We start from the raw sequence: 288358 nt of genomic DNA, 5'->3' as shown, positions 1-288358 counted from the left end.
AACCAACACAGCAAATGCTTAAGCTGTAAAACCATACTTTCTTACCAGTGTCCAGGCATAGGTGTAGTAACTTCATGTGATTCACATTTATCTTTCAGAGGTGCACAGGACCACTGCCTCATAATGTTGTGCCCAATAGACATAAAATCCTGCAAAACAAGAGAAGGTGAAACTTTATATGCATTTTCTACCCTAAGGTGCAAGAGGATTTTTCCCCTGGTGGTATGCCAAGCCATTTTGTTGGCTGGGAGGGTGTGGTGAAGAGGAAGTCACTTGCTGTGTGGCAGAGGATGTGCTCAGCACCGATTCACAGACATTTTCCATTTGCTCTTTCCCATGCAGTGCTTCTGCTTTTGCATTTGTCACAAGTGCAGAACCCTAACAGTGTTTCTGCAAATACAAGTGTTGTCTGTGTTGGGTGTCAAATTCAAAGAAACCAACAGCAGACTTTGGTAGACTTCATTGGTATTAACGCTGTGATAAAGACACTTAGCTCTAGTATTGCATAAACATATGACAGCTGATGTTAAATACAAGATGTCAGGGCAAAGGCCTGAATGTAGCATCTCGGCATACTGGTGTAGTGTAAGCTGGATTGTGTCTTGGAGAAAAATGTTCTTCTTTTAAGATACTGCAATAGACTGCTAACACATGTTTCTACCCAAAACAAAGGCAGCTTAGGAATTTTAATATTGTGGGAAGCTGGGCTTTGTCTGGGTATTATTTTGGGAAAGGAATATGTGTGGGTAGATGAGACACAGTTCAGGTGGGAAAGGAGGGAAACAACATGTGGAAAACAGGCAGTGAAGAGGAGATGCAGCACAGCAAACCTATGTGGATGCCTGTCCTGGCAGAAGCCTAAGAGGCCAGAGAGCTGGCTGGGAAAGATCTGCTGCTGTGAGAAAAGAAGTTGCCTCTGGTTGTTTGTGTCCTACTGTTCTTATGAGAGCAAACTCTCTATATTGTTCTACATGAAAAGAATTGCATCAAAAATACTGGTCTCTGCTATTAATATCCTTACTTGGAAAAAAACTTAAGGGCCTGAATTTTGAACAGATGGAATGGTGTGAGATTGCCTTTATTTTCATGTGGTATATTTTCAAATAAAGCTTTTGTTTTCTTCTTTTTCCTTTCAGCTCTTGATTGTTGCTCTCATCTTCTCAGTCACCTTGGGGAAGACTCTTTCCTGTAGCACAAAAATCTGGGTACTGTCTGAGGGCAGGACTTGGAACCACCATGGGGCTCAGCTCTGTTGTGTTAAGAGCTGATGTTGACACCTATGAGAGAGGCTCAGTTTCAGATACTTAACATTCATCCATACAAATAAGTGTAAGAAATCTACCTGTCCTGCTGGCCGTTCGTCTGTGCTTCTGATGGATTCCTTTGTCCAGAAAAGAAATATCAAAGCAAAGGTTATCCAAAGGTCTTATGAGAGAACGGCAATACTACTCAGTTGACAAAAATCCTCAAAGTGCTGCAGATTCAATCGAGCTGAGCTGAGAGTGGTCACAGCAAGTGAGAGTGTGAGGCCCTATTTGTGTGTTGCTGATGGGTATTGATCTGAACAAAGTCCTCCTAGTCAACAAGTGCATTTGTTGAAGTCCTCTTACTTCTCCTCACACCTCAATAGGCTTCCGTGGTTGTTGATAACAGCATACTGTGTCCTGGGAGCTTTTCTGTACAGAACTGTCTGTCCTGAACTTCAGAAGGAGAGTGGTTGTCAACAGTCAACCATTACCAGAGTTTCAGAGGCATCTCCGAGTGCAAGAATCACACAGTTCAGCAAACGAGAGATCTACAGTAGCTATCGTAAAATGAGCAAACTTCTCACCAGTGAAATGACACCTGTTCAAGAAAATAACAATAATTTTGAAATTCAGCCAACTAAACCTGCCAAAAGTTGTCCAGAAGTCTCTCACGGTGATTCTGGACAAGCCTATAGTAGGCCAGCCAAATGAGTAACATGGCAAGTTTTGAGAGCAAGGATCACACTGCAGCAAATAACCACAACCCTTTAGAAGAAGCATGCTTAGACTTGAAATAATTTATATTAAAAATCCCCCTGGATTCCTCCCTCCCACCTCTATGAGTCCTGATAATGTTAGAGGTGGTGTCATACGTTCTGCTGAGATTTTTAAAGCAAACTTAGTAGTGAGAGAAGTCACCTAGTGAAGATGCCATCTTACTTGGTTTCTCTAATTGCAGCCAGCAGTCAATTAATTGCCATGTTTCTGAATCTCGGGCTGCAGCCAGTAGGAAAAATAAAACAGCAGCCACTGAGATTCAAAGAGCTATGTGCAATCTGGGCTGTGCATTTAGACAGTGTTTATTTTAATAAGCTATTCCCTACCAGCTGCTCATAAACTCTGTTATGCCCTGCAAGAATCTTTGTACTATGTAATTGTCTTGCCTCTCTCTAAATGCACATTTCACTGGTTTGAATTAACTGCTAGCTCGTAGTGATTACGGTCATCATTCATCTAGAACAATTCAAATCAGATTTGGAAGTGGTGACATCACCTATATACTAGTAGTGTCTGTACACTAGAGGCATACTGTCCTCAAACTAGGACAAACATTTCCTCTGGTGTATTTTGAAGCACACAGTGTATGCAGGAAAGACTTTCCCTCTTTCATTGTAAGTAACATGTGTGGAAGTTAGCGTTATTTGGAACCTTAATTATCATTCTATAAACTGTGCCCCTGCGCACACGTACTGAGATAGGTTTTCTCTTTAGCTCAGTGCGTTTACAAAAAGATTTCTTCATATCTGTTATGTCTGTGTACATTTTCTTAACATCTGTGACATATTGTGCAATATGTCATCTGGCTCTTAAGTAAACAGAAACCATACAAATGTTCAACTCCCTCAGACCAACCTGATATTGGTCCTGACGACAATGTTGGAGAACTACCGACAAACAGTGGGATGAAATAAATTATTGATGCAACTTGTACATAGACGATTTCTAAGTTCATTTAAACAGTGACAGGTATAGCCAACTTTTTGGTAAGGTGATGTATATTGGTAGGATAACAAAAATCCTCAAAAATTTTTAGCAGACCTTCACAGGATTTTGAGTTAGCTTTATTAGCACATAGGAGGGAGAGTTTTCTTATTATTTTGTTTCCTAATTTTTTGGCTGTGTTCTGACAATTTGGATGCCAAATAACAAGATCTGGAAAAGGTCTTTTCCAAAATATATGTTCTCTCATCCTGCAGTCAATGTTGCCAAATTGGTGGCACCTCTTTTTGTTAAAGCCAAAGGAAACACTTTTCAGAAATGCTACCCGTAACAAAAAGCTGTCTTCTGGTAGGTCTGCATCATAAGGAAAACTTCTGGACTGCATTTTTGGTTTTACCAGTCTCAGTATCAATAGCATTTGCCATTAGGACCAGGTCCAAATTGTTGTACTGAGATTAACATGAACCACAATTACTACTTAACCCTTGAAACGTGAAGCAGACAAGGAATTCCTATCACCAAGGTACTGTCAGCAAGTGAGTTCACCACTTCTTAGAGAGTTAAGCCTGGACTGGTAAATGTATGTCTTAAAACCTTCTTCTGTCTCAGTGGTCTCTCTAACAACTACAGAACTAGTGCTGACCATTTGCAGTGCCAACATTACAAAGATATGAAGGCTGATTGTGCTAGAAAGATCATTTTAACAGTTCATGCATAGGAACGGGTGAGAAGGTCAGAATGAACTGAATTATAAGTAGGATATGCAAGAAGAAAAAATTAAAACAGTGAATACTAGCATGACAGTGCAGGCGATGGCTTTGGAGGGGTAAAAGTTATCTTGAAAGGCTTTCGAAGCACATTTTTTAGCACTCACCAGCACTCAAAGCCACATGAATCTCTTTTTTACAAGTCTACTTATTTTAGAATTGCATTTGAAAAAAATTTAACACATTTCCAAGAGTGAACTGAAAATAGGGTAGCATTCTCTAAGAATCCAAAGAACAGAGCCTTCCCACATCTATAGTAGTTTGTATAGTAAAGTTGAAAGCTCTAATGAACAAAATGATATTAGCCAGTAAAAATCAAAATAAAAATCTGCAAACTAAAAATTAAAGTGAAGACCAAGTTTTTTCTTTAACTGGTATGACTGGGTCAAGTTTAGCTTGAGTATTTCTGGGGGAATATTTTCCAATGTCGAAGAAATAAATAGCTGGATGCACAGCTTCCGCTCTTGTTTGTCTTGCTGCAATCTATTCATATAACTGGAGAGGCTGATTTCTCATTTGTGCAATGAGTTTGTGCAGAGCAAAATGACAACGGTAGAGGTTTAAAGCTCCAGCCGTGAGTTTCCTCTTTTCTGTTGGCTTATAGCAGAGCCAGAAATATGTATCCTGCAGCTTTTTGTGATTTACAAAAAATGATATTGACCTTCTGCAGAAGGCCTCACATAACTATGTTTACAAGGCTGGCTTTGCTCAGGTAATTCAAACAAGGCAATTCTGGTTTTCCATCCAAAATCATTCTCCCAGGAAGCAGAAGCAAACCCACCCAGCCAAGAAAAGTCAGCACTCAGAAGTATTCTTATCAGCAAAATATTGTCATTCAGCATCAATCAGAGAACAGGCAGCCATACAGAACTGTAATAAAAAATGTATTTGGCACTTCCTGGACTACTTACTGTTTTATGGAATGCCACACTCCTCTGAATAACAGCTAGAAATTCCAGTGGACAATCTGGCCCACTATCCCTTCAAGACTGGAATTTTAATGGCTCAGATAAGACACCGCCGTCTTTCATCAGATATTGTGGTGTTTATTTTAGCTTTATGCCTCTTTTGTGGCAACCGTGTCTGCACACAGGCCTGGGGTATCAACTGATGACAGTCAGTCCTTTCAGAAGCCTCACCAAGGCACTTGAACCATCCACTACGCAGGGCAGTATGAGATAAATATATCAGAAACATTTGCACAGACATTCAGCAAAGGAAGTGGTGTACTCTGTCTATTGTCCACAGGTTTGGCTGAGAACAGAAACAGGACCAAATGATGCAAAAAATCATTTTGCAAGATGAGACTGCTCTCTCTCATTCAGATTTGCCTCAAGTTTCTTCAGTGCCGAGTGAGCCCGCTGTGAAACTCGTGCCTCTGTGTGGGCATGGATGTGTGGATGAAATAAGTGAAAAACTCAGTTGTGTTTAGCTTTGTTTCACTTTTATCTTTCTTGCATTTTGACATCCTAGAATTTAAACATAAAAAATTTAATGTGATCATCTAAGCTGATGCTCTACTTGTAGCCCAGTTCAGCACATTGAGACAGAAATATGTACAGCAATTGCTTACAAGCATTGATTATTTGATCAGAAGTCACACTGTTTGTAACTTTTAACATTTCAAACTGAAGAACTAAACTGTCACATATTAATGTGTGTTTTCTTCTTTCATAAACAGCTGCTCATTACAGTGTACTTTGCCAATCAGTTTTCCCTTAGTCTTTAAAGAAGACAGGGAAATAATGTAATGGGTAACTCCAGGATGTATAGATGGATTTGTCATGAATTTTCTTCAACACATCTATCAATGCTTCCCAAGAGTATTGGCTACAGCTTCAACAGTCAGACTTCATTCTCAGTTAGACATCCAGTGATTTGAAGCAAGCGCTTACCTTTGATCAAAAACACGTGCATACTTGTGATTTTTGTGGTAAAAGTTGTGTCTGATTCTAGAAGAAAGGTGAAGCAAGCGCCCATAGTAGGTAACTTGTTTGTTGGGAATAGCCTTCTCCCAAGCTGCTGGTGGGAACTGACCTTGCGCTTCTTGGTGGACAATATCTTACTGCACTGGAGTTGTTCTTTCTCTGCACATAAATCCAAACGTGCTCAGAACAGTAAATTGGCCTTTTTTAAAATGCCACTGTGCTGAAGCAAATGCAAAGCTTCCCACAGCCCCGGTGGGATTTTCTTGGATTCCATAAGCAGGCTCATGGCCAAGGCGTGAGATGTGAAGATGAGCTCAGCTGCAGTCTGGCTAGATATTCTCAGAGGTTGGATACTTTGCATCAGGGAGCTTCCATATGGCCTGTCTTTAGAGTTTTTAAAGGTTATGGTGGTATATGCCTCTGGGACATTCCTACTGAGTTGCATGGTAGTAGCTCTGGCAGGGTCAAAGTGCCTGGCTTGGCTGAAAATTGCCTCCAACCCATGCTCCTGAGAAACCACAGGTTGGAACAGTCCGCCACTGGCCCTGCCCCTGGCAAATGAACCCTGAGGAGAGTCCACTCAGGGCCCTGACAGCCAGAGATTTGTGGTCCTCAAAATTAATAGCAATAGTACTGCTAAATCCTCAGAAAAATTCTTGAGAGCAGAACTGAAGGTTTGACACCTTGTTTCCACTGGCTTTCAATTGCAATTAATGTCCTAGCTGCTCCTTATGCTTTTGGAAAGTTCAGCCCATAAAGGCTAGAATTTCCCAATGACCCTAAGCAGACGTAGAACTTGTGCAAACACCTACATTTCTGTGGTCCCCTGGAAATCCTGTGTTTGTTTTGCTAACAATTTTTATGATAATTTATGTTTTCTGAACACTGGCATAGAATTCTTAAGAAAAACATAATCTGGTTGATTTTCCAGGTGGATTGAAGCATTCAGCATGTGAGCCATGAACTCTGGAGAGCACTCCCCTAAGGTCAGCAGCACTGGGTCAGGCTCCGCAGAGCACACTGTGGGATGTGGGATGCACCTCAGGTTAATGACTTGCAATTGCATGCAGCCTTTCCTGAAGCTCTGTGTGTAGTTAATACATATCAGAACTCAGAGACACTATTCAAATTACCTCAGTTTCCCAATGATTTATGATGTATGTTACTGACATTGTTGGTTATTTATCTGTCCTCCTAGTGTTGCTTGCCAAAGAAAAGAGGGGGAAAACAGATGCAGTAATATTATGTTTGAGCAAAAGGTCAGATGTTTTCAGGGACAGAGCAAGTTGGATAGATGGATACTAAAGGACTTGAAAGTCAGAAAACTAGCTGAAACATCAGTCCAGTCTTGAGTCAAAGAAAGTGAAAGAGTCTTTCTTCATCCTCTTGCTACAGTGAATCGTTTCCCAGCTCTGGAAGATGGGCTGTTCATTCAAGTAGTTTTCCAGTTTCTAATTTTATATTGTAGACAGGAAGTTTTTTTACAGTATGTCACTAAGGACTTTTCATAACCCTAAAAATTTAGGTTTCTTTAGGAGGAAAAAAACTAAGTTCAGACACAGCACTTAAAATAAATGGGCGGAATTCTGTTCTCAGTTACAACTATGCAGCTCTCATCCTTAATGCATGTAATAGCTGAGCTTAGTAGAGGTAGTGGAATAAAGACCTGGAGTTCCAAAATCCACCCTCATATGCATGTGTGTGGCTAGGACTGAAATCAACAGAAGTCCCATGTGTACATCCAGGGTAGACTTTGGCTTGGGATTTTTATTGTTTGTGCTATTGGATAAAATTGATTCCAGCATTACGTTTCTGTGTCAGAGTTATTTCTACATCATGCATCAAAATGTTGGCTTCGATCTTTTCTTCTTGATAGTAGCTTTGAGGAGTATTTGTTTTCTCGTTAGTTTGGGCCCAGCATTAATCATTCTCAGGCTTCCTCTAACTTTTTTTTTATTATTTTACTGATGGCAGATTTAACTGTTGGCTCACCTTTGTTTCCAAAACAGATGAATTTTATTAGTCTCTAATATTAACCAGATCCAACTAGTTGATAGAGTTAAACCAATGTGGGCCAGGTACTCGGCTGGTCAACTGCAGCCTCATTGATTTGAGTACCCTGTCCGGGTAATTCGCAAGGCTTGTGTAAAGTTTCAGGAATGAATGGGGAAAGTGGTGAGGAGAGGAATTTATTTTTGCCACCAGGAAGGCATATGGACCTTCCGTAGAAGAGGCTGAAAGATTGTAATGTTAGGGTCATCCTTAGCAGTTTCAAATACAGCAAAATAAACAGTGTTACCCATCTTACCACCTCTTTATGTCAGAAGTTGTTATTTGTGCAGCCTACTTTTGAGTCTTCATTTGTGCACTTTGAAACAGGATAGACAGGACTGTGGATGCTTTTAAAGTAGACATAAGGCTTGTTCAAGATAATTAAGATGAATTTAAGAACTTCCTCTGAATTCTCAAGTAATTCCTAATTATAGGATCACAGGAGAGTTCAAGCTGGAAGGAAATTCAAGAGTTCTCTGAGCAGGAAACTCCTGCTCAAAACAGAGTCAGTTATTATCTGGATATTTGGAAAAAGTCAAGCAAAGGTAATGGGAACTATTACTTATTAGATTTTAGTTTTAAACATAAGCACAATTTCAACACAGGATGGGGGATCACCTTAATGAGAGCAACCCTGCAGAGAAGGACTTGGGGGTGCTGATTGAAGAGAAGCTTGACATGTGTTGGCAATGTGAGCTTGCAGCTCAGGCCAACCGTGTCCTGGGCTGGATCAAAAGAAGCGTGGCCAGCAGGTCAAGGGAGGTGAGATCCTACCTGCGGTACTGTGTCCAATTCTGGAATCCCCAGCATAAGAAGGATATGGAACTGTTGGTACAGGTCCGGAGGAGGGCCACAAAGATGATCAGAGGGCTGTAGCACCTCTGCTATGAGGACAGGCTGAGAGACCTGGGGCAGTTCAGCCTGGAGGAAGAGAAGGCTCTGAGGAGACCTTATAGCGACCTTCCAGTATCTGAAGGGGGCCTACAAAAAAGCTGGGGACAGATGTTTTACAACGGCATGGAGTGGTAGGTTGAGGGGAAATGGCTTTACATTGGAAGGAGAAAGATCTAGACTAGGCATTAGGAGGAAATTCTTCATGGTGAGGGTGGTGAGACACTGGCACAGGTTGCCCAGGGAAGTTGTGGCTGCCCCCTCCCTGAAGGTGTTCCAGGCCAGGTTGGATGGGACCTTGAACAGCCTCATCTGGTGGGAGGTGTCCATGCCCATGGCAAGTGGGTTGCAACTGGATGATCCTTAAGTTCCTTTCCAACCCAAACCATTCTGTGATCTCTTAGAGGTCTTATAGCCTTTGAAAGAAAGCCTAGTACCTCATCTAGGCTTTATTTATATTTCCATCTCTAGCAGTTGCCTTTAGAACAATTTGAAGTAGAAATGTACCGCTTTCACCAGGTGTGAATTAATTGGTGCAGTCTGCTAGCATTTTATGGCTAAGAGCTGTTCGACAGATAGAACAGACAAAAGACTCCAAACTGAACAGCAAATTGGCATTGGTTCTCATACCTTTTGTGTGCTTGCTGCCTGATTTAGGAACCCTGGAGAACAGCAAAAGGATGCACTGGTCCCAGAGTGCTGGTCCACAAGTTGCTGAGGCAGTGACAGGTTCTTCAGTGATGTGCAGCAGTTATTCTGCTGTCCCTAGCTGGTTTTCCATTTTCCTTAGTGTTTACTGGTAGCAAAAATATTCGTGATGTGGAGATTAATTCCTGCAGAATAAATCACAAGCATATCTGTGGAGAATGGTTACTCCCAGTGGCCTTGACTGTAGTGCACATGACTATTGCCATATTTCTTGAGAAAGACAGTACACTCTTTTCATTTTCCCAGTTTATTATGTTTTTTCTTGCTCTGAGCCTTTGTGTAAATTCTTAAGGACCTTTGTCCACAGTTTATGGATTGAGCAATGAGGTCACATCATGGACTTCTGGGGAGAACAAAAGGCACTTTAGTTGGAAGATCTGTGCATTGGGTTGTTTCTGCCTTGTGAATTTGGTAGCTATATGCTTCATAGCTGAGTTAGTACCTACATGCCAAAATGCTGTGAGCAACAGAGAGATGTGTTATAATATGAAGAATAGACCTAGAGAAAAAAGATCAAGTTCTTTTGAAAGATTTTGGTTAGATGGGCTGTTGATTACAAACTTGGACATACAATTACCAAAAAGTGTTGCCTGAGCTTGAAATTTCATCGTCTCAACATGTTTTAGCAAGTTCCATTTCAAATGGTCGTGCTTGCCTGCCACACCACTTACTGTTAAGGGTTGTGGCAGGAACAGGAACTGGTCCATGAGACGCGTCAGGTGTAGCAGCTCCCAGCATATCTATGCTGTGCTGGCCAGAGGCTCAGAGTAACACTACGTCCCCTTCAAAGTACAAATCAGAGTTGTCCTTGCAGTAGATTTCCCGTTATACTTAACCATTTATTTAGGATACCTACACACCGCATATAGAATGTTTACAGTATTTTGAAGGGTTATATTAGTAAATACAAAGCCCAGAGTGCCACTTCTTTTCAAATTTTATCAAGGGAATGCTGTGAGACTGAGCTGTTTCTAACCTCAGACGTTTTCTTGAGCCTAGTTTTCTAGGCACTGTAGCTGGTGCTGTACTTGAATGGCCGACTTGGACATTTTAAAGTATCTTACTACATCTACTCGTTCAGAGCAGATTGGAGAACAGTTTTATGCATCGTTCACCTTCATTTCTCTCAAAAAGTTAATGTAAAAACATTTGCAACTGAGGTAAGCAAGAAACATGCAAGAACCATGCAGTAAGTTATCCTCAAAGAACATGCATTAAATGAGCAGAGGTGGTATTGCAATTCAGCTAAGATTTAGCTTGATGCCAACATTACTCAAGCAACGACAAATCACAGGGGCCTTGACTGTATGTTAGAGAATTAGGTTACCCAAAGCTAACGCCTCATCAATACAGAATGAGAGCTCAGGGCTGTATAAATAATGTGAAAGGAAGTGCTGCATTGGACAGGGCAACTAGAGTTTTTTTAACTTTGGAAATACGTTGTGCTTTCATGGATAATTACGGCTTTTTGAAATGCTGTGAATGAGCGTTGCTGCTTCTCACTGCATCTATAGGACTGTTGCTGATTGGCATGTAGAGAGAGGAATGAGTAGCCAGTAGCGCATACCATGCGTATGAGCAGATTTCCCTGCTGTGGTGTAATTCTGTCACTGTCGGGCTCCTTTCAACTCTCTTCAGAAGAATTCCAGGAAATCGGCTGGATTTTAAGCCAGTAGACTGATTACACAGCCACCAAGTCATAAGGGTAAAGCGCTCCATAACTATCCTCAAGAATCCATTAAAGCCCTGCTGAAACACAATCTACCACCGATTAAAGGGGATTAAAAGGGAGGGGAAGAGCTTTTTTGCTTTGTAATGCACTGAATGAAAGACATCAATAAATGAAGCAGGGAGTTCTGACAATTAGCTTGGCCTTGCAAATGTTTTATTTCAGCTTCACTGAGAGAAACTGCACCTGGACTCTTCCCATCAGCTTCATGGGAATCAGATCAATTTTTGGGGTTTGCAGGGAGGACGGGGAGGTTAGCACTGTTAATGGAAAAAAACTGGCAACTGTATCAAATGCTGCTGTTAATTCGAAACACTAGCAATGTCCTTCAAAGTAATGTTTCACCTTAATTGCCTTAGGGAATAATTTAGCTGTAATTGGAGAGTAGGTTAAAGTTATGTGCATTTCTGAAATTCAAGAAGGAAAAAAAAATGTGGCAAGCAAGAAATGTCCATCTATTTAGTCCATAGGGAAACCATTAACTTGGAAAAAGCATTGGGGAAATTTCAGTGATCAAGCAAGCTGGTAGTGTGGAGTCAGAGAGTAAAAGAATGGAGAAGGGGGCAGTGACCTAGCCTGATCTTCAGAGACAGGATCTCCACTGAAATCACTGTGGTACACAAAAGAGGCTGGTGAAGTGCAGCAGAAGCATTTGTCATAGAAGACAAAAAAGAGAGATGAATGGAAGTAAGAAAGAGGCCCTGAGGAAGGTTCAGTGGATTGTAAGAGCTCACAAAAGACATGTAAGGTTGAATGAGGATACTGAAGGAAAGTGATCCTAAGTCATGTGTGCTGCTCTTGCAATGTACAATCAGCCCACTGGGCTGTCAGCTTTTGCTGCCTGGCAGCTAGTTCCCTTGTCGAAGCTGGGAATCCTGCAGGGAGCCAGTTTCCCAAGGAACTCAGTGCTTCCAAAGGGTGGACAATATCTGAGAGGTTTCTGACTCGGAGTACATAAAACCATTAGATCCTTCTGAAAAATGGCTAAGTCCTTTTTCTTGTGGGCTGAGAAAGAAAAAGAGGATAGTTCTAAACAATGTTACACAACTGCTCAAACTCAGCAGTTGGACTTCACCTCTTTGATAGCAGTGGTGGTTCCACATTCAAGGAGGAGCTACCAGTGCAAGGGAATATTTGTTTATCTAGAAAATGTGAAGAAAGGTGAGAATGACAGAATTTAATTTCTGATGGTGCATTCAGCTGTCTGGGTGCTTCTTTCACTATTTTTCTCCTTAACTACCGATGCTGGTCACCTTTAAATAGCAAGACGATAATAAACTGCAATAGCACTGGAAAAAAAGCACTGGCCTTTGCTAACACACTTGAAAATTTTAACTTAAAAATGTTAGCGTTAAAGGACTAAGGTTTACCTTGCAATGCCAGGTGTATTTTATTATTGCAGAATGTCTTTTAAAAGTAATGTTTTCCACAAGCTTAGACAGAGAATCAGCAGCAATTTTATGACAATTGTTTAGAAGTTATTCTAGTGATTATTCCAGATGAGAAAGTGGTGAGATAGCATAGGTTTCCTAATCTCTTGGAAAAAGAGATGAGTGAACAGCAGTGTCCTACTGGGATTATTCTTCATTCAATCTTCTGCAAGAAACAAAGATTCCTTGTGGGAACTCCTCATCAAAGAAATGCATACAAAAATGTTTGCGCTGTCATTTCTACTCTTCTGGGGTTTTTATTCAGTGATAAGGCAAGTGCTGTGAAAACAACTGCTTTTAAATGAATGAAACATATATATATGTATATATATTTAATCTAAAATGGGGGCAAACTTTGCAGGACTCCTCATCATTTTAGACTCCCTACGTCTAAAAAACGTTGCCAAAAAAGAAGTTGTGTTGCACTTCACTGATTACAGCATCGGGAGCAGGGGCCAGCCCAGCACTGGGGGCACAAACCTAATGTCACAGACCAAGATCTGTTCAGGCGCTGCTCTAAGTGCTGTAAAAGACTCTTCAAAATGCTGAGATGGAGAAGCCAGCACATCTTTCTAATTCAAAGATCAAAATGAATTAGTTAACCAGCATATTAACTAAGACATTCTTTCTTCTCCACTCTCAAATGGCAACTAGTGGACTAGGGAGAACTTGTACTGAAAGCACTTGAATTCATACACACAAAAAAAAAAGATGAAATGATGGGTAGGATTCCCATTCTCTGTTACCCTGCCAGCTTCCATAAACTATTTCCTTTTTTCTTCCAGCCCAAACCCCACAAAAAGTAAAATAAGCCTGAATTAAACAAACTTGTTTTGAAGGTAGGGCACAAGTTGGGAAAGCACATAGTAAGATAAGCTTAATTCAGGTTCAATTTTAAATTTCTAAATCTCCTGACAATGTTGCACAATCTGAAGTCATTTCCCTGTTGGAAAGACATGTCCTTAGTCAGAGCCAAGCCAGGAACTCTGCAGGTTTGGCAGCTGCACATTGGCCAGCAAAGAGTATGTCAGAAAGTAGTCTGAGGTATTAAAATTGTTAAATTCTCCCAACAGTCTTGTAGACTGGTTTGACTAAAGATAAGTACCAACTTGTTTCATGTATAGTCGTTATCAGGGAGGTGAGAATTTGGCAGTTTTCTCCAATCATGTGCTACCTTTTTGCCTCCTTTGGCAGTTTAAGGGAAAACCCAGATAAACAAGAGATTAAGCCTAATTGGCTTGGAAATTATCTTTTTAATAGGGCCAATACAGGAACTGTTCACTAGTTGGGTTGCAAAAATGGAACTGGGAGAGGTTTTTCCTTTCTCATTCTCTTCAACAGAACTGTAGTTCATTAAATATTACAAAACTTTTGTAACTTTGTACCACTAATTAATATGAACCTTTCCTGAGTCACCTAGGAACAGGAATCGATTTATGATTGCTATGCCAGGTTTCCCTACAGCATTTCCTCTTCCAATGGCACCGGCTTCACACAGTGTGAGTGTCTTCCAAGGAGAAGGCATGGGTGAATCAATCTCCCAGAGCCATGATCTGTGACTGGTTTTGCTTTTCTCTTCAAGAGATTTTTTTCTTGTTTAGTTTGGGGATTTTTAAGAAAAAAATCCTGACCTCAGGCTTGGCTTGGGAGCTCCTAATAGTGGTCAGAGTTGCTGTGGTAATGCTGCGCTTTTGGCACATGGACCAACATATACCGCAACAGCACATTTATTAATTTAAAATACTGGCAGATAACACAAATCCGGATCATAACAAATCCGGATGCATTTCTGGTTCAGCAGCAACACAAGAAAGACTTGGGCATGATAGCTAATCTGCCAGTATATCATAGCCAGTAAATAAGTACACAGAAATGTTAACTAGGCTTAGACAGATGGGTACCACCATGAGAAAATTTGAAAGTAGAGCAGCCTGATAGCCCATGTGACTCCGGGATACTTCACAGAGCAAGCACTGTCCCATGGTGTGGCATCGTCCGTGGCATGATGTGGTTCAACCACATCTACTGTGAAGGAGCTATGCTGTCTCGGATCAGCTGAGGACAGGGCAATACAGACTGCCCAACAGCTGCTAAAAGCAACAAGAGAGTTGGCCACATTTCCAGAAGATGACATGAAAAATCTCTTGTTGAAAACAAGAAGACCCATAGGACCTAATTCAGGCAAGAACCATTTCATTTTCTGAGAGATAATTGCTAATAATTATTGTTTCTAAGTAGGAGGAATAACCTGGGGGACAGCTTGCCAAGCCCTCATTGGTTTGGAAACCAGCAGTGGCAACAGCAGCAGCAGCAGCAGCAGCAGCAGGAGTTCCAGGGCTCTGGTCCTTGCTGTTAGCAAGCATTAGGGACACATCCTTCTTTCTGCTGGATATTTACATCCTACTTAGAAGTAGCTTGTGCCTGTCAGTTTACAAACCTTTAGGTCCAGTGCTAGTTGCATTATTTCCCAGAAATCAGTGCAAGATGAGCTATTCAAAGGAAAAAAAGTTGTAGTTGCAGAAAGAAAGCTATATTTCACAGATATTTAGTGATTTTAGTTGCAGAGAGATATTTGTGGGTTTCTAATTTGCACCATCAGTCACTTTGATACCAAAATGGATCACTAATTCGAGAAAAACCTCCACAGAGGCGATAAAGAGATTGATGAACCGTGTCAGAGAAATATATGGATGTAGGACCTCCAATTTGGTAACTACTCTCCCTCGTGTGTAGATTGGAAGCTTTAATGAATGATTGAAATGAAGAAGATGTATGCCAAATAATGTGAAATGGCATCTGTGGGATTCTCAGGACATTTTGGCATAGCCTGGACACTGTTGCAATGAACCAAGAAGCAGATGAACTAGTGTCAGAGGGCACTATACATATCATATGGGAAGAGTACATCCTGCATGTTGAAATGACTAAGGACTACTGAGAAACAGAAGTCTGCAGTCAACAAGGATTAGACAGGAAATCATGACTGCTTGGTATTCCAGCCATTTAAATAAATGAGAATAACACTTCTAAGCAATAGTGAGAGAAAAGAATGAAAAGCATGAGGAAATGGCATACTGTGATTTAAAAATAACCTAACGCAAGCCAAGGCAGCCATGCTGAGCATGGAGAGAGCTGTGCAGCTGTAGTACCCCTACTGCCTTATATGACCCGGAGTATGCGCCGACTCCCTTGTTTTCTTCCTCTGTCCCAGATCGGTGCCTGGCTAAGGATTCCTGGGAACTTTAAAGTAGCATTGCAGATGAGGATTGAGGGCCAAGCTATGTAGCTCAGAAGAGCCAAGACACATGTAACTTCAGGCTTTCTGGACTAGAAAGGGAAGAGGGTGCATTTTCAAAGGAGTCACTAGTGTGGAAAGAATATGTGGAAATTCCTAGTTCACAACTGGAGCTATGTGAAACTTGGCCCTTTTGCTTTTCAGAGATTTGCTCTTTCCTCTTTTATGTCAGTTCATGCAGGCTTGCACCCTCTGGCTTTTCCTTTGTGTTCTGGGAATTGAATAAACCCTGGAAGTAGTGAGAATCATCTGGTCTCACAACTTAACCATGCAAAATCCCCCGGCTGGCGTGGTTTTGATGTGAAATCATAAATCAGTCCAGGTTCACACAAAGTTTCTGAGCTGTAGCAAACTTTACACAAATATGAACTTGGTTTGGGATTATTTTTATTTAAGTTTTTCTCTTAATTTCATCCCTTCTGTGTTTTTTTCATTAACATACATCTGGAAATTGCATAAGCAATAGTAATATGGATTAGCATCTTCTCTCTCTCCTCCTCTCTTGATGTGTCATTAACTTATCCTTTTGCTCCCTTCTTTCCTGTTCCATACACAAATGTGTCTGAAAAAAATTCTCAACAAAGAGTGTGTTAAAAAGACTACACTAGCTTTTAGGACTCAGAAAAGAATGTATTCAGAGGTCACATTGAGTAAAGAGCTTGAGTACCTCTCTCTGTGAGGTCTAATTTTGCTATGTTTGAACTATCAACTGATCTTATCATGAAAAAATAAATGCTTATATAACAGTTAAGCATGAAGGTTGTAAGGAATAAATATATTCCTTTAGGTAGACCATTGTCTCGTCATTAATTTTACTTGTGTTTTTCTTAATGCCATAATTCCACCTAACTCGGAGCTCAGATGCTTATATTGCATTCAGAGAACCAACAGGAATAAAATGCTAGATCTAATCTAGCCATACTTTTAAAAAGGTTTTCACATAGACCTTCACAGAACACTAGAGATGCTTAGAGAGTTTGAGGTCTGTGAGCAAACACAGTATCAGTAATCCCATTCCAATGGATTTAGAAGTGAGGTGGCAATGAAGCGTGCAAGGAGAGAGTACAGGGGGGTGAAAATGGGTGGGAAGAAGACTGCCGCTGAGTTGCCAGTGGCTCAGCGCTGGGCCAAATTTTTCAGTTGACTTTTCAAATGCTGAGTCATACAATCAAAATGCTTTTGTTGACTGTTTGTGTATTTTTAAACACTTTTTATATGTTTTATAAAAATAAGTAACATAGAAAAAAATTACAGCTGTAAAAACAAGTTTTTAATGCAAAATTTCAGTAAAACAAGTTCTCTTCAGACAACCCATATGTTTTATAGCTTTTAAGAATATGCAGTTTCTATTAGTCTGAAATATAAGACTGATGCTGAGGTCTAAAGAGGACGAAGAGTAGATTCCCCTGAAGAACAACTCAGAGCCAGAAACCAGAAAGGTAATGAAGAGACATGGACAAAACCAGCAGGAAGACCCAAGATACCCACACAAATAGACACATTGAAATTGAAAGAATTGGAGAAGTTATAGTAGGGATGTGAAAAATCTTAGTCAACACAAAGGTACCCAACAAACCTATATCTCTCTAATCTAGAAAAGCCTTGAGGCCCTGAAAGTCTGGCCACTGGGAAAAGTAGAGAAGGCAGGCTGGGAAATGTTTTCATGTGGGAAGAAGTCTTCCTAGGACTTCCATGCAGCTGTCATACGCTGAAAAGCTAAAACCCAGTGAAGAAGAGGTAAACAGGGTTGGGGTCAGAGAGAATTGCTAGCAGGAACAGTGGTTGAAAGGGCAGCTCAGTTCTTCCAAGTTAATCAGCAACTCCAGCATCTGCCTTGCTCCTTACACAGGGAGAAGTGAAATGGCACCAGCATTCCTCACATCCATGGTCAAGAAGCATAGGAGTTGAGAGGCCAGAGAGGCTGTCAGTAGGGAGCTGCCTTTCCCAGGAAAACTAGGCTCTGGTTCTCATTCCTGTGTTTGCAGCCAAGGGACTGTTGGCAGTGTTGGCCTCCAGATTATTTGTTTTGTTCTTTCCTGTCGTCACCCAATGAAGTCAATTTTTTTCAACTTGTACCTTGAAAACAGGATATAGGCTTTCAGGTGCGACAGTCAAAGCAGAGCTTACATGGGCACTCTCAGCTGTCACACCCAACATTCTGGCTAGGAGTCAAGACCTTACAGAAGGGTATTTACATCTGATATCCATCCAGCAGGAGGGCAAGTTCTTACAGAAGAGGAAGACAAATCAACAATTTTATTAGAAGCATCAAGGATCAACCATCGACACTTTCGTGACCACCTTAGGGACTTCAAAGTAGCTCAGTGCACAATCATCATGCTTCGGTGCTTGCAGGTCCCAGCTAACTTGTCTGTTGATCTGTGCTCGATTATTCTCCTTGTCATTACTGAATGGCAGTTCAGCTTGGTTGTAAGTGTGAAGCATCACATCTGATCACTGCCCCCAAACTAGTTTGCACTGTGAACAAAAGTTGTAAGAATTTGGTCCTCATGGTATTTCTGACCCCTTCCTGCGAGGCCTAGGAGCCCAACCAAGCACCAAAACTTGATGTATACCTGGCAACATACCTAAGACAGCTCATACCTCCAGACCACTCAAGATTCAATCCATCACCAGAGTAGATACAGAGGTACCGAAAAGCCAACTGCAGGGGCCAAAACCCTTTCCAATGAAACTTTTCTTTCCAGCAGCAAGCTGAGAGGTCTCTCTAGTCTGTCAGATCAAGGGGCAGTGACAAACTGCCCTCTTCTCTCCACCAGGGCTCAGCTGGGGAACACCAGTCCCTTGCTCACACATATCCACATATTTTTCTCTTTTTGCTTTACACTATAAAATTATTCCCTCTTGGGTGCTAGAAGATATCTTTCAGAGGTGATAATTTTCAGGACACTGACAGGTATAAGTCAGTTTGAAAAATCACTACAAACCTCCCCTTTAAAAATCCCTTTCCACCTCTTTACCTGTAATTGGTATATATTCTGTTATTTTTTAGTGAGTTTATTTCATCATATCTGAGCAGTTTCCTCCTTCTCTTTTTCTGTTTGGAAGGACAGTAACAGGAATATGTCTGGCTGAGAGGAATGATCCTTTAACAGAAGAACCAGATGATACTTTGAAGCCTTGTGGCTTAGCACAGATTTTTCATTTTATAAGAAGATGTTATTTTTATATTACTGGTCAGGCTTATATTCCTGGTTGTTGGGCAGGGCAGTTCAAATTCTCTTTGATTTTGCATTTCTTGATTTTTAACTGCCAGTTTTGAATCATTATTGGGTCCTGTCATTTTCTTCTCTCTTTGTTTTGCATTAGCTATTATTTCTTAGGCATCTTATATTACACTGTGTGGCACAATCTTCCTCCACGTGTCTCCTCCCCATGCTTTAACATTGCAAGGATAATATCTTTATTCTTGCAGTAGACTATGTCAAAGCCCAGGTGTTTCTCTAATCTTTTCAAGTCTTTATTGGTGAACAAGCAAAGGGAGCTCTTTGGTGTCAGACAAACCATACAACCAATCTATCCTCTTTGTGCAGCAATAGGACAAAATCAGGAAGAAATTTCTTGGAAATGCTAGCACAGGAAACCCTAGCTTGTTTAATTCATCCTGTTTCCCCAGTAGTTTTCAGCTCATATGTATTATGGTTTGCCCCAACTCCTCCACGCTTTCTTCTTGCCTGCTTAAAATACATAAGCCACTGCCAGCCAGGTCAGAGCCCTGCTACACTGAGAAGTGTAAACTACAGCAGAAGTGTTTCGGAGCCTATTGCAGTGCTGTTGTTTTTGGGATTTTTTGGGGAAGTGAGAGGAAAGATTGTTCAAGGGTTGACAGTTAAACTGTGCTCTTCTTGTTGCTAAAACACTTTGAACCCTTTGGTTTTCTTATTTGATGCAGGAAGACCCAGGACTACTTCTATGACAAAGGAATTTGTAACACGTCAGGCTGCCTAGTGAAGGTCTTTCATTTTCCTCTTTGTAATTCAAAACAACATTTGCATCCTTGCTGGAAGTGGAGTCCTCCTTAACTTTCATTCACTCAAGGGAAAGAAAGTGCAGAAGGATGGAACGGTTAAGCATACATGAACCCAAGCATCTCCTGTTCGTGGGAATGTCACAGGAGAAAGGCATCTGTTGTGCTGAAATAGCTGTCTTCCAGAGCTGATATTTAAAGCTGCAGGCTGTCACTTGTTTGCAGTTGAGATCTCAGTTTTGCTCTGGAGCAGCTAACACCATCCTATAATCCAGATAAGAAAGATCTGTGTGGGGTTTATCGAAACTCTTTGTAAAATTCTTCAAATGGCCATTAATTTTATTACATGCACAAAATCCTTTTGCAACAGATCAGTTTTTTCCCAGTTGTTTGCTGGTGCCTTGGGTCTCCACAAAGGCTTAATGCATGAGGGGAAAGGGAAATTTATCTTATATTTATCTTTACTTATATTTGTCTTGGACCCAGACCTGGATGAGGCTTCAAGCAGTAATAGTAACACTGCTTCATTAGCTCAAATATATCTGGGACAGGGGCATGTAGCACGAAAGAAAACCATTGCCTGCAAGTTGGTGTGAAAATACGGACCTCCTTGAACATGTCCTGCCTGTGCTTATGCATTGACAGTCTGGTCCACCACCAACAGTCCATTGGCCAAGCATTTCCTGCTCACCAGGACAATGTGAGGTGGAGATTCTCACTTACTCAAAAGCCATCAAATCACTCACATTTCCTCTATCAGTATTGATGAAGTTTAGGATATGCTTAGGACAGCTCATCACGGAAAATCTTTTAAAAAATCTTTTACAACTGAAAGTTATTCAAAAAAAAGATAATGCTCTGAGTGAAGAGAATAAGGTCCCATGGAAAGACAAGGAAGGTCTGAGATCTCCTCAGAGCCTTCTCTTCTCCAGGCTGAACAAGCCCAACCTGTTGTACGTACAGGTTTAAGTATGTGTTTTAAAAGATCAATACAAGAATTCCAGGAAAGAGGTTTTCCACATCAGTAATTCAGAAGCTTCTCAGGTTTTAAATCAGTTGAATGAGAGTCAAGAAATCTAGGCTTGGTTTATCATCTTCTATGGATTGCTTTGAGGAAGCTTCGAGGTAGCCAGCACATCTCTTTGTGCTTGTTTCTTGTTCCAAGCTGAAGAGAAACTGAGGCACAGTGGTGATTTATTTAATTTTCTTCACACTGTTAAGTGTGAGGAAACACAAATCTTATTTGTGGCTTTGTAACGCAAGTGAGCAAAATTTGATAGTCCAGTGTCAAAACAGTCACTTTGCTCTGTTGGGAAAAACACCTGAGAACCTAGAATCACAGAATAGTTTGGGTTGGAAGGGACCTTTCAGATCATCTGGTTCCACCTCCGGTGTGATGGGCAGGGACACCTCCCACTAGATCAGGCTGCCCAAGGCCCCATCCTACCTGGCCATGAACACCTCCAGGGATGGGGCAGCCACAGCTTCCCTGGGCAATCTGTGCCAGTGCCTCACCACCCTCATCGTGAAGAAATTCTTCCTTACATCTAGTCTAAATCTGCCCCGCTCCAGTTTATACCCATTCCCCCTTGTCCTATCACTGCAAGGCTTTGTAAACAGTCCTTCCCCAGCTTTGTTGTAGCCCCTTCAGGTACTGGAAGGTCTAAGATCTCCTCAGAGCCTTCTCTTCTCCAGGCTGAACAACCCCAACCTGTTACATTGTAAGTGTAACATAAGGTGTAAGTATGTGTTTTAAAAGACCAATACAAGAATTCCAGGAAAGAGGTTTTCCACATCAGTAGTTCAGAAGCCTCTCAAGTTTTAAATCGGTCACAAAATTCCTTGGAATATATTACATTTGGTCTTGCTTGGCCTGAGTCCCACTGTGAATCTTGGAAAAGTGATAGTATGAACAACAAGCCTAAGAAACAGCCAGAAGGGGCTGGCAAGCCCAGAGGAGCTGGACCCCAGGAATAGAGGTCCAGCAGCTTCCAGAATGGGGGTGCTACTCAGCACTAGTACTGCAGGGAGTGCACTTGGTGGCAGCGCTATCAGCTGCTGCGAGGATTGAGGTGTTGGGATATGTCCCCATCCTTCCTTCCCAGAACAGAGCATCAGCTCAGATTTGGCTCATTTCATTGCATTGACTGAAAAGAGCCTTTCTTTCCAGTATAACCAGTTAATGACAGCCACAAAAAGTCATTGGAAACCACTGCTTACCACCTATCGCAGCAGTCCCCTCTCGGGGGGTATGTGGGCTGAGATGGAGTTATGTAGGACCTCCTGAGCTTCACACAGTCTTGTCCCCTCAAAATGCAATGCTCAATGGGACTGAAGGCCTACCACCCCCGCGTCCACTTCTGCACCTGCAGGCAGGGGGATGGCCAGTAGGTCACTGCTCTTTCAAGTTTCATGAGGCCCTGCTACACTGTGCAACCCCCTTTTTGCCCAGATCCAGGCTGATGACGTGCAAGTGGGAGGTGCTGCTGGGGGAAGAGGAGAACAGTCTGCTGTCGTTGTGGAAATGTGATCTCCTTTGACCGGACCGATCTCTACAATGCGGGAAAACATGGTTTCAGTTTTCTCTTTTGTAATGGCAATCCACGTTGGCAATTTAGATTATAGAGCCAAAGAGCCAGATTATGCTGTCAAATGCTTACTTCTGTGAGACTGCATTCAACGGGTCAGGTGTCACTCCTCCTCTTGATCGAATTGGCAGGCTCAGAACCAAGCAACAGGAACAGCACTGTTGAGATTTTTCCCCACTTTTCTCCACAATCTAGGTACCATCCTTTAGGGAAATATGAATTTAAGTTTAATTTTAAGAATTAAGTGCTTAAAACTTAAGGACCTGAAGCACCCTGCACTATTAGGAGGCATTGTGATGAGCCCAGGAGAGAAGTGTGCAGTCACAACAGGATGCAGAAGCTGGACCTGCAGTTTCTGGCAGATCCACTTCCAGCTTTATATATTGAAATCTAACAAATTCAGGTGCAGACAATACCTGCTCTGTCGTGCATAATTTCATAGAGCATTGCACTGCTCCAAGGCTCATTTGAGCCCACAGTAAATTAATATTTTACCTGTTGGAATGCTTTTTGCTCCAGCTACTTTAAAGGCAAGTTGTGGCAATGAGTGTGTGGGGTGTGTTTTATTTAGCTGGGGTGAAAATATTACTCTTCTTGATCTGAGCAGCTGAAGCAATAGAAACCATAGAGAGAGAAAGCCACCAAATCAGGACTGAGGGGAGGGTGGGGGTAGGCAGCAAATGATCTCTTCATGGAGGTGTAAGGAATTACAATTCTGGGAGTGAAGCACTCGTCAAAAGACAACACATGGGTAAAAGGCAATGGACATCTAAGCAAGAGGACCTTATGCAGCTGCCAAATGAATTTGTAAGTAATTGTGTCAGACTGCTAGTTAGCAAGAGAGTTTCCTAGAGGACCGGGAAATGACTGCTGCCCAGTGAATCCTTTGCTGGGTCCCAGGTCTGCACATAACTGAGCTTGATGAGTCAAAAAGTTCTGGGACCCTTTGGTCAAAACTGCACTTTGCTCATTGCCAGGGAACACAGCCAACCAGATCCCCAGGTGGCCAATTTTTACATTTTTCAAGAAAAGTTTCCAGGTTCCCTCACTCAAGTTTTTCTTACTGCCTGTGGTATCTAGCAGGGAGCATGTCAGATTCACTGTGAATAAACTGTTTCAAAGGTTTACCGTCCGCTATATAATTTTAAATCTTTTACCTTTCATCTCACAGCTGGAAAGTATTTCCAGTGAATGCCAAGAGCTTAGTGAAAGAAGGGCACAGCTGGTTCCACTGCAAAATGTGTGAAGCAGAGTGATGCGCTGAGAAAGGAAAAAACAAAACCAAAAGGTTCAACATTAACCAGTTCCTGCTCATATGGGATACTCCACTGTTTTGGTGATGAATATCAGTATTAAACATCTTGATTGAAACAGACAGGCAAGAGACATGTTAGCATCTGAGTCAAATGTTAATTAAGACAAGTCCCACTTTCAGCTACTAGTGTGTAATCAATTGCTTGTAACAGCTGCAGCTCTGTGCAACGTTGAGGACGGGGCACGCAGGCAAGGCATGTGGCTCCGCATATGTGCAAGGAGGTTTGTGTTCCTTGGACTTTGGAAGCCTGGCACTGCTGCATCTCTTGTGTAACAGATGCTCTGCTCTAAACAAGCAGCGAGTCCTCCCACTTCCCCATATGTTCGATTGTTAGCTGCAGACATGAAGGCCTGACATTTTTATGCCTTCTTTTTGAACTTCCTCGTTCCTATTTCCAAGCAGCCTGATTCCAAGCTGAATTGCCTTCTATTCATGGGTATTTTGGTGTGAGTAGTTTAGACTACCCCCTAACAGCTTTGCTACTTGTAGATGCTCTGGTCATCCATAATGTGCTTTTTTGCCATTTTATTATAGTAATTAATTTCTGTGCTTATTTGAGAGGGAGCAAGAAACAAATTACATACAATGTGTTAGACACTTGGCTGTCTTTGCCTGAAAGCATTCTATTAGACCTCATATCTACTGAGGGCTGAGAGCATGCATATTCATAGTAGATAAATTAAAGTGCTATAAAGTCAGAGACTAGCTTTCTCTCCAGGTAACTTGTTCATGTGCTGTACCCTACTCATCCAGTGTTGTCACTTAGCCCAAAGAGGACTTTAGTTTTGTTTGCTGATTTCTGTGCAAAATTTGATTATTTATCTTGAAAAGGATGCAGTTTTTTGTTCAGCTGTTTTCCCTCCCCGTATTATCAAAATGCACAGAATAAACCAACCTCCGTAGCCCACGGTCTACCAAGAAAAAAATGTTTCGTTTTGTGGCAGCTGGGGGAGGTAGCCCCAAACAAGAAGCTTTTGTTCCTGATTCTTCCAGCCCTCCTGCCTTTCTAAACCTAGGTCACATCTAGTCTCTGACCTGTTTGTCACTCACTGCCTCCATCCCACCAAGCTGTTGCAAACACCTCTTGTCCTAATTATTTAGGGTTCTTTAATTAGTGACATAATAGTTGGGCAATTAATGAATCAAACCTGCATCATAATGAAGGATAAACCTTGTTAGTGAGTCACTCTGAAGCAAGGATCCAGCACTACTGGAGAGGCTTTTCCCCAGCAGGCTGTAGCTGGTTGTAACAGGGGTGTATCTTTTATGTGTTCTGCCTCTGGGGTGAATTACTTCAAACAGGACTTTGCTGTGTGGCTGGAGAAAACAACCATTTGTTTGCATTTTTCCATTCAAAAGGATGAGTTTAAATCACGCTTGCTTGATTGAGGATAAGTAGTACCTTCAAGGCCAATCCCTTTCTCAACGTGGCTTTGAAAATAGGAAAATCTCTGCCGGATTTGTCTATGCAGGGCACTCACTAAAGGGACTGTGTCTCTATCTCAGCCTGTAGACAGCAATGTGCCCACAGAGCAGGTGGGTAGCAGTGGCAGGAGCTCCCATATCACCCTCCTCAGCCCATTTTGTTATTACTCGTGGAAGGGACAGTGTATGTTAATACCTCTCTGATTACTGCATGAACCTTTTCTAAGGTGAGGCTCAAACCAGTAACACTGTCCACAATCAATGTGTGTTAGTGGTTTACCTCAAAAACTAGAGGAAATAACTTAGCCCTATAAGCAGAAGACTCCCATACACATAGAGGTTTTGCAGCAGTACGGGTTTGTGGATATTAGTTAAAGGCGGAGAAAAGAGAAAGTGCTGTATTAGAGCCAGGTTCTTTCCAGCATTGCCTTGAGTGGGTAGCAATGATTGCTGGGTTGTGGGAATCCCAATATCCACATCCATGGCATGCCAGCAGCAGCTGTAAGAGAGGCCAGCATCTTATCCACCACCTACATGCTTTTTCAGCAGATGTATTTATAGATTGAAGCAGTCTGACGTCCAAACTGGAAACCATCTCCTTCTTGCTGTCCAACGTGTGCTTTGTATGAGATCAGTCAGATTTGATGCTCTTGGGATTGCACTGGAAACCCCAACAGGGGTTGGAAAGGCTGCGTCTCATTGAGATCCGGCAAGTAGAAAGTGAAACATGGCTCTGTTTCCCACTGATGGAGTAGCACTTGAATACCACTAATATCACCAGACTCCGGGTTTTGAGAGTATGAGAGGCTGCAGTCACAGAGCAGTAACATCCACAACAGATGTCTTCATCTCACTGAGTACGATCACCCTAGCCTTCTCCATTAGTCAGTGGAGAGATAGCTTTCTCTACGGAGAGATGCAAAGCAGATGAGTTAGGTGCTCACCCTGACTCCTGTAAAGGATGCCTTATTTCTTTATTGAACTGGAGGAAATAAACCTCATAGAGTTTTCTGACTGTCATTTACAACCCCAGTATCACCTGAGTTACAGGTGGTTTATCCTTCTCTTGCACTTGCTCTGGGAGCAGACTGAAACGTTTGGGGATTTGAAAAGTCTTTCTGTAATTTCATTTAGTAATAACAGTTGCATGAAGCCTAATTTGAAGGGTGTGCAGACATGAAGGTAACAAACCTCCAGATAAATCTGGAACACATGGAGTGTGCCCCGCATCTACATGGAAACCCCCTATTTACAGAGTTTGCAAATAATACAAAGGGGACTATTGCACTTCTCATGCTTTAGTGCTTCCGGGAGGCTGTGACAGAGTGGCCTGTCCCTTTAGGAGTCTGTGCAATTGATATATCCATGTCTGGCCCTGTAAATCGGATCTCTACAGAGAGGGTAGACAGAAGGGTCTCATACAAGTGGGAACACAGAGTTAAGAGATGCTAATCAGGTTATAGACCCCTTAGGTGAGGACAGGCTGAGAGAGTTGGAATGGCTCAGCCTGGAGAGGAGAAGGCTATGGGGAGACCTTATAGCGACCTTCCAGTACCTGAAGGGGCTACAGGAAAGCTGGGGAGGGACTTTTTACAAGGCCATGTAGTGGTAGGACTAGGGAGAATGGCTTTAAATTGGGAGGGGGAAAGATTTAGATTAGACAATTGGAAGAAATTCTTCACAATGAGGGTGGTGAGGCACTGGCACAGGTTGCCCAGGGAAGTTGTAGATGCCCCCTCCCTGGGAGTGTTGAAAGCCAGGCTCGATGGGGTCTTTAGCAGCCTGGTCTGGTGGGAGGTGTCCTTGCCCATGGCAGGGGGATCGGATATAGATGATCTTTGAGATCCCTCCTAACTCATACCATTCTATGATTCTATGATTACACACTGCTGGGAAGCACCTGAATCATCTCTGGGGACCTGCAAGAGTAAATTTGTCAGGAGGAAGCAAATTATTGCAGTAGTCCTGACACAGGCAAGAGAAAGGGAGGATATTTAGGTTTGGCTGGATGTAGAAGCAAGGTCCACCTTGTACATTAGAGAATAGCACTGCTGGAAGACACTCTTGGATCTAGCAGAGTAAGGAAAGATGATAGCTGCCATATGGGGAGAACAACAACAGCTCACTGAGGCTTCTGAGATCCTCATTGACTGAGGCAGGAGAAAACTCTAAGACCACCTAGTATCACTTTCTCCAATCACTGGCTGCAGATTCCCAGGTATCTCTGCAATAATACACCACTGGTGTCTGACTGCAGCTTTCCTCCAAGAACAGTTCCTGTTTGGCTTTAAGGAGTGAAAAAGATGGAACATTTTCCTGGCCACGTGCATGGGTAGCTGCAAACCACACACACTGCTTGACACCCTGGTGACTGGGATACTCTATGCTGAAGTTCACAGGGAGTGCCAGAGGAGAAGTGGGACCTCTTGTCCCATGACCTGTGCCACAGATCCCACCTGCAGATCTCTGCAGCATGCTCACCCTCTGATGGGGAATGCTTACAGTTCAGCTCAATTGAACCCAGAAAGCAGATCCCTTGATTGTACATTGCTGAGATTTTCCCTCTAACTGTCACAGAAAATCTTCACAGAAAGAACGGAGACATTTAGTCAGTGAAAATTTGGAATCATTTCCAGCTGTCCAAAAGGTAGCCAGGACACATAAGGTGTATTTCTTACAGTCCCAGACCCTGTCACCGTCTGGTTTTCGTCCAAACGAAGAGTATTCTAGGTTTTTCTCTAAGAGAAAAAGGATTTTCCGGGGAAGTAAGAAGATCCTTTAAGAATCCCTCTGGAATAACCATTAGCTGGATCAGCCACATGCAGTGTAAAGGATCCCACCTTGTCCACCTTTACTCTATCACCTACCCTGCTCTAAAAATACACTTCCACCACTGAAAACACTCCACTTCTGTTCTTGGTCCTTGTGTTTTTCCTGCCTCAATTTTGTGCAGTGATGCTGCCTGTTTTAGATGTGCAGACAGCGAAATGACCATCCATACTGACTCTTAAATAAAAAATGCTGCCTTGCAGTGGGCAAGACACCTTACTCATCTCAGGTTTCTATTTTAGTATTCAGTTAAGCTGGGTAACTCTACTACTTACCCAACTTAATTGGAGATTTGCAGGTACAAAAATATTTGCTCTCTCAGGGCAGAGAACAGCCGTTGTTTACCATGGTCTAAATTCCTTGCAAATGTTTTCTTATATCTTCTTATGCTCATCTCCTTTGTATAAATCACAGCACAATAACCCTTTGTAAAGCAAACATCTTGGTATGACATGTTAGGATCTGTTCCACAGAGCCAATTTAGAAGAAAAGCATGCTTGTAACTGTGTAATTGAACTGTGCTGATATGTATGTGCCAGGGAACATTAACTTCCCCTAAACTCCCAACAGTTTCACATTCATGGTATTTTTCCAGATGGATTGTAGCTGAAACTGGATCTTTAATGTCCTTAAGATACAGCACAGCAACCCATAAACTTCTTGAGCTCCACAGAGCATTGGGTGGAAAAGCATCTGCTGTGCCAGATTTCTCCATTAAGTATTTCTCCTGACAGTGGCATGTTGAAGGACCATGTAACTCTGCAATCTATTGGTTACAGTACTTTTGGAAAGGAAAAATAGTGTTATGAGTAAAGATTAACCTGCAGTGATTGATTTACTCAAGCTTTAACAGTCATGCTGAACCTTTGGGTAAATATTTGTTTTGTTCATTTTCATGACACAACAAACAAAGTGCCTGTTCTTGCTGGGACATGGCAAGGTTGGCTAAGTTTTCTACCCTCAGAAAAAGAACCCTAATGCTTAGGAAGAATATTGAAAAATGCTGAAGGAGATAATATTTTGGGTTAGTCTCTTATTCATGGCTTGGTTTGAGAGGCTGAGAAACGGATTGTCCCAAACAAGATGAAAGATACTAGAAAATATTCATCAGTAAAACCCAGTACTCTCTGTAGGCCTGGAGTAGTATGCATTAATCTACATCTTAGTTGAATGTCAATGTGATTAATCAAAGTGTTAATTCTTAAAGGAGGAGATCTGAACTTTTTTCATCTCTCATGCCTGTGTCTGGTTGAGCGCTGGGCTGAGTAACTGATGGGTCCCCTTTCATGCCACCTATAGGGGAGGGTGGGTAGCACCTTTGCATACCCAGGCTGCAGCAGTACCAGCCAATCTGCAGGATAAAAGGGTGTTCAGAGGTTTGAAAACATCAGAGAGCATTCAACAGCTTCTTGGCATTGACTTGCTGTGGAAGGGGGAGGTCTATGGCAATGGAGAACAGAGGCAGTGAATTTAATACTGTACAATAGAAATGTAGTAGCCACTGAATGGTAAATCAATGGCTTGTTGGTGTTTTCCATAAGGCAAAGAAAGTCTTGTAAACATAGAATGGTGTACTCCTGCCAGGGGACAGGCAGGGGGTAGTGGAACTTTTATCTATTAGGAAGAACTTTTATCTATTAGGAAGTATCTATCCCCTAGAGGGATTTTAGGAAGCCACCCTAGGGAACTAAAGCCCATTTTCCAGGATTGACAGGGCCAGAGTCCCTCAAGAAGTCAAGCCCTCTAGATATGATCTAGCATGGGCACATGCCATGGTCCAGGGAAAAAGGCAGTCTTTTGGCTTTGCACTTACACCACATCCTTCAGGTTTGATGGAATCTGTCTCTGAAAATAAACCTTTATGCCTGAGGAAATTAGAAGTCTTGCCGTCCTCTGGCTGCTGTAAGATTATTTGTAGTGTGGAGGGGGAAAGCAGGACAGACTCCTTTCCTAAAAGCATGGCCTTCTCCTCCTGTTGTCCACGTTACTCAATTTGGACCAATCAAGCAGGAAGGACAGGTGTAAGTGATGAATCCTGGTTCTTATCCAGCAGGAAAATTTGTACATCATTTTGGAGCAAGAAGGGTGCACAGCAGATGCTGAAGGCCCTGGAGTTGGCCAGTGATTGCACTGGATCCAAATGTTCCACCCTCAAATGATTATATGCTTCTGGGGACCAGCCCAAGTAGCATCAGCTGTTGCCTCTCTTGTAAAAGCCAACCTTTTAGAGCACTGATTTTAAATCGAGGTTCTGTGGGTGGGCTACTTTCAAGAGGTCCGTGAACAACAACAACAGAAACTCTACTGGCAGGCTGTCCGAATTCCTTAGAATGTCTGCACTTCACTTGAAAGCTTTCTAGAGGGTCTCCACATCAAAAAGGGTTAAGACCAAATTCTTGAGACATCTGATGTCATATTGGCTACCATATCCAGATTACAGATGTTCTTGTTCCTGTTCTTCTATAGAAAGCACTCTTCCAAAGAAGAAAAAAAAAAAAAAACCATGTAAAATGTAGCCTAAATGGAGGTGTCTGCAATAAATCCAGTAAAATCTTCTTCACTTTATGTAAGACCCATCTTTCCACTCACACCATTTTGCATTCCTTAGAAGCTGCATAGGATTTACTTAATGAGTAAGTAGAGAAGAGTACAACTAATCCCTCAGGGCCTTACTCTTAAGTTCTTATTCAGGCAAAACTCCAGTGACGTCAATGAGTAATTTCACCACGTAAGGATTTCAGTAGCGGGCTCTATCGGATTGAATACAATTTTGACCAAGAATTTACTCTATAAAATTATAGTAATCTCAGACCCTGAATCTCTTGATTATATCTAGGGAGCAAAACACTGCCAGTTTAATAGCACAATCACAGCAAATATTATTGGACCTGCACACTATATGTTTAGTGTGGTACCAAACTGGCTGCCAAAACACTCATGCTTTGGACCACATATCATCTTTAGTAAGAATACGGCAATTATGGTAAGATTTGGACAAGTTCTCCATTAATTATCAATAATTCATACTTCACTTATATAACAGCTGCTATGCATCTTTTATTTTTCTAGTTCAGTCATTTCTCAACTCTGTAGGTAATCTGGAGGATTCTGGGATAATTTTTTTCATCCTAAATGTGCAACTCTTGTGTTTGGATTTTCAAGAGAAGAAGGAGAAGGTAAATTAGCCTAATGCAACCTCTCTGATATCAGAGAACTGCTATCTCCAAACTGTAACATGATTTTACAGAAAGCCTGTCCAAACTAGGACAGGGGCATTGAATCCTGGGAGGAGGGAGAGGGAGCGGGCAGGGACTAGCTTGCCTCTTATAAGTGTACGATCTGCTTCGTGGAGGGAACATTGTCAGCAATTCGTAAGCTATTCATCAGGTCAAAAGTAATAAGGAAGAAGAGTGATATGGTTCACTGGTCAGTCAAGCAGATCACCATTCTTTCCATAATCCACACTCTACACAGGAATCTGGCAGAAAGGCCAGATCTAGACAGTCCGTATCTCTGTCTCTATTCTGTTTTTTTAATAGATATTCGTTTGCACATACTTATTTAATCCTGCTATCACATCCCCAACCTTGTTCTAAAATTCCACAGGAAAAAAATTGTAGCTTTTTTCGAATGTGTGAAAACTCAGACTGAGATGGAAGAGGTAAAACAAACTGCAAAGCCCAGAAGCCCTAAAAGTGAATATTTAAAACAAAGTTTGCTGGGCACAAAACTTGGTCACTTCGTGAACACTGTAGAAACTATATTTTTCAGTGGTCTGGTGTCACTGCCATATAGCTCCAAAATTGTGTCATCTGAGATTTTTTTCTGGATGAAAAATTAAATGTGTTTGATTTTTTTTTCCAGGGAGTTTAAAGTATTTAAATGAAACCCCATCACCTCAAATTCTGGAAATTTGTAGTGAGGCAGGGAAAAACAGGCCTTGCAAATTAAATAGGAAAAGTCATTCCTCCTAAATCCCAGCTAAGCTCCATTGTTTATTGGGTTAAACTCTTGGAAGCATTCCTTCAGGGAAGATAAATCTTTGGGGTTTGAGGCTTGTCCTGATCTATGTTGTAACAGGATGAGAGCATCATAAGGTAATAAAAACAGGTATGCTAATATAGTAGTTAAATAATGCCTGAAATTCCCAAGGACACTTGCTGGGGAGTCTTTATTCCATTGAAAGTACAGGTTGAGCTGATGGATGAGAGCATCGCTGTGTCTCCCACAGCCCTATTTGTTACAAAGTCATAGAGAAACAGAGAATATCTCAGAGAAGGTCAACTGATCCAACCCCCCAGTCAAAGCGTGGCCCGTCTTGAGATAAGATGACAGTTAGGTCAGCACCATCGAGGATGTGAGTTTCAAACAAAGCAGGTAATGGAGGCCTTGATCTGAAATCCAATCCGGCTGCCAAGAGGGTCTACTGAAAAGCATTTTAATCAGTGCAAAGGCTTACGTTGACTTCTGTGGGAGCTGGGTCAGACATCAGTTCAGAGAGACTGGCTGCCACAGTCAGATCATGGGATAATACAACTGGGCTTTTGTTGGCAGCATTCAAGGCGCCAGATTGTGTTCTCTCCTGTATTGGTGTCTATCCAAAATGAGTCACATCACTAGAGCAATTCCCTACTTGTTCCTGTGTAATTAAGAGAGGAAACTTTCCTACTGGGTTGGTGAATTCACTCAGCATTCAGGCTCTGCATAATCTGTACGTATTTGTCACTGTCAGCATGATGAGATTTAGAATCCTCTGCAAGACTGAACATTTTTTCTGTGGCCTTCCAGGTTGCAGTCATAAAATAACAAGTACTTTTGAAAAAAATGAACCTCATCTGGGTTGCAAAAGTGATGGCTAACTCTCCATTTCTACATAGCTTGGGGATATCAAAGTTTCCACAGCCCATCTACAAAATTATGAGACAAATTGACTTTGTGGATCCTGACATTCTCCTGGGAGCTGTACGGCAGCAAAGATACAAGCCTGTGTCCATCTCTTTGTCACCCAAGACAAAGCAGAAGAGTTCTGTGCTTCCCATGCCTCCCATTTAGGGCGTTATTCCTGTGATATCATGTAGTGGACACTGTGAGTCACAAGGAAAATTCTAAAAATTTTTAAAATCAGAAACTTCTGAGCAAAGACATAATCACAAGCAGATTTAACAGCATCCTAGGTAATAAAATTACTCAGAGACACTGTCCCCTGAGGAAAAATCTCAGAGGAACAAGGAAGAGAAGAAAGCTGGGAATGTCAGAGAAAAATTTAGAGAAGGAACGGAAAGGCCAAAATCCTTTAGAACTTGGTATCAAATTTCTCAAAAACTACCACACATGCTATAAGAACAGTGTAGCATCAGTGCTGCTGTGAATGACAAAGTTGCTGAACGTGGCTGGTACCACAGAATTTGAAAGCATGCTTCTTAAAAAAAGAAATCCATCACCCAAGAGAAACTGCATGGATTTCATTTGCAATACCCCTGAGAACACAAGACAAACTTTCTTGGGATGTGAGATGAAAAATATTAACCTATAAGTAAATGCCACAAAATAGGAAGCAAAGGCCTATTCAGATGATAAATTCTTCGGGTAGCTCTCAGAGTTTAAACACAGATAGGCTAATTTCAGCAGCTAAAACCTCGTAGCTGGATGCCCAAATCCCTTCCTTATACTCTCAGGGAAAGAGGGAAAGGAAAAATGAGACTTGCAGGTTGGAAACTAAAACTACAACTTTAATGAAATAGTAATAATAATAATAATAATAATAATAATAATAATAATAATGATGATGAAAATAATTAGGAAGTAATTAAATATATACAAGTATATCAGATCATGCCCCCACCCCTCAATAACTATATGTCACCAAAATTACTGTAGAGTAGACATGAGGGAATGGGTCCATGGCTAGGAGGGAGCTGGACTCAGGAACTGTATTCAGGAACATATAGACCTGGGATCAGGAGCAAACAGACAGACAATGCCTTTTCCTGCCAGTTTGAGGATGGCCTTGGTTACTATAGGGATAAGTATAAACAATAGCCTTTTTGCGTATCAGTGCCCTGTGTTATCACTTTTAGAGAGGAACACCGCCTCAAAAACATGCAGCTATTTTTCAGAGAATGAAGTTATTTAGAGCAACTGAGTTAGTCACAAAACTGACTCTAATTTAGCTCAAACCACAACAGTAGCTCTTCAAAGCACACACCTTATGTTCTGAAGGAAGTTCCCACAGCTGTTGTCAAAGAGATCTGCTGCACCTTTGACCTGCAATGCAAAATTTAAACAGGGCAAGCTTTGACTGCAAGGTTACTTGCATAGCTGCATGGAGTTAAGTAGGTCCTGCACTGCCTAGAACTGTACTCAGGGTTACCTCCTGATCACCTTCATCAGCTGCTTGCAGAGACCAGGCATGTATATAGAGATTTGCTTCCAGGAGACTAGACTCCCTCCTGCATAGATGCTATTGGGAAATACTTCTGTACCTAAGAATGGCTCAGTGTAGCCACCATGTAAATGGCTACATCCTTGGTGACTCATGTTTCTCCAGCTGGTGTAATAAGGCCTAACAAAGTTACTTCTGTAGCTGATGTTTTAAATTTGTGAAAAACCTTTTGCTTCTAATAAATATAAACATCCTGATATAGACAAACTCCTAAATACTCACACGCAGGGGATCCTGTGCACAAGAAAGTCATGTTCTTTAATACTTCATTGAAGTATATAATGAAGTATATAATGAAGTGGTGGGAGAGAATCACCTATAATCCAACACTGGAAGCAGACCCATTGTAAATCTCTTCTTTTTAGGACATTTGCACCAGGTGATCACATTTCATCTGATGCACAATACAGTAAATACCCTAAGTTAACAAAAGTCACAGTAAGTGTCTCAGGTTTTGAGGTGATGATTTACCTTGGTATTTGTTTTGCATCAGGGCCAATTTCTGTTTGAAACCTCATTGCACTTCTTAAAATGTTCCGAAGGCATCACGTGTTGGTATAATCCTATAATTGTTTGGACTATCCCTTAATGTATCAAAATGGCTGACACGCCACAATTTAAACTGGAATTCTTTATGTGTGGGAAAAAAAAGAATGGGTGCCAGTGGAAGAATAAATTTTCCATTCATTGTGAGAGCCATTTTCCATCCCAAGATTTAGAGCATGTCATCGGTTAAATCTTGCAGTGGGTCTGTGATGTGCATAAGTGAGTAATAAGCAGCTTCTAATTTTGCAGGATCAAGCCATTTTTGTAATTTTTAAGAGTTCTGCTCAGCTGAAAAAATTCTTCATTTTTTGCTTGAGTTTTGGGAGATTGCAAAAACCCACTCTTGGGGTTTTCAGAGTCATGCAAAATAATGATCCTTTATTCAAATCCTGGTATACCTGGTTGACTTGAGAAGACAGCAGAGGTCAGTGGCAGAACTTGGGCCTGAATCCAGGCAAGTAGATTTCAGTCTATGTGCCACCTCATTATGCAATATCTTTCTGACTCAAGGCCTCTTCTTTCTTGCTGAGGTGTTAGGGTTGTATTTTAGCCTTGCTGACCAAGTGGTCAGAAACATTTTTATTTAAACGTGTATGCTGTGATTGTCCACCCTTTAATCAGTGAGTCAGACTGGTGAAACTTCATTTTCTCTCTTCCAACTAGTATAGTAAAATAAGGAATCTGGTACACAATTTCCACTTCTTGACTTCTTCCACATACTCTGCCTTGAACACAGAACTCTTCTGGAAGCTTACTAGGTTTCAGGCACATGTCTGAGGTTGTCCTCGCTTTGTTGGGTTTGGTGTTATAACAACACTTTAACCTGGAATTGATTTCCTGTTTCAGTAGTAGAAGGATGCTTTAAAAAATCTTGAAGGAGAGATACTCTTTATTTAACTCTCTACAGATGTCATATTAGTCATAATAGGTAAAGAATGTATCTCCTGGCTTTACTCTGAGCTGTAGCAAATGACTTTGACCCATATCCTCATAAATTAGAATGTAAGCAGAAACTTACCCAACTATGCCTTACAAATGTAATCAAAATCAGACCCCTGCCAAGTAACAACTTTATTTATCCTCTGTGATATCCTTTTGTGCCTTTCTAATTATAGCCATGGACATAATGATCAAATGATACATAAATTTTCAGCAAGGGCTGGGTTTATCCTGTTATTCATAAATAAGAGGATTTGCTTTTCACACTTTGGTATGATTTTATTCTTGACTGAAAAAATTGCAGAAACAGCCAAACTATTTTCTTTAGAAGTACTGGGCTGCCACATGACTGTTTTATCCCATCATTGCGGTCTTGCCCCCAACTTTCTTAAATGTGAACTTAAAAAACATATTATTACCATCATACTACCTCTGAAAAGGTTCACAGTTTGTCATGGAGGTTTCTTGCTTTCCTATATCAAAGAAAAGATACCAAGGATGTGATTCTGTAGAATAGGTCTTATTTCTAGTTTCTGGGTTTCCTCTATGTGACTAGTTCATCCTCAGATATCTTAGTCAAGAAAGCTGTTAATGAGAGAAGATCATCTGCCTATTGAAAGTGAACAAGTTAACTAAACTTAGGAGATTTTGCTTACCTGGTTAAAGCAGGGAAGAAGTTCTAGTTCAAGTGCCAAAGAAGTGTGAGTAGCATGAATTTTGGACCATCCATAGCTTACCTCCTTGACAATGCCTATCAATACATATGCATAAGATTGTTTGTCTAATAAATGTACTGTGCAGTGTGGCTGCATTCATGGGGATTTTCCTAGCACTGGGGAAATATATGTTAGTTTATACTTACCCTAGTTTCACCCCCTGGAAATGAGAGCAGAAATCTGTGGGAACTCCTCATCCTTGCCAGGTACTGCCTCATACTTTGTGTGTGGCCTCATGCCCAGCAGGTGTGTTCCACTGCTTGCTCTGCAGCATGGCATCTCCCTTAGAGCACTGTCAAATCTGCTAATGGCAAGCAAAACCCATCTGGCTTTATCTCAGGCTCTAAGCAAAATATATAAATAAGGCTCTTCAAATACAAAGTTTGGCCAGCCTAGCGAGATTTTGAGTCAAGAAGTATCTTTGAGTGGAATGTGGGACTCGCTTGTAACTTTGACTTCACAGCAAGCGTGACTTTAATGTAGGCAGGATTTCAATTAAAATGCTAGGCTTGTCCTCACATCAAACACAAAATCCCTTATGGTGTAAAGGCCACACAGGAGATAGTTTGTGTGACCGCAGAGCACAACTTGTCATTCCCACATTCTTTTACATGTTAGCACTTTTTCATCTCCAACTTAGGTGTGGGGAGAGGAGATTGACTGTAAAAAAGTGCTCTGACTGGATGATAAACATCTTGCAAGCCTGGCTTACAAATACTGCTCTGAAACCCTACATGTGCAGAAATTAACTCATACTCTGCACAAGGACCTGTTACACTGTCCAAGAAATAAGTAACATTGGAGTAAGCATGATCCAGAACTGTCTGATTTTCAATGAGGATGGTGGTAAAGCTAAAGCAGCAAAGCCTTCTCTCTCACATTTCTTTAGTGCCATGAAACAACTTGCCATGCATCTACTGTCTATTAGTTTCCTATCCACCCTAATATAGCATAAAGAACCTGCAGATTTCCATGCAGCTGGACAATATGTGATCTTTGTTTCACACAGCCTGCTCCATTTCTGCGACAGCCAAGGTTATCAGTCCCTGTGTCTGGAAGGAAGAAGGTAGTCGCAAGAGAGTGGTAGGGCTTCACTTAGCTTCTACATAACCCATGTCTTGTGGTTCTGAGGTGTTTAGCAGAGGGTAAGCCTCCAGCCACCTACTCAGTAAGGGATGCTGATGAGCTAGACACTGCAGTGCAAGAGTTTAGGAAGGACAAGCAAGTTATTCATCCCAATGTTTCCTTATTAACTAGACAGTACTGAAAAACTACCATTAGCTCCAATACATTTGCTGTACAGCTCTGAGTATTTCCTAACAGGCCTTGACTAAACCCAGTCAATACCTAATCTGTAAAATGCTAGGGCTTGTGCGCCATGCTGTCAAAGGATCGGTTCCCTAAATCAACTTTCATGTCAGTTTGAGAGAGAATTACTGATGCTTTTAATAACTAGCTTCTCTTCCTGATTACTGACCAGTTACAGTTCAAGCATAAAGTTTCCTCAATAGCAATCTTGCTAACTAAATATATTCCAATACTGTCCTTGCTGCTTAATTGACCTGTATGCACTTATTTCACTGCAGAACTTTGGTTCTGGTTTAAGTGGAAGACACCAAACGATGACTCAGATGAAAGCCCATTGAAGCCAGGGAGCAAACATCATCCTTGGATCAGGCCTAAAGTCTGTGGTGTTAAGGAAAAAGGCCACAAGATGAATTGTTGGTATATGTGCTTCTTAAATGATATTTGCACCTCAAAGCATACCTGAATCTTAGAAGAATGCAACTATTTCAGCTTTCTTGGATGATGTGCCAATGGTACAGCCTGAGACTAATATGTATCATATCCTTCTTCTAGTTATTCCAGCACAATTTTATTGACTCAATGTGCTCAGCGTCTCTCCTATCACCCTCATTGAGAAGAAATATCACAGATTCTAACGGATTGTTTTCTGAACCAAATCCTTAGCACAGGAAAACTGCCTGAATATCCAGGTTCCATCTACGAAGTGCATACCTTGTTTTGTACCCACAGTGTCCTGCTATCTGCTTGGAGTTACATCACTGCAGCTTAAGAACCGTCAACATAAGAAAAAAAAAATTACTTTGCTCAACCATATGCCTCAAAACTCACTATGTCATGTGTTAGGTGATCAAAGAATGGAGAAATCTAAGCAGATATTTACTGTCTACAGCAAAAAGAGGGAAAAAATGAAATTATAGTGCTTTATAGCTACAAGGATATGCATGCATTATACATAATATTTACAATATATAAACACACACATGCAAACTGATAAATTAATTGCAAATACAGTACAGTAAGCTCAGTCTGCTGAGAGTTAGACAGTAATATACAACAACAACAACACCATCTCCAAGCCATGAATCCACCACCCACATCCAACACAGCTCAAGGCTTCTTAAATCATTATGCCAAATTGTAATGCAAACAGTGTACAGAAGGAGGAACAAAGAAAATAATTGATGTGTCTACTCTAAGGCTCTTCTAAAGATTAGAGAGAGAGGCCCCAGGGCTGGTATGTTATTTTTTTTGTTCTTTATCCTTTTGCAGGTTGTTTGCATTAATTTTGGCACTGGATGATTTAAAGCACCCTTAGTTTTGATGGGTGCAGATGGTAGCATGTGCATGGTTCCTTAGCAAATAATGTTACCAATGTGGATTGCTTTAAGTGGCTCTGCTATCAAAGAGCTCTGTCTCAATCTGAAAATGCATTTACGTGGTTAAATAATGTCTTAGATCTGGATTCATTTGTCTTCTCTGATTTTAGTGGCATTCTAATTAAAGTTCCAAATATGTAATTATATAAAGCAGAACAGTGAGCAACTTACTTTCCCTCATTACAAATTAATGCACGGTGGAGAGGCAGGGAAAAAATAACTTCACATTCAGGAGCACCAAGGGAGACTATGAGTGTAGAGATAGCAGTTGGATACCACAGGACTTGAAATCACCAGCTGTGCAGTTTGGGAATAGCTGCCCCAATGGGTTCAGGTCACAGAGGAGAAATGTCACCATCACTGTCACAACAGCTGTTGCCTATGGAAAAAAGATAGAGATGAGGTAGGTCTATAAGGAGGACTTGACGGTTGAAACAGAAATGTGTACATTGGCCAGGCTGTTAGCAGAATAGTCTTGAGTGACCATGAAGGAAAAGAGTAACAGCAGTTACCAGAGATATGAGGGTCTTCAGAGGTAAATTTGAAGGCACTGGCTGAGTGATAAAGTTGTACAGAAATATTTGCAAGGGATTAACACCCAATGGAGAGTGGAATTACTTGTCTAGAAACATGAGCATGATAAAGTAGCCCTGCAAATGTGATACAGAGCAGTGTTACAAAGTGGTGTGTAAAGTTATGTTGTTCAGCAAAAACAGGCACCAGAAACAAGAGCTACCTCAGGAAGATGGTTCTTGGCTCAGTTAGGGTGAATTTTTCCAGAGACAGAGGGATTGCAATAAAGAGCAACAGTGCAGCCTCCAAAGTTCCCAGTATACCTATCCCCTCTCATCACAGAATGGTTGGAGCTGGAAGAGATTTCTGGAGACTAAATAGTCCAAACCTCTGCTAAAGTAGGTTCACTAAAGCAAGTTGCACCAGGCAGGTTTCGAGTACCTCCGGAGAAGGAGATTCCATTGCTTTCCTGGGCAGCCTGTTCCAGTGCACTATCACCTTCAAAGTAAAGAAGATTTTCCTCATGTTGAGGTGAAACTTCCTGTGCTCCAATTTGTGCCCATTGTCCCTTGTCTTGCTGCTGGGCACCACTGAGAAGAGTCTGGTCCCATTCTCTTGACACCCACCCTTTAGATATTTGTAAGCATTGATAAGGGCTCCTCTTGGTCTTCTCTTTTCCAAGATGTATGGACCCAGATCTCTCAGCCTTTCCTCATAAAAGAGATACTCCAGTTCCCAATCATCTTCGTGGCCCTCTGCTGGAGTCTCTCCAGTAGCTCCTTGTCTTTCTTGAGCTGGAGAGCCCAGAACTTGACACAGTACTCCAGATGTGGCCTTATTATGTCAAAATAGAGGAGGAGGATAACCTCCCTGAGACTGCTAGTCACATTCCTCTTCATGCACTCTGGGATACTATTGGCCTGCTTGGTCACAAGGGCACATTGCTGGCTCTTGGTTAACTTGTTGTCCACCAGGACTTCCAGGTCCTTCTCTGCAGAGCTGTTTTCCAGTAGGTCATCTCCTAACCAGTACTGATGCTGTACTCATTAGAAAAAAACATCCAGGAAAACTGTTGCATGGGAAACGTCAGAGTCTGTCTTTATTCTCTCTTCCAGTTTTTTTCCTACGTAAAGTGGGGGATCTTGTCCTGTACACAGATATTCACCTGAAATGCACTCATCTCTGAGTTGAAATGCAGTAGCCCAGTAGTAGAACTCAATGCACTCCAGTGTTCGGGGTGCAGAGGAAAGGGTATTTTGAAGGAACAAGTCTCAATACAGTGCTGAAAGCTCCCACCTACAACAGCAATCCATCAATTTCTTAAGAAATTTTTTATGGATGAGAAAAAAGCAGAAGACATTTATAAACAATTCAAATTCTCATGAAAGGCTTCTGGGTTTTGTTTCTCATATATTTTTCTTTGAAAGATGGGCTTTGTTTTCAAAGGTACTTCTTCATAGAAAACTGCTGAATACCTCATCCTCCTTCTCATTCAGGTCCTTAAAATGAGTCATCTTCAGCTCTTAGCTTTCCTTTCTTCCTTGTTCCTGGGCCACTTAGAAATGCTGCTGTTTCTGCCTACTCCATATTCTCTTATCCAGGGTTACCCTTTGTATCTAAGACCCTTCCTACTATTAAAAATAGATTTCCTTTTACCTCTCTTCCTCCCTCTCTTTGTTCTAAGACCACTAGTTTTTGTCTTTCTTCATTTTGGCTACAGCATTTGAAAGGACAAGCTTTAACTTGGGAACGACATGGCCTGAGCTGGGAGCTTGGCTCTGCTGGGCTCCATTTTATTCTGCTACTCAAGTTTTATCCTTGCAACGCGTGCATCATTCCTCTTTTTGCTTCCAGAAAGCGTGTTACCATCTCCAGTCCTTGTGCCTTGGTTGAGCAGGCTTTTGTGATTCAAGGCTGGGATAGCTTGGTGTAAGTGGTGGTGGTGGATATTAATTATGGTCAAATGTACCAGAAGAAATGGTGTTAACAGGAAGCCTGGCAATAAGGAATGTCAGTCTGGCATCACTGCTCTGCCAAAACATGGATCTGTTGCTGCTTGGACTAGCAGAAGCCAGCCCTACTCCCATCCATTTAACTCACTCCAGCCACTCAAACCCCAACGCTGTCAGCATGACAACCCGTTTGTGTACATGTTGGCAAATGTTGACCTTTTTCAACTGACCATAGGTTTTTGTGTGGGGAGAGGTGAGGAAGGTGAGAGTTTGAGAGTGCTGGGATGTCTCCTGTGACCATAAATAAGATCCAGTGCAGCACAGAATAGTTATGACTTTATTTCAGTCTTTCTCACAAAGCACAAAATCATGAGATCACAGCTATTTTGTATGAAGCGCTGGCCTGAGAAGCAGCTTTTCTGTGGGCAAAATCGGCACTCAGCTTCCTCCCACTTTTATCTCACTCACCAGTGAATTAGTTTAGCAGGGAATTCTGTAAGAAAAATAAATTTGGGCTCAATTCCTCTGCTGATGTAAACTGATATAGTTCAGAGCAGCTAGCATTAATAAAGGTCAACCTTTTTGCTAAAGCTTCAATGCTTGCACTAATTTTCCTTTTTTCTTTTCCTTTTTCTTTTTTTTTTTCTTCCTGGAGGCCACCCTTCAAAAGGCTGTTGCTAAGATTATGTTCTTTGCCCATCAATCGCCCAGTGTCAGCTCCTCCTACATGCTTTGAACCACTCTTCAGACTCCCTCAGCTTCAGGACATGAAGGTCAGGCTTTTTGTGTCCACTCTGAATGCCCTCCACAGCCTGATCCTTCTGCCTATCTGCCCTTAGAAGCCTGAACTGTCAGAGGGTGCCTGAGTTCCCACCCTTTATGAATAGGAGTAAGCAGGAAAGCCAAGTGTCCTCTACTCATCAGGAAACTCCAAATGAACAATGAACCAAGTAAAACTAACTGGCCAAACTAAATCACAAACCCAACAGATCACCACACAGACTATACATGATTTCCAGAAGGATTCGTTTGGTCTGTGAACCTGGAACAATTTCTAGCATGAAATGCTCCCAAAAATCAAACTTGTGGCAAAATTGATCTAGGAAAGGTTGATGCAGTGGAGAGCGATCTTGATAACGTGCCGTGGAAATGGCAGTGAGCCATCCATTTTTAGCAGACTTTCCTTTTTTCTCCCTGAAAGTCAAAGTAAAATTCAGAAGATACGCGCTCATGCAAGCAAAAACCAGGAAACAGGCTTTACTGTGGCCACAGAGGCCACACCAGAAAGAGCTGTGGATGCCCCAGAACAAATTCTCCACGCTTCCCACCACCTCGGGAAGGACACCTGTCTGTGATCAGAGGGCAGAGCTGAGCAATATCCCCAAAGCATCAGCGGGCAGAGGACCAGGATATCTATAGGATGCCATGAAAGCTCACCTTTGTAAAGCTTCATCTATCCTTGCTCTCTAGGTTTAAACCTGAAGCCCTGGTGCTGCCAGTTGTGTGTGCTGTGGCTTCTGGCTGGACCACAGGCCCGAGTTTCCTTTACCTGGAAATTAGGAGATAGGGAGAGGTTACGAGAGGGAGGGAGGAACATGGTCCAGGTCAGCTCAGAATGACCTGGGTCCTAGGCTAATATCCACACCACTGAACGGTCTTTCCCTCTAGACAAAGGACATATATAGATTTAGAGAAATGGAAGATTTGTTAAAAGTTTTTCTGAGTGAGTCAGATCATATTTGTTCTCTGTTCTGTTCCACCTCCTTCTTACAAAGGGTCTGGCCATGTTAATTGTGAGTGCTTTTTTCCCCCCTCCTTTTTACTACATCACATAACAGGCATGAAGAAAAATGTCATTTGGTTGCCCTTCAGACACTAGCCAGAAGTGACAATAAATTTAATGCAGAGTTTGTGGATAAAGCAAAAACTATTTCTGAAGAATGACACTATGTGCAAAGCGTGAAGCTTGAAGCTTAGCAGCTAAATTCTGGACTTGTGCGATATTATGCTGCCCTGTGTCATTAACAAGTTGCCAAAAATGACAGCAAACTGGATTATCTCCCTCATAATGTAGTCTGTTCAGTGCAAAATAAATGACTGCTGACTTTTAACGATGTGCAGCACTATTACAGTGAAACTGTGTTGTGACCAGAGGCAATCCTACCTGGAACTAACTTGGGAAATGAAGCTGCAATTAATCTTTTCTAGCTACATGTTACCCCCTGTTCTTCTTATCAGAATCTAATTAAACAATGCATTATTTTCAGTTTCACATCAGCCTAAGTCTCTTGATGTTATTGGAGTAATACCACTGTTGACTTGGAATATCACAGGAGTGAAGCAAGGTGTATTCCCCACCACAATGACATCACTATGGTTTCTTCCACTCAAAGGGTGTCTCCAATACTACACTTTCTGGCCATGTCTTCCAGGACAAATTCAAAGTTTAATTCTAGTGCTCTCAGACTGCAACCCCAGAAGCTTACACTGTCAACCAAACCAGAGGGGAATGATGACAGATCTTTAAATAGCCAGTGTTGTTTTACAGAGCCCCTGTTTTACAGTGAGTCATAAAGAAATTGTGTAGAGGTCTGACCTTCTAGCTGATCATGAAACTGAGCATGGAAATCCAGCTGAGGCTTTTCCAGGGCTTAGCAAAGCAGGACTCCTTCTCACACTTTCAGACTGAAAGGTTTAAAGAATTGTTTGCTCAAGCCTAAGTATGGCATCTTGTACTTGTGTCTACTGAATTTCACCCTACTTTCTTCAGTCTGTTTTTCTAAGCTGATGAGATATTTTTAAATTCCAGTCCTTCCTCTGATGCATTGCAGGTCTCCCAGCTTTTTGCCTTCCACAGATCAACCAAACAGCATCTCTACCTACTCTTGACATCACCACCAAAGACACTGAGCTGTGCCAGAGCACATGACAGCCTCAGCTCTCCCCTCTCCAGGACATCCATCCAGCTGGGCAATGAACCATAGATGGTGCATCAAGCTGCCCTTTCAAAGCCTCATTTCTCCAGATAGTGGGCGGTGGCATCAGAGATGTTGCAGACCCTTAGGAATCGCCTTCCCTGGAGGTGTTTAAGGAACGGGTGGATGGAGTGCTTAGGGACATGGTTTAGGGAGTGTTAGGAATGATTGGACTCAATGATCCAGTGGGTCCTTTCCAACCTGGTGATTCTGTGTGATTCTGTGTGATTCTGTGAGTCCTGAAGAGGTACCCCAGCTATGAGTGTTGGCTGCACCTTGGAGAGTGTCTCCACCCGGACTTGCTGGTCTCAGCTGGGTCTGTGAAACAGCCCAAGACAGAAGGATGGGCAGCATTGTACCTCAGTCAGTAACTCTGCCTTATGTTGAGCTCATATTTGTTCTCTGGAAAGCCCCAAAAGGTTAAGAAACCCTTTGTTCTGCCGGTGGGAACAGACACAGTAAACAGCTTCTCCAAAGACAACAGGCAACTGTGATTGTTTTAACTTCCCAGGAGAAAGAAGGCAATGTTTTTTTACACTAGTTGGGTGCGTAATGCCAGGCAGGCCCAGGCAAGCTGGCAGTGTTGCATTTTCACCTGCCTTTTTGGCCCTTTTGTGGAAGCTGAACACACACACAGGCTGACTGCCTATCATAACATCAGCTGGGCCACAGCTGCCTCCAGATTCAGGAGACACAGGCTGCTGCTTGTCGAGCACACATCCCACCAACCTGGCCTCCTTGGCAAGGTGGGTGTTTTGCTAATTTTCTGCATGCACATACACATCTCCCCATGGGCACTCAGTTTGTTCAGTTGCATACAAACTGCTGGCACCTTGGAGGAGTCACAAGGGAGTGGCTGCCCATCTCACTGCTGGTTGCCTCGTGAATGCTGTCTATGTATGACCTCCAACTAAGAATTCATCGTGCAGCTGAGCTGACGCGATCTGAGAGGGGATACAAATGCCCAAGGTCAGCCTGAGGTGTTCTTGCTTTAGAAGAAACACCTCACTGCAGAAGACAAGACTCTGAATTCCAGCTCTTTATCTCTTTGATTGGAAACTGGAATAAAAACTCCAAAGAAACTCTTGGATGATCCAGATTAAGGTCTCTGATATGCTTATTTAATTTATAAATTCTGGAGGACTAGAGTTGTTGTGTGAATGGAGGCTGGGGCAATAGGCTTTTTTCTGGTAAGGGGACACTAATAAAACACAGAAGACCAGATTTTCAAAAGCAGTTAGGTGTTTTATTAAGAGTTAATAGTAGATCCGTGTAAGTAGCAGGATCTATGGCATCTTTCTGGGTGGCAATGAAAATAATTTTTGTTTTTCAAAAGGACTCTGCTCTCTGCTCCTATTAAAGGTACTCTCTGCTCCTATTAAAGGTATTCTCTGCTGAAAGTCCACCAAGATATTACCAGAAAATGTCACAATACAATCCACTGAATATAGAGGTGAACATTCAATGTCTGTCTTCATAGTATTTTACTGATGTCTTGCTGCATCTCCTCATGCTTGGGATAGGTTCTCCATTCTGCTGTACTTAGTGGGAAATTGCAGCTAAAATGAGGGTGATTTGGCTGAAAAGCATGCAGTAGCTCCCCTAACTATCCATGGATACTGTATTGTTCAGATGCATGTGCCTGAGTTTTCAGCAAAGGAACAGTCCTATTACATACTGAGCTGCTGAGCCAGCACCTGAATTCATCAGAATTCTTCCCTTTTTTCATTTCTTTAACAGAGCTTCATCCACACCAATGACTAAGAAGATATTTTTTACTTTTGCACATCTGTCTTTGATCTACTGAGCATTTTTCTTCCAACAAGCAGGCACCAAAAGGGCACGTGTCTGTATGCATGCGTGCAAAACGGTTTTGCCTAAGTAGTTGCCATGCTGCCTTGATGTCATTAGCAGAAAAAGATTTATTGCTGCTGCTCAGAAGTCTGAAGAGCTTAACAACACATGTAAAATTCAGCAAAACTTCAGTCTGGGATCCTGATTCAGTTCTGGGCTAAGAAAATTGTTCTTCATTCATATTCACATCCAAGCATGTGTCCATCTCTTTTTCCTCGCTTACCTGCTAGCTGTCACCAAAGAAATGTATGCTATCCACTGAAGTTAAGCCTCTGTCTTTTTAATATCAAGTGCTGGTTTGAGGACAGATGGTTGGTATAATTCTTGGACCTGACAGGTTGATCTACTGGAGTCCGAGCTACAGATTTGAGATGTTCTAGCTAAAATGCCAAGCAACTCATATCTTCTGTAAATGGAGTAGCAAGGAGAGTTCTAAATCACATGTGCATACACACGCTCAAACTGATTGATGACAGCAGCAGAGTATTCCCTGGTCAGCACAAGTCCAGGAATACCTGCACTGCTTTAAAATGGCCATAACTGAAGGAGTTATGCTGGGAAAAACGTCCCGTAGAAGCTTGCGTCTGAGGGACTAAATGGATGCTCATTCCGTCTTTATATCAGGAGGCTAGAAATTTGCATAATCATAGAATCATTAAGGCTGGAAAAGACCTCTAAGATCATCGAGGCCAACCACCAGCCCAACACCACCATGACTACTGAACCATGTTCTGAGGTGACACGTCTACACATTTTTTTAACACCTCCAGGGAAGATGACTCTACGACTTCTCTGGGCATCCTGTTCCTATGCTTCATCACTCTTTCAGTAAAAATTTTTTCCTACTATCCAACCTAAACCTCCCCTGGTGTGACTTGAAGCCATTTCCTCAGTCCTATCACATTCTACTTGGGAAACGAGACCAATACCATCCTTACTACAACCTCCTTTCAGGTAGTTGTGGAGGGCAACAAGGTCTCTCTTCAGCCTCCTCTTCTCCAGAATAAACAATCCCAGTTTCCTCAGCTTTTAAGACGTGTGCTCCAACACCTTCACCTGTTTTGTGTCCTTTGTATAAGCTCAAGCAACTCAATGTCTTTCCTGACTGAGGGCACCAAAACTCAGCACAGTATTAGAACTGTGGCCTCAAGAGTGCCAAGTACAGGCAGAAAATCACTTCTGTGCTCCTGCTGGCCACACCATTTCTGTTAGAAGCCAGGATACTGTTGGCCTCTTGGCCACCTGGGCACACTGCTGTCTCATGTTCAGCCAGCTGCAGACCAGTAATACCAAGTCCTTTTCTGCCAGGCAGCTTTCCAGACCGTTCCCCAAGTCTATAGCATTGCTTGGGATTGTTGTGACTGAAGTGCAGGACCTGATACTTGGCCTTGATAAACCTCATACAATTTACCTGGGGCCATCAATCCAGCCTGCCCAGATGACTTCTGCAGAGCCTTCCTACCCACAAGGAGATCAATGCTCCCAGCCAATCTGGTGTCATCTGCAAACTTACTGAAGCAGTACTCAATCGCCTCATCCAGGTCATTGACAAAGATATTAAACAAGATTGGCATACTGAAGAGTTTCTGAAGAGGAAGTGAGTCAAAGTTTGTTATTTTCAGTCCAGCCAAGATTATGTTTTCTGCCACTTGTTAGTGGGGGCGGGGCGTTGATTCACCCAGCACAGTTTGCTACAGGAATCACAGCCAGGATCTGGAGCAAACTTCTCAGTTGCGACATCCTGGCAAGAAACTTGTTCTAACAAGTAGCTATTTTGAGAAGATGAAGAAAAAAAAGCAAAAGCTGGCAAGGACAGCACTTCACTCGGATGCTCTCTTTTGCTCCCCAAGCCCTGCAGACCTGACTGTGCCGTTCAGGCTCCTGCTCCCTCTGCTCTGCCAAAACAACCTCCCTGTCCATCTTTCTGGCACTTTTGAACACCCACAGTCTTTCTTAACTCTGTTTCTTTACCTCTCCACCCTCCTCGAGCCTCCATTCCCTTCCAAACATTGGCACTCCAGTGTGCTCTTCTGCACGATGTGATTGTGTGCAGCTCTCCTTCCCCAGCTACAGTTTTCCCTGTACCATTTTTCTCCTAATGTGTCAGGACCCAGGTGCACTGTGGGGTATTGCACCATGTAGCTCAGGCAACACAACCTGTCTGACACTAACCCACAAGATCTGAAATAGGCTTAACTTGCCAGTGCAAGTTTTGTCATTTACACATGGGCAAAGGAAAGACGAGGCAGCTGCGATATGCAACCAAATGTGAGTGGCTGTAAGTTGACAGGGTCCATTTGTCACCATTACTTATCACCTCAGTCACTGCCTCCAGATATTTCCTGTGTCATTGCTATTTTTATTTCTTCACAAATAAAGACTGTAGGCTTCAGTTTGCTCCTGCTCACATTGGGCTTGACTCAAGTCTGACAAGGAGAATTAGACCAGACTTGTCCCAGCACCAGGTGGAAACTGTGTCCTGGGTTTGGCACCATTTTTCAATTATTATGAAATGTGTGTTGATGCTGAAATACTACATGGCATCAGGAATTAATCTGATATTTAACCAACTCTTGAAGACTGACTGCAAAAACAGGCCATCTATGATCTTGAATTCTAGGTTCAGGGCTTGAGAGTTTTTTCCCTTCTTTTTTCTTTTTTTTCACTTACTCTCTCAATGCTATCTAACCAAAGGAAATACTTGCTAGCATCATCGTCTATACAAAATCTCTGCAGCTGAGGCTCAGCAGATGTCAGGCAGTGCAAGTGCAGTAGCTTTCAAGTGTGAGAGACATCAGGACTTTCACATTAAGCTAAGGTTTGTTAAATCACCTGCTTAGATACATGCCAAAATGCTTCACACTGAAATAGCTCTCAGTTACTTTCCACTGACAACTGATGGTAAAAAAAATTAATACTTGTGATTAGGAAGACTTTTAAAATATTGACAGAAAGGATTTTGTTAGCACTAGTGGGAATGTACTATCAAAATCTGACCTTTCTCCCAAAATCTTACAGTTATGGTTTTAAATTTAAATAGAGATTTCACTCATTAGCCTTTGCTTTAAGATCCCTGAACTGCAGACTACAAATGTGAAGACAGAGAAAATCAAGGTAATTGTTCCCGCATACAAAGGGCTTCAAGACTAGGCAAGCCAGACATACATTGAATTGCACTGATCCCAAGCCCTTATCTGGCTCCAGCAATACAGCACAGCTCTGACTAAGAAAGTTTCTAAAACTCAGGCATCGAGTAGTTGGTGAGACAATGTTAAAGAGGGTGCCAGGACGTGCCTCATAAACACCAGCATCGCATCGTTGAGTCACAGGAAGGGACAGCAAAGCGCTAGTGATTTGCTTTTATAGTTCTGTGGTTACATTGATTTTCTTAAGTGATGTTCTTACTTTCCTCAGACACAACAAGGGACCACTTGCCAGCTACTAACTATAGGGAGAAAAACATGTCAAAGCGGGAACCCAATAGGAAAATGGAATATTTTTGATCTGTGCTGCATATACTTGAGAAATGAGGCTTCAGGAACTTGGCTGAAAAAAAGCTCACAATGAGCACTCTCAGGACTCAGAGGTTATCAGATGGAAATTAACTAATGCTGTCTCTCACAGCTAAAAGGATTTTTCTTCCTCACCGAAAGGATTTAATAGGCCTCCAGAGATTTGCAGTCAATAGCAAATAACTTCATAGAACTGGCAGTTTTCTAGTAAAATATTTTACTCTGGTTAACCATTCAGTGTGATACAGATATCATGACTGCTTATAGCTCTGGTTCTCTCTTTGCCCTGAATTCTGCTAAATGCTGACACTGGCCATCACATCCACAGCACCAGGCAGCATCCTCCAGGGATTCATTCAGTCATTTATCCCAGAAATTATCCCACTCACTCCTTCTCTTAGGAGCCCAGCAGCTGGATGACTGTGGTGATTTTATCACTATCTTTCCAGGGAACAGGGAATTTTCTGCCTAGAAGGAGGGTTTGAGAAATTAAACCTCAGGCAGATATGTCATTACATTCATCTGCTCAATACAGTGAGGTGAGAAATGCCCTTATTTATCATATTTCACTGTGGAGCTTTTCCCAAGGAGTTTCTACTCTTTCCTTGCCCTTTTTCCATCCCCTCCTCAGAGCTGTAAGAGGCTGTTCCTGCCCGTGTACAACCCAGCACACCTGAACACTGGGCCAAAGAGCTGTCGTGTGCTTGACTCTACTCCCATCTACACCCCTCTCAGTCCCACGCGGTGCCATTGATGGCAGTGGGTCACTCTCCACACACAGTAGCCTTCAGGGTGAGATGTAATATTGAGTGTCTTATGTGTGCGTGCTTGACCTCAGATTTTTCTAAATCCTGATTTCTCCTATCAGGTCAGGGTTTCAAGTTTTTTCACAGTTGCACTAGTGTGACTTTCTGTATATTAAAAGCCTTTTCCCTCCAGAAAGATGTCCGGAGTTTGATAGGGGGCATTCAGAGGCCAAGGCTTCATAGTTTCTTGAGCAGTTTCTGTCAGTGGTTAACTACTTTGACCGTGAAAACTGTTACCCTTAATTTTTTACTTGCTCTTGTCTGCCACCAGGCACCCATTTTGTTGTGCCTTTAGTTGACTTCTTACCTGGTATTTTCTCTAGTCACTTCTTTTAACTTCCTTTTGACAGTCTGAAGTCAAAAGCCTTAAGCGTCTACCTGTCAGGCATATTTTCCAGACATAATGTCATTCCTTCCTGCAGCCATTTTGAAATTGTCCAGCTCCTTTTGAAGATGGACACACTGACACTCAGTGCAGTAACACAATGGCAAGAGGAAGACATAGACGGATGAAGCACCTTTGTGATGAAGTTAAAGTAACTAAGCCAGTCTGTAATTACTTTGCGACCCTTGCTTTAGGTCTTGGCCTTACCCAAAGCTTTCCCAAGGAAACCAGAACAGGGTAAGATGTTGACTTGGCTATTTATGTGAAAGCTCCTGAAGTTCTAGTTACTAAGGATCCTATATTTGGGCTTACACTTGGCCCTTCAGACACAGCATCCAAGAGAAGACTTTGGACCTGAGCAAGTAATTGTATACTCATAGTGCAAGGAGTATACCTAGTAATTATGTGATCCTAAAGTGTACAATGCTTGGTAATTATACACAGCAGACCCAAAAATATCATTTAACATGTGTGCTGGTTTTTAAGACAAAAATAATGTTGAATTTACTTTGTGATTATATGGTCCTTACCACATACACTTTCTGCCAGTGATTGATACTTACTATGTCATTAAATGGTCAGCAATTGCTTTGGAGGCAACGACCGCTTGGAAAATTGTTCCCTGCAAAAGGCAGCATTATTTAAAAATCATTAACATTTTTCACCACAGCATTTTTCCTAAGGGAAAATATACAAGTCTTGCAATTTGACTTGAGTCTACATTTTTCTGGAGATGTGTTGTGTTCCTGTTGTCCTGAGAAAGTACAACAATGCTGCTCTCAAACTCATTCTCTTGGCTTTAATCAATGTTTCTCTCCATCCATTTTCTTCTTTAAGCCCTTCCCTCCCAAGCCAGAAATAATAATTGAAAGCTGACTGTAATTTTAAGCCAACAATATCCCTGCTCCTCATGAAGCCAATCGACATGGCAACATTCCCATTGACTTCAATAGTCCAAGGTCTGTTTTAAGGATCCCTGCCATATAGATGGAGTAACTCTAACAAAGTCAGTAGGGTTGCATGGAAAGAGCCTGGGTACAACAGCAACAGAATCTACTCTAGTGGCAGGAGGATCTTTTCCAGTTTCTACTGACCCAGGCATATGTACACATGCATGTACACATATACCCGAGTGGAGTTGACAGTCCACAAGTTCTTTTTAGCTTTGCCAGTGTGGCATGTTATTTTGCTTGACTGCTAGGCTTGCCAGTCCACCCTGGCATGATGGTAAATTAAAGAAAAGGTAGCCTGAAAGAAATGAAGCAATAACTTCATTCACAATATTCTATATCAAGACTTACAGCGCTCTAATTAGAATAATTCCATGGCTCCTACTGTAAGTACTAAATTCCTACTTAGCTCTTCTAGTTTTGCTTGAGCTCTTTCTTTATTCCAAGGAGCACTGAAAATATTTTAGTGGTGATTCATAATAATGTGACATGAGTTAAGTTATAAGACTGGAATTCAATAATTTTCAGAAGACCAACAATGGCTTTACATTACTGAGTTGTCAAAATAAGCCTCATAGGAGGCTGTGGTAAAGCATGCACCCCATGCTGTCTGCCTGCACAGAGGAGAATTTCATCCCATTCTTTGCAGACCTTTGCCAGCATGGCAATCTTCAGGACAAAGAGTACCCAAAAGCAATGCATGCATGGAAGACATAACTACTCATTTATGCCCATGGGCATAACATCCATCCCTAAATCTCCAAAAAGAATCTGTCAATTTGTCATGGCTCCTGCCACATCTTGTTTTCAGGCCTGGTGAAAGCAATGAGTGGTTTCTGAAAGTAAAGACCAGACAGATAATGGCAGCTTGGGTAGAAAAGGAAGATATGGAAACAGAACCTTAGCCACAGAATTACTTGCCGCTTGGCAGGTGCAAACAAGTGATTTTAATAGCTGAAATGTTGGATCACATGAGATAGTTCAAAAGCTAGAAGTCAGACAAAAAAAAACATTTTGTGTATTGGATTCTTTAACAATAATAAACTACTCCTCCTCTGAGAGCCACATGCTTTCTTTAGACATTTTCCTTTTGAGGAAATTCACCCTTTTTTCAGATATTTCCCAGCTGATGGACTGCGACATTGGCTGTATTAGAAAATGGACGCATCCTGTCTGTGCATGGCTGTGTCACAGAAGTCAGTTTTAAAATAACTGTTTGGGTATAAAAATATCCCCTGATTATATGGCAATGCAAAGGTACATAAGGGGTTCAAAGCAACTATTTACCTCAGGCACCTTTGTCCAGAAACTTTTTTCCTTGGAACCTCTTTCTTAATTTAGTTGGGACCAGCACTTTTTGGGAGAACCCCATACAGCCACAGAATGACTGCTCTCAAATGCTTACTAACAGTTGAGACAAAACCTAAGCTTAGGGGCACCTGTATTTTATAATATTACTAAAAATACTATGTAAGCCTTGGGTTTTAGCCTTTCCCGGCTCATAACATCCCAATTCTCTCTGCTCTCCCACAGAGAACAAAGTCTACCCCTGTTTAAATAGCAAGAAGCTCCAAAAGGCATCACTGCAAGCTCAGCCAGCAGCAAAGCCAGCAGATCTGCTCTGAAAATAGAAGCAGCAAAAGAGAGACTTGTGATGACTCATGGCTTAGCTCTGCTGTTGTTTATAGTGGCACAAAACAAGAGTGACTCCCTTGAAATCAGTGAAGTTAACACCCTTTCAAGTAGCCATGCTTCTTGAGCAATTTTAGGTTAACCTGCTCTGGTTTGGCATGATTCAGCTTTGATATCGGATTGAATCAACTGGTTTACAATTCAGTGCAGCTCCAATGTACCCTCATCAATTGAGAGTAACACAGCACAACTAAGCTGAAGTGTACTGGTGCAAATAGCGCCATTCTTTGGATGACACAGACTCTGCATCCTGCAGTCTAGGACTGCCTCAGACAGAAGCTCTTTTGCCGTCACTGGATGGATATCAGTTAAAATTGGGTGCTAAAGAGTGGGAAGATAACTGGACTGAGGGATGAGTGAGAGTGATTTGTTGTGTTTCTTACATTTCCATGGCATTACAGAACACGTTTTTTGCAGCCTGGCTAGATCCTTAGCTAGGGGAACTTGCTGAGCACATGGGTGGGTTGAGGATTTTGCTTGCTCATTTGTTTTCTTCTGAAAAGCAGGAGGTTTCTCATTAAGAGTTTATGGGAAATTCAGTTATAATAAAGATGTTTCCGTTTTAGTGAAAATATTCACTAGGGGGAAAATATTTCTCAGCCATCTGTACTGCGTGCTTTCAGTTCCCGTAGAAGAGAAAAGAAAGGTACATGAAGTCCTGTGGGAAGTCCCAGAAGGGAACAACATAGCAAACTATATGCAAAACAACCCAAAAGGTTAGGCAACAGACCCAGAGCAATCAGAAGCACATAAAAATCTCTAATCAATACCCAAATTTCTCAGCTATCCAACATCGCTAAGCCCATGTAGAGGCTGAGAGAGGTATCCTGCTGATTCAATAGTGTACAATGCTCTGGCCAGACCCCCCACTTAGATTTCTGGGCCACCTCATAGCAAGCGAGAGAAGTTATCAGACGTTGTTAATTGTCCACCAAGGAGTGGAAATGAAAACAGCTAAACATCTGTGATTCTTCACAGCAACATTACAGCTCAGATATGCACCTCACCTCACTAACTTCTATGCAAACAAAATGGTGTGCCAGCATTCCCAATATTATAAATCATGGTTATAACCTGAAATGCTGTTAGAGAAGCTACTAATTTTAGATAAGTATATGATGTGGGGTGGAGGGCATGCTAATAAAAAAGATCCCACATCTGTGGGGATTGTGCTGTTGCTCAAAGGGATGAGATTCAACAGGCACAGCTGTTTCTTTCCTGTTGTTGCCTCTGCCCATACGTTTTAATGGATTTCCATATTTGATTGAGCATTCTCAATGATATTTTCCCAAGTGCTTTTGAAAGATCTCTTTGTTTCTTTTTTCCTTGGCATCTTTATCTTCCAGCTGCTAATTTCCTTTCTGTCTCTCACAGGAGGTCTGGATCTTGACTGCTCCTGCATTCAGTAGATTTTAAGGCTGATGTGATGGGATACTATCCATTAAGATATTATGGTGTTTTTTAAAATTATTTATAGTCAGATCATGCTTTTAAAGATGTATGTGGGAAGGGTTACTGTCCAGGTCTTGTCCCCTTCGCGGCAGCGGTGAACATCATGCAAGTGCTGTGCTGTGCCTACTTTCAGACTTCCTTTCGGGCCCATTTGTGCAGTAATTTGTTGCCAGCAGAAAATGGCAATTTGTGACCTTCCCTGTGTTTGGCTACTGCACTGTGGAGCTGAAGGCTAAAAGGACACATAGGGATACGACTGTGTAGAGGACACCGGCATTAGGACAAAGTAACTGCTTGTAACCCCCAGGGTGGGCTCGCATAATGTCTGGCCTCACCATCATGCTGGGTGAAGGGGAGACCTTCACCTGGAGTCTGGGCTACTCAGCTACCTGCTCTGACATCATGATGGAGCCACAGGTGGGGAACAGAGGCTTACAACGAATCAAGCCCTCACATATCTTCGTAACTTTTGGACCGAAAGCCCCACTGCTAATCCCCTTTAAAGTCATATATATAAGACGTATGAAAGGCAAAGGTGACCAATGACGTCTGGGAAATGAAGCTGCTTTCATGGTTTAGAGTTGTTTTCATTTTCCCTAGAGCGTTTTCCAGCCTGCTTTGGCCTGTGATCCCAGCTCCAGGCATCAGGGCACATCCGGAGGTCCTGTGGTGGGCACTGCTCTGCAGCCAGCTCTCATCTTTATGCTCACAGGAGGGAAGAAGACAATGGGAGACTGCAGAGATATCCCATTAAAATGGTGCAGAGATATCCCATTTTCCCTGCAAGCAGTCAGCCTGGGTCACCCAACTTCATCTCCTGGAAGCTCATGCATATTCAGGGCTATCTGAGTCTAGATAAAGAAGGGTTGGCAGCTATTCAGACTCAAGGGTCTGGCCCAGGAGTGGGGAGGTCTCAGAACACCAGCAAACAGGACATATCAAGCATGAAATTAGTGTAGAAAAGAACAAGAGATAGTTTCGTTCTCCTCAGAGATGCAGTGTCTTTGTTGAAGAGGATGAAATTTTGCTTGACAGACTGTACAGTTTCAGGACCTATGCTGGTATGCCTTAATAAATTCAAACTTTAAATTCAAAGAGTTGAAAGAAATCACATACCAGGTATGGTGAGAAGGTAACAGATGTTTTTTATGCCTTTAAATCTTCTTTATGGCTCTTTCCATCAATTTCAAAGCAGTTATTACCTCCTTGAAATTCATCTGTGCTGGAGGGCATAATGGGGCTTTGGCCGAGTAATAGGATAAAATTTTAAGGGAAATTAAGATGTGAAGCAGTGAGTAGAAGCTATTCAATCTGCTTTGCTTCATGCCTTTCTGCACGCAGTGGATGTGGCTAACACTGAGGTAGGGGAAACATGTTTTAAATATATAAAATGTATGTTAAAATAAATGCACTCATGTGCCATAAGGTATGTAATCAAGACTTGTTTGCTGAAATATATGGTTAGCACAGCTTACACGTAATTGTTATGGTCAGTGTTATGCTGTACTTGCAATATCACTACAATCCATTTAATTGCACAAGGAAAACTTGGGAAGGAATTTAACACTATCTGGATGAATCCAGGAGAAAGATTTGCCCACAAGCTGAATATTTTTCATTACTCAGGATTAAACTGCAATGCTACTGACATTTGTTTGATTTTTGAAATGCCACATACTAGGAAGGTGCAACACAGGAAAAGCTACCTGATAGATATGGCATATGCCTGCAAGGAAGTTTCTTTCTCTTTTTAATGAGCTAAAAAAACCCAAACCCATTCATAATCCCAAAACAAGATTGAACATATAATCTAATTATGCATTAGACTCTGGAAAATCTTGAGAGTTTCCTGTTGTGCTCCTTGGCTTTAGTCCTCATATAAGCTGAACCCTTTGAGCTTCACTTCGAGGCTCTGTGACATGACGGATCTGATTCAGCAGAACACTGAAGTGTACACTTAGCCCAAGTACTTTGAAAACTTGCATCCTTGTTTGGCAATACTTTGAAGGACTTACAGAATTTTAAGCATACACTTAAGTCCCTTAAGTCCCATGAGATCCATAATACTTAAGTAATTTTTTTAATGAAAGTATAAGTGATGAGAATTTCGTAAATGCAAACTTTTTTTTCTCTGGTTTGCATTGCTATCTTATTTTCTAAGTAACCCAGCTTGTCAGATCTATTTGTTTACACTAATTTTAAATTCCCCAGTCTGTTAGTTTGATTTTCCATGCAGATGTGGGTGTTCTCAGCTCCTTTGGAAAGTGCTGTGCTGCAAAGGATTTAGCACAGTGCTGAAGCCAAAGCAGGCCACAAGTCAGGTTCACTGCATGTGACAGAAGCAGATGAGTACGCTAAGCTCAATTTCAGCCCTCTTAGACAAGATTTGCGCATCTAGTCATTTATGTTTGGCTCTAATCTTGCAAGATACGTATGAGCAAACAATCCTCATCCACTCAAATTAATCCTTTGAGTTGGTGGAAGCAGCCAATGCACAGAAAGGTTATAGGGTCCGATTCTTACATAAGCAAAGAGAATTGAAAACAGTGCAAACCCGATCAAAAATAGATCACAGGTATCTGCCACTGAAGTCAGCAGAAATTTATGCCCAGCATCAGCAGAAGCAAAGTGAGTGTTGAAGGAGGGGCAGGACCCTCTGCTGTCTATGCCATCCTTATAACCAAGCAGAAACACGGTTTCCCCCAGACTGTTGTGGCATGAAATAAATGAGCTCAGGCAAGACCATCTAAAAATCCTCTTCTCTGCAGTCTCTTTTATGAGGCTGGGTAATTATACAGGAATTACTTCTCAGCCTGATTTTTCTCATATAAGAGAAAGATGACAAGCAAGCTATAGTACAATAAAACTGACTTTGAACGAACAGCTATTAATAGTTTCAGCACTATTGTTAATATGCAATGTCCCTACAGTCTAGCTGCATGGGGAAAAAGGTTAGGTGGAGACAGCAGAGGACAGTGGAGCCGTGGTGGCCTGCTTTGAATCTCAGCATATATCATGTTCTCACAGTCCTGGCCAGTGGCTATACAGGCTGACTCAGGGCTTTGTTCTCAGTGCCAACCCTAACCTAGCACTTTCTTTTGGAAAAAAAGAAGTCATAAAATTTCAATTGGCCTGAATAAAACAGATAATAAAAGAAATGGAAACAGAGAAAGGCTGTTATTGCCAAGTTTTGGAAGAAACAACACAATGGCACCTGAAAAATACAACGAAGAACTTTGACTCCACCAGAAAAACAAGTTTTGTACTACAAAACCATCATGTTAGATCTGTGAGAAGAGCCCAGGCTGCACAGCCTATGTGTGAGCGTATCTCCCACAAATCCTTCTTTTTAGTACAGGGCTCCTTCCTAAATTCCCCTACAAAATGACAGCTTGATTCCTAAAATTGCAGGATGACATTTGGCTGGGAAATTTGGCAGCTGTGATGAAGCAGGAGGGATTTGGGCATTGGATCATGCCTCACGGGAGAGAAATTCCACCCCACAGCTTGGACAGCGAGTTTTAAAGAGGAATATTTCTCAGGACATACTTAATAGAAAGGCCATCCTAGGGGAGGTAAAGGCAAGTGGTAAAACTTTACCAGGTTCAATAAACTCTGTTGACTGAGACATTGATTACAGCATTGTAATGAAGATTAATCTGGCTTTGGTGATGCTAATGCACTGGGGAATTACAAACGGACTGCAGAAATCTCTAAAAAACTTGCTACACAGAATTCTTGTTAGAAAGTTTTTTCAGGAAAGACCAAAACACCCAGGAAACTGGCAGCTTTTAAACAGATAGAGGTACACAGACAGAGGACAGCCAGAGGAAGAGAAATACTGTTTTTTCTCTTTGTTTTGAAAGGTGAACAAAGCTGGTCAGCGATACCAAACATCTCTAAGAGGAAGGACAGCTATGAATAGGACAGGCATCAAGGACACCCCAAATGGACACCCGTAATCTTAGCTAGAATATTTTGAACCTGATTTCATCTTAGGCATCTTGGGTAATTTACCTGAAACATTCACATGCAGTGTTTTGTTGCCATACGCTTCTTCCATAGCCAAAGAAGAACAGATGATTCAGCTCTTCTGTTCATGTGCAGCCTCAGATGATGACTGAGGGAGGCCCATAGGGGAAAGGGACTTCAGCCATGTCAGTTGGGTCAGTGCTGTTTCCTTGTCTTAGATTGTTCAAAAAGAAAGATAACCCCTCTTGGCTCCATTCTTCCTTTGATTTTTCTGTTTGACTATGGAGCCTCTGGAACAGGTAGACATCTCCGCCTATTACTCTAATGTATAGTGTAGGTCAGCCAACAACGTAACGTTCACTAGTGAATGTTCCTGCAGTGTTGCGGCCACAGTTCCAAAGGCCTTAACTAAGCCAGAGGCATCTCGACAGTATGAAACTGAAATATGCTTAACTTCACTCCATTGTTCATACTTCTGATTAGGTATGTGAGTGGGTTTTTTACGTTTTTATTTACACTAGAACCTGACATCACTTGTGTGACTATACTCTGAATATTTGTTACAAAGCAGAAAACAGAGGGTCTAAAACTTTAAATTATGAGAGGAAAAATATTCAGAGTTGTCTGCATGTAAAAGGTATGGAAAACACCAGCTATTTTGTTTAAGAAAATGGTGGGAGGCAGTGAAGAGAATTTCTAGAAAACCATATTTTGATATACAATCCAAACAGACTCAAAAAGCTCTCCTCAGGCTGAAAGTAGAGCACCCACACCTGGCATTCAAACTCACAGAATCTAAATTTTCCGCTTGGCCACTTCCACTGGTGTCCTCACCTGCCACAGGTGGTTTTAATTCCTCCTGGTAACCTGAGTAGCAGATCCAGCCCTGTACACTTTGGCATAAAAAGCCAGAATAGAAATGCAGCTTAAAATCTGCCACTGGATTATGGGAGCAGTCTGGGATGAGATTTCTGTATTTCTGAGCAGTAGATTCAGATCTGTCAGATGTCGTTTTTCTCTCTGATAATAGAGAATCAACATTTTGTAATATTCACGTTTTGGCTGGTGGTGGGCCAGGAGGTAGAAGTCCTTGGGCAGTGCTTTACACAGGAGAATAGCTCTCCTTCCCCTGAGACCCTTCAGGGAAAACAAAACAGCCATGGGACTGAAGCCCAGCTTCCCCTCCACCTTGTCCATCCCAGCCCTACTACTGACCCCCCGGGGCCATGAGTCACTTGAAGGACCTGATTTTCAGAAATGCTAGACACCCAGAAGTCTCCAGTGGGAGCTGCTGGCACTGCTCATGCCAGCAGATGGAACGTGAGAGCTCTGTGGCAGTGGTCTACCCCAGCCACATGATGCTGAGGCCTCATAGTGGGGTTTGGCTGATCAGCATCCACCATATGCTAAGTGAAGCCCTGAGTACTCTTCCTGCTATTGATAAAGTTTTTCATGGGACAGGAATCCCAAGGCAAACCCCCAAAGTGCCTGTAGAGCAGCAACTCAGCCTGCATGGCAGCAGAACACCCTGATGATAGCTCACACCAACCTGAGGAGAGACCCTCAACCGCACAACCATCAAAGGCATCACCAAACTCCTCTCCCCTCACCTTGTCCTTCTCCCAGTCCACTGTTGAGAAAAGCCGGTGGAGCTGTGTTCGTGCACCCTGGGCTTTTCCACTACAGTTGGCTGTGGGGTCCCTGGGACACCCATTGCTGTTCACGACCCTTCCAGTGGTGGCGTGTGCTCCTTGGTGCACCAGCCGTGGTGTTTTGCATGGCACACAGTGCAGCTCTGAACTGCCTTTGGCCATCAGTGCTGTAGTAGAGTACCTTATTTAACCTTAGTGAGGGAAACACCAGCGCTTTCCCCTCTCAGCATTTGTTTTCAGTTGCTAATCCAGGAAACACACGTCCTTTCTATTTACTTAGAAAAGAATGAATAATGACCACTTTTCTCCTTAGCTCCTTCCCTCTCCCCTCATCCGCACTCCACCCCCCATTCACCTCACTATTAAAATGTAAACCCCTGTGTTACAGACATCGCCACGCTGCTGGTGCACTTAAGCAGCGCCCTGTGAGCTGCAGCCATTTACTATGTGCGATTGTTTCTGTGAGACCTAATAATTCTACCATTGTTATTATAACACTGTGCACTAATACAAATGAGCTTGTAAATAGGGCTCCAACTAAAATAAAACCATTATAATCACAGCCCAGGCTGTAAATCACAGACTAGTGTGTTCTGCTGTGGTTTGACCCAGCGCCAGGCAATAGTCAAATAATCAAACTGCAGATGTTGGAATAGCAAATCTGCTTAAATTTAAACAGTGGCAAATGTCCAGACAACAAGGGGGGCAGAAAAGAGTCCTTAGCACAATGCAGGAATTCCCACCCCAACCCTTCCTTGTTAACTGGGTCCATAAAGTAACCAGACATGTTACCCTATAATAGCACTGTTCCTCGGCAGCTTGTGCACACTAGCACTGGCTCACAGGCACAGGAGCCACGCAAAAGTTCTGTAGAGTGACTGATAATTAGCACTACCCACCAGGCTTGCAGGGGCTTTCCCCCCACTAGCCCCATGGCCACTGCTGATTACAAGCTAAAGCCCTCCAAGCCTTCCTGGGGGAGAAAACCAGGAGTACTCAATACTGTCCTGTACCATAAATTTCATCAGGGTTACCCCAGAAGTCAATGATACAGGGTCAAAACTTGACCCTTTCTAATTTCTTGAGCTTCTTGCTGTGACTAACCTCATTGCCTCCTCTGTCTCCCTCTTGGATGACCCTATTTTCCCACGGTGCAGCCCAGGACACAGATGTAATTTAGATTCTTGCTTGGGAGAGTTCTTGGTGGGCACTTACCACTCTATGCCAGACCAAGGACTCATGTCCCTGCCCCAAAGCATCCTTGGTCAGAACACACAGAGACCTGCCTACAAGTGACATGCTGAGGGTCCTTTCACTGACCAAAGCAGTATACGAGAGGCAGCAGGAAGACCATGCTGCTACTGTGGCGCAGCTGAGAAGAGGAGCTGCACGAGGTAGTCACGCTCTGCCAGTTGTTTCCACAGCTGTGTGAGATACAGCATGATTGCTTCTCCTCCTGGCCATAACCAGGACCTGTGTCAGCAGATCTCCAGCACAGATGGTGTGTTTTCATTTGGAGAATACGTGAGCCTTGACTGTTGCCCCATGACTTTTGAAATTATGTTTTAAGCTTCTTCAGGAAAAGTATATGGTCATTTGTTTCTCTGACAGCCCAAGGCAGACAAGTTGGATGGGTCCTGTTGCTCACCACGTTGTCACATGTGGTCACAGGAGGACTGTTAAATGTGAGAATCTCCTTGATGTAACTTTAACTTACCCTGAAGGAATTTTTTATGCTATTTTTTCTTAATGTAATATTTAAGCGGCTGCCAGGCAACAAGTCATAAGAACAATCAATCACACAAAGAGATGCCATGTAAATACTTATTTTAAGCAAGTAGCTCAAGAAATCGTCAAGAGGATAAAGCAGTGATCTCTCCAGGGGAAAATCAGCAACATGAGCTTGCCAGCCTTGGATGAAGGCTGGACAGGATACAAACCCATCATTCTCCTGAAGATGCTTCTTCTCTGTGGCACGGACAAAGCAGCTGTGAATATTAATGTTATTTCCCTAAAACCTTGTGACTAAATTCCACTAGCAGTACAATTTGCCTTTCCTGCTCAGGAAATATTTGCTGTTAAAATGACTCGAAGGCAACATGAACCAAACATGTTCCAGCTCCAAACTGGAGGGACCCCAGGAGGGGATTTTGGTTATGAAAAGCTCATTCACAGATTCAAAACCTTTTCCTTAGAATTTGAGTAACCAACTTGGAAGAACATCCTCTTTCCTCTTTTTTTTTCCATTCTTGGTTTTTGGGTTTTTTTAAAGGACTGAGTATCTCATAAAGGCAGAGACTTTTTTCGGCCTGAGCCTCCTTTCTAGGGGAAATACAATATTAGAAACAGAAAAATGTCTACTTCAAGTACGCGTTGCAAAATTAACACCTTGACGTGCACTTCTTGTGTATCCATTCTGCTGGATCTAAATTACCACAAGTTTTCCTGCCCTATTTTTTCAAGGGCACCATTTTTTCAAAAGTGCTGTTCTTTTAGTCTCAGACTTACAGTAAACCTGTGGCTCGGAGGAAGCCTGCAGAGAAAGCTCGATTTCCTTTGATGCATTCCAAAGCGTCTTGGTGAGAGGAATCATTCTGGTGTGTGAATCAACTCTACTTCCTCTGCTTGTCAGAAAAACTGCACAACTTTGTACTGCTGATATATGCCATGCTCCACGGGATACGGTTGATCTCTGCTGCTGCTTCTCCACAGAGATCTGTTTCACAATGTGTGCAGTAACCAGATTAAAATCAGTGCTGGAGGTTGTTGTGAACATTAAGCATTAAATAAACTTCAACATTGTACCATAATTTCTCATGAATGATTAGATCATCCTGCTGGGAGTGCTACCATTATACATAAGGCAAATGTCACTGGATGCCTCGTAAATTTAGCATACAAGAGCTAAACATATTAAGTCTAATTCACTGCCGCCTAGATTCAGTTTATCGTAGTATGAGGCAGAGGACTTACAGCAGCATAAATGTACAGTGAAACACTTCTGATTTTAAGGGATTGGCTGTTTCCACTGAGTTTCATAAGGTCGATGCTAAGTAGATTCACAGTTGCTCTGGTCCAGCTATGCTAAGCGTCAGCTGTGGTAGATCATGCAGAGGAACCAGTCCCAAGGAAAAATATAGGCTGGTATTTCTGGCATAGAGATTGCATCCGCTAATAGTGAAGATAGATTTAGACTGCAAAATAATAATGTGCTCTCGAGCTGGGTTGACTAACTCAAATTAGTTTACTTAGGTTAAAAAAACGCACAGATGCAAGGCAAATTGCCTTTTGACAGAGGATAGCTGCTCAAGTGCAAGCCTACCACAGAGTTCGTGTTGAACAGGAACTACATATGTGATCCCAAACCCAGATTGCCTCCAATTCCCTAGCATTTCACCCAGAGCACTCATCTCACACACTGAAACTGTCCTGGGTAAAGGGAAAGTCGGCATGACCCCATTTCAGTGTGTTGCACAGATCTGTTTCCAAATGCAGTGACTTTCCTTAAATGTCTCAGATTTTCCATGAAAAGAATAATTTACCTCAAAAAGAATTTCCCTCTGCTCACTCTCTGTCAGGGTGGAAATAGATGTCTCGTGCCTCAAAAACATTATGAAACCCTCAAAATCATATCCTATTGACAGCAGCACTGATACTACAGCAGAACTTGGCCCCTGAAGCTTCCTGGTCCTTGACTTTCTCACTGAAGGATTATTCCCCACACCTCCACACCCTCAGTGCATGTTGTCCAAGGTGTTTTTAATGAGGTGTCAACTAATTCCCTAGGGTAACTTTTCTGCAGTCTGACAGGTCTCATTGTTAGCATTCTACCCAGCCTAAATTTTGCTTTATTAAACTTTGTCTCAAAGTATTTCTCTCTTTCATTGGTGTATTTTGCATCTTTCACAAATTCTCCTTCATATCCCCTTTTTAGCTGTCTGACGGCCAAGTTAAACATAATTAGATTTTTTAATCTTCCTCCATAAATCCAGTTTGCTTTCATACTTACGTGTCTTTTTGGTATGATGAAGCTACATATTTTGTGGTTGTTTTTCACACACCATCACTGACAGCAGTAGGAAGAGGTATCTTAAAATCAAACAGTAGATCAGGGATAGTTTTTCATTCTAGGATAATTTTTTGCTTATTGTAATACAATCTTAGCTTCAATGTAAAAAAAATAATAGGATTTCCTTTGATTATTTATATAAATTCATATTTACAGAATTCAACCCCTGTGCAGAATTTTTGAAGCTAATTGCTCTAAGAGATTACTTAAGAATTTTGTGCACATTTTATGGCTAGACTGCAACAGTAGAACACTTCTGGAAGATTAATTTACCTGTCATGAAAATTTGTTAACTAATGGAGAAAAATGACATTTGAAAAAAAAAAAAAACTATTCAGAAAATGTTATCCAGGACTGGGTTGTTTTTTTTTCGTTTGGCACAAGTGAAGCAAGCACTCCCATGTCCCAGCGCTTGCTCTCTGAGCATTCACTACACGATGTCAAAACTCCATTTTTTAGTTCTATGTAAATGAGAGGGAAGCGTTTCCCACCGTATGCATCCCTCAGGAGCAGATGAAAGCTTAAATGGGGAAATGTTTTACACACCTATTGATTCTGGCCACAGGCAATATCTATTTATTCTTTCAGTCATTATTTAGTATATATCCACATCCATGGGGAGAAGGGGACAGGGGGTTAAGCACACATGATGGACATGCATTGAGTATTCATGTTCTCCAACCATTTTTACATTTCTCCTTGAGATCAAAAGACTTAAGGGACTTAATAGCACTTTCCATTTCAGATGTGTTCCAGAGGGACACTATTGAAATGCTAAAGAAATTTGTCCATGTGGAGATTTTAAAGATGAACTGCTTTCAGGACAGGCTGCTCAGTTCTCAAAGTGACTCTGAAAATCTCAGTTTCATATATCGGTAATAAATGACTGAAACAATTTCCTAAGGAATGCAATTGGTCCTTCATCCACTGGAGTGCTTGTACCAAGGTTGGTTATTTTCTAAATGATAAGCTGTAATTTAAACAGATGCAAGTCATGTCTGGTAAATCTCTATAACTTCTGTTTAGCAAAAAGGGCAGATTAGAAGCTGATCCTTTGTTTGCCCTTAAGCACATGCTAACAGTTCCTTCCTTCATTGTATATGTATAGATTTGTAGATTTTCACTTTGTCTCCCTCAAATACCACGGCTATGGCAAAAATTGCAAAGAGGAATCCAACTAGTCAAAATGCCTTCAGGGAAAGTAGCAAATGAAGCAGGAAAATCCCTGCTGCAAGAAAATCTCCTGAAGCAGGAGTAGAAGCATGCTCAAGTATAGGCCTCCTTCAATTTTAATATCCTTCCTGAGGGCAAAATTCTTTGTTCTTCAGGCCTTTTATTTACAAATTCCCAAGTCTCCTCTAAATACAACTGCAGAATAAGTCACCAGTGTGTCTGCTTGAAGTTTTTGAAATTTTGGCATTTAGACAAAATGCTTTAATTTAAATTTGAAGAGAAGCTGAAAAACTGTCTCATTTTTTCCAGCAGCTGATAGCTTTTTCACTACTCTTCCTATGAGAACGTGTCTGTACCCAAAATCACTTAGACAGCAATTGTGCTATGCAGGTCTCCAGTTTCTTTGGTTTAGCTCACAAAAAGTTCATAAGGAATATAAGTGAGGAAAAGTTGAGGGAGAGACCAAAGTCCAAGCAAACGAAAATTAAAAGAAAGGGAGCTGCTTTTGTTGTTACAATAGCTCAAAATGCCCTCAACAGCAGATTTCACTCACTGGCAGAGGTAAAACCCTTGCTGATTCTCATTGCTGCTGATGGTATTCCTTCTGGAAGATCTGCCCTATACGACTCCTCATAGTCATCATGAAAGCGGAACAAAAGCCTGAACACCACCATGAGACATCTGACGTGAGCAATCATTGAATCAGTCAGAACTGTGCTCAGCTAAAAACTGTGGTATAAATGTGCATAAAAACTGCATAACTGTATACATATAATCCCACAAGTTTTTTACGACCTGCAATGTGCTCCACACAGACAGCAATGACAAAAAACACGGGAGAGTGCAGGGAAGACACAGCCTACAGTTTATTTCTTAGTTCATCTTTTCTTCTTTTGATAAAAATAATGTTATAACCTTAATCATTTTTTATGAATGTGAAGAAAGCTGGATGAGCAGCCAGGAGCTCAAATGAAAGAAGTGCATCTGGGTGCAGGCAAGCTGGCCTTGCCATCTGCTTTAGCCATCAGCGTAGAGGCCGCTAGCTCAGCAGGTTATCGCAGGTCTGAGGCATCCTGGTGTGACTCTCAATTCTTGCTCTGCAGCTCAGCAAACAAGATAGCCTTTAGCCTTTTCAGGCCAATGGGGATTCCCAATACAGAAACCAACTGCTTCATCCCTCCAACCCTTCCTTCATTCCTGTACTTGGTTATCTGCTTTTAAAGTAAATTGCCCCAGCAGAAGGTATAAACTAGCTTGGTCATAGGGGAGCCAGTAAGAATGAACTATGGGATATATTGTCCAGCTAAGATCCAGACTCTGCTGTTGCCTACGCAAACCCAGAAATGAAATTATCGTGGAAGAAAAAAAAATGGAGGAAAACACACGGTCCTGTTGCTGCGGTCCTTGATGAACAACGAGCAGCAGCGGGTAAAGCACCAAAAAAAAAAATCCTAGTAGTGAAAGAAGGGTACAAAAAAATCCTGAGGGGACCCCCAGAGTCATTCAGTTCAAGGTGTGTGTAGAGCAGGGGGTATTCTGGAGGGAAGACATAGCAGCAGTCGGGGAGGTCTCCTGGGTGTGATGGCACTCCTGGAGCATGAAGGTCTGGGCTTGTGTGGAGGCTACTGCTGATGTGCCTGGTGCGCACCTGTGCTGGGACGCAGCATGAGGCCCATAGGGTGTCAAGGAAAGTCAAGATGGAAAGAGCTGAGGAGAGACTCCCTGCAATATTCATTTGCTTTGAGCTCTGGCTTTTCCTCTTTTCTTTCCTTCAAAGACTGTTTACTTTACTTCAGCACTTAAAAAGAAATCAAGTAGGTTAGAGGTCAGCTTTATTATTTTTGTTGAGTCTTTTGAGAAGTTTAAACCATAGCCTAAGGAGATTACCTATGTCATTTGGGAAAGAAAAATCTACATATAAAATCAGTCATTTTAGATGTAGTTGAGGATGACCTGTTCACTAAAATCAGGAAGATTTTATGGGCTACAAAATTAAAAAAGGACACAGACCATGGAAGTACTGGAACAACCTCTTCAGATTTTCTCTCCATCACCAAGTTTGCTGATTTAATTCATTCTGAATTTATAATTACATAAAAGATGATCATGGCTGCTATTCTAATCTTGCCAAACTGTTCATTCCTTGCGCAATAACTCCTGTAATAATCCTACCAGAAACGGGATTTTTTTTCTATTAGGGCAAAAGCATAGGACAGTCTCCCCAGGGGCAATCTATTAAAAAAAAAAAAAATAAAAATCAGTCAGGGTTTTGACAGTAACTTGAACAAGAACAGAGCTAGGCTTATGCTGAATGTTTTTGAAAACATCAGCTTTGATTTGTTAATAACCATTTACATGATGGACTACTGCAAGCCATTTATCCACAGAAATAAATACACAAAATAGAAGAAAACAGAACATAGCCAGGCAAACTGTGGTTTGTACCAAAGCATCAGATTTGCTGAAAGACAGATATATAATATTCCTTAGGTTTTTTTCTAGAAAACCACTACTGAGGAGTTTTTGCCAGCCTCTTTGAATGTCAAAAAATAACACTGAAAACTGACCTTTGGGGATTTTCCTGGGTAGTGTTTCACTGTCAGATAGAAAGCCATACCCCTGAGTCAGCAAGGAACAGGCAGGCTTACCTTTAAACATGTGAAAGTTATTTATAGGAGTAATTTACTGAATCAGTCTTCGTGTGAGAGAGATAAGGGGGAAGGTTTCAACTAAACTACAGGAAATCCTGGCAGGGTTATATTTGAAATGTCACATGTGCCCCCTTCCCACCCTCCCTCTAAAATGAATGTACTGGTTGTAGCAAAACCCATCTTTATAAAAGTAGTGGTGGTTTGCTGGAAGGTGGACTTTATGTGGTTGCTGCCAACCTGGTGGTAGACTTATGTTAAGGTAGAGTATAAAATTGAAGCAAAACCTCCAAATACCAATGCAGAACAGATTATTGCAACTCTTTCCTATTCTAACAGCAAGTTAGACTTGAATGCTGACAAGCACCAGTCGAAGAAGCAACCATCAAGATCTGCAAGGGAGATCAAGTGCTTACATTTGTTCTTTCCTCACTGAAACCACTAATTCTCTAAGTAGCAAATATTGCTAGTGTGTCCCAAGTGGGACACTATGGAACCATGGTACCTAAAACCACCAGACATTTCATAAAACCTTAGCCTGAAACTACAATGAATTGGTCCAACACAAGAATAGATATCTCTAACAAAAACTTGCCTGTTCTGCTGAAAGACAATATCTGTAATCATGGGTAAGAAGACCACATTTGGTTATTTTTTGTAATTCTTCCCCATCCCTCCAAGCAAGCTGAAATGACCTTCCAACAATAGTTTATTTCTTCTTGGCTTGATCGGAACAAAGGCTTTCTATTCACATGCATGTGAAAGAGAGTGTGGATATTTTTGTGGCGAAAGATCAGATCTCTCTTTTGAACTTTGCAGTGGATAGGCTAATTGTAGCGCCTCTGAGGCTTTCACTGTCCTTTCAGAAAGCAGCCAACTAAGTGTTTGTTTGGACTGTTTACCAGGAGCGAGGAGTATATATATCAGGTCAGGAGACTAAATTAATCTAGATTCTTCTGATGCTTCTAGCACACTTCCTACTAGTGAGCAGTTAGTTGGTATGGCCGCACAGTATATCTTGGAATTTGCTGCTACATATGCAATGTTCAGTGCAAGCTGGGTGGACAAGCTATGACTGGTCATAAGTTGTGTAATTTTTCTATTCATTTCTCAGGCTGACTTGAACATATATTTCTATATATTTCTATATTTTTCCATATATTTCTATATTTTTCCATATATTTCTATATATTTCTGTAACTGGAGGACCTTGCTTCAGCTTTGTCCAGGGCTTCTTCAGAAGAAATGGTTTAAGGGGGCAAGATATGTAAACTAGACGTGGGAATTCCTTTCTCAGAAGTATCAGCTTTGCCAAAAGAAAGGACCGATAATTTTACAGTGGAAAGGGTACAGTTTTAATTAAGGCTTAGTAAGTGTGTTGACAAAAACGTCTTTTCTGCTATTTGAAGCCATCAAGTTCTCTCATAACTTATTTGAAGTGCATTATTTGAGGTGCTTTCAGAGGTGGCTTCTGTGGCAAGGGTGATTCTGCAGGTGTTTTGGGGGTTGTTCTTATGTCAGAGGGGAAAATATGCAAATCCCCCTTTCTTTGCACAGCACAATCTTAACAAAAGCCGTCCCTGACACTCCCATTCAAGCACATTATCCCTCTCTGACCTACAAGTCTTCTTTGTACCAGAGCTCCCTGGAGAGGCTCTAGGAGCTCTCCCTCTGACCCTTATCAAGCAGGATCCTGTCCTCTGTCCACTGCTGCAGTTTTGCTGCAAATGGTGACAAGGTGCCAACTCCTGTGAGCAAACGTAACTGCTTGTACTTGTCACCGGAAAAGTAACGAGGGGAACTCCAGTAAATCTGCCCCAATTTTAGAATGGAACACTGAGGGGACATTGATTTTTTCATTTCTCTCCAGCTCAAGACTATCTCTGCTCTTTCACCAAGATGAAATGTAGCCCCTACTCTGCCTCGTTTTCTGTAATTGTCAATAGTTATGTTCCCTCCAGAGGCAACTACCTAAGTCATTGCCAGATCATGGCCCTCATCTGGAACTCTTCAGAAAATAACATTTTTGTTCTGGTTAAAGAGAACTATGATGGCAGACATGGATACCGCAGTCATTTCTCCATGGACCATATGACTTTGTTCCTGTACTGTCTGTCTGGGTTGTTTGTGCCATCTCTATTAATGTCACAACAGGGTGATTTCCATGCCCACTCAGAACTGATTTGCACACTATTGCCACTGATCTGGTGGGGTAAGCTGGATTTAGACCACATTAGCTGTTTTACCAACGGCGCCACTTCCCTTCCCGTAGGAAATGGCAGATTTATTAAGCTATAACACAAGCTCTATTGGGAGCTTTGCAAGTGTTTCTTTTGCAAGGGGCAGACACTCCCGGTCCTCTAAGCAGTACTCCAAGTCATCCAATCCTGAGAAATGAAAAATATTTTGATTTTCTAAAAAAAGCCAGAAATTATTAATCCAGATTCTGCTGAAGAATTGTGCAATTTCCGCAAAATGTTGGAAGAAGGGACTTTCTTACAACACTCAAGTATGTCAATGATTTGAAAGACCTGCACCATCTAAGGCAAGGCTAAAGATTTCAAAGTCACTTTCTAGGAGTATCTCCATTTTGAAATGTCTAGCATGAGATCCATGAGGATCTTTGTAAGCACCGAGTAACCGCAGCTCAGGCTGAGGTCACGGGGACAGAAGGTGGACACCTATTTCATAATTTCAGGTATGGGCAGCTCAAATTGGCTTCTCAGAAACAGGTATTTCTAAAACCACTTTTGAAAATCCAGAACTCTTCATACAGCAAAAATCGAATGGTGAGCATGTGGGACCTGAAGCCATTCTCACTAAATCCCACCAGAATTTTACACTGATATGAATTCGTTTTATAAGGCTGGATGCTTATCTGGGTTGGGTCAACATCAGTTTGCAGAAACTGGGGATCTGGTACTCTACCATTACCCATTGTCTCTTTCCACTCTGACACAAATTTTTCCTGGGACTGCAAGGGGATTAACTACCTTGGGGTTTCTAAGGGCCAGTGCTGACTGAACATTCCTCATGGCACTGAGTTGTATGGGAATTTAGCAAACCTCTCTTCTCAGGCAGCAGATCCCTCATCTCAAGAAATCTTCCAATTAAACTGTCAAGTTCTGGGGCGTGCAGCTAAAGAGAGCAACAGTTTGAAGGAACATTTAAAGAAATATTTCTGATAATTCCCAGTGCAGCTGGGATGATGACACACACCCTGGTCCTAGCAAACTGGCCTGGCAGGCAGCTAGGGCTTTATATGTAAATATAAACATATATTTACATATTTTCTAACATCTGTTTTGAATTTGGTTTCCCTTTGGTTCTCTTAGAAGTATGTCTTGTCCTATCATCTCCGAGGATGAAATTTGGAGAGGTCCATTAATAAATTCTGTCACTGCAGAGCCACAAGACAAACTCTCCCTCCTCACCAGCTTTTCAGCCAGTACATCAACAGCTATTCCTTCCTTGTATTTCTAAATGCAATGGTATCTCGCCAGCCTATGAAAGGAGCACAGTTTCCTCAGTAGATTCCTGCTGGGTAGGGTATAATCTCACCACCAGCTTCCAAGGACTTACATTCAGTTGATCTAAACCATTTGTCCTGCCAGCCAAGCTTTTTAAATGTTCCTCTGCATGGTGTCTCTTTCAGAGAATGCCCTGCTATTAGCTCAAGGTCCTGTCCACAGTTTCTCCATCCAGGAAGATAAGTTACCTGCTGCAAGGCACCAGAGCTGGAGCTGCTGCTGCAAAACAAGGCTGTGCCTTCAGCTGGTGATCCAAACATCTTCCAAAGGAGATGTGACGCGACAGCAAGGGTTAGCACTGCAAAAGCACCTTGTGAGTGAAGTTCAACCCACCATCCTGAAAGGGTGCTACGCAGTCTTTGAAGCAAATCTAAACAGGACAGCAAACAAAATTTGGACTTCGTGAGAAAGTGAGGGACGTTATTTGTGTTAAGTAAATAGGATAAAGTGAAAGGGGAAAGGGCAAAAAGAAAACATCAAGGCTGGTTGACGCCAACATTTCCAGATGGTCTCTGACAGCAAAGTCTTCAGCACCGGGTGCGCATTGTGAGAAAGCTCTGGTCTACATTTTCAGATGTAATCAGTGTCAAAAAAACCTGAGTTTGTGATGGCAGTAGAGCTGCTTTGCTGAGTAAAGAAGTAAGGTGATGTCCTGACCTGCAAGTGCACCTGTGGCAAACACTCACAGCTAATTTTCTTACTTTGATGGCAGTCAGCTATCTAATCCCGTCACGGTCCTGGGCCTGGTGTGCTTTCTCTCAGTGTGAAGTCTAAGCCCAGCACAAGAGTTGGGGCAAGAGACTTCTGCAGAAAATTGTCTTACAAAATGCTCTTTCAAGGAACAATTAAGCATCCGTGCAAATACATGCAGTATCCTTAATATCCTTAAAAGTGCAAGGTTCTGTATGGCCAGATGATATATAAATCAAAGGTTTTTCTGCACTGATGAAGTTCTAGCAAATATGGGGATAAAGGGCTAAAGAGAGATAGCCAGAACAAAAATGCTCAGATCATCTATCCAAAAAAAGTCACTTCTCCAGCCAAATTACTCAGTCTTTTATGAGAAAGATGTCTTGGTTTGGCGAGGAAAAGATAGCTCCAAGAGACAATAATAACAACAAAAAAAAGCCCTAGTTGAACATGAAATATCATTAGTCTGGGGGGAACAAGACTTCTTGTCTTCTGTAGTCAAAGTTTGAGTTGAAACCCTGAAAACGGGAACCCTGGGCGTGGTACCAGAGAGCCTGGGCTGATGCTAGCAAACACCGGAGTTTCTATTGGCTCAACAAAAGCATTCCTGCAGTTTTGTCTCAAGAAGCATCTCATTAAAATGAGATGTGAATCACTGAGTTAAACGATTAACTAAACTGATAAGCTTCTCATATACACTGAATTTACATGAGTATTGGACTTTCTTTTCATTGGACTGGTTATGATTTACCCTGTAGCTATAACCGAGGCTCTGGTGTTGCAAGGTTTATTATTCCACATGTTAATGGAGTCACTAGCAAATTTATCTGTAAATACATTTGTCTGCAATAACTGAAATTGCCAACTCCACCTCAGTTTAGCTCCTCACTTTCACAGTCCCTGAAGTTTCTAAATAAAGATCAGGCAAAGCTGTGAGAAGAGACACATCTGTACATTGAATGCAAATGTCTGTGGCTTAATTCTGAATTTTGCTTTGTTTGCCAGCACTGCTGGGGTGTCTGTGGGCAGAACTTTAAAGGGTGTGACAGCACTGGCAGAGAGCTGCTTCCCAGTGTGCCGGCACAAGTCCTCTCCCTGTCCACCAGTGACTTGGGGATGGGGAGCTTTGAGGAGCAGCTCTCCTGCAAGCTTTTGTGCTGGCCTCCAAGTGTCCTACTGCTATATGGCAGTGTCAGGCAAGTGCCACTCATGAAGTGGCCCCTGGACCTCAGCAAACCTACCACAGAAGTCAGAGGCATCCCTGACATTATCATGTTACATACATGTGCAGGCATTGCAGGATCAGAAATTGAGATTGATAGCTTTTAGAAGTAAAGAAAGAATTATAACAGACAAGACTACTTGTGGATGTATTAAAAACTTCTGTCACTATACTGCATAGGCTCCTGACTTGCTTCCTTGCTCCTGTCTTGCCCAATCCATAAAAATTGCCAGGGAAAGTCATGGAACAGGTGATCTTGAGTGCTATCATGAAGCATATGTAAGAGGACCAGTGATCAGGCTCAGGCAACACAGGTTCATGAAAGGCAGATCTTGCCAAACGAACCTGATTGCCTTCTATGACAAAGTGACTCGAATACTGGATGAGGGAAAGGCTGTGGATGTAGTCTTCTTGGACTTCAGTAAAGCCTTTGACACAGTTTCTCACAGCTGCTTCAGAAACTGTCAGCCTCTGGCCTGGACAGGCGCACACTCTCCTGGGTTGAAAACTGGTTGATTGGCCGAGCCCAGAGAGTGGTGGTCAATGGAGTTAACTCCAGCTGGAGGCCAGTTACAAGTGGAGTTCCTCAGGGCTCAGTACTGGGTCCAGCTCTGTTCAATGTCTTTATCAATGACCTGGATGAAGGCATTGAGTGCACCCTCAGCAAGTTTGTGGATGACACTAAGCTGGGTGGAAGCGTGGATCTGCTGGAGGGTAGAGAGGCTCTGCAAAGGGACCTGAACAGGCTGGACTGCTGGGCTGAGACCAATAGCATGATGTCTAACAAGGCCAAATGCTGGGTCCTGCACTTGGGGCACAACAACCCTGTGCAGTGCTACAGACTAGGAGAAGTCTGGCTAGAAAGCTGCCTGGAGGAGAAGGACCTGGGGGTGTTGGTTGACCACTGACTGAACTTGAGCTGTCAGTGTGCCCAGGTGGCCAAGAAGGCCAAAGGCATCTTGGCTTGTATCAGAAACGGCGTGACCAGCAGGTACAGGGAGGTTACTCTCCCTCTGTACTCGGCACTGGTGAGACCTCACCTCGAATACTGTGTTCAGTTCTGGGCCCCTCACCACAAGAAGGATGTTGAGGCTCTGGAGCGTGTCCAGAGAAGAGCAATGAAGCTGGTGAGGGGGCTGGAGAACAAGTCTTATGAGGAGCAGCTGAGGGAGCTGGGGTTGTTTAGCCTGGAAAAGAGGAGGCTGAGGGGAGACCTTATAGCTCTCTACAACTACATTAAAGGAGGTTGTGGAGAGGAGGGAGCTGGGCTCTTCCCCCAAGTGACAGGGGACAGGACAAGGGGGAATGGCCTCAAGCTCCGCCAGGGGAGGTTCAGGCTTGACATCAGGAAAAAAATTTTCACGGAAAGGGTCATTGGGCACTGGCAGAGGCTGCCCAGGGAGGTGGTTGAGTCACTTTCCCTGGAGGTGTTTAAAGGACAGGTGGATGAGGTGCTGAGGGGCATGGTTTAGGGATTGATAGGAATGGTTGGACAAGATGATCTAGTAGGTCCTTTCCAACCTAGTAATTCTATGATTCTATGATTCCTGAGCAATAGTGGAATCACCCTGGAGTAGGTATAAAAGATCAGGTCTGACTATAGACTTATTACGTAAATTCAACTAAGGCATATCACTGTACATTTATCTCCTTTAATAAACAGGAAAATTAGACATCCACCTCTCTACCCCACCTCAGAAGTGTGTACTCTCAGAGCAGTACATATACCTAACTGGTCCTCAGTGTTTGCCACATACGTGCACCATACCCAGCCATCCAGAACTTTCTAAAAGTCATTATTTTTAAAACAAAACAAATGGTTTACTCTCAACTTCACTTTTCTTCGTAGTATGTTAAGAAAAAAAAAAAAGTAGTTTAATAACTGCTGTCGCAGAAGAGACTTGCATTACATTTTCCAACACCCATCACCCACACAGTTAGACCTTATTCACCTCAGGTACAAAACCACTCATTCAGAATTTGAATATATACCTTACAATTTCTTACTTGTTTAGCATACACCAGCTAATCATTCCCTTTGTAATGCACTAACGGCTGTTTGCCTTTCTGCATCATTGGCTTTTCCCTTTATTCCCACTGGCTGTTAAGCAGCGATGATGAATAAACCTAGCACCTACATCCATGGCTTCTTACTTTAAAAAGCTCAAGAGAGAGAAAATTAATTAGAAAAATGAAAGCCTTCTTTTTGCATGATTTCCAAATCTTGGATCCTAATCCAAACCAACAGTCATTTAAAAAGCAGAATATACTCCACAGGTATCTTGGCTGGCTACATCAAGGGTGAAGTTTAATGGTGTCTTGCTCAGAGCCAATGTTAGGACATTGCCAACCAATGCCTATTATTGCCAACCATTGCCAATAATTTCCTTTATTTTAACTAATCACCAGCACTAACAGCATACCTAACACTCAGTTTCCCTTATGATGCCCACGTGCTTTCTACAAAAAACAGGCTAAATCCTTCTGGTTATCAAGGAGACTCCAAAAAAAAAAAAAGAAAGCTGACTACCTTTCTGCCTATCGGCAGCTGACTATGCTGACTGCTTAAAACCATCTGACTGAAATCGTCCCAGATTTGACAGCAGAGGATGGCCACCAGTCTTTTGCACCCCAGCAATCCCTAAATTATATCAACAGAAACATTGTAAACTGTCCCCACCAGAAAGGGGAAAGGCCAGTGGTCATCAGTCTCTGGGCTACAAATGATTTGTGCCATGTCTGGTCAGCCAGCCAGCTCTGTCTCACCTAGAGCACACCTGGCCCACAAACCTCATTCATTTCAAGCAGAGAAACCTCAGTCAGCTAATTCTTCTCCACCACTTCTATAGCTGAGAGCTCTGGGTATATTGCAGTGCCAAATGCTTCGTAGCACGGGAGTCTCTGTGGCCACCCACATTATATTCAACCGCGCAAACGAGCCAAGAAGTTTTGCATAAACAACTTAGTACAATGTGCTGAGATGCTGCGGTATTTCTGCATGACAAGTTCATTACCATTTGGCCCTGGCTTATGCTGATGCGCAGTGAAAAAGGAAAGGGAGACAGAGGGAAACTCTTCACATTTACATTAATTTCATTTTATTTAATAAAAAACAGTAACAGATTAAAAATACAAACACTTTGGGTGATTATCCAGCGTTTTCCCCTGTGTGCCTCATAGAGCCTGAACCAATCAAGGATTGGGAGAAAAAAAAACAAAAAAACCCCAAAAAATTACACCAAACAATTTTGGCTGGAGCTGTAAAATAATGTTGCACCAATTAAATTACACCAAATATATTATTATACCTTTGAAATGGCTTTCAGACCAATAAATAAAAAAAAGACAAATTCAAATAAAAAAGTCAACTTTGTATTACAAAAAAATTAAATAAAATCACAACACTAGTAATAACAATGTGCAGTCAAGTGTTTTTTTTTCTTCTCTTCTAGGAATGATAACATGCCAGTAAACATGTAACATGCCAGTAACATGCCAGTAAATCCCTACTTAACATTTCCAGTTTGGCAGCAAGCAGTCACTCACTCATTCACATTTGTACACAAGGAAGCAGGCCTGGGCAAAAGCCTCGGGAGATATGAGCCTTCGGGGTGCTCCTCACTTCCCTGCCATGGCTGGCTAACTTCCCTTCCCTTTGTCCTGAAACCTCTATAAATCCATTCAAGGTTTAGTGCCAGATCTGCAGGGAAGGTGTCAATCAGCGTAAACCCACTGATGTGATGCTCCATCACGTCAACGGGACAGCGCTGATTTACACCAGCTGAGGACCTGGTTCTTATGCTCCAGGGCGTGAGTTATAAGACGTGGCTGCAAAGCCCATCCTTGCTTCAGAAAGGCCAGGGAGATTATGTCAAGTTGTTTTAATATGCACCACAGCAAACTTTTTATCTATTAAATACACTGAAAAAAAGAGGTGTTGAGTTCAGATGGGCTAAAACAGCACACGCAGGGCCTGTGAGAAGATGGGACACCTGAATATTACAGGGGTACACATCTGTAGAGAAATGACCTGCAGTTGCCCTTCCTGAGCAGATAGGCAGTAAGGCAAATTTCACTTGACTACCTGAGAGCACATCTCTCATAGATTACATGGTATTGATGCCGTTTACCCCAGGGCCAATTTTGGTCCAGTGTTTCACAATACGTAAAGGTTCTCCACAGAGGCAGATTAACTGATTTAGTAAATTCAAGCTCATTCATCATTATGCTAGGCAGCCCAGTTGATTTTTAGGAGGAATCGGCAGACTTAAGTACCACAATACATCGAATAAGGGTTCTGCAAGTGAAATAGCTCCCTGTCCCAAATGTCAATGATTTATGGTGTTATCCCAGATTCCCAGGCAATCCCCAAAGGAACTCTATTCAGTTTCTACATGATCTCGAGGATTTGGGACACAGTGGGCTAAATTCTGCTTTCAGTTCCAGTTACAGGGCAGGAGTGAGAACAGAGCTTGCCCCAATCACTTCTGCTCTGGATATGCAAATGGAGTTAATTTTTGCAGCTGTGGATGATTTGACATCATAGCCTGAAAACTGCCACTTATTCACACCAGCGCACCTCCAAGAAAGTTAGGGACTATATGCTTACGGAAATAAGACTGAAATGGGCCTTAAGATTCCAGTTTGCCCAGGCCTGTCAAACACACAGTGCCTTTCTGACATAGGCTTACATTCAGGTAATCCAGTAGACCCATGTGGTACCTTTATGGGAGTCGAAGCCTTCAGTCTGGATAGTCAGATATGTCTGAGAACACAAACTCATATCCTTCTCGGGGTTTTTTCAGACTGGTTCGATTGCACACACAGTACCAGCTACACTGTATAGAGAGAGGCCCACAATTTATTCTTACTCTGTTATCAAATCTACCATTACCATTTCAACGCTCAAATCTTTCTGCTCCATTACTACCTACCTAGAAACATTTTCATTTGGAGAAAGGCATCTTCCCACTAACTTTCTGACCTCTATCCATTTCCTACGTGCTACAACCTTTTCCTTACCTAACATTCTGGTTGCAAACTATACGTCACCCTCAAATACTATAAGCTAACAGCAAGGTGGCACCATTTGCTGACAGCAACTGAACTCTAGATTGGAAGGTCAGTTAACCATTGAGACCCTTTGTTAGATCATCTTTGTCTGGGCGTTCATCTTGTTGGCCATTTTGTAAGAGTCACAAATTGAATCCATGGTTTGAAATGCCTTAAAAGGTCATTTAGCTGCTGATAACACCCATTCCTTCCAGCTCCCGCTACCATTTCTGTGACTGCTTTTTTTTGCTGGTAGGAGTGGTAATCGGAAATACTTTTAGGGTCCCTTGCCCACTGAAGAACAATGGCTGTGGAAGGGGCTAGATCTGAATGCCTGCTTGTGAGGTTATTCTGGGATGATTCTCTCAAACTATCTGTCCCAGAATGTGCTCAGAATCTCTCAGGTCACCCTGGTGGAAGGGACCATGGTGACCACCTAGGCTGGCCTCCTGCGTAATGCAAGCCAGAGATCCCCAATGTGTAAGGACTGCATCCAGACTAATAACTTCAGGGAGAACTAAAAGCTCTCTTTCTAAAAGACAACCAAATTTGACTTCCAGAATTCAGCTCATCTCGTGATAAAGTTAATATAACATTCATTACAAGCCTCTCAAAATGTATGTCCCTCACTTCCAGTTTTAATTCTGTTTTTGACTTCGAGCCATCAAATGTTGATGTTTTTGTCTGCTAGATCCTGATGTACTTTCACCACGTATACAAAGATCAAAGGTTTTTCTCTGCTCAGGGAGGTAACATTTTGAGGACACAAAATTAGAGAAGGATGGGATGGCTTTGGGGCTACTTTACTAGGAGTTCAGCTAAGTAGGTACACTCAGCTCCTTTGAAGCAAAACCTACCAATTGTCAGCAAATCAGTGACCTGGCTTACTCCATCATAAAGGTACACAGAAAAACTCCCTTCCCTCCCTTTCCACCTTCCCTCTGCTAGTTGAGCTTGTTGCAGATCTCTAGAGCTTTCTTGTAGACCTGAGTCACATCATCCATGTCTGTGAGAAGGGAAAAACTGCTGTCCGCAAGACGGTTGCGATAACGTTTTAGATACTGTGACCGTGGGCGGTTCTGAAGTCCTTCGAAGTCTTGGATCTGGAGGAAGTTTTCAGCAGAGACACAGCTCCGTATCCTCTGTCTGTTTGACCTGTTCTCTTGCAAATCCAGCAAATCAAAGGAGTCACTGGACAAAATACTGTCATCACTAATTACGCTGGAAGGGCGACTGTAACTTCGAGGTAATGCATCCCCAGGCAAGACAGTTTCTTCCATGGCCTCCAGCGTCGGTGTGTCAGGGCTAATCAAAGCAGATTCAGTGCTGCTGGTAGAATACTTGCTGTTATGTTTCAAGATGCCCTTACGCCTGCAGGAATGGCCATATGACCCATTTCTGGGTGGCTCTGTGACCCCTGGAGAAGTGTCACTGTTAACTGCCTCATCATTATTGTCCAAGAGTTCAGAAGATTCGCTTCGTTCTGGAGAGGAGTAATAACCAGACTCCCTCTGCTGAGTCTTCTTCAAAATTCCTTTTTTTGGCATTAATGAAGACTGCTTAGTGCCATATTTGACTGCTATCTCTCCCTCCACAACACTTTTAATAGCTACACCAGTCCTACATAACTCTTGCTCCAGCTTAAAAGCAGAGGGTAACACTGGGCTGACCACTCCTTCAATGAAACCTGCACTATGAGATCGATGTTCACTGTTGCTCCTTTTCTTCAGGATGCCTTTGGGTCTCTTGGAGGTGGATTTGGATGCATTTTCAGCTCCTCCCTCCTGGATGGACTGTGCAATGTCATTTTCCTTTTTTGATTTTTTCAGAGACCTTTGTCTCTCTAGTGTGACTTCAGGACCTTTGGGCTTAGAAAGGCACTTGATTTTGGTATCAGTCTCTGGTTGGAGGCCAGTAGAACGGTGATGCCAATCAATGAACCTTGCCAACAATGGAGACTCAGAGTCCCTCATGGCATCACAGTCACAAACACTACTCTTGTAGCCCCAGTTAACCCACCAATGGTTGGCAATGTCTTCAATGGTTGCTCGGCGTTCAGGGTTCACCATCAGCATCCATCTGATAAGACCACGAGCATCTACGAACAAAGAATAAAATACATAGAATATGGGCATTCCTAGTTCTTTCAGTTTAAAACGAAAGTGTGAAGCAAATCAAATGAGCAAAAATATGCTTCTTACAACAGGAGAAGTGAAAGGGGGCAAGGCCTTGGCAATCAGTCAATGCTGGAAAATGCATTTGAGTATTACTTGTAGTCTTCAGCATATTTTAAAGGTATATTTTCATAGAGAGCAAGAAGGCAGAAAATTGAAAGGGATGTTAAGCAAATGATACAAGAAAAATATTCACTTAAATATAATATGTACATAGAAGTTTAAAGCTAGGAGTCATTATAATCAATGACCCAGACTTAGATGATGCTTTTCTGTCAGGTGACTGCTTAACATGCTGTCCTCTGTGTAGAAGAAAATGCGAACACAGAGGCATTAATTCAGATTTTGGCCTACCTTCTTGGATAAGAGACTGCATCGCTCTCACCATTCATTTTGCCTCTGCTTGTGATACACCACAGTGCAGAGGACTGATCTGTTGCAGTATGTTGTATCGGTTTACAGTTTGTCTGAACAATTCTACTTGCAATAGCTAACAGACCTTCCACTGTCACAGATCTAGTTAAAAGAGCCCGTTACAGCTTCCCCAAGGCAATAAAATCTATCTGCTATAAAACTTCAATTTCAAAAGGGCTTTTGGTAAATGCTGTACCCAGATGGGAATTGATAGCAGATGAAGTCAGCAGGGGAATGAGGGTTTTTTTCAGATGATCATTCTAACATGACACCAAAACATGTTGGAGTTGGAAGGGGCTGGGCAAACCCTCCACTCTGAACTCCTGTCAGCTCAATACATTTCCCTCACTCCTTTTTTATACCTGAGGTCTGTGTTGGCTCACGATATTCTCCACTGCTGATCTGCCTGATGAGATTTTTGTGATCAAAACCATCAAAGGGCATTGTTCCATAAACCAGAGTGTAAAGCAATACACCAAGGGCCCAGCTGTCAACCTGAAACAGAGACAACACGTGTGAAGCCCAGAAAAGCTTATCCCCGCCCTTCTCCCTGCCATTAGCACCACAAGAGCAGCATCACCTCCAGCTGCGTCTACTGATGGGCAAACCAGTATCAAACATCTGACTAACCACAGGCAAAGGAAAGGAAAAGCAGCTTGAGAACTTTCAATATGAGAAAGACCCAAGCAAACCCATATATGCAATAACACTGGCATTAACACTAACCCTCAAGAACATTATCGTCAAACACATGCTCATGTCACCATGGAAAAGCTGACTCTTCTTACCTCTGGACCTCTGTAGGGTCGACCATTAACTATTTCAGGGGAAGCATACAGTGGGCTTCCACAAAAGGTCTGTAGAAACTTGTCTTTCTGATAAAGGTTGGAGAGTCCAAAATCAGCAATCTGCAAATAGAATTGCATAAGGCATTTGTAGTATTAGCAATATCTTAATGCAACAGAAAATCTTTTATCAGGAAAGACCTGTAGGGCAGGGATCTCAATGTGAATAGTCTCTCAAGTTCCCTGGCCAATCCAGTATTCTATGACTTTTTAACTTTTCTCTCGAATAATTATCCAGAGAAGAAGGGTCCCCAGATTAAGTGCTACAGATCAGCAGCATGGATGCTTTGGTTTCATTCACAGACTGTCACTGTTTCATTCACATAACTGTCAGTAATTTTATCCTGGATTAATTACATATGCTTGCAAAGATAGTCTGGGAGGCACTGGGCCTGCTGTCCACTGATTGCTCTTGATCTTGTATAATCATTAATATCATTAATAAAAGGAAGGCAAGCAGAAAGTACTACCATTCTTATCATGCACACACAAGACAAAAGCCAAGACCTTCAAATCCAACTGGAGGAGCGAGGCATGAGTGTCACAGGAAACTAAGCATTACAGAAGAAAGTGATCTTTTAAATCATCTGGAACTTAGCTGTGCTTGAAGGAGGGGGAAAGTGAAGCGCTCACTAATTCTTCAGATTCAGGGACTCCAGCTAAGGAATCTGAGCTGTTAAGCACATGAGATGTCTATCATGAGATAATAAACACAAGTCTGGTTCCTAACTGGAAACAATGGGCCAAAATCCGGCTTTCCCAACACAAACAAAACTTCTCTTGAGACTGTTGGGAATTTTGCCCAAGTAGGAATTGCAGGATCAGGTCCAAACATTTTGTTTACTTCAGTTCTCTGTTCTTGTTCTTACAAAACAAAAGCTGAGGATAGCAACACTAAATACTCCCACAACCTTTGCATTTCCTTTGTTTCTCTCACACAAGGCAACACAACTCATTTTTTATCTTGTTAAAAATCCAAATGCTTCTGTTTTCCAGAGGCACTTTTACTACTGCCCACTATCAACATAAGGCATATGTAAAAACCATAAAGCACAAGCACAGAAAAAGTATTACAGCTATAACAGACAGGAGTTCTCTCTGGGTTTTCTTCATCTCATTTGTGTCTTTTCTACCAGAAATAAATTAAATCCTAGGAATTTTCACAAAAGGGAAGGGAAGGGAAGGGAAGGGAAGGGAAGGGAAGGGAAGGGAAGGGAAGGGAAGGGAAGGGAAGGGAAGGGAAGGGAAGGGGAAAGGAAAAAGGATTTACTAGCAGTATCATTCACTCCTGGTTTTCTCATACATGTATCACCACCTCCTCTAATACCTATTTAATTGCAATGTCTAGTGAACTCTTAGGAGACAAAAAGTCTTTGTCTCTACTATCTAAACTCCGACAGACACACCTAGAAATGTCACAGTTGAGACAAAAATTAATAAAGTTGGCAAAGTATGGACAGAAGTTCCCAATTTTCTTTCTTTACCCCCAAACAGAAATATTTATACACAATTTATCTGTAAATAGATACAGATATTGATATATGGATAGAGACACCTTTATGTTAGAAATCAGAACTTTTTTAAAAACACCATTTTCACAAAATTTTTGAAGTCATAGAGCAAAAAAAAAGAGATTTCCTGCTTCACCCTCTCCTATTTTGATGTTCTGCTTATGCAGGTGTTACACCGACAGTTTGGACTCGTCCTGCTCAAAGAGCAGCTGATTCCTGTTCATTAATGTTAATTCATCTCACCATATCCATTCATAGTTTGAATTCACACAGTCCCCCAGACAGCATATTATCAACCCACAGAAGAAAATTCAGTCCTTAAATAAATGTGGTTTGTAAAATCTTCATTGTATGGCTGGAACATCATTGAAAACAGCTGGTGTACAATTGCAGTCTGCAAACATACTCTCATGGCTCAGATTGCACTTAATTGCCCTAAAATCCACTTTCTTATCAAGTCACTCTGCCTGGCTTGCAGGAAGTTGGTTTAAAGCCTTGTGAAGTGGACCCTGTCAATCAGGGGAAGAACGGGATTATTTCAGTGTTAAAATTTCATGCTCGTCATTGAGTTTTATTTTAGCTCAGGATGCAACTAAGACAAGGACAAACACTTCACAGTGTGATTCCTTATGAAAATACATTCCCTTAACACCGTGGAATGTATAAAATGCATGTGGATGTGCATGAATATATATATATAGGGATACACATACCATTGTTCACACTAAGAAACTCTCAGACTTGGGCATTCATGTTTTCATTTTGTCCATTCAGGAAAAGAGTATTTATGTTACAGTCCACTCCCATACTCACAGACTGATGTTTATCAGCTTTCCCATTAAAACTGTCATGCCCTCCAAAACAAGATTAATAGAAACCAACATTACTTCATGTTCTTGGCACTTAAATGGAAGTAAGGCATCAAGTCAAAAAAACTTCCTAAATTGGGAGGAGTGAGGAAATGGATTTTTATTCCCCTTGCTTCAGGAGGTGTGTGTTTCATATTTACTGTTAGCTATGATAAACCAGGTGCAATTTATTGTTTAAGTGTGGACAATAAATTCCATGAAGTTCACTCTCATGGAAATTGTCAGGTTTATCCCACTTAAAAATCTGTCTCTCTGTACTGTAGACAGAGAAATAATTAGGTCCCTTAAAGCAAATGAAACGTATGTGCAGTGGGTGAGACTTCCAGCAAGGTAAATCCCAATTACACACACTCACTCTGTACATCTGAAACCCTCATGGGTTTTCAGTGGTTAGTCTGATTGGTGTTCCCTTACTGGCGCAAAAGAAAGTGCAGTTAGTAGGATTATGTTACTATTATACTTGCATTTTTCTCTCCTTCTATCACTTTGGGGTTGATCATACTGTTTACGTCAACCTCCGCTAGACATCTCTTTTAGGTGCAATTCCCAGCCAAGGAGCCGCCACAGCTCTACTGTGAACAAGGAGGCCCCCTCCATCGTGCCAGGCTGCACGAGCAAGGAGTCCCTAGGGGCAGAGACACGGTATTTGGATAGACCAGCAAAAGGCACTAATTCCCTGGCTGCTGCACTGGGTAGCAGTTTCTTTCCACCTCCCTGCATGCATTTTGTGGGATTTCGGCACTGGGGAGAGCTGCAGTGCTTAGGGACCTGTGGTATCCATCAGGTCAAACTGCGGGAGCTATGGGAGAACGGAGGCAGCTACACCCTCTCCCTGATTCTAGTTCTTCTAGTAAATTCATACCTACAACGAGCCAAAACCTAGCACCCTCAGTCCTTATAAAACTAAAGAAGAGAAGAGGGTACCACCAGAAGGCTTTTTTGAAAACTGCCAAAGACAGACATCTAAAGCTGTTGCAAATCTCTTACCATAAAGCTTTCTAACTCGCCAACTAACACACCAACTCACTCACCAGGGCAGCTCCTTCGGTGCTTTGGGGTCACCTTAGCACTGCTGCCTGCCTGATCCTGCTGACCTCCAGCTGCGTTAGGATTATACATGACAATAACCTCTTGATGGAATGAAAATGCCAGCAAGAGGCTGCTCTGCTGATGCACAGTACGGGAACAGCTGTACCCACCCCAAGGAACCCAGGGCAAGCAGAGGAGACAGCTCGGAGCTACCCATAGCTGGAGAGTAGAAGGCAGCAAGTATGGGCAGCTGAAATGAAAATGGAGTAAATTTTAAGGTGAACTGTGCTGCTAGCAGCTGGCACATGAATGTAAGGAGAAGTTTGTACATGCTGCAGAAACCTTACTTTTATCACTGCATTATTTCTTTAAAGAATATGGCATCATGAACAAGGTAAGAAAGCAAATAACATTTGTCTGCCCTGGGAGGCTGCAGTGCCTTGGTGAGGTCTAGCTCTAAGATTGTGTCCCACTTTCGACAGGCTAGCTCCCAGAAAAAATATTCCTACTCAGGGTTTCTGCAAGATAGTTGAGTGCGTATCTGGGAAGCACTGTTTAATTACTTGGCTTGATGAACTCCATCTACGCCATAGATCTCTGTGCGTGCTCAGTCTCACAAGTGTTCAAAACTCATTTTTTAAATTGTGTTTGCAGCATTTAGGGGTTTTAAGTAACAGTTTGCAGGAAATATTATCGCATACACCAAGTCCCTGAAAAACATATACCACAGATCAGATCACTTTTTTCCCCTCATTACTCCCCACCTCTGGCCGGTAGACCTGCAGAACTCTTCAAATCATGTAATTTTTTGTCAGTTTCCAGACACCGGTGTTTCCTAGATGCTGTACTCCCAACACATGACTCCGTTTCTAGACACTTTTACTCACTAACATAACTCTTCAAAAAATCTGATTATGTCTCCATACACTGCTTTGTGACCTTCATTAAATGAGCTAAAATTTAAGAATGGTTTCCAAGTTAATGTAGTATCATGTAAAAACGGCTTAGGGCTCTTTTAGGTTGGATAATAATTTCTAAAGGATTACTTGTCCTCTTTTATTTCCTGTTCTCAAAGTTTTGCTAAGTTGATATACATGGCCAGTACCTGATTTTTAATTCACATTACTCTGACACGTTTGAGTATATTATAACGTATAGATCACCGGCTTCTTCAGAAACATGTATTTAAGTGCACATTGCACCCAAGAACAAAGGGATTCTTTTCATTTTCTTATTCTTAAAATCAAACTGCCAATTGTGTAAGAGCTTTGTAATCCACTGAATGAAATATAAATACTGGGAAAGTACAGATAAAACTATCACTCCATTTCTAGAAAATGCCTTCCACTAAGTATTTGAAGCCATCAGTCAAAAACAAACCCCAAACTGCATATTTCTCTTTTTCTGCCTGAATAAGCCATATATAAATATTCTCAGAACGGGGACCTGATAAATTTACTCCTAATAAATAATTTACAGTTCCATATGTGTCTCCTTGCCAACGGTTACTGTTTAGCGAAACAAAGAAAAAGTAGGAAGTAAAATTCTGTGCAAGTAATGTAGAAACCACAGTAACACATTCAAAGTTTCAGCATCTGGGAAATAGTGGCAGTGTGCTCAACATCGAGTATTCAAAGCTGATCTTAGTCACAAGAGATAAAAAATGTGAGTGGGGAGAAAAAGGGAAACAATACAAATAGTTATCTCTTGAAGTAACTCAAATTCAAACACTGTTGACAGTAAGATGTATAAAATTCCAAATATATCCTAAGGTCAGTCTATTTTTTTAATTTTCTTTTCAGGCTTTGCAGAAATAGTTAGCAGGGGACAAAAGGGGAGCTTGCAGCCACCCACCCAGGCTGAGGCGTGCAGAGGTTTGCAGAGAAGTAACTGAGGAATGGCTGGAAACACACAAAATACCTACATGGCAGCTTAAATACAGCTCAGTTCAGCAATGGGAAGCCTTTGTGAAAAAGACGTCAAAATTATTGGAAGGAATATTGGGAGTTGCAGCAAACCAAATTTCTTCCACAGCAGTGCTACTTGCTATGGCAGCTGAAATGCGCATGTGGTTCTGAAGCCCCTCGGTCATCTCCATGGTCTGGAGGTGAACACACCATGACCCATCCCTTTCCCTGCCCCATTCTCCTGCTTTCCCCAAAGGACAATTAGACTCTCATAAATAAGACGGGGGAGGAAGTGGAGCCTTTTGACAAAGCACTGTTCCCCAGAGGCTTGAGGAAGTGATTGGTTTTGCATATGAAGACCACAGTGCAGAGATCCAGGCGACCACAGCCAGCAAATTCCCCAAATTCCTCTTTTCTCTCAAGAATTCTCTGATTAGCTGGGAAGATAGTTTGGCTTGTAATGTGGAAAGAAAGGTCATCCTGCCTGCAGAAGCCTGTTCCGTATACAATGTCCTAGAAAGGCTACTTTTTGTTTTCAGTGCTGCTGAGAACAGCTCAGGCTGCTGCAGCCGGTGTCTCTGTAGGAACAGGAGTGAGGAGGTTCGCACTAACACTGGATGTTAATGGCAAAACATCCAAGTATTGCATTGGATAGGCCTTCTGTAAAAGCCTATTTTTAGAAACCACATATTTATGTGCCTTTAATCCACTAGTTGATCCAAGTTAGCTTCTGTCATCAGCATTACACAGATGGCAGCTACCATATGTTACTTTCCATTTCCATTGCACATCAGCTTAAAATGAAGACAATCTCTCCAGCATGAAGTGCAGAAGGCAGTGCGTGCAGCCTTGCTGCTTTCAGTGGAGACAAAATGAAGATCGGGGCTATTTAGATACTTGGCTACACAGGGAGCTCCTCAATTGCTTTGTTAATTAAGCAAGGATGCCAAAGCATCAGCAGAAACTCTTTGGCGTCCTTCCCTCCATTTGTTCACCCATAGATGAGAGCACCCTGCCACCCTTACATCCAGCTAGCCAGGGAGGAACAAAGTTGAAAGAGAAACAGGTTTAGCTACCTGGAAACCACTCTCATCTCTGCATTATTTATCTTTGTGCTACAGCTATTAGGAAAGAAGAAAAGAAGCATGGAAAAAAGGTCATTCCCATGCTTTCACTGGGGAGAAATGACATGGAAATGACATCACTGACATCACTATCCAAAGTATACGTTTGTGTCTGGAGTTCCAAGGCCATTTCCTAATGAAGCACATGTGCTTTACTAGGTTTATTTTGAAACTCTATTTGCTTATTTTCCAGCCATGATCAAAAGGACATTCAGAGTGTTCTCTAGGAGGCACTTGAACCCTGCAGACCAGGAGAGTTTTCTCCTAGCCCCTGTAGCAGCCAGCAATAATACCATTTGTACAATAAACCCGACTGCACGAAATGCTCTGCTGTTTCCTACCACCAAACAGACGCCTCTCTGGGAATCGTGGCCCATGGGGGACAGGACAGGACCTTCTCCCCCACATTAGGCAAAGCTCCATTTGGCGTGTATGACTTGTCACCAGTGGTGCTCTTTCCTCAACCTCCAAGCCTCTGAGCCTCTTGCCAAATGCTGTTGCTTAGTAGCTGTTGCCATAACACTAGCTCTTCTAATACCTTGGACAAAAATGTTACAAAACATGCAAGTCCATTCTGAGAAGCTGAGAAAAAAAAATCTTACCTTAATATTAAAATTGTCATCAAGAAGGATGTTTTCCAATTTTAGGTCCCTGTGGACAACACTGTTCTGAAAAAAAGGAATTAAAAACCAGTGAGGAGAACATTAGAAAATATTAGGAAATTAAAGGTGAGCTGGCAGGGTGGTCTTTGCATCTACATTTCAGGGCTGATTTCACTGTCATAACACTTACAGCCCAGTGACTAGTGACAGGCAATGTATTAGTCATTTGGTGTGTGGTTAAGGGAAGAATGACTGGAATCTGTCCTCCCACAAAGCTTCTAAAACAGCAAGGGGGGTGAGGGGCAGGGGGGTGTCTTTTTGGAACTTAATTCCAGACCAGATCCTGTCCCCACTGTGTGAAAGCAATATATTCTTCCCAGGCACCAGAAAACAATCTCTGTCAATGACGTTAGTCCTTACAAAAGCCCTTATTCCCGCAATGTGCAGCCACGTGGATCAGAGCAGTTAGAATCCTAAAGGACTGTGTAAGTTAGGGATGGACTGTATAAGTTGGGTTAAGGTCAGAGACTTCTTTAAAGAAATTTGGGAAAAACTAAGTGCACAGGGAAGTGCACTGCAGCTTTTCAGAGTCAGGGCTGCAGCTTTTCAGACAGGAAAGCACGCTGCGGCTTTTCAGATTTTGAAAATCACCCTTGTTTATCAGGATTAAAGTGTTTGATAATTCAAATAAAAAAATGTGTTAGCTGCTCATTGCCTTTAGCCTCATGCAAGTTTTGGCTCTGTGCAGTTGGTTTATAAGCAGAGATGAAAGGTCCATGACGACAGCCAGTCAGCTACCTTGGGTTTAATTGCTTAAATTGCCATTCTAATGGGTACCATGATGGATAAAGTCATTGGCAAAGGGTATCTTTCTAGTATTCCTGCCACATCTGGAAAAGTTACTTTTGCCTATCCAGAATGCTAAAGCTCATACATGAACACTCTACCTTTCTCCCGGCTGTTTTCTTTCATATATTTTATTTGCTATTCTAAAGCTCTTTGCTTGCATATTCAAATTGCACAATATAATTTGTTTGAATATATTAATTTTGTAGAAGTTCTATGGGATGCCTTTGCTAGTTTATGTTGTTAATTTTTTTTTTTTATGTCAGGAGAACTATTTCCAAAGCAAAAATGCAATGTAGGGCTAAAATAAGGGAGTGGCTGGTATCTGCCATAACACAGGAAAACATCCTTAGTCTTCAAACACAGGCAGGGAACTACTGCAGCGCTTTTAATGAATATCTCCTGTTGTACTGATATAATCACATGCTGTCATACCTAATAATGAATGCTGTTGAATCAGACATGCTTTGAAATCACTACTCAGCCTGCAAAGAGCATTTTTTAATATCAAATCCTTTGCTCACCTTGTGGCAGTAATGTACAGCAGAGACTATTTGTCGAAAGAAGTGTCTTGTCTCTCTTTCGCTCAATCGCCGCCTCTCACTGATGTAATCGTACAATTCGCCTTTACTTGCATACTCCATGATGATCACAATCTTATCTTTATTTTCAAACACTGCACAGGATAAAAGGAAAAAAAAAAATGCCACAATTGATTCAATCCACTTGAAAACCGACACTTTAAAGGGTGAAGAAGACTTAGGATCGCTGAACACATCCTGCGTCATCACTGCAGCCTGGAAAGGTATACTACCAACCTCACTGCAAAAAGCAGGCACCAAAGCTATATTTTTCCAGAGGAGGATTACAACCATTGAGGCTATTTCACTTTCATACGGCTACACGAAAGAAAGTCTTTGCCTTTATAATATGGGGTCACAGGTGGCAAAGTCAACTTGATCCTAATGAGGTGAGGTGAGGGGGCCACTTGGGCCACTGACGTCTGTATATAAGTCCCAGCTTCAACAGGGACTGCCTCTTACCAGCAGTGCTTTTGAGGCCAGAGGACAGAAAGGAACTGGAGGTTCCTTTGGAACCATCATTTGGAACGGGTTAATAGAAAGCATAATAAACACTGTCTTCAGTGACTGACTAACACAGAATTGCTATTTGGTTTGTAATGACTGTGAGTTGCCTTCCGCTGCCATCAAAAGAAGTCAGTAGATATATGTATCTTCTTCTAGCCCAACTCTGTGCACCAATATAGCAGGCACAGACACCTAAGTAAGCAGTAGCTGCTACGTCTCCAGAGCTGTACACGTCTTGTCAGTATGCCTCTGCATCCCACCTCATGCACCCAATACATCCTCAATCTTACTCCTGCCTCCATCGCATGTCCCACTGCATGCTGTAGATATATCCTTCACTATTTGCACCGAGCTGGCATCAATGTGCAACTCCCATGTAAGCAATGCAAAGAACGTTCATCTAATACACATCACAGCTTGACTGTTCTTTGAGGCTGATGGCACTCTGTGCCACGTGCTGTCAAGGACTTCACTGGGATTTGCAGATAACTAAACACTTAATCTAATAAAGCAGGCTGTGAGTAGTCTTGAATTGCCACAATGCCCTGGCTGCTGAGTAGTTTTTCCCTTCTGACACTGAAAATCCACTGCAGCTCACTGGAAACTGATTGCACCTGCCATAAATAACCACTGTTCATATTTAAACATGGTGATTTTCCTTCTCTTTTTATCTATGGCAGCAGACTGCTGAGGCCAGGTCACACTGGCAGCAAGGCATCTGCAAATTAATGAGGTTACAGAGGTTACTACAAAGAGATGCTAGTTTTGACCAGCCCTATTGGAATGATGCCTTCCTACATATCTTTAGCAAAGCTTAGCCAGTAGTCTTGAAGTGGTATTTAAAAAAACCAAAACAACACAACAACTTCAGCTTTTGCAGTGAAATGTGAAGCTGCCTCTCTCATGCAGATATTTGCTGCTCTTAGCCTTTGTCTCATGTCTTATCACACCTTGTCACTCAACTCCGCAAGCCAAAGCCTCTGCAGTTCCCTCTAACACTCCTGAACTCCAGCCAAACAGCTCTGATAAAAGAGAGAGCAAACAGCCAGATAAAATTGGCTGCTTACTTGTCTGCTGGCCTCACTGCACCCCGAAGCAGAGGCTCCTGCCAGTGATTACATCCTATGTGCATCCTCATTAGCAATAAACTTCGGAAACTGGAAGAGCTGTCTCTGGATGGATTATACTTAAAGCATCCTCTCCACGAATGACAGACTGATATTGTCTGGGAAAAACTGAACATGCCTTGTGTCATACAGGGAACTGCTGGGATGTGTTACCAATAAAGCAGTAATGCACACATTTGTTTTCCAAGCTGAGAAAGGCTTGTTAGAGAAACGGTTGTTTCAGAAGACAAAAAGAAATCGTCTCAGTAAGATGAGACAAATCACTAAAATTGCTTTTATTTAAGAGATTTGATTAAAAAACAAAATAAAATCAAGCAAACAAACAAAAATCCCTGAATCCCCTTCCCCCCAGTTGATTGAATGACTCAGGGGTTATTATATCATGCACATATAGGTGAAGTTGCCACATGGCACCACTGATCTCTGTGGACTCTCCTGGGAGCGCAGGCTCCAAGCACCACCAGCCAAGGACCACCCTGAGCTCAGGGGTATGTTTGCCTCACCAGAGGGGCACAGACGGGGGCGAAGCAGCCCTCGGCTCTTTGCACCCTGCTTCTCTTACTGCTGATGCCCCACCAGGTGTTCAGTGCTGATGATGACAATAACAGCAATAACAGCCCTGCTATGATGAAGCATTCTTCCAGACAGCATTTTTATTAAAGTCTTGCCTTCGTTACTCAGGCATGAGAGTTCTATCAAATCATCCTTTATGTTTTGAAGTTCTAAATTCCAAAATCTGTTTATTCTGGGCTAAAATCTGCCATATTAATACAAGTCCTGATCCAAACATATTCTACATTTCAACAGAAATTAAGCAGAAAGCACTTGGCTTGGAGGAATGTGTAATTACAAGTACTTTCCATTTCAAATTTTCTCTTATAGCTGCTAGAAAACTAATACTTTAAAATTGAATTTAGGAAAGTATAAATCACTGTTTCAAATTATAAATTTTTGTCACAAAACCACACGAGAACCAACGAGAATCAAAGAATTCCAGCAACTTGTTTTCAGTTTAGCACGATACTCAGGACAAATTGGCACATTCTTTTTCTTCATGAGGAATAATTGTAAGAAGGACACTACCCTTGGACTCAGATGACATTACAGAGGCCTCCTCAGCATCATCATAGCTGGACAATTACAGAATTAAACATGAGTTTATCTCTTCACCAAGGAGAAGAGGTGAATGGAGAATCATTTTTTCCCAGGGGGTGGGAGGTATTTTTTTACAACTGCATCATTTCAGCTCAGAGCACCCCCATCCTATCAGCTGAACCTCATGAAAGGGTGTGCAGCTACTTTCCTGTAGAGAGGGGACTAAACAGCAGACAAAAACACCTTGAATGAGAGCCGCTGCTGAAGAAGGGAGGAGTGGAAAGGCAGTAGAATTTATGTCTATACATACAGACAATCTTACAGAGGGGAATTCAGTGGTCAAAACTATCAGGCATGTAACAAAGTGGTATTCTGGCAAGTCTCAGACCATCAGCCACGTACACCATGAATTTTTGCAGAGGTAGTTGGGATGCCAGGCAGACTTCATACAGACACTTCTGAATTTCCTTTCTGAGCTCACTATGTAGTTTTATAAACATACTCTCCAAAAAAGCATTGTGGCTAACGGCTGGGGGAAGACAGAAGGGCACTAATTAAAGGCTGGATTGACTTACTGCAAATAATAATGAGGTAATAAATACACTGCCCTGTTAACACCTGGGCTGTAACCTGCAGGCTGATGACGGACGGATTGCCTACATATAGCTTCTGGGACTGTTTGGTTCACTTTTTGTTTTTGTTGTAGATGATTTATTACCTGCCACGCTACTGCATATTCATTCCGAAACTCACCCCCGCCTAGACACGTGCCTGAACCCTGGCTGCAGCTACTGCTGACAGAGAAGCAAGGCTTCAGCAGGATACTGTGCCCCAGGAACACCCTGCAGGTTGCTTCTGATGGGATGGCCATGTTGCACAAGCCTGCTCATCAACTATGAACGGGGTCAAGGGAAGGAGGGAGGTCATGTATGAGAAAGGTGGGGCTGCTCTTGCTTCTTTCACACCGTCGATAGTCTGCAAACAGCTGGCCAAATAAGATAAGCAGGGAACTGTCGGTATTAACACCCAGACATGGTAGCAGGAGAGATGGTCTGTCAATCACAAATCAAGAGATGGGGGTTGCTTAGCTACAAGGCACGAGCTCCACTATTAGACGAGACAGCTGCAGGAGAAATGCTTGCTACAAGCTGTGTATCATTTATTTCTGAGCCACTGTGTTTATTTCCACCACTCTACAAGCTGAGTTATGCTGAGAGAGCTGCAGCAAGGCCTCAGTGTGGTGGGAGAACTGTTGCACTGTCTCAGCCATAGTGGTCAAGCAGTGCAAGACAGCGGTTGCAAAACGAGAGCGCTCCTTGGCAGAGTGACTCTGCAGGATGAAGAACTGACTTCTGAAGCAGCTACACTTCCACCTGGCCACAAGGGAGGAAGGAGGGTCAGCACTGTGAGAGCACATCAGGAACCAGGGAGCAGGCACACGATGTACCACAAGGTGCAAGGAACAATGTGATTTTATCCCCAAGAGATAAGCAAGAGTACTGTGTTAATGTACTAACACATGGGTTGTGCCAACGTGGAGAAACACCATTTCCCAGTGGGCTACAAGTCTGTTCACCTCAAGAACCTTAGCAAAGGCCAAGAGTAGGACTCTACCCAAGAAGTAAATGATGCTTTAGATGCAGTGGTCAAAAAAAAAGATCTCTTGCAGCTTTTCTTTACACTTCCTGCTTAACTCTTATATGTCTGCTATTTTTTTTTAAATGACAGAAAGTAAGTTCTATACTTCTAGGCTGATAATTGAAACCAAATCTGCTGGCTTCAGAGCTCACTGAAGAATATAAATGTGAAACTGGGAAAGAACTTTACTTCTCACTACCAAAGACATATCTGAGTCAAAGTACATTCTGTAACATCAACAATCTGTCTCTTTCACAGGCTGTTCTACTATAGTAATAATTCTTGCATATAATCTCTCCACTTATTTATATTTAAAGGCTGTGAAATTATAAACTCAGCTTCTATCTACAGCTTTCCATTTTTCAAATGGCACTAGTTGCATAGGGACCTTTTCCTGATCAGCGCTGTTTTCAATCCTACTGCTAAGTTCTTTCCTTTAGCTACACTGAAGTTGCCTCCATTGAAAGTCCATGGGACAAGTTTAACACTGAATAATCACACTCCCTATCCCTCTTAAATGCTAAGATGGACCTCACCCTAAAAGTGTTCAAAGCCCACACGGGCATGTTTTTGCAAACATCAGTAGAAAGATTTAATAGTACCTTGTACACCTTTGTATTAGAACAGTTTGCTTTGGACTTACTTACTACCAAACATAAAAAGCAAAACAAAGCAGAACACAAAAGCAAAACAAAGCCCTTCCTCCATGCATGTATACATGAGTGCTGAGTGGGTTAGAATCCTCCTCCCCCCTTAATGGACTACCTCCTTGTGGGCTGATTCCATTTGGTTTACATGTAACCCTAGGGTAAGGATTTTAGTTTGTTAGTTTAAGAGGGGCAGCCAATCTCTTCGCACTGGAACCATTTGAATTCTCCTCATGCCTTTGCTCTCTATCAGAGCAATCTCCTAAATTAGTTCCAGTATGTTGACATTCCTTCCATCTGGTGTCTTTCCATTCAGCGGTATTTTTATTACTCTCTTAACAGCCACAGACAGAAGTACCTTTCCACTGCTACAAAATGCTCTTTTATTAAAGGTCAGCCAAATCAAAAGAGCAAGCAAGTTTGTTTTTAATTTTGGAGATGCAGACTAGAATAACCTTTTCATTCAGAAAAGTCTTGTATGACCTCAATTACCTCACTTGTTTAATAAGGCTCAAATTATTCTTCAAACAGACATGTGAATACTGAAAAATGTTTTTATCTTGGAAATTCACCCCAATGGATATTTTGTGTTCTTGGCTGCTTTGAAAGCTTTAAAGCCCCTTGGCATTTTTTATTATTATTATTGTTATTATTACATTAATAATAATAATAGAGTATACAGCAGGCATGAAAATATCCAAAGTCCAATGTATGAACCCACCTGTATGCATATGCGTACATTTATGCATATGTTCAATTTAATTGAAGATAGTGAGACATAAAGTATGTGTTCTAAAGCTAAGTCTGTGTTAAATTATTTTCCTGAATTATGGCCTCATTCAGCTGAATTGCATCTCTTCTTAAATTAAAGGAATGTAATTAAGATCCTGCAATAATAATTTTAAATCTGACAACATGCTAGAATTTACTCCGCATTGAGGAGATTAAATCAGAACGAGGATCATTATCCTGGCTGGTGTTGTTTCTCGGAGAATGAGGCTGAGGTTATGCAGATTTTGATGGTCTACTCTTTGAAAATGAAGGAAAAATGAGTTGCTAATGTGGCAACAATAACATGTTATAGTAATTGTCTTTTGTTTTAGGAAAGAATACAAGAGCTAATTCTGCCTTTTTTTAAATTGTGATTACAAACTACTGAGGAACTTCAGACAGGCAAACATTTACATGGCAGTGGGAGGACTGTGTAAATGGAAAGATGGAAACATTTGACACTGTTACTTGCAATCATTTTGACATCTGAATTGGAACTGCCAGTGATCTCACGTTTGAGTTCATGTCCTGTCCAACAAAGCTTTATTTAGGTGATCATCCTGAATGACAGGAAATTCATAAAGGTTAGAGTATGGTAACCAAAGTGTTAAGTTAGTTTACACTTGTTTCATTACTATCGCCAGACTCTCAAAATATTACTTTATGTTCTTGGATGTTATCAACTGAGTACAATGGGAATAAAGTACTCGAAGGTCAAAAGCCTACATAATTAGAGGAAACCAATTAGAAGTGTGGCTACACAGTGTCACTGCTGAAGTACTTTGTCTTGGCTAAGTCAAAAAAAAAAAAAATCATTCCAGCTTTCCAATTTTCATCATTCTTGTTTAGAGCCCAGTCATCCACGTGATGTTTTGACTTTTTCAGGTATTTTGAACACCAAAGGGATGAAGTCATTACACACTAAAGTTTGTTTTGGTTACATCTGAAAACCAGGACATAGCAGAGGCTCGGACGGAGGCTGGGACTGCCTCTCCATCACTGTCAGCCTGAGACGCATAACTGTTTTGCACACACACAAACCTGTCAAGGGCATCAGCTGCCACCTTGGTCCCCACCTGCCTGCCCCATCAAGGGGTGTGCAGCGCAGCCGATGGCACGAGTGCTTGCCTGAGCTGGTGCTGCTGGGAGGACACAGTTCATCAGCAACGGCTCGCACATGCACACCTTGCCAGCTGCCACCCAGGCAGAGTTTAGGCAAGGCAACTGCTTTCACTGATGACACAGTGACTTCACCGACACAACTTAAGGAGCCCTGCACTGCAGATAGGCCTATGTGCGTCTGAAACACCACGTGTGCATTTGCTTTTTGTTGCACGAAGTCTGGCACAAAGTGTGAGAATGTACATGTAGTGTCAAATCAGATCCATTGCCTTTGGGATTTGAAAGTACAGAAGAGCTGAACCAGTTCCCTGATTAACCAAAGCATGCCACCCTGCTCAAGTCATTGTGGACTGGTAGATGCATGATGGAGAATCTCTGTGCTTTTTCTTAAAAGTACAAAAATGCAATCTAAAAAAAAAATAAAAAAAATTAAGAAGTGCCTCTTAAATGGGAAATCCATTTTTTGTGCCTTTTTGCTGTGAAGGGTCCAGCACTGTTCTAAGCATCCTGGCCCCAATCCAGCAAAGCACTTCAGCACATGCTTTCCTTCAGTTACTTGTTCCCATTAATATCATCGTGTTCCACAGGCACCAAACTGTGATCCTAATAGTCTTTCTTCATAGAAAACCTTCATTAAACTATTTCCAGAAATGTGTTTGCTAATAATCTGTTCAGTTTTGAGTGCATTTTGCAAATGGGTGAACTTTTCTGCATGGTTATGCTGACCAAGGACAACTTCTCCAGCAGAGAAACCGTGCTCACATAGGCACTGTATTTCACAATACAAAGACTCAAGAGCTCATTCCTGTATGTACCAAATGTAACTTCACTGTCATGCTTGGTCCAACACATGTTTAAATGTTTGCAGAATCAAGCCTGATGCTTTTTTCCCTGGTTTAACTTTTATAAAGTATTGCCAGATGAGATAGATTTTGCACTCAGACTGCTCTTGGAAAAATATGTTAGCTCTCAAAGGCTTTATTATCAAATTCTGGGGTTTTCAAGGCAAAAAAGAAATAGGGCAAGGGAAGGGCGGGGGGTGGGGAGGAGGCAAGAGATGAATGGACAGAGGCATTATTCTATAAATTAAAATTTATGTGCTGAAATCGGAACACTGCTAGCAAAGCCAGCTTCATTTATCCAGTCCCTTTCAAGGAGTTTAAAGTCACTTGAAAGAGCATTTCCCCTCACAGCCGTGCTCAACAGATTGCCAATTAGAGCCCTGCTGAGAAGATGGAATTTCTTTGGCGTCACAACTGTAGGTCTGCCCTCTCAGTAATGGGCAAGGTACGTGCCTTTTGATTGCATTACAAAAAATATATCTCTGAACTGCAAAGCTTTGTTTGCACACATCTGAATTTGCTCAGTATCAAAAAAAAAGATAAGCTTGTGTTTACATCAAGTTGACAAATTCAAAGGTTAATTGCTTTTAAGCAGGCAGGTCAAAAGGATACCTAAACAATGATTCTACTTAAGGAAAACACATGTTTGAAAATGCAATACAAAGAGCTTTCAAAGATACTACAGGGAGATACTGCACTGTCCATGCTAGGTAGATATGTGCAACCTGGCACCAACAGAAAGTGCTGTCAGACGCGCAGTGACAGTCTGAAAACCCAGAGTAAAAATCAGTGAGAGAGGAGAAAAATACCTGCGGGGTGGCTTCAGTTTAGAAATCATGCATCTGATCCAAGCCAGTCAGCTAGACTCCATCTATAGCCAACAGGAGCCTCCAGCATGTCATTTATCCCACCTATCTGAAAAATATCTCCCAGGAGGGAACAAACCACCCTGTGTAGATCCTGATCTCTCTTGACTAGAGAGCAAAATGAGACTTCTAGTGCACACGAACTGCCTAAATTTTGGATGGCTTAGATTTGGTGAGATTAAAGCCCATCCCTGAGGACTGAACGAGTTCAACATTTTGTGTCAAAGGATAGCAATATTACATCACTCTCTGTGCATCACTCAAGAAGAATAGACATATGTTTAAAATTCAACTTCAAAAGGATACAAATACTTCAGTCCTAGATATAGTCCCTTAACTTCACTACAAGTACTCTTCAGCTTAAAACGAAGCACACACTCGAGGATCCCTGAGCTCACATTTTTATCTCCATGTAGTATGTAACCACTCCTCTGAATTCAGCTGTGCAACCACACATCTTCTCAGTGTTACAATTCCTAAATTACAGCATTGGCTGCTAAAGGCAAAATATCGACTCTAACTGCTTGGAAAGGCTGGATGAGCTGTAGAGCTGCCATAGCTCTGCTCTATATAACACTTTCCAATGGAATACAGTCCAACCAAGAAGTTGATTTCCACTGCCCATCCCTTCAGGCCAGGAATTGAACACAAGAAGTCATGAAAGGCTGTTTGCTTTCTAGAAAATGAAGAGGATATAATTCAGTAACAGAATGGAAAACTTCCCAGAAACACGAGAAAAAAATGCCTCCAGATTTGTTGACGCAAAGTACTGCTGCTGGCTCACAGACCACAAGGGGACCACAACATCACCTGCCACAGGCACTCCCTCTCCTGCAAACAGGATGAACCCTCAATTGTGGAGCTTGACCGGCTCTGCTAAAGCACTGCTCCTCCCTCCGTGGGGCCAAAACGAAAGTTTTGCTTCCACAGGACTTTATTGTCTGCTTCTAAAAAACACAGTAATCTTTCCTAACTTTTACAAATGTTTTAACTCACTAAAAACTATTTAAAGTAAGGATAAGAAGGGCAATTGGTCAAAGGACTGCAGCACACAATCTTTTTTCTTTCTGAGTTCCCGTGAAATAACTTTTGTTCCATTTGCAACCCACATGCTGACACAGCACCCCTCCCCTTTTCTGTTCCCAGATCCTGTTATGAGTTTATTCAATAAAAAGACAGATATTCATCTCTTTTCAAGTACAAGAACATGCTTTTGAATAACTCAATATGCGATACTGTAACAGTACTCCAAGCCAGCTCGTTTTAATCAGTCGTATCAACTCTCAGAGCCGAGCTGCCATATACATATCATCACCTTGCGCGTTTACCTTGCTGGTATGTAAATACAAAGAGCTACATTTGGGCTGCCTGTTCCGCACACAGGGAAAGAGGTGATCCCTGAGGAAAAGGCTGCCTGACCCAGGTCCCTCTGAGCCTCTGAAAATCACTCCCAGGTCTGCCATGCGGCCGCCCTCCTTACAGCAGCAGACCTTTCAGATGGTGAATTTTAGCACGTACTCAGCCCAAACATTCCAGCTAGAGCTGTGATGTTTCTTGAGGAAGGAAGGAAGGAGGAGGGGATTTTACTACAGAATGACACTCTATAAATATATAAACAAACAGACAGACAAATCAGAGAAGAATGTCCCTGGCTTCCTGCTCCTTGCTGTAGGAGACAGGAATTAGCAGGCTTCCCAGCTGTGTCCCAGGAAGAAAGGAGTTAGAGGGGGAATTCAAGATGAGGAAACAGGAACAAGCCAGACTGACAAGAAAGTGTGCAGAGGTGGATAGGAAATGGATGCTCGGATTCAGAGGAAAAAAGCAGCAACGACAGAACCAGCCAGACTAACTAGCAGGTAAAGGAGAACCAACGGCCTAGAGCAGAAAAGACTGGTCTCATGCAGTGCAGGGAAAATAAAGCACACAAGGACTGGTTTAGACACTGGAGACATAAGTAGTCATCAGGCTGGCGCGTGAGGGAGGGTGAAATTAAATTGAATTATCCAATGGGAGCAAGGAGATGAGGTGATACATGCAACAACTTCCCACCTGCCGTGGACAGAGGGCTCAAGTCACACATGAAGAAGCTCCCCCAGGCAAAGGGTTATGCATCTGTGAAACACTGGTGGTTCACAAGGAAGGTAGTATTCAAACCAGTTTCTTTGGTAAGGGATGATTTCCACTAGTGGTATGGGTTTGTTAGGTGCATGATCTCAAGAAACATGAATATCAGGTCTGCAAGAACATAACAGTCAGGGAAGACAACCGCATTCACTAACCTTCATATATGGTGATGATATGAGGGTGGCTGAGGGATGACATAATCTCAATCTCCCGTCTGATGTGAACCATATCCTGTTCATCCTTAATTTTGTCCTTACGAATGGATTTTATTGCAACCTATAAATTCAGGAAATCAAGCATTATTCTTGGAACTGAACAAATACATAGAATACATTAAGGAGAGTTCAACAAAATAAATACAGATGTTAGATGTTGGTAGAATGTGGAATGACCAAAGCACAGCTTTAAAATTCAAATCTCCATGCCCCAGCTCCTTCATTTTATAGCAATAAATACACTCTTACTACAGCAATGGGTGACGTGAAGTTTTAGGGTCTTCAGTAGTTATGACTTCACTGATAGGGAACACAGCATCTTTGAGAAAGATCTCTGTGTTAGCCTAAGTATTTTCTATCTCAGGCAAATAGCAAAACTCCCAAAAGATTTTGGTAAGAAGTATATTTGCTTAGACATGATTGCACTTGACAATTTCAAACACAAGCTTTGGATTCTGTTTCTCTGAAATAAGGCTGAGATCTCTGATGGAGCAGAGGTAGGGAATCCACGGGGCCTATTACAGATTTATGTTTGTCCATGTTAATACATAGAGGATCACATTAATACAGGTAGCTCCATGGTTCCCTAAAGCAGGCAAACTGCTCAGGAATTACGACTAATTTTAAAAAAATCAGAAGAAACAGATCTTTGAAATTCACATCTAAACTTGTCCTCATATAAACCCAAGGCTTTCAGGTCCTACACAGCACTTATGCAATCACTGCAAAACCATATCCTTCCTGCATCCTTCCTCAATCAGCAACCATTTTTTCAAGCACATCGTGTGACTGGATATCTTTCCAAAAGGCAGGGTGGGAACAGAGGAAGTGATAGCTGAACTTGCAAATTATAACAGCCCTTGCGAGTGTGTGTGTGTGTGTGTACGTGTGTTGCCTGTGAAAAAAAGGGCTTATCTGAATGACATAAAAAATCGTGGAGGTCAGCTCATGCCCCACAAGAAACGCAGAAGCCAACAATGGAGAGAAGCTGGTGGGAGAGGGAAGGCAAGGACATTGTGCACACTGAATGGCAGCATGGCCTTTATTATACTCAATATTTACCCTGCTTTATTTTTGTAAGCCAGAGTTCAAGGAATAAATTACCAGCTACTTTAAAATCAATAATAAGTCTTTGAAAAACATCACTGACCTGCTGAGATGACCACCCTTTTATGGGTAAACAACACTTTTGTCATTCTATGCAGCCAACTATTGCGGAGCTCTCTCCTGGGAAAACATTTGTAAATCTGTGATTTATATGATTACCCTAGCTCCTTCAGAAAAAAATAATTTCACTGCCTACTTCAGTAATTGCAAGTGGCATGACTAGTATTGTTTTCATTATATGATGTAGCATCAAGGATATTGAAGAAAGAAGGGAAAAACTTACAATATTATAAAATTGAAATGTACATAAACAGGAGCTAGTTTAAAGGATCAGGTTTCCTACAAAGCCTTCAACTCTGAAAGGCAACATTGTTCAAAAAAAAGCATTAAGCACATGCCCCATCCCCTCAAATTCTTAAAGATTTCAGCACATGCTTAAAATTAAGCTCATGCTCAAATGCTACCTCACTTTGGGACTGCAGAAGAAAAGCTAGAAAGCCAAGGGACAAATTGATTTCCATGTCAAAAATCACATGATCATTTTCTTGTTCTCAACCCAAATTATTTGGTATAGAGATTTTAAAAGTAGCAACATAACGATGGTCTTATCTACCTGGCACATATTGCTAGAAAAGGCAACAAAACCAACTCTAATTGAAGGAGTGATCAAGACAACATGAAGTAATTCTGGAGATGGAGAAAGCAACTAACACTAAAGATGAGGCTGAATTTTCTCCCCTTCCCATGTCTGCACTGGATAGCCTGCAAATGCAAATACACCCTGCATACAAGAAGTGTGTGGGCGGCTCTTGAAGTATCATGTGGATTCCTGCCACAAATAAATATAGACATGGGTAAAAACACATTTTTTATTAAACGACAGCCTTGTACTTGGCTCCAAAGAAGAATTTAAGAAGGCTTTAATTGTCAAATATACAACAGGGAGCAAATTCTTCACCATTCATGCCTGGTAAAGTAAACAGCACCCCAGGGGGCATACCAATGTCCTACTAACTTGACTCTGCTTCACAGACAGGACTTTTGTTTGCCTACACCTAATTATTTTAAATGGCCTCCCTGGAATAATTGCACATGTGAAAACATATATTTTTAGATACAAAAAATGCAAATGTGATTGAAAAGCATGGTGGCACTCTGTAAATACATGTTTGGATTAATCTTCAAATGCAAACAGATGTGTTGCCTGGGAGGATATTTTTTAACATGACGAGAAAATTTACAGGCTTGCAGCTATGCTGAAAAGTTGTTAAGGCACCCAGGAGCCTTCATTTACAAAGGCTACTCCTAGAAGTTTAACTGAATTTTGAAGATGGTACTTCACCTCTCCTGAAAACACCCCTTCCTAGTTGCAGGGGTAGAATTCAGCAGCCCAGACGGTGTATTTGGCATTTTGTCAGTGACATTCAGGCTTCAAGATCTCACCCCAGCATAAGGAAAGAACAAGTTCTCTAAGCTTTTAATATTCAAGACTTTCTCTTCCCTCCCTCAGCTACTTCAGATCACAGTGACCGGCATTTAGAAACAGGGAAAGACACTCAGCATGTGTGATCTATCTCAACCCCAGTGGTGTCGACAGATCCTGCTAAGCATCCACCTGCTCATGCTCAGACCATACCCTGCAATCCTGTCAAACAGCAAGAGTGCTGTGGGAGAGGCAACGTCCTTTAGCCAGGGCACAGCACGTTGCCAGTACGAGCACTCCATACTAGAGCAAGGCTTCAGGCATTCACACGTACCAGCAAAATAATATCACTGCCTGTTTGCACAGCACAAGAGCATGCTCAAAGCAGAGTGCAGCCACTTATTAATTAAACGCTGGGAGGCAAGTGGTGAAACAGCACTACCCATCTGCTTTTAGGAGATGAGAAAATTGAAAAGGAAAGCCGACGTGACTCCTAACGGAAACAACGACAGTAGCATCTCAAAAATTGCTGCCTGCTTCTCCCTCCCAAACTGTGCAACACACCACAGGAGGACCTTGTTCAACAAACAGTCTGATTATTAAAGGATGATTTCTCATACCATTCCCTCATGTTCCAGTGCTATTTTTTCCTTCAAAAAGAGACTCGGGGAAGTGAAAGGTTTGCAGGTATCTTAATAAATACTTTTTACCCCACGCCACTTGCCTGGTGGCCTGCACAATCCCCAAATCGACAGGCTCCACATCTCAAAAGCTATCAAGATAGCACAGCTTTGCTGGTGATGCGGTCTGAAAGGCCAGTGAGCGATCACTGTCAGCAGACTATCACTGTCAGATAGTCTGACAGTGGCATCCCAGAGCAGGATTAGTGGAGCAGCAGGACAGCGTTTTCTCCAGCTCCATCCCTCTAAGAAAGGGATTTCTGCCAGCCAAGTGTCTTTCATCTGCATCAATCTTCTCAGACCATGTCAGCAAGGGTACTTGGGCTTAAGTCTACTGATACCAAAAACACAACACAAAAAAGAAAGCAGGCGAGGTGTTTGGGTTTTTTTCAGTATTTCAAGGAAATGTTATGATTTGTAATCCCATTTTAAGTATTTATTTTATATTTAATTGTTTTCACCTCACCAAGCAAAGTAAGATCCTTAGCTGTATGTTCTGGTCTCAGGCTGTAAAACAAGTCTCTCTTCCAGGTATTCTAACATATCTACTACAGAATTTCTTTCACGAAATCTGTTTTACTTAGAAAAAGTAGGCTCTTGGCCTTAGAAAAAAATAGTCCAGAAAAATACATTTTCAAAGTGTGCTGATGCTTTTAACATCAGACAGAGCTGGCTCCGTTTCTCAAAACCCCATTTATAGGACTGCTGCCAGATACAGGACATGATGAACCTGAACAACTTAAACCTAGTAAGAAATAATCTTAATTGAGAAATACCTTATGAAAGAACTTGTTTGTTCATTCTTTAGGCCTTTTTCTTACTAGCTTGCCTGCTTACTTTCCTTGCTTTCTCTGAAAGCAACAGCTCCACTGTGTGCAACATCAAAATTTATTAAGGGTCACAGCCTATGAATCAAGAGTAGGGCAAACCCAACACGCTTTTTTACATCAGCGACATTAACTACTCCAAATACTCCAACTCAAGATCTGCAGAGAAAGTGCTGTTAGTCCCTTCGGTACTCTCAAAACACTGTACTTATACCTCTACCACACTTTCTCAGTATATTTTACTGGGTTTAAGACTTAGATAATTTAATTATAGTATTTTTAGTAACTTTACTAGTAGAGGAATTTCTATTTTTCCTAGCTTCTTGTTCTAATGAGAATTTCAGGTAACTCCAAGACCTTGCACTCAGACAAAGTAACATATCAGATTCTTAATAACGAAATCTAAAGCCTCTCACCCCAACAAACCAGGTTCAAGTTCACCCAAAGCCCCTGTAGACACAGTATTCAATCTGGCAAAACACTTTAGCACATGCCTCGCTTCACACATGTGAGCAGACCATTGACTTTTGTGGGGTAGCTCCACATGTAAAGTTAAATATGTGCATAAGCACCAAGGTCACAGCTCAAAACTAGGCCATGTGATGGTCCCTCTGGAGATCAATACTGGCTGTACGCACCAGTAACATCCCCGGTATCTGTCCTGCAGCTCTGATGGCAACATGGTCCCACACATGGGGTAAAAGGGGGAGAAAGGAGCAGCAGAGATGGGCTGAAACCATCTCCACTTACATCACCAGTTGTAGTACCAGCCTCTGCTCAGAAGCAGGTACAGAGAATACCTTCTACAAAAACATACGGCATAGGGGGTAGAAAGCAGGGCGGTGTGAACCTCTAACATGGCCAGGCATTTCCAAACAGCTCTTCATAAGCGCAGCCCCTACTCCACCACTGCTCTGACTTCCAGAAGCAGATGGGAAAGAGGGAGCATTGCTTTTGGCTTCCCATCCCTCTGTGAGTCAGCTTGCAGAGTGTGCTGGGCAGGAAGCATGGAGAAATAAGCTGCTCTCTTCAAGCCTGCAATAAATTACCTGTCTCCGTTTGCTGGAAAGAGGATTTATACTTACTCTCTGAACTGGTGTAAAGAGATTACTAAGTATTTTCCAATACATTTAACGCTTCTTTGCTTTTGTTTGGTACAAATAATGTTTGTTGAACTATAAATACTTCAAAAAGATGACTATTGCAAAGGTTTCTCTACATTCAGCCCTATCTGTAAGAGAAATCTCTTCTTTATCAGCTTCTCGGCTGCTCGATTGAACAAAATGGGTGGAATTTTCTTTTTATGGAGGCACATCAAGACCATCATGTACAGAAAAATATCTGAAAGTTTAAACATATGGAAAAGGGCATGGCAGACAATAAGTGCCCATTTCTATATCAAATCGCCGTGTTTGCTGAGTCACTGCTGGCATCATCATTTATGGGATGAGTAACAAAGCTATATTTTCATGAAAGTGTAAAGCTGTTTCTCTTGATTTCAGGAAGTTACTTCATGCATGTGTTTTAATCTAATGAACCTACGTTTGCCTCATTTCCAGCTGAGACGTGTGAAACATAAACAAAGGCAGAACTAGCCACAGTGCCGAAAGTCAGGGATTTTTAAGTCAGCTAGTGCTGTAAGCAAGGCTGACCACCTGAATGACACAAACCACTGAACCCTCCCCAGCAATTTCTGCATACAGTACATTCGGTCCCATTGAAAACAATCTTCCACTCTTTATTATCTATCAAGACTATTTTTAGGACTGTGTTGAGATACGGACAAACTGCTATTTTTTCCACTGTGGGGGCTGTGACTTTTAAGCTGGTTCCAGCACTTGTGCATACCACTCACGCTCGAGCGAATTCCAATGGGCTCTTGCAATAATACTATTGTGGACAGTCAGGAAAATGACATCAGGACAGAGAGTGCAGTGCTCCAAGGAAGGGAAACCAGCTTGCTGCCACCAAGAGATATGTCAGAAATGTAGCGTAGAGAAAATTATTAAAAATGTTTTTCTTTGGGTGAAGAGGGAGGGGAACATTAAATACACATAGACCTCTCCTTTCTGAAAACTATGAACTGAGGCCATCCCCACCCAGCAATGGGAAGTGGGTGAGCCCTGCTGGTTTCACAGCTCTGCTTCCTTTCTTTGAGAGTTGGAGGTGGGAAGTGCAATTGTACCAAGTGCCAATAGGGCGGGTGGAGGTAAAGAATAAGTTGATCAACCATGGGGGAAAAGAAAGGGAGAGCAGAGGATGTTTGGGGGTGGGGAAAGAAAAGGCACATTGTTCTTTCTCCATCTCCATGGAGCTGCACAAGAAAGAATAAAGTCTGGCACCATATTATGCTTTTTTCCAAGGGAGTCTTTGCCTATGGCTCTTGGCCCAGACATCATCAATGTGAGAGGAAGAGAAACAAAACTATCAAATTGGGTGGTCCCTGAGGTTGCTGCAATCAAATGATAAGGAGGGGGGATGCTGATAATGCACTTGCATTGAAATGGCACTTCCACAGGTTGCACAAAGGAGAGAAAGGAAAGGCAGGGGATAGACTGAACAATTGTCTATCTGGCCTTTGAACCTTCCAAGTGGGAAGAAGGAGCCATGAACAGATATCCCTAGATGGAAGCCAAGCACCCGAAGTGCTCTGCTAGGGTATCGTCACACCAACTTCTCCTTCGAAGTCCCTTCCCAGATGGGCGTATCTTTGCTGTGTCCATTTGCTGGAGGAAAAAAAGCTATCTTGACACTTTAATCCCAGGCTAAAAGCAGTAATAAAGAGCATCATGCAGGACATGCAATTCTAAGAACAAGCTTCTGCACAGCCACAGAAAACATTTCAAGCACTCACTGAAAAGTTGGACAAAAGACCACTGTGAGATTAAGCAAAATTAGTGCCTGGCATTGTGCATTTTACTAACACATCTCAGAGCTCTCTCTTTCAGAGAAAGAGTAAGGTTGACACAATGCCACTGCTTCAGAGATTGTTAGTTTTCAAATCCTAAAAGCCAGATCATCTCCATGGTGATACTGCTGGAAGGCAAGCATGCAACAAAACTCTTATTAATTATTTATCAACAGTCCAGCTCTATTGTTTGATATGTTGTCAAACTATGCAGTAATCAGGGGAGTTGCACAAAGTGGTAACCAGTGCCATCTGCACCCAGTGACACTCTGCTGATTTAAATGTTGGGGCTTCTTCTCATTACTCTGTTTCACTGCACATTTGTTCATATTACGGATGCTACCAAAGACAAAATACTGTTGTTGTTGTTGTTGTGCGCCAGCAGCTGCACGCAAAGGATAAGGATGCACGTGCCACACTGTACCTTTCAAGTTCATTTGTTTTAAGAGGCAAGGGTATTTTTTACAGCTGCAAACATCTGCCTCTCTTTGCTTCATTCTCCATTTCCCAATGTATCACATAAAAGAGATTATATTTCTAAACACCAAAGCTGATTTACTCCCGCTCTGTCACTCACTACCTGTAGAGAAACTCACTTTTACACCCAGGCACTAGAAGTCTCAAGTCCATGTGACATATGTTACATCAAAATTCTCTTTACATAAGCTGAGGCACAGTGTGCCAGTGCTTCTTGGAGAACCAGGGTTCAATTTTCCTTTTCTGGTTCTGCTGGACATAGTCACTGTTATATCATAAATGATTCATTAAGTGAAGAGGAATTAACTAATCACAAACACCACACAAGGGGGCTATATCTTATTTCTAGCTACACCTTTACTGCCTGTAGAACCAAGTTTTAATGAGCAGTAGAAGGCATCAGACGAACACATTTATGCTACAGATATACAAAGTGGGTGCAAGAAGGAACACGTACAACACCCTTCCTTCACTTCTCTCCTCACTCTCATACAATGCCTGTTAACAGCATTGGTGAGCACATTTCCTGAGTAACTACTGCCTTACTGGAAAATGTACAGCCCTTTGTTAGTTGGTACCTGCTATCCTCAGCTATGTATATAAAGCCTAGCATACACCATGCATCCTCTGACAAATTAACCTGGCAGACTTTTCTTCATTTTACATTGAGAATCCTGGCCTCGAGTCACCCTTACTACCAGATGGATCTTACAGCTCTGTATTAGTCATTTCAGGACTGATTTACCACTAGGAATAAAAAAAAAAAAAAAGCATTCATCTGGTTTAAAGTAGATCCGATTTCCGAGAGCATTTAAAAACACAATCTAGCAATCAGTGAATCTTGGAAACAGAGGAAAGCAGGGAGGGCTGCAGAAATCATAAATGGACAGTCCACTGATATATGTCAGAAATCTACCAAAAAAAACTCCTAAAATAACAGTTTTCCATACAGCATTACTGAAGTTCCAAATCATAGGTATGTTCAGTTTTAGAAGAAAGATCCTACAAGTAATCACCATCCCTAGCAATAATGGATTCCTGCTTCAAGCTGCCCCATCTTATTGCTACCACAAATCTGCATCCACAGTGAAACAAATTTGCTCTGGTAGAGCAGAGGTTGCAAAGGATTTGCTGAAAAGCAGGAATCTGACCAGATGAGGTTATTAAAGACACCTGCCAGGACTGGAGCCCAAGGCTGGCATCCTGGGAGAGTCCATGTCACATGCAGACTTCACTTTCTTGGAGAAAAGAATTGAACTGCTTACATTTTTCCTAATTCACTTCTAAATGTAACTCCATATTTTTCTGAATATCCGAATAAGCAATATCTAATACTTTAAAATATTCATAACTCAGCCTGCAAAAAACCACACATACATTTGAGTTCTGGAGGACTAAAGAAAAGAGGAAAAAAAAAATGGCCAATTTGAAGTTTTAGGGCTGTCATGCACAGGTCAATGGAAGACCCTCTCTTTTCCAAAGCATATTAACTCACAAATATCCTATCCAACTACCTTCAAGTTTTCAAGGGAAGTTCATGTTTTGGCACATAAGAAATTATATCTGGAAAGAAACTGGGGTAGGAGATTTCCCCAAGGCAATGGAGGTTCGTAACTGTAATTAAAAGAAAAGAAAAAAAAAAAACCCCGCTTTACAACCTCAACTATGGACCGTACCTCCTTAATAGATGTTAACCAGCACTGAATGCCACATTCACTGAAAAGATGAAAACTGCATTTACAGTTAACTTCTGGTGAAGTTGCCAAGCAGATGTTTATTTTTGGCTTCCACATTTACTGAAGCCAAATGCTACACTGAATTGGGATTTCACAAAGTCTAACTGCTTTTCTTCCAGGTTACAATTTTGTTGGAATCAAAAAGGAAAAATAAAGGAGGGGGGAGAAAGGCAGGAAGAAAAAGCTGATTTAACTTTTAAATAGGAAAAAAACTGGTAGCATCCATTTCAATGATGTCTGTTTATATCATAGTTTAAATAAGGCTCAAATTGTGCAATCATTATTGATCAGCTTCCAAACACAGCACAGTTCCATCCAGCACATATGCAAAAGAGGAAAAGTCACTGGAAGCAAATCCTGTGTCAGTCAGTCTTTTTAACTTCTGCAAGGCTGTGTGCAGACTGTTTAGCACTAATCAAATTACTGGCAAGTCAGGTTAAAGAGGAGTGAAGGAATTCACAAGCCCCAAGTTTACTGTTCTCAGTGTTACATGGGTATTACAGATTCCCCTTCCAAAAACTGGAAGATAGATTTCACATTAATTTTGAGACTTGATCTCAGAGCTACCACAGCTGCTGATGTAATGCAAAATGCTAACCTGGGGCAGCAGAGAGGGACTTTAATTCGATGTTGTTTTTTCATTGTGAATAAGCAGTGAACCACACTGAAGTAATCCTCTGAAGCCAGAGTGCACGCTGTTCAAGGCACTGGTTTGAGGATGAAATGTAAAATGAAGATCCTGACTACTTCATTACAAAAAGCCCTTTATGACTTTCTTAAGAAGAGAGGTATAAAGCCCTGATGCCTGGGTCTAGTTCCAGTTTGAAACTGACAGTTTCCTGTAATTCCTCCCAATAATTCAGATTGGAAATGGAGTTATTCACAACCTCTACGCAACTGCTGCAAATTACTGCAATGTGCTGCTAAATAGTTGCTAAATAATGGTAACCTCAGCAGTTACCAGAGTCTCTAAAGTGATTTTGCACATGTTTAGGTGAAACGTGCTATATTAGTGCAAGACTGTAATTCACATTAAACAAGGAATGGGGCGGACACTGTTTGAACTCTTTCTTAAAACTAGTTTTTTCCAAGAAGCCACCTGACAGACCATTTTCATTCATTGGTATGTTCTGCTTGAGGAAGCTGTGGCTAAATAAATATAACTCAAATTATTCTCACTTTTTCACTAAAGTTTCAATGAGTTTAGAGAAGCCTCAGGACAGCTGAGAGCTTTGCACAACGCCTCTTCTGCCACAAATGGGATGCAACCTGGTGTTGAGTGGATTGTTTAATTTTGCATTCCTGGTTCTGCATTCCTTCAAAGGGGAGAAGGAAAAAAAAAAAAAAAAAAAAAAGACATGCTATTTCACCATGAGAATTAGAAAAGTACAATGAAAACCTGGGAAGAGTCTTTCTTCTGAAGAAGAAACGTCTGTACCTTCAGGCACCACGATGCTCATTAAAACTCAATACCATACTGCTCGACCACCTCAAACTTGTAATTAACCCAGCTGAATTTTGAAGTCTGCAGAGATTTTTAATGTTGAGTTTATAGCATTTAGGCTTTTGGATTAACATTGATGAGCAGGGATTCATTGTGCAAGGACGGTGGGCCACAGAGATTATATCATGGAAGGTACACGTGTGTAAACAGCACAGTTGGAAGGGTTAGTGACAAAGAACTATCAGAAGGACCTAAATATAGTATAGTTTACTAAACTGACCTAAGGTGGATCAAAATATAAATGCCACTTCCTGGTGGGAATCTAGTGAACCATAAACCCACATCCTATCTGGAAAAATACTCTTGGAAAACAAAAAGATTGGCAAACACGTATCAAAGCCTCACCCAGGTTATTTGGCTCCAGGGCTTGCAGATCACTTTGCAATATTAAATTTGTTTTTGTAAAAGCACTGCTTCAGTATTGCATTGTTCTGCCTGGATATTACCCATTTAATGGTCCCTTTTTTGGAAGGGACCATCCTAGAATTTATGACAGAACATGGTGGAATTGCTATAGAGGGAGGAAAGGAGTTTGCTAACGCTTCTTCCCCTCTGATTTCTGAGAAATATTTATACCCCTGAAGGTAGAGGAACCTCCTGTTGCTCCTTTCTGTTTACTGAAAGTAAATTACCAGGGCCACCCTAATGGCTTAGTGGAGAGAGTAACGTAGGAACAGGAACACTCTTGCTCCCCATGGTCAACTGGGCTTGGAATAGACGTGAGAGGGTGAAGAATGAATTACACTTTCCTACAATTAAGTGACTGGCAATCAAGCAGTTTTGCAGCCTTAAACACATAATTCTAGCTTTCCCTGCTAGAACAGAAGTTTGCAACTGCAGGCAGTTGTTATAAGTAGTTATGGGGAGGGTTAACTTCGGAGGGAAGAAACAGCAAAGCTGGAAAGCTTTTGGCAAAGAACTCCTCCACACCCTAGGATCTCCAGGACTGTTGCCCCCTTCTTTGGCATGCACCAACACCATTTTTTGGCATGTATTTTGGCTGGAGTCAGTTGAACAAGGGAGAGCTAGCACTCCGATTTCTGGGATCTCCTTGCCAAAAGCTAAGACATTAGGTAGTGCAACAGCAGCCGTGCAGGCTTCCCACTTCACCCTGCCAATGACCTTCACACAGACTTGGACATAACACTTTTATCAGAGTGAGGAGCAATTCCCTCTCACACTATTCTGTCCAGAAATTCATCTCAGCAAATACCACAAATCATGTCAGATCGAGCAGGACTATTAAAGCAGTGCTGCGCAATGTGAATTGCTGTCCACAAGGGACTGGAGCAAGAGACTGCTTAACCCACTTTGTTTAACTTTTTACTGAAACAATCCTGAAAGGAGAAGCTGCATTACTACTCTGGAAATTACAACTTTAATCTCATTTGAACCACGCATTCCTCAGTTAAACTGCAGAAATAATTTAAGAACTGACTCCCAAATAAGACACTTTTCTACATTTGCTACGTTTCTGGACAATATATTACCTCTGATGCTGTGAAGTAAAAGCAGGCTTATTAATTTAACTGGGTTAAAGTTCTTCCAGTAGCCCAAAAGAACTCTGATGTCAGGCTAATTGCATGTACTGCATCGGGTTTGTATTTTCACATTCCTCAAAGCAACACCACGCAACACCACTGTAACATTGATAACTTCCAACTCAGTCCCACAAATCATCCGCACATATTGCATTCATCGCTCACTTGCACTGTGTTGTCCATAGCAGGAACCAACAGCGCTTCGCTGAAAACACAGCAAGCTTCCTTTCCCCTTAACAGCAACGATTTTCTCAAGTTTGCTTTAATGTGCATGCCGCAGCTCAGAGGTGCCAACTTTTACTGGGTTGTTTAAACATCATTTAGAGTTTTGCTGGGCAGATAAGAAGAATAACTTGGGTGTACAGTAAAACAAAGATATAGCAGTTTGTGCCAAACATTCAGTTCATGGCAATACTTCATAGGAATTATTCTCCATAACAACTGAACTGTCATATCCTACAACGACATCCCAGGCAACCTCCCAGCTGAGCTCACTATGGCTGCTGTCTGATGTGCGCTACATACAAACACCCAGAACTACCCAGATGTTCTCTATGTAAAACATTTGGTTTAAAACACGCAGCATTTCTTTCCAAAAAGCCATTACATTTGTTTAATGGACTCACACAGTTCAACTAAAATATCCTGGAGCAGACATTTGACTGCAACTCTACTCTACAAGCCCCATCTGCAAAAAAGAAAAAAAGAAAGAAAAAGTAAATGAGAATGCTTTACGTCGTCTATGCTGTCTTTATGATCAGCCAGTTCATAAAATACAAGCTCTGCTCTACAGACAATAACACAAATGGCTTTCAAGTGTATTGTTTAGTCCTTGCCTGTGTTAAGCAAATATTTCAATTGAAACAAAGGGCCAAACTCTACTCCTCAGTTTACAACAGTGTTAATGTTACTGAGAGCAGCATTTTACCCACGGACATCACAGGGGATGCAATCTTTTGTTTTATACTTGGAGTGAGTGAGTAATGACATCCAGCAATGATAACCAGTTACATTCACGACTGCAGAGATTTCCTTTCATCTGAAAAATGCTGGAAGGAGGTTAAAGTACAGCATGAAATCCTTCTCCACAATGAATTTCTCGTGAACAATGTGCAACCCACAATAAGGCACTCCACGGGTCCCATTACGCCATGTCTTCATCATGAAACTTCAGACAGGGTGAACTGGGAGAATACATTTGTTCCACCAGAATAGACAGGTGAATAGAAAACTCCCAAACTTTATAAGAAGAAAACCCTACTGTTAAAAAGATGGATAGTTGCTGGCCTGAATATAAATGCACTGCACGGTCTAGCTGGAGATCTTTGTTTCTCACAGTGAGGACACAACAGCAGACAAGTGGTACCAGTTGGTGATCGACAGTGGTACACAGTGGTGACCAGACCCCAAGACACAACAGCTTTGGTAAAACTGGCACCATTCCTTCAAAATATGACTACCGCCATGAAAGAGGATCTTCACTTTGTGAGCGACCTTCCTGAGGTGGTTACACCCATACAAGGAACAGCTCAACTTAGCACAGCATTGGAGCAGTGGTTGACCTCGGGCTCTCCCCATGGCTCCACCACAGACTTTCGAAATGAACCTCAGGGAAACAATTCACCCCACGGGCGTCTGAAGCGCAGCTGGGACAATAGGCTTCTACCAGAGATGGATATTAAACTTACAGATGACTCTCATTATTTCACCTCATTTCAGCACCCCAAAGAGAACAAACGTACAAGGAAAAGAGCATGAAGGATGTTATGCCTCATGGCCTGGTTAAAAATGTGTCTTCTCAAGAAGACGAGGTGGGTGCCTCTCAGTTATATCCCTACACCAGTCAGCTGAGCCAGTATTGCCTCCAGCAGATAATTTTACAGGTGGTTTTGCCTTGCAGTGGAACACAGCTATCTCATGCTCCAGGCTGTGTGGCATTAGAGCATGCACCAGCTGGGGAGGCTGGGCTCTCCTCTCTTCTCCTCCCAAAGGTTTTTCTCCCCCCATGCCAAAACTACAACACAGTCTTGCTGAAAGCACTGCTGAGTATGGCACTACACTAGGTGTGCCCAGGCATCTTCAGCCACCTGAGGGCCTGGTTGGCCTACGCTTCTCATTCTCCAGTGAAACTCTACTGGGGAAGCTACAAGATTTGATTTGTGCAGAGCATGAAGGAAAAAAATACGCAAATAAATGACAGCTCCAAACACTTGCCTTGGGAACTGTGTTTTTAACAAATGCTTCGCCATCTTCCCCCGTCAAACTTGTGTGCAAAAGAAATCTTTTTGCATCAACAACAAAACACCATCTAACAAAAAAGAACATTTATTTAGTTACTACATGGCTTAAACAGGTGTTTTTATGCAATCCTCATTGCTACCTTTTGTGATCAAAAAAAGACATTCAAACTCAGTTTTAAAATAACACTTGTACCTCAAATAAAGGAAGATATCATTGACCATCAAGGGTTTCATGGAGATTAGAAATTGTAGCAAAGATTAAATTCTTTTTGTGCATTGGAAACATGATATGGAGGCTTTGAGTTCTCCATCAACAGCAGGACCCAACTCTTTCCGATCTACCCATGAACGGCTAAATTTAGTTTCTGAGCTCAGCGCGGAATCTTTTCACAGGAACAATGAATTTTTTTTTTTCTCTTTTCTAAGCCTAATATCCCTTAACCAGTGTCTCTATTCCAAGGCACTAGTGCTCAAGCCCAAATGTGCTCCACAGCACTCAGCTCCACAGTACAACAAGACATTAGGATTATTGCAAATCCCTCAAGCCACCAGACCTCAGAACAAAGACACTTGACACATGCCGGCCACTAGGCCAGGGTAGCCAAGGGGCCCTGGGATTACCACAAACTGACATCCCCTGGGAAGGCAGAACAAGAGGGATGGAGAGGTCTGTCAATCAGTGATGCTTCATCATGGAAACAGCCAGCCTCATACAAGGCACAGGAGACCCTCCTCTTCACCAGGGGACACAGCAGCAAAGGGCGTTGAGTACCATGCTGGAAGCATCACTGAAGTGAGGTGGAAAACACTATAGGAAGATAGGAAAACTAGAGGGCACCCAGAAATTAACAGTTACATTGGTCACACATTAACTTGAGCAGCCTTAGCTGTCTTCTTAATACTTATAGCCCACAAGATCTGCATTTATTTTGTATTCACCTAAAACTGGCTGGATGGTTTCAAACATGCCAGCCATAGCAATCTCCTTCTCCCATAGCTGCTGGAGTGTGGCTGGAGTTTTTTAAATGAAGGGAACCACCCATCAAAGTATTCTATTATCTTCCTCCATTGGTAAGAAAAGAACCTGAAAAAGTTCACATTTGATCAAGACCCAGGACTTGCAACCTATTGTGGGCCAGTGGCAGCTGGCGTCTCGTAAACCACCAGAGCTAGAAGCAAGTTCCATCTGTCTTTGGGGAGTTAAGAAACACTAAGCATTTATATCATGCAATAGTTTCAACAAACTGAACTGAGGGTTGGTCTATGGTCTTTAGCTCAAAACAAAAAATACTAAGCTCAAACAAGAGTACTAAAACAGTGCAAGAAATCACTACAACCTCACATCCTACACCCTCCATCCTCACCCGCTTTGCAACATGCAGCAAAGGTTATGGGAGGGCCTCCACATCTATTGAACATCTGGCATTTTTGGTGGGGGTCCAGATTGTTTGATGGGTACGGCCAGACACTGTACGCTCACGGAGTATCTCACCCAGCCTCCTAGTGTTCAAAGGTCTAGGATCTCCTAATTTATACAATGTACCATGTTGCCTGTGAAGACACGGTGATAAATACGTTCTGTTTAAAAGCAGATACTTCTCAAATTATAACTTGCAGATGCTCAAAGTCTTTCATGTGGGTAAGACAAATGAGAGCCATAGAGACTGATTTTGTAGCCAAGGAGTACAGGAAGCAACAGCAGGAGAACACTATTGAAAGCCTGGATACACTTATGGCTTTAATGAATCGGTCATCAAATATAACAACACACATATGCAGTTTTTACCTTGCTTTGTAGTTTGCTCCCCGCCCCCACCAACTATTCCCCATATATCTAGCAAAGTGGAAATTATTTTGAGCTTAGTTTATTAAATGGACACACATGGTACCCACATCTGCTCGAAGATATTTGAGGGAAATGCTGACAAGTATCATTTGCATATTTAGTCAGAGACCTTTTCATCCGTGACATTTCCTTTGACATACCAACCATCCCAAATACATCAACCATCAGGGCTAATGACAAGAGCTTTTTCTATTAAATGTCAGGTGCGTGCCTGGGCAATTTAGGGACAAATCCTGACTTACATAGGAGGAAAGCAAGAGACAAGATGAATACTCTCCATAGGTCAGAGAATCACACACCATCATGCCCACCAGAGGTGGCATGCAAACCATCAAAACTGTACACCAGAGTTCAGCACTGGCAGCCACCTCCAACCCTGCTCAGGTCAGGAGCTGCTGAGGCTTTGGACACTGTGCAGAGAAGGCAGCTGCCACTGCTACTTCTTGCTATCCATGCTGTAAGCTCTTATCCCACCCTAAAGCCAGAGGCAAATCTGTGCTTCTGGCTTTGGAGTATCATCCTAGGCTGCTGCAGAAGACATATGGCTTGGTCCCACTTTACACAGGACAAGCATACATGACGACAATGAGGAGAACAGAGTCCTGCTGAGAGGAGCATAGTTGTACAATAAAAGGCATCAGCATCCTGCTTCTTATACATAGAGAGCACATAAGCATCACATGGGAGGCGGAGACCCGAGCCAGGGAGATGCCCACATTAAAACAAAGTCAGAAGCCAGTTTCCGAATCCCTGGTATGTGGGCTTTGGAAACACGTCCCACATGCTCTGCATTGGATTACCATGGCTGTACGCACGTTGACCTGCTGGTGTTCAAGGCTGATATACCTGGAACTGGTTTTCAGCCCACATGTGGCATTCTTCCTTGGCTCTCTCATAACCACCACGTGCCTCCTCCCAATCCCTCACTCCAGCAAAGACTCTCAGTTATTTATTTACCAGACAAAACACAGACTAACTATGATTACAGTTCCGTAAAGAAAAAACAATTGGTCACAAGAACTGCACATTCCACACAGTTTTATTCAACATGTATGACCCCAAACTACAATATATACAATAATTGTCTCCACATGGCAAATGCACATTGCAGTTCCTAAAAAATAATTTTCAGAATACATGCCACCAAAGAACGCAGAGTATTTCAGCCATATCTAATGAAAGACTTTGCACAAGCAATTTCCATTCTGTTGTGTTCTCAAGCATATGGTGCTGTGAAACCATTTGTAATAACACTTAGGCATTTTATAGTGTTTTTAGCCGAAGGCTGCATTATAAACATTGGCTCAAATTCTGTTGTGAATTTCACATTTAGAGGGATCACATGAGGTATGTATCAGGCCAAAATGTGCCCCGTTAATTAGTTTAACTTCCCTGTATTAAATAGCGTCCCTTCAGAAGGGGATACACTGAGACACAGGGATGTTAATTGACCTGCCACAAATCATTCAATCCAATGTAAAAAAAAAAAAAAGTTAAAATAATAATAATAATAAAAAAGGAAGCAACAGTCTCTTGTAAAATTCTAATTTCTTCACCTGTAAAAAGAGTCCAAAATCTTTTAAGGAATATCACTGGATGTCCACTTAAAGCTCAGAAAGAACATACTGTTCTTCAATTTAGTAAAAGATTTGATGAGCTAATGTATTCAGATGTCCATTTACTGGCTAGTCATTAATTCAGACTTTCATACCACTGAACCATGCATGAACAAATCTGCTTCTCCAACAAGAATCCTCAATGCAGAAAACAAGTGTTTTGTACCAGTGCCTTTCCCCTAATGACCTGCATGCTGTAATCAGTTATTTCTGTCTGCAGCTCTTGATGTTGAAGTCTTCTTCAGCATTTCAGTTATACAAGTGCATATGAGAAGACTGCAGTAATTTTATACAGCCAGGTGGTAACTCCTATTGTAACAGGCCTACAATATTCCCTGGAAATTACATTAGATTAAATCCAATGTTTCTTTCTTTGTCCCTTTTTTTTTTTTTTCTTTTTTTAAACCACAGTCTCAGAACTCATCTAATAATTAAGGGTGGAACAAATTACAAATTAACAGCAAAACCATTTTCAAGCCCATATACTATTTCCAACTTCTATTCAATCCACATCTAGAATTTCCATGCTTTGGTACAATTTCTACAGAAGATGACCTCAGTCTCAGTAACAAGTCTTCTGCACCATGAAAACATTGTCCAGATTTAGTCACATTACAAGTGCCTAAAAGAACTCAGTTTGCACGTAAAAAAAAAAAAGAAAAAAATAGGTTTTTGGCAATACATTTCACAAGAATCCCTTTTCAGGTGAGGAACCTCTAACCCCTCCCAAGTGTTTCACAGCAGAAGAGGCATATGCAGCACCCACTGCAGGCTGCACAGATTCTGCTGGCAGCTGCCAGCTCGGAAGCAGGGAGCAAGGCAGCACTCTGCACGGGTCACAGCGCTGGCATGCAGAACAAAGCAGGAGGCAGCAGCGCAAGTGGTGAACCAAAGGATCAGGAATGGAGACCAAAGCTAAACGTCACACAGGGACAAAGGCCCACGGTAAAGAGAGAGCCCATGAGGCAAGAGAGACTGAGCTCTGCAGGAGGAGGCTGTCATCTGTAGGACCATCATGTTGCATGCTCTGTGTCTGGAAAAATCAGGTATTAGGTTATGCACTCAAAACTAGCTGATACATCTGATGATTTTGGCTTTAATGGGCAAGTTTTTCTTTCTCATGTATAAAACAGGGCAGTGATACAAGCCATTGTTGCTGTTATTCGAGTGTATTATCATAGCTGTGGAAGCCACATTTATGACTCAGGATCCTGCTGTGCAAAGTACTGTACAAGCACTTCACATCACAGCAGTGCTGTGTAGATACTTCCACTGGTGTCTGAAATAAAGGAAGATATCTTAATAAGAACAACAGAGAACCTCAAAAAAAAATAAACAGTTCTGCATCAGGTTTGGACATCACCCTGCAGAAGAAGCATACCGAGTGGTTATGGTAAAAATCAATATGAAGTTGTGAGCCTGGTGCTAACTAAAGCAGAAGTTCTCAGGAAAAATGGAAATATATATGGAAGTGTCATTAAATATGATAATATAATTCATGTGCATAAGAGGGAAGAGAGGAATACCAACATTTTCTATTATATCAGCAAATTAGACAAGAAAATTGGGTCAAACATCCCACCTGGCTTCACTGTCCTCAGTGACCCTTGAGCATGTTTTTATTTTGTTATTTGGAATCCTTAAAAACCACACTGCAAAAACAAATGGTTGTGTGGCCAACAAGGCCTTAATTACTGACATGATAGAGTGGTCGTTGGTGTTCTTGTTTTGGTTTTGTCATGATATGGAGAAACACAATCAGCAAAGCAAAGGTCCTCCTTTCATGTAGTCTGTTGCTATTTCAGGGTTTCAAAAACCCCGTGTGACTCTCCATAAGCCTCATGAAGCAGAGCTATTACAAAGCAAAGACTTACACTGGAGTTGCAACTAAAAATACTTCTGTTGCTCTAAAGTTTGGAGGTTTTGTACAAGATTTTAATTTGGAAATGAATTTCATTTAGCAACATCCTTCTACCTGCAATTCTACGCAAGACAGATAAAGAACATGCACCACCACACAACACACCTGAAGAAATATGCACCACACGCCCGTTTTTCATGTTGGGTTGCAGCTTGTCATCAATTCCCAAAATAATTAACTTGTTGGAGGAACGGCTGGAGGAGAGTAGTGCTTCCTCCACCTGCTGGTGAGGAGGAAGAAAAGATGTCCTGGCTCTCAGGCAGAGAGAGGGAGGTGAAGGCAGAGGGGAGGCTGCTGCTGCTGCTACTCCCCATCGCCTCCCAAGTGCAGCCAAAGGCAAGAAAGGGAAAAAAGTCCCTAGCTTTTGCAAATGACAAAAATCTCTCCTAAGGCCAGCTGGTAACCAGAAGGAAGCAGAGACAATACAGCATTGCTTCATGACAGGTTATAACAACCCACCAGCAACATTAGCAAGCTCCAGGCCCAGTGCTGGCAGGGAGAGCAAACGACTCCCAGCAGAGCACCCACAGCGAGCATGAACTGGCCGAGGCACCGAACCCCTGGGTTAAACTCTGCTGGGAGTGCTCAGCAGTCTAATAGGGTTTGCCTGGTGTTTTCCATGTTTGAGAGAGCTACATGTTTCTTCACTAACATTATTTTATTAATTTTAATGCATTTTTGTACCCAGGTATTGCTTTCTGTATAATGCCAGGAAAAGACAAATAACAAGACTGAAAATGCTGATCTGTAATTTAAAGTTGCATTACAAGGAGTATTTACTCCAGTGGAATTATTTACTTAAAGAAAAACTGAGCAGCATCTACCATGACACAGTTTCTCACAGCATTCTGCTTCAGAAACTGTTAGCCTCTGGCCTGGACGGGCGCACACTCTCCTGGGTTGAAAACTGGTTGGATGGCTGAGCCCAGAGAGTGGTGGTAAATGGAGTTAACTCCAGCTGGAGGCCAGTCACAAGTGGAGTTCCTCAGGGCTCGGTACTGGGTCCAGCCCTGTTCAATGTCTTTATCAATGACCTGGATGAAGGCATCGAGTGCACCCTCAGCAAGTTTGCAGATGACACTAAGCTGGGAGGAAGTGTGGATCTGCTGGAGGGTAGGGAGGCTCTGCAAAGGGATCTTAACAGGCTGGACCACTGGGCTGAGGCAAATGGCATGAGGTTCAACAAGGCCAAATGCCGGGTCCTGTACTTGGGGCACAATAACCCTATGCAGTGCTACAGACTGGGGGAAGAATGGCTGGAGAGCTGTACAGAGGGGAAGGACCCGGGGGTGTTGGTTGACAGCCAACTGAACATGAACCAGCAGTGTGCCCAGGTGGCCAAGAAGGCCAATGGCATCTTGGCTTGTATCAGAAACGGTGTGTCCAGCAGGTACAGGGAGGTTATTCTCCCTCTGTACTCGGCACTGGTGAGACCGCACCTTGAGTACTCTGTTCAGTTCTGGGCCACTCACCACAAGAAGGATGTTGAGGCTCTGGAGTGTGTCCAGAGAAGAGCAACAAAGCTGGTGAGGGGGCTGGAGAACAAGTCTTATGAGGGGCGGCTGAGAGAGTTGGGGTTGTTTAGCCTGGAGAAGAGGAGGCTGAGGGGAGACCTTATTACTCTCTACAACTACCTGAAAGGAGGTTGTGGAGAGGAGGGAGCTGGCCTCTTCTGCCAAGTGGCAGGGGACAGGACAAGGGGGAATGGCCTAAAGCTCTGCCAGGGGAGGTTCAGGCTGGATATCAGAAAAAAATTCTTCACAGAAAGAGTTATTGGGCACTGGAACAGGCTGCCCAGGGAGGTAGTTAAGTCACCTTCCCTGGAGGTGTTTAAGGAACGGGTTGATGAAGTGCTTAGGGACATGGTTTAAAGGAGTGTTAGGAATGGTTGGACTCGATGATCCAGTGGGTCCTTTCCAACCTGGTGATTCTATGATTCTATGATCTCCATGTATCCTGCATATGACTGGCCAGAGGAGATTAATACACAGCTTATCTAAGGTTGACATAAGTGTAACTGTGGATTTCTTGGCTAACAAACATTGAATATACAACATGAACAAAATCTGAGCTCTTTGGTTTAACATGTGCAAGATGACAAGTGCAGAAAACGCCCACAGAAATGTCAACACGAGTGTTACTTCACAGGCCTGGGATATCATCTCTTCATCCTTACACTTACTAACAGGTGCCTTAATTTAAAATATCATAAGTTACACAGTGTATATTAAGCTAGTACTAATGAAGGAAATCTTGCTGGCAAAACTAGGCACCTCATATGTCATGGGGTGGGCAATATTTTAACTGCTTCATGCAGCAGGCAGTTCTGTCTGCAGTCACTGTGGTAACTAATACACAAAGTCACATAAGTTGTTTCCAATAGCAAACTAAAAGTATCACCCAATCTACCCTGGAGCTTTATGATCATATTCCACTGAGTTAAGAGGAAAGACAAAGAAACTATAACAATACGAATAAACCTGCAACCTGTTTAAAGTGCCAAATACTACTTTAATTTAAGTCAATAGATATCTTGCTAGTGATTTCCAGTGGCACAGGATTAAAGCATATCTTCACCTTGGATCAAACTGTCTTCTCACCTTGGTTTTACTTCATTAGCTTAAATCTGCCAATTTCTGTTTCACTCATGAGCTCTCTATTTATACAGATGACAACAAATCCAAACTGCACGCTTCATAGTAAAAGCCTGGCTAATCATGTAAGTTTCTTTATGGAATGCCATACAGCTGAAGAGACTGTTAATGGACAAGAGAAGCAGAAAGGCTAAACAAGAGAATCGCTTAGACAGGGCTGATGACTGGGAACACAATGTTGCTGCCAAGGTCCAGCTTCGCAATCTGTTGCGTTACAGCTTCAGATACCTCCTTACCGCTGAGTAAAGAAAAAGATTAGCTAAACCAGTAGCAGAATAGGAAGCAAACAGACCAGACTACAGCGACCTTGGGACTCTCACTACCTAGCTGCCGATTGTGTCACGATTTGCATTGGACACAGTGCAAGAGAACAGCACCAGCCCCACTGCTCACTCCGTGCATCCCCTGCTGGGCACAAGCAGCATCCAGTCTAGCCTGCTCATGAATGCTGCAAACGCTGTCTACTAATAAGAAAGGAAGGGAAGAGAAAGAAGGGGGTGAAAAATTGCAGGAAAACTCTGCCCTTCTATGACCAGTCATCCTGCTGGTGCTCTTGTCTCACCCATGAAAATAAATCACGTTCACTGGAACAGACAGACAAGGGAACTGTCAGAAAACAAGAAGCATTTTCCATTCACTTAGGTCTGGCTGGATTCCTGACAACTAGCTTGTATTCTGTAAACAGACAAAACATGGGTATTTTACATACATCCAGAGATGTTTGAAGTTCAGGCACATTACACCAGAACTTGCCTGTAGACTAGTTAATAATTATGAACTGCCACACGCCGAGGCTTGTATTCCTCCAGTATAAAGCTCACACTCCAGTAAGGATTTGTTTAGCTTCTACGTACCAGCTGATAGAGCAAGTATAACATTTTTATTGCATTTTAGATTAAGATTTGCATGGGTATTCTGATTTTGACTCTCTCCGTTTCAAGATGGCATTAGCCATATAAATTCAGTTCAGACTGTACCATCTAAACATCTTCGGCTGTGCAGCTGAAGCGCTTGACTGTTAATAAGATCAGGTGTGTTGTTAACTTAGAGGAGATACACATCTATGCTACATCCTTTCCTCTCTGAGGGCCCTTCCCAAACCCAAATCTCATTTACAATACAGACAACCTTTTTTTTATATAATTGATTAAACCTTTTTAAAAAGGTGTTTTCAATGTGTTTGTTTATTTACTACATTTTGTAATGCAACTCAAAAATCACCTACTTACAAAATAATAGTTAGTATATAACATAGCCCTGGAGCTTTTGTTAGCCTGGAATTGTAAAACAGCCAAGACAGCAAACTTTAAAAAACATGGACTGGGAGTGAGCATGTGCAGAGATGTCCATCTCTGGTTTCTCTTTAGCCAGCCTCCAAATGAGCTAATAAACTGAAAGCATACATGATATGACTCTACAACTTGGCCGAAACTCTCATTTTCACTGTGGACACAAAGATATTTAGTTGCAATGTAAGAGTCCCTTATTAAAAGCAGGGCATCTGCAATTTCATTTTCTGTTTTACAGTTGCTTTCTGCCTCTGGGTGCCTGTTGTACTTGCAGGCAAGGGAGAAGAAAATGAGACAAAACTTGCAATGTCACTAGGGAAGTGTCTTGCTTTTAGACAAAGTCCAGTGAAAACTCAGTTTACTTCACATGAAAAGCATCATTAAGACCTCTTTAGAAAAGCATCTGTTTCTCTCGGCAGTCTATAATGCAACGCCTGCCTCTCACGCGCTTGCCCTCTGTGAATAGTTACATATTTCAGGGAAGGAAAAATGACAATAACTCTGACTAATGTGTACATTTTTTCAATTGCATTTCTGCGCCCTGCTGGAGCGCTGTACCAATGAGGAAACACTGGAGCTGAATTATTGCTGGACAACCTCTGGGCTGCTTGAAGTCCCAAGCCAGCCGGCACCGCTGAGCGGTGAAATGGATCCTAAAAACCAGTGGGGCCGGGTTGCAGTCTCTGCAATTTTTTTAGGTGTCAGCAAAGTTCAGGTCACAAAAGTATGACTGAATCACGGCGTTTTAAACCAGAGAACCAACATTTGCCAGTCTGACAGTGCTTTGGGAACTTTAGTCAGGCAGTCAGACTGGTGATGTGACAGGTTTCACCAAATTGTGAATTTCCACTGGGGAAAGAGTAACTGTTGGAGATGGACCCTCGTGTGTAAAAACAAACCAAAAACAATAAGCCATTCCATTTTTCCAATGGGAACACATCCTTTAAAATGTATCAATGCCTTACTATGACACCACCACCATTCTCCCCACGAAAAACCCAAGTTTTTCTACAGGATTTGCAAACAAAGCCCTGAACCCAAGCGACCAAACACACAGGTGGGATGCTGACCCGACCCCGGGGTGCCAGCCCCACGCACGGAGGGGTCCCCAAGGGATGCGCATGGAGAAAACGGGGATCCCGAGGGATGTGCATGCAGACGAGGGGTCCCCGAGGGATGCGCATGCAGATGGGGGGTCCCCGAGGGATGCAGACGGAGAAGGGGGGGGGGGTCCCCTCGAGGGATGCGCACGGAAAAAGAGGAGGGGTCCCGAGGGAGGAGCACGGAAGAGTCCTTAGGGATGCGCACGGAAAAAGAAGGGGGTTCCCAAGGGATGCACACGGAGATGGGGGGGGTGGTCCCCGACGGATGCGTACGGAAAGAGGGGGATCCCGAGGGATGCACATAGAGGAGTCCCTAGGGATGCGCACGGAAAACGGGGGGTGGGGGAGAGATCCCGATGCGGACAGAGGGATGAAGCAGGCGTCAGGAATAAAAACACGATATATGCCTATTAGCAAAGTGAAAAGCAAAAAGAAGCCCCTCCGCCCGCCTTACCACTCTGCCAGAAAACCTCTCGATGGCCCTCTTGACTTTGCCATAGGTGCCTTTGCCCAGGGTCTCCTGCAGCTCGTAGCGATGCTTCAGGTTGTGCTTGTGGTGATGCCTCTTCACCCCCTGCTGCTGCTTCCTCGCCGCCGCCGCCGCTCCCTCCGGGGACGGAGCCCCCCCGGGCGGCTCCCCGAGGGCCGCCGCCGCCGCCTCGCCGGAGGAGCCGCAGGGCTGCTCGGGGCCGGGGGGGCCGGGGGCAGCCGCTCCGTCGCCCTCCATGCCCGGCGGCGGGCGAGAATGCGATCGCCCCGCCGGCTCCGCAGCCTCTGCTCGGGCGGGGCGGGGGCAGCGCGATGCCCTCCCCTTCCCAGCACCGGCCGCTCCGCCCCGGGGGCGGTGACACTGCCTTTGTTCGAGAGATAGGGTGGGCTGGGGTTGGGGGGCCGTAAAGATCATCCAGTTCCGACCCCCCTGCTATGGGCACGGACATCCCACCAGACAGGGCTGCTCAAAGCCCCATCCAGTCTGGCCTTGAACACCTCCAGGAATGGGGCACCCACAGCTTCCCTGGGCAGCCTGTGCCAGTGCCCCACCACTCCCATGGTGAAGAAATTCTTCCTTATGTCTAGTCTAAATCTGCCCCTCTCCAGTTTATACCCATTCCCCCTCGTCCTATCACTACAAGCCTTTATGAACAGTCCCTCTCCAGCTTTCCTGTAGCCCCTTCAGGTGCTGAAAGGTCGCCATAAGGTCTCCTCGAAGCCTTCTCTTCTCCAGGCTGAACAACCTCAACTCTCTCAGCCTGTATTTAATGCCTTTCTCCCTCATCCTATCACTCCATGCCCTTGTAAACAGTCCCTCCCCAGCTCTCCTGCAGCCCCCTCAGGTACTGGAAGGTCGCTATAAAGTCTCCTCAGAGCCTTCTCCAGGCTGATCAACCCCAACTCCCTCAGCCTCTCCCCATAGCAGAGGCACTCCAGCCCTCTGACCATCTTCATAGCCCTGGTCATGGGCGTGCAGACAGTGGGAAGGGATCAGAGCGAGCCTGCACCACATTTAGGTCTGGAAAGTTTTTTTCCAGAAAACACTTTAATTTTCCCTATTTGCCAAGCAGGCAAGGGTTTCCTGTAGGGTTTCCATGGAACTGGAACTGGCAGAAGAACCCGGGCACACCCAGCCCCTCCTGCCTGTCCTTGGCACAGGCAGGCGACTTTGCCAGCTCCAGGAGGTTTTTGCATGTAAAGAACCTCCCTGGGCCCAAGTCCTGCTGTGGTCAACATTCATGCAAGTCACTGCCAAGAATTAGAGCTTACAGAGCCCTCACCTCTGCTTTCGGGCAGTTTGAAATACAAATGAACACATCAATGTCACTCTTCGTTTTAGAGTAAGGTGGTTACTTCTTTCACAAAGATGTCTTGAAAATGTAAACTAATGCATATAAGGCAGACATATAAATTGTTGCCAGAATTCAGATGAATCAGATGTTTCTTTTAGAAAATAAGCCATCCCCAAGCGCGTGGCTAGTGTCTCTGTTGCAGCAGAAATGGGAAATCTGTGTCGCCTAGACTTTTTTAAATCCAGGGTTCAGCCTTGCGGTCACATTGATGTCAAGGCACAGGATTAGGGACTTGGTAAACCCATTCCTCCATCTCCATTAATGCAGAGGTTGGTCCATGCGCTCAGCCAATTTGAATGACTGCCTCCTGTGAAAGCTGAGGTTTGTCAGAGGCAACTGACTGAGGAGTGTCAAGGTGACTGGGTGATAGCCATGCACGGGCTTCAGGAGGTCTCCTGTTTGGTTGACTAGCCAGGAGAGTGTGTGAGGCTGGACTTCCTCAAGGTTTCTTTTTGAGATAGGGAACACACTGTTCTGAGGCTGCAGCTTTAGCCCCTCTGACCTGACAAATGTGGAGGGAAGTTTCTCTGTAACCACCTTCATATTAGGATCACACGGAGGGGTCCCAACAAAGTAGGCGTTAGGAAGAAAAATGATATGTTCGTATCAGTAAAATGAAAAAGCAAAGAGAAGCCCCTCTGCCCACCTTACCACTCTGCCAGAAAACCTCTCGATGGCCCTCTTGACTTTGCCATAGGTGCCTTTGCCCAGGGTCTCCTGCAGCTCATAGCGATGCTTCAGGTTGTGCTTGTGGTGATGTTAGGATCAGCAGAAGTGCCCGACTGGCTGAAAGCATGTCTGTCTAGCATGGTACTCTGTTGCTGGCAGAGGCTAACATCACACCACACACATTAAAGAAGACGGAAAGAGTCCCACAGTGGCCAGTGATAGGTAAACCCTCCCATCTAGGTGCTTGATCTTTGGGAGCCAGGTATTAGTTTAAGCCCTGGAATATAAAATTTAACTTCTCTTTCCCAGAGTGCACCACAAACTGGCTGTTCCAAAGCAGAAAGGATAAGGGAAGCCTCACTCTCTTACTATAATACAAAATAAGAGTGCTATGTCCTCCAGTGGCCTCTTCCTTTATTTTAATTATTGAAAGGACAAAAATGCTGTGGCCTTCTTTTTGTAAGAAATAAGACTATATCAGTAGCTTTTTTTGCTTGTTGTTTTATCTTAATGCTCTGAAGTGCTATTGCATTTCTGACAGCTGGCACAGAATAGAGTGGTTCCTGGGCTACCTCAGTGTACGGGAGAGGGAGATCTACTACTCCATTGGCTGCCTTATGTGCATCCAGTCTGAAACCCACTTAGGTAGCTCTTCTCAAACTCGGGGGATATCCCAAGAAACATCCTCATGGAGCAGAGACCTACTGCAAGGAGGGATTGGCATAGGAATGAGGTAGGTATGCAGCAGCATTGAGGGGAAGGAGGGAGCCAGGAGAGAGGATGGCAACACAGAGGGTGGGAGAAGTGCCCTTGGCTGCTGGGAGAGGTGAAAAATTGTCCTGGCATGTGTTCATCTCAGTGCAACTTCACTTAAATAGATTAAATCAGAGTCTCTGTCTCACTGAGTGCCAAGGTTGTGACAGTCTTGTCAAGATCACAGTAACAATTGCCTGGTGGTTTTGCATGCTCAGTGCAAGCCCTGGTGCCACCAAAGATGAGAGCAGCCCAGGTCCTGCCCTGATCTGTGTCAGTCGACTGCACACTGGACTGCATGAGCAGCTCAAAAGTCCCCCCAGAGGCAGCAAGGAAGAGTGTCCAGCTATGATTTACTGTCTGAAAGCTCCATTTAGGCAGGAACTCATTATAGCTGATATCCAGGTCCTTTATACCTCTTGAATAGCCAAAAAGCTTGAATCTCAGTGGTGAAAATAGGTTTCATTATGTTATACTCATAACCGTTGTTAACGTTCCGAAGAGTATTCTCTTCGAGCTCCTGGGAAACAGTTCCATAAGGAAGTATGTCATGAATCATTGGTATATATTGTGATTGAATAGATATAAGGCATAATAAAATACCAGAAGCCCCAAAATGAAAAATACCAATTTTATAACGGAATAAGTATTGGTATTATGTAGAATTAGAAATACCACTTTTCCTTTTAACTTTCTATGCTCTTAAATGTGAAGCCAGAGAGCGTTAAGCAAATTAAACACATAAATTAAAACTGGGCGCAAGAAATTTTCTGTGCTGCTGTGTAATAGCAATGGGAATTGAAAATAACACTAAGAATAGAAGTACTCATAAGATTGAGTGTATCACCTAGAGGTATTTCCTTTTAATTTTTAGCATATTGTCAGCTTTGCAGTCAATATTATACTTACCATTGCAGGAATAAAAATCACTAGAGCAAATAGTAAACCAGTGACCTTCACAAAAGGTATAAGAATTCCGAGAAGTAAAAATCACAGAGGGAAGGCGAGACCATGTTAGAATGGCCATAGAAAATAATCACTTTTGTAGGCAATTTGCATCATTCTAGCTTTTCAAATCAGTGTAAAACACGCAGTGTTCCATTGTTTCTGAAATAAATGTTTGGTGAGAATTTCAGCTCTCAGTTTGTAGACACCACTAGGGAATTCTTCATTTCTGACAGTGTTATTTTATGTAAATGCATTTCCTTATTCACAGGAAGGAATTACCCTCACATTGAAACCAGTAGACTTCTGCTAAGCAGCTTCAAAGGAAGTAGGATTAGGCTCTAATTTGCAAAACACTATTAGAGATCTTGTAGCAAATCTGAACTATGCAGATAATCACAATAACAACAATAAAGCTACTGATTTCCATAGGCTTACCTTTCTAAAGTCAATGTGAGTTGGAAAACAATCTTAAAGATTGCAAGTTAACAATATAAATTTATCATAAAACTCAGTATATTTTTAGTTTTATTTTTTGTCATGAGCTTTCAAAATGGCACAATTTATTTGTTACCTGGCATAGAGACACTCAGGGTAAAAAAAAAATAAAATTATTTAATAGCTTTTAGTCAAATGTTTAAGTCTCCTCAGAAAGCCTACACCACCTGTAATGAAACTTAAGACTCAGAGCTGATGTTAATTCCTTCCATGTATTTAGCTGAAAAAAATGTAACACTTATTTAAGAACTGAGGCCAGGTACTTTCTGTGTAACAATTATGCATATTGCAGCTTAACTGGTGAGATGGTATCATTTGTACACAAACAGACTTTTTGCTCATAAGCACTCTTCAGTGTTTGTGAAGTGTCCAACTGTGTTGTTGCAACACTTAGAAAGGTTGGCTTCCAGGAGGCTGTGGGAGAGCTGGAATACCTTATTTGACTGGTTCTTACAGCATAATATAGAGGAAAGAGGAGAAATGAGTACTAAAGTGATTTCTGGATGCATGGACCTGTGTTCTCTGATAATAATGTACTGCTCTATTAGCTCTCAGGGCTCTCTGCTGAGCTCTGCTCGGTATGGAGAGAAACACATAACCATAGTCTTAAAGTCAGTTGAGTTGCTTTGACTGCTCATGCTTAATGAAGCTAAGTATAGGCGTACACATTTGCTGGACCAAGCTGAAGTGCTCAGCATTGTCCAGGTTGCAAATTCAAAGATGATATAACTGCAAACATTTGGAAGATGCTGTCAGGAAAAACTAGAGGACGTTCTCTCAATTGAACTTTCTCCTCTGTATAAGTGCCTGCTGAGAGAGAGCTTTTTGATCGGATGAAGTGAAAGCATGTTAATGTGTTCCACTCGATGACAGGGATTGTCCTTTAGAAAGAGATGGCTGGCAGAGGTGGCTGGCATCTGCTTCCTGCAGCAGGTATCTGCATATTATCTGCCCTGGCAGATCACATTCAGTCCTTGGAACTGCATGTTTTACGAAGATCACAAGAGTCATGCAAGTTCAGGATTAATACCTTAACACTGATTTTCTCTGTAGTGAGCCGTATAAAAAGTTTACGGTGGCAAACTGTTGTCTTGTTTGCATCCAACAGCTGTCAGTTCACTGTTAAAACAATACTTGAATTAAGTAATGCACACCCATGGGCCCCAGATTCAGAGGTTATTACTTCCATCTAAATTCACATTAACTCCTGTTGTTTGATTGCCTTTAGGCCTCCTGAGATGTCCATGCAATAGGTAATATAGAGACTTAGGTGGAGTTAAGCCCTCTGAATGTGGATCCTGGAGCTTTATGGGCAGTGAAGAAACTGAGGAATACTTGCAATGTGTGTTAAGAGAGAACTCTGGAATTTAGGCTGAGATTCTTTGTAAGACTTTCAATAAAAGAGGAGCCCTGTGTTTGTAAAACATCTTTTTTAATGCCATTTCCAAGCCTCAAGCCTTTGCTTCAGTGGCTTTCACTGAGAATTTAGACATTGAACATGTTATCAATTTTTCCTGCAATACTGGTTATTTCTTTTATCGCTTAGTATGTATTACTGAAATACCCATAGCATAGCACAGAGGAAACCAGTTGCCTGCTGAGTTCACCTCTACAGATCTGAAAATTCATTTACATGTTTACATATGCATACGTGTGCCTTTATGCTTATGTCACATGATTTTATGCATATAAAAGCTGCTTTTCTACACTCAGCAACTCTGTGCGATACCTGAGCTCCTTGCTGCTATTGCTAAACCAAGGCACTCAACACCACTGAGAAGTGAGGAGAAACAACTTAAACTGTACATCAGAGAAAACTGAGATGTTGGGGCTTAGGCTCTTTTCTGCCGCAGGGTTTCCAGAAGGATTAAGCACACACAATTCCTTCTTCTGCTTCTGCTTTCCTGTTTCTCATTCAGCTTAGGTATTCTTTCAGTAAAACTCTGTGATAGTGTGTTTATTTTGTTATTTATGTATTATTTTTAGTAAATAAATGAGCATAAAATCCAAACTACCAGCCCTCTCCCTCCCCCTGCACATTAGTCCTTTTGGGACTGAAGTCCAAATACATCAGCAGGCTATAAAAAGGAAAAGCAGTAGCACAGTTGCAGTGGGCTATGGTTGCTGGATTGCACACCCCACTAATACAACTGCAAAAAGAGGTTAAAAAAGTAATTAAGTCACTTAGCATCATGCTCCCCTCCTCTCACCACTTCCCTTCTTTGCCTTCAGTTCCCTCCCTTCTGCCACCTCTGTTTTTTTGCCCTTATTTAGAGAAACTGACTGGCTGCATCAATCATCAGCATGTGTAGGCATCTGGATCTCCACCCAACCCATTTTGCCCACTGCCAGCTCCCACACATGGAACATCTGCTTTCAGCATAGCTTATACACACATGGCTTCTCTGAAGTGCCACCAAGAGCATTCATCCCTGCCCAAGATTTAGCAGTGCTTCTGGTTCCAACTCCTCCGGCACAGTGGTGCATGCAAGCAAGGTGTCTTTACTTTGGTTATTGGCACAGCAACATCAAGCCCTTAGCTGGCAAACAGTGCCTGTGGTTTGTGGCGGAAAAGGGTGGAGCTGTGACTGGGAGGCAGCCTGAGTGAAGAGGGGGGAAGCAAAATGCAGCTGAGGTGCTGACAGGCTCAAGGGCATCCTGCCGGGGGCTGCCAGCCTGTGCTGGGAGCTGCGTGCTGCAGGGGCCCTTGCCCATGAGATGTTTGTATAGGAACGTAATGGGGAAGCGTGAACTTTTGCCATTTTGACTCCTCCATCCTGGATGACTCACGGATGAGATGGGGCAGATACATCCCTCCAGGACTTTGGGATTTCCTGCCCCGTCTGATCGCAGGGAGATATCCCAGCCACTGGGTAGATCCTACGAAAAATGGTGTTTTAGCCTGGGTTGTGGCTTTTGTGTGGCGCTCACTTAACTGATGACTGTGATGAAGGAAACCAAAAGCATGTTTCGCTCAAGGTGTTTGTCTTGATGTTGAGATTTGTGGATGTGTGTCTAGATTGTATAGCTCTTTTCACACAGCTATTGGACACACAACCAGTTTTCTTGGAAATATGAGGGTAAGGCTACTGCAATGATACAGTGAGTAAAAAAAATACATACAAGTTGGGGATTTTTTCTTAAATATATCCATTTCTTAGAGTGAAGAAGGTTAAGCACAAGTTAGGCTGAAACTCATGCTGCATGTGGCATCAATGAGTTACTGGATGTTCATGCCTTTGGATGCCATCTGAATAAGCATTTCACCAAGACAGCCAGTGCTGCCCGGTTACTGAAAATGCACCCCACAACACTTAGAACATATCGTCTACCATGTTTTGATAGATATACAATGTACCTCATCAGAAAGATCACTCTTGGCAGCGTGGGCATGTAGTTGAAGTTTAGAGAGGAAAAAGGCACTGCGTGCCATCTTAGTCCTGTTAGGAAATGAATCTGTGGGGAACAGATGGCAGCATGGCTCCCTGTTCCCTCTTTGCATGTGCTGCAGGATGGCTGTCAATCTCCTTCCCTTCGTGGACAAAGGGGAGCAAGGGCTGAATTGTGCCTCCTCGAAACACAGCCCTTTCCTCTCCTGGGGGTGTTGTAGGGAATGGTGGAGAACTCCACCCCTTGCCATGGGCTCCATGTAAGGGATGCAGTCTGGCTCTGGGAAACAATCTCTCATTCCCACTCCCATCTCCCCCTCCCATCTCCCACTCCTATCTCCCCCTAAATTCCCACTGAAATACTGGAATTCAGCACAGTGTGCATCATGGCTTCACAGCTGTAAGACTGGCTGCATTCTTCCTTCACTGATCATTCGTTTGTCAAAGTCAAAATAATGCTGAATTAGAAAATAGATTGAGCATGGAGGCTGCCAGCTTCCTTTAGCTTTATTTTGTTTACTTTTCATTTGTCTTCAGCCACTTCCTGGATTTAGAAAACAGTGTTGTCTGTGACTTGTAAATAAAATTAGGTCAAATAATAAAAACTGATAATGGCAATATAATCGTTTTACGGCGAGTGATTAGAAAGATGTAAACAGAACATTATGACTTTAGGATGTGTACCAATGATACAGTATGACTTCCACAGGAAAATGTCATACCCAGAAATCTGGAGCAGCAAACTACAAAGAGCAGTTAAATGGAAAAATGAATCTGTTTGCGAATCAATGCCTGAGGACCAAATATAATTTTCCATTAGACCTTTTTAAAATCCCATACTCAATGCCTGTTCGCAAGCAGAGAGAGCTCCTTAAATCAATAGCAAATTGGCTAAGCGACAGACTTGATCAAAGACTCATTATGCATGAAATTCTCATTTCTCTGGCTAAGGAATTGTGAGGGAGGAGGTTTCATGGCTCTCTGTGCTTCCTTTGTGCTTCTCATGCAGTGTAAAGGGAATTGCGAACTTCTGAAACCCTCATAGCGGGTGTAGGGGAGCAGAGCACACCAACCCTTTGTGCAGTGGCGAACAGGAGACAATGACAGCCTCTTCGACTCCATTGCCATTCTCATTGCCAGGCCAACAGCAGAATGAGTGTCGACTCTGGGGTGGAGGGGTTTAGGGATGGGGAAGAGATCTTCTTGCTATGCTAAGATGGCAAGTCGTTTTCTTTAAAGCTAATGCTAGCTGGTCCATACAACAGCCAGTCCTAAGCTTCTTCAGCAAGAACCGAGGCCACAGAACGTCACAGTTCAACAGCCCCTGAAAGACAACACAGATAATAAGAGAAGATGCAGTGACAACCCTACAGTGAGAAGCAAGGCAACACATGGATGCTGCCAGCTTCTCCTCATCAATGCAAAGCACACGCCTTGGGTAATGCCAACTGTAGGAAAGAGCTGCCTTCCCCAGCAAGTCCACAGAAGCTTAAAGAGACACTTCCCTCTCCTCCATCAGCTATGTTGAAATGGAAAATCTGGCCCAGGGCCTAAAAACACTGTTAAACTTGCGTCTCCTTATCTCTCCTCCAGAACTAGAACACTCTTTCCTGCCTCACAAGAATTATACAAAAATAAATCTTCTTGGATCTACAGAATGCTTTGCTGACACTAATTGTGTTATAAGAAAGAAACAGATTTATTTTTAATGGAACAGGACACTGATTTCTAAAGAACATATTTGAGGGTCTGTTACCAAGATGAAAAAAAGTATTCAAATTTAATAGGAGGAGCAACGTGTCCTCTGCATACTTCCCATTGCTTTAGCAAGGCCAAATCCTTCTCACTTCACCTCAGCTCAAGCTAATCTCTGTGAGGGCTCCATGCACAGGAGCCTTTGCCGGCACCAAAGCCTAAGATGATGACAGCATTTAGGCCATGTGCAATCAACCAGATGCTGCTGAAAAACGGCTCGAAATTCCCAATCTTCTCACTCCCCATTCATCCCCCCCTCGCCACTGAATTGTCTGAAGTCTTTTGTCTCATCCCTCCTCGCTTCTATTCCCTTCCGTTGGCCCCCAACCCCCTCTCACTTGCTGGGGCAGATGCAGCAGGCTTGTTGTGGACACTTCCCCGCTAGGACCTGGACATGAAGCTCAAGAACTTTGCTCTATCAGGGCTTTCATCACCTTTCTTCTCCTAGCTTGATAAAAAGGAAGGGTTTTACCTTTCATCCCTGTGTGCCAGCTGGCACCCACAGAGTGTGCCCAGGGTTTTCCAAGGAGCCAAAGGGGTGTTAGTGCCCAGATCTCACTAGCTTCACACCGCTTTGTGCCACTGTAGTGTGAACTCTTGAACATGCAATCCAAAGGTTTGCTGTCTGCGAGTGGTAATGCCCAAGTAAAAGAAAAATTAGTGCTGGGTCGTTAGGGAAAGCAAGCATAAGGTGGCATGGGGCACATTCATTTTTAAATGGGTTAATTCTCCCAGGGCACCCCCTCTTCTGCAATGTTCAGCTCTGCTGGAAATGTGTAGGTAAATATCTGGTAGAGGAAATCAGTTAGCTGAGGTTGTAACTTTACACAGGCCTTCAGTGGGAAAATACAATAGCTAGGTTTCTAAGATTTCTGACCATTGCAATGGTGATACTCATACGAGAAAAGAGAGAGGAAGAAAGGTGCTTCTTGCCATAGCTTTATTTAACGTGATGTCTGGATATCGTTCATGAAAGGCAAGAAACCTGCTTTGCTTTAGAAATCAAAGCAGGCTCTTTCTGTAGCACCACCAAGTGGCTGAGCATCTGTAGAAAACAAATGTGTCTGCAAAACAATCATACAGCAGTGCTGCAAAGCAACACTTTTCAACTACTTTACAGTATTTCAAGCAGTAATTACTATTTTCAGCATGCAAACCTGGATGCAAATTGGGATTAACATCACTGAAGCCACCCAGTTTTCAGTGGGTGAAGACAGTATTGGACATGTTGCACTCAAAGCTGTCAGAAGACAACTGACAAAACCTTAATGCTTATCTGTTGTTGTTGCTGGTGAGCAGGGATCTTAAGCTGTGAAGCAGGACCTGGATGCCTTGGGAATGCTACAGGCACAAGGTGACAGACAGATCTTTGTTTGACAAAATTTTTGCTGGGAAGTAGTATCAGGTATCAGTGGTAGATGCGATTTTCGAATGTTTTTTGAGCGGAATTTATTTTTCTTCTTCTGAAAATAAAAGAAATCTGGGTAAATTTATAAATAACATTTCAACAGCTATGGAAGGGGATATGGTCAGAAATGAAGACAGGGCATGGTTCCCAGTTCCACAAAAGTCTCCTGGTGTAAAACTGCCCTGTGCCAGTGATAAACAATCATGACATTTTTTCATACAACATGTTACAAGCTGTTGCTGTCCTACCTTCAAGGCTGCTTTTCAAGGAGGATTTCTCTGCCTTGAGTCAGTCATCTTATGATGAGGAGGGCCCTGTAGCATCTTGGTTGCTCAAGCTCACCCCCACCATGAAATTACTTTCATGCAAAGGGATTGCCTGGGATGTCCCTTGGAAAACCCAGCTCCCAGTATGGTCCTCAGGAGCATAGAAACATCTAGTTAAGAGCCCAAGCCATTGGTGTCCTCTTCGTGGCCTATTTGAACCCACAAATATGACTCATGGAAAGAATAAAAGTACTGCTTCTAGGATCAGAGCATCATGAAACAATTATTTAGGCGGGTTTCAATGCAGGAGCAAAGCCCTTGCATCTACAGTAATTATCCCTTCGAAAGGCACACTGTGTAATATGCCCCTCAGCTACCACATCCCCCTTTAATCACTGCATTCATCAATTGTAGGTATCATTAGATCTGAGCCAATGACCCCAACTTATTTCAGGGCCAAAAAGGATGACACTGAGGCTTGTGTTCATCACTGACCTTTGGCAGTGCCACAGCAATATCAGTTCCCTTCTGCCTCCAGCAACAAGGGGGACCAAAGGTTTCTCTGCCCTTCACAGGAGGGCTCAGGTGAAAAGAGCCCCAGGAGAAATAAAAGGCCACCTTCTGTACCAGCTAACAGTCCTATAATTAATAAAGCAGGTGATCAGTGGCCATTCAGTTTGCTTGCCTGCAAATTTGCAACACAGCCAGAGATGCCTGAGGTGCTGTTGTTTGGAAAAGCAGCAGAAGACCCAGCATTCCTAGTGGTAGAGGTATGCTTTCAAAAGTACATTTCATAGCACGATAAGTAAGGTTTAGGGTGGCTTGACGTTAAGTCTGAAGTGAAGCTTAACAGAGTTCCATTTTGAGAACAGCAGCTGCCTGTGCTATGGTTGTTGGACTCATCCTCCAGCAAGATACTGCAGACGTGTAACAGGGGTCTTTTTATTTGAATGTAGAAGAAGCAGTAACAGACCAAGACTCATCATAAGCAAGTTTGTGAGAGCTAACTGTGATTTTCAGAGGAGCTGATTATGCATGGCTGCCACAGCATTCGATGAGAGCAGTGGCTATTCAGCACTCCTGAAGAGGATAGATTGACCCTGAGGGAAAGTAGATAAATTGAGTCAAAACACATGGTAGTGTCTGATTTCCAAGGCATTATTATAATCAATAATAACTCTGTGCATGTGCATCAGTGATTTAACAAACAGCAGCATATATATATGAATATATATAAACAGTAATATCTACATGTATGTATGCATGTATATACGCAAGCTCCCATCACTTAAATAGCTACAGTAGGGATCCTGCCAATATTAGCCATTATTATTAAACATCCTTTTATGTTTATCTTGATGCTTTCAGATCTTGAAGATCTGAAAGCCAGAGTTGACAAGGAGTTGAAATATTGTTCGGTGATAGCACTAAAAATATAATCACAGCAGAGCAAATCACTACATTCAAGCCAAAGTCAAGCTGCCAGTTTTAACACAAAGCTGGGCACCCCGTTGTAGCTCTGGCCATCTGCGTGCTTGCTATATTTAAAATGGAAAAAAGCCTCCGGGGAAAATGAACCAAATCCACCATGGGTACAAACAGGCATGGCTCCTTTGAGGTCTGAGGAATGTATTTGCTTATACCAGTAATGGATTTAATCCAGAGGCCGTTGTTCTTTATAAGACCTCATTTTTCTTTGTGTTTATGCCAGTGTAGCTCCACTTACTTTGGTAGGAATAATACTAATTTATACCAGTGTAATGGAAATTTTGATTTTTGCTTTTCAGCACAGATGCTGCATAACAAATTTCATAGCCCATTTCCTCTCCTACTTCACTTTAATTTTTTCTGCAGGTGCATTGTCTCTGATTTTTCCACATTTACTTCAGATTTCCTTAGCCTCAGTGAGAAGGCAGCCCATTGTATACATCCAGTACTCCCTCCTTAGAGTGTTTTTTTTACCTAGCGCATATCCCAGTTCATGATGCTGAGGACTGCCCTGTTGTCTTCACCGGTATTCCCCTCTTGCCACCATAACAGCCACCACTATTCTAGCCAGGAAGGGCTGTGCCTTCTAGGGGTTCATTAATGCTCCTTATTAATTGTCTAAAGACTGAAGACAGAAGAGTAGTGCTCCATGTGATTGAGGGATCCTTCTTTCCCTTGTGGGTTGACTGGACAACATTATTTTCCCTGAAGAAATAGCTTGTGGTTAATAACACAGGCCATGTCAGTAAAACTATGTAGAGAATAATAGTGTGCAAATAGCGGGCAGCATTGTAGAGCAGCAGGGCTTGTTCATAGGGCTTAATATTTAATGGCTGGGAGACTTGACAAAAATCATAGAATCGTAGAATAGTTTGGTTTGGAAGGGACCTTAAAGATCATATAGCTCCAACCCACCTGCCATGGGCGTGGACACCTTCCACTAGATCAGGCTGCCCAAGGCCCCATCCAACCTGGCCTTGAACACCTCCAGAGATGGGGCATCCACAACTTTCCTGGGCAACTTGTGCCAGTGCCTCACCACTCTCATCGTGAAGAAATCCTTCCTAATGTCTAGCCTAAACCTGCCTCTCTCCAGTTTATACACATTGCCCCTCGTCCTATCACTACATTTGTGAGCAGTCCCTCTCCAGCTTTCTTGTAGCCCCTTTCAGGTACTGGAAGGTCACTATAAGATCTCCTCTGAGCCTTCTCTTCTCCAGGCTGAACAGCCCCAACTCTTCTCAGCCTGTCCTCATATGGGAAGGTGCTCCAGCCCTCTGATCATCATTGTAGTCCTCCTCTGGACCCATTCCAACAGTTCCATATCCTTCTTACGTTGAGGATTCCAGAACTGGACACAGTACTCCAGATGAGGTCTCACAAGATATGAATAGAGGGGCAGAATCACCTCCCTCGACCTGCTGGCCACACTTCTTTTGATGCAGCCCAGGACATGGTTGGCCTTCTGGGCTGGGAGTGCACATTGCCAGTTCATGTCAAGCTTCTCATTAACCAGCAGCCCAAGCTTCTCTGCAGGGCTGCTCTCAATCACATCATTCCCCAGCCTGTACTGAAATTGGCGATTGCCCCAACCCACGTGTAGGACCTTACACTTGGCCTTTTTGAACCTCATGAGGTTCTCACAGGCCCACTTCTCCAGCCTGTCCAGGTCCCTCTGGATGACATCCCATCCTTCTGGCATGGTAACTGCACCACTCAGCTTGGTGTCATCTGCAAACTTGCTGAGGTTGCATTCAAACTTGCTGTCTATATCATTGATGAAGATATTAAAAAGCATCAGTCTCAGTAGAGATCCCTGAGGGACACCACTTGTCACAGATCTCCATCTGGACACCAAACCATTGATCACTACTCTCTGAATACAACCATCCAACCAGTTTCTTATCCAACGAACAGTCCACCCATCAAATCCATATCTCTCCAATTTAGAGAGAAAGATGTTGTGGGGGACCATGTCAAAGGCTTTACAGAAGTCCAGATGGATCACATCCGTTGGTTTTCCCGTGTCCATTGCTGCAGTTACCCCACCATAGAAAGCCACTAGGTTGGTCATACAGGACTTGCCCCTGGCGAAGACATGCTGGCTGCCATTAATCACCTCCCCTTCCTCCGTGTGCTTTAGCATAGCTTCTAGGAGGATTTGTTCCCAGACACAGAGGTGAGGCTAACAGGTCTGTAGTTCCCAGGGTTGTCTTTTCTCCCCTTTTTAAAAATGGGCACAATGTTACCCTTCTTCCAGTCACCAGGGACTTCTCCTGACTGCTGGGATTTCTCCTGACTGCCACGACTTCTCAGATATCTTGGTGAGTGGCTTGGCAACCACATCAGCCAATTCCCTCAGGACTCTCAGATGCATGACTGAAGACAATCTCTACTCTCCCTGTGATGTGGCTGCCAAAAGCAGACAACTATCTCTGCTGCTTTTACTGTCAGACTTTATCTCACTGGACTTAACCTTGTGCTGAATGCCACCAAAAGCAATTCCCTGTTTCCTTAAGTCTGGTGCTCCTGAACATCAGTGGCAGAATAGGTGAACAGATTTGGGCTATTGACTTTATACAGACTACTAAAAAGTGAGCGAGACAGAAAAGGCTACCTAAGCATCACACTAAGGGTGTGGTAGGAAAGATTAAAGTACCAGCTGCCTTTCTGCAGCACTTGTCCTCTCACCGACTGATGTCATTTCCCTCCCTAGCTTAAGCATTAGCCCTCTCGTCAGTTGAAAAATGAGTCCCTGAGGAGCCTAAATTAAAGATGCCCATATGAAAGTGCGGGGCCTGACCTCTCGCAGCTGCGCTGGGGCTAATACTGATTCATTGTGCTGTTCCACGTTACAGTCCAAAGACAGAACAAGGGGGCAGGGAAGGGGATACAGAGGCATTTCTGGTGCCTCGTTAGCTCATTCATAGACACCTGGTGTCCCGCCTCCTCCTCACGCTTCGGTGCATCCCACCCCTATTGTATAGAAAATCCACTTCTTTAGAGATCTGAGCTGCTCAGGCTGGACAAAGACCAACATTAAATCTGCAGCTGCCCAGGAAGAGGCTCACTCCGTCGGGGGTTATTATTGAGAATCTCTGATGAGTGAGTGGCGCGGGGAACTCCCCTCGTCTCTGTCACTTCCAGTTACAGGTTTGGACGGATGCGTCTGCCCATATTTTTTCTTCCTTCACAGAAATAACTTGGGAGGGGCACTTTTCAGCTGATGTGGGCTGTCTCGCCTCTGCTGACCCAGTTTAGCTCTAGAGCTTTATGAGAGGTATGTGATCTGCTGCACTCACCACATTTGGCTGGACAGCACTTAAACCATGTGCAGCCTGCAGAAAACATTTAGTGTCACTGGGCAATGAGGCCAAAATACACTCATGGCAGCTCCTTCACCCCCAGTGAAGTTGCATCAAGGGTAAATTTGAACTGACAAGGGCCAGCTCCTATTCTCACTTACCCCAGTGAGAGCCTGGAATTGTGTCATTAGCATACAAGGAATTATTTTGGATCTACATGGGCACAGACGTGAGCAGAATCTGCCACTGCATGTAAAGGAGCAAAACAAAAAAGGAACAGCAGCAGGTGGCATGTATAGACTTTGTAATCCCAAGTTTTGAAAGGAAAAGAAACATAAAGTTAATAGAAAACCTTTGTGCCTACTAAATATGTTTTATTCGTGAATCCTCTGTGGAGCCAATCAGTCCCTTGGCTTACAAAAATAGATGCAACAGGTGTTAGTTTGAAGACATTTGTGCCTCATGTTAGGGGCACTAATGAAAAGTTTACGGTCAGTGAAACCTGGAGGAGAAAGCAGAATTACAGTGGGAAGAAAAATCTGCCCCACTACACTAAAGAACACCTGGAATAATGCCGTTGGCCAAGGGAAGTTAAATCTACATCTCAAAAGCTTTGCATATCTGATCACAATTCCTGCTGTCACCATCTAAATAGCCTCATGCTGATAACCTGACCTACTTAGTTGGTGGCTGCTCTTCTGTTCTCTATTTCTGACTTATTTATTGATGCTGAGGATGAGTGTTGTTATCTGATATTCTCTCCATTTCCTTCTTTACTCTGACGTGTATCCTGTGTTTCCCTTGGGCACATCCACTAAATTGCAGCTCTTTAAGACAGCCGAATACCAGTTGCCTCCTAGGGACTGATGCTAGCCAAGCTACAGCACAAAGGCATGAACGTTATGCAAATAGCAAGATACAGACCTGAGAGTGGGACTTTCACAGCAGCCTCTGGGAACTGGATGACTGAATCCCATTAGGGCTGCAGTGAGGTTTGGCAGCCTTGTCCTTCCTGGGCACCTTTGAAGAAGTCTCAGCAGAAAGCTGAAGTTTAAATCTTGCATGAAGCAATACATGCTGTTACTCCTACAGAACTGAGTAGTGCTCATTGCAGTAGCAGAGCTAGAGGCTACGGAAGGATCTGTAGGCATAGCTCCCATTATCCTATATAAGGATATAAGGAAATGTAAGGAGAATTTCAGGCACTGTCAGAAGATACTATCAGTGTTGGAGATGTCTCCAAATCTGCACAGGCAAATCAGCTAGAAAAATAACTACAATATTTCCTTGTATTTGGGAAGACTTGTACGTGCTACTGTATTTGTCAAAAAAGTTCAGTGTTCTTCAGATCCACTTGCACTTTAGCAAATGGTGTGCCAATTACTCATATGATCTCTTTAGTCCCCGCAGAAAGCCTGGTCAGCAGCAGACAGCCTCCCTACACATTGCTAGGGCAGCAAATTCTGCCTCGGTTTAAGAATTCTATGGGATTTAGGGCAGCAAGAGGTGTTTGATCAACACGTTTGGCCCAGAGATGGGCACTACAAAACATGCTCTACACAACATCTTAAGTAATGCAAGTTTTTGACTGATTATGAGTTTGTTTTAAATTTAAAGTACTTTTACACTGCCAGAGTGATAAGGGGCTTTCATGTCTCAACAAACCAAGCTGCAGGATTAGAGGCTTCAGCATTACATCTCATCCTAAGGGCACTGCAGTCTTCCTTTGCTCTGTGCTGCCAGAACAGCATACAAGAGTGACCAGGCAGGGATGAAGGTCTGCACCCTGCTAAACCCGGATGCTCTGGGAAGGTCTCCGCTCAGCTGCTTACTTACATGCAGACGTTTAGCGTTGTTAGAGCATCATAACAATGTGCTGTTTTCTTCTTGTTTGTAAGTATACAAGAATTTCATTGGTAAGTAAAAAAACTACTTGTTTAATTTTTACTTTGAAAAGAGCAAGTTGAGTAGAACTGCCTTGAAATACAGCATTTGTGTGTAACAAATACTCCTAATGAAAAGAGCAGGAGAGGGGAAGTTTCCCTACCAAGGGTTAATATATGGCAGAGCAATGTTGTGTGGAAGCAGGAATCTAAGATTCTCCAGGAGATCAGGACTCATTGAAGAAAGCAGTTGTTTTGAACAAACTTACTTTTAAAGCCTGCATTAGAGATCTGCTGAAACACTCAGCCTTTTTCCTCGATAACTGTGAAAGAGCCTCATAAATACAGCCGGCCAGAGGTTTTGTTGTCAGAAATGTGCATATAATGTCTGAGATCAAAACGTACAGGAAGAATTTCAGCCACACCTTAAATGTTGCTGTTATTTTTGAAAGCAGGTTGATTGGTGGACTTTAGTCTTTCACTGCACTGAGGATCTTTCCCCAGAGGAAATTTTCCTCAGTTGCAAGGACTCTCTCTACCTTACTGTACTGGAAACAATGTGGGGAAAGGATTTCTCTGGCAATAAAAGCATTTCAGTGAGTGCAGTGATGAGGAATGCCTGGGATTTAAATACAAAGAAGCCTATAGATGACAGCCTGGAACAGAGGGAGATGTAACAACGCAACTTAAAAAAAAAAAGAGAAAACTTAATTACAAACATGTGTAAAGCATAAGGCAAGAGATAGAAAACAGGGAAAGAATGGCAACAATCCTGTGGCAAAGTGACCGGTGGTGAGCTGTAATGCCCAAAGCCACAGGATGAAAACTGCAGCATTTATTGCTCACTGGAAGTCATTTTTCAAGTGGAGGAGCAATTCTTATCCAATGCAAATGAAACATTCCAGGCAGCAGAGGGTAACTGAAGCCCTCTTAAAATAAATGTATCATTGAGGAAGGACTAATAAATCACCTGGTGACCAAAAAAAAATTTGCATTTGCAGTAAAGAACTCCTCTCTCAAACCAGGTCCTTGTGTTGAGCTCATCCCTGTGTTATTAACAAAGCACTTTGGGATGTGTTTATTTTTACTCAGTACAATCTTCAGAGGGACCTAAGCACTTTGAATTGGGAGCAAGCACTTTGGCTGGGAGTTTAGACTGTGCTGGTGGGAGTGTTAGCTGCTAGCCTGAGCCCCCAGTTCCCTCTCACCTATATAAACCTATAATAAACCGCTGCTTCTGCTTTCTGGATACAGAGTGGAAAGGAGGAGAGGAAAGGAGCTCCTCTGGGCTCCTCTGCCCAAATACATAATAAACCATGGTTCTGAGCACAAGATCTTGCTCAAGGTATGGTATAGGTGCACCCTCTGAAACTCCCTTCCCTTATGCAGACAACAGTATTGATGTATTCACTGAAGGAAGAGGCAACGTGCATTTGCTTGTTGCATTCTTGATTTCTTTTTGCAGGAATCGGGTGCAGACTGCAAGCTTCAGCCATCATCCTGAGACAAACTATCCCCAACTTTTATCCAGGAAACATTGAAATCAGGACTGCATTAACCATCTGGCCGCTTCTAATAGTTCAGGCAAAAATGCAAACACTGAACTTCACTTGCTACAGAGCATCTTGATGGGCTAACTGCAGCAGTGGACACGAGGAAACCAACGGATGTGATCCATCTGGACTTCTGTTAAGCCTTTGACACAGTCCCCCACAACATCCTTCTCTCTAAATTGGAGAGAGAAGGATTTGATGGGTGGACAGTAAGGTGGATAAGAAACTGGTTGGATGGTTCTATTCAGAGAGTAGTGGTCAATGGCTGAAAGTCCAGATGGAGATCCATGACAAGTGGCGTCCCTCAGGGGTCCGTACTGGGACCGGTGATGTTCAATATCTTTATCAATGATGTTGACAGCGAGATTGAGTGCACCATCCACAAGTTTGCAGATGACACCAAGCTGAGTAGTGTAGTTGCCACACCAGAAGGACAGGATATAATCCAGAGGGACTGAACAGGCTGGAGAAGTGGGCCTGTGTGAACCTCATGAGATTCAACAAGACCAAGTGTAAGGTCCTGCACCTCGGTAGGGGCAATCCTCATTTTCAGTACAGGCTGGGGGATGACGTGCTTGAGAGCAGCCCCACAGAGAAGGACTTAGGGGTGCAGGTCAATGAGAAGCTCAACATGAGCCAGCAATGTGCGCTTGCAGCCCAAAAGGCCAACAGTGTCCTGGGCTGCATCAGAAGCAGCATGCCCAGTAGGGCAAGGGAGGTGATTCTGCCCCTCTGTTCCTCTCTTGTGAGGCCTCATCTGGAATACTGTGTCCAGTTCTGGAATCCTCAACGTAAAAAGGACATGGAGCTGTTAGAACAGGTCCAGAGGAGGGCTACAAAGATGATCAGAGGGCTGGAGCACCTTCCCTACAAGGGCAGGCTGAGAGAGTTGGGCCTATTCATCCTGGAGAAGAGAAGGCTCAGAGGAGAACTTATAGCGACCTTCCAATACCTGAAGGGGCTACAGGAAATCTGGAGAGGGGCTATTCATAAAGGCTTGTGGGGATAGGACAGGGGGAAATGGGTATAAACTGGAGAGGGGCAGAGTTAGACCAGACATTAGGAAGAATTTCTTCACAATGAGAGTGGTGAGGCACTGGCACAGGTTGCCCAGGGAAGTTGTGGATGCCCCATCCCTTGAGGTGTTCAAGGCCAGGTTGGATGGGGCCTTGGGCAGCCTGGTCTAGTGGGATCTCCCTGCCATGGGGTTGGAACTGGATGATCTTTAAGGTCCCTTCTAACCCTAACTATACTATGATTCTATGATACTATGGTCTTTTCTCAGTTCACTTCTCTTTTGCCAACGCAAGAAGGCACATCTAGTTCTGAACTTAAATTGTGCAATGAGGATTGTAAGCACTTATGAATATTTTATTGCTCTTCAGGAAGAGGAGGACTTTTTACAGTAACACAAGAGAAATTGAAAGGAACCATAAACAGCACTCCAAAAAACTCTTCCTAATAGCTGTGCTTCTTTTTATAGCTAAAATACTTTTGCAGAGATTCAGCTCTGTGCAGCCATTTGGAACAGCAGCTCTGTTACTGCATTAATTTTATAGGTAAAGTAGTAAATTATACCAGTTCTAATGAATACAAAATAGCAAACCTAAGGAAAGTGAAAAGCTTTGTGGAGGCAAATCAGGATCTGAACAAAGGACAGAGTGGTAGTACTCTTGTATAGATGAAGCCTTTTATCCAACAGTTTGAGGTTTGGAGGACAGACCTTCACATGCATAAGAGTTGCATCACTGAGCCATGTTAGGTAGAGAGTCAGCATGCACACTGCAAGGGGCATGACCCTAAGACATTAATATGAGACACATACTTCTCTGCCAAAAGTATTTGCAGAGCTTCTACTACAACAGCAAGATTACACGTATGACGGTTTAGCCCTGACCCAGCTTATTTCAGCAGCTAAAACAGTGCAGTTGGATTCCCAAATCCCTTCCCCATACCCTCAAGGAGAGGAAAACGAGAGGGAAAAGATTTGGAGTTTGGAAATTAAAACTACAGCTTTAATGAAAGGAGAAGGAGAAGGAGAAGGAGAAGGAGAAGGAGAAGGAGAAGGAGAAGGAGAAGGAGAAGGAGAAGGAGAAGGAGAAAGAAGGAGAAGGAGAAGGAGTAATAAAATATATACAAACATCTGAGATCCTGCCCCCACCCCACCTATTGATGACTACACGTCACCACAAATACTGCAGAGCAGACATGAGAGAATGGCTCTGGCTAGGAGGCAGCTAGTCTTGGGAACTGGATTCAGGAATGCACGGATGCAGGATCAGGAGCAATCAGACATGTCTTCACAGGTTCTCAGCCATCACAGAAGAGGGCAAGACCCTCACGGTCTCTCAGTTTTATACCAGGTATGATGTATATAGCATAGAATACTCTGTTGGTCATTTTGGGGTTACCTGTCCTGTCCACCTCTCCCTGCAGGTGCAGACTTTTTTGCCAGCTCAAGGATGGCCTTGGTTACTACAGAAATAAGTATAAGCAAGTCTAGTGACCTAGACAAGACTGAGTTAAGAGTCAGAAAACTGACTCTAATTTAGCTCAAACCACAAGAACATGTGAGTAGTGATCCCCCAAACCAGAAGAACAAACGAGTGAAATCTAAATATAACCCCTTGCCTAATCCTCGGTGATTGCTGTGGACTTTGGTGAAAATACACCAGTTCTATAAAGTTCAAACACATGATTTCTGTCTTGCATTATGGAGCTGCCAGCACTTCTGGAGCACTTACTTGTAATGCTTGAAGTAGTTGATCGTCTTCTGTGACCTGAACCAAAAACTATTTCTGAGGGTTGTATTTAACAAATAATACCAGTATTTATTGCCAGCTGCATTATAAGTATTCCCTGTCCATACTGAGAGAATGGACAGAAGAAATAGAAGATTCTTTGCCCTGGAAAAAGTTGTAAACTAATTAAGCTCCCCAAACTCCGGAAAATATGTAAAGCAGCTGAAGGCTGGCAAGAAGTAGGCATCTATTCTGTTTGGTCCTTCCTAATTTTGCTTTGTAACCAAATTCATTGCCTTTCTTTATCCCCTTCCCACAAACAACTCATCCAATGGCTATGGTAACCAAAACAGAAGGATCTGCTGATGTCTGTGGGTCTCAGATGTCCCATGAAAGGTGTGATCCCACAGAAGACAGGGAAGGGAAGGTGCAGAAACACCTAAAAGTTAACATTATAAAAATGCAACAGGTGCAGTGGTTGCCACCAGCTACCTGGACCAGTTGATCTCTCTGCTGTGTGCTACATTGCTTTAGCACACCTTGTCTTTGTCCCTCTGCTGCCTTTGGTTGATCAGCTCCTTTGGGCAGGTAGTCTTTTACGTGACCATACAGTGGAGGGAACGGTGACATAAAGGACAAATATACCCTCCACTCTCACCTCCTACAGCTCCACAGCTGCATTTTTTCCTCATGTTGTTACAGGATAATGGTGCATGTGTGATAATACAGTCTGAAGGCTCTACAATGCCCTGGCCTGACTTAAGCAAAGGAGGTTCCCCTGAGCCCAAAGGAGAACACAAGGAGTCCTCCTGCAGTCTCTACAGATGCTGTGGCTTTAAAACCCCAATCACTTACAGAGGAAGTAAGGGCTTTTTCCAGTCATGCCACCAACCTGCAGTCACTGGAAGGCTGTGACATTCTTCTGGGACACTGTAATGAAGTTTGATCACTGAACACATTCAAGTACAGAGGTATTTTTCTAGGGTCTAAGAGGTTATTATCACCTTAGTTAATTATCTGTGAGGATTCAGATTCCAGCAAATGTTAATTATCCTTCCATCAATCTCATGTTCACGAAAGCTTAGTATGGCTATTTTTAGCAATACAAATATCTTCTTCCTGAATGGAAAAGCTGTTCTTTTTCTTGCATATTTTATTTTTAAATGTTAAACACATTAGACAGAACTGAGGGTGTTTTCCTCTCTTGGAAACCATCCTAAGAATGTGTAATAATTAATGAAAATCCTAAGGACAATACCATCTTCAGACCAGAATGTATGATGTTAGAAATCTGGCATGGGTATGAGGCAAAAATGATCAGAACGGGGTGCTTGAAGTCCACGTTTAATCCTAGAAAATATGCCATTGAGAGAGTGGTTTGGTGCCCAGAACATTCCAGGAGACAGGTGTCTAAATAAGTGTTCTCATTCAGCCCCTGTTAAGATAGGGTTTGAACCTCTGGGCAATGGCATTAAACACATGACATAGGAATAAAAACAGCTTCATTGACTTGATGCACTACGTTCAGATCAGTCAATGTCCCATTTGTTTCTGGCTCTGAGCGTTGTGATGAGATCTCTGAAGGAAAACTGGGTATTAGGAAAAATCTCTTCTCCTAAGGGGTTCTCAAGCACTGACATAGACTGCCCCGGAAAGCAGTGCAGTCACCATCCTTGGAGAGATTTAAAAGACATGGATGTGGTGCTTAGGGACATGGTTTAGTGGTGGACTTGGCAGTGCTGGGTTTACAATTGGATTTGATCATCCTACAGGTCTTTTCCAACTTAAACAATTCTGTGAAAGTCAGAGCACACTGAAAAATTTGGAAGTTTCATGGTAACTCCGATTCTTTCTCCACTTGTTATGTTTTCCATCCTTACTCATAACTGTAGGACTCTATCCTTACCCCAAATCTAAGCAGTATTGACTGGAATGGATTATATTTGACATATTTATGTCTAAAGAGTGTCAAAGGAAAGATCTTTCTGAGTGGAACAAAACCGGCCTTATTTCAACTAGTTTCTTCCTCTAGAATTGCAGATGGACACCAGGGTGGGGTGCAGCAGTTAACTGGGTAATAAGTATTTCATCTAAATACTTTTTTTTCTAAACAGGATATGTAACAAAATGAGAAATTGCTTCTTTGGCTTCTATTCCTCTCACAACGAAAGTGGAACCACTTGATAAAAGATTTGTCCCCCATTGCTAACCTGAGCATCTAGATAGCATAATCTTGGAAAAGATTTTGACATGTATTATTCGTATGTCCATATCAGCCAAAGAAACACCTGCTACGTTAGCTCCAGTATTAAAAAAAAAGAAAAGAAGCAGAGTTCAGGGTTCCCTTTCTCTGAGCAGGCTATAACTGTGATGCTGCATTACCTCTGAATAGATCCAGGGTTTAGTATTTGCATTATAAATGCAGGAATCATCAAACTCTGCTCTTGTAAACAGATTTCTGATTTTCCTTTCTCAGTGCATGAGCAAACATTGGCTCCTAAGAAGGCATTCTAAATTGGGACCTAGCAAGATATTTTATACTAGAGATTCTAGAGAGGCTTTGCTATATGAGCAAGCAGAAAATACACTTTTTGCTTTGGTGTTCAAAGCAGAATTGCTCTTTGTGCATCCTTGGTCAGTGTCAGACAAAAGAGCTTCCTGGGGAAAAGAATGGCTTTGTGTGCCATTTGACCACCCCATTTACAAATAAATGTCTATAAAATCCCACATGTAAATATTCTGATTGGATCTCTGGCACTGGTGAAACTGCTGGTGGTGGGCAAAGGCAGGTGATGGCATCTTGGCTTGCATCAGAAACAGCATGGCCAGCAGGACCCTGTACTCGGCACTGGTGAGACCACACCTCGAATGCTGTGTTTAGTTCTGGGCCCCTCATCACAAGAAGGATGTTGAGGCTCTGGAGTGTGTCCAGAGAAGAGCAAGAAACCTGGTGAAGGGGCTGGAGAACAAGCGATACGAGGAGCGGCTGAGAGAGCTGGTTTAGCCTGGAGAAGAGGAGGCTGAGAGGAGACCTTATTGCTCTCTACAACTACCTGAAAGGAGGTTTGTAGAGAAGAGGTGCTGGCCTCTTCTCCCAGGAGACAGGTGATAGGACAAAGGGAAATGGCCTCAAGCTGCGCCAGGGGAAGTTCAGGCTGCGTGGTTGAGTCCCCATCCCTGGAGGTATTTAAAAGATGGGTAGATGAGGTGCTCAGGGACATGGTTTAGTGGCAGATAGGAATGGTTGGACACGATGATCCAAGGGGTCTTTTCCAACCAGATGGTTCTATGATTCTATGATGAAAGAAATGCCCATGGGGAGGGCAGGGTGGCAGCAATGTACTGGCACTCAGGGGACCAACAGGGATTAGTGCTACATCCCAAACACTGCTGATATTAAAACAAAAACAGTTGCAGCTTCCCCCTCCCTAAAATTCTATAAACTAAGCGGTTGATGACAAAACAAATGGGACCAGTAATTAGCAAAATGTCTAAATTGGGCAGAATAAGCAGGAGTTCTAGAATCACAGCACTGGATGAAGGCTTTTTCGGGCTGGTGTCGGCATCACGTAGGGAGAACATTAAACAGGGCACAGCACCCCATGCCTCTGTGGGATCCAGAGACGGGAGATGCAAGGAGGATCGCCAGGCTGGGCGCATGGGTAGAATTCCCAGCTCACCCCCTGCAGCGCCGCTCCGCCGCCACGAGGGGACGCCCAACACCGCCCCGCCGGGCTACCGGCACCGCCCCCCCCCAAAAAGCGGCAGCGAGTGGCGGCGGCGCCCCCGCGTGGCGGCGGCCGAGCGGTGCAGCAGCTGCGACCTCACGGGACTCCCTGCCCGCTCCGCATCCCTGGGTGCGACCGATTTCAGTACAGGATGGGGGATGATGTGATTGAGAGCAGCCCTGCAGAGAAGGACTTGGGGTGCTGGTGGGCGAGAAGCTCGACACGAGCCGGAATGTGTGCTCCAAGCCCAGAAGGCCAACAGTGTCCTGGGCTGCATCAAAGGAAGAGTGGCCAGCAGGGAGAGGGAGGGGATTCTGCCCCTCTGTTCCTCTCTTGTGAGACCTCATCTGGAGCACTGTGTCCAGTTCTGGAATCCTCAACGTAAGAAGGATATGGAACTGTCGGAACGGGTCCAGAGGAGGGCTACAAAGATGATCAGAGGGCTGGAGCACCTTCCCATACGAGGACAGGCTGAGAAGAGTTGGGGCTGTTCAGCCTGGAGAAGAGAAGGCTCAGAGGAGATCTTAGAGCGACCTTCCAGTACCTGAAGAAGCTACAGGAAAGCTGGGGAGGGACTGCTTACAAAGGCTTCTAGTGATAGGACAAGGGGGAATGGGTATAAATTGGAGAGGGGCAGAGTTAGACTAGACATAAGGAGGAATTTCTTCACGATGAGTGTGGTGAGGCGCTGGCACAGGTTGCCCGGGGAAGCTGTGGCTGCCCCATCCCTGGAAGTGTTCAAGGCCAGGTTGGATGGGGCCTTGGGCAGCCTGATCTAGTGGGAGGTGTCCATGTCCATGGCAGGGGGGGTGGATCTATATGATCTTTAAGGTCCCTTACAACCCAAACTATTCTATGATTCTATGATTCCCTGCCTGCCCCACATCCCTGGCTGCATCCCCATGGGATTCCCTGCCCACTCCGCATCCCTGGCTCTGTCTCCTGCAGGATTCCCATAACAAAGCAACAGAGGCAACGGCACCCTCAGTGCTGGCAATATTTGTGTCTTTCTTACCTGCTAGGCCTCCCCATTGCCCTTACACCACCCTTGCCCCTCACCTGCGGCATTACTACCTGTTGCACCTCATCCTCTCCCAAGGAACAAGTGATAAGGCAAGAGGAAAAGGCCTCAAGTTGAACCAGGGGACGTTCAGATTGGATATTTGGAAAAAATTCTTTACTGAAGGAGTGCTCAAGCATTGGAACAGGCTGCCCAAGGAAGTGCTGGAGTCACCTTCCCTTGGTGTTCAAAAAACTTGTAGTCATGGCACTTTGGGACATGGTTTAGTAGGCACGGTGGTGTTGGGCTGCCAGGTCAACTTGATGATCTTAGAAGTCATTTCCAACCTTAACAATTCTGAGTCTGTGATACCCTCTCCACAATAAGCAGATGGGTTCATTCTTTTTACAGAAGAGCCTTTTACATAGCTGAACATTTTTTATTACTTCTTTTATTCTTTTCCTTCAATCCTCCCCCAACTTTCCTAAGTCTGAACAGGCCCAATTGTTCAACCTTTATTTTCACAGAATATTTTACCTCTGATCATCACCACTTTCTTAGACAGCCTCTCTGGCTCAGCCACATCTTTCCTGCGGTGCCCCAAACCAGACAGCAACTGTCCTTAGCAGTGCTTAGTGGGATGGAGGGCTCGTAGAATGTCCTGAGTTGGAAGAGACCTACAAGGATCATGGAGTCCAACTCCTGTCCCTACACAGAACAATCCCAAAAGTCACACCATGTGTCTGAGGGCATTGTCCAAATGCTTCTTGAATATAGTCAGACTTGGCAGCGTTACTGCTTCCCTGGGGAGCTGTTCCTGAGCTCCACCACCTGCTGGGTGAAGAACTTTTTCCTAATATCCATCCTAAAGCTCCCCTGGCACAACTTCCTGCCATTCCTTTAGGTCCTATCATTGGCTGCCAGAGAGAAGAGATGAGCACCTGCTCCTCCTCCTCCCCTCGTGAGGAAGCTGTAGACTGTGATGAATTCACCCCCCAGTCTCCTCAAGGCTGAACAGACCAGTGACTTTAGCCAATCCTCCTACAACTTCCCTTTCACCAACTTTGTGGCCCTCCTCTGGACACTCTGCAGTAGTTATATATCCCAGCTCTCCAAACTGTCCGTGTTGAATGTTTTTAGGCTATTGTACTTATTGTGTTTGACTTCTTTACAGCTTTGTTTACACTAACGTCTATGTCAAATAAGATGGTTAAATCATTAATGCCTGCTTTCATAATACCTCTAGGATACACATTGAGGTCACCAGATGCTCTGCTTGCCATTGTAGGTTATTCCACTTGCAGCAGTGGACAAAGCCCTACTGGGAGAAGCCCCTGCAGCAGCACAAGATTTCTCTCCATCACATTTGCCAGCATAGATATTTGGGCCAGCCCCTTCAAGCGTGATCAAGTCCATAGTGCCTCGGCGTAATGGCTTTTTAATATATGAGAGCTGAAAATGAACATAAATGCTAAGGAACTGGCTAAATCAATATCCCATCAACCCCACTGACAGTTTCTCTTGAAATTTGTTACTGTAACACGTTATTGATGAACTACCAATAATGTAAAACAACACTGACAACACAGATGGTCTTGCTTGAGACCTTCTCCGCTGCTTTTATTGGAAAGGGTAAAAACAACTGCAAACAGCAGCACTAGGACTGGACGTGCTCTGTGAGCACTTATGAGGGAATTAGGAAGCGTTTGTGTTCAATGAGGCTGTTAAGCCACATACAAAATCTACACCTCCAGCCCACCAAGGGATCCTCACTTTTGTGCCTGCCTCCAGCCACACTATAATTTATGGAGAATTCTTATTTAGTGAAATAAATAATTTCATTAGCTTGCCATAAAACTTAAGTTACTGGAAGCACAACTAGCAGTTCTTCATTTAATCTTTGAGATCAAATCTGGCTCAGCTGCACCTGAGGCTTCACAGCCTCTTTTAAGTTCCCTCATCAAGCAGCTCCAACCCTTTAAAGCCACTGCATGCTCACGGCCTGCTTGCTATCAGCAGGTTATATGCTATCTCTTTTAGATGGAAGGGGCTGTCTGCTCACCTTTGTGGGATGTGCAAGTAGTCAATTAGCTAGGTCTATGAACGTGGCCTCAGGAATTGCCAGGACATGATAATGCCCATATTCCTGAAATAACCCTTTCCCAAACTTTTGAATCCATCATGAAGATCATTTCAGTTCATGGGCCTTGCAGTTTATGGTGCCTTCCTAGCGTCACCTGAGTCCCCTAAAAATATTCTGCTCGTTGCTCCAAGGTCTGTGAAGTTTCCACTCCATGAGAGTTCTTAAAAGCTTCCTGCACATTGAGCCGGAGCAGAAAGGTTATGCTTTTCCACACAAGTACGTTTTTGCTACTAGTTTCTCTGGTCCCAAACTATATAACCCACTCTTCCTAACACAGTATTTTTCCAGGATCTGTAACTGGCACATTCTTGAAGAGAAGAGCATCCTGAAGACCAGTACATGACTGGATTACCTCCTGGCCCCTGCTGAGGCAACCTTTGCTGTTACCCAATCCCCACAATTTGTAGCAACTGTGAGAAACTCTGGCATTTAAAGCTTTGCAAAGCAGACACTCTGGAAAGATTCCAGAGGTTCTTTCCGGATGTTATTTTCTGTTCTACACGCTTTGGCCATTGTGAGTTTTACTGAGGCATTTCTGGTGGTGTTTGAGATAGCGCTCATTCATTGCATAAATCATGTATTTCGTACCTCACAACTAGCATCTGGGGCTTCTGAGCCCAGTGTTCAATACCACTGCACTGATCGGATTCAAATCCTATTTCCAAGAATTCCTCAGTAACCACAAGACTGTCTCCACAGTTCTCTAGAGAAGCTGAGAACAAGTACGGGGCTGCATCACATCTCAGTATAAAGTTCTGGTACTTTCCCCTGGCCCTTGCCTGTACCCTACTGGACGCATGCTGGGACACACAACGTTAAGTAAGCGACAATCAAAAACGGGTGCAGAGAATATTCCAAATGTTTATTATGTATTAAAAATACCGCAAATAAGCCATACAGTTAATTTCACAGTAACCTGAATAACATTGTTCAAGAACTTGAGAAGTCCACAAAGAACAGTGCAGTTCCAACAGTGACAAGTTACCTTAATGCCGTGGGTCCCTCCTTCTTTGCCAGGAATTCTTTCCCATTTACAATGGGAACAACACTACATATGGTTCACTATCACGGTTTACAGAGGAAAACTCCCTTTCACCTGTGCTGTTCCTACCATCACACCACTTCTGGGAGGTGCTAGTTCTAGGAATTCTTCTAACATAACCAGGTATCTGGCTAGTGCAGGCTGAGGTGGGCATGATGCACACAACCTACTTCCAAGGTATCCATAAGAAGATTCCTTTACCAAATCTTTGGCTAAGTTCAACAGTAAACTTGAAAAGGAGGATTAAAAATCCTTTCCATAAAAGACAGAAAACCAAGAAAGCTCCATGAAGAAGTGTTCTTTTTTTAAATAAAGATCTAGAGAAGTACGACACTTTTCCTTCACTCCCAACCAGTTCCTAGAAGGATCCCTTGCTACCAGTGTCTCAGGCAGGCCCCCCGGTGACAGTAATGGTGACAAAAATCAGGCACCAAGCCCTGAATACGTAACAACAGTTCAGGTCACTGTCAGCTGTATGAAAACTTGGAAATGTATACACCTTAGAATCGATTCTGCTAATTTCATGGTGATTTTCCCCCTTGTGTATTTTGGAGTGTATGACTGTCGTTAGCATGCTTGATAAATGGGGAACGCAAGAGGTGCAGTTTTAGTCCTTCTCTTTCCTTATTCAAATTTGTGATCATTTTTACAGAAAATCCTGTATCACAGACAAATTAGGCCCTTCCAGGAAAGACACAGCTTTATCATGTAAACAGCCCAAAGTTATGACAAAAATATTACTGTACCCTCTTGAAACTAATCCCATCCTTCAGATGTCCCTTCTGAGCACTGGTCTACTACACCAGCAGCTGAAGATGCTGGGAAAGAAGCCCATGATCACAAATGATGAATCTCTCCAGCCAGGTGGTGGAACACCTCTCTTGGGTCTTAGCCCCAAGCAATGCCACTTATCTCAAACCTTCCCTTCAGGGGGTTCAGCTAATCCCTCGTTAGCTCCTCAGTACAAATTAAGGACTCATGGAAAATCTACTACAGCTCAACCAACACCTGCTAAACTGACCACACAGAATCCCAAACTGCAGCAAAGAATAAGTTGCTTCGAATCCACATCAGAGTTTACCGGTTTAAACAGTTTAAGACAGAGATGTAGTTTTGTTAATTTATTTCTTAAGGTAAAAACATACCAGTAAAATTCTCACTGTGTAAGGCAGTACGCTTTTCGTACCAGAACAGCTGTGGACATTCTGTGTGGGATATCTAGTGTCATAGTGTGAAACACCTTCATGCCATTAAATACGCGCCTGTGCTAACAAGGCTGTAGTGCCTTAGTTACACCACTACACTTGTAGTGGTGTAACTTTATAGAGAAGATGAGCCTTCAGAAACTCAATGCCCACCTAAACTCATGCTTTCTTATAACAAAATTTAAAAAAACCCAAACAATAAAAACACTACACAAAAGAGAAATAAAGAAATAAGCAGAACTGTCTCTATTATTAAAGTATTCTTATTCTCTTTGGAGGTATCAAATTGGTTTTAAAAAGAGTAAAAAACAGGGCATATAAAAGCTATTCTCCTTAACTTATTATTTGCACAAGGAGCACTGCTGCCTAAACTTTTTCATGTATCTTTTCTACTTTCACAAACAACCTTTCCAGATCATTCCTCAGGTCATCTACTGAGCTCTTCACAGACTCCAAGTTGTTCTCATTAGTTTCAATTTTCACCGAGTAGGAGACTAAACTATCCACTGCAGTTCTTATCATTTTCAAATCAGAATCAACCTGGCTGACAGAAGATCTCAGTTCATCCACAGAGCCTTCCACAGAAGACAATTTTTCAAGATAGCCTTGAGAATGCGCTTGCCCTGTCTGATGATTTCCTTGATCTAATAAAGTATTAATTTGGTTCTGGACATCCTGAAGAGGACCAGAGGATGGCAGATCATCAATGCTTCTCTTCAAGTTTTCCACTTCATTGTACAGCGAGGTTTGTGATTCACGAAGATTTTTCAGAATATCTGTGACTGAAGTGATGTCCATATCCGAGATTCCCTGAAAAGCAGTAATGCTTTGTTCTAGGGTACTGAGCTTATTCTTGTATTCTGCCTCCTTAGAAAGGAAAGATTCCAACTTTTCACTATTTTGAGAAGCAACAAAAGTTAGAGACTCCAGACGGTCTTCTATGTGCCTCAGTCGAGACTCCAGTCCTTCACTGTTCTTCCCAAAAGTTTCTAATGCTTTTCTGAAGAGTTCGTTTTCTTCCCATTTGTTGAGGTCAGCTTTAACTTGTAGTAAATCTTCACTGAGTCTTTTAACGTCACTAGGGAGCTGCATAATAGAATCCTCAGCTCTTAGAACTTTCTCTTGTAAAGCTTTTAATGAAAGGTGTTCAGTGTCCGCAGCCTCTTTGAATTTCTCATGTTCTTGTTTGAGGTTGACTAGCTCTTTCACTTCAGTATACACATCAGACTCCATGGATTCCATTGTACTCTTCAAGGTCTCGATGTCCTTTTCTTTGATTTTTATGGATGCCTGCATCTCATCAAAAGCATCTTTTAGCACCTTAATGTCATGTTTATACACATCTGCCTCTTCCAATGAATCAACCTTTGCTTTCATATTGTTGATTTCATCTTGGCTTCTTTGCTGGACTTCAGTGAATACAGCAATGTTATCGTTTATAGACTTGGTTAGCTCTGTTAGTCTCTCTTCCACTGTGTTTTCCAGAGATGTGAAGTCTCGTTCCCTTGCATCCTTCACCATGTGGATGCCATCAGACAAGTCTTTCAAAATTTCATTTTGCAGCTTCTGAAGCACTTCACTGATCCGGTTTATTTCACTCTCCCCTTGTTTAACAGCCTTCTCTGTAACCTCCTGCTTCTGCTGAGCAATTTTCATCATGGATTCAAATTCTCCAAAAGTGGCTTGAAGGGAGCGCACCTAAAACAGAAATCCACATGGTTAATACAATTTCATCTTTATCTACATCCTTACCCTTTGTGTCTAAGATCCTTATGGCCCTTATTACTATATGAAATTACCACCTTGCAATCCTTCATGCTCCCTGCCTGAGGTGACCCTATGGCACAAAGATACAAGTGGCAAAAAAAGCCCAGCATCTAGAGCCCTATAGCTCTGTAGATCCAGACATCTTCTGCTGAGGATTCTTGGCCTCACTGACCTACCACGATGATCCAGGAAATCCATGCTCATGAAAATCAATTTCAAGTCTCCAGAGTTTGCATCCGGATCCCTGAGCCAACCTTCCTCTATACACAGATTCCTGGTTCTACGGGCCACAAGTCTGTTAGGGAGGAAAGGAGGAGGGGGAGGGGAAAAAAAAAAAAAAGCTAAAAACCAGCTGGCAGCAGCTCCTGAATACAGAAAAGCTGAGATTAGACTTTAGCACACAATTATACCCAAAGCCAATTCCTGAACTAGAAAGATGTTTCAAAGTAGACAAAAAAGAGTAACAGGAAAAATGAAGGGGAAAGTGGAGCTGGGAATGGCCAGGGAATGGAGGTCATAGTTATGACGTTTCCCTGCTCCTAGACACCAATGGAGACACAGATTTCTCTTGTTAACTATTTTTAAAGATTAAGGAAAAAAACCCACAGAAAGCGCTTTAATGTTCTAAATACTTTGTACCTCATTATCTACACACGTGCATACACCCACATGCTCCTAGCGAACAGGAACACATGTATGGACACAGACAGAGAACAAAGCCATAGCAGCTGCCAAGCAGACTGACTTGCATCTATCTATCTATCTATCTATCTATCTATCTATCTATCTATCTATCTCAGGTTTAATATAGAAAGTTGTTACAGCTGGATCAGGTATGCTATTAAGCTTCCCAATCACAAACACTACAGTTGTTTTTAGCAGCAGCAAGACAGAAAAGGTGAAGGAGTAAATGGCCGCCGCATGTGTTTACTCTCACATTTAAAGGTAAGATCCAGGCACACCAATGGGGAACCATGCATTACTTAATTTAAAGGCCAAGCAGAATATCACGTCTTTAAGACTGTGAAGGAATCCTGTGCGTGCGTGGGCTGTATTTTTTTAAACTTAGTAAAGCGTTGCAAGAAATTCCACAGGCTGCAACGGGAATCCATCACACAGAAAATACCTCAAGGTCTTGGCAGGATGGCAAGTGCTGAGTAATGCACGCTGCCTTGCCTCACGCTACTGCCTGTGTCTGAGGGGTGTATTAATCAGTCATGCCACATGGGCTGCCATGTTTACTGATTAGATACACAGCTGGAGGGGTGGTTTTATTTTATAAATAAAAGGAAGTATATTTTATATGTTCTTAGAGAGAAATACACAGTTTCCTTTTCTTTTTTGCCTTTTTCACTGAAGGAGGCTCCAGCAGATCCTAGTCAGCTTCTGGACCTAGAAATTCATCTCAAAAGACCTAACAGACTTACTAATTAGAAATTAAGTTACACACATGTAAATCCCAGGCCAAATCCTCCTTGGTTTTTGTGGAAGTCTACACTGAGGAAGGATTGTAGAGTTTGGCCACAAGACCTGCCCTTGCTCCAACAGATTCCTCACAGCTTGAAGAATACCCATAGAATCATAGAATGGTTTGGGTTGGAAGGGACCTTAAAGATCATCCAGTTCCAACCTCCCTGCCATGGACAGGGATACCTTCCATTAGATCAGGTTGTTCAAAGCCTTCCTTTTCCTCTCTCTTATGTACAAAGGTTTGTAATGACTTTCCATTCCCTATACTTGTGTTCATTAGAGCTCACACACAAAACTAGAAATGAGCTGAGGTGGGGGGAACAGGTAGCACTGCTGTATGTACTGCAGCAGGACACCAGCCATTACACTGACTTACCAACCTCATTTTCACTGTGTCTTAGCTGTTATTCAGATTTTCTCCACATAGACAGCTTTTTCTGTATCACTATAAATGGACTTCAGAAATCTAGAAGGAGGACACAGGGAGGTTCTCCTCCCCTTCTTGTAAGACAATTTATTTGGCTTTCACATATTCCAACCAAATCACCGAATTCACATTTGAAATCAACCACCTTCAAATGTTAGTCTAATAAAAGGCATTAGAAATGCCCAGAAGAACTCTCCAGAAGGCCAGGAAGTCTCTGCTGCTGTAGCTTTGACAGAGAGTCAAATCTCCACCAGAATGGAAATACTTTATATCTGCTCCTCCACTGTGTTTGGGCAAGGCTCATGGTGTAACCTGAAGCTATTCTTCTATACTTCCAGCTGGACCAGCCACTTGAAGATCAGAGAGCTCTGATAAGGTAAAATGAAACAAGGTCTTCAGATTAGACCAGTTTCTAATCTGACCTGTCCTAACCAAGAGCCACCAGGGCCCAAGTCTAACCCGCTGCACAAGAGACGTGAAACACACAACCCCATAGTAAGAGTTCATATTCACTACACAGTTAATTTGTGTGTGCATCTATGCGTAAGTTTGCCTGTTTGGTGTTCATGGCTGGTAAGATTTTAAACCACAGCCCTTAAGAGGCTGAACATCATAAATAGCTCATAAAAATATGTCCATAGCTAACAAATAAGTCTCCTCTAACCAGTCATAACTATCTTGTGTTCAAACATCAATCAACCTTGGCATCTCTGAGAACTATGCTGTGTTAAAGACTAAACTTCCACATCATTTCCTTTCTCCTCCTACTGCTGATGTGTAAAGCAGATGAGTTTATACAACGCTTACTCCTGACAAGAGCACTCTGCAGTAAAAGACTGAAGGGGAAAGCCAGTTCCACACAGCAGCCTGCACTGACGACACTCAAAAAGTACAATGTGGGACCTCAAGTACATTCTTCTCTAAAGACAACACCAAGCCACAGCAAGTAAAGCTTTCAAGAGTTATATCGAAACTCTGCATGATCTCTTCCCCCGCCTTTTAGTTGCGTTCTACTGTAAGTATGTCTAACATCAGTCACCTGCTACAGGCGGGCAAATGGTTTCAGTTCCCTTTGAAACAAACTGTTTATAACTTTCAGGTATAAACCCTCCCTCCTAGAATACGTAACTTACATGTAGGATTTTCTGTGAGTACATGGCGATGGAGGCAGCAAATTGTTCTCATTCCTGTGCTTGGAAGAGTTTATATATTGCACATACATCTGGGTTCTATATTCACATACTGTAATCTCATATCCTCTGTGTCCTGCCATTGCGATATCTTCCTTCACACAAAGACTACAAAAATTCTTTAAAAACTAGGAAGAAACAACTCCTGCTAGTTTAAATCACAGTCCAGTCATCAGTAAGCAAAAAAAAAAAAAAAACCCAAACCAGCATTTAAAATCAACTTCAGAAGCAACAGTACAGCTCTGCATTTTACAACCCTTTCCCCCCTCCTAAGAGTTTTCCTTTTCCTCCTTGTAAGGGAGAGGAAACACCATGATTGATTCTACAAACTCTGTGCATGCAGGCCTCCATGCTTCCGAGAGCACCACAGAATGGCCAGAGGATCTCTGCCAGAATCCGTCCCACCGCCTTATCCCCCTGCCACTGGCCTGGGCCCAAGCTTGCAGAGAACATGGGGAATCTGTATGGCTCGCTGTGCAAAAAGCAGTCAAGCTGAGAGAAGAATTTCTCTTCCTTTGATCTGACTCCATCATAACTTTACACAGTGCTTTCCAAACCATTTATCTACTCCTTAGACAGAAGCATAGAATAGTTTGGGTCGGAAGGGACCTTAAGGATCATTCAGTTCCAACCCCCGTGCCATGGGCATGGACACGTCCCACTAGATCAGGCTGCCCAAGGCCCCATCCAACCCGGCCTTGAACACCTCCAGGGATGGGGCAGCCACAGCTTCCCTGGGCAACCTGTGCCAGTGCCTCACCACACTCATAGTGAAGAAACTCCTCCTTATGTCTAGTCTAAATCTGCCCCTCCCCAGTTTATACCCATTCCCCCTCGTCCTATCCCTACAAGCCTTTGTGAGCAGTCCCTCCCCAACTTTCCTGTAGCCCCTTCAGGTACTGGAAGGTCGCTGTAAGATTTCCTCAGACCCTTCTCCAGGCTGAACAACCCCAACTCTCTCAGCCTGTCCTCATATGGGAGGTGCTCCAGACTTCTGATCATCCTTGTAGCCTCCCCTGGACCCACTCCTACAACTCCATATCCTTCTTCTATTTAGGATTCAAGAAATGCCTTCGTATACGCCACTTTTAAAGGTTCCAGGCACCCTAGGACACATCCAGATGGACAGTACCACTTGTAGAACTTGGGGGACAGTAAAGCTCGAGAGAAAAAAATGAAGAGGAAAATGAGCATTTCTTTTGCTTCGCTTAAGCCACTCCCTCTGCCAACTGCTTCCGAGCTCTTCCACAGTCCTGGATGGACACGGGAGTCCCTCGCCCGGAGGCGGCAGCGGGACCGTGGCTGGCAGGCCGTGGAAGGAGCAGCGCATTTGCTTTTTGGGGCACCGGTTTTGCTCCCCGGGGCGTCGAGGCAGGCTCCTGCCACGTCCAACCTCGCCGCTCCCCTTGGCGCGCCACCTGCTCCGCCAGGACAGCGCCTCAGCTGCCACAGCCCGGCTTTCGGCGGGATGAAATTACCGCCCGCGGGCTCGGGGCACCGCGGCTCCGCGCTGCGTTACAGCAGCCTCGGCGCCCGGCCCCGGGACCCGCGGATCCCTCGCTTTGCCGAGGCCACGTTTGCAGGCGCTGGAAAACAACACGCCCCACGCTCCATTTGTTCCTATACTGCGACCAAAGCATAGAACGGTTTGGGATGGAAGGGATCTTCGAGGCCATTCAGCTTCAACCTTTCCCCCGCCCCCCGCCAGGGGCAGAGCCACCTCCTGCTGGATGAGGCCGCTCAGAGCTCCATCCAACCCTTGGACGCCTCCAGGGGCATCCACAGCCTCCCCGGGCAACCTCTGCCACCTTCTTCCCGAAGAATTTCTCCCTAAGCAATCAGGAAGCATCTTTAGGAGGGTGCCCAGCGGGGGAGGAAGCGGCGGGGGGAGGGAACGGGACACGTTTGCTTTCCCGCAAGCCGGGCTGCGCAGCCTCCCGTGCAAAGGGGCGACACCCCCCCCCCCCCCGCAGCTCTACCTTCTGCACCACGGCGTCCAGCGTGGCGGCCAGCTCCTGCCGCTGCCGCCCGGAGTCTTCCCGTTCGCGGGCGCTGCGCCCGACCTCCTCCCGCAGCTGCCGCACCAACCAGCCGCCGGGCACCGCCACGCCCAGCATCACCGCGGCGCCCAGCAGCAGCGCCCAGCCCCGCCGGGGCCCCGCGCCGGAACGGCCTCCGCCGCCCCCCGCCGCCCTGCCGCCCCCCCGCCCGTGCGAAGGCGCCGCCGCTTTCTTCGCCGCCGGCTCTTCGGCGCCGCTGGGGTGCGCGCCCCGCTCGGTGGTGGCGGCAGCGGAAGGGCTGCCCCCCTTCGAGCCACGATGCTTGGCGGCCGACATGGCGGGACGACGCCGCCGTCGTCGTCGTGGTGGTGAGCGCAGCGGGAGCGGGAGGGATGGGGTGAGAGAAGGGAGGGGAGAAGGGCGGGGGCGCCGGCACGGGCTGCGCTGCGCGCCCCGCCCCACCCCGCCCCGCCACGCACGCGGAGGCAGAACCGTCCCGCCCGGAGGCGCCGCCGCGTAGACCGGCTCAGGCGCGGTCTCTGTTCGCGGGAGCCCCGCGCACACGGGCTCGGACAAGTTCTCTCTCGGGGGGAGCCGCCACGCGGGAATGCGCAGGGGCTCGACCCGTCTCTGTCCGGAGGAGCCGCTACGCGCACGGGCTTTGCTCCTGTTCTTCTCGGGAGGAGCCGCCACGCACACGGGCCTGGACGCGGTTCTTCTCGCGGGGAGCTGCTACACACACGGGCTCTGCCCCGGTCCCCGCTGGGGGAGACGCCGCGTACAGAGGCGGAGGAGCTCGGAGCAAGTCCCAGGAGCAGCTCTGGCTCTTGGGGGGAGCCGCCTCCCACAGGGGTTGGAACCCGGTTCTTCTCGCCACGCACGCGGGTTCTGCCCCAGCTCTTCTCGAGGGAAGCCGCCACGCACACGGGCTGGGAACGCGGTTCTCCTCGGAGGGAGCCGCCACGCACAGCCCCACGCGAGTTCTGCCCCATCCCTCGGGCGAGCCACCACACAGAGATGCGCAGGGGCTCCGTCCCCTCCCTCTCGAGGGGAGCGGCCACGCACACGGGCTCTGCCCCGGTACCCGCTGCGGGAGACGCCACGTACAGATGCAGAGGGTCTCGGACCCAGTCCCAGGAGCCGCCACGCACGTGGGCTCAGCTCCGGTCCTTCGCGGGGGGAGCCGCCACGCGGGGATGCGCAGGGGCTCTGCCCCGTCCCTCGCAGGGGGGAGCCGCCACGCGCACGGGCTCGGTCCCGTTGCCTCTCGTGGGGAGCCGACAGACACACGGGCTCTGCCTGGTCCCTCCCGGGGGGGACCGTCCTTCCTCGCAGCCCCCGCTTCCAGGTGTCCCCAAGCCCAGCTCTGTCCCGCCGCACGCAGTTTCGGTGGCGGAGCGCGGCGGGGCTCTCGCCTCGCTGTAGCTTCTGCTTTGCTTGGTTGTGATTCGGTCTGATAAAATTTTGGCAAACTCCGAGAGGGAAGAGTGGAGAACAAGTTGTTTTCTCCACGGTTCTCGTGCCTCTGGAGCAGAGCCTTGGCACCGGGCTGGTCCCTCGGGCAGGCGACAGCTGCCTCGAATGGCAGGAGCGCTGCTGGTCCCGAGGAAACGCCCATGGGCTTCACGGAGCGGAGGCTGGGAGCTCTGCACCAAAATTCCTGGGGGAGCCTTTGCTCTCCGAGCATGCTCTTTTGCCTCCCCACGTCGGCAGGAGCCTGCTACGTTCCTCTTCCCAACAGAGCATGTCCCGGCACAGGGCAGGAAGGGCTGAGCAGGCTTTTCCCTGCAGGGCTGATTCCAGCGAGGTCCTGCCAGGGCGCGGAGCACAGACACACACCATTTCATCTTTTTCTTGCTCTCAGTTTTGATCCTGCCGGTAAGGAGGCACATGAGAGGGAGCTGACTGGTTTAGATGTGCCGGCAAGAAGAGGAAAGCGTGGAAGGAAAGAGCAAGGACACAAGGTGTTGGTGGAGGAAACATTCTGCTGTGCATTGAAATGAATCTGCGGTCTTATGGAGTGGGGGGGAATTATGTGTGCTTGTATAATACAGGACCCTGATGCAAGGGAACTGGGTGGGCTGGATGCTGCAATTTTAGGGCAAAGTATGTCACTCTATGTGATTTTTGTAACTGTGGGTTATGATTCTGGAATTGAGTTCTGATTATTACAAGAAAGGACTAGGACATACTTTCTGTTAACCTCAGTAGGTTGAACAGTTGCTGGCAGCTTCCGTGAGGCACTTAGATCCAGGATTCTGGCTATAGGACAGTGTTTAACAAAGTGTCTGACGTGTCAGAGTTTGTAATGGAGAATCCTAAAAATATTCCAGAAAGATTTATAGTTGTTCGTCTCAGGGATTTTGTCAGCAAAGTTCTGTCAAATGCACAAACCTGAGACCAAAAGTTACTAGATGCAAAGATCAACTTTACTTGTGTTTCAAGTAGGAAATTCATGTATGAACATGAAGTTCACGTAAGAATATGTGAAACTTCTTGTATGAAGTTCAACAAGGCCAAGTGCATGGTCTTGCACCTGGGTCAGGGCAGTCCCAAGCACAAATACAAGCTGGGCAGAGAATGGATTGAGAGCAGCCTTGAAGATAAAAACTTGGAGGTGCTGGTGGATGAGAAGCTCAACATGAGCCAAAAATGTGCCCTTGCAGCACAGAAAGCCAACCATATCCTGGGCTGCATCCAAGGAAGTGTGACCAGCAGGTCAAGGGAGGTGGTTCTGCTCTTGGGAGATCTTAGCTGGAGAACTGCAGTCAGTTCTGGAGCCCTCAGCACAGGAAGGACATGGCCTGTTAGAGTGAGTCCAGAGGAGGGCCACAAATATCATCGGAGGGCTGGAGCATCTCCCATGCCAGGACAGGCTGAGAGGTGGGCTTATTCAGCCTAGAGAAGAGAAGGCTTCCAGGGAGATCTTATAGCAGCCTTCCAGTACTCAAAGGGGCTACAGGAGAGCTGGGGAGGGGCTCTTTATCAGGGAGTGCAAGGATAGGATGAGGGGTAACGGTTTTAAGCTGAAGGAGGGGAGATTTAGGTTAGATATTAGGAAGAAATGTTTTCCTGTGAGGGTGGTGAAGCACTGGCACAGGTTGCCCAGAGAAGATGCCCCATCCCTGGAGGTGTTCAAGGCCAGGTTGGATGAGGCTTTAAGCAACACCTGACTGCACATGCACACCCAAAGATTTCACGTGAGGTTATTCTGGCAAGGGTCCATTGAGCTGCCAGTGACCCCTTGAGCTCCCAGCCCCAATTCAAAAACTTTCCCAAAAGAACTCTTCCACATGCTCTGATTCCAGAACTTTCCAACCAGAGACACAGCACAGGCACCATGACGCCACACCCCACATGTTGATGGGGCACCGACCTGCCCAATGAATCATCCCTACCCAGCACACGTGTGCGTGCCCTGCCCACTACCCTGTGGATCACGTTTTCTGAAGGACTGCCCTTGACTATCTTCTAGGATGGTGATTATTTTTGTTTCCCTGCTACTTCTTGTCTTTCTCTCTCTCTCTCTCTGCCTTATTCTCTCCCCGTATTGTACCACACCTTGATTTACCACCTTTTTCTTGGCCCTTTTGGGTGAATCGTATCATATCCAAGTTCTTGTGGTAAACTGTGGTTTGAGATCTGTTTCATGATTTTTGGGTTTGTTCAAAGGAAATAGTGGATTTGAATATACCCTGAGGGTGATTTGTGGGTCACTCTGGATTGCCCCAATCCTACTGAGAAGGTCAGTGAGGGCCAGGTCATAAAAAAGAGGATGCTGAAGTGACTGCAGGTTATGGACACCACTGCAGAAATTGGTTGGCTGATGACCCTGACCCTAACAAGTACCAGAGAGCTTCCATGGGGTCAGGATGCAGCAGATACGGTGTAGGAGGAGGCTTGCACTGAAATGAATGAGGAACCCTCTAAATACTCTCTCAATACCAAAGGAATAAAAATCTGAAGCAGTAAACAAAGCACTCAGGAAAGACGAGAATAGCAGTCTTTACACAGTGAACATCTAGCCATAGTCTTGGCTGTCTCGCACTTTATGATAAGGGGATCTCAGATTTCTATTTAGCAAGAGCCTGGAAAGGCCAGGGTTCCCTAAGACCCAGGAGTTTAGTTATGAAGCCATTTATTATGGAGAGTTTGCTCTGAGAACTGAATGATATGGATGCTACCAGAGACAGTAACCAAGAGGATCATCAGTGTTAAGCATCAAGGGATGTAAATCTGTTTTAGATAGCGAGGCAGCATAGGAAACTGTTATGCCACTTCTCCCTCTCTAGTTCAGCCGTGACAAGGAAGATGTTAGCGATGTACTAGCTGAGGCTTTTTCTCACCAAGGAACTAATACAAATGTATTTCTAACCAAAAGTATCACCCTACAAACAGCTACTCCTTGTATTTGACACACTGGGTCAAATTCTATTTTTGCTCTGTACAGAAGGACAGACCACTAGTGCTGAGGGGAGCCTGCGTTAGAAATTTGCTGAGATGGTAAATTCGTAGCTAGACACCGTGGACTGATGTGATTGAGGGCTTTACTAATACAGCATTTTATCTCAGTAGTTTCAATATTCTGTTTTGCCTCTCTGTGAATTTTAAAATGCATACTTTGGTGGGGAGGAGTAGCAATCCTGTTTGCCTCTCACAAGATTTATTTGTCTTTGGAGTACAGGAAACTTCACAGAAGAACAAGCTGAGAAGGCATCCTTACACCTGACTTGTAGACTTTTTGTCTTACCCTTGAGCCTATTATCACATCTGGGGCTGACAGTCTCAGCCGGCCCGGAGACTTAACCTCCATCTGTTAGTGCTAAAGCTAGTCTGCTTGGCTCAGTTATTAGGATTAGGGGAAAATATCTTGTGACTTCAAGTTATGTTCTTAACTTAGTTGTCATGGACTGTGGTGTAAACAACAACATGCTTTGCCCTTTCCCTCTCCTCCCACTCTAACCATCAGTTAGCGACATACTGGCAGATTCTTACCCATGGGGGCAAATGCAGCTGCATGTCTTATCCATTCATTAGCTGTGGTGTTGTTCACTGGTTAAAGTAGTGCATTAATTGTAGGCTCTATTGTCTTTGTCAGTTTTACTGGTAACAGTAAGGAAAGGTTGTGAACTAACTTGCAGCAAAGGCCAAACACAAATTAGTTCTTCATTTCAGTTAACAGTGTTTCTGTAGTCAAAGGCCAAGAATTAAGGCTGACTGGAGACAGCAGTCAAAATTTCAAATTTGTACCTTGTCAGGGTTTAGCCCCAGCCAGCAACTAAACACCATGCAGCCACTCACTCACTGTCCCAAACAAGACGAGGGGAGAGAATCAAAAGGGTGAAAGTGAGAAAACTCATAGGTTGAGATAAAAACTGTTTAATTAATGAAATATTATAAAATAATAAATTATAATAAAAATGAAAATAACAGAAATAAAACCCAAGACAGACAAGTGATGCAAACAAAAGCAATTGCTTATCACCAACTGACTGATGCCAAGACAGTCCCCAAGCTGCATCCCCCTGCAACCTCCTCCCTAGTTTTATTGCTGATCATGATGTCATATGCAATATCCTTTTGGTGAGTTGGGGTCAGCTGTCCCCCTTCCAACTTTCTCTGCACCTCCAGCCTTCTCAATGGCAGGCAGTGAGGGAAGCATAAAGGGCCTTGGCTCTGTATAAGCACTGCTCAACAATAAAAAAAAACATACCTTTGTTATCAACACTGTTTCCAGCACAAATCCAAAACACAGTCCCATAGTGGCTGCTATGAAGAAAATTAACTCTGCCCAGACAAAACCAGCACATACTCGCACATCCTACATAAGAGAAAGACATTGATGGGCTTAACTGACCAGAATAAATTTAAAGGCTGTACAATTATTTTCCTGGGCAACGTTGCAGAAGACACAATGAGAAATGAGTGACATTTTTCTCTTGAGCAAATCTACTTCAAGATCCATATAATGGCCTATAGCTCCAATGCCTCTGGATCAGGAAGGAACTGAAAAGAAAAAAAAGAGGTTAAGTGCTGAGTGCTGTGGCATCTTAATTTATTCTTGGCCTTTGGACTGGAATATTGGGGCATGTCTTTGGTGCCTCAGCTATATATACAGATGCACATCTTTGAGAGACTGGTAGATAAGAGCAAGCTAGATACTCAAGAATGGGCTCCAAAACAGCTGGTCTGCTGTGGGAGAAGGGCAGTGCTACAGCAGAAAAGGGGGGGAAAAAAAAGGTTGATTTAAAGCCATCCCTTTCTGGAATTCTGTCTCTGATGCAGGGGTGATACCCTGAGACACTTTGTCCTTAGAAGTTGATCTTCCATATAATTATTGAGAAGCTAGTTTTCTTGGTGAGCCTGGGGCCTCCCTTTCCCTCCTTGTGCAAGGTAGGCCACTGAGTATCACAGGTTTCCACAATTGCTGGCCCTGGTGTTTGTTGCAAGTACTCTTTGTTTAGTTTTAGGTGATACAGCTGGTTAATTGAAATTGTAGGCAGCCATCACAGCGAAGACTAGAACATGGGATTTCCCCATCTTTCAGATGGCATTTAATCCAAAATGCATGTTAATAATAATAATGAATAATGTATTTGGAAGCAAAACCAGTCCATCTTTATGCCATCACAGACAGTCTTCTCTAAAGCTCTTCTGAGCTTCTCTCACATTGTCATCACCATGTGACACACACAAACTGGGGCAAAGTAATACAAACATGGTTATTTAAAACACTGTCTTCTTTATGGAAGCTATCGGATTAGGCCATTGGACTTAATCCCATTTAATGTCTCTGAAGGCTGGACTAAGAGCTGCAGGGCTGACAGGTGCTCTGCATCACTGTGAGCAAGCGTTCCGGCTCTAGCAGGGCACCTGGCACTTGCATAGCCACCCTCTGTACCCTGCTTTGAGCTCATGCTTTTATAGCAAAGGTTAACGGGGCCTACACTGAACTTTATTTTTTGTGAATATAACGTCTACCCCATATAGTTTGTCCCATGTACCACAGGTTATTTGGAGGAAGGGGAACTCTTGTGTCTTCATGACAAGCAAGGTTTGATCCTCAGAGGTGGTGGTACAAGAAGTAGTTACTATTACAAAAAGGCTAGAAACTTGAGGAGCTTAGTCTTGCTTTCCAATGTAGAGTTTCTGTTCTGTCATTAAGACTTAGTTGCAAAAAGGAGGCAAAACTTATGAGGTATCTGCTATGGAACATAACTGGGGGGGTTCTCAAGTTAGTAACTTCAGAGCCTTCTCTACAGGCAATAAAACCACAATATAACCATTACGTGCTCAGAATTATAATGGACATCTGGTATAAGTTATTCCCCATGCTTTTGGTTTGATGGATTACAGAACAGTCAATAGGAAATCTGTGAAATGCAAGATCCTGTTTTAAAGGGAAAAGATATCTTGGTTAAGATGCAGCAATACAAAATTGCTCCTCAAAATGTTATGAGGTTTGTGTGGTTTCACACATGCATACACCCCACTGATAAGCTGGGAGTTTCCTGGGTTAGTGTTTTAAGAAGATAGAAAGACCTGGCAATCCTAGGTTGTTTCTTCTAGAGTACTAGAGTCCAATTAGCAAGCAACAAAATTTCTTAATATTTTCAAATTGCACTCATAAACTGCAGCTATTTAGCTTGAATTGATCTTATTTGTTCCAGCAGCAAGCCCTCCCAAGGCTGTTACGTTTGATGAACTGATGGCAAAAAATCTGTCAGACTTGACTCTAGCTCATGAAATTGCTGTAAATGCAAATTTTTGCATAAAAAAGGAAGACCTCCCACAGAACAGGTAAGAGCCTGAATGTTGCAAAGAGCAGTGCTGGAGTTAGGAAGAGAGGAGAAATGAACAGAACAGCAAATTAAAACAGACATACAAAGCCAACCCCAAACATCTTGGAAGGCTATAGATTTTTATCCTGCTCTTTCAGGAGTTGCTGTCAAAGCTGTCTTGCTTGGAACAAGTGATGCAGTCCAACTGAGTTAGTTGATACACTGTCTTGTAGCATATTGCTTGAAGATAACAGGCTAATGCAATATGAATGCCTGTAGGGAAGATGAGTATCAGTCTGTTCCGTGCAGTTCCAAGCCCAGTGGAGAAGGTGAAATGTTGGTGTTCTATGCAGTTGTAAGCTCATTGGTGCCATAGTGATAAGAAGGCAGAGCTCATCATGAATGTAGCTCTGTTATTAGCCATGGAAGAGAAGCAAAAATACCTGGAGATCCAGGGGAAGTGAGAATTAATTTCCTTATGTAGGCAGCTACAATTTTCTTGCTTACAGACATGTCTAACTTAATTGTGACATTCATACTAACATTAAAATTAGTCTTTGAAAAGTGATAGAATATGTGTGAGATTTCTGGCAGAATTTATCCATACGCATACGATTGGGAAATCTGCTCTGTCCCAGCCCTTGTCTCGCTGCACACGACTGATGGAGATTGCTGCTGGTGTTGCCCAGGCCTGATAAATGATGCTTGCTTGCTAAAACTCCAAAATGACTCTTAGGGAGTTCATTTGCCGGTGTTTTGGGTCTCACTGGCAGCCTGTGCTTTGCCCTCTGTGCTTCCTGGTGGGGGAGGCAATGGTGCCACACAGGTCCAGTGAGAGGAAGCCACAATGACCCTGGCAGGTACTGCTGGCCCCGTGGAGCTGCCCAGTGGATGAGATCAACACAGCCAGAAGCAAAGAATCCATAACCACGACATGTTCCTGAGAGGAACATCTTTGCCCCATGGCAAAGATGGCGGAGCTGACGGGGGGTGGTGGGGGCAAGATGGTGAGGGGCCTCCTCAGCCCCCACCGTCCAGACACCTACTGGAACCGGGGCAGGGAGGCTCCATGGGCGTGTATTTAGAGTTTCTTTATAGCAGCACAGCGAATCATAGAATCATAGAATAGTTTGGGCTGGGAGGGACCTTAAAGATCCAACCTCCCTGCCGTGGGCAGGGACATCCCACTAGATTAGGCTGCCCAACGCCCCATCCAGCCTGGCCTTGAATGCCTCCAGGGATGGGGCAGCCACAACTTCCCTGGGCAACCTGTGCCTCACCACTCTCATGGTAAAGAAATTCTTCCTTCTATCAAGTCTAAATCTGCCCCTCTCCAGTTTATACCCATTGCCCCTCGTCCTATCACTACAAGCCTTTGTGAGCAGTCCCTCTCCAGCTTTCCTGTAGCCCCTTCAGGTACTGGAAGGTCACTATAGGTCTCCTCAGAGCCTTCTCTCCTCCAGGCTGAACAACCCCAACTCTCTCAGCCCGTCCTTGTATGGGAGGTGCTCCAGCCCCTTGATCATCTTCATAGCCCTTCTCTGGACATGTTCCAACAGTTCCATATCCTTCTTACATTGAGGATTCCAGAACTGGACACAATACCTCAGATGAGGTCTCTTGTACAAGAGAGGAACAGAGGGGCAGAATCAGCTCCCTCGACCTGCTGGCCACACTTCCTGTGATGCAGCCCAGGATACGGTTGGCCTTCTGGGCTGGAAGCACACATTGCCGGCTCATGTTGAGCTTCTCATCGACCTGCACACCCAAGTCCTTCTCTGCAGGGCTGCTCGCAAGCACGTTGTCCCCCATCGTGTACTGAGATTGGGGATTGCCTCCATCCAGCTGTAGGACCTTGCGCTTGGTCTTGTTGAACCTCGTGAAGTTCACACGGGCCCACTTCTCCAGCCTGTCCAGTCCCTCTGGTTGACATCCTGTCCTTCTGGTGTGGCAACTACACCACTCAGCTTGGTGTCATCCACAAATAGGGAGGCACAACCCCGCCATGACATGCCGCCCCCTTCCACCTCCCGCCTCCCCGGGAGACGCGGGGAGCGGCTACCGCGGAGGCTACGCCCCCGAACCGGGACGGGGCGGGGTTAACGCAGAGAGCACGCCCCATGCGATGAAACAGGCGTGGTTAAGGCGCGGCCACGCCCCCTCTCTGGGGAAGGGGCGGGGTCAGCAAGAGCGGACATGGCTCTTCCGTAAACAGCACCCAGCCCTTCCCCCGCGGGCAGCGCCCATTCAGCGCGCGGGGGGGGGGAAGGTGGCGGGGTTGGACACGCCGAGGTGATTTCCCTTGTCCGCCTCCTATTTCTCCCCGCTTGGTGCTCGCTCCTGGCAAAGAACGAGGGGACGAGGTTCCTTTTTTTTGCGGGGATAAGCGGAGGTTGACCCAGGTCCCTCGGGCTAACCTGCCATTGGCAAGCAGGAAAAGGAAGAGTCCCCCCCCGCTGTCAGCGCAGAGATGGACGCGCCCAAGGGAGACACGAATAGTCCGGGCTGGGTACTTTAACGCGGAGGGGGGGGTGTTTAAAGCACCGGCGAGCGCCGCGCAGGAGGGTGAGGAGCCGCCGGGCTCGGTGGGTGACTGGGGCAGCGCTGCGGCCGGGCTGGGCTCCCCGGGACAGGTAGGGGCAGCACTGCCACCGAGCTGCGGGGCACGGCAGGAGCTGTCTGGGAGGTGGGGGCTCCAGGTGGGTTTCGCGGACCTCGCCGTGTGTTTGCAATGCCCTGACCCTGACTGCCGTGACAGCCCTTCCCGGGGGGGGCGCGGGGCTCCCTCCAGAGCGAGGGGAACCGAGCCCTCCCCGCGGCACTTGGAAGCGAAGGGCCGGGTTCGCCCTCCGCGGGACTGGCAGAGAGCGGGCTCCCCCTCTTCGCTCCCCCTTTCCTCCACCACTTCCTTCTTTCCCCCCCCCTCCCCCCCCCCCTTCCCGGCCTTGTCCTTGGAAACGGTGTTTGTTTTGGTCGGTGAGTGCCAAACTTCTGCCTCTGTTTAAAACCGTGGAGCCGGGGGAGGAGACAGGCAGCGAAAGCGATGGAGGAAGAGGAGGAGCAGGCGAGGGAGAGGCAGAAGGGGTGCTCTTTGAGGAGGAGGGGGGTTTGTCGCCCTTGTTGCAGCCCTTCGCTCAAGGCTGTGGGTATGGGGGGGATTCCTGTGCTTGTCCCGCACACAGACACGCACTGATCTCGTTCTTAGGCGGCTTTAAGCCTCAGCAAGACAAGCCTGTCTATAAAGGGAAGAGCTGCAGAGGTAGAAAGCTAAAGGAAATAAATGTCATCCAATCGTAGAATAGTTTGGGTTGGAAGGGACCTTAAAGATCATCTAATTCCAACCCCCCTGCCATGGGCAGGGACATCCCACTAAATAAGGCTGCCCAAGGCCCCATCCAGCCTGACCTTGAACACCTCTTGTCGCCTATAAACTGTAAAAAACAAGGCATGAGGCAGTTCCTTGCATCTTAACAAAGGCTCTTTTCTGCTCCTGTGCCCTGACAAAGGTGGAGTCAGTGAAAGGGGAACTCGAGCCTGAGTGAGATGCAGTCAGTGCCAGCTTGAAGATAGCAAGGACGTAAGTGCAGGAGAATAAAGAAAGTTAAGACGTTTATAATGGTAAAACTGGACAGGGCACTTAAGTCTATCCATGCTCGCATGCTTTTTATTTGAACAAAGCTGGGCTGTGGAAAAACTTTCCTGAAGATGGTATCTGAAGAAAAAAAATACCTTTCAAACTCCCTCCCCAGGTGCTTCATAAAATAACTCTTACAGAGGAAGCCTGTCAGGAATAAAAAGAGTGTTTGTGTTCTCTAATCTAATCTTACAATCTTGATCCTAAGTGAATTATTGGGTCCTGTGGTGACCGTGGCAGAGCAAGATGCTTTTTCTTCAGTGTTGTATTCATTGCATCTTTATTAAAAAGAATAATGTAAAACTGTCTAAATAGAAGTGGAAACCATGATAATTATTTCCCTTGTTAGTTTAATTGGAAACTTGGGGTCTGTACATCTAGAAGATACTTTCAGCTTGATCTCCCATTTAGAGTTTATACTTAAAAAACCCCTGCAGAATAGTACTGATGGAAAGCAAACAGTGCAGTGAAGCCCAGTGTGAAGGTATCCAACATAATATTAAAGTAAACATCAGTTGTTTTTAATGCAGGAAGAGTAAAGCCAGTTGTAACCACACGCTGACCCTTTAATTGAATAGACAGGATATTAAGCTGTGAATTAAACAACAGCCTAATATGTAATATTTAATGAACAACTTGGAAATAAAATATCATTGTCTATTCAAGATGGTGAATTCCAAAGAGATCTTGCAAGGCTAAGGGGCTTTCCGAAATATTTTTATTTGGGAATTCTATTAACCTAAACTTAAAATTCTCTGTGGACTTGGCCCTTAATGAATTATGAGGTCTGTGCTGTCTCAAAAAGTATGAGGAAAAGCATCTCTTTCAGTGTATGCTGTAAAGAAGGGAGTAACTCATTTGTCTGTTACAACTAATTAGAAAAGCCTTTTTTTTTGGTTTGTACTTTCCTTTGGTATGCTCAATGAATGTAGTTTTCTCTAAGCTTTTTAGCTGTCAGGCAGCATATGTAAAAACCACAAATGGCATATCTGGATTCTGCTTCTGTATTCATGTGTGTTTACTTTGATGTGCTTGTTGTCTTGCTTATCTCTCAAACTTATAATCAGCAATAATGTCCTGAATCTGCAGAATACACTTGTTCTTTCTTACCATTCCGTTTGAGACATCCTATTAGGAAATATATTTACAGTGGCAAAGATTGCAGGTTTTTTCAGTGTGTCATCTCCTGTTACGTTGCTGAAACTTCCTAATTTAAATTAAGTCTTCTGATGCCTTCTACTGGCAACTCTGCTATCCCTATGTGTACATGTGTTGTAGGAACATTTATGATCTTGGTACATCAAAGTACGTCATTTCTCTTTGAATACAGTTATTTGTTGCTGAAAGATCCTTTGCTGGGGCTAGTATACAAAGGCTTAATGTATACAGAATTTTAGTTTCTACCTTAATGATTTGATCCTCTTGGGAAGCAAGATTGGCGTAGAAAATGCAATGCCAACTGGCCACCATGGCTGGGTTAGTACTTCCTGTCAGGAACAAGTTGTAAATCTGAAAATTTACAAATTTGACTATTTATCAGAATTGTCATAGTGACAGTTAAGAGGTAGTTCTTGAACGATGTATAAATTGTGTGAGAATTCTGCATTTTTTAATGGTCATTTAACTTCTTCCGTGTTCTTAACACCTAGACTGAAGCAGTAGACACGTCAAAGTGCTTATAGGTGGGTGACTTATGAGACCCTTTGGGCCAGTACACCGCTAACAACATTAATCAGTTGTTTCGATGGACCAGGTGCAGCATTAACTTGTTGGAGGTTAGTTATTTATATATAAATAAATGAGTTCTATGCATTATTAAAGCGTAGAAATGGAGTGTTCTGATGCTGATCCAGAAGTAATAGTGGGAGAGTAATCCAAGCTTTGCAGGCTCTGTAAGTTTACTGTATTTAAGTGAGCAGTTCCACATCAAGAACCTGGAGTGCATTCTACAGTTATGTTACTTGTCACTATTAGTTTCTGGATAGCGCGAGCTTTGAGATCTGTAATACAGATCTTAATCAAAGAAATTGTTTTATTCTCGTGTCACATTAACTGGTGACTTATTTCTAATTGTAACTTGGACAAATACAGTTCCAACTCAAAAACATCTTATACTTTTGGTTTTCTATGTTCTCTTGAAACTGAGTTTGTTTAGTTAATACTGCTTAAAATAATCTGCTTGCTTTTAATTGCTTTTTAGAAAAAATAAAATTGCTGTTCTGTTGAAAGAGTTAGGACCACCCCTAGTGCTGTAAGTTTTGAACTCATGACCTCTATATCCTGATGAGAAGTTTCTTACTGGCTTCTCCAGTAAGGTAATAAGCTGTCAACTATGTTCTTGATGATTAATTCTTTTCACAGAAAACACCATAAAACATTAGATGAATAAGGCACTCAAATGTATCATCTTTCCTCTCGGGAGAGGAAGAGGAGTAGTAAACATACACTTAACAAGTATTAATCATCTCAATTAACAGGGGAACACTCATCAGTGTAATACATCAACAAGCTATAAAGATCTATTCAGGATGAGCTGGTACCCAAAAAATTAAACGCCCTAAGCTGTAACTAGGTGCCAGCCTAAAGAAGTCTTCATTCGTATTCCCTTTTGCCTGTCTCTTGATCCCACAATATGTTGATTCACATAAGTACAGACAAAGGTCATCCTTTTGCTGCCAGAAGTGACTTTTTCCAAGTCCAGAAGTTTCAAAGTGCAGTATTACATGCTTGCTGAGGTTGATGCAATTTAATTATAAATGGAGTCATATTACTTAAATTTGCTGACAAAAAACGTTGGCTATGTCTCTTCATAAAGTGTACTACAGAGTGCTTCATAGCCATAATCAAAGATGGACAGCTCCTTTTGGTATTTGGGCCAAATTCCTTCAGTAGTAATTAGGAGTAACTTCCAGTTTCTCATTTTAATATGCTTATGAATATATTTTTCACTTCCTGTCATACAACTGTAATCCTCTCTATCGCACTCTGCAGCTGTCCAAATTCTCTGCAGTTGCAGATTATCTGCCTGGGAGGCAGTTTCTTCGTGTAGACTAAGCATGACGCTTCTCAGTGTTATTTGTAGTGTATGCTGAATATAATGTTAGATACCTAGAGTTACCATTTGACTTAAAACAGAAAATGCTTCGACCCTCACGCCTAGGGGGAGTATTTTTTTAGGGGGGGTCTATGCTGTTGGCAGTCTGATTCTGAGCAAAGACCCACCCAAAGCAGCAGGCCAGGCTTCTAGCTAGCCCATTAGAAATGTAATAACTCTGAATTATTTGTCTGTTCTCCCATAGCAACTTCTGTGTTTGCTTCAGAGTTGTTGCACTCGGTGTGGACCATTTGTGGAAGGAAACTAATTGCTAAACATCACTTGTTAGCGAAGTCGGGTGGGGGATGGTAGCATTGTGGGCTGCCTTTATGGACAATGAGAACTGCCAAAATTCTGACAACAAACAACTTCAGGGGTTACTGTAGGCAGTCTTTTATAAATATAGCTAATTTACAGACTGTTTCCAACATGACCGCTAAGATAGGAGACTACAGAAGGTGCTTGCAGAACAGGTGTACTTAGTTAATAACTCTATGATTCTGTGTGTCAAACCAGATACTTTCTGTAACACCTTTTTAAGAAAACCAGCTATGGGTTCTTCATTCATGATATAATGGTCAGTATCTGACTTCTGAAATGATGATTTGTAAATGGTGAGATGGAATGTCAGCTATGATGTGTTAAAAATAAGATTGACAATGAAGATAATGATAATGACTCTTATGCTCTTGTCACCCAGAGTTGTTGAGATTGACCACTGGGATATGGCCACACTTTAATGACTCTGGGTGGGATTGACTTCATCCCCCCGGATATGCAGTGAAAGCAATTCTGTGTATAAATGTTCTATGAAATCACTGCTTTGCAGAAGCATTCTGAGGACAAATCTCCAGTCTTCTCCAGCACTGAATAATGTGTACCTGCCTTAATGATTAAATTAAACTATTAAGCGTAAGTTTCTTTGTTTCACTTTTGAGAAACAAACAAAAAAAAGTAAGTGCTAGTTTCATGGGAAGTGTATTTGTCTTTCCAGGGCTTATTTACTGTAGCAACTAAAGTGAGTCAGAATGCCGCTCAATGATGACCAGAACAGCGATTCAGATTCTTCACGCCTCTCTGAAAGCACAGCTTCTTCTAGCGACTCTGAGTATTCAAGACAGAGCTTTAACAGTGATTCTTCAAGCAAACCCAGTTCCCCAGCATGTAAGCCTATTTCAGCCTTACCTGCATTGTGCATAGACAGATAAGGCTAACCTATCTCATTTCTCTTTGCCATCATGGGTAGAACCTGGGATTCTGAATTCTGTTTAAGAGTATTTAGAGAAAAGCATGGCTTTCTCTCTGCTAAGAAGCAGCGCCTCTCCTTGTGTGTGGACCACCGGCAGCTGTGTCCGTGGGGGTCTCCCTGTGCACTCCTTCCCTTCAGAAAGTGTAAGAAAAGTGTGCCACCGTGGATGTCTTAGTCTTGAGCTAATCTTGATGTTGGTAGCAATCTCCCACTCAAACAGATATGTCTTTGTGCAAAGGGTGGGTTTCTCCTGTTTGATCTGTACATGTAAAAGTGAAATCTGTAACTTATGGATTTTTACTATTGCATCAAGTTATTTAAAATTATCTTGAATTCATGTTTTTTCTTTTGTAAATATTAGGATCAAACAGAAAACACACATTTGCACAAGGGAGGTATTTTGAGTAAAGATAAATAAAGTCTTGGTTAAGATGTGCTTCATGTTCATGTCTGTAAGCATTCTCAGACCGTGCATACTTTTTAGTGTCTATGTAAGCAAAGTCTTAAATTAAAACAAGCTTGTTAGGAGAGGTGCCATTGGCAGCTGGATCTTTGTCTTTCTTTGCCAGTCTTCAAGGGATGAGTTCCAAATGCTAAATTAAATGACAGACTTTGAGAGGCTAGAAACTTGGGGAGCATAGTCTTGCTTTCCAATGTAGAGTTTCTGTTCTGCCATTAAGACTTAGTTGCAAAAAGGAGGCAAAACTTATGAGGTATCTGCTATGGAACATAACTGGGGGGGTTCTCAAGTTAGTAACTTCAAAGCCTTCTCTACAGGCAATAAAACCACAATATAACCATTACGTGCCCAGAATTATAATGGACATCTGGCATAAGTTATTCCCCATGCTTTTGCTTTGATGGATTACAGAACAGTCAATAGGAAATCTGTGAAATGCAAGATCCTGTTTTAAAGGGAAAAGATATCTTGGTTAAGATGCAGCAATACAAAATTGCTCCTCAAAATGTTATGAGGTTTGTGTGGTTTCACACATGCATACACCCCACTGATAAGCTGGGAGTTTCCTGGGTTAGTGTTTTAAGAAGATAGAAAGACCTGGCAATCCTAGGTTGTTTCTTCTAGAGTACTAGAGTCCAATTAGCAAGCAACAAAATTTCTTAATATTTTCAAATTGCACTCATAAACTGCAGCTATTTAGCTTGAATTGATCTTATTTGTTCCAGCAGCAAGCCCTCCCAAGGCTGTTACGTTTGATGAACTGATGGCAGCTGCAAAAAATCTGTCAGACTTGACTCTAGCTCATGAAATTGCTGTAAATGCAAATTTTTGCATAAAAAAGGAAGACCTCCCACAGAACAGGTAAGAGCCTGAATGTTGCAAAGAGCAGTGCTGGAGTTAGGAAGAGAGGAGAAACAAACAGAACAGCAAATTAAAACAGACATACAAAGCCAACCCCAAACATCTTGGAAGGCTATAGATTTTTATCCTGCTCTTTCAGGAGTTGCTGTCAAAGCTGTCTTGCTTGGAACAAGTGATGCAGTCCAACTGAGTTAGTTGATACACTGTCTTGTAGCATATTGCTGGAAGATAACAGGCTAATGCAATATGAATGCCTGTAGGGAAGATGAGTATCAGTCTGTTCCGTGCAGTTCCAAGCCCAGTGGAGAAGATGAAATGTTGGTGTTCTATGGAGTTGTAAGCTCATTGGTGCCATAGTGATAAGAAGGCAGAGCTCATCATGAATGTAGCTCTGTTATTAGCCGTGGAAGAGAAGCAAAAATACCTGGAGATCCAGGGGAAGTGAGAAGTACTTTCCTAGAGTAGGCAGCTGCAATTTTCTTGCTTACAGACATATTGAATTTAATGACCTCGTCTTTACTTAGAGAGATCTTATGTAAAAAAACCAGAGTTCTAATTGCATGAGTCCCTGATATTTGATAACTGATAATTATCTATATGACAGAGAATAGTTTTTGAGAGAGCTCAGTGCATAAAATGCCAGGCTAGGACAAAGAATACCAATTTGATAAGGGAAAAGGAAAGGTTATATTTCTTTGCCTACATCTGAAGCGGTGGTATCACCTTATAAAATACAGGTGTTTTAGGAATGATTTGCCAAGTTAAACCACATTTTGTGAGCTGATGATTCACATCTCAATAAAGATAGGATTGCAGGGCACAATAACTGGTGAGTTGTTCTCTGTTTCCCAATAAGTCATTAGACTAATCTAAAACAAATTTAGGAAAGCTAGTTGGAAGTCTTTTCTGTATCTCACTGACTCATTCCACAGCCTTGCAGGCAGAGTGAAACAAATTGTACACAAAGCCTTTTGGGATGTTTTGGAATCGGAACTGAATGAAGATCCTCCAGAATATGAACATGCTATCAAGCTCTTTGAAGAAATAAAGGAGGTAATGTTCATCCTTCCCTGCCCCTCAGTATTGTTTTGACAGCTTAGGTCTGAGAGTATCTTACTTCTGTGAAGGGTCTACTAGCTCAGTCAAGCCAACACCTTCAGGTTTGTTCTTTTAAGATGAAAAAATGATTATTCAGAACTGCAATAGCTGTCTGTTTATAGCATGTTTAACCATGAACGTGGCCACATGTGTGCTGTGGCATGTCTTCTCAGCTTCCGTTGCAGGGTAGTTTAGTTGCGAGTCAGTGCTTTTCTCAAAGCTTCACATCTCTAGTAGCTTCTTTCCAGCAACATACTGTGAGCTTACGGCATGAAGAGGAGTATAAACATGACTGCACCTGCCCAAATAAGTTTTATTGTTCATGAATATCACACAAAGGAGCATACAAGCCTTCAATCCTGACACAATGCTAAGTCTTTCAAAATTTTGAGTTAGTAAATGTTTGTTTTACAGGGCAGCCTCTCAGTTTTTGAAGAAATGTCATTGTTGACATGCTTTCTGGTTTACCAGCTTTGAGCATTTTTGCAGAAGTGTGCGGTGATCCTTCTAACAGTCCTTCTTTCCTGCTACATCAGATAATGTTCGGTCTTAACATATCTTGTTATAGCTGGTCAGCTAAGTACACTTGACACTAGTATTAAGCTCTTTACCATGTTTACTAAGTGGTTTGTTTTTTATTGATAAGCTTTTCCTTTTTTTCCCCCCCTACTTTAGATTCTTCTTTCCTTCCTGACACCTGGAGCAAACAGGATGCAAAATCAAATTTGTGAAGTTCTAGATACAGATCTTATAAGACAGCAGGCAGAACACAATGCTGTTGATATTCATGGGCTAGCTAATTATATCATCAACACTATGGGAAAGTTATGTGCTCCAATAAGAGATGACGACATAAAACAGTTAAAAGCAACTGACAATATCGTAGAATTACTGAGGTTGGTATTTGGGTGGTTTTTTTTTAGAGGAAAAACCTCTTTGAAACAGTACTGGGCAGTGAAAGAGTGTGGTAGAGTCTTAAAAAAAATAATCTTAAATTGTCAGTTAAACGTAACAGCTGTTTTCACACTATAGGAAAACTTATTTTTATATGGGAGAATTAAAGGGGAGGAGCCATGACATCCCATGGCCAAAATATTATGTGTATCTTAATTTTTAATGAAAGGGGTAGAATGTCTAGATCAAACACTACCAGCTAAGCTACTGTACAACAAATAAAAAGCAGTATTGCAATAGTTTGTGTTTCTTCAGTCCTGTTCATCCTTACAAAATTTCAGTAGCACATTTGTACTGTCCCTTCTTGAACCATTTATTGCATGCTTCCTCTAGGAGGCCAAAATTTGGATTTAAAATCTCTTCAGTAAAGGTCTTATCACTTGAACCTGAGTAAAACACTCACATAAAAGGGCAGAAACCAGTTTACTGCTCCTTAGGTACACTGAAGTATTAAGAGTAACTGATAGTTGTTCTGCTGTTTTCTTACAGCTTGGAGCATATACAGGGACCAAAGCAAGTGGGACAGAAGGATTGTTTATCATGATGCAATGAGTGACTGAGAAGTTAAAATCTCTTCATGTGGGCTGAAATGTACCTATTGATGTAGTTCTTGGAAAACCCCTTCTTTCTGTTACAGGCCTGTAGCATTTAGTGGTGCTGCATATTTGTCCTATTCTCTGTAATTCCCACCAAGCCCTGTGCACAGTCCTCCTTCAGATATACTCGAAGATAGGTAGCATCTTTTACACTGAAATACCAAGAAAGGAATTTTCTTTTCCCAGAATTGAAATCAAAATGCTGATGTAGGTGTACTTCTTGTGCACTGGTTAAAATCAACAGACTATTGAAATTATCAAATTTTAAACTCCTCCTTTCAGACAAATATTCCGTGTTTTGGACCTGATGAAAATGGATATGGCTAATTATACGATTCAAAAACTTAGGCCATACCTCCAGCATAATTTGGTGGACTATGAAAGAGCAAAATTCCAGGAAATTCTTGAAGAAACACCAAGTAAGTATCATGCTATATTTGATTTAAGCCTTTATTTAGAAAGAGGACTGTTTAAAGGCATGCTATGGAGTCTATCAATTGCAGTTATTTGGAGGAAAACTCGGGTTTTTCTGTCTGGATCTAATGCAAAAATACTTTGACAAACAAGCTACCATTGGACAATTGCTTAACTTGCTGTAAAATATCTTTATCTGTAATCTGAGGTGCTTTCAGACAAATTTCTATTTGCTAAATTGGTTGGTATCTTAAAAACAAACAAATATTGGTTTTTACTGTCTAGAGGTGGAAGTCGAACATACTGAAAGATGAGACTTAATCTCTTCTGTACATAACAAGTCTGGGTTTAGTCTGAAGTAAACATGTAAAACCAGTTAGGGTGCCGAACATAACAGGTGAATGTTAATGCCCCTGTGCTTCTTGTTTGGTTAGGAGGAACTCTTTCTAACCCAAAATGTTACTCCACCTACGTTTTGCTGTGGGAATGACTTACATTCTTGGCCTGAAAGTCGGAAGGAACAGGATCAGGTTTTTGAGAAACAAAAGACCAGCTTTGAGGGAAAAGTGATGCAAAGTTAACTTTATCCACTATTGCAGGTTTTGTATAATATGGCTAAAGACCATTCAGAAGAATATATTTTCCGAGAAGAAGAAGTAAATCTACTAATGTCTGGAACAGGGGCTTCTGAAATGGGAACGCTGAGCCACCAATATAGCCTGCAGTGTTTGTGTAGGCAGCATGAGAGAGAACTCTTTACAAGCATCATTTGCTATGAATACCATTTATTTCCTTTCACCTGTACTTTCTAGTCCTGTGCCTCAACTATTAAGTGGCTTCCCTGAAAAAGGGGAAAAAATGCTTTGGGAACTTGGAGTTTGAAGCTTTTTTTCCTTATTTTTTTTTACCCAAAAATCTTGGCTGAAGTCTCAACAATTTGTTAGACTAACTAGCTAGAATTTTAAAGCAACCACTGGAAGATGATCAGTAGAAAAAAGGGAGAGAATTTAGGTGTGTGAGGTCTTAGCTGTCCATTATGTCTTCAGAAGTTCAGTACTCTTACTTACGTGTACAACACTTTTCCTCAAGCAACTGCTTATTTTGATAAAAGCATGCAGTAAATCTGCTGATTTGCAATGCTTAGGTGCCCTGGACCTCACAACAGAATGGATAAAGGAATCTATAGAAGATGAATTGTCATCTATTCCTGATGAATCTTCATCATCCCCTGGTGCTGATAGTAGTTCTAAACCAACTATTAGTCCTGTACTGGTGCTAAACAACAGCTACTTGAAACTGTTACAGTGGGATTATCGCAAAACAATTCCAGAGGTAAGAAGTATATATTGGTGTCTTCAGATTTCTAGCTACGTGAAAACATTGGTGTAGTATAATAATCCTGCTGTTGATGGCAATAGGTGAACTATTCTCTTGCACTTTCTGAATTTCTGAAAGGTAAATTTGAAATTTGGAGAGTATATGTGGGTATAGTTTCTGAAAAGAGGTGTGCAAGTCAACAGCTAGAAAAGAACAATGTAAAAGTGGTTTTCCTTCTGTCCAGTCGTAGTTCACCAGGTCCACCCTAAGAGCAGTCTTTGCCATGGTCAAAGATTGGGCCTTGTACAGACAGCACTTAGAGTTATGTCTTTGAGAGAACTGGTTATAGCCTCCTGTTTTTCAAACAGCAGCAGCAATTGATGGGATCTAAAAATCGGTAAAAACTTGAAGCTCCCTGAAGTAGGTATTCACCCTTTCTGAACTGAATCAGCGTTTGGTTTTTCCCTCAGGCTCCTCATGACTGATCCTGGCGACTTGGCCGTCAGGGCTAAAATTAGCATCTGCAGTGAGCGCCTTAACTGTACTTACAAGGGGCCTGGCAGAGACTTTGCTAAGTACAGGGGATGCTCTTAGTACTCTCAGTCAGCGAATGGAAGGGAAACCGCCTTATTTTTACCTTCCTTCCAACAGTTTTGAGTAAGAGCTACGTACAGGTATCCTCTGGTGGATCTAGTTTATCACACTATAAAGCTACTACCAGACAGTTAAATGGTAATGCCTCTGTGCTTCTCATTTGGTTAGGATGAACTCTTTCTAACCCAAGATGTTAATCCAGCCACATTTTGCTGTGGGAATGACTTACGTTCTTGGTATGATCTACTGGCTTTTTGCCTGTAGCAGGTTATGTATCACTTGCAGAACCTGCTCTTGTGGTTGAACTGATGCTTGTCCTGCACAGTTGTTCGCTACCATCCGTCAGTTACAGATTGTGGTATTTTTCAAAGGAGAGCTGAATCCAGAAGACTATTGTCTGTAACCTTCATCACTACAGTGTCCTCTGGATCCCCCGAGCATTTGACATGATGGGCTGAATTGCTGGTCACAGATTCTGTCAGCAGTGATAAGGAATAAGATGCAATGTTTTCAGTTTTCTCTGCACTGAAAACATAGCCATACAAAATGTCACTTTGTGCAATACTACATATTCAGGGTATTTCAGCTGCTGTCTCTTCTGACTTTGCATACCTGTGATTAAAAATATTAATGATTTGTGACTACATCATTTGTGTCCTTTTCCCTGCCTCTCTCCCTCTGTATTACTAAGTCAGTATTATTGTTTCAATTCTAGACTCTAATAACAGATGAAGGTCGTCTTCAGGAGTTGAAAGAAAAGCTGAATCAATTAAAAATTATAGCTTGTGTTTGTCTCATAACAAACAATATGGTGGGTCCAGCAATTGTAGATGTGCCGGACTTTGCTGATGAACTGAAAAGGATCTGTGTTCCTCTTCTCGAAGATATGAACAAGAAGTAAGGCCTTATCTTTATCACTTTTTTTTTTTACAAGAAGTACCAGGTGGATCTGAAAACTGTTGGAAACAATTCAAATGTCATAGCCAGTGCTTGCTAATCATAGGAAGATGCCAAATTTTAATAATCTATGTTTATATTCCCTTTACAGTATATATTCACTGTTTGTTAGGCACATGGTTTCAAAGTTGTGTTTTATGAAGTTATATTTTAATGAAATATTAATCTTGATGTTAGACTACAGAATTTGGAGCCTAGTACAAAAGTTCATTCGTAGATTCCTAATACTGGAGAGACTATGGCAATATGTTTGTCAAATTGTCTTAACAGTTGCTTCAAAATTGTTGTAGGTAGTTTAAGCTATTTGGTTCCGTATTTCTGCTACCACTTGCGCTACAAACAAGTCTGATCTGAAAGTGTGTTTCATTAAATAATTTTCCGCTATGCTTTTTCTCATGAAATTCTGCACACGTATCCCAAGAAAACACCTAAGCATAAGAGCGAAATGAACTGGTGTCACTGCTGCACATTTGAAATCATTTTCCCCACCTTTGAATCACAATTAGGTCCTTATTTTATCTTCCACATGGAGATTCATCCTGTGTCTGTAGATGCGCATGGATCTGCAAGAGGAAAAGATAACTATTCTAAATTCTCTCATTGCAAAGAGCAGGTGTAAAATAAAAGGGGAGGGAGACAAGTGAGGTCACCTTAAACCTATACTGCAGAAACTGCAAAAGTCAGTGCTGTTCTGTTTCTTTCTTCCAGGACTTTTGATTTGAAGGAGGCTCTGAATGCAATTGGTGTCCAGATTTGCAACAAAGTGAACAGGTCTCTAACTGAAAGAGGTCTTCCCACTCTTAATGCAGAAATGCAGAGTAATTTAATGGGTCAAATTGCTCATATTGTTGAGGAGAATAATCCTATCAGTTCCTTGATAGGTTAGTAAAATAATACATAATTTTATGTGTCTGAATATAAATTTACTCTCAGCAAGCTAAATCAAGTGTCTAAGTATTTTTATAAAGCCCTTTTCTTACTGCATTAAAACACTGGGGCAACTAAGAAAATATGGTTTACCTGTAGATGGTGTTCTTGATATGCTGCAGAGCATGGTTAATTTCAGCTAGAAATAATTTTAAAAGTATATGTGCAAACAGGCTTACATGTGCTGGTGATTTTGAGAAGAATTTAGAAAAATAAGTGCTACTGTTTCCCTTCTGTTTGTTCTGGTTTTGAACCTAGTGTGTATTTTCTTTGAGTCTGCTTTATACTGGGCAATGTAACTTGTTGCAGCAGGTTTTTGCTGTGCCCACCTCGCAGGAACCAACTTTCAGAGGCTTTCTTTATTATTTTCCACTGTAACATGGGCTTGGGAAAGAGTTACCTACATTGTTGGGTTTTTTCTGTGCTGATGTGAAGAGTGCTTATAAAGCGTGTATGTCTTCGTCTTGGGGTTTACATTTGTTCTGAGCATACTTTGTTCCATTCCAGACAAACGAATCCAGTTCTTCATGAGAAGCTTGCTTGCTCTTCCGAGTTTTCAGATGCGTATGCCTGCTATGCCAGGAGGCCTTTCTGTGGTTCAGACAGAGATGGAGTTGGTTGGATCTCAGTATGCAAGCATTGTAAACTTCAATAAAAAAGTGTATGGACCATTCTATGCAAGCATATTTAGAAAACTACTTTTTCCTGAGATGGCAGTGGGAAAAGCAGAGACAGAAACAGTTGCCAACTAAAAGAATGTGACTTATTGCTGTATGCTGCCTTTTTACCTTTCAAGACAGTGCTCTGACTTCCCCACTAGGAACAGCCCACTCTGTGACTATTATAAGAGAGATCTTGTAAAATGCATACAGGAAGTTTCTGAAATTCACTGGAAAAAAATTAATTTCAATGACATATTTTAATATACTAAATTTGTTTAATGGATTGTGTCACTTGTAATAGCCAGTGAAATACTAGTTTTCAAGGCAAGCATTTGTTGTGGTTTGCAGTGGGAAAGAGCTGGGAAAGTACTTACTGTTTTGACACCATTAAAACAATGTTATTTTTCAAATTAAATATATTTACATATAGCAATGCAATTATAGAATGAAAAAACAATTGTAGATAAAATGCACTATGCTTACAGTGTATTTTCTTAGAGCAATATCTAATGAAACTTATGTTTCTGGGGAGACTTTGAAGTAAAAGAAGTATGGTAAAACTGCTTCTGTAACCAAAACCAGGTTCGTAGTAGGCCAAGTCCTGGTACTCCTGCTGTTATTGGTACCAGAACTTAGCCTCTGTTACATTAAGGAATGCCAGTATTATAAGCTGTTCAGAGTACAGCAGTTACAGAAGAAGTGTTCACCACTTAAAGTAGGAATAATTAAGAACTCAACTGTAATTGAGATTAGTGATAAACGCCTAAGAAACATGGGGGAGGGTAAATTGCTGTATATAATTTTTATAAGCATTTTGTTTATCCAGTGGAGGTCATACAGATCTTAAATCTAACAAGGATATGTACTGATCTTTGATCTTAATGGGTATTAAGTATTTTTAAGTTGAATGTTTCCAACCTTTATTCCCCAAAGCACTTGAGAGTGATCTTAAAGAGTACAGAGCATCTTCCCCTTGTACATTCTGTTAGATGAAGGCATAAACTCTTTGAAACTTATACTTGGCTCTGAAAGCCAGAACCCAAAGGATTAGTGATTCTTGAAAATGTGATTAGATTCACTGAGATTGTGAGAAATACTTAAGATTTCTTCAAATTCCTTTTGAAGAGGTCCCAAAACTTAATTCCCATACAAGGCAACAAGACTCTTACATAAGAAAACAAATAACTTGAAATTGAGAAATGTGGAAGTAAACTTCAGTAAGTTTACACAGGCTTTATTTTGCTTATTTCAGATTACTAGGAATAGTTACTGCTGGAATACATATTATAGACATGTTCCTGTCTATGAAATTGAATCATAATTTACTTGAAAATTATCTTTTAATATATTGCCATATAGTGGTCCTTTTAAAACATTAGATATATAAAAACTCCATGTGATACAAGTTATATAACTTGTTCTTAGTATTTTATATTACAATCTATTTTTTATGAGAGACAAAAAATCACCTGTAAAAGCTGAATGTGTCACACCAATTGTGGATGTACATTACGATGTCTAGGATAAAGGTCTAAAAAACTGGGCATTATTAGCACTGTGGTTTTGTAGTCCATTTTTTCAGAATTGTCTACTCTTCTTTTAGTAAGGGAAACTGCTTCTAGTCAGTTGTTCCTCCATGTTCAGGGACTTTGGCCACATGTACGTGATAAGAAAAACTTTCTTAAAAATGCCTTTTTAGAAAAGAAATTTCTCTAGTGCACTTCTGCTCTGTCCCTTGTAAGAACATTGCACAAAATAAAGTGAATACATGTTTTAAAGGCAACTGTTTCCTGATGCCTAAAAAACCTGAGAAAGGAACTCTTGGAATATAGTAATTGTGCCACTAGGTAAAACAGGCTTGCTCATATGAATACGAATTTTTATATGTAACTCAAAATCATCTAGAGAAGAATGCATTTTGAAAGCAACCATGGGTAACTAAACCTTAGTCATTTGCTACATCCTTAGAAATACCTGAACTATTTTGAGCTTCAGCCAAAAGAGGATTTTGTGAACATTTGAAGAGGATTTATAACACATTTATATGAACATTTTATCATAATACTTTATATGCATTCTATTGTAAAAATAGGTACCAATTAAACTATAGTTCTTTAATGTACTGAGGAAGCCATCATACTAGTTTTTACCAGTAAATACTCAAAAAAAAAAAAAGAGGATTTGGGTTTTTTTGTGATTAAGGTAACTTGCAAAGGGCATTTTATAGCATGGCCTATGTTTCAAGTGATTGTTTAATGTATCTTATTTTTTATTTAATACTTCAAACATCGACATTGCATCTGTTTAATGTCATGTGTTGCATGCTGTTGAAGCTACTGTGGCTGAAATGCACCTGCCTCTACTCTGAAGCTGTCCTTGTGAAACAAGGTGTCATTCTGTAGCAGCTTTCTTTGTTGAAATACAAATAGTTGAGGTTTTGTATGCGTTAAATTTTGTTTGTGATACCATTGGTGGTTAAAAATCTTTTATGCAAGTTGTTTCTTAAATGTAATGGATTCATAAATGCCTAAGATAAATGACTGCACTAATAATACGTTGTGACTCTCTTGTTTTTCTGTACCATTTCAATTGCAATTGGAGTGTAGAGTAGTGACTTTAATCTAGCTGCACAAATTATGTTCAGAACAGTTGCTTGCTTAAATATGAACCCTTAGAAGAAGGTTGTATTTGGTTTGCATGGCAAATTTTTGGTAGTGGTGGGGCTCCAGTGGTGGCTTCTGTGAGAAACTGCTAGAAGCATTTTTCATATCCAACATTACCAATGCCAGCTGCTCCACGATGGACCTGCTGCTGCCCAATAAGAGGTGATGGTGGAGGTAGCACCTCTGGGATAGCACATTTAAGACAGGGAAGAAACTGTACAACAGCAGCTAGAGAGAGGAGTGGGAGTCCGTGAGAGAAACAACTCTGCAGACACCAAGGTCAGGGAAGGAGTGGGAGGAGGCGCTTCAGGTGCTGGAGCAGGGAGTTCTCCTGCAGCCCGTGGTGTTTGATAGTGGAGCTAATATCTAGGGCTGGAGCACCTCCCATGTGTGGACAGGCTGAGAGAGTTGGGGTTCAACCTGGAGAAGAGAAGGCTCCAAGGAGACCTTACAGTAACCTTCCAGTACGTAAAGGGGCTACAGGAAAGCTGGGGAGGGACTGTTTACAAAGGCTTGTAGAGATAGGGTGAGGAGCAATAGGTATAAATTGGAGAGGGGCAGATTTGAACTAGACATAAGGAGGAATTTCTTCACCATGAGAGTGGTGAGGCACTGGTACAGGTTGCCCAGGGAAGCTGTGGCTGCCCCATCCCTGGAGGTGTTCAAGGCCAGGTTGGATGGGGCCTTGGGCAGCCTGATCTAGTGGGAGGTGCCCCTGCCCATGGCAGGGAGATTGGAACTGGGTGATCTTTAAGGTCCCTTCCAACCCAAACTATTCTGTGATTCTATGATTCTAATCCTACATTTTCGTTCCCAAATCACAACATCTACAGATAATACTCAAATATCTAATAGGTTAGCGACTTATAACAAATCGTTTCTTCTGTCAGTGGAGGGAGAAATCCGATCTCCCTTAGCCCCAGCCCGGAACCTCATTGCGCGGCTCTGTGGAGCGGGGGGGGCCGCGTGCTACTGTTGCACCGGTCCCCCCCCACCCCGGCGATGGAGGCGCTCGCAGCTGAGCTGGGCGCTCTCACCCCGGAGCAGGCGGCGGCGCCCGTGAACACGGTGGAGGTGAGCGGTGGCGGCCAGGGGCTGCGAGGGAACGGGCGGCACGTGTCGGGCGCTCCCGGAGGGCGCTGGGGTGAGGTGGTGGGGGGAGGCGATCGCCTCTGCGCGGAGGCCCCCCCGCCTGCGCCGGCGCGCGACGGGGTGGCTGCTGCTGCAGAAAGTGGGGTGTTTTTGGTGGAAGCTAAAGTAGAGCTACGTTTCATCTAAGTAATTGTGTTTTATTTTGGGAAGCCAGGCAGAATGCCCCTCTGACAGCATGTTTTCTTTCAAGGAGTATTTTTCAGACACTGTTCATTCTTTGGAGATGAGAACGCCTTGTGTGCAGTGCGGTCTGTGCTGAACAGATGTGTCTGCTGTGGTCACCTCTGTTTGCAGCCTCTCCCCATCTCAAGTGCAAAGTCATGCAGAGATGGAGCTGGCTTCAAATTAGCAAGAGATTTGGTGAAGTTCATAATAACATTATGAACATTTCTTCACCATGAGAGTGTTTCTTCCCCATGAGGGTGGTGAGGCACTGGCACAGGTTGCCCAAGGACGTTGTGGCTGCCCTATCCCTGGAAGTGTTCAAGGCCAGGTTGGATGGGGCCTTGGGCAGCCTGATCCAGTGGGATGTCCCTGCCAAAGACAGGGGAGTTGGAACTAGATGATCTTTAAGGTCCCTTCGACCTCAAACCATTCTATGATTATATTAAAATTAGTCCTTGAAAAATGATAGAATATGCATAAGATTTCTGGGAAAATTTATCCATATGCATGTAAATGGAGAAATCTCTTTTCTCCCAGCTCTTGTCTTGCTGCACACAACTGATGGAGATTGCTCCCTTGTGTTCCCCAGGCCTGATAAAGGGTACTTGTTTTCTAAAACTCCAAAACAAGTCTTATAGAGTTTATTTGCTGACATTTTCGGTATCAGGTGGGCATGGAGGGGCTGCAGCGCTGCCTACGTGCCATTCCTCAGGAGCCTGAGGAAGGGCTGGGACACCTGGGTATGTTTAGCCTGGAGAAAAGAAGACTGGGAGGGGCCTTTATCTATGCTTAGGAATATCTAGAGGGTGGATGTCAAGAGATGGGTCCAGACTCTCCTCTCAGTGGTGCCCGGTGACAGGACATGGGACAGCAGGCATGAACTGGAGCACAGGAAGTTCCACGTGATCACAAGGAAAAACTTCTTTACAGTGTGGGTGATGGAGCACTGGAACAAGCTGCCCAGGTAGGTTTTGGAGTCTCTTTCCCTGGAGATAATCAAAACCTGCCTGGACACATTCGTGTGCAACCTGCTGTAGGTAGACCTGCTTTTAGCAGCAGGGTTGGACTAGATGACTTCCAGAGATCCCTTCTAACCCCAACCATTCTGTGATTCTGACCTTGGCTGGCCAAGGTCTGTCCTCTCATGCACTCATAAGCAAAGAGGTTTCTGTCCTCAGTGTCCTCAGTTCCTTTAAAGTTTGCTGATTATCTTGCTGTGAGGAGAGGAAGGAGGTGAAGGCCATGTTTCAAGTTTCTTTGGCCAGACTAAGCTTTTTATGTAGAAACAGCATGTCAGAAGTGGAACCCAAAGCCTCATGCTGTGTTTTGTCATGAATGCGTCTCCGTGCTCCTGCGCCATGAGGGACAATGTTACAGCACAATTACAACATTGCCATGTACCTCTAAATGCTGAATGTCAAACTAAATCATGAGGTGCTGATGCTCGAATATTATAGTATAGTCTTTTCTAGAGCTGAGTGATGCAGTCTCATTCTGTGCTGTGTGGTCCTCACATTTGCCCTCCACCTGCATCTCTTATGCCAAATCTGGGACGGACTCCCGATGCCATGGGAGGAGAAGGTGGGGCTGATGTAAGGTAATGTTCCCTGTAATCACCAAACAGTAGAAATGAGGAAAAATTTGTAGGAACGTTGATATACTTAGACTTGTCAGTACTTCGTTTAGTTTTTCTAAATCTTTGTAGGAGCTGAGGTACTGGTAGGTTTTACAGAGAGCCGCGTCTGCAGGTGCTGCTCCCAGGGCCAAGATTCTTGCATGTATTTTGTAAAGTGAAAAATGTAGCAAGTCTTCCCTTGGTAGCAATATGATTTACAGTGTTGACAGGACAAAAAAAAAAAAAGTTAGTTGCTTTTAAATGAGGACACAGAAATAAGGAATTTTCTAAGAAATATGTATTCTCACAAGAGTTGATTTTAGAAAAGACAATGTTCTGTTGTGTCCTGTGTACATATTGCATAGTACATATGGCTTACCAGGATGCTCCAAGTAATCTCATTGTTTTGTTGTCATCTAGATTTGCTTTGGACAGTCTTTTTTTTAAAATAGATCTGATTTTGAATAATATTACTGTTTAAAAATAATAATAAAAAGCCGGATAAAAAAGCTCAAGCATTAGATGTTTGGTCACTCTTTGGAAAGGTGTTTCAGACTGGTTTTTTTTGTTTTCAGGAAAAATGGAGACTTCTACCAGCATTTCTAAAGGTTAGTGTTATGCACTCATTTCATGGCCTAAAGACTTTGCCTCTTTTCTAACTTTACATTCCCCTCTTCTAGCTTTTGCTGTTCTCTCAAAATACCTGCCCTCACCTTCTCTGTGGATTTTGCAATTTATTTCTTTTTAGTTCAGTGAATAAACTTGTTACATAGATGGTGTCTTGATTAATTTACAGGTTAACTTGTGGCAGCATTTTTGTATAGCTATTCTCAATAAACACTGAATCTGTGTAATGTTTCCATATTATTTTATGGTTTTACTGGCCCTCAGAGACCCCGTTCTTGGTCTTTATATAAGACTGTGGTGTTAGGTTTGTCATAGGTTTGTCATGTGTTAGTTGTGTTTGTCATAGGAAGCATATAACCACAGATATGGATTGTAGAAAGGCTTGAGTATATTATATGTGTTTCTTCCCTCACGAAATTAAAGCTTGACTGAACTCGAAGATTACTAGTGTCTTAATTTCAGTGCTACTCATATTAATTGAAGGCACAGTTCTATATAAAATGCCATCAGATGTAATAACAGGACTAACAAACTGTTGGAAGTAAAGAAGGAGAAAGGCAGTAATGAAAATTGTAGTGTAAAGATGGCAGGTAAAGTCTGTGGTCTGCATAGGTCCCTTCAGGGAATTGCAGCCACTTCTGCACCCGTCATCAGTCTGCAGAAACGTTGCCCACTTCAGCAAGGTTCTTTCCAGCCTCACTGTGTTAATTCCTTTCCTTCCCAGTTTCAAGACCTGTGCTTCTCTTTTTGTTACACCTTTGACAGTTTGATCCTGGCAGGAAAACAAAGTTCAAAAGTCGCTTACAGATTGTCTGTTTTCAGTTTGGTTCGGGGCTATGAAGATGCTTCAGGGTCCTAGTGAATCATGTTTCTGTGTCTCTCCTAGCAACCACATGAATTTCCACTGTGAGCTTGAGCTAGTGATATTGTGTGAATTCTTCAGACTTGAAGGGCTGCTGATTGTGAGGTGCAATTTACTGTGCGCTTTATGCCAAGTGTATCCATCCCACGTTATTTCCAGCCAGTGAGCTCTTTACTGTAGGGCAGCTGATGGTGGTCTGGCCTTTCTCTGGCGTGTTGGTTTATTTATGCCAGCAGTGATTCTGCTACAAAGCTGATGTCGTGCATTACAGTTCCTATAATGGAGTTTTCTTTCAATAAAGCTGTTGATATCGCCTCATACAAAAAATGGAAAGAACTACCAGCCTGATTTCTAGACACTAGTAAATCCATGGTAATTTCTTGCCTATATGATAGAATATGCGATGTTTTTGTAAATTATAGGAACTTTTCTAAATAGTTTTTGCTCTAGAGACATTCCTCCCTTGTGTTAACCCATGGAGGCTTCACTGAGCAGCTGGAATTGTCATTCTAAGCTTCCCATTTTTTTCTAATAATTTCAGAATGAGCTGCTGTCTATCATGCAAACTCTGTAAATGCACCTGTTTTCTGTGTGAAGTTTTAAGTTTGTTGTGTGTGAGTTGTCATGGGATGTTTCAGAGCTTAAAGCTCTCAGTGAGCCTGAAGGCATGTGTCTCAATATCAGCTAGCACTCTTCCTTTCGAAGCTGGATTTTGCACTGTTGTTAGGATAGGTACTCCTTTTATTTCTGCAAATACCGATCTATTAACAAAGTGAATGTTTCTCTCAGTATTCTTTCAAGCCAAAATATTTTTTTTCTTTAACCCCAGATCATTTTACTTAGTATAATTCTCCTTCTTTTGATTGTTCCAAACACCTGCAAGTGAAATCCTTAAAATGTACTGCATCAACTTATTGCATGAGGGAACAGGGTACTGTTTATTCTGTGTGGTATTATTCACGGGTATATTGTCTGTCTTCTTGCCTACAAATCAAACTCAGGTTTCTTATGAGTGCCCTGCCCTCCTGTGACTGTTTACTTGCTTATTGACTTCTCTTTCACATCTCACTTCTGTACCACCTCCCCTGTCTCACTGGCCCTTCCTCTCATTCTTCTTTGTGCCAATTGCTTTTGTTAAGGTGCAGACAACTTATTTCTCAAGCAACACACATCATTAGTTATACTATGAATGGTTGAAATTATTTCAAAAGAACGGCAAACTGATAAAATATTTTGACTTGCAATGGCTCTTGTTTGTTTGCATGAATTTTGAAGTCTGCTGGGTGTTTTATTTTCTATGGTTACCGAAGTATTTTTCTGACTTGGAACAATGACAGTTCCAGTGTGGACCTGGAAATGTAGAGTGTAGAACCAGACTGATCATCCAGGCACTTTGTGAAGTTTGTCAACTGAAAGAATTTAGCACAGATCCAAAAGTACTTGTAAATGCTTGTATCTTGATTTCTGCCTTGTGTGATTAATGTTAGTGAAGCTAATTTTATTTGCTGCTTGCATGTTTTTTCCAGGTGAAAGGACTTGTGAAGCAGCACATAGACTCATTCAACTATTTCATCAATGTAGAGGTATGCTTTCTTGGTGGGAAGAGAGTGGCTCTTAGTACTCGAAAAAAGGCACATGGTTCTATCTTATTTTATGATTTTTTTTCCCTCCAGATAAAGAAAATCATGAAGGCAAATGAAAAAGTTACAAGTGATGCTGATCCAATGTGGTACTTGAAGTAAGTATGAAATTATTTCCATATTAGTATTAGAATGTGTACTATCTCATGGGCTTGTTACTGGCTATTAAATGTTTATAGGCACATGTGTGGGTATAAATCAGGAGATTATTTTTCATGACTTATCTCTTATTTGGACCATTGAAAGATGAGAAGATTTGAAGAATATTCACATGAAGCAGACTTAATAACCAGCTATTAGCAATACCTTGTATCACCATTTTTTCTGTGATTTAGTAATCTTGGGTGTAACTTGGGGTTTATTGCATGTGCAGTTTAAATTTTAACTAACTTGAACACCTCAAATGCAGTGAGTTACTTTGGGAAGAATCATTGCTCGTTACTAATCTGTCTAGATTTGTCAAACTTCATTTTTCAGTATATATAGAATTCTGCTTCCTTCAGGTTGTCTGAAAAACATTTGGCTCATTGCTCATTTTGGAACTGTTTGTGTTACAGGTACCTCAATATCTATGTGGGTACTCCAGATGTGGATGAAAGCTTCAATGTGACACGACCTGTATCACCTCATGAGGTATTAATGTCTGTATCTGTGTTGTTTTGTTTGATCTTGGGAATGTCTTGTGGAGTAGCTGCATGTAGCTTCATTTTGAGTACATGCATGCTACATTAGGTGATTCAGTGCATGCCACCATCACTGCAGAAAGAAGCCTCAGATGTTTAGACATGAATTTTATTTTGTTTATTTTTTATTTTTTTCTGACATGTGAGTAGCTGTATTCGGTGTTTCATGGTAGCTGTATTGGATGTGTTCCCATGAAACTAGTGAAAAGCACTTCTTTTGCTTAATCTTGTCACTATCCTTGCCACAGAGCTGAAGTCCTCAGTACAATTTATGGCTCTTTGATGTTTTTATTACCTTCTTTTTAATATTACCCTTGCTGCTGTCTGCTCCATAGGTCACTTCAGTCTCCCTTTCCCTCATGATCTTCTTTGGGAATGTATCCTGATTTTTTTTACTCGTAGTCCGAGAGCAAACATGAAAAGTTTGGGCAGAAGCAGATGAAAGTTGATAAAATTATAAGAAACTGTAGAAGAGTGTTAGCCTTGTGGGGAGCATACATAACTGCTTTGCATTGCTGTAAGCACGTAGGTTGCAAATAGATTGTGTACTTCTGGAATAAATATGCATATTGGAGAGCAAATGCTGCTGTGACTGATATTACAGAGTGTGTTGGTTTGGGCCAAATATATATAAGGATATAAAGTAGCTTGTGTAAGTACAAGCAAGCCATAAACTAAGGTTGGGACTTTTTAGGATTGCTTCCAGGTTTCTAAAGCTGTTCAGTTCCCTTCAGAGATTGCTTGGGAACAAAGTATTCCTCTCCTGCTGCTGTGCTTTGAGATTTATGCCAGTGGAATAGAGGCACTGACAACCTCTTTTTGGCTTTAGGACAGAAACTGAGCTTGGAACTTGCACTCCTTTACCTACATACAGCCTGTTGTCAACCTAATAAATCAGTTCACATGTCAGATGTTTTTTACCTTGCTGTATAAACATCATACTTGAAGTGGATTGGGTGGTTTTTTTTCATATAATGTATAGGGCATGCTTTAGAGTCTTATCATGAAATACATTCTGTGCTTTGGAGAAATTCTTTTAAGAAAGCCATCTAGGGCTGCCTCTTGCGCATGGCCATGATTCTCCCTGCAGTGACCTGACTCAAATCTCGTTTAGTTTGATGGGAAGATTTTGATTAAGGACAATAACTCAGCCATCAAACAGTGCAATTAAATGTAATATGGAACAGGTCATGGATCTCACAAATGTGTAGCTAATGTTAAATCAGCAGATATGAATGCACACAAAATACAGCAGGAAAGATCTTTTACGTATGAGTGAAACTTCATGCAACAAAAGGTTTGTGGCCAACAACTCATCTGCAGGAATCTGGGTATTAAAATGCTTGCTTACGTTATAACTAAAGTACAAAAGTGTTTACTTTATTACCAACATGCAGAAGAGGGGGAAATAAATGCTTTGTAGAGCATCTTGACCCTGAATTTAGAATAACCTATTCTTGCATCTCAGGTACATCCTCATTGATGCTTAATGTTAATGCATAATTTCTTTTTTCAGTGTGTTAGGCACATGTGAAGGCCACAGTTTTTTTCTTAAATAGAATGCTGATCAGGTCCACGCTGTGGTGCAGTTTAAAAACCATGCAACCAAAACAAAAAGATTGGCTACTTATGAGTATGTAACTACATTTCTCTGTTGGGCTTGTAAAATTCCGTGCCAAAGACAACTAAAATGATCAGGTTTTCCTAGGGATCTGAGTATTTTACCTATTTTCAATGAAATTTGGGAGACTTCATGTCCTTGGTTTCCTTGAAGACCCAGTCATGCCTGTCTTTTCCCTCTGGGTGTCTAATGTAAGGATATGTTAACTCAAGGAGTTGATACAAAAATACAAGTGCTGGAAGTGAGGACTACAAGGATGATCAGAAGGCTGGAGCACCTTCCATACGAGGACAGACTGAGACAACATACAAGGACAGACTGAGAGAACTGGGGTTGTTCAGCCTGGAGAAGAGAAGGCTCAGAGGAGATCTTATAGCGACCTTCCAGTACCTAAAGGGGCTACAAGAAAGCTGAGGAGGGACTGTTCACAAACAGTGATAGAATGAGGGGGAACAGGTATAAACTGGAGAGGGGCAGATTTGGACTGGACATTAGGAAGAATTTCTTCACCATGAGAGTGGTGAGGCACTGGCACAGGTTGCCCAGGGAAGCTGTGGCTGCCCCATCCCTGGAGGTGTCCAAGGCCATGTGGGACGAGGCCTTGGGCAGCCTGATCTAGTGAGAGGTGTCCCTGATCTAATGGGACGTGTCCCTGCCCATGGCAGGGGGCTTGGATCTAGATGATCTTTAAGGTCCCTTCCAACCCAAACTATTCTGTGATTCTATGAATATTACACTGTGTAATTCTTATTTTATATCTGTGTCTAGTGAGGACAAAGCACAGACAAAGAATCCCAAAGCTTTTTTTTCACCACATAATGCTAATGAAGCTGTCCACTTCTCCTTCTCATGCAGTCCTTATGGGAGTTTCATCAACTGTGGAAATATTCTCAGTTACTTTTAAATTCAATGAGGTTGCTGTGAACACAGTGAGACCTAGTTTCCTTACAAGTCACAGCTTGAAAACTGCTAGTGCACATAGCTTTTTTATTACTAGGGAAGTGGTTTATTTTTTAATGTGGAGAGGAAGAGTGTACAGTTTGCAATGATTCTTGAGGCATATTTTTCAATACAGTTACATCTTCAGTGCACAGCACGATCTTAATTGCCTTTTATTGGTGCGTAGCCAATGCACTGAAAGGCTATAGAACCATAAATGTACAGGTCTGAATACTGATATGCCTGTAATCCTGGAGCTCAAAGGTATAAAAAGCTCAGTGAAGTCACAAATGACCTGCTGTAAGTGGCCCTGTTGTATTCAGCATATGCAATAAACCTTGTCTTGCTTGAAGATACCTTAAGGGCCAGCAACGGAGTCCTATAGTCCTAGGTTGAGGAGAGCAGATTGGGAAAATTGTATTAGAAATTATTGAGCTTTAGGCTATGTAATGTCCTAGATCTGTATATCCTGCTCTCTTGCTGTCTGAGGAATTTGCAGACAAATTCTGGAAATCTTTACAGGAAGTGATACTGTAGTGAGCCTTCCTTCTTCAGAAAAGGTACTATGCAATGAGATTTGCTCATTCTAGTGATTAAGGTAGCACAGCGTCCCTCTTAGTCTTGTGTGTTTCCCTTCTATCAGTCTTCATATGTCAGCACAACTCTTCAGCTGTTTTGAGTCTTTATATGGAAATGTCCCTGAGCTGAGCACTGCTCTCAGAGCCTTTGGCATATTGTCAGCTCTGCTGATTAGACCTGAAAGTTTATTTAAACAGTTTAGAAGTTCTGCGTTGCAGTGCTGTCCTCTGAAGACATAGATCCACTGGCTGCTTTTGAGACATCACATTAATTGTATTTGAGGGGGTTTTATTTGTTTTGCCTTAAACAGGAGAATCTGTCAAACACAGTCCAAGTACCGTGAAGAGCTTGGTCAAGCTTCACTTTGCTCAATTTCTTTGTGAGCACTCACAGGAAACAGGGCAAACATGAGATATTTTAAGAGAGACTCTTCATCTTGTAAGCCAACATCTAACCATTGGACTCTTCTCCTTTTAGTGCCGACTGAGAGACATGACTTATTCTGCCCCGATTACAGTGGACATTGAATATACACGAGGTAGCCAGAGGATCATACGCAATGCATTACCCATTGGCAGGTAACATACCATACATCGAGCTTCTCATATTAGTTTTCGTTTGCCGCTGTATTGGGAAGAGTTTTTACTGCAAATTAATGTAGACTAGCCATGCTTCCTTGTTAAAAGAAAAAGTGAGGAGGCAAATCTTGATGAACAGCTGTACAGGATGAGATTGTGAAGTTCTGTTACAAGATCTTCTTTTGCAAAAGCTGGAAATCTGTCTTCTACCAAAGGAGGATGGATGTTGTCTATGTTTATATTGGCACAAAATCAAAGAGGGAAATATGTGAAAGAATGCTAGAGCTGCAAGTCGGGTCATTGCAAAATTACTTAAGTCTTCCGTACATGATATGTAGAGATACATCTGTGGAAGGTGGATGGTAAAAGCAAGTATTAGTTCTTCTGTACAAAGTTAAGCTCTCCTTTAAAACTGACTCATTTTAGAGCCAAGGCTGAGCATTGTGCAGAAATGTTGAGGGTTTTTTACTGTTTTTTTTTTCCTAAAGGCTGTCAAATGAGTTAAGGTTATTAATATTGTGAAGGTCATTTTAGTTTTTAAAAGAAAAAATAATTTGCCTTAGGGAGAGAAACAATTTCTTAACCTTCCCAAGGCCAAACACCTGGCAATCCTAGCATTTATTGAAAGCAAAATTCTATTTTAAAGCTGTGTGGATCATAGAGTCATAGATGATTTGGATTGGAAGGGACCATGAAGGTCATCTAGTCCACCCCCTCTGCAGTGAGCAGGGGCGTCTTCGGTTAGATCAGGTTGCTTAGAGTCCTACCCAATCTGACCTTCAATGTTCCCACGGATGGGGCATCTGCCGCCTCTCTGGGCACCCTGGTCCAGGTTCCAGTACCTTTTGTAGACAAGGTTTCTTAGAGACCAACCCTGCTAGCTTTAAGGGTCAATGCCTTACTGAGATTGTCCGCTGTGTGACCGTGCATCTCACCAAGGGCAGGATACCGGCAGGAAAGAGAAGATAGATTCTTAAGGAGTTAGTGACGTTTTAAGTTTTTCTATTAGATAAATAAATAAATATATTCTAACTCTGTCAATAGAACATGAGATGTGGCAATGCATTTACAAAGCCAAGCTAGTTGTAACAGTTCATTATTCCAAGTAATTCCTTAAGAAAAGAAAAAAATTAAAAGTTCTTCTAAATTTAATTCTTTTTAATTATTTCATGGTGCATGCTATAAGCAAAGAAAGAAGTTCAAGGGAATGTGCATTTTCACCAAAAAATTTATCAGTTTGTGTACAAAAGATAGTACTTTAAAGGATAAGTTATAGCTAAAAGAAGCACAACAAAAACTAGGCGTTTCTTTACTTCTCTCTAAAAAAAAAAAAAAAAAAAATTGGGTGAAGACAACTTGTAAAGCATCCATAATTTACTGGAAATGGCTAAATTGCTGCATAGCACTAGTGTGTTGCGTCTTACACTAAAGCCTGTTCCTGTAAATTCATCTCTGTCTCCTGTGAAGTGAGAGCATGGCAGAAAAAGTAAATATTCTTGATTAAAAAGTAAAGTTATGTCATCCAACTGATTTCAGTGGCATATGTGTGAAAGGTCTTTTTGCTGTTAAAAACTCTTAATATCCAGCTTATTATTTTCACGGGAAATAGTTTTTCTCATCTATCACTAGAATTATCCTGGTTTCCTTTTGCCAGGTGAGTATAAATGGTGCTTTTGTTTGACGTGTGGTTCAGACTGGGACAGGAAAGCTGGATGTTCTTTCCCCTCATATTTCTGTTGTTTGGCAGAGTCGCTGATAACCTGTGTGTGTTAGAAACAAAAAAATCCCAGGGGAATATCTTTGTCTCTTTAAAAAGGAAAATTTCTTTTAAATGCTTAATAGCATTCTGAATTAGTGTACCCATTTTCTGTGTCTTTATGCACAGAAATTCAATAACTTTTTATTTTCTTCCTATTCTTCCTAATAACTTGTATTTAAAAAATTAGATTCTGTTCTCAAAAGGAAAATGAGTCACTATAGTCTTTTATGTTAGCTGCAAAATGTTTTATTATTGAAGTGAAATAAAAAATACTTGGTGACATCTGTTCCACTGGAGTTTTCAGTGATTGTTTTTACATACTCCCATTTTGAGTTTCCTTTTGCCAACTGGTTACTGTTTCTGATATGAACAGTGAGTGCAGAAGGCTTATAGTGTGTGTGGTATAAGGTTGTGATTGTCTATGAAGCTTCTTATCTCTAGGAAACGCTTTCTCAGTGAAGTGACTGAAGGTTATCTGCGTAGAGCACTGCAATGACAAGATAGCTTTTTATCCTCTTAAAAAATAGAGAATTTTGAGTTCATTAGTTTTCTTTTCAGATATAAGAACATGGCAATGGCCAAGAAATTAAAATAATTGATAAAATTTGAATAAAAGAAATACAACTCCATTATCAAGAGCTGTCTAATCTCAGTTTTTCATGGAGTATCTTTGAGGTTGCGATAGATAAAATTTGTCAAAACATGTCTTAGCAAGCACCTGGAACATAGCTCTTACACTCTCCACCAAGGAGTAAAATTCTGTAAACTGGATCTGAAGTCCACTTATTTGTAGAAGACGGTAAAGGGCGTGGAGGTCTTCTGGTAGATGTAGTGATAAACTGTTTTTATCTTGTGCAAAAAGCAGCTTGTTCTTTGGAAGTAAAATGTGTTCCCTTTCAAAAATTTTAATGAAAAAGAGTGGAAAGGTACGTTATGAAGCTGACTATAAAAGTGCTGGTTTTAATAATCACTGCAAAAGCAGTGCTATTTGATGAATAAGCCAAATTCTTGATAAGAATGCAGTGTAAACACACAAAACCAAATAAACATGAGCATTTCCTGACTTCATCACAGGGTGATAGAATACTTCAGGTCAGAAGAGACCTCAGGAGGTCTCCAGTAAAACCTTGCGCTCAAAATGGGGTCAGCTATATCATCAGACAGGGTTGCTTATCCTGTCAGGTCTTGAAGACCTCCGTGGCTGGAGACTCCCCAGCTTCCCATGCAGCTTGTTCCACTGCTTCATGGTGAAGAAGTTTTGCCTTACATCCAGTATATCTGTGCATCTTTAGTTTCTCTTTTTTTTTCTTTTGCTCCCTAAGCATAGAATTTGTTTTTAATTTCTTGGACTATTTTTCCACTACTTCGTGTTGCTTCAAAAAATGCTTGCTGCAGGCTTCCGTGCTACGACACCAGAGAAATCAGAGCTATAACTGGGGAAACTTCATGCCTGGGTTGTGTACTAGAGGCACTATCTGTCTGCCACCCTAAGATGTGGTTGTTCTGTGGGAAATCAGATCTGAAGCATCTTTTTCTGATTAAAACTGGCAGCAGTGGATCTGTAAAGCATGTTAGTCAGTGCAGACTCTACTGGTTTTGGGGACGTCAGTAATCCTCAGCCTTGCTGACAAAGCTGGTAAAGGGCCTGGAGAACAAGTTTTATGAGGAGCAGCTGAGGGAACTGGGGTTGTTTAGCCTGGAAAAGAGGAGGCTGAGGGGAGACCTTATTGCTCTCTACAACTACCTGTAAGGAGCTGGCCTCTTCTCCCAGGTGACAGGGGACAGGACAAGGGGGAATGGCCTCAAGCTGCGCCAGGGAAGGTTCAGGCTTGACATCAGAAAAAAAATTTTCATGGAAAGGGTCATCGGGCACTGGTAGAGGGTGCCCAGGGAGGTGGTTGAGTCCCCATCCCTGGAGGTAGGTGAGATACTCAGGGACACGGCTTAGTGGTTGAATGGTTGGACTTGATCCTGGAGGTCTTTTCCAACCTAGTGATTCTGGATTCTGTGACTGTGCTTGTTATGGATCCCTGCTGCATAAAAGTTAAATAGGAGTCTCCAGTTCCTGCCAGTAGATGTCCATTTTGAAATCTCTCTCTTCAAACTACATATTCAATGAAATAAGGTGGGATTAAAGCAATGTGTTCTAATTACCTTAAATGTGTTTTCTCCAGTTTGTTCAGCATGGTTTTTGCTCTGAATTTGACTATTAATGTTTTTCTGTCTGAATCTAAAATAAAGGTACAACTGGTTTTCTTGCAGAATGCCTATAATGCTGCGTAGCTCCAATTGTGTTCTTACTGGGAAAACTCCAGCAGAATTTGCCAAACTGAATGAGTGTCCTTTAGATCCAGGTACATTTGCACTCATGGTTTTTTTTTCCACCTGTGCTTTTAGTTATAATATTTTTCAGTAAACAAATGTCCCATTGGTGTTTTTCCTGACACTGTCAAGTCCTTGTGGGAGCTTCTCAAGTGTATGCTTGTAACTAAAAGAAATTGACAGGCTTTTGAAAATACTAAGAAGTAGTTGATAGCATAGAATCTTTGTATTTGCAGACAGAGTTTTCAACCACAGAAACAGTACACTAAAATTTTGAAATATACTATTATGTACAGTGATGTGTTATGTGGGAATAGAGACAGAGTTCACTCATGAAAATGAAGTGGATCAGAGGAGAGCCTAACTCTTGAGTGGGAAGTCTCATTTGCTGCCTTTTATGAGGCATGGATAAAGTGTTACATGATAACATTTGAAATGTAGAGAGGAGGTGAAGTGTTCTAACAAGCAAATTCTTTGTTTTTTGTCTGCTGCCTTTCAAGCCTGCACTGGACCTGTGCTGTGCTTGCTTATGATGGCAAAACATGACATGCTGTGCTGGAAGAGCATTAAGAGATTGCTACAGTTTAAAAGACCAATCTAACATGGCTCATTTACAGATTCTTTATATTGTCTTAGATACAACAAGGCCATTAAAAGACATTTTTAAAAGTAATACAAAAGAAATTTCTCCCTGGAGCGCTGGAGAGAGCAAGTTGGTAATTACAGAAGATTTATTTTCTTTATTTGATACCAGGCATCTGAAATGACCAGTTCTCTTTTTTTTTTTTGCTTTTTTTATGTTACATTCCTCTGACAGGCAGTATTTTTACCTAATTTGTAGAACTAACAATTCTGAAACATCTTTTAAGTATGGTTACCTTACAGGTTTGGGGGGTTTTACAACTTTGCAGGTTTTGATCTGCCTTTCAGTTCTTGCTGTCCAAGTACTTCCCAAATAAAGTCTTAGATCCTGAATAGTGTGTGTGAGCCTAGCAACAGTTCAGTGTAGTCTAGTGGAACAATTTTGTAGTTATCCTGGTTCCACGCAGAGTTTATTCTTTACTGTTTTAAGGGAGAATTTACTGTTCCGTTTTGTCTTTTGTGTACTTCCTGTTTACTTTCTAATAATTTATATTCAAAGTCATATCGAAGGACATGAGTCAGGTGCAAATGTGCTGACATGCAAAATCTATCTTTTCTGTTGAATAGGTGGCTATTTCATCGTTAAAGGTGTTGAGAAAGTCATTCTTATTCAAGAGCAGTTATCCAAAAACAGAATCATTGTGGAAGCTGATAGAAAAGGCACAGTTGGCGCTTCCGTTACCAGGTATGGTTAATGCCTGCAATACTTAAAGGAGATAAAACCAAAGCTTTAAAAGTTCATTGCTGTAGTTCAGGTAAGCTGTGTAGTTTTCTTCCTAGTAAAGTTAAACAGGAAAAAGCTGTAGGCATTCACTACCCCACTCTTGCTACTGTCATCCTGTATGCTCAAACATCAGTCCCAAAATCAGTTAGTACAGTATTCCCACAAAAATCAGTGGGAGTTGCTTATGTTCTTCATCCCAGACTAGAAAAATGCAAGTTCTGATTTTCAGCATAACAAAGTGCACTTCCTATTTCATGATATTTGGTCTCATTTTGTAGCAAGTAATATAAAGTTACTGTGGTAGAAATAGGATGCAACCTTTTGCCTGACTCTCTAAATTGAATTGATGTAAAAGCTTTTATAGGCAATTGAAAAGGAAACAAAAATTACATTTTTGTGCTACAGAAATTGTTGAAAATGACAAGGTGGTCTAAATTTGACCTTTCCTCTTTGACTGAGTTTCATTTATGTATTGTTTGCCTTTTGGTTTGTTTTTAAGCAGCATGCTGTTATGATATGATGCTTGTCACTGTTCAGGGTGAGGGCTGTTGTTTCTTCTCCAGAGGCCTCTCATGTGTCTCTCCTAGCTCCTTTACTGTTCCACAGTAAGCCTAGATGAGAATAAACACGCAACACAGTGTGGATATCTCAGTAATATGTTACCACAGTACTTGTGCACAGTTTGACTGTGTGGGTTGCATCCAGGTTGATGATAAAAGCATGCAAAGATGATTTTGAAAAGTACAGACTTCTACTTGCTGAAGTCGAGTATTGACCTTCCCCATTACAGATGGCAATACCCTATTTCCTTGGTGCTACAGGGTGATGTCTGGCTGTTTCTTTGTAATTTTTAGGAGAGGAGGAAGTGAGATTAGTTAAGCTGAAAGATTGCTCAAGCTTGCCAAGTTTTATACAGAAAATTCTAGGAGTGTCAGCTCAAACTTTCTTTTGGACATAATATTTTCTTTTTCTCACTTTAGTTCCACTCATGAGAAGAAGAGCAGAACAAATATGGTTGTGAAACAAGGGAGATTTTACCTGAGGCACAACACTCTGTCAGAAGATATTCCCATTGCTATCATATTTAAGGTAATACAACTGTTGGTTTGGAAAGTAAAATGAAAAAAATAAAAAAAGGCTGTGCTGTAGCTCAAGAACGAAGATCGACAGCAGCTCTCAGAAGGACCACCTATAGAAGGGCATAGCAGGGCTTAGAGAATGCGAGCTTTTTTCCTCTGGGAAATCATCTTTACTGTATGGTAAAAAGGAGAAAAAGCACTGCATTTTTCTGCAATGAGAATACTGCTGTGCCAAGCCAAATACTGCCACCCCCTTGCTGCACTGTAAGGTCACTCTGCCCTGCTGCCTGTGCCCCTGTTGCTGCAGAAAGTCAGAAAGGTTTTGATTTCTTTTGTCATGAGCTGTGTTGCAAGCTTGTGTTCAGGGTCTTCACTTCTGGTTTTGGCCCCCCCTGTACCACCTCCAACTCATGGGCTGCTGAGTAGCTCCACACCTTTTGTAGCAGATCCACAGACATGACATAGCCGTGAGCTCATTATTCATGACTTCCAGTCATAACTGTAAACAAAACTGATAGCCTTTGGGGAAGTTGCAATTCTTAGACCTATTCCTAAATCCTTTAAGGTTACTAGAGTGGCTTTTATTTCGTGACAGTTTACTTCCTTTCGCTGAGAATGAACTCCACCTCAGTCTCGGGATACTGCAGAGACTGTGCCTGATGTGGACACACTCACCAGTATCATTTTCAGTGCAGTGAATGCCTGGGTGAGGCATTGTAGCTTTGAAGTGATCTCTGGTAGGACTGACTGAGGGCTGTGAGAGGCATCCACCTCTGATTCTGGGCAAGAATTGGGGAGTATTTGCCCTGATGGATGAGCTGGTGACAGCATCTGCAAGAGCTGCTTTCCTTCACCCTCTGCTGCTGTCATTTTAATTCAGTCAAGAGTGCACATGTCTGAAGGTGTAATGATGACTTTTCCCCAGCTGTCCAACAGGACTGGAAGCAGGCTGGTATCCCATCTGTGGTATCAAACACATGGGCTACAGCCAGTAAAGGTGGTGTATGGACATGGACTGTCCAGCTGCTGGAGAAGACAACAGGGCATGGCCAGGCCTTAGGCTAGGACCTGTCCTGCCAACAGCTGTAGCCCTGGTAGCTCCTTCCTCTTCTGTAGGCTTCACTGCTGCCAGGGGGTTTGCAGCCTTGTGCACTCTGTGTTTTGGGCACAGAAATTGGGCAGCAGACTTGGAGGCGCTGTTCATAGGGAAAGTGGCCTAAGTCACAAAAATGCCTCTAGATCTAGTGACCAATAGAAGTAAATCCTATAGCTCTCTTTTTGTCTCCTCTGTTATGGTTTACAGAACGGAAGGTTTGGGGAGATAATTGCTTAAGGAAATAAATTGCCAGGAGAGGGCAGCACTTGCTCACAGCATCCAAAGAGTTTCTTCCAGCAGTGCTGATTTGTTGGCATTGCAAGTACGGACTTTCTGTATTACCACAGCTCTTTGGCTGATTGAAAGTTCTGAGAATCAGGTTTTTTGGTACTACAAAATAGTTTAATAATTAGATTTAGACTTGAGAGGTTGAGAAATTATTTGTGGACAGAAATGCACATTAAAGTGTCAGGATTAAGTTCACAACTTTTCTGTTGCAGGAAAGTGTTAATGTGGCTGTTAATCCATTTGCTCCAGTACCAAACAGCTGGATTCCACCTTCACTTACAGACCTTTATTACATTTTGTCACCCCCTGCTGGTATAGATAAATACCTGCTCACAGAAGAGTAACTGCTGTGGATTATTAAGTCTGAGGAGGTGATTGTCAGGTTTTTTTTAAGCAGCATTATACAATTTGATTACCTTCTGACAATGCTATAATTATCCCCCTGCCTTTGTGTATCTTTTATATTTTAGTTAATGTTGCATGATTTTTCATTTGTTTAATGAACAAGGGGTAATAGTTGTCAGAAGCTCTTGGCAGTATAACTTTTCAAAGTTTTATAGTGATTTAATCCAGTAGCAAATTCGCTGCGCCCATTTTAACTATTCTGAGTATTCCATTCTTAACCAGCACTTGACTGTACTTGTAAGTGGTTATTTTCCTTACCTTTAATGACATGTGAATGTCTGGGATCTTCTGTCCACTTTTGATGAGTCTCCAGCTGGAAACTGAAAATCCCAGGTTGTCTTTTCAATTAATTCTTAGGCAAGCACCAGCCTCTGATCTTTCTTGGGCATTGCTGTAATGTGATATTACTTTGTTGTAATATCTACTAGAAGCAAGGTTACAGACGCTGTAGCATTGAAACTGGAAAATCCTTGGCTTAGAGATCCCCGTGTAGCCTCAGCTCTCTCACGTGGCAGCATTATACAGAGGAGATTTGTTGGAAAAGCAAGGAGAATAATTCCTTTCTACTGAGATATAAGCTTTGGGCATGGAGCATAGTTCTTTCTCATTACTAGTAAGTGTTCTACTTCTTGTAATGTGGAGATACACATCTGCAAGGGGCAAAGTTGAGCTGTACAGACAATCTAAAGTCTGAAGTTTTGATTGCCTTCACATTCTAAATTTTTACTTGTACAATTTCTGATTAAAAAATGAACTGAGAAGACTGACAAAAATCTGTTACTGTGCATTTCCTCACAGACTAACATCCAGGCTGCAACCAAGTTCCACAGACCTTTGTGTTTTGACTAAGAAAATGGCTAGTAATTAGGAGAGGACTGCTATCCAGTACACAGGCCAGCTACAGCGGACAGTTGTGTCATGGGCTGTAAGAGTCAGTAGGAGAAAGCTGGGCAATTTTGAATTGTCATTCTATTCCCAAAGCATTAAATAGCTTTAATAACTTAAGGTGTAGATCAAGTACATAAGTCACTGTAGCTTTATAGAAATCCAAGCAGGTTTTGGAAACCTGTGATCTAACTTGGATTTAAAGCTACTGCAACTGTAAAGTGAAGGCATGGTAATGTCCCATACACATACATATTCATCTAAAGCAAGGTCTGTGAAGTAGAGACCATTCCAACTACTGCCCTCTGATGGATGTGAGACCTAAACTCATACAGAGCTCCCTCCAAATCAAATCTAAGAGCACTTTTATGTTTCAGGCTTGAGGCATGGACACATCTTAGCTACATGCTAGGGGAAGACTTGAACGTACAGTATTCCTAGTCTTTTCTTTTCTTTGATCAAGAGGAAGGGTACCCAGGTGTGAGGGTTGTGGGGAGGGGTGGGACTAGTACTGTGGGTCTAAAGGTCCCTTGATCTGGGTACATGGAGAGAATGAGCTGTGTAGTATCACCCTAAAGAGAGCATCTGCCTTGCAGTTCATCCTCACCCATAGTCTTTTCTAAATGGCCAGCCCAAATGACCTGTTCTGCTCTTTTGCTATTCTGCCACCCAAACCTGTAAGGACCTTTGCAACTGGCACGTTCAGAGATTTAACAACTAGTTGTGCTGAACACGTGTAAGTTGCAGTTTTGTGAAGTTCAACACATTGACCTCAGCTAATTGGAATTTGATAGGGTAAAAAATGCATGTTCTTGGCATATTCTAGGACAGGCTTGAAGTGTCTGTTCTTCAGATGTGGGGGAGTTAATGCATTGTTTCTGTGCAAGCTTAAACACTTTTCCCCTAACATTTGTTCTTGAAAGTGACTGGGGCATTTGTGCGGCCCCTATATATGTAAATGCAGTTTTTGGATTGAAGTAGTGCTATAAATTGGAGAGATTTGCTTCTGAAGAATTTATTTGTTGAGGTTGTTAAGGGGCTGTGAATTGCCTTGTAATGGGAAACAGACACAACTAATTTGCTTCCTGCTTACTGTGTAACACCACTTCATTAGTTAATGTACACATGCAACTGGAATGATACTTAGGATGTTCTGAGTTGACTTGCAACCCCAAGAGGTCTTTGTTTTATCTGCATGTCAGTTGTGTACAGATCAGAGGGCTGTGTGAACTGTGCATAGTGGGTTTTTTGAATATGTCAAGCTATGAGCTATACACGCTTTTGCTGGGGGAGATCAGGCAGATTTAGGTAGCAATGAGCATTAGAGGAATTGTGGCATACTTATGTAGTGCTTAAGGCTCTTTCTATCTTGAGAAACATCAGGGCTACAGGTGAGGTGGTACTGCTGCCTTTGCAGGGAGTTCCCTACATTGCAGTGAGTTAGAGTTGTTTTAAGGTAAGGGCTATTTTTCTTTTGGATGTATGATCTTGATTTAGTAGACTTGAGTGAGTCCTGGGAGCTGAAGTAAATGAAGGTTGCACGCTGTACCAAAACTGGTTGGGGAAGGAAGAGAATTATAAGAAACTCAGGGGTCTTAAAAGTTGAATTTTGTGACTGGAACCACTAAGTGAAGTATCTTTAGTTTATCTGGGAGCTATAAGAAGCTGCTGTAGGACCTGCAGCAAAAGATTTGAACAACAGGTCAAGTTTCATTTTTACAAACACGTGTTTGTCTTGGAGCTGTTAAGATGCAACTCTAGAAGAACAGCTGAATGGTGGTCTTACTGGATCTGCAGAATTACAGGTTCCCATGGCTGCAGTTTCATAGCTCGTATCTTTTGAATTATGAAAGCTCCAACCAATTCTGTCTGTGATGTCAACCTTGAACTTCCTGACATCTTTCTAATCCAGTCATCTGTCTGTCTCTATTCTGTAATTTAGCCTGATGGACTGCAGAACTACATTCTAGGGAAGTGCCATGGAAACGCCTAGACATCATCATTAAGACACAAGCTGGGGGAGAAAGAGCTGGGCTTGCACTCTCTCCTGCACACTCTTATTTGTACATGTGTGTGTGCACGTAGACACACACATGTTTTAGGTAGCAGAAACCTCCCACAGTCTTAGAAGTGGTTGACCCTGGCTGGACTACTTTCTCCAACTTATACTGAGGATGATATGAGATTCTGAATGTTTGCTTGACTGGTCTGTTTTACGTGCCTTAACTACTGGCCTTCCAACCATGCTCTTCAACGGCCTGCTACTGTCTCCCTCCTTATCTTTTTGCTGCTGCTCTTAAATTATCCCTCTGCAATGTCTCCTTCCCCTCCACCCTCCTGTAAAATTATCCCCATCTTATTTTCTGCTTTGCTTTTATGTTAATTCCCTTTCCCTTGGCGTTGTCCTGGGATCATGTGCACTTCAGCTATAGGACCCGTTCTTGCTTTGCATATCCTCAGTGTTTCTGTAACATAAGCCGCAGCCCAGGAATATTTTGTTCCTATCCTAGTGCTGTTGCAGGCTAATTGTAGAGTACTTCCGGGGGATTTGGTTGCTACTTTTTTTTTTTGGTAGAAGTGCAGCATCAGTACCAAATTTACTGAAAAAGAAAGTGTTAAGATTACAAATCTATCCGATAACAGCACAGGCCTGTTGTTTGTCCTGTTAGCGTTGCATGTAGGTGGATTTGTTTGTGTGCTGCTGTGCTAATGATTGTTGAGAGTACAGAGGAGAATAAATGAGTTTGCTTTCAGGCTGTTGTGTCAGCACATATTTTTCAGTCGTTTGCCTAAGTTTTTAGTCATTACTTATAAATTGATTTCCCTTAATTTGCACTTATCCAATAATGCAACATATATTGTTTGGTGACAGAGCCCAGTTATTCCTGCATGCATATTCAGAATTCTCAAGTGAGTTTGCTGCTACAGGCTTCAACTAGAAAGACATACACTACACAGGCATAATGACATGTCCTGTTCTCATCTTGCTGTCAGACTTTTGATGAAAGAATTCAAGTTAAAAGAAATTATTTTATCAACCCTCTTTAATTTACTGTGGTTTTCTGGTTTTAGTGGATAAGACAGCATAGTAAAACTGCAGGCTAACTTTTTTTCCACTTGTTTTGTTCACTTTTTACATGATTCTTGTGATCTGGTTGTCATCCTAAAATAAACTCGGTGGACAGAAACAGGATGTTATCTTACCAGCTTGCACTTGATATGCTTTCAATAAATGTATTCCTGGTATATGTGCCTAGAATGGCACAAAAATTCTCTTAGTAAAGTTTTGTTCTGCTGTAAGCTAAGTGCAACAGTGATATGAGTCCAGTTAGAGTTCCTAAATTGGTCAGGAGTTAGGTCCTAGACACATGGAAAATGACTGTTGTGAAGCTTTCATGTTTTTGTAGACTTTCTTACATGAGTCCAGCTGTCAGGTAATGATTTTGTAAACTTCTCTGCTGAGTTTTTTTTGACTACCGTGTGACCTTTAAAGGGTGAGGAAGCATAATAATATTTGACAACCAGAGATCTAAACTGCAGTAATATCACATAGGCAAATTCTGGTTCTGAAAGAGCCTTGAGATGAGAGGGGTGACGACTTAGTGGGAACAAACTATGATGCAACAGTCTTTTCTGGTGAAGTAACTGCGTCTTGATTTGGCACTCAGGTCTGTCTGCGATGGTGGAACCGTGATCTGTGCTTTGCACTAAAATGAGGTATTCTCACACTGTTATGAGCGTGTGCTACTTTTGCACTGCTTTTAATTTCAAGTAAACAACAAGGTAAAGAGATAAAGTTTTAAATTAAATGAACTTCAACCAACTATTTCTTCGTTGAAAAATGAAGATGAAACGAAGAAAAGAAGAAAAAAAAAAAAGCTGGATGCTTCACAATTAGAGCAACAGTTTTGCAAGTGGATAAAGTTAGCTAGGTCTTAAGCGAAGTGACGCCCGATGAAGGCAATAAGAAGGGAAGGTATTTGTTCATTTTTTAGGAAAATGTAACTTTTTGGGACACTGCCAGTTTTTAATGAGAACCAGAATACTGGGGTCTACATAAGCCATTATTTACAATGGTCTTTGTGGCAGGCAGTTTGAAGAATAATATGAATGCAAACGTAACTTCCTCACAGAGTTCTGAGAAACATATTATAACTCAGCCAGAAGAGGTTTAGTGAGATTATTCCGGTTTTTGATATGGCAGAGCTCCAGGCAAATGTGTGAAGGGGGGAGCTTTAGCACCATCTGGAATCCACAAAGACCTTCACTGCTGGCTGCCACCTTGAAACACTTACTGATAGAGAGATTTTTCTAAACCTGTTAAGCGCTTTCTTAGTTTATTAAGCTTTTTCCGCAGTATAAAGTCTAACAAGGTGTCCCAAGGATCAGTGAAATAATAGAATGGCTTTCAAGTGGAATTGTGCAGTGAAGTCATCTTCTAAGTGTAGAGAGCTGTGAAGGAGGTAAATTGTAAACATTTCTCAAATGGGACGTGCCGCATCACAGTCAACTGAGTTTGTAAAATTGCTTGCGGTGAGACACCATGTGTAACGTTTTAAGAAATTTCACCTTCCTTTGCTTATTGTAGATTCTGACTTGGTTTTCCTTGTTACGCATATAAGGTGGTTATTACCTGGTATTTATTTTTTTCTTATGACAAAGCATAGAATTTAACTCCTGTCAGTGAAGAAGAAGACACTCTCCAAAGACTGTGTGTGTTCCTGCTGCTTATCAAGATTTCCATTTAACGTTCTTCCATAGCTAGAATATGTGCTGCCAGTGCCAGATGGCACAGTTTCCTAGAGAAGAACTAGCTCTTGCTTAGTAGTAATGCAGACAAACAATACCAAATTAGCATAAGCAAATGTCAGTGAGTTAACATAAAGCCTGTGCTATTTCTGTCTTTTCTTCTTTTACTAGGCCATGGGTGTGGAGAGTGACCAAGAGATTGTGCAAATGATTGGCACAGAGGAACATGTGATGGCTGCATTTGCTCCTAGTCTGGAAGAATGCCAAAAAGCTCAGATTTTTACACAGATGCAGGTGTGTCTTTTCATATGGCCAGAGGCCATAAAAACCTAAAGACAGTGGGTATTGGCCACTTTGCTATGTCAGCAATCAACATACACTTCGTTTGGGTTTTGGGTTTTGGGGGGTTATTTAAAACTAAGGGTCTTTAAGGGGGCAAGACCTTTCAAAAGTGAGGCTTTGCCCTCATTGCCTAACTGGAATAAAACCAAAGTCAAGAAATTCTTTGTTTTCAGAAGCCCACAGTTATGTTTTAATGTACATGATATACATTATGTTTTAATGTATGTGACAAGTATTTATGTCCATAAGATGAGGTTTTTTTGCTTGAGGACGATTTCCATTTTTTAAAAAGGAATTTCATGGCCCATTTTTCAGAAGCTCCATTGATGTGGTCATGACCATTTTATCATGAGTAGGTGTTCTTCGGTTGTAATCTCTTTTATAATGCCCTCAATAATAACCACTCTCCGTCCTGCTAAAGACTCGACAGAATTCTATTCAGCTCACATGTACTTTTTTAATTAGCCAGAACACAGGCCATTTTGCCAGCAGCGTTTCCATCATGTACGTATTAATTTGCTAGAAGAAGCTTTTGAAGATTAGTCTTATATCTTGAGAAGCTCAACATGAGCCGGCAATGTGCGCTTGCAGCCCAGGTGGCCAACAGTGTCCTGGGCTGCATCAAAGAAGCATGGCCAGCAGGGAGAGGGAGGGGATTCTGCCCCTCTGTTCTTCTCTTGTGAGACCTCATCTGGAGTATTGTGTCCAGTTCTGGAATCCTCAACATAAGAAGGATATGGAGCTGTTGGAACAGGGCCAGAGGACAGCTACAAAGATGATCAGAGGACTGGAGGACCTCCCGTAGAAGGACAGGCTGAGAGAGTTGGGGCTGTTCAGCCTGGAGAAGAGAAGGCTCCAAGGAGACCTTATAGCGACCTTCCGGTACCTGAAGGGGCTACAGGAAGGCTGGGGAGGGACTGTTTACAAAGGCTTGTAGTGATAGGACAAGGGGGAATGGGTATAAACTGAAGAGGAGCAGATTTAGATTAGACATAAGGAGGAATTTCTTCACTATGAGGGTGGTGAGGCACTGGCACAGGTTGCCCAGGGAAGCTGTGGCTGCCCCGTCCCTGAAGGTGTTCAAGGCCAGGTTGGATGGGGCCTCAGGCAGCCTGATCCAGTGGGAGGTGTCCGTGCCCATCGCAGGGGGGTTGGAACTGGATGATCTTTAAGGTCTCTTCCAACCCAAACTATTCTCTGATTCTGCTACTTCATTGTAAAATTTATCAAATATTTCCCTGTGTGATGTTGAGTGCTGTAAAGTGAATGTCTTTCTAGTTTGCATCTTTTGCGGCATTTTTAGGGTTAGAGGTAGCATGAAGGCCATCATAATTTGGAGTCAGAAGAGTAATGTGGTGTTGCTGGAGGAACATAGAGAAATGTGAAGCAGCCAGGAAAGTAGAAAACCAGAAATACAAAAGTTATGCTGTGCAAAAAATGTGAAAAGAAATTAAATGAAAGTGAACTATTTGAGGAAGAAGGTAACAAATGGAAAGGACAGTCTGTAATTTAATGGAGAGCGTAATTCTTTGGCACAGGAACGATGGCTTCATTTCCAGGCAGGAACTTCCTGTGTGGACATGGATAGTTTCTTTGACTCTTCTGACCCTGAGTTCTGCAGATTATTTCCATTTCTTGAAAAACTAGTAAGAGAATAAGAATCCATTAATCACTGCAAGATACTCTTGGAAGCAGATGGGGATGTCACACAGTAGTGTTTGTATCTATTAAACAGTGAGTGCCACCTCATGGTTTAATGTCTGAGTGAAATTTAGCAAGTATACAGAAGAATTGAGGGTGAAAAGTCAAATTAAGTGAACTAGATATCTTTCAAATATGCATATTTATTTCTCCTATATCTCTTGCAATCCCCTTTCTTTTAATAGTGTAGTAATCATGCCCTTTCACCACTTCCCATTTTGAATCCCGCTCACAGATATGGTTTAGTAGTGGACAGGGACAGTTGGACTTGACCTCAAAGGTCTTTTCCACACAAGCGATTCTATGAATATTATCAACATATTATAAAAAACATGTTGTATATTTAATTATAATCAGTTGTGTCAAATTTCAAGAATTTATTAGGTATTTTGCAGTTTGCTTGGAGTTTGTATCATCTGTGGCTACTGGGAATGCCCTAACTGATGAATACATACAGATCTCCATGTGTGTGTATGTTTTTTTTTGTATCGGTTACAATTCTGATAGTAACTCAAGTAAATTCTCCCCTTTGACAGGCATTGAAGTACATTGGAAACAAAGTACGAAGGCAAAGGATGTGGGGAGGGCCAAAGAAAACAAAGATGGAAGAAGCACGAGAGCTGCTAGCATCAACTATTCTGACACATGTTCTTGTATGTAATTTTTTTTTTTTTTTAAGTTGGAGTAAATTTGTGTGGTTATTTATAGTGCAAGTTTTGTTAGCAGGGAGGAATGTCTTTTATTGCTTTGTAGCTGAGATAAAATAAATAATTCTCAAAATAAATAGGAAGATTTGGATTGAGTAAAAAGTAATCTTCATGTTTATGAAATGCTGTACCATTGAACTACTTATCATGCTATGCATATTTTTTTTTGCATAGCCAAAAAAAAATATATCTGGTATTATTTCAGGACCTTATTCGCATGACCTGTACCTTTATTCCCCTTATTCTGATTTCTTTTCAATTACTGTCTGTTTCAATGTCACCAACTTATATTACTTTTAGCGTTCTTTAAGCAGGTAAATTGCTCAAATCCCTTTTGTAACTCCTCGGTCAGCCCAGGTTACCTATTGATTTAAAAGGATGTGTTTGCCTGAATAAAACCTAAGGAACTGATACTGAAGCATGAGTATGTTTGGGGTTTTTTTTATCCTTTACAGGTAAAGGAATTCAATTTTCGTGCCAAGTGCATATACACAGCAGTGATGGTGCGCAGAGTAATTTTGGCTCAAGGAGAAAATAAAGTAGACGACAGAGACTACTATGGAAATAAACGTTTGGAGTTGGCAGGGCAGGTGAGATTTTACTTCAGAGCAAAGTGCTCTTTTGGGGTTTTGTTACTTTTAAAAGAAAAATGCTTTTAAAAGATGCAGAATAAGGAGCATCCCTGTCTTCTCAATTTAAGTGGTTTTCCTCTCATTTTATTTTTGTTAGCTTTTCTGTGTTGACTTACAGATATACTTCCCTGATTGAGACTAATAAATTATATCCTCGCTTCTGTATTGTGTCTTTATACCAGATAAAAGTACAGAGCGGTATAGATACAGCATGAGTTCTCGTTCTATTTTAACATTGTTAGTGCCAAGAAGGCAGCAGTAAGATCCATCTTCCAGTGCCCCCCCCTGCTTCTAAGCTACTGGGTAAGGGAATAAACTTGGGATCAAGTAGATGCCTGTATGTTGGGTCCAAGCTGTCTCACTGTTGGAGAACCCGGCTTGTGTAGCAGCTCACAGAACAGCCACTCAGGCCTTCTGTGTTTTGGAGAAGCCCATAGGTTTGTTCAAGAGTAGTATGAATTAACGAAGTAAGTGGTTTAAAGTTAACTTAAGCAACTGATGAAAGTAGATGACTTGGACTTCTCTGCTTGCAGTATTTTGGCACTGGAGGTAGAAGCAGTAACAAAGGGCTATGAAGGAGGGAATGGTAATGAGGAGTCTGACTGGAGCCATTCTTTTGCGGGGGAGGGTGGCAGTTCACAGCATTTGACCAAACCACATTCTCCTAATGCAGTGGGAATTTGCCTGTCAGGTGAAGGAACTGCTTAATTATAATGGCATGGATTTTTCCTTGCCATATGTGGTTATTTGATTAACCAGTTTAGATTAGGATTGGACTTCTTTGCTGTGTTCTGTATTAACTTAAGTTGGAGTTTTGGCAGACAGTATCATCTCTGGTTATTCATCATGAATCAGGAGTAAAGACAAGTATACATAGTGCACCAGGTTGGAGAAACTATGCATCTCTGTTTGTCTGAATAACTCCCCACATCATTTGCGTTGGGATTTCTGTTGCAGTTCATATTCTGTGGGAATTGACATCTTATTCTACTTTTTAAGATGTATGCTAGTATATTTTCTCATACTCTTGTTCTTATTCCCTCTCTGCCTTGTCCTCCATGCACACACACAGAATGCAGTTATTTCAGAGGAAAAAACATGTGCTTTGCTTCCAGGTTTTCTGAAGAAACTAAGATGATGTGCTTAAACGCACTCTAAGCACAAATAGAGGAGGGGAAAAAAATCCTCTTAACCTGTTAAGAATTAAAATCCTTTCTTCAAATCAATATGTTGACTGTTCAAACTTCTACTCTTGTGCTGAAGCAGAACTTATTTTTGAAGTGTGAGGAGTAGTAAGAGGACATTACTGCAGTATTCAAATGGGGCAAATATTTTAAGCTGTAATGGATTTATTTGGTTTCTGCTGTAGTGTTGCTGTAGTTCAGTATGACTGTAATCAGTAACATTAGTTCTTGCTTTGTCATCGTAATGTTCTTATTTAACTGGATTGAAAGAGTAGTTGGTTTTTTCCTACTATTTTTAAAGGCAGAAAGTAGAGCAAGTTTTCTATAACCTGTAAGTAAAAGGCCTCTGCTCACATGGATGTTAACAAATAAAGTTGTTTTAAATGAGCTGGGAAGATGTTTTAAATGTAGACGATCATTGTAACAAAGCCAATGTGTATTTTTTCTACATCAAGGAGAGCTATGCAGGGGGCTTGTAACACTTGATTAAGAGTAGTTCTGGCTCCCTTGTGATATTTTAAAAGCTCGTTTCAAGCTGAACACTTGAATTCCTCTCTGCCATGTTATCAGTGTAATATTAATTTAATTGGATTACGAACTAAAAAGTGTAGAGATTTTTTGCCAGTTTCTAAATTTTTGTATTTAGCTAAAGTTTGCATTGATAAAATGGTTGGTGTTTTTATTAAATGCCAGCATGTTCCTGGAATATAAATCCTGTTGATTTAAAATTTGAATAAAGAGAGTAGGGAAAAAAAAAAAAAGATTCCCATGTGAGGAGAAAAACATAGCAGTCTAGACAATGTAAAGACATAAAAGGCATTGTGTTTATAAAAATGTGTGAAAACAATAGCTGCTAATTTCACACCCCATGGGACAAGAGAGTACGAAATGTGCTTTAGCTTTAGATAACAGAGTTGTATCCGCTAGCCAAGCTGGTTTACAGAGCGTTCCCTTAGTCTTTCTGCCACTAGAGGCTGGGCAGGCCAGGTGCCAGCTGAGGTGTTAGCAAAACCTACCGATTTCAGGCTTAATCTTTTCACCTACCTTTTCTCTTTTCTTAATGTGTTCATTATTTGCTAAGCATTACTCTGTTCTTTGTCCTCATTTTTTTTTTGTGTGTGTGTTTCTAATGCAGCTTGCTTTGTATGGGTGAGATATGGAACAGCACCAAAATCCGGCACCCTGGAAAGCAAGGGATTTCTACCCTGTGACAAAAGAATACCGCCTTGACTTCAGAGATTGCCTAATCCCAGCTGTTCTGATAATATAATTAAGGCTGCCTAATGTCTTTAATTTTGCAACCAGTTTGTGTGAAAGGGAGAATTTGGCACTCTAAAGGCTTAAACGCTAAATAGCAATCTCAAGGCACCTAATTAGAATTCTCTGACATTAAGCTAATTGGTGAAACTGTATTTCAGCAGCTTAACTTCTTTATTAATTTTTCTTAGGATTTTCAATGAAAATCAATTGATGAGCTGTCAGGTTTGGTTTTTTTCTTAAATATAATTTGCTCTTTAGTGCTCCTGTCTGAAGCAGGCTGAAAGACCTTGGACTAACTACGAAATCCATTGAATATTATCACTGGCATTCCATCCTTTTTCTTTAATCACTCGCTCTTGACCTAAATAGTGTGGTTATTGTGAGACTCTGGTTTGCCGGATAGTCAGAGCTCTTACAGACCAAGAGTCTTTGAGTGAAATTAGCGAAGTATGACGCTTTTCAGACTGGCGAATAGCAGCAAGTTGGTATACATGGGGTGTAACTTACTTTATTAGCTCAGAGAAGAGGAAAGGTGACCTGGCTTTATAATCCCAATGGCATGTGGAGATTTTTGCAACTTTATGATCAAGAAAACAGATATAAAAACATTTTCTGAATGATTTTTTAAAAATGTTCTGTTAAATGTTCTTTTTTTAAATGATTAAGTCCTACTCGAACCTGTTGAGATCAAATGTGTACCATTGCTGATTTCGAAAGTCTAATTCTTACTTGATTAGACTATCAGGCATCTTAAAACTGTGCATACTCCTTCTTTTTACTTTTTCTCTACTTTTGAAATACATCCCTCATAGATTAGTTTTGGACACTCCAGTGGGTTCTCCTTCCTGATACAGTGCTTTGTAAAAGATGCTTTTATTTGTCCTGGAAATGTAATTTAAATGAGCGTGACATTGCAGGTGAGTTGCAGGTGACTGGATTTCTCTGGACATTTTTGTCAAGGATTAGCATACAATATGTGTTACTGCTGGTTTTACAATTTAGTAACTGAACACCAGGTGTTCCTTATGTCTTGTGGACTAGACAGTCAAAGATGATCCAGTCTTGGTCTCCATGAAGGCCAACGAGAGCATTTTGTTGAAAATAAGATGTCTGTCTTGAGTTTCCAGGCATTAGGTTTGGTTTTCTTTTTAATTTCTACATGCATTTGTGATGCCAGTGAAAAGGGTAGCTTATAATTTAGTTAGCTGCTTTACAGTGTCATTTGCCAAATGCTTTGCTTAGCCCAGCCGGGGTATAAAGGTAGAGGAAAGCATATGAAAGCTGGTGGCCCACTCCAGTGACAGAGGAATGAGTGGCTTGCTTCCTTGTTTCTGGAAGGTAAGGAAAACTTGATACTATGTCTGATGGGAGACAGTTACAATTCAATTTAACTCTGCACATACAGAAATTCAATTGTACCACTGACTCCAGAATGTCTTAGCTTGTGGTGGCTGAATACCTGGCTTGTTCAGCCTTATAATGCTTTGTACACTTGGAATGGCTATTTCTGGCATTGGTAGTAGCTGTCGCTTTTTAACCTCTTCTGACACTTGGAGCTGCTGTGAAATAGAGTCCCAGGACAGGACTGCCAAGCTGTAGAATTTACACTGCTTGCTTGCAAAGCTAATCATTGTGAACACTTAAAATGTATCATGTAATGCAGATTTAAGTATTTTGGGAAGCTAAGCAAACTGCAGAAGCAGAGCAGATTGGAAAGCAGGAAAAAGTCAGATCACAAACTTCGGTAGCCTTTGTCTTTTACAGCTATTTTAAAGAACCAGAAGTAATTAGTATTCAAATACAGGAAATAATTGGCTTGAATTGTAGCACTTTTGAAGAGTTGTATTGCTGGTTGGTTTGGTTTATTATTGTTGGGTTTGGGTTTTTTTTTCAATTCAACTGTGTTAAGTAGCTTCTTTGCTTAAACTTTTTTTTTAAGGGAGAAATGTGGAAGAGCATTGCACTTTGCAGATAGTAGCACTTCTAGAAAAGGATGGCAGGTGTTGAACCAAGTGAACTCTCTGTGGGTGTAATTGGTTTTCCATAGATTGTGATTGGCAGAAAGTATCAGGATAAAAGTGTATGAGTGAGGAAACTGCCTACCTCACCTGCGATACGTATTACCAGCTGTCAAGAGTAGAGATTGCTTTGAGGCCCTTAAAGTCTCTCTTAGTTCTGTTTGTCCAGAAGCAATGGTAACTCTGCATCTTCTGTACTTCAGGCTGGCCTTGCAAACTGTGCACTGCTTCCAAACTCTCTGCTGCCAAGTTGCTTCCTCTAAGGGCTCCTTACAGTCACTTGGGTGTCTCTACCGTATATTTTAAGAAGCTTCTGGGAAGGGGAATTTTAAACAGCCTTTTTCACTTTTAATAATAGGATATCTCAAAGTGCCCCTTCACTTACTGCTTTATTGTAGTTATTCTGTCCAGTATTAGAATAGATGCTGGTCTTGCCTCTAGATCTTGTATGTAATTTAGGGTTGTATATTTAGGTATTAAATCTTTAAGACAGTTTGTGACTTTAGGAAGGGAGAAGTAGATCAGATAGGTTATAATGTAACTGATTAGGGCAAACAGTTAGTAAATAGATAGCATACCCATCCATGTCTATGCTAAGATATTGCGAAAGAAGGGTTAAAGTAAACCAAAAAGGATAAATGCTTAGACTTAGACCATTCTTCTACTTAATTTTCTATCTATTATGAGATAATTTCTTTAATATTTGACTTTAATTTAACAAGGCAAAAAAAATTGTGAGAAAAATATTTGAGAAACGGAGAGGATATTTTTAGCCGACAAGAAGTATAAATGTAGAAATATTAAGCATTTGTTTCTCCTCTCTCCTTCCCCCCATTTCCCAGACCTGGAGAAGTATAATTTTTTCCTTAATTCAATTGTTTTGTATTCCCAGCTTCTTTCTCTTCTGTTTGAAGATTTGTTCAAAAAATTTAACTCTGAACTGAAAAAGATTGCTGACCAGGTAATCCCCAAGCAACGTGCTGCTCAGTTTGATGTAGTGAAGCATATGCGTCAAGACCAAATCACCAATGGCATGGTCAATGCTATCTCCACAGTAAGTATTTTTGGGTTTGTTCTAATATGTAAAGTTTTTCCACAGTAATGAATGATGGAAATGCGTAAATTTTGTTCTGATGACTCTACTATCTTTGTTCATAAAAGCAAATCTGTTTAGCATTCTTTATAGATTAAAATTACAAAAGTCTGTCATGGCAGGGCTGTTGGAGTTCACTGAAGAATCCTGAATCATCAAACCACTTTTTATTTCCCCTTTTATTTCAAATTGATGTTTTAGTGTTTGTGAAAGAATGGTAGAAACAAGCAAATTTAAAATAGTGATCATATTTGTATTTATCCAAATTTCTGTCTTCTAGGATCTACTTGATTATGTGCTTCATTGTGGTTTTTTATTATCTGGATTTAGCTAGCGTCAGGTTACATCATATGTCCTAAAGGTGGTTGAAAAACAGCAGGAAAACATGAACAGAAGACAACTCAGGGCGGGGAGGAAACTGAATTTTGACCTCTTTGTGGGTGGTGCTGTATTTTTTTTATATGAAGTTGCTAATATGGGGAAAATTGCAGCATAGAAATTTGTACTTCTCTGCTAATGATACTGAACTGTTTAACAGGGAAAACTGCCATGTGCTGTATTATTCCAAAAAAACCCTATAATTAAGCCCTTAAATATTTGTCTCGATTAGATTTTACTCTGTGTCTGCCTTCTATTAGAATGGGTGTCTTCATTCATGCCAGTGGACAAAACCAAGAATACAATTACTAAGTTTGTCTCTTACCTCACTAATCTTCAAGAGCAATTTGTGAGATGGTTCCTGAAATCTACTAGCTTGTAAATGACTTTGAAATCCATGATTTTTTAAGAAATTAGATTAGTCTAAGTATTTTAGTAGCTGGTAAAAATTGTGCAACTTAATTTTTAATCTTTGGAACTCTTGAGAGGGCTTTTCTGCTTAGCGTGAAACTGAGGTTTTTCTTCAGTTCTTGTAAACAAAAATTAACTTCACAAATTGCATCCAAAACCATCAACAGTCTGTTACTTATAAATCCCAGTGTTTAAGCTTATCACTATTTAATTTTATGAGTGGCCCAAATGTAGTTAAATCTCTTCAGTGCACGTAACCAAAACAATTGACAGATTTATTTCTGTAAATGCCGCTGCTTTCTTCTAGCCTGTGCCAGTTTTTCCATTTGGACTGACAGAGATAAATCTGCAAACTATTCAGTACGTATTGTGAAGTCTTCCTTCTTCCACTATCTTTGGACTTTTTTTTTTACTGCCACATAAGCAGTTAAACACCATCTGCTCTTAAGCGTTGAAAATAATTTCTCAGGAACAATGCTGAGGGCACACTATTCAAGAGATTAAGCAAATACCATAAAAATCATTCTTGGAAACAACAATCTCCAATCTCACCAGAATGCTTCAATGATAGCCTCAAAGAGCATGAAATAACTCTGCAGGATTCATAATTACACCAGTAGCATGCAAAAGAATTCATAGCACCACTGCATCAACTGTACAGTGGTGTTCAGTGATATTTGCTGTCGGTCTTCTTTTTACCCTGGAAAAAGAAAAGAGGGTAAGTTATGCAGTAATGCCACAGGCCTGATGGACATTTCGGTGTCTACTGAATCATCCAATGCCACTGAGGGAGCAGCTTTCAGTTTACAGGAGTTTTCAGTAAGACCTTCTCCACTGGGGGTGGTCTCACAAGCCCTGGCCCCATTTGAGGGTTTCTGGACAGCTTTAAAGGAGACAGTCCATCGCTTCTAAAGCACACGGAATTTTTCATGTTATTTTTTCGGGCAGAGTTTTGGCCTCCAGTCTTTGAAATTTCTTCTCTGCCCAGAAGACTGTGAAGAAACCACATGATAGTTCGGACTACAGATGCAATCATTTCTAGTGTGAGGAAAAAACCTACTCATTTATTGTATTCTTCCATTTATATTCTGGTAACTCCCAGTCTTTAAGAAATGAAATGGTTGGTGAGCGAACCATTCTCAAGAAGGGTGAGGAAGTGGATAGGTTTCTTTTGGCTGACTTACCATTGGGCATTATGTCTTCCAACTTTGTGTAACAAGGAAGAAAGGGAAGTTCTGCAGGCTATTTGATAGTCTTTCTAGTGGAAGCAAATAGCAAAATCATTGGGATGGCGTGGTTTCTTCCTGTTCATCATGAAATGGGATGGTGATGTTATGTACAAATAAAGAAGCCAAGCAAATCACCTTCTAAAAGGATTTCACTGTATTACAGCAAGCAAGCTTCAAATTACTTGTTAGCATTGTTGAGCCGAGTTTCTCAAAATGCTGCAGGAATTAGAAGATGACTGTCCTTAGGAAAGCATTACCTTTGAGATCTTAATTGGCTTTGAACCAGTAACATGGTGACTGGGGTAAACAGTAGTAATTGAGACAGCAGCTTGCTGTATCCACTGACTCAGGTGCTGGGAACTGTGTATGGTGTATGTGTCATAACTGTAGCTCCAGATCTAAATATTTTACAGTAGAGATTATTAAGTCTGCATGGCATGAAAACATAATTGTGTCCTAGAACATTCTCTGAACGCCTCTGTTCTCCTACTTAAAACCACAAGTGATACTGCCTGTGACAGTCCTGAAACATGGAACTTCTAACATATATATACACGGATCTTGAATTTCATAGTTGGTGTAATCCTACTAGAGAAGCTGGATAGGCCTAACCCCCACCCCTCCTCTTCTCTGAGAAGACGCATCAGTGGGTCTTATTACTGTGGATTCTAAAAACAAAAGTTTCAAGAAAGTATGAGTGGCTGATGCCAGACTTCTCCAGCATGCTTTCATCCAAACTGCCTGTGTTTCCTACCAAAATAACAAATCGTCAAAACAGAAAGTTTATGGAATCTCTTGTAGAGGTGTATGTCACTCAAAATACCCTTTTTTTAAAAAAAAAAAAACCTCAAAAAAAAGTCTATAAAGAGAGAACAGAAAATAATTTAATTTAGCTAAGTTTGAGTAATGATTTCCCTGTAAGGGTAAATGATGAAGAATCTTTGTCTAATTGAATTTATAATAGCAAAAGTATCCTCTCATATGAAGGAGCAGTTCATTTGTTCGAACTTTTTTTGATGCTTAGTACAAGTAGTTTATATGCAGATAGGTAATTAGAAAGTAGTTTTGTATAAGAGGGCAACATTCACTGTGCAAGGCTCCTCAGATATCATTTTGTCTAGATATTCAAAAAAGACATGTAGTGTCGAGACAGGGATAAGCTGCAATATCTTTTCTGAAATGTTCCTTTTTTTCTATAGGGAAATTGGTCTCTGAAGAGATTCAAAATGGACCGCCAAGGTGTGACGCAAGTATTGTCCCGCTTGTCTTATATATCTGCTCTGGGAATGATGACTAGAATCTCTTCTCAGTTTGAAAAGACAAGGAAAGTGAGTGGTCCTCGGTCATTACAACCATCTCAGTGGGGGATGCTCTGCCCATCTGACACTCCTGAAGGAGAGGTGAGGAATTTCTGTCTTTCAGTATTTCTTGTCCTGAGGGATGGAAGACAGCATTTATTTCGAAGCAGGTGATTCTGCATCAGAGGAAGAATTCTGATGAAGAGGTTTCTGGAGAGATAAATTATTCTCAACCTGATAAAACAACTTGTGTGTCCTCTCACTTCCCATATATTTACATACTAGTCTTCCTTACTACGTTGCTTTTTTTCCTCCTGCCTGAGTAGACTGGCTGGAAACTGTTCAGAGTTTGTGTGTTTTACTTTGAAGACATCATCGAGCAATTTCAACCAAATGATTGATGCTAGCTGTCTTTTTTTGTTGGTTTTACTTTTTTCTTTTTTTAGCTGCTTTGAAAGTCCTGTGGGAGCCCTGAACTTTCTGGCATAAATATGAGCTGGTCCCATTCAGCAGCTGAAATTAAAATTGCGCTATATGAGATACCTGGATATTTTTTTAATTTTAATTTTAAAATGTTGTAGTTTGTGTTAGAACACACAGGATGTCTGACAAATTGGGTTTGTATTTCCTTCAGTCTTCTAAGTAGCTGTTGCTTTGAAGACAGAAATACACGGTTATACATAATTGGATAACTTAAGAACTACAACTTCATTGCCTGTATTTTGATTGGTTTGTAAATGCTAAAACATTACATTTCAGTGTGATATAAAAGATTCTTCCCTCTTCCTTTCTTATGTTCAGTGTAGTTAATCTGTTTCATTCCTTTCACTTTATACTTTGACTTCTTTTGTTGTTGTTCATAAGCACAGTTTGGGAAGATTTTAAAGATCTGTGCAGTATTAATACTTTGGAATAAAATGGAAAACGGGTGTGTTTTTTATTTTAGGCTTGTGGTTTGGTTAAAAACCTTGCCCTCATGACTCACATTACTACAGATATGGAGGATGGCCCAATTATTAAATTAGCCAGTAATCTTGGAGTTGAAGATGTCAATTTGCTCTGTGGTGAAGAACTTTCCTATCCAAATGTGTTCCTTGTCTTCCTTAACGGTATGTAACTTTTCAGCAGTCTGATTCTCATTTGTTGCTGATGGAGAGTTAGGTTTCAGAAACTCTCCGACAGTTTTTTGGAGCACAGTCAACTGCAGATGCCATTTTCCACGTGTAGATAAGTTCATCTGTAAATATTTTGGTAGGGTTGGGCAGACTAGGCAGGCCAGATGATGGCACGTAGTTGTCCGAAGTTGTGTTGTCAGTAATCCGCCTGCAGATGTGTGTGGCTGAGAAACTGAAGCCTTTGCAAATTTACAGTACTGTTTTTAAGCATGTTTTTATGAATAGGCACAAAAATATGTACATTCTGTTGCAGGTTTGTTGGCTTGGGTTTTTTCCAGGCATTCACCAAATGAAGTGCAATTCATAAAGTACTTTTTAAACAGAGAATAATGCTCCTAAATTTGTAATAAGTTTTCAAATTCAAAGCTTTATTCACAGAAAGTATTTAATTTTACTGCAGGCTTTATGTATTTTTATATGTATTTATGCAAGTAAAAAAACAGAAAGGAAGCGTCAGTTGCTTGCAAAATTTAGCAGTGCTATTCCCTTTAAAACCACCTTTAAAAGGGCATCTTGCTTTGTGAGTGATTAGAGAAAATTAGACCTTGGAAAAATAAGCCTTTCTTCTTTGTTAGACAGGTTGATTTGCCCTTGGTACTTTGCATCACCACACTTATAAACTGATTAGCTTTTCTAGATCAACAGGTACTATGATATCAGATTTCAAAATTACTGACTTTTAAAAACTACAGCTGTGACTTAAAAATAGACTTTTGTCAACAGCATCCACTTCCAGGGCCTAGTATTTAATGTCTGTCACCAGGAATAAGTTTTCCATTTACCTTTGAATTAAACAGCACTTGTTCTGCAGTCCTGCTTTTTCCCAGTAACATAAAAGCAATACTTGACCAAACTGCATTTCATTACTTTGCTTTTCTGTGGCAGTATGTTAAAGATTAGGTTCAGTAAAAACACGTGCACTCCTTTCCGTCTCATTTTATTGTCCAAAGGGGAGTGCAGAGCAGAAATCTTGGAGTCTTCCTTCACAAACTCAGTCTGTGGTATGGAACAAGATAGTTATCTTCCCAAATGTAGATGATCTAGTACTAAGTGAGGCAAAACCATTTACTGTTCAGCCTACTAGTCTGTGGCTTTAATCCATAAAAAATTCTAGGCTTGTGGATGGCTGATGTGATTCTGATTTAAACTTGTGACCTAAGAGGGCAGAAAATCTATTAAGTACAAATGCCTTAAGCTGTGAAGACATTTGTATTGTCGTATGAATTCCCTGAACTATAATGCTATGTCTCCTGCTTTAAGATTTTGTTTGAAATGACACCGTACTTATTTTTATTTTATATACTAAGATGCTTTTGGTCAAATGACTCTCTAAAAATGAGTTTTACTCTCTTGTTTGTTAATCATGCGTCAGAATACTTAAGGATGTGCTGAAGTGCCCTGCTAAGATAGCAAGAGCTGGTTGAGCTGAGTTTCTGAAATAGGAATTCTAGTGCTGTTGTGAGCAATCACATATATCAAAAATATCAGGTCTCATTAAAATTTCTGACAAGGCAGCAGGACGGTTCCTCAATCTGTTCCTGCAAAACCTGGATCCATTTCAGTACAGCTGAAATTGTAGTCTTTAGAAGTGTTATTTACTTGTACACTATGTGGTGAATGGGTGACTGAGCATTTTTGAAGAAGGCTGGTTGAAGCACACCATTTGGTTTCTGAAGCTATTTGGAGACAAATAGGTGGATGACCAGTGAAATTCTACCAATTCTTATTCATGTCAGAAGAGGGAAATTTTATGACAACTCTTTGTTATCCGCAAGAAGTAGGAAGTAATTATATGCATGCTAGATGTAATCAGAATTCATAAGTAGAGTTTAAGATATGCAAAGAATGCATTGTGAATTTATTCCCTTTCTGAATAGGTAACATCCTTGGTGTCATACGTGATCATCAGAAATTAGTCAATACATTTCGGATACTGCGTCGAGCAGGTTATATCAATGAATTTGTTTCCATCTCTACAAATCTTTCTGACAGATGTGTCTACATTTCCTCTGATGGAGGGCGATTGTGCAGGTAAACATCTCGTCAGAATTACCTTGGTAGTGAATTTTTTATCAACACTGTTTTATGAACTGTAAGTACACTGGGCTAAGATTTTAGTGAGTATGGACATAAGTAAATTCAGTAGAACTTGAGCATCTCCCTTCTTAAAGAGACATCATTCAAAACCGACAGAACTGATAAATGTACTATATAGTCAAGCGACTTTCAAAAAAAAGCCCAAATAAATCCATTTTGTCTTTAAACAAAAGTCAAAACAAAATGTTGCTTCTGTCTTTAAGAAAAAAGGAAGAGAGGATTAGAAACAACTTGACAACTGCATTAATGTCCGATGTCCTTAGAGGGGTTTTACTTCCTGTGAAATAAGAAACAAGCGGCCACTCCCTGGTATCCAATGAGTGTGATATTACATTTTAGAATGAGAAGCTACTCTTTGTATTCAAAGGCCTTTATTTCTGGTGCAAAACTTCCTCAGGTGTATATACATGTACCAAGAAGTATATCTCTCAAATATGGGTTGTTTCATTGCTTATAGTTAAGTAGGTAGGGAATTCAATAAACTTACAAGGAAGGTCTCCACCTTGAGATGCTTTGCTCCTGATTAGACAGAAAGAATGCCCAAGTAACAGTCACATCACAAAGGAAAGGAAAAAAGGAACTGGGTGGCTAAAATGAGAAAGTGGAAGGTAGCAGTATTTTGAGAGAGAAAACCAGGTTGTTTTACAGTAGAGGCTAGAGCCTCCAGTCACTGTGCTAGGTTATTTACAAGTAAAACAGCTCCAGGTTAGCATAAAGAACGAGGCATTAAAGATGAACAAACCAGAGCTTGGAAGAGGCAGAATAAGTTAATAAATATATGCATATTTTAGCATAGATTAGCTCTGTGCATATTTTCTGCATACCTTAAAGAAGCAGCAGTCACAGCTACAGTTGGCATTCTACCTTATTCATTAATTGAATCTCGGAGCACGTTGAATACAGTTTGAGGCACATTTGAGGCTCCGAAATGATATACATAGAAACCATCAGTTAATCATAGATCCAGAGGGAGGACATATTCAGTGGCAGAAAAATCACTTTTCCACTCTGCAAGTTTGGAGATGCAGCGGAACTTCCGATTTGCAAAATAAAGACAAGTGAAGTCATGTGGATTTCCAGGAGTTTACCAAGTTTTCTTTGTGGCACCCATGACTCTGCAATTGTTCAGATACCCCTATTAACTATTTAAAAGTCCTCATTAGTCTTCAAACGGTTATTTAGCCTTGAGTGGACTTCCCAGGTATCTTGTAGTTATTTGCTGTGCTTTAGAAGAGCAGCTTGTCCAAATAGGAACAGTCCTTGTCATTTCATTCTTGCATGCCATCTTTTGTGTCAGTGTTTCCTTGCTGTAAGGAAGCCTTCAGAGATCCATGTGCTGTTGAAATTTATGGATTCACCTGAGATGACCCATAGTAAATGCCTGTTCTTCCTATCATGTAAATAAAAGCAAGATACATTCTGGCATGTAAGCACTTGAGCACAAACTGTTCACTCAATGTTGTATAACATCTCTGCCATATCCATGGAATTGAATGCTGTTCTTACCTTTATAGATTGGGAATCTTAATTGTTTTAAAGCCGTCAACAAAATGTGTAGGTAAAACTTAGAAAGTGTTAAACTTCTGAAGATTTAGAGGGTCAGAGGGCAAGACTTCCTCCTCAAAATTGAAATCTTAGTTTTTCGTGTACACTTTTTGGGTACAATATGTGAGTTTGGGATATCTGTGTGTCAAACCAAGGTCAAAATAACTACTGCTTGTCTTTATGTGGCTATACCAGTTAAAGGTAGATACATTTTAAGAGTGCTTTGTAAAACAGGTTGTGTGCAGGCAGGGTTCTTACTGTGAGTAAAAATTAAGTTACCTGACAAAGTATTTGCTATGATAAAATATATGTTGTTTTTTTTATTATAGACCCTACATAATTGTTAAGAAGCAAAAACCTGCGGTTACAAACAAACATATGGAAGAACTGGCTCAGGGATACAGGTACACAATTCAAGTAGACCGTATTCATTGTGACATAGATCTGTAAATACTATGTGGAAATACTTCAGTCAGTGTTTCACAGTCTTGGGGCTAGCTAGGAAGACTACTCTCCTATATAAATTAATAATTGATGTATTGTTTTCTGTTTAAAGTCAAGTCTGGTTGTCATATTTTGCTACTGCTGTGAAATATAGTGATTATATAAAATAAATAAATCACACAACCTCATCTTTCTGCCAGCGGAAGGCCTGAGGCATTACTGTCCTTATCTTGATTGAAAAATCACACACTTCAAAGAAATGCAAACTTGGCCACTGTAAACTAGGCACGTTCAGAATTAGGTTTTAAACTACTTGCAAATTCATAGTTTGGGTGTTTAAAAAAACACACCTGTATGAAAGCGTTTAAATTCAACTAAATTTTGCAAGATCGTCACAAAAACTTACTAGATGACCTTTATACTTGTCTGCATTTACATTGACGATGAGTACATACAGGAAGATTTTGTTTAGTTGTTCAAATAAGTAACATTGGTCACTCAGACTCTCTGAAGCAGTGAGTGGGCAAGAGAATTCATTTTAGAAAATACAGGTTTCTTTAAATATGTAAGATGCACAGAACTTTACATGAAAAAGTGTTCCTCCAGTTTAACTTCCACAGATTACATTCCTTCAGTGTATGTATTATATAGTTTTATTTTGGCAAAAATATAAGAAAAGATTACTTCTAGTGTAATTTTTAATTTAACTGTAGGAATTTTGAAGACTTCTTACATGAAGGCCTCGTTGAATATTTGGATGTGAATGAAGAAAATGACTGTAACATTGCACTGTATGAACATACAATTAATAAGTAAGTATGTGTTCAGACTGACTGGTACAGGAAAAACTTCCATAGGGTGACACTCTGAGATACTGTTTTCACACACACACTGCTGCCTTGCTAATGGCTGAAACAACTCCCAATGAAAGCCAAAGAAAGAAATCTGTTACTGGCATCCTAAATCATCCATAGGATAGTTACAAAAAATGATTTAGCTTTTGGATTTGGGGAGATCTGTTCCTGCTTCTAACTCTCAAATATATGGAATATTTAAAGGTACATCCTTTATTTCTCTGGATGTGGCTTTTTTGACTCTAATCATTGGCCTGCTCATCATAAGTAATTTTATACAGTAGGAATCCAGAATGCAAATGGCTCCACATTTTTAATCATGATCTTATTATGTCATGTTTGTCATTTGGAAAAATATCTCTCTAGGCTATAGAGGGACTTAGACAATCAGCTTACACCAAATGCCTGAAGTACTGGAATGAGACCTTCGATTTTACTTTTGGACATATAATATGCCCTGATAAAAATGTTTGTATCATTCTGTGTGTTCTTTACCATGTATGGTAAACGCATTTCTGATACGTGATTTTCATTTAGAAAGATTTCTAGATTTTTTGTATTTTGTACATATAGGAAAGACCTTGTGCTTTGGGTTTTTTTCTGTGTTGTAACTGTGATTAAACAGCCTGTATTAAAGGAAAGATTCTTTTAGATGTTTAAGTCCTCCTATCTTTATCCTTTGTTTTTAATGTTTCTGTGACAATTTCCTGTCAACTGAAGGCTTCATATAAATTGTTAGGAATTATCCCCACTAAATGTTTGATTAGTAGATTTATGTAGAAAATGCATCATATAATCTTCTGTCCTGGTCAAGTACTCATGGAAGCCAATAGAAATACAGCATTTATTTTAGTGGAGCTGGATGAGACTTTTAGTTATCTTCAACCTTTGCTATATGAAATATATTAACTCTGCTAACCAAATTATATTGCTCCTGCCCAGGATTTTGAAGACCTTATCGCTTTAAGAAATTAGTGTTGCTTGCTCTTGGCTGTCTTCTGTTTGTGTGAGCAAAGAAGAGTACGTACAATTGCTGTCATTTGTGCCAAAATTAAATAACTTCCACCAGGAAGCACCAGAGCTGAAAAGTTTTAAGTTACAGAACACCTGACTTCACTAGGAAGATTAATGGGAGCGTAGTACATGAAATCACTGTTTAGTCAAAAATAGAGGAGATAATGAGCTTCCAGTGGACTGGAGTGAAGAAATGCCTCCACAATAGCTTCCAAAAAGTTTGTGAGGTTCTCGTGTTGTCCATCAACTTGTTTTAAGTTTAGTTTCAATACTTGTAGCTAATAGTGCTGTAAGTATCTGAGCTTGTACTACCTGAGTGCATTGTTCCATGTGTTTAGTAATGATATTCCTACTGAGTAGTTGATTTGTGTACCCCCTCCCCCTGGCTGATCATCTTGCATTTTAAATGGTGCGACCATGTTGGTACAACTTGTTCTGGTAATACAATTGATACAATCAGCTATTGTGAATTATCCCATTAACATTCCTGCTTTTGTGATGTAGGCATCTTTTAGCTACAGTATCCTCTCTTTACCTTTCCAATCCAATTACGAGAGTTTTGTTTGGAGGATTTGACTCTATTTAATGCATTCAATTTCTTCCTTACCCGTTTGTAACTCTGATTTTCAAACTCATGAGGTTGCCTTCCTCTCTTGGGCCCATTTCTAGTGGTGGTATTTTAGGTTGCAGAAATTGAACTGCTCTGTAAAGTTTGAAGGTCTCTCACTAGCACTGTGGGATACTTCCTAAGATACTAGGATCCACCTATGTTGCATGTTCCTTGGTTGTGAAAAGATTGACCTCAATGGAAAAATGCTTGTGTTAAATACCCTATCTGAAAATGTGTATGTAGTTCCATGAACTAGTAACTTCTGAGGAAATTTGCTAACTTCCCTGTCAGTAAGTCTTAAGTCTCTTATTTTATTGGCTGAGAAGTGTCAGGAGTTCTGTGAAGTTCTGCAGAACAAGGGAGCAGTCTGTGATTTAAATTTGCCACTGGCTCTTGAGACAATTTTGCAACTACTTGACTGCGACTGGAATTCTACCATTCGCATTTTCTTAAGACAAGCTTCAATTAACAAAGCTGGTTTTTATCAACTGGAGAAAAATAGTAGCCATCCTCTGGCGAGCAGATGATTTTTAGGTTGCTGAGGCATGTTTGTGATTTATGAATATTTCTGGGACTGATCGATAATTTCACTAGGCTTGCTCCTCAGGATTCCCAAAATTTTTTCAGTTTTCAGAATTCATTTTTTCCAGAATTACATACAATGTTTATGTAAGTTCCTGCTACTCCTTGTTTTCAGCCTGTGGGTAGTTCCTCAGCCTTTTTTGAACTTGTGATGCTTTGCCATCTTTTGAGTGTTGTCATAATAAAGATTTTTCCAATTATTTCCTTGGCAAGGTCTTAAAAGTTTAGTAATCGAACTAATTTGTTCAACTGAAAAAAAAATCTTCCAAAAGACTTCCAAGAAAAGCAAAATATTAAACATGGGATTTTCAGAATGCAGTGGCTTTAGGTGTGTGGGAGAAGGAATGTGTGCCTAAACCCAAGCTCTGCGTGATAACTCCAGAACACTGTGAAAGATATGCTTTGGATAGGTTTTAGTTATAATTATTTTTATTTCAAAATTACCTATTTCCTAGTTACTTCTCTTGGTTTAAAAAAAGCAGATATGCTCCAGCCAAGCTTTCTTATACACTCCATCCTTAGTTATTAGTCACTTCACTTGCATCCCAGTGCACACTATGATTTAATTGTCTTTATTGAGCATGGACTTCCTCCTCTGAAGTTCACGCCAGGTAGAACAAATTTTGTTCTCTCTGTCTGTACTCGTCCCTGTCTTCTTATTTCTCATCAGTGCTGCCTTTAATGACATAGTCACATCCAAAATATTTGCAGAGCTTTTCAAATAGTGTTTTATTATGCTGTATTACCCATGCCACTGGATCTGGTTTGGACATAGTTGTTTTCCCCCTAACTGATATTACATAACTGAACTTGAAAAACTAAAACTACAGTTTTAGTTTTTTCAATACCTTAATCTGCCTTGCTCTTCCTTCCTCCACCTCCCCAGCAGATTTCTAGATTTCAGAGACTGGTAATTTGATGTGGAGGACTCTCATTACATGAGAAGACATTTCTTAAGGCATTTTGGGCCCTACTGTATAAACTGATGTTTTATTGTCCTACAGAGCTCCTTCAGGTCATCATTGTCTGAAGGCTTTTTCTCCATGATGGAAATTCATAAACTCTCACTTCTTTCTCCTTCATTTCTTTTCACATGGAAACACTTAAAAGAAAGTTGTTTCTGTTAGGGAAAAAAAAAAATCCCATAGTGAATTCATATTCTGAAGTCCTACTGACTTATATTTTACCAAACAGAATTGAATTGAAGTATTATGAGTTGCTACTAAATTAAATAAATTCTAGTTAAGATTTTTTTTGCTCACAAGGCTGGTAATAACTGGTACTTTTTCTTTTAAGAGACACAACGCATTTGGAGATTGAGCCTTTCACACTTCTCGGTGTCTGTGCTGGGCTGATTCCATATCCTCACCACAACCAGTCTCCAAGAAACACTTACCAGTGTGCCATGGGGAAACAAGCAATGGGTAAGACTTTTTCTATTCCTTTTTTTCAGTGTTATGTAGTTCTTGAAGCTATATAGCAGAAGTGACAAAGCAGAAAAATTATTTCTTTCCTAGTTCACATAAAAGCTTTGCTAGGAAAAGGAAAAGAGCGCTTCTTTAGCTTAGAGCAAGAACAAATTTACCTCTAAAAGCTGGAAAAATTGAAAGAAAAAATACCAGTCAGCTTTACTTAATGGACACCATATTTGCAGATCTTATTCCTTAAAGGGAAAACTGGGGCACTATTGCTTTTGTGTTGTTTATTTTTGATCATCATCATGGCTTTCAAGCTTTCAGTGTAGCTGCAGGATTGGCAGAGTGGGAGTTTTAGCTCTTTATGCTGCAATGCACTGTGGGTTTCCAGACAAAAAGAGTTACAAAGTGCTCTCACAAAGAAAGAGAGGGAGGAGAGAGAGAGAGGAGTATTTCCTGTAATAGTTGAGCAGGTGCCCCGTAAATAAATAAATATATAGATACACTGGCATCAGAGAATAAGAGGAATCAAAATGTGAGAGAGAATGCTTAGTTACTTGAACACTTCCTGCAACAGTAGCTTAGATTTTGGGCTTTTGCTGTTTTGGATGGAGAGGGCAAGTAACAGCCTTTCAGCAAAATGACTGAAGCAAAATTAATATCTTGATCACTTAATAGTTCTTTTTACAAATGTGATAGCTGGTCATTAAAAACCAATGATTTGGTAAAATTACTGTTGTGGGTAATTGACACTAAGTAAGTTTTAAACCTTCCTTTAATACACAGCTAAACTAGCGTTAAAGCATCCAAGTCATATGGGCTGGGATCAAGCCAGAGTGAGTCCTAAGAAGGACCTGATCAGTAGTACATCAATTCAGACAGCTGCATTCAGACTTGCGATGTACATGCCAGTTTTATGTCTTGTATTGATGGCTTGCTTGCAAGTTGAGAGCTACAGTAGAACAGCTCTGTGTCATGAAAAAAACTACCACTTCTGTTAGGTTTACTAAACTCTTTGTTTTGTGCTGTGTGTTCAACACTGAAACACTGCACCTTTTGTGAGACTTCTTCAGCAGAATTAATAGCAAAATAACTATCTTGTGCTGAACTGTCATCTTCAGCATATCAAAATAGCAGAAAATAGCAACAGATGCATATCCTTCCTTTAAGCTTTAAAAAAGAAAAAAAAAAAAGAGAAGCGATGCAATCTTTTTCCTTACAGTTCTCCCCCATCCCATTATCTTTCCCCCACCCCCGAGTCTCTATTTTATGACTATTAGTCTCAGAAGGTTTGGTTAGTTACCACACACAGTTAAGCAGGATCAGTGTGTACAGAAAGCCAATTCAGTATCTGTGGAGTTCCTTTGTAGTTTTCTGTGTGAAGGTTTTTTTCTCCGTTTTGTTTTGAGTGTCATTTGCAATTCATTGTCTGTGTTTTCTGAGGTTGGTGTATTCAGCTGCTTTGACCCTAGGTCTTGCACATTTAGCTCCTTGGATACAATCGTCTGACGTTCCTGCTGACGCTAGGAACACAAAAGCCATTGAATATCTTGAGCAATAAAAAAAGCCTTTGTTTCAGTTTGTTATGACAAAACACCTGACTCAAAGAATAAGCTGCTAGATAAAAGTATGTTTTAAAAGTTGGCACATGACCCGAACTATATTTTGCTCTGTCTGAAGTATCTGCAAACACCTGAAGCTTTTTGTGATAACTGCTTAAAAAAAGCCACCATAAGTGGCAATATTTAAGGGCAGAAAAGATTTTTCTCAACACTTATTGATAAAATGAGACCTAGATGCTGTTGCTGAAACATTACATATAAATTTTTCTGTTTGTATTTATGAAGGGTTGTGATGTACTGTTTCAAACCCTCATCTTTAAAGATCCACCCACCCTTCTTGCTTTCTTTCCCCATCCAGAAATTGCTGAGTAACTCCTGGTCCAACACTGTCATGTGGAAAGTCTCATGTCCAAGTCCACTGTGTCACTCCCTAGGCTGTCAAAACCTGGGGGCGTGGAGGGAGCCCCGGGACTCAGGCTGAGGATGGAGAGCCCTGTGCTATTCAACGCTGACCCCTCTGGCCACATCACAGGGCTGTGCCAGCAGCTTTGGACAGCTTTTCTTCTTTTCTTTTAAGCAACATCAAGCTAGGGAAAGGTGCAAAAGCACAAATAAATATGAGGGTGAACATGGGAGCTTGCAATGAGTTCTGTAATCCAGTATCCCTGGCAAGTGTTAGGTGTTAAAAATTACTTCTGTAGGATAGCATTAAATATCTTGAAAAATACCTTACTTTTGTGGGTCAAATGAGTCATCTTGTTGGAAGACCAGGACTTCGCTTAGTGAGCAAACTGGATTTCAGTGAAATGGAATTGAAATGAAATCCCTCTGTTTTGGCATAGCTAATTTACTGTACATTGTAGGTAGAACTGTAAGGCAGAAGGGAAGTTATGATGAGGTGGCAAATACAACAGCAGCTGCAAGGACCTCAGTTGAACGTTGACATTTCAGTGCAAATTTAACAGTTATGGCTTAAAATCTGAGGAGTATTTAAGATTAAAATAGAAGAGTCTGTACTGTTGTTTCGAAAATAGTGTTTAAGAGGGTCAAAGACTCCTAGAATTGAAGGAATAATATTAAATGGAGCTTTCAATTCCATTTAAAACATAGAAAATCAGTCAGTTTTACACTGTGTACCTCTGTGACAGTGAAGTGTTGTATAAAAGCCTAATGTGAGAAATGAAAACATACACATTTTCCTGCCAGTAATCCACCATATTGTACAGGCACATGTGCATCTGTGAAAGCGGCAGTGTGGGTACACAAAGCAAGCTGTAACCTCTCACAGCCCAACTGTGCACTCTGGTTTCAACCCAAATGTCAAAACGCAAGTCTTGAGTAAGGAGAGGAGGGTTTGGGTGTTAGTTGTTACTTTAACTGGTGAAAGAAAAGAAAGTATTTGAGGGAAGGGTGGTAGGTGGGGGAGAGCTTTGTTGCAGAGGTTTATGTTGAAGCAACTTCTTTGATATTACAAAATACTCACTCTTACTGTGTCATGTGCATTCTGCTTTCCTTCTGTAAAATAGCAAAGCCATTGATATACCACTTTGCTTTGTACACCAGCCAGATGTGTTAAAATTGAGATGAAAAGATATGCGCTTCAGGGAACTGAATGCTGGAGTTTGTTGGGTTTTGACAGTTGTGAAAGACTTATTGGTGGGCCGAGAGCTAAAGTACTTCCAATTTTGTATGGCTAGCCTATTGACAGAGAGTCGAAATACACGTCAAAGCAAAACCGTCTGTCACTGGTAATCACAGCTGGACCCGAGTGCTTTGTGGCCAGGGTTTGATTCTGCCTCTGCTCTTTGAGGAGCACTGTTTGTGCTCTATGACATGGTTTCTTTTTGCCAGCTCTTCTCTCCTTGGCAGCAGACACAGAAGTGCCGAGGCAGAAACACGCTAGACTGCTTCTCCCAGTTTACCGATAATCTTTTTAACTGACTTCTTAATCTTTCTGTGGTGAAAAAGAGTATTTCAAATGCTGAGCATCCAGATCACTCAAATACATGTACTGTGAAAATCTCTCTGAGCTGAGTTGGAGCCTCCTCCACAAGGTTCAGTGCAGTGTTTAAAAACTTTAGTCCTTTCTCTGTGGGTTTGTGCTCATATTGAAGGACAAAGTAATAGAAAATCCATGGTGAAACACAGAAATACAGCGATTCTTTTCTTGGCAGGTGCAAGAATAGCTGTTTCAGCTCATATCTTAAGTAGATTGATTTCTGTATCCTTGTTAGTTTTGATTGTACAGTGTAATGTCACTGTAATTAATACACCAGAGAACTGGATAAATGTTTTTTTTAGGTTGCTGTTTGTTCTAGGGTGTTCTCACAACTTTCTACATTAGAATAACAGTACCACATTTATGCTAAATACCAATAGATAGCATTTTTATAGTGATAACTTCACACTGATACTTCAAAAGAAAAAAAACTTGTCAGGAAATGGAAAAAAGGAAAGAATGCACACATGCATTCACAGTATACCAAGTGCTGAGAAAAGCAAGAAAATTATCTTTGTTGTTTCCAGGTCAACCTTGTTTGTTTTGCCTTAAACAGGGCTAACTACCAATGGAAAAAATTGTTCTTGCTGTTGTGGTAATTATAAATATGGGACATTGTGAGCAGGGTTTGTTATAGTGAAGTTTAATTATACCTTACTTTTGCTTGGATGTTTGGCTGAAGCAAACAAGGACACTGTTATTTCAGAGAGAAATCAGAAATAAAGCTGGTGATTTCCTTCACTTCAACGCCCACACAGGGGTCTTGTCCCAACACACCAGTCTGCAGGAGAAGAAAGCTGCTGCTGCTTAATTTCACATAAGCAGATTGTGGTTTAAGGCTCTGGTTTGTTAGACCAGTCTAGAGAAGGCATTATTTGTATAACCTTTAAATCATAGCTATTAGAACAAACATTGCTGATGTATGGCATGCTTTTTGGCTAATTTATTTCCCTTGTGCTCTTGAATGATTCTCCAACGAATTTATTTCCTGCTAGGATATCCATCATTGATATATATGTATACGTTTTCCATTTGATGTGATACTGCATTCTGCTCATGAAGTGGCTGAATACTGTTTATTATTGAGGCTCAAAATCTCAGTAATGGCAGTCGTTTATGGGTCCTGATCTGATGTAAACAGTAGCAGTTCCCTTAAGCTTATCTGAACCTCTGATAACAATACTAAGTTTGAAATACGTGAAGCATCTGTGTGCTTGAAATACGTGAAAGCTTCATCTGTAATCCTGGATATATAGGGATCTTCCACAAATTGTTACTGGGGTATAAAGGACAAGTTTAGCTATGATCAGGTGCTCCAAACTTCATCCTATCTTAGCCTCCCTAACTAGTGAACCAGAGCAGGTGTAGCGTAGAAGCATCCCAGAGGAGAACAAAACTGCAAGCATTTCAGAAGTGGAAGCTGTTGTGGCATTCTCAGGAGAAGATTTCTCTCAATAGCAGGAGTGTACCTTTCCATGAAAAGCACGCAGATTATTCATTCTAGGTGCAGAGGGGAAAAAATGGTCTCAACCTTCAAGTTTTTAGTTTGGAAGTCGACTTTCCTAGCTGTATAGTGGGAAAACCAGTTTGTTTATCACAGTACAGTGAAAACAATTTCTAATACTTAGGCTATGGGGGTATCAGAAGTAACAGGGTCTTCAGATGGTTGGCCTTGCAGAGGGGGGACTGGAAGGGTTTTCAGAGTCAATGAACCCAGGCCCTACCAGCTTGCTTCTTACTGGAGACAGAAAATACTGCTCAGGGATGATTAATTTCCTTATTGAAAAAAAAAAGAAAGAAAAGCAACTGATCAAAAGCAAGAGACATGTAGAGTCTGTCAACTCTACTGCACCTTCCTCACTGTTAAAAAGTACTGTGCCCATGGCTTCAAATCCACATTCTAGAAACAGTCAAATTCCAGGTGTGCAAGAGCCAGTTACAACAGTTTATTTTTTCAAACAGTACCTGTTGAGCTATCTCCCCATTCCCACACTTCTCCTTCCTTCTCGCCCCAGGAAGGGTAGACCTATGGCAGTTTAGGAGAGAGAGCTTAGTGCCCAGGACAGAGTAGGTCTTTGGAGCTGCCTGTGAGGCTGTCTGGATTTAGCCATTTGATTTTTCTAGACATTTTATTTAAATGCAGACATTTGGAAATTGCAAGTAGATGCATATAAAACATGAAGCTGGCCTTCCCTAAGAGCAGATTTGTGTTCAGCTGTACTGTATTTTGGCTCTGTGAAGTCTTCATTACACATCAACTTCTTTGACCTTTCCTTGAAAGCAACCAGCCTCAGAAAATGCAGGAGAAAATGGAAAGGTTTTGAAAGATGTACCTCCTAAGAAGGACTGCAGAATATTTAGCACTTAAAACTTCAAAACTTTAACTTTTCAGACTATAATTTCTTGATTGCTTAGAGATGTAGCATGGTCCTGGTACAGCAAACTCTAATAACATATGATTGCCTTAACTTTTGTTCTGCTACACAACAGTTTATGTTTCCCTGCTGGGTGTTAATTATTTTTTCCTCAGATTTCAGAAGACATTTTGGCAGTCTGATGGGACAGGGCCAAAAATTTCAGTCTCAAGCTGGGAGGTCTATACAAAGGATTGAATTCTGAACCGTAAATTTAAAATTAATTTCATGTAAAAGGACAAATATATTGTGAGTGAACTTCCACTGTAGTCTTTCTAGCAATGACGCCTCTAATTTCAGAAAGTAAATCAGTCTTGGCTGCTGCTAGCTGTATGCTTTGTTCGTGCTTTGTGACACTCTAACACAGGCTGCTGTTGAACTAATTATTGCCCAGGAAAAAAAAAAGAAGGAAATATGATGTGAAAGATGCAGAGCTTGAACTGGAATTCTTCTTGAACTCAATGGGAATCTTTCTGTTGATTCTCATGAAATTTTGGATCGGATCTATGGAATATAAATTCAACTCTCCAATAAAGACCCTATGGCTATTAGAACAATAGATTCAAACTTTGTACTTGCACTGTTATTCAGTGTCATGATTGAAAAAGAAATCTTATTTGCATTCGGACCTGGCTTTGATTTCTTTTGTTGTTGTTCTTTTTCTCTTGATGCTTAGGTGTAAGAATAAAATAAATAATTCTTTCTGGAAGCTTAAATTAAGAAGCCACTTAACACCTTTATTTAAATATAACAATGTAGAGTTCTTTTGGTTTGGTCTCTTTTCTGATTTTTTTTCCCTTCTTTTCTTGAAGAATTTCTGTTATTAGGTTAAATACCCCAGTTTGTGGTTTTAGTTAATTTGATAGGTTTTTAGCCAAAATATTTCTAGGAAACTCACTAATGTTCACACGCTTTCATTTTTCTTTTACACACAGGTACTATTGGATACAACCAAAGAAACAGGATAGATACTCTTATGTATCTTCTAGCCTATCCACAAAAGCCAATGGTAAAAACAAAAACAATTGAACTGATAGATTTTGAGAAGCTGCCTGCTGGACAGAACGCCACAGTCGCTGTGATGAGCTACAGTGGTTATGATATCGAAGATGCTCTTGTCCTAAACAAGGCTTCTTTGGACAGAGGTAGTAACCATCAATTCTTTCCCACTTCTCTAGAGTGTTTTCTAATACATGTTTTAATAATTGTTGTCTCGTGGTGTTACCCTATAATGACTTTTATTGCAGTTATGAACAGTACATCTCCAATTAAGAAATTGAATTCCAGAACTACTTTGAGTGCTTTTGTTTGTTTTCTGCACGAATAGTGATTGTCATTCTGTGCGTGCAATAGTGCAATGAGGTTGCAAACGTGAATAAACTATTGAGTATGGATATTATAAGGAAAACCGGCTAACATTTGAGCTCAAATGAAAACGTGTAAATGGTCTTTCTTTGAAAATATTTAGTTTACAAAACAACGTAAGGTACTGGATAATGTCTTCTGTTAGGCTTGCTCTTCAGATAACCTGAACCTTTGTTCGTTACTAACAGAGGGGTCTCATTGTTTTCCCCAGTAACAAAAGCAATAGATAAAATTAGACTTTGGAATGTACTTGGGAAAGAAATTAAATGCATGGCAGTTTGTGTCATTGTCAACTCGATGGTCTGAGGGAGCAATAGCAGTATTGCCTGCTTTCAGAGGGAAACTAGTAGTATTGTATAAAGCAAAATAATATAGTATTTATTATGAGATAATAAACCTGATGACCTGCTTCCATGAAAACAAAATTTTAAAAAATCTATGCAGTGCAGTGTATTTTAAGCAGAAGGACACAAGCACCAGATAGAAGGTAACTAAGTGAAACATATGTTTGTGCCACTCTGGACTATCTTGTGCTTTCCACAATTCTTCAGCGCTTTATGTTAATGCTGCTGGCAGTTTGAGGAGAGTTGCCTGAAAACTTAGTTTCTCTTCTCTCTCTTTTCTAAATAAATTCCCTTAGGAGAAGACACAGTGCAGTGCAATCAAATTTGGTTTAGTTTTGGGTGGCCAAAATCAGATTCTTCCATGACTTATTCCCCCTCACACTCCCTTCCTTCTAGTTGCTAGGCAGCAATAAGAGTATTCCTAGACATGTATCTTTGGCATTAATGTCTGCCGCATTTAATTTATGCCTCCTTTTCTAAAACAACAACAGGCATGATTTAAAAGTGAATGTTTTCTTTTCTGGTGGACTGGTATCATTTACAGGGAGAGCTGTGGTGCTTGTCAGGAGTTACTTGACATAATCTGAAGATATAGATGTACTGTATGTGCCTGTAACCATCTTCCAAATGAACTAAAATAACATAGGATTATTAGAAAGTCTTGCTCTTGCCTGTCTGTAATTCTAAATGGGATGAAAGTGTTTAGTATTGTGGCTAGTTGCTGTACTTGGAGAGAAATTCCAGAGCTGCCACTTTTCTCATCCAAAACCCCAAAAAATCCTATTTTATAAGAATATATGTAATTCAGAATTCTTTCAGCTGCGAAAAAGGAGAATAATGGGGTGATTAAACACTCAATCGATAATTTCCTGGTAGGTTAGCTTATGTCAACCACAAATTTGAGTAAAAGTTCGGGTTTCTTAGAACTCTCGAAAGGAAGAGAAGCTGTTCTCATCCTGTTACAGTCTTTTCTCCTATGTTATGTCTCCCTGTGGACCACCAAAGGTAAGAGAAATGATGTGTGCATGTGTGTGCAGAGGTATAGAAGGGCTTTTGCACATTTTCAGAATGGAGCTGTAGTCCGATGTCTGAAAAAAATAGCATGCATGATTGGATTTTTAAATCGTGAGCTACTAGTTATCCGTGTACGATATTATGTGTATTCAAGTCAATTAATAATCTTAACTAATGAAAAAAAATATACTATGTAGCTCAGCAGGTGATTTGGCATTCTTATTTTATTCTGATAATGTGTTATAAAGAATCTTTGAACTCCTATAGAGATGAGTTTGCATTACATTTTAGGTTTTGGAAGGTGTCTTGTATATAAGAATGCCAAGTGTACACTGAAGCGTTACACAAACCAGACATTTGATAAAGTGATGGGTCCAATGTTGGATGCAGCTACACGCAAACCAATCTGGCGCCATGAAATTTTAGATGCTGATGGTATCTGCTCTCCAGGTATGTCAAACTACATATTTCAGTCATGGCATGTTCATAATCTGAGGTAGAAATTAATGTTCTGTTAATATTTCTTGTGCACCTTCTTCTACACTCAGTGTATTTTTTTTTTTTCTTGAAGATGACAATATTCTAGTGGAAAATTAAGAAATGTTAGTTTCTGAAAGTGGCGTGGTATCAGTCATTGGTGGGGTTTTGTACATGAGAAAACGAAATTTTATATTTAAGTTGAAGAGTGAGTCTTTAACAGTGTGAATCTGTTGAAGCATCCAATTTTTCTATTATCTTCTATTTTTCTTATATCTCCAAATTGACAGACTTTTAATACTGTCGTTTTTTATTGTTTGTCTCTTATAGGTTCTGTCAGTGTTTTTAAGGATAGATTCTTTATTATGATTTCATGTATCAAAACCTTCTAGCATGCTGCCATTAATTCAATTGTTTGAGGAAGGAAAACCTTGTGGTTTTAACACTTTGCAAATAGGTTTCAAGAGAGGCAAGAAAATAAATACAACTACATTTAGTTATGAAGATAGGTGTATAGCTTCCCAGTGGAAATAAATTTGAGAAAGCATCTTCCCATACTGTCATCCATCACTTAGGAACCAGCTTAATAGATCTGCTGAGATCTAATAAGAAAGATGCTGTACAAGGCACTGAACTTAATTCCGTTATAGCAATACAATTGGGTCACTTTTGCTCTTTAATACATGACAATGGAGCTTTCAAAGTTAATTAAAAGAAAAAGCAAGACTCTTCCCAAATATTAGGATAGATGGGACTGGGGTGGACACCAGACTGAGGCTGTTCTCAGCCTGTAGGTAAAAACCTCTTTGAACTAGATCATGTGGACAGAAAAGAGACAGAGGCTGAAGATCAGTGTACTTTTGTGGAGGAGGTGGGAAACAGGTACTTGATGTGCATTAATATCATCGCACATGCTGTTGGTCTGGTTTTCTGTGTGAAGGGCAGGATGAGAGAACGCAGGGGAAAACAGCTGATGTGTGTGACCAGAAGCAATAGGAAAAAGTAACTGCAAGAAGAGGCAGAAAGTAGTCTTGCACAACTCGTTGTGGAAATGATGTGATGTCCCGAATTGAGCTGTGAATTTCTAACATTGGTCAGTAAGAGTGTTGCTTGTTGATTTTCTCCATACTTATGGCAGATGACTTCAGATGCTTTTGTGTATTCTTTAGACCCAGGGTATGTTGAATAGCTGTTCCCATAGGGCACCCAGTATGCAAGCTGTTCTGTTTTGGTTTGCAAAAAAACCCGCTAGTTTAATGATTCCTTTACTATGCAATATTTAATAAAATAACATGTCAAACTTCGTGGAGGTGTTCTTCCCAGTTTGGCTTCAGTCTTACCTTTTTTTAAAGCTTAAAATGTATCTCTAACATAGGTAGCTGGATAAGTTTTCATGCTGCTTTTTTTTTCTTATTCTTTGTAGGTGAAAAAGTAGAAAATAAGCAAGTCCTTGTGAACAAATCTATGCCAACTGTGACCCAGACACCTCTGGAAGGAAGTAGCGTGCCTCAGCAGCCACAATACAAAGATGTGCCAGTAACGTATGTTGCAACATAACTTTATAGTTGGGGAAAGTACAAAGAGGAAAGGTATCTGAGAAAACATTAAATTCTAGAAAAGTCACAGCAATAAACTTCTCTCTGCAAATTAGACCTAGTTCTTTAGATCTTGATTTTTCATAGGATTTTTCAGAAGTGCCTAACCATGTAAGCACTAGTAGGTTAGATTCCAACACCTGAAAGGCTGGAATTGCAAAAAGAGGGAGGACCCTTCCTGTAGACGTACATTTAGCGAGGAATCACTGAGTAGGTTCCCAGGAGAAACCGAGGAGAGAGCTAAAACAGTGATAGAAAGAAGAGAAGTCACTCATGGATGAAGTGATGGAGAAATAGAAGAGTAGGATGAGTGAGAGGGCAGAGAACATATGTGTACTTGGTGACGGGGCACATCTCTTCCATACTGGCTCCCACAGAAAGTGCTGTCTTCACTTTGCCAGTGAGGAGACCAGGAGATGGACACCTTCCTGTCTCGAAGGCTGACGGTCAGCTCCTTCTGGCCACTCCAATTAGATGTCCTTTACCAATGCACCAGAATGGGAAAGGAGAGTCAGTAAGAGTTGAAAGAACAGAGAAGGGCTTCGGAGGTGTGAGATTAAAATTTTGCATTAAATGTAAAAAGAAAGAAAGAAGGTAGGAGGTTTCACTGTTTTGTCAGGAATAACCATAACAGTTTGGTAAATCAGCAGAGCAAGCAATTGATGCCCAGAACAAAAAGGCAGAATTAGTTTTGCTGCAGTGCTGTGTGTTTCATAACCAATAGAAAGCTCTAGGTTTACTCCTACAAGATATAAATAAAGAAGTGAGGCAACGGTGTAGTTATCAAGAGGAAAAAAGTAATCGCACCGGGTAAAGACGTGGATCCGGGGCTCTGAGTTTAGATGTCATAACTCTATATACTCTTCATCAGCTGTAACTCTCTTTGGCTTTGGTTTGTTTAACTGAAATTTGCAGTATACATTGAGAAGAACCTACGTGACAGAAGAAATAACTTGTTCTTTGCAAGTTCAGCTTAATTCTCCATTTGTTCCTATTGTATCTCTTAAGGCTTTTCTTTTCCAAAAACATACTGTGCTCTGAAATGTCTGTATGTAATCTTTGTTCCGTTGGCCTCCATATATAATTTCCATGAAGACTACGGTTTAGCCAGAAGCTTACTGATACGCAGGTACTTGTTTGTCAGTTGTGTTCTGTTCATAGATGTGAAACTCATGTTTTGTCTTCTTTTACTAGTTACAAAGGTGCAACTGATTCTTATATCGAAAAAGTAATGATTTCATCAAATGCAGAGGATGCTTTCTTGATCAAAATGCTGTTAAGGCAAACTAGACGCCCAGAAATTGGAGATAAATTTAGCAGTCGTCATGGGCAGAAAGGTAAGCAACACATTTAATAAAAATACCTATTAGTAGGGTATGCCTACTATACTTCCAAAATATCATGGTAGGCTTTTCCGTTGATTAGTTCAGATCTTTTATGAAGGCAGTGGTAGAAGACTATACCCTTTTTTTGTTTTAAGTTCACCTAATTTAGCAGTGCTGTTTCTGAGGGGAGGAATTGGCAAGCACAACTCTCTGTTGACTTGTGAATGTGGAAAACACAGTAGTTGTCTCTTTAAAAGAAGAACAGGGTTTTGAGTTTGTTTTTTCTTTTTTTCCAAGTGTAAATTTGGTTTTAGGTGATAGGTTTGTCAGTGGGTTATCTAGAGAGGTACTGGAGGACGGAGTGAAAGGGTCTATTCTGAATGGACAGAAATGACCAGAGATGGAATGGGGTGTCTGCAGGTTATTGATGCAGACATACTACTCTAAAGACAGGACTGTGGATACAACCGTGACTGTCTGAGACTGCTCAGAGCCATGGTGTAAAAGGGAAAAAAATCAGGGATACAACTAGGACTGTACTGGCAGAGAATAGAAAGAAAGGGAAAATGTTTTCAAAAATAGACTTGGGACATGATCTGGGGCACCTCTGGATCATCAAACTGAGAGTACAAAACGGATACCTACTAGGAAGCTGCTCAGTGGCATGTAGCTCTTGAGCGTTAATAGTAAGATAAGAATCAGGAGCCTGTTTCCATATCTATTGAAAAAAGCAGTGGACTCCCTTTGACCTTAATGGCAAAAAAGTGTGACATGAACACGCCTCTGAATCATGTCTCTGAATCTCAATGGTCAAGGAAGGGTGCAAAGAAAGAAACCACTGAAAACAATCGCACTGTAACTCATTTAAAAGCTTCTTGTGTCTCAGTGGGGAAAAGGTTTTGACATGTTTTCATCTATCTGCACACTTGGAAAATGTAGAATTTTAGTACTTTCAGCATGATCTCCTGCCTTACTGTATGTGCTACACTAAACTTACGAGCTGAATGTAATCTTGTGACATTTTTAGATCTTATTTTGGTTTTAGAACATTGCTCAGTCTCATGTCAGATGTGGTGGGGAGGGAAAGAGGTTGATACTACAAAATCCTTCCCATTGCAGCACGTGCACTTCTTTCTTGGTACTGGACAGATGTGATACTGTCTCAACTACTGGGACACAAAAAATCCGTACTTCCTTTTATTTCTGATCAACTGGAACTAGAGCATTCTGTGCACATCAGCCTCTTGTATCTGGTAACACAAGTATCTGCTATAGGACAGAGAGAACTGACAGATTAATGGAAGACACAGTTTAGATTTGAAACATTGATACTTAAAACTAGTTGTAGTCAATGAATTTTTCAGTAGTACCTCCAATTACAGTACTAAGGGATTTTGTCTTGCAAACCAACTAGCCTTTTGTTAGGAGTCTTCTCTTTGTCAGAAGATGCATGGAAGAGAAAGTGCTTTTTGTTAGGAGGAGCTCCCTGCAAGTGTCCTCTTCTGCACTCTGTGTCCTTGGTTTCTGCCCTAGTCTTGGCCTCATGTTGGTTTTAACTTTGCTGTGCTGATTCACATCCTGTACTTTTGAGGCAGAACTAGGGAAGTCTGTGGGCAATTACGCCCTGGAATCAGTTAGCAGAGAGCTGATTCTTTCACAACATCCATATGAAAATTGAAGCGAGTGAAATGAGATGATACTGCAAGAAATGCTCCAGGACTTTCTTAAATGAGGCTTAACCAGAATCATCTCCAGCATATTCAGTGCCTGTGTGATTGGAGGGGGTATGAAAGAGAAGTTGCTTACAGAGAGACACCAGTCATTTTTATAATGTTTCATGCCACTCTTCAGTTCTTTACTCACATGCTTGAGTAAAGTATGAGAAGTCAAGCTTGAGATACTTTCTAACTTTCTGGGGCTATAGAAGTATGTAAGCATCAGTGACAATGAGGTGGCAGAGTGTAACTGAGGTGAAAGACTACATCCCTAGTCCTGAGTCCTAGTCTCAGGACTACTGTCCTGAGATGCAGGGTTAAACACAGTAATCCTCATGTCTGTAGTCTCCAGGTTTGGTAATCTACTTAGAGCAAACATAAATGGGTACAAAAGTCAGTAGCTGATCATAATATCATCTGTTACCAGATATTGCTTCAACTTCTATGTATGTGTTTTCTATGGAGTACAGTTAAGGCTTTCTGAGTACATCCGACTTTCTCAAAGGTCACCCTTGTTTCAACAGTATCTTTCCATAGACTCGTAAAATTGGTTCTGGACACACTATGTTCTAAACTAAATCCTGGCTTTGTTTCTGCTGTCATTAAGAAACTCTTCTGATAAACATTGAAATGTTTTTCCTGATTGTATGTTCAAGATGGCTATTGATCTAAAGTTAGGAAGGAATTCTCACTGATTTCCCCAAGTGACTGGGAAAGCAGTACCTACCTTGCTTCAAAAAGTAAAGAAGCATTATATTCTTGACTTTCCTTCAAAAACCCAGTCTGATTCTTGCATTACAGTCATATAGGATAGTTTCAGTGAGTGAGTGGGAAGATAATTAGCTCCAGAGGCAAACAGAAAGAGTCAAGCAGGTGGAGTAGTTCAACTGTTCCATTCCTTCCTTCTCTGCTGGAAGATTTTTCTTCAGGAATATTTCCTGTGGAGTTTCTTTCAAATAATTTTTTAATCTCATACACAATGAAGATGTGCAGTACTTTTAAGCCTATGACTGCTTTTAGAGCAAAGTTGATCTCTTTATATAATTTGAGCTTGGTCAGGTAGGCTGTGATATGGCTTTGGGGAGCAGAAGGCCTTCTATACCACTAATGCTCATCAGGCCTCTCATAGTCTAGAGCAAGCTCATTTTAGAGGTGTTGAAGGGCTGCACGTCAGACTCTGATGTTCATGGTTAAATGCAAAACTAGCTAATACACGCTGTATTGGAATCTGGTGGTATTTTCTTTAATGTCCCCCAAAATATAGAAAGTTAGTAATGTTTTTTGCCAAAGTAAAATACCTGTGGAAATTCCATGGTAATGAAAAACATTGTCTTGAATCCTGCAGGGAGCTTTCAGGGAGCCCATAATTATGCCTGGCATTCCATAAGGTAGGAGTGACTGATCACCCATGTATTTGTGTTTTGGACCTGTAATAATAATAAGACAAAAACATCTGTTATTCAGAATAGCAAGTATCTCTTTCACCACGGTTTTGGATGTATGAGTGGGAATATTGCAGCAGCTGTGTTACAGATTTTGCTGGCATGTGCTCATTAGCTGTCCGTGCATCACTCTGTAGTAATTTCTTGTCAATGACCGTATCCTAAGTTATTGCATCCTGCTAGGATACACATCCTTCCTAGTAGTAGACCCCTTAGTTCACTGGCTTGCAGTACGTTATGGGAAAAGGTGTTACAATAAATGGGAGAAAGGAGAAGTATGCTTAGTGGAGAAGATACACGTGTTGGATAACAAGAAAAAAAACACAAGAGCAGTGGAGTTTACTGTTTGGCACCTTTGGTATACAGCGAGGAACCAGATAATGACATTGATGTTAGATTACAAGCCATGACCGTACTGGAGAAAAGGCATAAAAAAGAAAGGGAGAATCTCCTTTGCCAGCTGTTTAAAAATACAGGTAGCATCATCCTTCTCTGACATCAAATCAGGGAAGGATCTGTCATAACAGAGGAGTATAGACAATTGTGAAACAAAAATTGTAATACTAATAGTTTAACATTTTCCATTGATAGAATTTTTAATTAGCCCTGAATTTGTTCTCTCATCTTTGTCTGAATGCAGGCGATTGCCACTTCAATTTTAATTTCTGATGTTAGCTTTAAGCCCACCAAAGGGCCATTTAAACCTATGATGAGCTTAAATTAACAAATAACTAGATTCAATGAGAGGGAGATGAAGCATATTTCTCTCCTTTCTGTATTGTCAACCTTTTCCATGAAGTATTTTTATGTTCTAGAAGGAATGCATGTAGATGAGATTTGATTTAACAGAATTATAGTAGTAGTTTTAAAATAATTAAATACATGTAAAGCAAGAAATTACACAAACCATGTTGCTCGAGGTTTTTTTTATGAGCTTTTTCCTGTATTCCAAAGCTATACCTTGTTGTTGAGGCAGAAAGAAGCAAAGTAGCAGGACTGGAAGGTGTTTGGGATATAACAGATTAAATCTCACAAATGAGCTTTAGCCTTTTGTTACAGAAAAGCCTTTCGTTAAATATGTAGTAGATTGTGTAGGCCCCTATAATAACATAGATCTATGCTGCTGCTCCTGTATTTGCTGCCTTCTTTGTGTCCTCTCACATGTCAAGATGGTATTGGCAAGGGTCACCACTTCTGGCCTGTTCACCACACCCTCTTTTCATTCAAGTCTGTGTTTTAAGTACACTTCTTCCAAACTGCCTGTAAAAGCTAGCCTTTCCTTCAAGCCCTGTCAACAGAGATGTGTATGAGAAGAAGAAAAAAACACAAATGAGGCCATCACATTGTGTTGGGAAACACACCAGCAAATATTTTGCTCGGTCTCAATATTCGTCTTCAAACTGGACATTGTATAAAGATCTTTGGGAGTGGGACTGTCACTTTTGTCTGTAAGCCCTTAAGCTTCTAATGTCTTGCAAAAAAATATATATGCCTACCAAGGAGGAGTTATCTTGAGCTGTAGGACTTTTTTTTTAAACTTTATTGCATTGTATTTTTTGCAGAAGGATAAAGAAATTTTTTTGGTTAATTATTTTGTTTTTTAATCTTGCATTCTTCAAGCAAAGTCACTTTTCAAAGCACAGAAGGCTAAAGAATTGTTCAGCTAAAGAAGCTTCATCAGAGTTCCATGCAAACCAAATTATTATATTTCCAGATTTCCTCTTGCTTTGCTACAAGTCACAATGAGGAAAAAGTTGGGCTCCTTTGATGTGAAAAAAAGCAATATATCACTTCTCTGAAAGAACATTTCTCAGTCTCTCATGTGAAAAAGGATTAACACCTCCAACAAAGGTCCTGTAGATCACAGAACTAAGCAGCAATACTGAACAGTATTCCTGAGGAGTGGAAAAACTGTATTTAAGCAAGAGATTGTTTGAACTGGCAAACAGAAACTTTTTAATAGCTGAAGATCTAAGATAAAGGATTAAACCTTTCTGAAGTATCTGCACTTAAACAACTCTGAAGAAAAGGAAGCGAGTTTAAATTCATGAAAGATGGTCTTTGTTTTCCTAAATGAACCATGTTCTTTAGTGTCAAAACAAAATCCATTCACAGCATTGTCAGCTACGTAAACTTGGTAACAATACCGATTATCTACCAAAGTCTGACCTTACTTAGTTGTAAAAAATTTTTACCAAGTTTGAGCATCTTCCTTCTGCTTGTCTGATTTTGTTGAGAACCAACTTATCTTTCTCCTTTTTATGGGCTCCTTTTAACAGTACGTACAAGCAGAGCATGTAAAGTAAGATGTTATTTTAAATGGCTACTTGTGTAATTTTCCCCCATGTTACAAGTCAGACTTTGTACTTTAATAAAACATGAGTAGGTTTATAGGAATTAAGTGGTTAAAGTGGCATTAAGAAGAATTTGCTGTTATCGTCTGCAGGAATGTGAGATTATTAGTAGGTATTAGGCATCAGGAAAGGTAAGAATTTCGTAATATTTTTATCTTCAGAAGTTGAATATGAGCAAATGGGATGTCAGAATACCATTGAAACTTCTTATGCTTTTCTTTTTCCTATTTATTTTTAACAAAATGGCTGCTTAGCTTGCTGTGTTAAGAAGAAAATTACAGCATTTTTTTATCTCAAGGAGCAAACAGGTAACCTTCTGACCTTTTCAGTAAATCCTCAACTGAACCTCTGAAATTAGGGTGATTTAGCATTTTATGGCACAGAATAAAAATCTCTAATTCTGTTTCCAAATAGTGTATCCTGAACACACGTTTTATTAAGCTCTTGACTCATTCAGACATGTGTATTTTGTAAAGTTCCTATGGTTATTGTTTTACAATAGCTGCTTCCAGAAGCATTGTAAGGGTTTCAATTAATCAGCTCTTTGTGTGCTTCAGACTATGCAAATTTATCACATCAGACCATTCAGCAGCTCATGGGAAAGCAGTGTACAAACTGTATTGTCTTCTAGCACCTCCTCTCATTTAGAGTGATGTTTTTAATAAGAAAACTAATCAAGTTTACTTATGCATTATTTATCTGTTAATTTTAATTCTGTTCTTTACCTCTTATGTCAAATGGGATGTAGCACGTGATATGATAGATCAGTGAATGATTCAATATTGAACAAAGCTTATGTGATGCAGCATTTTTCTCTGCTGTACTTGTTTTATGCTTAGTTAGCCAACACAGTATGTAATTAGAGATGCAGAGATGTTTTGAAGCAGATGTACATTTTTGTTTAGCCTTACTAATTTTTGCAAATCTCCTTGTCACTTGTCCATAATATACGGCACCGTGTTATAGTTACACAGTGTAGTCTTGTTTTTCTCAAGAGTATTTCCGAATTCTGGCAAATCTGGTAAGTCTAAAAGAGATGCCTTTCAAGTTAGTTTTAACTCTTTTACCAACATATCATTAGAATAAGTAAACAAGCGCATCTAGTAATGCGCTTCTTTTTATCTTGCTGATAGAAACTGGTATTATGCTGCTTCTATTCACTTAGTCTCCTTTGCTCTCTAATGTCCCTCCTGCTGGTAGTAATTAGTTTTCTATATTAGGTTGTTTTGACTTATTTGATGATTTTTTTTTTCATTTGGCATGTGTGTGTATAGAAGGCACCTTACCATAGCTCAGTGAAAAACTTTCCCATACTGCTGTGTTTTGTCCCTGCCCCCTCCCTGCTACTCCCCTTCCCCCTTCCTGCTGAACGGATGGTTTACAAATCTGTCTATGTTCGTGTTTGTCAGCAAACTGTAAAAAAAACTGCATAAAAAATACCAATTCTGGAAATCTGAATTTCTCTTGATTAGAAAAACAAAGTCTTAAAAGAGAAAAGTACTTTTTGGGTGAGAGGATCTTTATGCTCTGTCAGGGCCTTGTGGGAGTAGATGGGTGTTGGGATGCTGTCGGGATAGCGTGTGTGAGGATGGGGGTCATCATGCATAGTCAGCGGGCTGTCATTTATTCGGTAACATACAATAGCATTGAAAAACACTGCCAATGGCTGCTTTATACTTCCATGTAGATGTCTGATTTAAGTTTATTTTAATTTAAACAATTATCCTTGCAGTAAACTACCATGCTTATTAATCCACTTTTCTGGGGAAAGAGAGAGAGGGATATCTTAAAAGAATTTGTTGGCATTTTCACTGATTTTCACTGTAAGATGACATCATGAAATTGATACACAAAGTTTTTTCTACAGTTCAGTTTGATTTTCAGTTGAAAATAAATGAGATGTAACAAGCTGCTGGATGCTTTTTTGCGCAAACATACAACCCTCTTCTTAGTCCACATCAAAAGAAATATTGTTTTTTGTTTTGCCTGCAGCATTTTCTGGATGGTGTTTGATTCTGGTCCTAGACGAGAACTAGGTATAGATGAGAGCAGATCCAGGCCCATCGCAGTATAACGTTTAGTTTGAAACTCTATTGCTGTATTTCAGATGCAGCATATAAAAATTGCAAAGGGAAGGGAAGTGAACAAAACCAAATTGTGTGTCCTGTGTGAATGCTGGGGAATGATTTTTGTGTGGTGTCTAAATAAATAACAATTAGGATATCGTAAAAACTTTTAGTAAGAGCCAGAAAAAGTTACCCATTCATTTGAGCGTGTCCTATTTATGATGTTTGTATGGGGAATAGTTGGGCAATGCAGTTGTGAAATGCAGTTCTTAGTTGGACAGGGCAACATTTGGAACTTGAGGCTGTTTTAAATCCAGCCTCTTCTTTGTTGTTTTATGAGCCAGTTGCAAGTGGTAATTCCACTTACGTGGATTAATTCACTTGATCACTTTTTCACAGCTGCTCGGCAATGCTGAACCACTCGGCTTGCCTTTTACTGCCCTGCTGCAAACTCTGGCTCAGTGGTGAGGGATGAGAGAGAGTAGCAAATTCAGGAGCTTACAGTGTGAGTCTGCAAGCGTTAGTCTCTTAAAGAGCTTCTAAAGGCAAGTGACTGCAAAATAAGATCAAGTTTGCATTTTGAAAGGAATTGCAGTTACTTGCTTTTAGAAGTAGTGTTGTATATAGGAACGGTGTCTTTCAGCTTTTTTAACAGTTTTTTATGGGAAAGAATGAACTTTTCTTAAACTGTAGGAAAGGAAGAATCTTCTTTCTGCCCTGCTTTCTGAATACACATGGACTTGCTGCAGATCTGCTATAAATTCAGTGACTTCTTAAAATACAGAAGCTTAAAACTGAGGGTTTATAGCTTTCTCTTTTTTTTTTCTGTAAAATAGAAACTTTATAAATGGCCTAGTGAGCTTCACATTGCTGGATTCTGTCTAAATATTTTGTTTTTAACTTCTAAGCTCATTATGCTGTCTTTGTGTTAACTTGTATTAAAATCTGTCAGCTATGACTGGTCTCATAACCACAGTCAGCGGACCAGAATAAGTTAATTATTTACTTGTGTCACTAGTGCTCTTCATCTAATGAAATGCACAGCTGTGTTAGATCTGCAGTTGGGTGTGTAGGTCCCATTGTTATACAAGTCAGCGGAGGGTAGAAGCCGCTATGATGGAGAGCCCTCAGTTCTTTCTGCTGTTCTGCCTTTCTGTGTCGATTTCATGGATCTTTTATCATTCACTTTCACACAAAACAAACAACACAGTGGCTGTCTGCTATGGGAACCGGCTTGGCATATAAAAGGTTTTCAGAGCCTAAAGTAATTTTAAGTTAGCTAAGATTTAATTTTTGGCTTACAGGTGCCCTGGAGTCCAGATGCAACCTAATGCTTTCTTAGAAGTAAACGTGAATAAGGCAAAATGTATGTGCCATAATGCATATATAATATGTATGGATACAGTTTTAGGATAAAAAAAGCTATGTGCACAAGAGATAGTGGATTGTGGGGTGTTTTTTCATTTTCAGCAAACGATTGCTGCTTGGCAGGGAGAATATTATTTATTTATCATAATAGAACAATAAAAATTAGTTTCAGTAGGTTTAAAAACTAAATACAACCACCACCACCCTTGCCCCAAATGCTCCAATCATATTTTTTCTGCTCCCTTCCCCCATACTTAACAATTCTCATTCTATTAAATACTGTCCCATACACCTATCCCTGTCTTGCTTGGACAGTGGAAGAGAAGCTCCCTCCTGAGCAGACGCCAATATCCCCCTGTGAACTGGCTGGTGGGGGGATGCCTTTTTAGGGATGTAACCAGCACCCTCCGTCTTCCAGGAGCCCCCTCCGCTTCAGAACTGTTCCCAAAGTGTGCTCTGGCAGTTGCAGCAGGCTGATCTCAAATAGCTTGCAGGCTTTTTCAGCAATATGGGCTTCTGGAAGAAATTGTCCAACTGAAACAGTAGCTTTGGTTCAAAGGAGGATGGGCTTAAGCAGCTGCATTTTAGCACCTGAATTTGAATGTTAAATCTCTCAGTCATTTATAGCTGCAGTATTTTGTTTTGCAGAATTTGCTGTAGAAACAGTTGTAAGGGTTGCAGGGAAAATTTTGGATTGTATTATAGACTATTTTAAGTGAGTTTTCATGTTTCTGTCTAAACTTTCCTAAATAGTTTTAGAGTTTGAGGGGAGGGAGGTTTGTTTTGCATCCAGTACTGACAGAGACTGAAAAGAGCTTGCAAAACTATTAAAGGTACAGTTTGTGTTCATGGATTGACAAAATATAAGCAGTCTGAGGAATAAATTGTACTTTGTGATTCTTCAAAAGCAGTCTTTGCTCAGCAAATAAATGCTATCTGAAAATATCTTGTTGCAATTTTTTTTTATTTCCCTTACTTATCTCCTCTTCATTCCTGTCAAAGTCCTGACTTGATTTGTTTTTATTTGCAGCTTTTAGTGAGGACATATATGATAAACAAATTTCTAATCAATAATAATTTTACTTATACAGACATACAGTAAGAGGCCTGATTTTTTCTTTTTTTTTTTTTTTTCCAGGAAATTATAGCATCAGCTTTAAAAAATAGGTCTCCCTTGAGACCAGTCTGACTGGTCAAAAGTTTCTGGTTGCCTCTGAAAACTGTATCTAAAGCTTTCTTCCCTGATTTGCTAACTCACAAATCACTGGGAGCATTCTGTAAGGGTATGCTAATTTTGCCAGTCCTGTCACAAGGGCTGTCTTCTAGCCTGCAGGTTGCGAGCACTGGTCATGGTAATGAATCTGGGTAAAAAGTGATCCATGAGAAAGAGAGGAGGAGGAAAACACTAAAGAAAATCTGGTGATGAGCGTCAGCCCTGCTGGTGGGTCGCTGCTTGTGAATTGAAATGTTTTCTCTTCTGCAGGGGTGTGTGGACTGATTGTTCCTCAGGAGGACATGCCATTTTGTGATACAGGAATCTGTCCAGATATCATAATGAACCCTCATGGCTTCCCATCGCGTATGACGGTTAGTGGTTATGTTACTATTAAAGAGACAATGTCCCCCAATAGGAAAAGTGAAGTAGATTAACCAGCAGAAACAAAAAGAAGTTTGAAACACAGTTTCACTGAGAATATTCTCCAGTCATCTTGCCACATACTCATTCTCCTATAAGTGTTCAGACTTCTGTTTTGCATGTTTTGAAACATGGTGCTATAAAAGCAGTAGAGATGGGGCTGTTTGTGCATCATTCTGATTTTGTTCTATGTCAAGCTAATAGGAAAGCAACCAAATACCTCACTTCCACCCTTTCTGTTTTAAAATTCCTTGCTCTCCCTCTTCGTTCCCTATTGCCTATGCCCAATAAGCCATTTTGGGCAGACTGTGAGGTGAAGTTTGGAGAGGAGTTTAAATAATAGTTCTAGACCTCCACTGATTATTTCGTGCAGCCTCTGATCTTTTACTCTTTGTTGTCCTTTCTGTTCCCTCCGCTGCACTGTAGCATGTCAGTCCCTGAGGCTGTGTCCTAGAGCAGAAGGCCACACTGGATCCTGCTTATTTTCCAGGCAACTGGAAAAAAAATGGAGCTCCCCGACTCTGGACCTTGAATGTCTTCCCACACCCTGCAGTGTGTCCAGTTTTCACCCCTTCACACAGGAGGTGTCAAAAAGGAGGAGCTTCCTTGTTCTTGGGCTTCTTCTTTTCCTCCCATTGCATACAATAACCCAAGCTGCTTTCAGAGGTGCTTTTCCTGACTACCTTATGCTCTGACCAATACAGCAATGCGCCTGTACTAATGAGCAGGCTGTTAACTCTGCTTTGCTTTGCACAGGTAGGAAAGTTAATTGAACTCCTGGCTGGAAAAGCTGGAGTCCTCGATGGCAGATTTCACTATGGAACAGCTTTTGGAGGCAGTAAAGTTAAGGATGTGTGTGAAGATCTTATTCGTCATGGTTATAACTACCTAGGGAAGGACTACGTCACATCTGGTATCACTGGGTAAGAATCTGCTGTATAGATTTAGGTGTTTCAGAGAGTGAGGAAATCCTGTTTAGACACATATGAAAAATCTTCACACGTCTTGGAGCTCGGAAACTTTCTCATAGTTGCAGAACAATCTGTCACATGGAGGGAAGGGGATGAAGAATGGTGAACTTTGGCTTTTTTTCACCCTTAAAATTATTTTGTGGTTCCACATTTTAAGAGTTACTAGTGGTTTTGTGGCTATAACGTGTGTGGCTTTTGTAGTACATGCAAAAAATTCCCAACTTCTGTACCAGGACAAAAAAGGTAAAATGAAAGTTTTCTTTCTGAGAGATTGTAAGAAATTTCAAGTTTCTGTTGGCAGCAAATGTTATGTATGCTTGGAGTCAGATAAGCATTTTTATGTTGACTTTAATGGTACTGTAAAATATGGATTTGGAGGCAGGTGTCTGTTCCTTGGGATTATTTTGTGTGTGCTCTTTTTTCTTTTTTTTTTTTTTTTTTCTTCTTTCAATTACACAGTGATTCAGTCTGGCATAAAACTCTAATCTGCAAACTTCCTGCTGTGTTGATCGGACCGGCTTCTGAGACACAGAGTTCAAAGAACATAAAGATAGTTTAGGAACAGGAAAAGGCCATATGGCTCCACATGCCTGCCCTTCCAAAACGTATCTTAATCCTACCTTCCTGCTATTTTTATTATCCTCCCAGTCCCCTTCTTCTCAAGGAACAAGTTTAGGTCTCTTTTTTAACTTTTTTGGGGTTTTTTTTACTACTTTTTGTTTTAATTGCTTTTCCTACCAACTTATTCCATATGCCGTTACTCTTTTTTGTTTCAGAGAGATAATTTTGTTTTCTTTACCCTCTCCATGTTCCATAAGTTGTATATCAAGTATCCCAGTGTTTTAAACACCTTCTTTTGGTACATCATGGCAATTTAAAAAAATCAGACTAATCCTCCTTCCTAGAAAAAATAACATCATATAGCTCTAAAAATCCCCCATCGCCAAACTTCTAGTACCTTATTCAGATACTTTGCTTTAGGGTACTGATATTCTTCCAAGCAAATTTCAATTGCTTAATCTATTTGTTAAGAAGTTTGAAGGCAGATTTGATAATTATATAGAAGTTTGCAAATTTTCAAATGCCTGGTTAAGTTTTATTATTTCCTTCAATAGGCAGCGTTTGGAATAACACTGAATCGTGTTAGAAATGTTTCTGAATGAGAGGTGCAGTACTGTTGTCTCCTGCTTGTTTTTACATTGGCCATACATTTTTTTAAAAATAAATCAGTGGCAGTGCCGAGTTTGTGTTAAATCTGGTTGTTCTTAGTGCTGAAGGTGGAAGCTTGGAAATGACTGAGTGCTTTCAACTGTTGCTTTCTGATCTTTAGGTGCTTGTGCTGTTCTTACAGTTGGATGTGTTTTAAACACGGAAATCTTTAGCCATTACTCCAGCTCGTACAGTGGAGTAATGCTCTCTGTACTGCTTACAGATGTTCCCAAGTTGATGCAAGTGCCTAATCATGGTTCTCAAGAGCCCTTTTACCCATGGTTCTCGTTTGAGCCCTCAGTGCCAGCCAGGGCAAGCATTTTTGTCCTGTGGTTACAGCTGCTGAGCAGTGCCGCCGGGACAGCAGTGCTGATGCATAGCCACTCAGGGAGGGCTTTCACCCATCTGGGTCTTGGGTTGTGCTTCGAAGTGCTGCGCAGGGAGAATTGATGAATGGGAAGACTGTCAACCCCATAGTGTGCCAGTGCTAAGCTGTCCTTGCAAACACAAATTCTTCAAAGTGCTCCTCTAAAAATGATGGTTTGAGCATTTATGCTGCATGGGTTTGTTTATATATATATGCTTACCTGAGAAGGAATGTAAACGGAAATATCTGGTCACTCTTCAGGGTCTGACACATTTAGAGTCTTTACCGGTGTCTGATGACGTTGCTGAGATACTCCTGCACAGACAGAGGAGGGACTTCACATGATACAGCTGAAACAAGTACCTGTGTCTGCACAGCTTACGGCCAGAGACCAGGAACTTGGGAACTTGTTCCTCACTAGGATGGAGACAGCAGTATGTGGTGCTGGAAGTGCACTGCTCTTGTGTTCAGAGGGGTTCTCTGTGGTTTTTTCTGACTGATTGCCCTGAAAACACAAACACATTTTTCTAGGACTTATGATTCCCAGATTGTTTCAAATTCCTCCTGTACGTGCCAGTCTTGTCTTTCTTGAGGTAAATATGTGCTAACTGTGAATATTTTTTTTTTTTTTTTATTTCCACAGTGAGCCTTTGGAAGCTTATATCTATTTTGGCCCTGTGTATTACCAGAAGCTAAAGCACATGGTGTTGGATAAAATGCATGCAAGAGCTCGAGGACCCAGAGCAGTGCTCACCAGGTATTATTAGAGGGTAAACAAAAAAGAAATCTTACTGTACATTTAGAAGTGTGCCCAGCCGACTGACAGCTATGAAACTGTTTGTTTGCTCTTTAATACTTGGCACAAAATGCTATTACCTGTTAGTACACTGTTACAGACTAAAAGACCTTGCAGTAGACTGTGGCACTAGGTTGTTCTCCATGTCCACATGTGCTCCATGTAGTCCAAAACTGATTTTGCTTCTCAGACTTCTGTTAGCAGTTGGTAAAAATACCATCTGCTGATTCACAGTGCACATTCTGTCCCTTTCCTGTCAGGTTGTTCATTTCATAGTATCTTAGGCGGATTTTTTTTTTTTTAATTTAACGTTTGTACTTTTACAGAATTTATTATGAGTAGAAGGAATAAATTTCTTTTAATATTTCAGCATCCTTTAGTATTTAGCAAGTTAGTATTGATATAGCCCATGTCTTCCCCTGTCAAGGCAAAGCAAATCGACTGTGGTGTAGTACAAACAAGCATTAGAATAATGTGCACTGATTATAATAATGTCACTGATATAAAGCACTTTGCCTTGCAGACTCTTCCATTCAACTCTAAAACTGAATTTAGGCTTGTATTGCACATAGTTGTCCACAGTGGTCATTCATATATATCCATTTTTATTATATATATCCATATATTCATGAATATCCGTTTTTATTTGCCCAGTTAAAGATAAGTTCTCAGTTCCTTTGGAGTCATGGTCATTGAACTGACCCTGAACTTGGTTTTCTCTCCAACAAAAAGGCTGATTACCATGTTGACGTCTTTTGGCACCAAGTTTTGAAGTCAGGCAGATGCAGTCTGAGTAATAGGTAATATAAGCCCCTGGAGGTGGACTTACATTATCTGGACCTTTAGGGAATTCGAAGTATCCTTCTTTCCCTGATGTTATGTACCTTTTCTCTTTAAAGCCAAGCTCTATGGCAGCTTGCATTCATGTTATAAACTGCTGAAATTCGTGGATTACAAGAAACAGTTCAGTGGCACAGACTTTGCCTTGAAGAGACTTCTAGTGGATTGTTTAGTCCACCTCTCTCCAGCACAGTAGGATTATTTGCTAAATCTTGCCAGAAGTTTAATTGCCAGCTAGTCCTGAATAGTCTAGCGAAGAATATTCTGAATATCTTTTGCCACTCATTTTGGACTATCATATATAAACTGCCGTTTATACCTCACCTACTGCACGGTGGTACTCTTCTTTTTGACTGGTCCCTTTTGTGCTTTCTTTGAGATGTAAGCACAAAGTCTGCGCTACTCTTTCCTATAACAAGCGTGATTCATATTCGTTATTTCTTAATTTATTTTTATGCCTCTTATCACGTGCTGATCCACTTCTCTTGCCTTGTCTACTTGCACAACAAGTTAGCAAGTCTGTCTTCTTAAGATGTTCACCTTCAACCTGCGGATGTGCTATTAAGAGAATGGAGGAGGGGCAGGTCTCTACTGTACCTGTATCTTTCTCTCTTGCTTTTCATTGAACGTTTCCTGTGCCTTTTGGCTTTCTAACCTCGTGCTGTCAGAAGGACAAACTGAAATTGTCTCACACTTCCTATGGAAGTTGATACCAGTGATTAAACAGGAGGGAAATCATGAAAAGCTTTTGTAATTCAGGTGTAGCACAGCTATTGTTTCCTACCACGGCTGCTTGCCAATATAAACATAAGTGATACTCCCAAATAATGGGCTGCTCGCCCCATTTTCTGTTCTTCAGTGTGTTAGTCACGTGATTGGTGCTTCACATGAAAATAAAAACACCCTGTCTTAGCTAACGGTGCACACAGTTGCTTTACTGGAGCTCCCAGATCTGCTTTTGTATTGCCTCCCCAACCTCTCAGCTGTTTCAAGATACTGAATTTAAATGAAACCTAAATCCCAAGTCAAGGTAATGTTTACATTTGAAGATGAAGGTGGTATCACTTCTCCCACCCCTTACTTTCTTTGAATTCTTTGTTCCAGTCAGTAGCATCATACTTTGTAGCTAGGGCTCTTTATTTGCCTTTCAGGAAAGCTAGTTCAATTTGTGTTCAATTTATGCTGCCTTTTGAATAGGCTTTTAGGAATTTTCCTTTTTCTCATCAACTAATTAAACTTTTTTATTGCCATCGCCTCTGCTGAGAGAGTCTGCTTTGCCAACTTTCATAATCACTATTGTTTTATCATCTATTGCACTTCCTGGAGAGTAGATTGCCTCTAACATTGTTTTTTTGCTTTTAAAAGTAATCCTGTAACAGCTTCCAACATGGAATTCAGCTGTTATTGTCTTGAAATGCATTTTATTCTATATCAAATGTACTTTAACTGGCAGAGCAAAGCTATATTTCCATCTGGAATAAGAAAGAAGACTTAGGTTCCTTGAATGTCACCGATTCTAGATATTCTGATTAAAACAAGACTTTGTAGAATTGCAAAGCAGCACTCTTTGTCAACACAGTCAAAAACCACCAGGATGTTGCCCTCTGAATTGGCGTTTGTTAAATGAAAGACAATACTTAATTTATTTTGCCATGAGTAGCTGACAATTTAAAACATAGTTCTAGATATGATGTTGCCTAGATACCCAGTCCTGCTAAATCTTTTTAACAGATAAACTGCTTTTAGTTTTCCTTACAAGAGATCAATATAAGCTTTCTGCATGCATAATTGTTTTGATGGACATTGTCAGAGCTGCCACCTGCATGTCTTTTGAACTTATCAGATATCCAGTTCCTATTATGCTGCAAGGGAGCAATGGGATGACACTGGTCAGGGCTCCTCTTCACACTCTGGGGCTGTAGGAGCACAGTACCCCCTCCTCCCTCAGGCAGCATTTTTCTAGGTAATACCCGACTTCTTGGAGATCAGTTTTTCAGCCAGTGAGGCCATTTTGAGTTAGCCACTGGTTTTCTGTCATATGCATGAGGAAGACCTGCTGAGACCTACAAGACCTGCTCTTACAGGGGTAGACTATTTCCCTCCACTGGCCAAACAAGGAACCAGGCCATAAACCTAAACCCACTGTTCTTCCAGAAAATGCAGAAATGATGCAAATACATTCTTAATGTGCTTAAAAACATTGAAATTAATTGTTCTGTGCTTTTTTTTCTAAATGCAGCAGTTCAGTAGTGTGAAGACAACTTGGCCTTATTTTTTTATAAAGAATCACAGAATTTTATTTATCACTTAAGAATTTAAAGAACTTTCTATCTTTTTTTTTGTTTCTAAATATGATTAAATACCTCTTTTTAATGATATTTCTAATCTTATTTTCAAGGGTCTGCTTTGTTTTCAGAATGTTATATTTAGAATAAAGAATAGAAGTAGTTGCCCAGGGCAACAGCTGCAGTGTATATGTGTATAGAGAGAAAGGGGAAGCACAAATGCTTTATAAACACTGCTTTAACATTTTAAAACCCTTGGTGTGAGGAAGTTTCAAACTCATGTCAACCTGAAGCAAAATCCAATTGACTTAGGGAGCATATGTTAGACTCTCTTCAAAGGCCCAATCTCAATATTGAAATTTTTGGTACTTTAGAAAACTTTTTAGGGAGGGAGGATTTTGTTTGTTTTGGTTCTTTAGTGAGGTCATCTTGACATTTAGTGGGACTGAAACACTTAACAGCTTAAGACTCAGGTTGGGCTTTTTAATTTTGGGGGGCTTTCTGTGTTTTGGTTCTTTCAAAATTGGATTTCAGCTGCCTTAGGAATCTTCATCCTGTACCTGCTGGAAGATCCGTGGCCCATCAATTCCTAAAGGGCTGGAGTTAAGTTCCCATTATTTTTCAAGCTATTCTGTCCTCCCTTAATTGGATTAGGCTTTATTGGGGCTCACGTTTGTGAAGCTATTTTGGCATTTTATCCTGTGGAGCAGCACCTGGTGAAACTTTTTAAAGTAGGTTTGTGCATTTACTAATATAGTAGAAGTCAGTTAGTAAAAGGAACTTACAGCACTGCAGCAAATGCCTGTGTCTTTGGAGACTCCAACTGCTTCAAAAATCTGCCTCTTGGGACTTCAGAAGAGAAACCATTCACCTCAGGGTTAGTCCTTTAAAACAACATCTGAACAGTGATGTTGCCATCATCTGGGGAGGTGGTCTTAGGGAGTTTAATCAGGATGTAAACAACTTCTATCCATTCTCCTAACAGTGGGGAAAATGGAAGGTTACGTGAATGAAAAGGATGATTTGAATTACAAGCAGATTAGTTTTAAGGTTCCAGCATGGTCAGAGTAAGGGAAACTACTTCTGTGTAAAAACAAATAAAACTTTAGAATATATTTTAGTCTGCTAATTAGGTGTGGGATTTTTTATAGTTGTTACAAAAGATTATTAGGTGTTGAAGGCTTTTATCAATCCTTTTCTCTGAGTTGCAGTAAGTTGGCAAAAACTCACTTATAATAGTATGCTTAACAAATTTGGTTGTTTGAAATAATATAAACAAAATACACTCCAAAAATTGTGAGCCATATCCATCATTGAGTGTTCTAAGTGGATTGCACTGTTGCAGGAATCAGAAAGCACATAATGCCTCATGGCATGAGGTTTAACAAGGTCAAATGCCAGGTCCTGCACTTGGGGCTCAACAACCCTGTGCAGTACTACAGACTAGGAGAAGTCTGGCTAGAAAGCTGCCTAGAGGAGAAGGACCTGGGGGTGTTGGTTGACAGCCGCCTGAACATGAGCCAGCAGTGTGCCCAGGTGGCCAAGAAGGCCAATGGCATCTTGGCTTGGGTCAGAAACGGCGTGACCAGCAGGTCCAGGGCGGTTATTCTCCCTCTGTACTCGGCACTGGTGAGACCGCACCTTGAGTACTGTGTTCAGTACTGGGCTCCTCACCACAAGAAGGATGTTGAGGCTCTGGAGCGTGTCCAGAGAAGAGCGATGAAGCTGGTGAAGGGGCTGGAGAACAAGTCTTTTGAGGAGCGGCTAAGGGAGTTGGAGTTGTTTAGCCTTGAGAAGAGGAGGCTGGGGGGAGACCTTATTGCTCTCTACAACTACCTGAAAGGAGATTGTGGGGAGGAGGGAGCTGGCCTCTTCTCCCAAGTGACAGGGGACAGGATAAGAGGGAATGGCCTCAAGCTCCGCCAGGGGAGGTTCAGGCTTGACATCAGGAAAAAATTTTTCACGGAAAGGGTCATTGGGCACTGGAATAGGCTGCCCAGGGAGGTGGTTGAGTCACCATCCCTGGAGGTGTTTAAGGGATGGGTGGACGAGGTGCTGAGGGGCATGGTTTAGGGAGTGTTAGGAATGGTTGGACTCGATGACCCAGTGGGTCCCTTCCAACCTAGTGATTCTATGATTCTATGATAAACATGGGTTCTCACTGGGCAGCGAAGCCTCTTATGATTGCCAATAACATTTTTTATTCCTTCTCTTTGCTGTCATGCTTACCAGGAGATATACTAAGATTGAAGTAGTTAATAAAATGCATGCAATATATTGGTGCTTCAGGAATCTGAGATGGGTTTTGCTTCATAGTTCACTGTAATATTTGCAACCTAAGTACTACTGCATTGTGCCAGTGCACAAGGGTAGAACTGATGCTGTATGAAGCTGCAATGTGAGAAACAAGGCGTCAAGTTTTAACTGTCCAAGAACAAAAAAAAGGCTCAAGCAGTCATAATATTGTTAAATAATATATTGTACCTTGCCTGTTTACCTCAAAATCTTTTGCGTATACTCATATTGCTTTATTAAAACTTCAGCACCCTGAGGATGGGAAATCTTTTCAGGCAAAAAATTGAGGTTTGGTTTGTGTTGAGGAACTGGAGAACCAGGAACCTATACAATGCAATAATTAGTCTGCTGTCATACATGAGAAAAATAAACAAGATAAGTGTTAATTAAGAAATAAAAATAGGATTTAAATAATGAGTTAGTAATATGTGTGCTATTTGTTTTCTTCTTTATTGTGGTGTTCTCTTCCAGATCAAAACTGGTTTTATTTTAAGAATTTAGCTTTACTTAGCTGTAGTTCAGCTGAAACGTTAGCTTGATGATTCATTCATTAGCTGCTGGGTATTGTTTCATTTAGTTAGCTAAATGAATGTCTAATAACAAAAGCGTACTAAATCTGTGTCCAGATGGTCCTGGATACTGTTCAGTCTTTTTTTTCGTTTGTTTTCACTTATTCAGCTACATTTGATGAGGTAAAGAGTTGTGGCCTGACTCTGTAGTTGTTACAGAACTACATCATACTTCTAGTGCAGAAGCAAAGATGGATTACTTCAACTTGAATAACACATTTGTGAGATCAGCAAGTCTTATTTGTAGAAAACTGTTGTCCATTGATCCTGTACTGTTCCTTCAGTTTGAAGGCAGGTGTTCTTAAAGTTGTAGAATATTGTGTTCTGGAATACTTACTAAATTTTTCAAATATTTATCCCAAAGGCAGCCTACTGAAGGTCGATCCCGTGATGGTGGTTTACGTCTTGGAGAGATGGAAAGGGATTGTTTGATAGGTTATGGAGCCAGCATGCTTCTATTGGAAAGGCTGATGATTTCAAGCGATGCCTTTGAAGTGGATGTTTGTGGGCAGTGTGGCTTGCTGGGGTACTCTGGCTGGTAAGTTGTCCAACTGCAGTGCTTTTCGTAAATTGTGGTGCCCCCTCCTCACTTGGTGGACATGATATGTTTCATACGTGTTCACGTTTTCAAAAAAAACCTTGCTGTCAAGTGCATAAAGCAAAGTGGTACAGACTAAATGTGTAAACCAGAACCTTGCCCTTGGTTATAGTGCTTCTCAGTTTAAGTGCTCCCAGACGCCAGTTAACAGTACCACACACTGTAATCAAAACCAACATCAACATTCAAAAATGATACTTGGAGAATTGGTGACAGGGACAGTTCTTTGTTATGGTCTGATTGAACTTGGGACTAAGGTGAGAGTATAGTGAAGGGGCCGGGGGTCTCTCCTGTTGTGAAACACAGGTATTCTCTTTCACAACCAGCTGTGGCAGTGGGAAAGCTTACCTCCACTCTGTCTGCTGCCTCCCTTCCCACACTTGCAGGGGATTAACAAACCCTCGATCCTGTATATCATCTATTTTTGAAAAACGAAAACTAGCTCCATCAATGTCCTTGATTCTTCTGACATCAGAAATGAGATTATTAGCTAGGCCAGTCACAAGTCTTCCTAGTTCTCCCATATGTTGAACTTCACAAGGCTGAAGAGAGTAGTCACAGAAGAACAGGAGAAGAAATCAGTATCTCCTGCTTTTTTGTTCTCCAGCTATGGAGTTCATAATGACACGTACACCACTTTCTTCAACTGTCCTCCTCCCAAATGCCTTTTGCTTTTTAGTCTTGTAAAACAAGGAGCTCGTCTTCAAAGCATCAGAGAAACGCACCAGTCCCATGTTGGAGCATGAGAGGCAAGTAGCTGTATGGAAATTCAGTTGGTTTCTGCCCAAATGCCTTGCCCCCAAGACACTTATCACCGGTCTAGCTAATTGTCTTGATGTCTTCTTCTGGGCCCTAAACTCAGTAGTGGCTTATGTCCTGCATGTAGGGGAAGTCTAAACTATGTGAACTTCTCCATATGTAACACTAAGGGCTTTTCTCTTAACGCTCCTTTCTTTATAGCAATTTTGAGATGCTAAATTTAAATTGCTCTGTAGCGTGTTAGGAAAACACCACTATTATTAGAAGATAGAGAAACTTCTTTTTACATTCTTTAGAGGTGAGGGAAATGTTTTGCTTTAGTTTGGTTTTGTTTTAGCAAAAAAAACCAGCAGAAAAACAGACTTATGAGACCAGGAGGAATTTGAGATACAATGTTCTTGCAAGCTTTGTGAAAACAGGTGACCCATAGTCCCATGACCAAGGGACCCTGGGAGTTCAAGTTACAAGTTACTCTAATATTTATGTCGCAGGAAGATAGGGCGTTGTAGGGAGGAGAAAGATTCATTTCTAAATACCTCAGAAGAACATTGTTTGAAAACTTGCCGCATGGTGGATATCAATATCAGTGTGTTGGGAGAGGCAGGGAATTGGACTTTATTCACTTCAGTGCTTTAAGAGTGATTTTCCCATATATATATATATATATATAAGCGAAGGAGTAAAGGCGTATTCTCAGTTTTTAGATGTGTAAAAGTGATAGCTACCGTTTCTGCTCTTGGTCAGACCTTTCTTCTGAAGCGTTTGGCTTCTGGACAGAAACCAAGCACCGCGTTTGTCTGCCAATAGCAGTAACAGTTCTGTTCCTTGCGGAGCAGAATTTTGGGCAGAGGTAGGTAAACATGTGAAATCCAGAGGTGAGACAAGGCCTACGCTGTGCATCCTATCGTGATTGGTGATTTTTAATTGGGTGTCATCCTACTGGCTTTTGTGCGGTAAGTATCTTTGAGAGTACTGTTTTTCTTGAATGTGTGTACACGGTATGTAACAATGGAGACCTTTTTCTGATCCAGGTCTCTTAAAACTACTGCAATGCAATTAACAGTTGAAGTTGTCTAAAAGGAAGGGCATGCCAGAAGTCAACCAACCAACCACTTCTAACTGTGCAAAGCATAGCCTTGAAAAAACTTCTGTGCAGATGAATCTCGATTATTCTTTTATAAGAATAAGCTTAGCTTTCAGAGCACTCCTTGAAGATTTTCAGGCCACAGGAAGTGAGAGTGCTTTGAAGAAAATTAGGAATTTGAACTTTAGAAATAGCATTGCAATTCATTATTAAGGTATTGTTAAAACATTTTGTATTTTGACGTTTGTAAAAAAATTTAGTAACTCTTTATAAAATAACAGTGAAAGAAACTGCTCTCTGAGACAGACGTTCTTGCCATCTGATTCTGTGAAAAGCTGTCTGATGTGTGAGAGTAATCCATGAGAGGTAGTTTCTGCTAAATGATACGCTGTGTCTACTGGTGGGTGAAGCAAGTGGCCCTGTAATGAGCATCACAGTAGAGACCAGGTCATGAAGAGAAACTTCCAAACTGACCTTTTCAGAAACCTTTTATAAACATATTGTTTGGTGGCCAGCATTAAGGGCACTTGTCTTAAGAAAGATTAGCCCTTCCTCCAAGACAAGGACCAGCCGCTGGGTCTGTTTTTCTACAAGACAGGAACAGCAGATCAGTGCTGGAGCCTGAACTGGCACTTACACAGGGGAAAGGGGCAGTTGTGGAATTAATCCACATTAAAATACAGTAGAAACTTACTGTGACAGTCCGGTTCTATGCAAATTTTACAGCTTCGCTCTAGTACAGGTGCTCAGGGTCAGGACTCAAGTGAATGCAATGAGCAGAATTCGGTCCTTCTTTGACGTTAAGATGAGAAGTTATTCCAATCCTTAGAGTCTGAGCATTTTAAAATATACATGAAGAAGAATCTTGTTTCTTGTCCAGATTCAGCCTTGGCACTGTTGCCTTTTCCTGTCCAGTTTAGTATCAATTCAAGTATCAAACGGTCTTTCAAGTACTTCAGTTCTGTGGTCTCTGTTTGACAGAGCTTTGTGCTTACTGTACCTTAACCTTTCTGGGTGATCCCCATCCAAGTACAAAGCAGGCCCAGCATGGTGTAGCTTTGAGCCTGGGTGTAGTGAGTAGTCTCTCCTTCTCAGTCCGTAGTCGCTGTAATCAGATGCCAGATGTCTGCTTATAGCAGAGAAATTGTGCCTCTTAAGGCTTCCAGGGCTTGCAAGGCTTCTTCTGTTGAGAGCAGTCACTTGTTATGTTATCGTTGGAAAATAGCTTCTTGTTTTAGGATACTTCCTCCCACCATAAAAATGTGTCTAGCCCTATAAATTTGGACTAGAGGATCAGTTATAAACCCACAGTTGAGGACTATTCTGTTTTAAAAGCGTGCTAGCTGTAACATTTCCCCTATGTAACAAGAGTCTACAGGAGAAGCCTGTTTCAGGGAAACACCTAGTTCAGTCTATTACCATCTTAAAGCCTAGAGCTAGACAAAGCCAAAGCAATTACTGGGGATAAGCGTAGCTTCATTCCTCATCATGGATTGCAGAAAAGTAATTAAGGCTTCTGTACCACTGTTTGAAAGCTTTCTTGTTTGGTTTTTTTTCTAAGAAACTAAAAAAAAGAAAGAAAATACTCCAAGTATAGAGCAACTGAAAGACTAACGCCAACTCTTATAACCAAGAACCTTATTAACACTGACCAACTTTATTGGACTTGTCCCCATTGACATCTAGGTGCTCTGGATCAAGTTCACTGGTAACAGAAACAAGTGACTAAGTATTGGCTTTATGATAGATTTTGGGTTTTCCCCTCATTCTGTGCCACAGAAACATGCAGGAATTTTGCTAGTTCTTCCTTAATTGGACCTTCAGACTGTTATGAGGTTATGCCAGAAAGATAAATTTGAAACACAGAAGCAAAAGTAAGGGTTTTGTTAGATCATTAGGGGAATGCTGAATCACACTGTGTTCCTAAAAGGCTTAACTTTCTCAAAACCTTTCTCTGGTCTCTCCAAATACAGAAGATGGGAAATATACGACAGAATGAGGAAATGGTCAGGCTGGAAACTGAAATTTATAATATAAGAAAGATACACAGAGTATGAAATGAAATAATTGCTAATGAATTGCTAATAATTGCTAATGAAACAGTTGCTACCACCAATGAATTTGAGTCCTGATACTGGACGCATGGCTGAATGACCAGCCTATCTAGTCCTTATATGGACAAAGCAAAAAATCCCTTTCCCCCAGAAGTTTAAGATCGTTATTTGAGTAAAGAGTGCAAAGAGCCTATGTTAAAGCAGTTTTACTGGGTTTCTATCTTAACTAAAGCTTTGGCTGTTCACGCGATGTAAGGTGTGAGATGCCTCTTTTCTGGACTATGAACTGATTTGAGACATTATATGGTGAAATTGCATATAAAGAAAAAAACCTGCCAACCTTATTTCTTTCTGCCTCTTTTTTGTGACATGGATCTAAGACAGAAACTGGACCATTACCCATATTTTCAGAAATACTTAGCTTTTTTCACCTGTTTTCTCTCATTACGCAATGCTGAATTTGTGTTGGCAGTTATATGAGTGGCAGAGAAGCAGAAGTCAGTCCTGTTCACTACTGAGCACTGTGATTCTCCTCCAAGTAAAGTGCAGGTTTAACATTATGGTCCTGTTGACTTCAGTCAGATTTTTTTAAGGGCTTAAAGTTATGACTTGCTTAAGCAGTAAAATGTGTCTCAAGCACTCAGCTCCATCTAGGACTGAGCCCAGTGTTTGAATCAGGTGGACAAAGAAACCAGTGGTTAGTGGCAACTGTTTTTTTCCACAGACCTTAATTTGTAGACCAACTCTGACTTTCTTTCTGTTTGTTTCTCTAGGTGCCACTACTGCAAATCATCATGTCATGTGTCTTCTCTGCGCATACCTTACGCCTGTAAACTCTTATTCCAAGAACTGCAGTCAATGAACATCATACCTAGGCTAAAACTAGCTAAGTACAATGAATGAACAGGATTAAAAAGATGGAAAATAGTATTTTACAGAAATTGAAATCCAGCATATGCAACTGAAAGATTTTTTTTGTCTAATGGGAATAACTCTAAAAACTGAGTGGGGAGAAGGGAGGTGCAAGACAGTATAAGAAATCTTTTCCATACCCTACCTGGTTTTAAGTTGACAGATGACACTAGGAATATTTCTGAAAACTTTGTTTAGTCTGAGTGAACAGGACATGTGGGAATTGTGGAATAAGGCTGTGATCCAGCAAAGTATATGCATCGCTTCGAACAACCCCATGCTTGGTTTTGAAAAGTGCTTTGGTGGACTAGGGCTTGAACTGAGCACGTCTTATTCATGGAGGTTAAAAATGTTTTCCAGACCAGTGGAATTTTTGAAGACTAATAAATTTTGTAAACAATACTGCCTGAATATGTGTTGATGGTTTTGTAAGGGTGCTAAAGCCGCCTTATAATGTCTAAACCATTTCCTATTCCTAGAGCATTTTGTTAAAGCATTAAAAGTCTTGTTAAGTACTGTCAGGCTTAGAGAAATTAAACCACTCTCTCAAGAACATGAAGTCAGCCATCGTGAGTGGGATTTCAGTGCGTTTCATAGAATCATAAAACAGTTTGGGTTGGAAGAGACCTTAAAGACCGTCTAGTTCCACCCACCCCCCTTGCGATGGGCAGGGACACCTCCCACTAGATCAGCCTGCCCAAGGCCCCATCCGGCCTGGCCCTTAACACCTCCAGGGGTGGGGCAGCCACAACTTCCCTGGGCAACCTGTGCCAGTGCCTCACCACTCTCATGGTGAAGAAATTCCTCTTTATGTCCAGTCCAAATCTGCCCCTCTCCAATTTATACCCATTCCCCCTCGTCCTATCACTACAAGCCTTTGTAAACAGTCCCTCCCCAGCTTTCCTGTAGCCTCTTCAGGTACTGGAAGGTCGCTGTAAGGTCTCCTTGGAGCCTTCTCTTCTCCAGGCTGAAGAAGCCCAACTCTCTCAGCCTGTCCTTGTATGGGAGGTGCTCCAGCCCAATGATCATGTTTGTAGCCCTCCTCTGGACCAGTTCCAACAGTTCCATAGATATCCTTCTTACGTTGAGGATTCCAGAACTGGACACAATACCTCAGATGAGGTCTCACAAGAGAAGAATAGAGGGGCAGGATCCCCTCCCTCTCCCTGCTGGCCACGCTTCTTTTGATGCAGCCCAGGACATGGTTGGCCGCATGGGCTGCGCACGCACGTTGCCAGCTCATATCGAGCTTCTCATCAGCCAGCACCCCCAAGTCCTTCTCTGCAGGGCTGCTCTCGATCACATCATCATCATGTTTGTCTGCAAGCAATGTTGCCGTACAGTCAGTCTGCTTTCAGCTAAATGTATGCAGTTTCCATGAAGTCCAAGGGAGGTGACTGCATATGCACCAAGTGCATGATGCAGCCTACAGATATCCATTCAGTTCCTACTGAGTATAGTGGATTTAATAATACCCTTGCCTGAAGTCCTGTAAAGACAGGCAAACACAAGGTATTGATGCATGCTGTCCTAGGACTTTAAAATATGGGCATAGCTAAAACCTTGTTAAAACACAAAACAAAAAAAGAACTGTGAAGAACAGCAAATCCTCCACTGACATGGATGAAGTCAGTCACATAGTACCCTAAACTCACTTGAGCCCTTTCTCAGCAAAGCCTATGGTTATTGCTTTTTCAGCAAACGAACAGTCCTGCTGAAGTCAAAATGAAGTATGTGCATGCTCTGGTCCTTCAGAGAAAGCTTGCACTTTAGATCAGTGAGGAAGCAGAACACTGCCTGTGATCTGGAAGTCCTGAGATGTTCTTTGAATCCTCATATGGCTGAACTGTGCGTGTCGATCCTGATCCTATTCTTGCAGGAATGTTGCTGCTGTTCTCTTAGCTGCCTAAGAAGCACAGATGAGCATCAGCCTGAGTAGGCTTCTTTCATATGCTTCCACCAAAATGCTTTGTTTCTGAGCTTACAAATCAAGCCTGAAGGAATATGTTTTTCTTTTTTTCTTCTTTTTTTTTTTTTTTTTTTTGCAGTTGAGCTAATGACAACACAAATTTCTACGTGGCACATTTGGATTGGAAAAGCACTTGAAGCACCTCTACCAGGATCTGAACGGATCAAGGTCATTTACAAAGCTTTAGAAAAGAGCGATATACTGCTTCAGATTGAAGGATGGAGGTTAATCAAAATCCCCAACCAAATTAACGAGCTTCTCTTTGCTCCCTGATATTGCCAAACTGAGGCTCGGGTGCACCAGCAGAGGGAGTGAGCCTCAAACGCTCCAGCCTACTGGTGGGGGAAAGTTTTGACCTGGACCAAAGAAGCTGCGCTGAGCATAAAGTGTTCTTGCTTAGCTAGTTGTCTCTTAAGTGGTCTCCTAGGTTAGATGGTCTGAGCTATAAGATGTTAAAGACTAAACAATGTGTACGATTACACCTGCGGACATTTAAGCAGACACAGCAGAGATGGAGGAGGAGCAAAGAAGTGTGCTCCTGAGTAACCCTGTTGAGAGAACAGGTCTGTGGGCAACACCGAGGAGTAACATTGCAGCCTGTTTACCTCAAACTGATGAAAGCGTGATGGAAGGTTTTGAGAGGCTGAAGGAAATCCTCTGTGATGCCTGAAGTTTAGGAAGAAAGGAGCAGCCTTAGCAATGATGGATCCAGTAGAACATAGAAAATAGACACGCCTGGCAGTAAGTGAGGGTCACCCTCTATTAAATATTCCGGTGATGCCTACCTCAGTTCCATTTACACATCATTGCTGTCTAACTCAAGTCTGTGCATATACTTCTGAAGGCTTATTTGAGTGCAAATGTGAGTTGAAACTCTGGTTTTTACTTTTTTTGCCTCTCTTTAAGAGGCTACCTATGTTCCACCATAATAGACACCTGCAAGTAATCTCTTGGCAATGGAATAAGCATTACAAAACCAGCAGTAGAAATGGCACAAACAGCTACGGATTCCTGGAATACGGTTGATCAAAGTGGCAATCAAAGGAAAGAATCTTGCTGCAGCCAGAAAAAATTATAATGCCTGAATTGATGAGGTAAAATACATCCTCAGAACCCCAGAGCTGTGTCACACTGCTTTCCTCTGGTGAACCTCATCTTTGCAGCCCTTTGAATTATCCTCCAGCCCAACCTCCCCTCCCTCCCTCTTTATATAGTGAATGCCTTCACAAAGAGGTCTCACATCAACTGACAGCTGTACTGCATTCGCTAGACTTGCCCAAATCAACCCTGCCATGATTCTGCTGAGAGAGATACAATACTCTCAACAAGACTTTACAAAATCTTAAGGCTTCAGCACACAAAGCTAGAGAACTCTCATAATGTTTTAATTCCATTGCAACTTCTTTATCTCTTCCTGTTTAGTGTCCAGGAAAGACTTTCTGGAAATACTATTCAGCATGAAGGTCACTAGTGTTAGTCACAGCTGAAATGCAGAATACAGTCCACTTTCTGAGATAAGCTAGAGGTATGTGCTGCTGTTGGAAGAGACATCTAACTGAGACATCTAACTCCATTGTCCTACTTTGCAGGTAAAGAATTGAACATGAGCCAGCAGTGTGCCCAGGTAGCCAAGAAGGCCAATGGTATCTTGGCTTGTATCAGAAACGGCGTGACCAGCAGGTCCAGGGAGGTTATTCTGCCCCTGTACTCGGCACTGGTGAGACCGCACCTCGAATACTGTGTTCAGTTCTGGGCCCCTCACCACAAAAAGGATGTTGAGTCTCTGGGGCATGTCCAGAGAAGAGCAACGAAGCTGGTGAAGGGGCTGGAGAACAAGTCATATGAGGAGCGGCTAAGGGAGCTGGGGTTGTTTAGCCTGGAGAAGAGAAGGCTGAGGGGAGACCTTATTGCTCTCTACAACTACCTGAAAGGAGATTGTGGAGAGGAGGGTGCTGGCCTCTTCTCCCAGGGAGAATGGCCTCAAGCTGCACCAGGGGAGGTTCAGACTGGACATCAGAAAAAATTTTTTCACAAAAAGGGTCATTGGGTACTGGCAGAGGCTGCCCAGGGAGGTCGTTGAGTCCGCATCCCTGGAGGTGTTTAAAAGATGGTTAGATGAGGTGCTCAGGGACATGGTTTAGTGATTGATAGGAATGGTTGGACTTGATGATCCAAGAGGTCTTTTCCAACCTGGTGATTCTATGATTCTATGAATTAAATGCTGTTAAAAGGTAAAAGCATTACAGGCCTAGTATTCAGTAGTCAAGTCTATTATTTCACTGCAAAACAAAGGCATTAATTAAAATGGCTGAGGGTAGACCTTATCACTGTCTACTACTGCCTGAAAGGAGGTTGTAGTGAAGTGGGTGTTGGTCTCTTCTCTTAAGTAACAGGTGGCTGGATGAGAGGGAATGGCCTCAAATTGCATCAGGGGAGGTTCAAATTAGACACGAGGAAAAATTTCTTCACCAGAAGGGTTCTTGGGCACCGGCACAGGCTGCCCAGGGAGGTGATTGAGTCCCCATTCCTGGATGTATTTAAAAGGCAGGTAGATGAAGTGCTTAGGGATATGACTTAGTAATGGACAGGTACAGTTGGGCTCGATGATCTCAAAGGTCTTTTCCAATCAAAAGATTCTATGATTTCTGTGAAAAGCTGCCCCTTTGAACACCGTACATGTCTAGCTGTACAATTCTGTTGTGAGAAACGGAATCAAAGCAGGAATGAGCTACAGGATGCTATGGGGCAGAGCAAAGCACGGGTCTGGACAGGCAAGTTAGGTCGCTTGTTCAGAGTTTAGATAAACAGCCTCACTTGGAGTCATTTACATAAGCCTCACAAGATTTTGCCTTTTTTTTTTTTTCTTTAAGGTAAATGTTTCCAAACATAGAAACTTAAAAAAAACACCACGCCAACAAACTATAAAGAAAAGTGAAACCAGACTGGCCTATTCTGGCATTCAAAGAGGAGATAATATGAAATATAGGCATACTGAGATTTAATAATTTTAAGATGTGAAAAGTAAAGGGCTCCCACTAAGCACAACTGGGTTTGTTTGTTATGTCCTTATCTCGTTAAGAGTTTTGCTTACAAAGAACTTTCCATGTGCGGAAAGGGGAGCTTTTAATTCTTTAGACTCCTTACTTGTTGCTTACACAGGGAGGAAAACTGGTTAAAAATATAGACCCATGATGAAGAGAAAATACTGTATGTAATTTCTTGGGTTTTCTGATGGTAAATAGAAAAATATCCATGGTTTATAGCAAAATGAGAGTACAGCATAATTAAAAGCCTAAAAAGACTGCAGAATAATTCATCAGTTAGTGATGATAAATGGCAAACTAATGAATAGAGCTGTGCATCTGAAAAGGGGTTTGTAAGCCTGCTTGGAACACACCTGTAAAGCCTGATGATAAGTGTGACTGCCGTCACGCAGCTGCAAAGCCAAACTAGAAGTCTTGAAAACCTGTCTGTACTTTCTCTGTCCCGAGGCTCTTGAGGACTAAGATGGCACTGGTACGAGTGACCACAAGCCCTGAAATGACCTACCTGGCTCCCAGGCCTCCCACTGGAGCAATGTAAAGCCCTCTTCAGCCGTGTCCCAGCACAAGCATCTCTGGGCTGTGGCACAGAGCTGGCTCAGCACTGCCGAGAGGCCCCTCCAGCCAGCCTCTCCTCCAGTTGGAGCTGAGGATTGGTTTACAGCCCATTGCCGATTCAGCGGGGCCATGGGGCACTTGATGAATTCCCTTCTTCGAAGAGGACATGACTTGCCCAGGGCCACAGAAAGTTTGTGCCAGAACTGGGATCAGGACTCCGCAGTCCCCAGGTGCCAGACACGTGCTTGCCTTAAAACTGAGCACTTCATCAAACCGTAAAATCCAGCCAGATGGTGACTCTTTGCTATTATCTGGACCAGTGCTAGGAGGCTTAACATGTGCAAAGCGCAGTGAAGATCTGGATTCCAGTTTCTGTGTCCAAGGCTCAGAAGCCCGGAAAGCAGATCCATGTTTTACACCTAAATGCTGCTAGAAACATGAGTGTGTTTAAACCCAAGTTCTGACTTTGGTCTCATCCTTCTCATGAAATATTTCTGTCTCAGCCTGGACCCAACAGTTTCAGCCGGGGGGTATGTTTCTTTGGGAGGGGGTAGAGAGGCACAGGAGTAAGGACTGGCTGCTTTGTCAACCTTACTGTGCCCTATGTACATGGCCGAGGTCAGACTGTCTTCTTCTAGGTAGCAAAAACTGCAGTGACTGACCAATGGATCAGTTTTGGCTCTCAGCAATCACTTAAGAACTCAGTGTATGGACGTGGATGGCAAATACATCCTCTCTGCCTTCTTATGTCTCAACGTACATCCCAGAACATCAGAACTCTCAGTTAAAACTCTCCAAACGCAGGTTGGAGCCAGTACAGAAAAGTTTTGCAGTTGGAATTTTTAAAAAGCGGTTTATATGTCTTTATTCCTGTCTCAGAGTAAACAGCAAAGATTTCTGTTGGCTACCCTGCAAATGGACTCGGGCCTTCTTTCTATGTTCTGAAACATTCTTCTGAGCTTCTGAGCAGCCCATTGTGCTTTACATCTTGCTGCTAGGGAAAACAAAAAGCCCAAACACCTATATGTTTCTCCTAATTACAGTTACCCCTTTATTTGTGTATTTCCTGAGGCAGGTACCTCCCAGGTGGTTCCAATGACCACGTATTTTTTCCAATAGCTTCATTGTGCATGTCTTTGTCCCCTCCTCCCAGTCAGTATATAAACAGCATGCTAGTTCCAAAACAAAAGCAATTCCCTGCTGCTAACTGCAGTGGAGCCTTTGTCTTTCATTAGCATGAGTTTTGGGAGGCTACTTGACCTATGCATGTGCTTTATCATTCCAGACGGTGCATGGTAGTTATCGTCTACTCAGACTTAGCAAACAGCAACACATTATAAAACAGAAAAAGAATTCAAAATCTAAGAAAAGAAATCAGTGTGCTAAGCAGTAAAGTTCTAATTTCTTGCTAAAATTATGTTCTATTATAATAATGTAAATGGTTTTCCCTTGGACTCTTGGTGTATGGAAAACTTAACTCTTCGTTCGGGCATCATCCTGCCAGTCAGGCAGGCACTGAAGGTAGTTCTCTGTGCTCCAGGCCAATCAAAAGAAACTCATTATCAGTCGGTCATCTAAAAGGATATGACAGCTTCACATCCAGTTGTTCGGCAGCTTAGATGCAGTCTGGAATGGATCTTTTCTGTGTCTGTTGTCTATAATAGCTTTTAGGGCTGGCTTTTCTTCCAACACACAGTACAAATCCTCTGGTAACACGTACCAGTCGCACACAACAAAAGGCAGCTAAATGTGGTGTAAGCTCAGAAATCAATGACTGCTTGGTCTTTTCTCATACTCGAGTCAGCAAGAGTCTCCCAGGGTGAGTGTTCTGGGCAGCAGCCCTAGGAACAGAAGTTCTGAACTTCCTTGGACACTGACACTATCCAGAAGAGTGAATTCCCTTCAACCACACAGGCTGAAGCTGACTGGCGTGAACAAGATGTTTTCACTGGCCCCTTTTGCCAATAGTGCCACTGCACTTCTCCATGAACCTGAGAACTGAAGCTGAGAAAAAATCCTCTCATAAGCACTAATAAAGCAATATCAGTTAAAGCTGACCTATTCTCACCTTCAACAAAACTTGGCTTCAGACACATCTACTGTTTCAGCAAACCAACTGCAATTCATGTTACTTGTCTTTCAAACTAGAAAGGAGGAACCCCCTGCCTGAAGCACGTGCAATCCACCATTTGCATGCCTTATATCTTCTGCTTGTTTGCGCCCAGATACCTGCATATGTGCCTAACCTCACCACTTTCTCTGTGTGCTTGAGTCAATTAAAGCCTTTTGAAGGAATCTCTGCTCGTGTTTACCTAGGCAGCCTTTTGATATTCTTCCTCCAGTTCCTGCATCTGTCAGCATCATACTCCCTAAGCACATCGACAGAGTTGATTCCAGAAGTCATCTGTCAGCTTACTCCGTATCCTGTCATAAAGTCATAGAATCATAAAATGGTTTGGGTTGGAAGGGACCTTAAAAAGATCATCCAGTTCCACCCTCCCCTGCCATGGGTAGGGACACCTCCCACTGGATCAGGCTGCCCAAGGCCCCATCCAACCTGGCCTTGAACACCTCCAGGGATGGGGCAGCCACAGCTTCCCTGGGCAACCTGTGCCAGTGCCTCACCACACTCATCGTGAAGAAATTCTTCCTCATGCTCAGTCTAAATCTGCCCCTCTCCAGTTTATACCCATTGCCCCTTATCCTATCCCTACAAGCCTTTGTAAACAGCCCCTCCCCAGCCTTCCTGTAGCCCCTTCAGGTACTGGAAGGTCGCTATAAGGTCTCCTAGGACCCTTCTCCAGGCTGAACAAGCCCAACTCTCTCAGCCTGTCCTTGCATGGGAGGTCCTCCAGCTCTCTGATCATCTTTGTAGCCCTCCTCTGGACCCGTTCCATCAGCTCCATATCCTTCTTACATTGAGGATTCCAGAACTGGACACAATACTCCAGACAAGGTCTTACAAGAGAGGAATAGAGGAGCAGAATTCCCTGCTGGCCACGCTTCCTTTGATGCAGCCCCGGACACTGTTGGCCTTCTGGGCTGCACGCACAGACTGCTGGCTCATGCTGAGCTTCTCACCAGCGAGCACCCCCAAGTCCTTCTCTACAAGGCAGCTCTCAATCACCTCATCTCCCATCCTGTACTGAAAATGCAGATAGCCCTGACCCAAGTGTAGGACTTTGCACTTAGCCTTGTTGAACCTCATCATGTTCTCACATACCCACTTGTCCAGGTCCCTCTGGATGACATCCTCTTCTTCCAGTGTCCTTTATCATTACATGTAGCTTCCTTAGGGGTGTTAATATGTGTAAAATAAAGTTATTTCCTGTTCTGATAATAAAGACAGGAGGGAAAGGGAAGCCAATATGGAAACAAGATCCTTCTCTGTTTCTTCCATGGGTTTGTCCCAGCAGATGAAGACAGCAGAAACAGAGAAATAGAGCTGGGAAGGAGGGTGGACAGAAGCGTGGATTCATTCTGAGCAGAGGAGGCTGCTGGCTTAAGCAAATATGGAACTACTCATGAAGTGCAGGCACTGCTCAAATAATGAAGTGTTGTTGTGTTTTTTGGTTGCTGCCAGCAATCTTACAGCCTGTGCCGAGATGCATCAGATCCAAAAGGATCTCCGGAGTCACTGCACTTAGATCCCTGGTATTTCAGCTAACTATTTTACAGAGGTGCAAGCCATTTACACTCATTCACAAAACTAATGCAGGTTCTTGTCTCTGCTAGCCTATGAGGAAATTTCTCTACAACTTTAGCATAAAGATGCCTTGGGCATTCTAGGGGAATTAACAGATAACAGTTTATCCTTTTTTTTGTTCTTGTGCCAACAGTTTTCTTCTGTTGAAAAAGCTCTTTAAGGTGTTTATCCCAGAAATATTTATGTTAGAGTCTAAAACCAATGTTTAGAGCCAACCAGAGTAAGGAGCTTTTTGTGGGAAGAAGTTTTTGTGTGATCACAGCCTATTGGTGCAGTTGACTGCAGAGCGGAAGACAGTCATGGAAACATGTTTTTGAAAGAGCTCCAGTTATCTGGGTGACAAGTTGAAATGAACTGTCATACCTCCACTCTGCCTCTGCTTTGTGAGCCTGTCAAAAGAAACTCAGTGTCAGTCATTCACCTAAAAGGATATGACAGCTTCATATCCAGTTGTTCAGCAGCTTGGATGTAGTCTGGAATGTATCTTCTGTTCCCTTGATGACCCTGCTCTTCCCTCAGTTCACCAGCACAAGTTTGTATTCGTCTTTCTCGAATAAAGGTGGTGTTCCTTTCACAATAGCGGTGGAATCCCTCTCCACTAAAAATGCATCATCTGGTGCAGCGTAGGGTTATACTGTTTATTTTGTGGCTTGTAGATGTTCACTGTAGACAAGAACCTGGAGTGAGAATTCCCAATAGTATACTTTTTGCACCCTAGCTGAGACCTGCCTTTTACTCTGTATCAAATCAAATCCTGCTGCCTACATGTAAAAAAAAGCCTAGTGACTTGCAGTACTTCCACCCATAAACTTCCAACTTGCAGCACATTAACTAAACTTGATTTTCATGGGAGGAGACGCAGTCTTATAGTAAGTATCACATAGGATATCCAGACACATGAGATGCATTTTTAGAAGGTAAGCAAAGCCCAAATAAGGACCAATGACTGCGCTGTGGAAGTACACCAGGGCGATGTGCTCCACTGAGGAGGGGAGCCACTGCTCTTTTGCCTCCACTGTAGGGTGAGCATGTATCTCCTGTCATAGGGAGCATGGATGAGTTCCAGCAGGCTGGTGTCTACCCAGGACTTGATGCCTGCCCAGGGCTTACTGTCTCAGCCTCCCTGAAGGGATACCCAAGTGCATGGTCCTACACCTGGGTTGGGGTAATCCTCGATTTCAGTACAGGATGGGAGATGACATGATTGCGAGCAGCTCTGCAGAGAAGGACTTGGGGGTGCTGGTTGATGAGAAGCTCAACTTGAGCCAGGGATGCTGAGTCCTGTGGAAGTGGCTGGAAGCTGTTTGGACACCAGGTAACCTCCCTGCTTACAGATGCTCGCTGCAGTACAGGCAGCATTGCCTGTTTTTCACAGTTAGTGCTGATTTCAAAACCCCTCAGAGACGAGCCCTGCTCAAAAATGTCACTTGTGTTTTCATGAGGCTTCTACTTCCCATCAGGGCCTGTGTTTACCCCCAAAAGGGCAGGCAGCCCCCAAGAGTTCCCCATCCCACAGGCTCCCCTTGAGGCTTGCCTCGCTCCATGGGAAAATCTTAGGAGGAAAAGGAAAGGGAAAATCCTAAAAGAGAGTAGTGGGTAGCAGGGTAGTTGGAAATGACCCCGGTTTAGCAGTGATCATCAAAAATAGCCTCACACACACAGACCTGGGTCTGGCGGTGGGGCAGAGCGGGAGGAGAAGCGGTGTCGCTAGCAGCAGCAGCCACAGGGACACAGAGGAGTGTCCCAAGGGCCAGCCCTGCCCAGTCAGGAGCAAAGCCAGCCTGTCAGCAAAATGGGGGATGAAGGGAAGGGTTCCCACACTGGAAGGGTGGGATGTCATCCAGAGGTACCAGGACAGGCTGGAGAAGTGGGTCTGTGATAATCTCATGAGGTTCAATAAGCCCAAGTGCATGGTCCTACACCTGGGTTGGGGCAATCCTCGATTTCAGTACAGGATGGAGGATGACGTGATTGAGAGCAGCTCTGCAGAGAAGGTCTTGGGGGTGCTGGTTGATGAGAAGCTCAACATGAGCTGACAATGTGCGTTCGCAGCCCATGCAGCCAACCATGTCCTGGGCTGCATCAAAGGAAGCGTGGCCAGCAGGGAGAAGGAGGGGATCCTGCCCCTCTATTCCTCTCTTGTGAGACCTCATCTGGAGTACTGTGTCCAGTTCTGGAATCCTCAACATAAAAAAGATATGGAGCTGTTGGAACGGGTCCAGAGGAGGGCTACAATGATGATCAGGGGGCTGGAGCACCTTCCATATGAGGATAGGCTGAGAAAGTTAGATTTGTTCAGCCTGGAGAAGAGAAGGCTCTGAGGAGACCTTCCAGTGCCTGAAGGGGCTACAGGAAAGCTGGAGAGGGACTTAAAGGCTTGTGGTGGCAAGACAAGAGAGAACTGGTATAAACTGGAGAGGGGCAGATTTAGACTGGGCATTAGGAAGAATTTCTTCACGCTGAGGGTGGTGAGGC

The 288358-nt window shown here is 41.9% G+C and overlaps 4 protein-coding genes across 20 annotated transcripts; 2 read left to right on the top strand and 2 right to left on the bottom strand.

Annotated features, from left to right (window-relative positions):
- Positions 1 to 77506: 77506 nt before the first annotated feature.
- Positions 77507 to 127851, bottom strand: NUAK1 (NUAK family kinase 1). The gene is made up of 7 exons (XM_009565647.2): positions 127520 to 127851; positions 102134 to 102254; positions 91183 to 91334; positions 89813 to 89878; positions 82714 to 82833; positions 82288 to 82420; positions 77507 to 81435 (listed from the first exon to the last, which is right to left on the bottom strand). Exons 1-7 carry the CDS (start codon positions 127790 to 127792, stop codon positions 80282 to 80284), a joined length of 2019 nt encoding a protein of 672 aa, XP_009563942.2. The 5' UTR covers positions 127793 to 127851; the 3' UTR covers positions 77507 to 80281.
- A 29423-nt stretch (positions 127852 to 157274) lies between these two features.
- CKAP4 (cytoskeleton associated protein 4) lies at positions 157275 to 165870 on the bottom strand. Its single transcript, XM_054071193.1, has 2 exons — positions 165514 to 165870; positions 157275 to 160378 (listed from the first exon to the last, which is right to left on the bottom strand). Exons 1-2 carry the CDS (start codon positions 165868 to 165870, stop codon positions 159047 to 159049), a joined length of 1689 nt encoding a protein of 562 aa, XP_053927168.1. The 3' UTR covers positions 157275 to 159046.
- Positions 165871 to 165879: 9 nt separating this feature from the next.
- Positions 165880 to 192686, top strand: TCP11L2 (t-complex 11 like 2). Of its 17 annotated transcripts, none has more exons than XM_054071095.1 (12): positions 175641 to 175948; positions 178599 to 178724; positions 180873 to 180955; positions 181038 to 181207; positions 182478 to 182613; positions 183546 to 183666; positions 184387 to 184607; positions 185544 to 185680; positions 186820 to 187007; positions 188302 to 188483; positions 189252 to 189424; positions 189978 to 192686. In XM_054071095.1, the coding sequence occupies exons 4-12, from the start codon at positions 181072 to 181074 to the stop codon at positions 190220 to 190222; spliced, it is 1539 nt and encodes a 512-aa protein (XP_053927070.1). In that variant the 5' UTR covers positions 175641 to 175948; positions 178599 to 178724; positions 180873 to 180955; positions 181038 to 181071; the 3' UTR covers positions 190223 to 192686. The 17 variants fall into 17 exon arrangements, with proteins under 17 accessions (XP_053927136.1, XP_053927049.1, XP_053927126.1 ...); XM_054071040.1 differs by having other exon boundaries at positions 180744 to 180955; XM_054071085.1 differs by having other exon boundaries at positions 175866 to 175880; positions 180744 to 180955.
- A 1063-nt stretch (positions 192687 to 193749) lies between these two features.
- On the top strand, positions 193750 to 277004 carry POLR3B (RNA polymerase III subunit B). The gene is made up of 28 exons (XM_054071006.1): positions 193750 to 193869; positions 196303 to 196335; positions 198743 to 198799; positions 198890 to 198954; positions 199414 to 199489; positions 203156 to 203256; positions 207278 to 207369; positions 208547 to 208664; positions 209684 to 209792; positions 217377 to 217499; positions 219785 to 219901; positions 220411 to 220545; positions 225942 to 226103; positions 229360 to 229560; positions 230405 to 230567; positions 232511 to 232664; positions 234605 to 234679; positions 235433 to 235531; positions 239076 to 239203; positions 246105 to 246314; positions 248184 to 248342; positions 249793 to 249910; positions 251159 to 251301; positions 261718 to 261821; positions 262627 to 262793; positions 265061 to 265174; positions 271567 to 271740; positions 276471 to 277004. The coding sequence occupies exons 1-28, from the start codon at positions 193798 to 193800 to the stop codon at positions 276598 to 276600; spliced, it is 3399 nt and encodes a 1132-aa protein (XP_053926981.1). The 5' UTR covers positions 193750 to 193797; the 3' UTR covers positions 276601 to 277004.
- The last annotated feature ends 11354 nt before the right edge of the window (positions 277005 to 288358 follow it).

The sequence above is a fragment of the Cuculus canorus genome, chromosome 1 (genome assembly GCF_017976375.1).
Source record: "Cuculus canorus isolate bCucCan1 chromosome 1, bCucCan1.pri, whole genome shotgun sequence".
NCBI lineage: Eukaryota > Metazoa > Chordata > Aves > Cuculiformes > Cuculidae > Cuculus > Cuculus canorus.
The sequence above is the reverse complement of the archived record's forward strand: the minus strand, read 5'-3'. Positions and strand labels throughout refer to the sequence as shown.

What these genes read in the sequence shown, in the direction of transcription:
- POLR3B (XM_054071006.1), top strand. Translation starts at nt 193,798, where the DNA reads ATGGAGGCGCTCGCAGCTGAGCTGGGCGCTCTCACCCCGGAGCAGGCG. An exon ending in CCATTGCTATCATATTTAAG is followed by an intron (nt 209,793 to 217,376) that starts GTAATACAACTG and finishes TTCTTTTACTAG; the next exon opens with GCCATGGGTGTGGAGAGTGA. An exon ending in GAACTGGCTCAGGGATACAG is followed by an intron (nt 234,680 to 235,432) that starts GTACACAATTCA and finishes ATTTAACTGTAG; the next exon opens with GAATTTTGAAGACTTCTTAC.
- CKAP4 (XM_054071193.1), bottom strand. Translation starts at nt 165,870, where the DNA reads ATGTCGGCCGCCAAGCATCGTGGCTCGAAGGGGGGCAGCCCTTCCGCT. An exon ending in TGGACGCCGTGGTGCAGAAG is followed by an intron (nt 160,379 to 165,513) that starts GTAGAGCTGCGG and finishes TTTCTGTTTTAG; the next exon opens with GTGCGCTCCCTTCAAGCCAC.
- TCP11L2 (XM_054071161.1), top strand. Translation starts at nt 181,072, where the DNA reads ATGCCGCTCAATGATGACCAGAACAGCGATTCAGATTCTTCACGCCTC. An exon ending in CAAACCCAGTTCCCCAGCAT is followed by an intron (nt 181,208 to 182,477) that starts GTAAGCCTATTT and finishes TATTTGTTCCAG; the next exon opens with CAGCAAGCCCTCCCAAGGCT. An exon ending in AATATCGTAGAATTACTGAG is followed by an intron (nt 184,608 to 185,543) that starts GTTGGTATTTGG and finishes TCCTCCTTTCAG; the next exon opens with ACAAATATTCCGTGTTTTGG.
- NUAK1 (XM_009565647.2), bottom strand. Translation starts at nt 127,792, where the DNA reads ATGGAGGGCGACGGAGCGGCTGCCCCCGGCCCCCCCGGCCCCGAGCAG. An exon ending in ATGACAATTTTAATATTAAG is followed by an intron (nt 82,834 to 89,812) that starts GTAAGATTTTTT and finishes TTCTATTTGCAG; the next exon opens with ATTGCTGATTTTGGACTCTC. An exon ending in TGAGCCAACACAGACCTCAG is followed by an intron (nt 81,436 to 82,287) that starts GTATAAAAAAGG and finishes CTTTGTTCGTAG; the next exon opens with ATGCTCGTGGTCTTATCAGA.